Raw genomic sequence first — 252,932 nt, 5'->3', positions numbered from 1 at the left:
AAAAATTCCCTGGCGTCTAGTGGGCATTTCTGCTGCCCGATCGCATTGCGATCGGGCAGCAGAAATGCTTGCAGAGAAATGAAAGGAAAGGAAAGGCTTTTCCTTTCCTTTCATACCTCCTCCGGCCCCCTCCTCCAAAGCGGAAGAGAAATGCTTATGGGAGATCGCAGATGTCACTGTGGGGATCAGTGGGGTCGGGGGTAGAAGGGGAAGCCCTGCCCTGCGCTTCCCCCCGAGGGCCGGTATTTGGACGTAATGGTTACGTCCGTTTTGCCTGAGCTGCGCAGCCACGGACCTAACCATTAAGTCCATGGAGGGGCAACGGGTTAAGACGAGGAAGTGGGAGATTTAACCAAAAAAAAGTATAATCGCAAGACTGAATCCCCCCATTGACTTCTGTTGAAGCAGCGGCCATTTCACGTGGGAGGTGGCCAAGATAACTGCATTTTTGGCTTAAAAAATCGTGAGTCTCCCGTCTGAATCGGGTCTACTGGCATGCTCCCAACGTTCCAACCCACTAACATAAAGCCTAGGAACAAGGGTCACTTCCCAAACATTCTACGCAACCTCTTTTTTTAGTAAACAATACAAAATAGATTCCGCAAAAAAAACGGAAACAGCCTTCGTACTACATAATACCACACATAACATAGGAAATACTAAATTAAATAAAATCATGAATCAAAATATTACTAACAATCATGCACTTCTAAGTGTTTAGGTTTCTAATCCTTCTTCCAAAAGTGCTTGTCTTGACATTTTCTTCTTCCATGTTAAGAGTAACATTTCGTTTTTCTGAATCAACATTTCTTATGTCAGAAGAGCATAGTAAGTTTTCTGATTCCTGAATATGCATATCACTCAAATTGGTACAATGAATATGCAAAGTATTAAACCGCCAGAAATTACTGTCAGGTTTCGCATCGCTATTAGCAGTTTGATGAAAACATTGATTGTACTTTTTAGCCCAAGTGATCCAGCTTATTTGGCAAATGCTTCCATCCTCCAACTCCTCAGTGTTATTCTTGCTCTAATACAGTGCTGTAAAGCAAGGGTTTCCTCCCAGATCCCAGTTCTGGGCCGGATCTGGGATCCAGCTGACTCCGGGAATCATGCTGAAACATGCCGAATTTGACTAGGACTCATTTTCCAACACTGGGACATAATCCAGAAGTGCTGGATTCTCTTGTTAACAGCAACCTCCTGGGCCCAAAACAAAGGCTTGTTTAAAAAGGCCATCAGCCAACCTTTTATATAAATTTCATCCTGTCTGGGAGTCAATTGGAGCCCAACACCCAGACAGCAATACAATGGAAGAACACAAAGGTGCACAGCATGTTTTCACTTCACAAATACTTAAGAGAAACGTTTTAACTTTGGCTAACCCCCTCATGTAAGAGGTGCTTGCATTGTAAGAATGCAAGCTTTTATCTTGTCTATATGAGTTATTAATCAAATATTGATGTAAATGGCCTTTTCTATTTTTCTTTTCTTATTTTATATCATCCCCTTATAGTGTTGGAGGGGTACATCACTTAAAGGACAATACATCCTACACGAGTGTTATTCAATGTACAGGAAATGTTACTTAAGACAATGAGGGTTATAAGGTGTAGGAATCACATATCGTCCATTCTTGTAGACATAATATGTTAAGTGCGAATGATTGGGACAAAGTCTGGATCCAACAAGTAATGTAAAGAGTGGGGTTGTCTGTACTAATAGGGCTTTAATACTTCCCAAAGGAATCCTTCCTTGCAATCTTAGCATAACAGTAGGTTGAGAAAAGAACAAAAAAGATCAAAACCCATGACTTACAGTTTGCAGGTAGCTTATTGATTCTGGTAAATAGCTCACTCTGCTATATTAGAAGGCGTGCAACTTATGATCTGTAAGTAACAAAATGATCTTGGTGTCAAGAGCAGTCACCCACTTGCCTATCTAAATAAAATACAAATCTGTGACCTGCTTGCTACACAATGTACTTTGCAGCAGGCACATTAGACCTCTATGCCACTGTTTCCAAATCTGTGGTCCGTGGACCCCCAGGGGTCTGTGACACTTTCCCAAGGGGTCCGCAGGCATCTCGAGGCCTAGGCTGGCAGAAAGGCACTTCTCCGCCTGTGGCCTCTTGACAGAAACACAAGGGTTTATCTATTTGTTACTTCATTTGTGCAGCATTTTCAAAAGCACTGCAAAGTTCCTTGCATATCCAGCAGTTTTTGGGGCAAAATTGTATTGTATTGTATTGTAATCGTATTTATATAGCGCTTACTACCCCTGACGAGGCGTCGAAGCGCTTTTCGGTGAGTAGCACACTACTCTGGAACCCAACAAGAATTAGTGATGGATTAGTATCAGGAACTAATGAGTACAGTTTTAGTATTATTATGAGTTAATTTGAGCCGCGGATATGAGAGTTTATTAGTTAGCTTGACTGGAGTAATGGATGGGTGGAGGAAGAAAGAAATCCAGAAGTGTTAATTGGGAGTATATCCTCAACTTACTCAACCCAAAGGCTTGGGATGAGTAAAGGGGGATGGAGGAGGGAAGGGTATGTGGAAGGGTTAGGGAGAGCATAGTAGCAGGGTGAGATAAATGCGGGAGAATTTAGTAGGGTTGTGTGGGAGGTCACAGTAGTAGAGTGAGGTTTGGTGAGTTAGATGTGGAAGCAGAGGGAAGAGCTTAGGCAGAGTTATTTAGGAGATGAAAGTAGTAGAAAGGATTTGGGATGAGTCAGAGTGAGATTGGAGGATAGTTTGATAGAGACATGACATATGATGATGGGTAGATAAGTGTGATAAGATGAGAGCAGGAATTCATAGATATCTAGTATAACAACCCACCCCGGAGCCATGCAATGACCCACGAACATGCCAAGCACAGAAACAACATATACACATATATATATATATGTATATATATATATATATATATATATACATACACGCACACATGAATACACACACATATGCACATACAATACATAATTAGAACCATGGGTAAAATATACTTAGTCAAACAGATTTTAAAGAGTGTGTGTGTATTTTATTGTTATGACATAGTAGCGATACATATTTTCTAAAGAAACTATACATAACTAGAAATATACACATAATCTGAAAAAAATATTTATCAACATAGGCATATGCAGTTCATAGTTGTTTGAATATGGTGGTTATGAAGGAAAGAGCCAACTCTTGAGTAGTTTTCTGAAGACAAGAAAGTTATCTGTGACTCTTATAGTTGGGGGTAATGAATTCCATAGTTTGGCTGCTTGAACAGAGAAGGATGTACCACCTATAGTCTTTTTCTTGTATGGTGGTGTTCTAAGGAGGAGTGCCAATCTTGAGCAGAGGTTTCTTTGTTGCATGTATTTGGTTATTTTGTTTCTGATAAAAAGCGGTCCTGTTCCATGTATACCTTTGTGGGTGATACAAAGCAGCTTTAAAGTGCATCTTCTGGCAACGGGTAACCAGTGTAGTGCTCTCAAGGCAGGGGAGATGTGGGCTTGCGGCTTTACATGTAATAGTAGCCTAGCTGCGGAATTCTGGATACATGGTAGTTTTTTTCATAACAGATAGAGATGATCCATGGTAGAGGGCATTAGCATAATCCAGTTTGGATAGTACAAGCGAGACAGTAGCTTGCACCTTGTGTGGAAATCCGAGGTGGGGGAAGATGCGTCGTAAAGTCTTCAAGGTGATGAACCTTGTTCGTGCTAATTTGTCCACTTGGGGAGTCATAGTTAACTTGGAATCCATGGTGATTCCTATGTTTTTAACTTCCTTGGATAATTGAGGAGGTGGTCCGAGATTGTCAGGCCAGACGCACAGAGGGTCATAACTTTTCCAGTCACCACATATGAGTATTTCTGTTTTGGAGGTATTTAGTTTGAGATGGCTCCAGGTCATCCACTGATCAACGGCTCTGAGGCAACTGAAGATTTCTGAGTTTTCAATGTTTTTGGGGTATTCTAATTTAAGTAGTATTTGTGTGTCATCTGCATAGTTGTAGCATGTGAGATGGAAATCATTGATCAGTTCTGGTAGAGATATTATGTAGATGTTGAAAAGCAAAGGTGAGATGATTGACCCCTGGGGAACCCCTGCTTTGTGAGGTAGGGTTCGGACGAGAAGGGGGGGCGAGTGGATGATATTAGATCTTTTTTGAAGATAGGAAGTAATCCAGTCAAGAGCAATCCCTTGTATGCAGGCTTCGTGGAGTCTTTGAATTAGGGTGTCATGGTCAACCGTATGAAGGGCAGCTGAGAGGTCCAAGAGAAGTAGTGCAGCAACTCTATTTCGGTCGACTGTGTTTTTAAGATCATCCCAGATTGTTATGAGTGCCGATTCAGTGCTTCTTCCTGGGCGGAATCCAGTTTGGAAGTCTGAAAGCATAGAATTGTCTTCAATGAATTGTGACATCTGGGTAAAAGCTGCTCTTTTTATCAATTTGCCCAGGAAAGGTCCATTTGTGATTGGTCTGTAGTTGTTGGGGTCTTGCAGGTCTAGGTTTGTTTTCTTTAATAAAGGTCATATGTATGCCTTTTTTAGGTCTACAGGAAAAGTTCCTGAAGTTAAAGAGTTGTTGATGATTCCTTTTACAGGTGTGGCAGCAGAAGTAGATAGAAGAATGTTCTTGAAGATTTGTGGTGGGCAAGGGTCAGAAGGGCAATCAGAAGGTCTGCTTGCTTTGACCAAATCCATAAATTCATCCTGGGATAATTGTTTGAAGGACTGTAGAGGTTGGGTTGGTTTATTCTTAGAGGGTATTTTTGGAAAGTGGTTGGTGCTGATGGTTTTCTTCTGTTTTAAATAGGAGTCGACTGTGTCTGCCTTTGTTGTGTAGTGAGTTGCCAATTTGTTTGTGAAATCTTGAGTGGTGGAATGGCTTCCTTCCATGCATGTAGGTTTTCAAAATTAATTGAGAATTTTATAAAATTCCTTGGTTGTAGATTGAGCATTTAGAATTCTGTCTGAGTAGTACCTTTTTTTAGCTTTTTTGATTGATGATTTGTATATCCTGTTAAGTTTGTGTAGCTGCAGTTTGTCTTGACCGTTGTTTGTTTTGAGCCAGGTCCACTGCAACTTTCTGATTTGTTGCTTTATCTTTTTAAGTTCTGTGTTTCTCCAAGGTGTTGGTTTTCTTTTGTTGTGTTGAGTTTTTCTGAGTGGTATTAGGATATCAAAAGCTTCCTGTAGCCACTCATAAAGTTTTGGTACAGAATTAATTGTATTTAGATCTGTGTTGGCTGTTAGTTGTGTTTCTAAGTCATCCAAATTGAGTTTGCTCCATGGTCGATAGGTGTATGTATGTAAGTAGTTGTGGGGTGTGTTGATTTGTGGAGTTGTATGTCGGAAAGTTATCAAATGGTGGTCTGACCAAGTGATTGGCGTGATGCTATGAATGGTAACTAGTTCAGGCTTAGCAAAAATGACATCTAGGATGTGACCAGCGATGTGTGTGGGATTGTGTACAATCTGATGTAGGTTCAATGCTACTAGGCCAGTGGTGATAGCTTTTGGATGGGGCATATTAGGTTTGTCAAACCAAATGTTTAGATCCCCAAGAATGCATAGGTTGGAGTATAGTGTAATAAGGTTTGAGACTGTGTCTAGAAAAGCATCTGGGAATGTGGAGTTGTTAGGTGGAGGTCTGTAAAGGAGGAGAAAGTTACCAGAGGAAGTTGGAGTAGGGTGGCATCTGGTAAGGAGGGCTTCACAACCTTGTATGGAAATGTTGTCTGTTTTACTGAGGTTCAATGCCTGTTTGAATATAATAGCTAGTCCACCTCTTCTCTTGCCTATACGGTTTTGTGTGTTGGTTTGATAGCCTGGAGGAGCGGCTTCGTGCAACACTGGGGCCATGTCATCTCCCAACCAGGATTCCGTTATGAATAGTAAGCCAGGTTGTGTGTCTGTGAGCAGGTCGTAGATGTGGTGCTTGTTTTTTGAGAGTGATCGAGCATTTATGAGCTGGCAGTTTAGAAAAGGTGTGTTAGTGGTAGTGTAGTTTTGTTTAGGAAAAGGGTAAGTAGTATAATGTGAGCTTGAAGCAGGAGTGTTGCTAGTTGTGATAACTGTTTGAGGCTCACAATAGTCTTGCTTTTCAATATAGTGTTCCTCTTCCAGCAGGTTAAGGAGGCATTTTGTTGGGTCTGTGTGTGTGGGTGGTGGACTTGGTGGCTGAGGGAGCCATGAGGAGTGTACTGTTTTTTGTAGGGGAGTTTTATAAAAATAAACATTTGAAGATAACTCTGCTGATCAGTTTACCTGCTGGAGAGAGATCAAGGTTTTGTCTAGTGGCAGTTTTGACTAATTTAAGGTAGCGCAGATGGTTAATATGCCTGTTGCAAAGAACATGTATCATGCATATGAAAGAACAGTATTTTATGGGCATAGCACAGTGGGTTACTCCTTTTGTCACATGAATTCTTGTGTCAATGTATTACTGCACAGTTCATACATTACAATCGTAATCTAGCACAGTGATCTATGAGCTGCCATAAGAAAGCTGCATGAAAACTGGATGGTACAAGTTAGAAAGTTATGTTTTTTCCCAGACTTTCAATATCCTGATGCTGCTAAAAAAGTTTTGCATAGAAATACATTATTTTTATTAAATTCAATTCTAACCACTGTGTTATGTTCCGAGTCCTGAGTTTGTGCTTCACCAGACCACGCAATCTTAGAAAATGCCTAACTGTATGGATGACGTGAATCCAACACCTTGAAGTCCCCATTGTCTTATATAAAATTTTCTCTATATTGATTTACACACATTTGATTCATCGTCTCGATATGTGTGTGATGTAAAATCCTCCAACACCCTACACTGGTATGAGAGGTGCTATAAAAGAAATGACATACATGTGATAGAGCGGCTATAGAGAGAAGAGAGGCACTTAAGGTTTTATTTCCTTTCCCAACAACATATATATGTAAAACAACTTTCTCAGATCTAAGTACCTAAATTATGAATACAGAAATCGCTTGGAAATGTAGTGTCTGACCCGGGATTCAACTTTCTGAAATAGAACCAAACATTAAAAAGTTAGGCACAGAGATGTAGCACCAACCTTCCCATTAAAATAATTTTGATTTGTGCTTATTAAAAAAAAAATAGAATAATAAAATCTTTAGTAATTCTAGTATTTGTTTGGTGTATACTTTTTGTCTATTTTTTGAGAATTACTGTTTTCATGTTTGAAATTTAAATCCTACAATTGATTGGGGTCCCTGGCTTCCAGTAGTGATTCAGTGGGGGTCCTCGGGAGTCAAAATGCTACTGCTCTCTGTAACTATGGGTCAAAACAGTGTTTGAACAAAACACATAACTTTATCACAACTGTGTTAATCATTAGAGCTGTTTTGCTGCATTTTACAGGTATTGAAAGACTGCTTTTGTATTCCCCTCAAAATTGATGGTCACACATTGATCTTCTAAAATGCAGTCTCTTTGTAACTAATTAGGTATTCTAGAACAGATTTACTGTCACAAATGTCCTTGTTGCCAATTTGTTTGCAGCAGATTTTTTTTAAAGATATAAGTTGACTGTTAGACTCTGATTTTCAGGGTCCGCATCTTGTGGCTTCACTCTTTTTCCTCTGCCACAACTTGAGCCCCAACTTAAAGGGTTCCTTGAGAATTAATGCTCCCTGTTATCTTGATGGTATGTTGCCCCAAAACTTAAATCACTTACCAAAAAAGATTAGGTGTAATGAAAACATCTACACAGGAAAACACAATGTTATTCCTTATGTTCTTACTCATCTCTAAATGTTAGACCTAATCATATGCATACGTCAGTAAAAGTGATTAAATAGATGTTAGCGCCTGTCACATTGATTCAAAGGAGCCTTGCCAAACCTGCTTCAAACATACCAGCTTCTTGTTAGGAACAACAGAGAGGAGATGTCAGCACACACAAATAAATGCTGCCTCACGTGAAACGCTACATCTGCCATAAAGTCTTTAGTAAACACTCACACACAGCATGACTGAGTATTATAGATTTTGCTCTCATGTTAGCCATTTAGCTACCTGTGCCCCCTTCAAATATAACAAATATCTGTATGGATGATGTGGGTAGCATGCATCTGTGTTCATAGTTAAAAAGGTTAAGTTCATACATTTTCTTTTATCAGAAAATTTGAACAATGATGGCTTAAATGAGTTAAATATGCACTGCAGAGAGCTAGTGTGACCTGTAGGTCAAAAGTTAAAATCCCTATGAGAGCAAACGAGCCTTTCATCAAAGTTAGATAAACACAGAGCAACTTAATTTGGAATTAGTGACTTTTAATTAGAGTCGACAGAAAAGACAAAAAGTGGTAGGAAGTGCTATATAAGACTAAGGGGGTCATTCCGACCCCGGCGGGCGGCGCCCGCCACCCGCCGGACGGAAACCGCCCAAACACCGCCCCGTGGTCAAATGACCGCAGGGAGCATTTTGACTTTCCCGCTGGGCCGGCGGGCGATCTTCAAAAGATCGCCCGCCGGCCCAGCGGGAAAGCCCCAGCAAAGATGAAGCCGGCTCCGAATGGAGCCGGCGGATTTGCTGGGGTGCGACAGGTGCAGTTTCACCCGTCGCGATTTTCAGTGTCTGCTATGCAGACACTGAAAATCTTGTTGGGGCCCTGTTAGGGGGCCCCTGCAGTGCCCATGCCAGTGGCATGGGCACTGCAGGGGCCCCCAGGGGCCCCACGACACCCGTTCCCGCCAGCCTGGTTCTGGCGGTGAAAACCGCCAGAACCAGGCTGGCGGGAAGGGGGTCGAAATCCCCATGGCGGCGCTGCATGCAGCGCCGCCATGGAGGATTCCCTGGGGCAGGGGAAAACCGGCGGGAAACCGCCGGTTCCCCTTTTCTGACTGCGGCTTTACCGCCGCGGTCAGAATGCCCCGGAAGCACCGCCAGCCTGTTGGCGGTGCTTCCTCTGCCCTCTGCCCTGGCGGTGAGACACCGCCAGGGTCAGAATGAGGGCCTAAGTTATTATTGAATATTGAATGCAGGTTGGATGTTTTTGTGTGTTAACTACAAATTTCAAGTCTGTCACTATTTATTGATATAGCCTTGTGTGGAGGCTATACATTGCCATTGTATATCCTGCTTTGTGCAACTCAAATTAGTTTTTATAAAGCATTGTATCTTACAAATGCAGACTCAATCAGAAGGCTCCCAAGTTTTTTCCAGAGCACTCCAATTGTTTGTAATTACTGCTTAAAATTTCAGCCTCCCACTTCCAGACAGTTAGTAATCCATTTATACACAAAATGCACATATCTCGACCAACAAAGCACACTTGGCTACACAACTATGACCCGTTTTTAAATGTTGTGAAGCAGAATTCTGTTTGAGTGAAGGCGGGCATCTCAAAAGCCTCACAGTTCTGTATAGAGCTCTACATACCACTGCCCTTGCAAAAGACAGTGGTAAGCCTCAAAGCTACAGTATGTTTGATAGGTCAGTCAGACCTTGTGCTGTCAGTCACATTGCATGCGTGACATAAGCTGTTGCAAGGAGGAAGGAAGTGTGTGCTCGGAGTGTCCATGAAGCACTGCTTGCTCAGTAGAAGGAGATGAATTCAGACCTGTTCATGTAGCAGAATGTAAGTTAAAAATTTTTTTCTCAAAGTGTGTATGTTGTGAGCATTCCTGAATATGCACACCAGTGTCCTGGCAGGCTTTTGGCCCATCTACATGTGATGGCAGTTCTAAGTATTTTGGGGGCCATCCATGACAGGATTAAGTTCACACTGGACGAAAGATTGGCCACAGCATATTTTTAGTAATTATTTGCATTTGTGGGAAAATGGGTTATAAGATTTAGTCTCTGATTTCATGTTTTCAAGCTTTTCGCTGGGGAGAATGACCCTGCACCAACCTTCTCAGAATTGAGCTCACACCCTCTAGTTCCTTACTCATTGATATTTAGGTCCGGTGTTACGTCCCACCACTTTCAAAGATCACCAGTTGCCACTGCAGATTTGGCACATATCCATTGTTCAACTTTACGCTTCACACTGAATGCACCATGTTTGGCATCAAAATATATCTTGTTCTTATTCTGGAATTAAAATGTGATCCCTTACCTCTTCTACATTCCACATTATATTTCACCAGTCTACCTCTTTTCATCTATCCAAGATTGACTTTGAAGTGCGTAATTACCCACTTATCAAGAAAAATTATTTTTCTCAAATAGAATTGTGCAGGCTACTCTATATGCCCAAAGCATTCTTTTCTCTTCAACTCTGTAGTCCAGTTTTTGTTAGCATTATTGGCAAGTTGTACAATTCCTTTAATTACTCTGTTAAGTCTTTCAACAATAGCATTACCACCGGGATGATATATTGCAGTGAAGTTCTTTTTAATACCACCACATTTCAAGAAATGTTTCATCTCCTCAGACTTAAAATAAATTCAGTTATCTGTCAAGAAAGATGCTGAGAACTCATCCAGAAATCTAATCACACATTTAGTGTCAACTTTGATTACTAAACTTAATTCAATCCAACTTGAAAACATTTCAAACAATACAATGATGTACCTACAGCTATTAATATGCCACCAAATGGGTCCCATAATGTCCAATGCTACATCATCCCAACTTAATTTGGACAACTTATTAAATGCATGGGTGGCTGTAATTTTTTTGTGACTTGCCAGCTTTCTCACTGACTATACCTTACAAACCTTTCAATCTCCACATCAACTTTGGGCCACCAATGCAAAGCCTTAACATTGTGCTTAGAGCAAGCAATTTGTTAATGCCCCTCATGGCAAAGGGCAATGGTTCTTTCTCTAATATCAGTGGGAGGAATAATCTTGTCACTCTTCAAAATGAATGATCCATCAACACTCAATTTGTCTCTCACTTTCCCAAACACCCAAAAGTTCACATATGACACATTTGGTTCAACTACTATTTTCTTTCTCACATCCTTCAAAATAGCATCTTTACTGTAAGCTTCCAGCCAATCATCTTTATGGAAACTGTTATTGGCGTCATTGTCTTGAACAATTCTAGGAAAGCAAAACTCATTTCAAGGATATTGGTCAATTTCTCTAAAGGGATGGGACATTACGATAAAAAAAATCAACAGTAATATTCTTTGCCCTAGAAACATACTAAACATCATACAATAAATCCTGCAAATGCATTGAATGTCTAGCAGTGCTGGTAGAAGCTCTGAATAGTCCTTTTGTGGTCAACAGTTTAGTCAAAAGCTTGGGGTCAGATCTGAGAAGAAACTTCCTAAGCCACAAACATTTCTAAAAATGCTTCAAAACACATCTGTAGATGAAAAATATCTAGAAGCAAACACAATAACCACTTAATTGCCAAACTTGTTTTCTTTGCATCAGTACAGTACCTAAACGGTTTGCCACTGGCATCAGTGGTTACAATAGTAGTGGCTAATCTGTTAAAACCTTGTAAAAGCAGGATCCTTACTGTTTGCTAGTTTAATTTTGACTAAGCATTTCTGACCATCATCATACCAGGTAAATTTAGATTTGTCTTTCAGAAGTGCACGCATAGCTTGAGTTTTACTAGAATAAATCTCCCCAAACCTTTAGTAAAACTTCAATAAACCTAAAACAAAATCTAAGATCATCTTTGGTTAGGGCAAAGGAGCTTCAATGATGGCTCCAAGGAGTTTTTCCTTTGGCTTAATACCACAGTCACTTATCTCATGACCAAGATAAGCAACTTTTATTTCAGCAAATTTACACTTGGTAATCTCTCCTCTTCTTTAAGGATTTTGAAAACATTTATTAAAACCTCATCCTGATCTTTTTTATGTCTCGTTATCAAAATGTCTTCATTTTATTTTTATTTTATTTGGGAGCCTACACACCACACCAAGACAGTATAAATACCATAATATTGATCACAACTGTTAAAAATGGGGTCTTTGGTTGGCAGTCAGGTTGCCCCCTGCCCAAGCAAGGACCCTCACTCTAGTCAGGGTAAAGGAGAAACACACCTGGTTAACCCCTGCTGTCCCCCTTGGTAGCTTGTCATGAGCAGAAAGGCTTAACCCAGAGGCAATGTGTAAAGTATTTGTAGAAACACACACAGTAATAAAGTGAAGCACTTCAAAATGGACACCACCCAGGTTTAGAAAAATAGTAAATATTTATCTAAATAAAACAAGACCAAATGGGATAAAAATTCACAACACACACAATTAAAAATATGACTTGAACAATTTAAAACACAAATATAGTGACTAGAGATACAAATGCTGCAATCTGATGTTAAAGCAGTGTGACAGAGTTGTTTCCCACAATGCGAAGCTACTGCCGCCGTTTACGGAGTCATGCTGACCCCCAAGTACATTGCCTTAGCAAAACATGTGAAAAATAGGACAGTGCACGGAGTCAGGGAGCAAGGCGTTGCTGGGTCTGTTGCGACCTTTGTTCAGGTGCTGTGAGGCAAAGGAGTGTAGGCGTCATGAAGAGACATCGGGTCCTTGCTGTGGAGCGGAGAGGTGAGGCGGCATTGGTTGCGAGAAGTCAGTCCCTGGGCACCTCGGGCAAAGTCGAAGTCCGGCAAAGTTTCGTTGTTGTGAGGCAACCTCACTGAGTCGCGATCAGGTCACAGGGTCAAAGGCGCTGCGACAGTGTCAGGTGTCACTAACGTCGGGTGTACGACACTCTAACTCACGATATCAGCGGCTGCAACGATATCGGGCCTACGTTGATGGTGGAGTCGTCTCGCCTCAGCGAGGTCCACGGATCCAGGTGTAGGCAGTGTCCTTAGCGAAGTCACTACGGAGTGATCCAGCGTCATTTCACAGGAGTTTAACCAGAAATTCACTTCCAGGGGCCCAGAAACTGGAATGGCAGCCCCTGGCAAGCTAGAGTCTACAGCATGACGACTCAGAGATTGGTTGGTGAAGCCTTTGCTGTCTCTGAGGCTTCAAAAACAGGAGGCAAGCTCAGTCCAAGCCGTTGGAGATACCTCTCAAGCAGGAACACAGAACAAAGTCCAGTCTTTGTCCCCTTTCATAGGCAGAAGCAGCAACTGCTGGTTAGCCCAACAAAGCAGCTCTTCAGCTCCTCTCCTGCCAGTGGTTCATCTTGAATCCTTTAAATAATCTAAAGTCTGGGGTTTTGGGTACAATACTTATACCCCTTTCTGCCTTTAAAGTTGCCCAACTTCAAAGAAAAGTCTCTGTTGTTGCCAGGATCCTGCCTTGCCCATGCCTGGCCCCGGATGCACACAAGGGGTTTGGAGACTGCTTTGTGTGAGGGCAGGCACAGTCCTTTTAGGTGTAAGTGACCACTCCTCCCTCTAGCCAACCCAGATGGCCCATCAGGATGTGCAGGTTACACCCCAGCACCCCAGCACTGTCTAGTGGAGATGCACAAACAGCCCAACTCTCAGTATGACCCTGACAAGGAATACACAAACAGACATAGTCTCAGAATGGTTTAAGCAAGAAAATGCCCACTTTCTAAAAGTGGCATTTTCAAACTAACAATCTAAAAACCACCTTCACTAAAATATGTATTTTTAGTTTGTGAGTTCAGAGACCCCAAACTCCACATTTCTATCTGCTCTCAAAGGGAATCTGCACTTTAAGGATATTTAAAGGCAGCCCCCATGTTAATGTATGAGAGAGATAGGGCTTGCAACAGTGAAAAGCGAATTTAGCAGTAGTTCACTTTAGGACATGTAAAACACATAAGTATATGTCCCACCCTTAACATACACTGCACCCTGCCCATGAGGCTACCTAGGGCCTGCCTTAGGGGTGCTTTACATGTATAAAAAGGGAAGGTTTGGGCCTGGCAAGTTGGTACAATTGCCAAGTCAAACTGGTATTTTAAAAACTGCACACACACACTGCAGTGGCAGGCCTGAGCCATATCTTCAGGGCTACTCGTGTGGATGGCACAATCAGTGATGCAGGCCCACTAGTAGCATTTGATTTACAGGCCCTAGGCACCTCTAGTGAACTTTACTAGGGGCTTACTTGTAAATCATATATGCCAATTGTGGAAAAGCCAATTACACATACAATTTCACGTAGGAAGCACTTGAACTTTAGCACTACCCAGCAGTGGTAAAATGCCCAGAGTAACAAAAACAGCAAAAACAGAACCCAGTACACAGCAACAACCTGGGAATTAGAGGCAAAAAGTTAGGGAAGACCAAGCCAAGGATGGCAGGTCTAAAAACAACATTAAATAATCCCCCATTTTCCCCCACATTTGACAGTTGACCCTCACAAATTAGCTATCTGGAATGCAAGTTTGTATTCTACCATTCTTCAAACGTAGGCACTGACTCAAGTTTCCATTTTTTGCAGTCATAAGTCTGGCAATAGTTAATACATAGAAAACCCAATCTCCTTCTCTAACTCCCAGTAAAATAATTTCAGGAGTAAGTATAATCCTTGTTTGTTGTGTAGAAGCTATTTGTGGAGAGTCTGAGGTCCAAAATTTGTCAAGTTTGTGACAGCTAATAAACGTGGCTAATATCAGCTAGCACAGTTAGACATCATGGGCAGCAACAAGGTATTTGGTACCACCTACACAGTTAGGAAGAGTAATATAAAAATCAAGTAAGGTTTAAGAAACTTGACCCCGCAATCTAGTAGGTTTAATGATTTTTCAAAGGTTTTCAAGACTGTCAGCCATCTCTTGTTCCATAACAATCTCATCTAAGATTACTGATCACTTGTTTGCCCATAATCCTAAATAATCCTTTTGATGCTGCATTAAGCAGCAGTATCTCTTAGATATAGTATATTGGTGAGGGCTAAAATTCATATGAACAAAATCTGATTAGATCTGTGGTATTATTAAGCTAGTTAAGTAAAAAGGTTTGTAATCTGCAGATATTTAAAAATATCATTTTGAAGTGATGAAAACTACATCTCTAGATCTACAAAGGATTTTAACCCCTGATCATCAAACACATCTGCTAAATATCTGATGCCAGGAGCCAAAGTATGAAGATGTAAAGCATTCAGGTAATTAGGGGTTTTCGAGAAGTAAGGTATATTCATACATTTCCGGAATTTTCAAGCATTTTCTAATGTCCTGTGATCGTACAACAGCTTTTTAATACGATTACCAATACTTGTCAATTAATACAATCACCAGTTGGGTAGTGCTCAACCTCCTCTCATTATGTAAAGTTTTAGAAGTTTAATTGCAGTTCACTCTTTCTATCATTTCCAGATATAATTGGGTGCCATTGAATCAAGGTGTTTAAAATACTTATTAGGAATGCAGAGGGGTAACTCTCAGAAGAAGTATGACATTTTAAGTAGGATATTCATTTTAATTAAATGAATTCACCCGTTTAGAAAAGGAGTCATATGAATCCACTTGGTCAGTAAATCCTTTAACTGACTGCTGTTATAGTGAAATATCATTATATTCAAAGCGCAGAGCCTTAAAGTAGGCACAATAGTGATACCTAGATATCTAACTCCAGTGACTACTCACAGATCTTGGCCGGTAGCCTCCCTGCCAATGCAAGTTTTCTTTTATGAGAATTTAGTTTATGGCTGGATGTCTTGCCAATTTGAAGGGCTGCTTGACAATAACATTCTGCGTAGGGTTAATACAATGTGAAAGTACCAATACATCATCGGCATATACAGCAAAGGAAGATGACAGTGATATATTAAGATTCTTTTGTAAATACCTAATATATAGCTCCATGTAGAAAGCGTACAAGGCCAGTGAAAGTGAACAGCCTTGTTGGGTGTCATGCATAATTGAGATGGATGAGGAAAATTCTTGTATACATATTCGAGCTTTGGGTCTTTGGTATACAGCTTGAATCAATTTGATGAACGGAGGGCTAATATTATATTCCTTTAACAATTTCCCAAAAAATTACCAAGAGACTATTGAATGCCTTTCCAATGTCAAGTAAAATGATTTTTAGTGGCTCCTCTAAAGTGTCAGCTTTATCTATTATTGTAGTAATGAACAAGTTACTTACCTTTGGTAACGTCTTATCTGGTAGAGACAGGATCTAGCAGCAGATTCCTAACCTTTCAATTTTCCCCAGGCTCCAAACTCAACCCGGATTTTTTTTTAACAGTACCTCTGCACATCGGAAGAGGGCGTTGTGTGACTCCGTATATAATCCTTATATCTTATATATTTTGGCTGGGTTGTAATCAGGACCTGGGCCTTCCCAAGTGGAAAATTAATAATGGTGGCTATGACGACTTCTACCGTAAACACGGTGTCAAGTATTTCATTACCACTAGTGTCCAATTTAGGCAGCTCAATAGTGCTTGAATAGTAGTGAATGTCGGTGATATTGCTATCCATGCCCTCTTGTTATAGTTCTGTGTGTTATCTTTTTAAAATTGTAAGAATTTCAGAGCATTGGGTACATATCTCCTCTGTTATATCTTTTATCTGGGTGATTATAGTTTTCTGGGTGTCCAGTTGGCTTAGACACACAAGTAATTTCCCTGACTTTTCTCTTATTTCACAGATCTGGGATTGGGACAGAATAAGCTCTTTTAGTATGTTGGGCAGTTATTAATGCTGTAATACGACCTCAAAGACCCACTATTTGTAGATACACTCCTCGTGCCGAGTAACAATGGGAAATAATCTGAGCAATATGAGTCTTGATTAATGTATCCTACATTCTTCTTGCAAATTCTTCTTCTTTCCTGTCCATTTTTAGTATCTGAGTAGTAGCAGATTGTGCTATGCCTCCAATGAAGGCTTTTATTGTGTTCCACACTACAGGTAGGTAGGCTGATCCTTGATTAATTGAGCTAAATTCCTGATTTTGAGTATGTAGATATTGGATAGAATCAAAACCTTTAAGTATGTATTTTGGGAAATAGCAATTGCTCTTTTTCAGGCTAACAATAATAATAAATTCCCATATTATTGTAATGGCAAAGTGATCAGAGTGTAGAAGATGCTGATTTTGAGTTTGTCAGGAGGAGGCCATTAGTTCTCTGATTAAGCACAAATCTGTTCAAGAGTATTGTTCGTAGGGTTCAGAGAAGAACATGTATGCCTGAACATTAGGATTGCTATTCCTTAAAGCGTCTACCAGATTCACCCCTTCCATCATACTAAAAAAAAACTAGCGCTTGTTCCCTTCACCTGACTGGTATGTGTAGCATTAATAGTGTCCAAAGTGGGGTTTAATATGGAATTCCAATCACCCGTTACAATAATAGGTAAATATGAGCTACTCAGCTATACCAGAATGTTAATAAAAACTGGGGTTTTCATAGTTGGGCGCATATAACTTGACTAAAATATAGTAGCTGCTTTTGTGCAGGCTAGCAATTTCCCTTATTAGTCACCTTCCCGCCCAGTCGGCCTTAGATTATATAATCATGAGTGCGTTATTAAAGATTATTATAGAGACTTCCCTCTGCCCCGAATAATATATAGCGTTAATTATGATATCATAAATTCCTGGTATGGTGTAACCTCTACAGCTCTTGGATATACTGTGAATGGCAGCCTCAATCATAGTAAGGTGGATTTCCTGCAGAGCTAGGATATCAGGTCTTGTACACCAGGCTTCAGAAAAAGCTTTTGCATTCTTCCTCCCATTCTTGATACCATTGATGTTCCATGACGAGAAGATAACCATTTTCTTTCTTTTTTACTTGGGGGGGGGGATGAGAGGGGCTATCACAGCTGCATTTTAGAGAGCTGGAGGTGCATATCCTGGGAGCTACTCAGAGCTCCTGGCAGCGTTCTTCCTGCCAGTCGCCATATTGCCCCATTATAAGAATGTCATCTTGAAATATGCCACTCCTGGCATATCACCAAAAACCTGTGTCATAAGCCTCTGAAACACCACAGCAGTGCACTAGAGTACAAAAGGCATATGCTTTAACTTGAAACACCCCAGAGGTGTACAAAATGAGGTTAGATGTCTACCAGAGGTGTGGCGAGATATTTGGTGATATGCCGATGATAAGACGAAGATGAAAAAGCACTTGACATTCCTGGTAATCGAAAGCATCTTATCAATTCTAGGTAAGGGAAATTGATCAATCATGTTATTGTTATTCTAACATCTTAAACCAACACATAAACAGACTTTTCCATTTGCATGCCTGGCTACTACTACTAGAGAAGCATTCCACTCAGATTCTTCAATGGGCCCACTTATATGAGTCTGTGGTGTTAGCGCGTCAGAGCCTTGATAAATAAACTTACAAGGAGACACGCCTAGGTCGATAAACCTTTTGGACCACGTTCGGGGACTTCCCAGTACGAGATGTCCTTTGGCATCACAAATCAATAGATCAATATCTCAATAACAATTGCAATAACTATCATCAAGCTAATCAATAACCTTTAATGAGAGTCAATAAGTTGAACACACCATAACCTTTCAGTCGTGAATAACCACACCAATTTAGTTAAGTGTTAGGATATTTATTTCCCTATTAGTTACAATCTAAAGTCATTTCTGTTAATCTCATTAGCAATTCATCTCATTAGTAACTCTTCAGATTTGCAATTAGGAACACCATTTATCAATGTATAGAGAATATTCATTCTGTGTTAACACGTCATCAATAAGAAGCAAACTTTGCAAAGTCTCAGTAGAACATGATTCAACAAAGCAAGAACTCAGTCATTTGTCTATTTGCATAGAATATTTGTGAACACCTTAACTAACTTCTAATTAGCATCAGCATGTTGGGCTTCATGCAAAACATTTTAGCTAACACAAATCTGGAAAACATCTAACTATGGCCTATATCAAAAGAGCAGTTGGTACCTAGAAAGAAAAGGCAAACAGACAATTACAATTTTGCATCAGATAGTTACCCATCCATCAGATCAGCAAACAGCGTCAGTCTTTGTCCTCAGGACATTAGTTGTTTTCATCATCAGCAAGGATAGGACAGGGTAAAGCCTCAGTATGGCATAATTAAGGAACGAGAGCTTCCGTCATATGGAGGAGAAGTAAGTATCAGGTAAAGGAATAGGTAGAGTATGATTTAGAGTATCGGGACGAATAAACGACAAAGTCTCAAAGGAATGCCCCAATGGCTCAATAAAATGGCAAAGGATGGCTTGGAGTGGAATGTCCGATTACTCCTCAGATCATGCGATTAAATCAAAACTGCCGAATTTACTCCTAATTCCTCATTGGATAATAATTGGTACATCGTTATCTTTGTTCAATAATTCTCCACACACTTCACTAGAATTTTCCACAAAACACAGTTCTCATGTCATTGATTGGCCCATGCTATTGACGTCTTCATTGGGTGGAATGTCAGGTAAAAAAAGTTACACTTTAAGCTCCAGTCAATGGCTCTATTGTTTTCTCCTACTCCAGACAGCCTTGCACCTGTTACAAATTACACTGTTGCATTCAGCAAGAATGTCTCCTTGAGCAAGTTGCGTCTCATGAGAAAGAATTTATTACGGTTACACACATAACTCCTGGAAAAATACAGCTTCGTGTCCTTCAGGAAAACAGCACATTGCATGTTAGAAAAATGCAGTTTAACATGAGACCAGGCAGCTAGGCCCAGACCCTCACTAAACTAAGGCCTAATGCTTAATGAGCAAACTCCTAATACGTGACTCCAATTATGATATGCTAATATAAATTCAAAACATTAGTACACAATTAATTCAGCATTAATAACTTTCATTAGTCTTCGTATACATTGGTAGCCACTCCCCGTGGGCACATTTCAACATGTGCATTATTTTCTACGTAAACACATTTTCTATGCAGCTTCATTACACAATATATTGCAAGCTTTTCATATTAATATTGCTCTTAAAAGACCCACTCCAACAATCCCTCCTCTGATGACTCTTGTCATCACACAAAACCTTCCCCACAGTTTTTACATACTAAAATTCCCTCATCTCAATCTCTTCCCTTATGGGTTTCCCCTTTGACCTTTCCCTGAATAATTTTTCCCTTTGTTTTTCTTCCCTCCTCTTATTATTTTTCGCCATCTTCAATTTTATTCTTTTACTAATTTTCCATGCCACCCACAATCCAAATAAGTAAGCTATAACAATCAATATCCCCTGTATTATTTTAGTCAATATCCCATGCCAAATGTTACTAAGCCAATTTTCCACTAAAGCAAATCCTTTCCCAACCTTTTCCCAAACACCTGGTTCTTTCAAATCCTTCAAGTCTGTACTATCCCTAGTCAAGTTAGTAAGCATACTTCTAATCTCATTACTATTATCTGGTATGTAGGCGCAACAATGACGCTCATTGAGCATCCTACAAACTCCGCCATTTTTCGCTAAAAGAATGACTGAAGCAAGCCTGTTTTGAAGAGTCATAGCCCTCTCCATAGCAAGTTCAGTATCCATCAGGAGTATAGCCCCTGAAAAGTTTGTCAGCATGTTATCCACAATAGTAGACAACTTTCAAATCTTTATGGAGTTTAAGATAACTCACACTGAAGGAATTATTGCCCCAAATATGTCTCCTACTACACCAGCAGCGTCTCTCTCTTTTGTCTAGTACGATGTAATTCAGACAATTTCGGAAACCTTTTCAAATTGTCAAGTTGATATATCTTTGGGAAAACTATCCCCAAATAACATGTCCCATACCATCCCTTTGGAAGACGGTAATAAGCATTAAGTCCACATATATAATAGATCCCGGGGATTGCTGGATCCTGTCCATTTAACATGAACGCCCATTTACTCTGAAACAAAAACACATGCTTTCATTCACTCATTCCCACAAACACATTGTCGTAGTATGATTTCGGCCTAGATATGCAAAGCTTCCATACATGTAGTGCGTCTAAAGCTAGCTTCCCTTGTTCTCTAGTTACACCATAACCTTCACTACTAGCAAAAGCCTGTTTCTGTAATCCTTTCTCTAGTTTATCCTTCAAGGCCCTTCTTCTATCTTCCGTGTGATCTAAAAAGCTTTTCTCTACAGGTGTTTGCTTACACCTGTAAAGTTATTGCGGTGTGCATAAGATGTACTAATCGTTAATGTCGCCTCAAAGAATCCTTTAACTAACTTTATGATATAGTATCTAGCTACCCCACTCAAATCCTCTATGGTAGGCACATAAGAAAACACAAGATCATAATTTGAGTAAAAGTATTTAATCCCTTCCTGATCATAGAATCTTCTTATTAACAGACTACAACTTATCCCATACGTTAGTGGCAAACTATGATAGGTAACCCCCTCTCGTACCAAAACAGGAATTTGCATACACACAAAACAATCTTTCGCATCCATTGTGTCAACATACTCACTCAGCAAGCAATAGAAAACGTTAGTAGATAGTTCCTCTTTTGCATTAGTTCCCTCATGCAAATATCTTGCATCCAGCTCAAACCTCTCCCAAGCTGGTAGTGCAGTGGTAGTCTCAGGAATTGTAGCATTGTTAGTGCCACTCTTATCCATTAGTGTCAAACCCACAACCGCAACCATAATGAATATCACACACACAACACCGAAACCAACACCCAAATATTTACAACGCCTACTCCCTCTATTATCCTCTCTAATGTTAGCCATGATCTGTAAAGAATCAGAAAGTGAAGGATGGTTAATTCAAACAACAACAGAGGATGGTTAGAATGAATTTTTTTTTCTTCTCCTCCTTTTTTTTTTTCTTATCCTCGCAGCAAAGTCAAAACAAGCAATTATTTACAGCTCTCAGTTTCACTCCCAGGATCCTTGTCAATTCAGGTTAGCAGCTTGTCAAAATCGGTTTTCAAAAGTCAATTCAGGTTTTCAAAGTCTCATCCGGTAAATTCTCAGTCTCTTTTATCAATTTTCTTTTCCTTTAATTCAATTCTTATGCCAATTCAGTCTCTTCGGCCAGACTCAGGTACCAAAGTACTGACCTGGAATTTCTCGATCAAAGCAAAACACCAAGAACTCTTGTTGCCATTCAGCTGTTGTTGCATACGCCCATTCAGGACCTGTGTACCTTCTGTTTGCTACTCTCTTTCTCTTCAACTTGCGATCACCTTGCAACTCTCCTTCACTTAGATCTTCTCTTCTGGTTGTATCAATTTCTTCCTCTATTGCATCTTTAACAACCACTTCTCCCCTTTTCACTTGCAATTCTGGCCACTTGTCTCCTTTCAGTATCTCTCTGGGCTTTGATATTTCCTGTGGCAATCCTTCACCCTCCTCTGGCTCTATGGTGTTTTCTCTTGATGGACCTGCAATCTGCTCAGGAGGAGTTTGGACACTCTGACTCTCTTCCACCTCAACTCCTTCGCCTTCTGGGTCCGACAAATGCTCTAGCTCATTTCCATAATCGTCTGCTTCTGGGAGAACCTCCCTCTGATTAGGCTCTCCTGTGGCCTCAGTTGAGATAGGCTCACCGTCACCCCTATGGATCTCTCCTCCTTTGTCTCTTACTGGAGTGACCAAGCCATCCTCAAGGGGCTCTCCTTCTGTCTCAGTTCCCTTTCGATCACTCTCCGGCCCTGAGACTTCCTTCTCTGTTGTTGGTACTTTCAACAACTCAACTTCCTCATCAGTTGGACACGTCACCTTTTTCGTGTGACTGGCATGGATCCAGTTTGGAATTCCTGCACACTTCACAGCAGTAGTAGTCGTTAATATCACTTGATATGGCCCCTTCCAACGTGGCTCCAAACACGACTTCTTTACGTTTTTCTTGATGACAACTCAGTCACCATCTTTTAGGTTGTGTCCTGGATCATTTATCGGTGACAGGGTGGTAGCTTCCACCTGGTGAGAAAAAGAGCGGATCACATCAGCCAGACCCTTGCAGTAGTCGAACACCATATCATCCGTGATATTCACAAGAGCATTCGCAGGCACTGTGGGCAGTCTCATAGCTCGGCCCATGAGAATCTCATCAGGGGACAGTCCTGTTTTCTTGTTAGGTGTATTTCTCATTGACATTAGCACCAAAGGCAACGCATCAGGCCATTTCAAATTTGTGGCTGCACACATTTTTGCCATTCTCGACTTCAGGGTACCATTCATCTGCTCCATTAGTCCTGATGCTTCAGGCCGGTAACTACAATGCAACTTCTGCTCAATGTTCAATGCTGTACACAATAGCTTAACCACCTCATTGTTGAAGTGACTTCCCCTGTCTGATTCTAAAGAGATCGGAAACCCGAAACGTGGTATCAATTCTCTAAGCAGCAGCTTCGCTACTGTGAGGCTGTCATTCTTGCGTGTAGGGCATGCTTCAATCCAGTGACTAAAGATACACACAATCACCAACACATATCTCAAACCTCCACACACAGGCATCTCAATAAAATCCAATTGCATTCTTCTAAATGGACCTCCAGCTCTCCCAATTGGCTCAAATTCACCACTGTCCCTTTCCCCGCATTCATCTGTTGACAGATGAAACACCTATGACAAATCATTTCTGCAGCTTATCTGAACTTCAGGTTAAACCAGTCAATCTTGAACAACCTGATCATGGCATCCCTCCCAATATGTGCTTGACCATGGTAAAACCTTGCAAATTGTGACAAAGGACTGTTCGGCAAGACCATTTTCCCTTCGTCTGAGAACCATATGTCACCTGGCCTTTGTACGTATTGCATCCTAACCCAAGAACGCTTCTCATCTTTGCTAGCACATCCCTGCAACAATCTCAACTCTTCCAACGTGTCAATCACCCTTAATGCGTAACCTGTGCATGTCTCATTTTCTGTTTCAGGTAACAATTCCCACTGATCCTTAAACGATATACAGTTCAATGCGCAAAACCTTGCGACTTGATCCGCATATCCATTTCCCATTGAAACAAAGTCTTGCGACTTGAAGTGAGCACTGCATTTCACCACGGCAATTTCATTAGGTAACTGAATCGCGTGCAACAGCTCCTTAATTCTCTCACCATTTTTCAGTGGTGAACCAGAAGAGGTAAAGAAACCCCTCTGTGACCATAATTGGCCAAAGTCATGGACAATTCCGAATACGTATCGGCTGTCAGTAGAGATAGTCACTCTCAATTGGGCAGAAGCATGGCAAGCTCTAGTAAGAGCAACCAATTCAGCCAACTAGAGCAGAATATACTCTTTCAACCCAAGACGCTTCCAGGATACCAGAAATCGTACATACAGCATATCTGGCTCTCAGCACACCTACTGAGTCTCTCAAACATGAGCCATTGACAAAGATAATTTGGCCATTTTCTTCCGATTGGATATCTTTAATATCAGGCCTCGGTTTGGTGCACATTTCTGTTACCTCAAGACAATCATGTTCTACATCTTCGACATTTTTAACCTCTGTGTTTTCATTTGGAAGCACAGTTGGCGGGTTCAACACTGTACATCTTTTCAACGTTACATTTGGTGACCCCAATATAATCGTTTCTTATTTGGTCAGTCTTGCATTTGTCATGTGCTGCGTTTTAGTACGGGTCAACAGGATTTCAACTGAGTGAGGGACCATGACTGTTATAGGATGTCCCATCACTATGCCTTCACACTGTGTTAGGCTTTGTCCAACTGCTGCTACTGCACGCAGACAACCCGGTAAGGCTGCTGCAACTGGGTCCAAAGTAGCTGAAAAATATGCTACTGGTCGGTTTAAACCTCCATGTACCTGTGTCAGGACAGACAAAGAACATGCATCACGTTCATGACAAAACAGAACAAGGCTTCGTGTAATCAGGCATACCTAGAGCTGGAGCCCTGCACATACTCTCTCTTAATTCAGTAAACGCTTTAATTTCCTTCTCTTTCAACACTATGACATCTGGCCCTTCCTTGACTGTCAGTCTCCCCAATGGCTTGGAGATGACTAAGAAATTCGGGATCCACTGACGACAGTAACCCACCATTCCTAGAAACATCCTAACATTTCTCAGTGTTGTTGGGGGATTCATCTGTAATAGTGCAGCTACTCTTTACCTGGATAACTTCCTCGACCCTTTCTCAATTAGATGACCCAAGTACTTCACCTCTTTCTGGCAATATTGCAATTTCTTTGGGGACACCTTGTGTCCGTTCTTTCCCAGGTGATTCAGTAAGGCAATCAAATCATAGTTGCACTTTGGAAGCAATCAACAAATCATCAATGTACTGCACTAGAGTCGATTGAAAAGGCAATTCCAATGACTCCAAATCCTTCTTCAATATTTGATTGAATATGGAAGGTGATTCCGAAAACCCTTGAGGAATTCGACACCAACTGTAAACCTTGTCCAGGAATTTAAAACTAAAGAGAAATTGGCTGAAGAGGCACAAAAAAGAACGCTTGGGCCAAATCGATTACTGTGAACCACTCTGCATCGCATGGAATCTGAAACAAAATCACAGCTGGATTTGGCACTACCGGGAATCATTTCACCACTATGGGCCTGATTCTAACTTTGGAGGACGGTGTTAAACCGTCCCAAAAGTGGCGGATATACCACCTACCGTATTACGAGTCCATTATATCCTATGGAACTCGTAATACGGTAGGTGGTATATCCGCCACTTTTGGGACGGTTTAACACCGTCCTCCAAAGTTAGAATCAGGCCCTATGTCATTGATCTTTCTCAAATCTTAGACAATTCAAACCTTCCCACAAGGCTTTCTCAGTCCCATTATTGGTGAATTACATGGACTGCTTATCACTTCTTTCAAGACTCCCTGTTTCACAAAGTCTGCAATTAATTGCGCCACCTTTATAAGGACATCTAGTGCCATATGGTACTGCGGTACCTGGGGGAACAAATTATTTGGCTTTACATTGACTTTAACTGGTTCTACTCCTTTTATCAGTCCTACTTCTTTCCCCGTCAAGTCCCACACCTTCTCTTGGACCGTTCCTTGCAAGTCTGCCGGGAGATCAGCCACTGTGAACATCGGGAAGAAGTTAATCAGAGGATATTCCTCGTCTGTAGTCTCAATTTCAGGCTCTGAAACCTGCTTCTCTTCCCCTTCATCGTCACTGTTTGTCTGAACCTCAATTCCCTCATTGGAACAGGTGATTGAACACCTTGTCTTACACAATAAGTCTCTTCCCAGTAAGGACACGGGACTTGAATCGCAAACCACAAATCTGTGCAATCCTTGGAAAGTGGCAAGCTCAACCTGAACTGGATCTGTGATCGGGTTAGTCAGTAGTTGGTTTGCTACTCCTACTACCTTAACTGTACCTCCCGAAAGGGGCAGTTTCGGAACCTCTGCACTTCTGACTATAGAGCGTGTAGCTCCTGTGTCAACCAAGAATGAAACCTTGTGACCCATTACCTTCCCCTGAACATAGGGCCTTTTCTGATCTACCTCTAAGGACGCTGCAAGCCTACACTCCTCGCTATCTGAACTCTCATCCGACAATTCATCGTTCATTGCATTCTCACCACGCAATGGGAACTGTTGCACTGTGTTATTTTGACTCATTCTTTGACCTGTGACCTGTTGAGGAAGCATCACCTGTTGCTGTTCCATTGGTGCTAAAGGCACTTGCATTTGCTGTCTAGGTACCATAGAAACCTGCTGCTGCATTTGTTGCATCTGCATCGGCTGTATACGTGGAATCTGTACCTGCTGCATGGGTTGAAAACCCTGCATCTGATTCATGTTGTTCTGAAAGTTCGGATTAGGACCTCTCAGCCTCGGTCCTTTCACATTTTGAAATGCACTGACATCATTGTTTTGTTGAACAACACCCTCCTGCACCATCATCGGGCACTCCCGTTTCCAATGTCCAATGACCCCGCAAGCATGACAAGGTAACATCTTCTTCATTCCCTGTACATCGTTTTGAACTACTACAGTGTTCAAATCTGGACTTCTGTTCACAAAACCTCCTTGACCTCTGCCTCTTACTTGTGCCTGAAACATCCCGTTTCCTTGCGCCTGTTGCACCATCTGCTGCAGACAACCTCCCTGCATTCCTGACTGTGCTGTCTTAATTTGCATCACCATCGCTTTCTCCTTCAACTTCCTCTGCTTGAACTCAATCTCGTCACTACAGTACTTCGCATACTGCAACACTTCATCAATCGACTACGCTTGCCAACAAATCAAGTGACTCTTAATCATCTGGCTAATCTCAGGCCTCAACCCTCCAACAAACCTAAACACAAGGTGATTCATGTCCTTTGCCTTAAAAACCTCTGTACCACTGTAGTGCTTAAACGCCTTCAACAACCTCTCATAATAGGCATGTATCGACTCTTTGGCTTCCTGAGCCGTCCGATCAATCTTTTGCCAATCAATATTCTTCAGCGAAGCTCTCGATTTAAAAAACTCAATCACCTTGTAGTAATACTTCATCACCTTGGGGGACGGTGCTCCTGTGATTCTGTCCCTTGCCGGTTCCTCCGTCGGACAATCCACACCCCTCTTGCACTCAAGCCACAGGTCAGCTGAAGCTATGATCTCAAAGAGGGTATTCAGGTCTTCCCAGAGACATTTCGCAAGTTTCACAAACCTATCCGTCTGCTGATACCACTCTATTGGCATCTCCCTCAGCCTGGGAAAGTCATTCATGAATGACAGAATGTCACCTCTAGTCCACGGCACATGGACAAGAACCCCTCCAGCCATCTCTCTAATTGGTAACATCTTTACCGTACTGGCATCCGGTAACATCTTTGCTGGCTGCTCTAAGCAGTCACTTTTCCTCTTGTCTCTTTTCTTCACCCATCTGCCTTCCCACTTTTCTAAGGCTCCCCAAACCTGTGCACTCTGCAGTATTTCCTTGAGGTGTGCCTTCATCCCAGTAGACCTCATGTGCTCAAAATCCTTAGGCTCAAAGTCTAACCTGTAACTCCTCTTCAGATGTTTGGTATTTGCTAAGTCTATTCCATATTTATCTGCCAAATTTGCCAACCTCTGGTGCACCCTGCTCACTACTTTAGTTATCTTTGGACACAAGAATCTCAATTCTGCTTCAGTGTATGCCTCTAACCTGTTCACTCCCATGCTCCCTTCAACAAGTTCATTTGCCTCCATGCCCAACCTCACAAAATTCAGGTATTCATCTCCTTCCATTCTCCCTGCTGCTGCAGGAGTCTTATGTGGTGAATTTAACTTGTCTAACCAGTCATTCAGCTGTTGGGCTGTCAAACCCTGTAGTGAGATATTCCCAGCCTGTGCTATAGGTGTCTGCGGCATGTTTGCACTCGAGATCTGCGGAGTTAACAGTCTCGAACCTGTCTGTCTCATTGCTTCTGGAGGAGCCCCAATCAGACTGAAGTCTAACAAAGACCTAGATCCTTCGAATGTCGGTTTCATTGGAGTCATCCCTTGAGAGCTCCCTACGAACCCTCCTCTTGTCATCTCTTGAGTCATTATCCCTTGATCGCACACACTAGGTTTCGCCTGCGTATACAATATTACTGGTGGACCAACTTAATGGGCAAAGATTTGGGGGCTGGCGTCTGCCTGCTTCCCAAAACCTGTGGAGTATTAACTCCCATATTCTGGTTCATTACTGGTGCCATGGTTGACTGCGGTCCGGTGACAGAAGTGTAATTCGGAATCATTTGTTGCTGTACCTGGGGCAGTAAAGGTGGAGTGGAATCAGTCTGAATCAGCTTTGGTCTCGAGTATGCCGGCTCTCTCGGCACCATCAGATTTGTTGTAGTCTCTAAGATTGGGACATCAGGGTAAAGTCTCTGAACCTGTGGTGGTTGCAGCTGAGATTGCATACCTTGGGCTGTGGACACGCTAAAACTAGGAACACCGGAACTGGTGTTGAGACAGGACTAACCTGTACCGGATTTGTTGTCATCTATTGCATATGGCGGCGGTTGGTCATTCAGTAACTGATTAAGGAACTCATCATCGTCTGAGTCATCTACCTCTGACCAGGGCTTCCTAGCCTTTTTGTCTTTGGAAGGACTTTTGTCAGTCTTACAAGTGGCTTTCCCCCCTTTGTCTTCGCCTTCTTGAGCTATGGCTGGAAACAGCCTGACTCCGTCTATTGTTTCTCTCCTCCAAACTCTCTGTGCACTATCCCACCTAGCCTCCGCTAGTGTCTTTTCTGCTTTCCTCATCCTCCTCTCAAATTTCTGTTGCTGTTGTCATATGGCCATCAGTTCCCAAATTGCTAACGCCTCAAACTGTGCTGGTCTCGGAGGTGGCTTTAGCTCATTTAGCACCGTCCGCAAATTTTCCAAAATCCCTAAATTGAATGTTCCGTGCTCCGGAAACACCAAACACCCTTCTTTCTCTATCGCTTTGCACCACTGCTTTAACCAAAGACACGGCACAACACCCTTTTCCTCCATTACAGCATAAGCCGGTGTATCCTCCGGCGGTGTAACTTCCCCTTCACTCGCAGTAATATATATGTCTCCCCTCAAGGCGCTCTTTAAAGCCTTGAATTTTTTTATTTTTGAGTCTTTTATTTTTGTTCACAATCGAATCAGGAAGTGACTTTAATTCCCAGAACTCTCTTCGCCTACCTTCTCAATCAATTGCCTCTCACGGACGGCTGCCAATCTGTGCGTGACCCTTCTCACTAACCAACCTATCCCAGCGCGGCTCCAATGACGTCACACTCACACACTCTGTGGCTGACAAAGTCTTGCGGCTTGTCTTCCCACTCTCAATTCACACAAAACTAATGCAATATATTGCGAGCACCAACAAAAACAAACTCAAATTTGCCAGTTTACTACAGGAAAAGGGTAACACAATCGCTTCAGAATTTTACACAGATTTCGCTTAGCCTCGGCCGCTGCTCTCTCCTTCTCAGATCCCGCACTCGCAAGCAAAATTTGACCCGCAAATTTTACTCTCGACTTGTCAATGGGTTGTTCTAGTGCACTTTAGAACTCGCCAAATCTCCGTCGAAGTTTCCATTCACGCACCTTGACTCATACTCGACTCGTCGATTTCACCATCGACCTATTAAACTGCACAAATTACAACATAAACCAAGTGTCTCATACACTTATCAATATACTCCGGAGTCTTAGACCACGCAGAGTCCGTACAACCATGTGGACAATTTTTTAGCACAAAGCGCCACACTTAAATGAAGTTCGCCGACTTCCCTACTCTCATACTGCGGAGTACGCACACTCCTACTAAAACATAATCATCTGGCCTAAAATCCTCACAAACCTCACAATTCACCTGCGGTGTGCATAAGCTGTGCAAGCGCAAACCCTACTTCACTCACGCTATCACTAGATCGCCGAGAACATACTCAAACTCCCTTCAGCAAGCTTCGAGATTCCAAGAAAGTCATTTGGGACTTAGGAGCACATAATTTCTCCAATTTGCATCATTGAAAAAGATACATTTTCCCAAAACCCAATTTTCTATTACACCGTGCTTACTTCCAAACCACAGTCATCGATTCATCAACTTCTACCAGACCTTTTGAACCGTCAACGGTATCAAACCGTAGTCCCTCGTCCTAGGGCCCCAAAGGGCCAAACCATCCGCACTGCTACCAAAACTGTTATCAACTGTGATGTTTCGTACTGGGGTCCCAAAGGGCCAAACCATCCTCTGCTACCAGAAACTGTTAGCGCGTCAGAGCCTTGATAAGTAAACTTACAAGGAGACACGCACGCCTAGGTCGATAAACCTTTTGGACCACGTTTGGGGACTTCCCAGTACGAGATGTCTTTTGGCATCACAAATCAATAGATCAATATCTCAATAACAATCGCAATAACTAATCATCAAGCTAATCAATAACCTTTAAAGATAGTCAATAAGTTGAACACACCATAACCTTTCAGTCGTGAATAACCACACCAATTTAGTTAAGTGTTAGGATATTTATTTCCCTATTAGTTACAATCTAAAGTCATTTCTGTTAATCTCATTAGCAATTCATCTCATTAGTAACTCTTCAGATTTGCAATTAGGAACGCCATTTATCAATGTATAGAGAATATTCATTCAGTATTAACACGTCATCAATAAGAAGCAAACTTTGCAAAGTCTCAGTAGAACATGATTCAACAAAGCAAGAACTCAGTAATTTGTCTATTTGCGTAGAATATTTGTGAACACCTTAACTAACTTCTAATTAGCATCAGCATGTTGGGCTTCATACAAAACATTTTAGCAAACACAAATTTGGAAAACATCTAACTATGGCCTCTATCAAAAGAGCAGTTGGTACCTAGAAAGAAAAGGCAAACAGACAATTACAATTTTGCATCAGATAGTTACCCATCCAACGGATCAGCAAACAGCGTCAGTCTTCGTCCTCAGGACGTCAGTTGTTTTCATCATCAGCAAGGATAGGACAGGGCAAAGCCACAGTATGGCATAACTAAGGAACAAGAGCTTCCCTCATATGGAGGAGAAGTAAGTATCAGGTAAAGGAATAGGTAGATGATGATTTAGACTATCGGGACGAATAAACGACAAAGCCTCAAAGGAATGGCCCAATGGCTCAGTAGAATGGCAAAGGATGGCTTGGAGTGGAATGCCCGATTTCTCCTCAGATCATGCGGTTAAATCAAAACTGCCTAATTTACTCCTAATTTCTCATTGGATAATAATTGGTGCATTGTTATCTCTGTCCAATAATTCTCCACGCACTTCACTAGAATGTTTCACAAAACACAGTTCTCATGTCGTTGATTGGCCTATGCTATTGACGTCTTCATCAGGTGGAATGTCAGGTAAGAAAAGTTACATTTTACGCTCCAGTCAGTGGCTCTATTGTTTTCTCCTACTCCAGGCAGCCTTGCACCTGTTATGAATTACACTGTTGCATTCAGCAAGAATGTCTCCTTGAGCAATTCGAGTCTCATGAGAAAGAATTTACTACGGCTACACACATAACTCCTGGAAAAGTACAGCTTTGTGTCCTTCAGGAAAACAGCACATTGCACGTTAGAAAAATGCAGTTTAACATGAGACCAGGCAGCTAGGCCCAGACCCTTGCTAAACTAAGGCATAATGCTTAATGAGCAAACTCCTAATACATGACTCTAATTATGGTATGCTAATATAAATTCAAAACATTAGTGCACAATTAATGCAGCATTAATAACTTTCATTAGTCTTCGTATATATTGGTAGCCACTCCCCGTGGGCACATTTCAACACGTGCATTATTTTCTACGTTAACACATTTTCTATGCAGCTTCATTACACAATATATTGCAAGCTTTTCATATTAATATTGCTTTTAAAAGACACACTCCAACAGTGGTAATTTCTCCAGCTCCCATTTTACCTAATCCCTAACAATAAAAGGCATAGTGAGCATTTTGTATATTTCGGGCACAGCATTTGCTTTAAGTCTGATTAGATGAGCAAAAACCTATTAATTTACCAATTTTCCCATTAAAAATTATGGGATACTCTTTTAAAACCCAACCTCTGGTGTCCTCACCATCACACAACTAGAATTTGTTCTGGACTATTAATATCCAAGATTATATCCAAGGCACTTTGATCCTTCAACACAAAACCTGATGGAGCAATAAATAGCTTACACACAGCACATCCCTTCTTAAATTTGAATATTAGTTGTCTACAACCCCATATTTCAATTTGATCACCAGTATAATTTTCTGGATTAATGTCTGGTTGTTACAAATAAATGCCAATAACTGGTACAAATGTTTTCTCCCAAACAGATCGTGCAATAATAGTATGAGGTGAATCTGCGGCATCTGCAAACAAACGCGACTTAACAATGCTCAACAAAAGTTTGTTACTTTCACTACCCTTGATGTTTAACACAACTTTTTTAAAAGTCACACTTTAAATTGATATCTTTAAGGGTGTCATCTACAAAAAGTTGGATTTGTTACACAGTACACTACTCTTTTTCCTAGATTTGTTTTTACACACACTAGCAAAATTGCCAACAATGCCACACTCTAAACACTTGGCCATCTTTGCTGGACATCTCTCATACTTACCAGAGTGCAAATTGCTCCCACAACGATAACACACAATCAGGGTCGTAGCTCCAGAGGAGATGTTTGCACTGACATTGTCCTGAAGTGCTGCAATATAATTAAGGAAATATTATTTCCATTCTACCTATTTGACAGATAGTTCATCAAGCACTGACAGAAGCTCCTTTGGTATAATTAACACTGAGTGGAGCAGTAGTAGACATAGGGCCTGATTACAACTTTGGGGGAAGATTAATAATCCGTCCCAAAAGTGACGGATATACCACCAGCCGTAGTACGAGTCCATTATATCCTATGGAACTCGTATTACGGCTGGTGGTATATCCGTCATTTTTGGGACGGATTAACACCTCCTCCAAAGTTGTAATCAGGCCCATAGTAAACTAGTGGCAATAAGAAACATTTTTGCCTCCGTAATTGCTGCAAAAATTGTAAAAAGAAAAAAAATAAGTAGAGACACTCATACCTTTTCCTTTTGACCCAGCATGATGACGGTGCTCCATATGGTTGTCACCACAATGCAACACATGAAAGAGATCATTACAATGTCACTGACCTGCAAGCAGTTTCCAAAACATGTTGCTCAAAACTTCGAACAATGATGTGAACCCCCACGTCTGCGAGACCAGAAAGAGCAATGGACAAAACAGTTCTCAAAAATGCGATAAGAACAATCCAAGTGAAACAAAGAAATAAACATGTAAACAGACATGAAGTGCTTCACCAGCAAACACAGTGATCACCAAAACATACAATGACGTTGTAAACTTTAGAACCCCACAAATATGTATCAACATATTGAGGACAAGCTCTGCCTCAAATTCTGTAGAAATGAGACTCATGCTAATCTAAAGTATTAGTAGTAGTGGTGCTATCTGGACCCAGATTGGCTCCTTGAGTGCCTCAATTTTCCAGCTCCTCAATAAAAAATCTAGGGACACAGGACACTTTCCATACTTTACACACAGCGAAATTATCTACTGGGGCTATAAAGCACTTGCTTGTAGGGTAGCATGCTACACCGTGTAGGGTGTGTGGTTGGAAGTGTATTGTATGAGGTTTGATGCTATGTTCGGAGGGTTTCTAGGCCGTAAGTGATGGCGATTGTGGTATTGTATGATGCAGATTCTAGCAATGTGATGGATGTAGTGTATAAGAGAACAAGAGTGGAGCCCAGCTAATGGCAGTAACCAATACTATAAAGGGACCTGCAAAGTTATTCAAAGCTGCCACCTTACTGAAAATCATTAGCTGTGCTCCTCTAGCTGGTTACTATACTGGGATGTACATCTGAGAGATTTTATTTAATGTTTGTGGGCCTGAGTCAGCATGTGTTGGAGGAAGACATATTGGAAAGAATTCTGGTATGGACTTTGCTAATAGCATCCTATCTCTGGTTGTCAAGAAGTAGTCATAATATGTAGCTTGTGGGGACCTGATCTGGTCGAATAAATTAAAGCCTTCTGTTGTCCAGCAGCGTGTGATAGATCTCTTCTGTTAGTCCATGCATGTTCAGTTGGTGATGGGTGGTTTATGAACACGAAGGTCTCCATATACATATATCAAAATATATGTTTACCTCATGAACTGGGAGGGTAAGTTGCACATATGTACACAAATGGGCAGGATAATCGTCGCCTCTATGTCCTTAATAGAATTGATTTTTTTAAATTGATTGACATAACATTTTTGATAATGCATCTATGCAATGTTATAAGTCACACTAACTATCTTATATATGGGAGGAGTTACAGGTGTTGTTCAAGTACACAACTCTACTTATAGCTTCTTGCATATGTTAATTCAGTGTGCGGCTCCTTGACAGACCCTCCAGAATTTAGTGATTTCATGATTTGCAAAGAAATTGTAAAATTGCAACTTTTGTAAAAATCCAACAATTTTTACAAAATCCACCACAAAGTTTTTTTTTAAAACTTAAAAGCTAATTGGACTCTCTTTTTATTGAACCTGCACTGCTGCAGTGGGTCAATAAAAGGAAGGTGGGCAGGTGAGAGGTCTTTAAATTTTTCTCTAATCTCTCGTCTCCAAGGACCATCAAAAGAAATAAGCTATGCCAGGCCTGTACTAAAGGAGAAAAAAAGACTGCAGGAGACTGGGAAACAGAAGGTACAAGAGTGACCCGGCCTCTTTTGTCAGTCTTTCCCCTGGCCACACACTCTTACTCCTTTTCTTTTGTCTCAGTGCCCCTGCCTGGTAGGCGTCTTCCTGCCCTTCCCCATCCACTTGCCCACAGCTGTCCTTCTCCTTGCTTTTTGGCCCCCACCTCCGTCACCTTTATTTCCCGGCCCTATCCTCTTCCATGACTGTTTTACAACCCATCCAGCACATGTCTACTACCTCCCACCCCTCTGCATCTCTGAGCACCCCGAAAAACATGTTGCTGTAGGGGGCTGTTGCAGTAGTCCCCTCCACCTCTTCCCACTTTAAATTAAGAAGGGAGGAGGGTGGAGGTTAACAGCTGCTCCCAGTAGAATGGGAATCACGCTGCAAAGTGGCTTGCTTGAATGGTGCCAGAGAGAGCGCAGATTTGAATCTACACTCTAGCAGTCTAGTTGTTTTTATACACATAGCTGCCAAGGTTTCAAATTGCTGCTTGTGACATTTTCATAATTTCACTCTAAATATGAGTGACACTTTCTTGCAAGCAAAATCAAGTGATGCAGACGAGGGAACCATATGAATATCGGAGAGTATCGAGAACACTATACCTCCTGTTTTACACCAGCGCCACCTTGTGGCCTTTGATAAACACTACTCGGAGCTTAACTAGCAAATTGAGAAACTGGAACAAACACATTTTCCCTTACTTCAGGACTTGCGTGACAATCTCAGGTAATGCGGGATAATGACCGGTGTTAGACCTGACATGCCTTAGGGTGGTCACCCCTAACTTTTTGCCTGCCTCCCTCCAGTTTTTGGACACTGTTTTTGCTGGCTTTTAGACTCTGCACACTTTACCACTGCTAACCAGTGCTAAAGTGCATATGCTCTCTCCCATTAAAAATGGTAACTTTGGATCATACCCAATTGGACTATTTAATTTACTTATAAGTCCCTAGTAATGTGTACTGTATGTGCCTAGGGCCTGTAGATTAAATGCTACTAGTGGGCCTGCAGCACTGATTGTGCCACCCACTCAAGTAGCCCCTTTACCTTGTCTCAGGCCTGCCATTACAAGGCCTGTGTGTGCAGTTTCACTGCCAATTCGACTTGGCATTTAAAAGTACTTGCCAAGCCTAAAACTCCCCTTTTTCTACACATATGTCACCTCTAATGTGTGCCCTAGGTAACCCCTAGAGCAGGGTGCAGTGTGGGTAAAAGGCAGGACATGTACCTGTGTAGTTTACATGTCCTGGTAGTGTAAAACTCCTAAATTCGTTTTTACACTACTGTGAGGCCTGCTCCCTTCATAGGATAACCTTGGGGCTGCCCTCATACATTATTGAAGTGGTAGCTGCTGATCTGAAAGGAGTAGGCAGGTCACATTTAGTATGGCCAGAATGGTAATACAAAATCCTGCTGACTGGTGAAGTTGGATTTAATATTACCATTTTAGAAATACCACTTTTAGAAAGTGAGCATTTCTTTGCACTTAAATCCTTCTGTGCCTTACAATCCACGTCTGGCTATGATTAGTTGACAGCTCCTTGTGCATTCACTCAGACACACCCCAAACACAGGGTACTCAGCCTCACTTGCATACATCTGCATTTTGAATGGGTCTTCTTGGGCTGGGAGGGTGGAGGGCCTGCTCTGACACAAAGGACTGCCACACACCCTACTGAGACCCTGGCAGACAGGATTGAACTGAAAGGGGACCTGGTGCACTTCTTAGCCACTCTTTGAAGTCTCCCCCACTTCAAAGGCACATTTGGGTATAAAACAGGGCCTCTGCCCTACCACCTCAGACACTTGCTGGAGAAGAAACCTGAACCAGAACCTGCATCCTGCCAAGAAGAACTCCCTGGCTGCTCAAAGGACTCACCTGACTGCTTTCTACAAAGGACTGCTGCCTTGCTGTTGGCCTGCTGCCTTGCTGAACTCTGGTCTTGCTGCAGAAGTGCTCTCCAAGGGCTTGGATAGAGCTTGCCTCCTGTTCCCTGAAGTCTCAGGACCAAAAAGACTTCTTTCTTTCAACTGGACTCCTTGTGCGGCGAAAAATTTGATGCACAGCTTGCTCCGCGGTGAAAAATTCACCGCACGCTGATCCGGAAAGACGTTGCTCGACCTCGCAAGGAAAAGATCGACGCGACTCCTGCGGTGCGACTGGAACTTCAACGCACGGCCCGCCTGGACAACGCCGCCCGACTTCCAGAGAGGAAATCTACACGACGGCTGCCGTGAGGGAGAAAATTTGACGCACAGCCCACCGGAACAACGCACAGCCGGATAACATGCTTGGGATTCCACGCACAGACCCCGGGACATCTGGTAATCCCGCGACCCACAGAGGAGACTGTCTGCGCACCGGAAATCGACGCAACGTCTTCCCATAGTGGAAAATAACGACGCAAGTCTGTGTGTGAAGGGGCGAAACCGACGCACACACCATTTTTCCACGCATCTCCTCCTCTGCGGCCCTCTGCAGAGATTTTCCACTCCAAACCAGGTACTTTGTGCTTGAAAGAGACTTTGTTTGCTTTTTAAAGACATAAGACACTTCATATCACTTTTCAGTGATCTCTCTACAATTTCTTATTGCATCTTTTATTGTTTTGACCTACCAATACCCAGATAAATATTATATATTTTTCTAAACACTGTGTGGTGTATTTTTGTGGTGCTATATTGTGTTATTGTATGATTTATTGCACCAATACTTTACACAGTGCCTTCTAAGCTAAGCCTGACTGCTCAGTGCCAAGCTACCAGAGGGTGGGCACAGGATAATTTGGATTGTGTGTGATTTACCCTGACTAGAGTGAGGGTCCTTGCTTGGACAGGGGGTAACCTGACTGCCAACCAAAGACCCCATTTCTAACAACCGGGAATGTGTTATTCTAACGCAAGATGCATGCCACTTGGCAGGGCTTTATACAACATGTGCTTCTCTTCTAGGAAAAGTTATTCGGTTTTCTATGTTAAACCAATGAGAAATTCTGTTTGCCAAGGTTCTCACCTAATTTATAAATACTTGATTTACTCCTGAATTACACTTTGATCAAAATGAAACGAGGACATTCCTTTTTAGATGCCCAATGAAATTTTAGACATATAAAGATAAACATATAAAGATAAATATAAATGCACAGAAAAAAACAAAGGTCAAAGTTACATTATAGTTCGGTGTTAGCGTGAGACGAGCTAACTACTGAAATACAATGTTAAAGATCCCAAAACCACTGAAATACTTGAGTTATAGCTTAGTTGAAAAACAAATATCTGCCCTCATCATGTACTGGCCTTCAGCCAGGCCCTACAACCATCACTGACCAAACACCCAACCCATATTCTCGATCTTTATTTAAAAAAATGAACATGTCATGGGAGGGCATAAGCAGTGACCTGAGGTCTGCAACCTTTGGGGATGGTGATCCATGACTGAGGAATTTTGTTTTGCACAGCACAAAACTCACGAGTTGGCTTTCAGTGTGGCCCAAAAAAATCTATCCACCCTAATCTGCCATAAAACCAATCATAATCTCGTTTTGAAAATGTGATTGACAGGGTTGACTTGCAAGTTTAAATGGCAGAGGTGTACAAAAGTGTTAACCCTAGAAAGCACACACAGCTCTTTTTGTTAAATGCTAATATCTCAAACTACTGAACGGATTTACACCAAACCAGAAACCACACTTTCTAGGTAAAGTTGTACTTTAATGCCAATAATTCCATTCAGCTGTTCGGGCTGTACACGACAACAACATTTCCAATGAAATCTAAAACGGGAAGTTACTTATTTTTCCCTCCTGTTTAACTATTCTTCCCTCGAGTGGATCGTCACAAAAACAGGTCTGTTGAATCACAGCTGAATGATTTCACCTGTTGACAAGTTTAGTGGGAATCCATCCACAGAGTAAAAGATTATAGGCAATTCAAAAAATCCTTTTCTATGGAAAGTGTAATTTAAACATAACCGCACTTTGGCTATGACTAATGTGTAGTCATCTTTGAGTCTCACTATCCGTAAAATAATTAGCATTTGCCAATCTTAAGGTCAATAAGTCATTCATATCAAGGATATGGGCTAATCCCTGGACAAGAATGCTACATATCTGTAAAAAGCACTGACTAAACAACGACCCACAGAGCAAGTCAGACAAGATATGGAAAAATGCACTGAAACCAAAGGAGAGGCTAAATATAAAAATAATTCCCTGGACAAGGATGCTACTGATCAGGAAAATAAACTGTGGCTATCACCACTGTGCTATCTATCTATCCATCTATCTATCTATCTATCTATCTATCTATCTATCTATCTATCTATCTATCTATCTATCTCAAAATAAGCATCAATTACTATGGGGGTGATTCTGATTCTGGCGGGCGGCGGAGGCCGCCCGCCAGAATTCCGCCCCCAAAATACTGCGCCGCGGTCAAAAGACCGCGGCGGGTATTTCAAGTTTTCCCCTGGGCTGGCGGGCGGCCGCCAAAAGGCCGCCCGCCAGCCCAGGGGAAAACGACCTTCCCACGAGGATGCCGGCTCGTAATCGAGCCGGCGGAGTGGGAAGGTGCGACGGGTGCATTTGCACCCGTCGCGTATTTCACTGTCTGCCAAGCAGACAGTGAAATACTTGTAGGGGCCCTCTTACGGGGGCCCCTGCAGTGCCCATGCCAGTGGCATGGGCACTGCAGGGGCCCCCAGGGGCCTCGCGACCCCCCCTACCGCCATCCGGTTCCCGGCGGGCGGACCGCCGGGAACTGGATGGCGGTAGTGGGGGTCGGAATCCCCTCGGCGGCGCAGCTAGCTGCGCCGCCTTGGAGGATTCAACAGGGCAGCGGTACACTGGTGGGAGACCGCCAGTGTTGCCGGTCTGACCGCGGCTTTACCGCCGCGGTCAGAATGCCCTGCGGGGCACCGCCGGCCTGTCGGCGGTGCTCCCGCCGACTCTGGCCCCGGCGGTCTAAGACCGCCGGGGTCAGAATCACCCCCTATATTTTTTATTAGTATAGTTTTAAATCAACACCTTTTTACACAACCATGATTGATCCATAAACTGTATTAATTTCTCCTAGGTTGTCCTAATCTGCTGGACACAAGATGATTACTCCACCTGTCCCTGGTGGGACTTGAAAGCAATGAAATGAAGGGGATGTGTGTTTTTTGGAGCTGTTTCAATAGGCTTTCAGTTTCATGTCTAGATCGGTAAGTCCTTCACCAGGGATTAACTGGCACCCCTCGTACCAATTTCTTACTGGCCTTAAAATCGGTGAGTGCTAAATATTTTTATGTTTAGTCTCCTCTTTAGTTTGGGTGCATTGTTCTGCATCTTGTGTGCTTGTGTGCGTTTCTCTGTGTTTTGTCAGATTAATTATTATCATTTCTTTTGGAAGGTCTACTACAATACATCTGTTTCAGAAGTGATCTCTTAAGACCTTGGAAACTGATTTAAAGTGAACCACTGAGGGTCCCCAGAAGCATCACAGTTTTTTAAATTTACCCCCGGTGACTTTGAGTGCATGACTTTATTCGATAGCTAACGTTTTGGCATCCTCATATTCTGAACTTTTTTCTGACGTTCTGAATGGAATCTCAGTAACCGTTTTCAAACAATTACTTCAGCACATGTAATTTGTGTGCATGTGAGTCCTGTTCTGTGTTCAGAAGATTTTTTACACCTTGAATTGAGGACCTTTTACCTGATGGCACTGTATGCATTTGCTGTGTAAATATTAAGGCCCTCATTATGAGTCTGGCAGTCGCATGACCGCAAGACTCGCTTTGGCCCTGTGAGGAGTTCACTGCAGGGCCAGCGGGCGGAAACAGGGCCTTAACATTGACACCGGCTCCTAATGGAGCTGACACCAATGTGGCGGTGCGGCAGATGCAGCAGCAACCGTCGGCCATTCCACTGTCCATAAAACTGCCATGCCAAGTGAATGGGCAGTGCAGGGGTCCCCAGGGGCCCCCGACACCCTCATTCTGCCAGCCTTTCTATGGCGGCGCAAACCGCCATGGAAAGGCTGATGGAATGGGGATTCGTAATCCCCAGTGTGGCTTACAACCGACAAGACCCCTGAGACCGCCAGGCTGCAGGGTGGCAGCAACCTGGAGGTGTCAGTGGTCTGACCATGGCGGCTCCGCCATGATCATAATGTGGCAGTCCCACCGCCAGCCCCTGCACTGCCAATTCACTTGGCATGGCAGTTTTATGGACAGTGGAATGGCCGACAGTTGCTGCTGTACCTGCTGCACAGCCACATTGGTGTCAGCTCCATTAGGAACCGGTGTCAATGTTAAGGCTCTGTTTCCGCCCGCTGACCCCTGCGGTGAACTCCTGACAGGGCCGGTGGGGTTCAGCCGAAAGAGTTTGGCGGGCAGCCTCTGTCGCCCCCCCAAACTCGTAATGAGGGCCTAAGTGTTCTGTATCTACAGGTACACAAATTCATCATTCAGACATTCATGTATTTGCTGGTTGAGGATCTGTATGTATCTCTCCATGCATAATCATGTTATGTTCCAACTTATTTATTGTATATAGAGAGGTGTTGTATACCAGAAGAGGTGTCAGGTATGAAATGTTAGGTGTTGTTGGGGATTTTGACACAAGATTTCAGTTCTTTTCAAAGCCACAGCTATATGATCCTCATGGATGTCCTTTAGGAGTCGTACATGCAACCAATTACTTGCCCCTAGCAATGCCCTTACCAATCCCCTGATCCTGCCCTTTTTGAATCCCCAGCCTAAGAGGCGGCAAAACCAGTTCCAAGAACTGTACAGGGATGGCACTGTTATGGGTGTCTAGCTCTGCCTTCCTTTTCTTATTATATTTACAGCGAAAAATACTTTAAGTTCGCTATTAATGCATTACAAAATGGGGCAGAATTAAATGAACTAGAACTTTGCTGGGAGTGGAGGTAAGTAAAAAGCGAATCCTTTTAAATATGTTATGGATATGCTTGTGAGTGAATGTTTGTTTATGTAGAAAAGAGTGTGCATATGTATGAGCATGTGTGTCTGTGCAAGCATTCACTTGCCTGAGAGAGTCAGTGGCACGTAGTAAGTAAGACTGAGGTGCTCATTCTGAGTTTGGCGAGCGTCAGAGGCCGCCCGCCACCTGACCGCTGGTGCCGTCAGGACACTGCTGGCAATATTCTGACTTCACCGCAGGGCCGGTGGGTGGGAACAGTGTTTCCACCTGCCGGCCCTGCGGTGAAGAGGGCCTTGACATTGACGCCGGCTTGGAATTCGGGCAGTGAAATGCGCAACGGGGCTGTGCATGGGGGCCTCTGCTAAGCCCATGCCAAGTGCATGGGCTGTGCAGGAGTCCCCAGGCACCCCCATTCCGCCAGCTTTTCCACAGCGGTATGAACAGCCATGGAAAGGCTGGCAGAATGGAACTCGTAATCCGGCGGACAGCGCTGCTTGCAGCTCTGCCCTGGCGGATTACAACCGCCGGGACCACCAGGCTGGAGGCTGTCTCCAGCGTGGCAGTGTCGGTGGTATTACCATGGCATTTCGACCACGGTCAGAATGTGGTGGATCGGATCGCCACTACCGCAGCGGTCCGATGGCCACCCCGAGTCTGGCGGTCCCAAGACCGCCAGACCGGTCCCAAGACCGCCAGACTTGGAATGAGCACCTGAGTTTCAGTAAGAAAGCATGAGTAAGACTGACAATGAGTGAGTTAAAGTAAGAGTGATGGTAAGAGAGTGTTAATGAATAAGAATAAATGTGAGGGAATGTTAGTGTGAAATAATGAGTGAAAACGAGTGAGAATAAGTGTAACGGTGAATGCAAATGAATGTGAGTAAATGAGAGAGCATGAGTGAGAGTAAGTTAATGTGATTGAGACTGAGTGTAGTGAGTGTGATTGAGAATGAGTGAATTAAATTGAGTGATAGTATGTTAGAGTAAGTGAGAATGAGGGAGTGAGTTTAAGAGTGAGTGCAAGTGAGTGTGAGAAACTATGAGTGAGGCAGTATAAGAATTAGTGACAGTGTGAATGGGTAGGAATGAGTGAGAGAGAGTGGAAGCAAGATAGTGAATGTGAATAGGTGGGTGCAAGAATGAATGAATAGTGACTAGGCACCCAATGTTAAAATACTTGTATTGGCATGCTAGAGGAATTTCATGGACTTAGGGAGGACAACCATGGCACATGGGAGGAGGGCAACCATGACAAAATGCTTGTCCTTACATGTGGTGAAGATTGAAATAAGGGTCACTCTTGGTATATGGACATAATTAATAGAAAAAGTGTGGCTCTACCATATTGTTTGTCATTTCTGGCATAAGAGGGTACCATTGGCATGTACCCATGGCATATGGGGTCACCCAGGACAAAATTCTGGCCCAGGCATAATAGAAGTATTTTTTACGTATGGGGGCACCCATAGAACATTTTGAGAAAAAATAGGGACCACTCCTGGAGAGCCTCAGGTTTAATTCTCATGGTACCCCATGAAAGGATGTGGATAAATACGAGTACTTTTTCAGAGCCAGAGCCCAAATTTTCTCAGGAGGGTGAGAGACCACCCCGGTCTCCCTTCCACAAAAACCTACTAAAAGAGATCTAACTAACTCACTTTCTTTGCTAGCTGCAATTGAAGGCAAGTATTATACCCCAGCACATTAAAAAAAATCATCTTAGCACAACAATATAGCTGGTCTCAAAAATAGGCATTTCATTATGGTTGAAGGTCACATGACTTGCCTTCCTTAGTTGATTTAGGGTAAGATGTCATATGATGCCACTTCCCGTGATGTTATTAAGGTCAAAGGGTGTGTCATCCTCTATATTACATTCTTTCAATGAAGCAGAAGAGATAGCTCATCGAGTGGACATACTTCTATTTGCTTTCATTGAAAAAACTACTAATTTTAGATGTATCTGACATATGGCAAATTAAACTCCTTCCCATAGTTAATGTACATGTGTAGTTCTCTCATTTTATTGTAAACCAACTTTCAAAGCAAGCCTCTGGGCTTGCAAAAAATGTAGATTGTTCCGATAGCTAAAGACAGAGATATGGTTATTATCCATGTGCTTTAGCTTTGTATTGACTGATCAGCCCATTAACCTAACATGATTCTTTTATTGCAGTGTCAGTATTCACCTGGTGAACATTTTCTGAAAAAAGCCTTGTTGTTTGGACATTTCAACAACGTTTGGAACATCTGCAATGACTTTAGGGAGCTGTTAATGATGTTGTTTGGGTGCTTTGACCTGGTGGTGTTTACTGGATAGTGACTCAGGTACTGACGGCTTGTCTAGATTCCATTATTGTCCCCATATATAAAAAAGATGACCATCTCAACCCAGCCTGTTTTAGACCCATCTCACTACTCGACACATTAGCTAAAATAGCTGGGAGAATCATCCTGAATAGATTACAAGGCTGGGCTGAGGAAAGCAACATTTTATCTGAATTACAGTACAGTTTTTGTACTGGAAAAGGCACTGTGGAACAGGGACTGAACTTAAGTATCATAATTGAAAAATATCCAAAGATTAGGGAAGGCAATTTGTATTTGGCCTTCATAGACTTGTCTTCAGCTTTTGACTGTGTAGCCCTGTGTAGCCCACAAGAAACTATGGGAAATCCTAACTGGCATAGGGGTAGAACCGACAATAATTCAGTTTATACAGGAACTGTATTCAGGGAGTAGAGCGAGGGTGAGATATGGGATAAGAAGGGAATGTAGTAGGTCAAGGCTGTGTACTAGCTCCATTCATATTCTCAGTATACATAAATAAGCTGGAACTAGAGTTAATAAGCAAGTGTAAAGATTTCCCTCAAATAGGTTATTGTCTGATTCTGGCCCTACTCTATGCAGACAATGCTGTTCTTATGGCCCGGACCCCGCTAACCCTCCAAAGACTTTAAGCAACTTGTGTAACATACATGGCAGACTTGGGCCTTACTGTCAACCGCTCTAAAACCTTCATAATGAAATGTGGTAGGAAATTAAGACTCATGATATTGTCATGCAAGGCGGAAAGATTGACATTGCTTCAACATTCTCCTATTTGGGTATAATGTTTGATAAACAAGGCACCTGGGCTCAGTGTGTAAAACTTAAGAAACTACAGACCATGAAGACAACGACGGCCCTGAAGATTTTTTCCAAGAGGCTAGGGACGATCACTCCACAGAATATGTTAAAAATCTATAGGGCTAAATGTATCCCGACGGCCACTTATGGAGCGGGTATATGGGGGTATACCAACTGCAACCTGATCCAAACTGTGGAAAATGATTTTTGAGATACTTACTAATGGCACCAAATAGCACTTCATCATTCGTTAGCCATGCAGAATTAGGGGCCCCCTTCCTAGTGGATCTAATAAAGATACAGCCTATATTGCTATGGCAGAAAATTTGGACTTCAGAACACACTGGCCTAAATAGGGCTGTTTTACGGGATTGCATGACATCATCTTTTTCCTCAAGAGTCCCATGACTGAGGTACATTATGACCTTTTTTTGAAGATATGGGCCATAAAGAATATTACGCAAACCCAGAATTATTGGAGACACTAAGTAGGAAGGAGCTGAGGTCCCTGTCTTTGAAGCACCTAGAAGACCTGAGGTGGACAGTAGAGGCAAAAAAATAAGAGCGTCAGGTTCAACCAATTGATTCTGTCCACAGAGGGCATGCAGCCTTACCTGGTAAATGTAGTAAAACCTCAACATCGTTTTGTTCTCACTAGGCAACGGCTAGACACGTTCCACTGTTTGGTAACTTTTCCAACCATGAATGATTGGAGTACAATACTAGGGGTTTGCCCTTGTGATTCAAAGTACAAAGTACAATGCACGTAGTTCTCTTTTGCAAATTTTATAAAAAACTGAGAAAACGTTTCCTAATCCCTTTTTTAAGATCTACCCATAAGCGACAATGTTGTCCTGCGTATCTTTATCTCCAGATGTTACCCTCTGCTGACATATGTGGCATTTTAGAAAAAAAATACGTTCCATAATTACTGTAAGAAAGTCCTGGGGCGGATTACCGACATGAATATTCGGCCACCCAAATTCATTATGATCAATCAGTGTGCTTGTCTCGAATAACTTAGAACAGGGAACATCCAAAAGATAAATAATTGTGCTTAGTGTAGTAAAGGTGGGGTGACTTCTTTTAAAGTGATTTTTACTTGACATATTATGAATTTACGTATAAGTACATTTTAGATGTTTTATTGTTTTAATCACACCAAACATTGTGTTCTAAAATGTTGTTGCGGTAATGAGGATGGAATTAGGGATCACAATTGTGCTTGAACATATAAAAGATTATATGATGATCCCATATTGATTGAAACAGAAAATGTATGCTTGGCTTGTATGGTCCTTTGAGACCGAATAAAGAATTTATGAATTAATGAATGAATGAATGTCCTGCTGGTGTTTACTGGATAGTGATTTTGTTTGCTGCTGACTAATAAATTGAGAAAAAGAGGTATAATACTGTCATCTATGTCTATTAAAATGAAGACTTTTCTTCATGATCGTTAGAAAATTCTACATTACTAACTCTGATATAAATCAAATATTTTAGATTGATTTCTTGTTCAGCAGGTAGGGGTGCTTGACCACCTCACTCTAGGTAATTACGGACTCTATCTCCAGTCATGTGCTATTCACGAACAAATCACTGATTGCTGGTGCATATGTCTAATTAGTTCAGTGAAAGCAACAGAAGGCTATACATCATCCAAAATGCAATAGGCTGTCTTGCAAAACTCCAGAACTGGGAACAGTGCCTGTAATAACTTGGAGGGAGGTTGTCACCCTGTCGGTCAGTAGTTATCAAACAACAGTACTACTAATACAAAGGACTAATCCTTTAAGTAAATGCCCTAACGAAGCCAGAAGCAGTGTGTGTTGCATTGACAATTGCTTAAGAAATATTTTGGGTGCATTCTGTGTATGTTTATATGTTTGTTCCTTTCTGGGAAGCAATCAGAGTTAAATACAATTTCCAGTGTTAAATTGTTGCCACTGGAGCCCACACGCACTGATCTTTGGGGACTGTCAGTTAATTTTCCTCATCTGACATTTCTCTGGAGCAAGAGAAGGTAAAACGCACCGAGAGAAAAGAAGGAGAAAAACAGAAAAACTGTAAAAAAAAAGGGAGAAAGTAGAAACCTGCAAGAGTGAAACAAAGGGGCACGCACAGGCTGGTAGTGGATTAAAGAGGTGTGCTGTGTTTTCCAGACTATGCAGCCTTGGCATTTGGTACACTGGTGCAGAATGCGGGCTTCTGAGCAGAGTTTAGGGCACCGGCACTTATTCTTTTCAAATTAAGCACTGACAATTTCATTGCATATTCGTCTTTGCTGGTGCATTCACATCTTGATTTCAAAGAAACAATTAAGCCAGATACAAACCAAACATATTTTAATACATGAAAAGTAAGCAGTATAGAATACAATTTATATAAAAAAACTACATACATCATATACAGTATTGTAGGTATATAGTCGTGCAATATAAAGTAATATATTTACAAAAGACTAATGCAAATACTTGCTGTCATCATGGTGAGGTGTCTAATCCAGGTAACGTGCTGCATATAAATTAAAAAGGCAAAACAAATTCGTTGGGAGATAATACTATCATAATTCTGCATTGTTTCACCACATTCTCTGACTGTGATTGAATGGGAAGGAATTTCTGAAAAAGAAGAAATCTCGGATATTCTTCTGCTGTGCCAAAAGCTGGTGAAATTGAACTACCTGGCAATGTCTCTACCGTCATGGCACCCAAAGTATCACTACGTATTTGTAGTGTCCCCAGAAGATATGAAGCACCTGTACCAAGAGTTCATTTGTATACCTTTAGTTTGTTTTCAAATTGAAATCAGATTTTTTTTAAGGTCCAGGAAAAACCAGCAAATGAAGGAATTCACTAAGGAGAAGATTTACAATGGGGAATAACATCTTTATGTCACTAAGAGCATTGCTCACCTTTATTAACAGTACTATTCTTCGGTTGGCAACTCAATGCACATATTTGTTGAGCATTAGGTAGAGAGTTGGTCGTCACTTTTCTTGCTAGACAGTGCAAGTTAAGAGTCTCAAATACATCTTTACAAAAGGTAACTATAACCATATTTCTTTCTCTTTCTCAATTCTCCCTCTCCCTCCCCCCCGAAGGACAGTCACATCAAAGTTGAGATAACAAACCCTGAGAATTGTTTATTCACAAAATGAACCATAATGTACAGTTTTCAGTTAAGTAACCCTATATACAGTAACATCATATGCAATGCACACACTGTTTGTTTAAAATCCTTCAATTTTGCAAAACAAATTAAAGGTCTCCTCCTGTGTTCAAAGTACTGCTGAATCCTCATCAGTTATCTGTAGAGAAAATATCAGATAGTTACCGATTTGATTATGTAATTATTGCATTGAGAAAAAAAACAGACTTTCTGGTATTACACCAGTATTAACAAGGGAATGTCTAGTACAGATAAGAAACGGCCATCAAGTGGACTGAAGATGTTAATTGTGCATGTTGAGAGGATTGCATCATCTATCTTACTGATGTTTTAGGGATTTAAATATATATATTTTTTTTTGCTTTCCCTGTCTTGAATAAAGGTTTAGATAGAAAAATGTCAAAATGTCTTCTCTTGGGAGAGTATTTAGACTGACTGCTTAATTTCTGGGTGGCTTAACTGGAAGTTTGGCTTGGGGCATGACAACATCTATTACGGGGGTCCAGGGTTGTGATGAATGTGTTTTCTCACTGTAATTGATCAAGGAGAGCTCCAGATGAAAGCTGTTGATGATTTCCTTGCAGATCCCTTTTGGTTTCTTGTATGCAAGGAGCCATTGTAGACATTCTCATCTGAGCAAACATGGGGCCTGATTTGGATGTCAGCGGATGGAATATTCCGTCACACATGTGACGGATATCCTGTCTGCCATTTTACAATCTCAGTAGGATATAATAGTATTGTAATACGGTGGATGGGATATCCGTCACTGCCAAGATCTAAACCAGGCCCATAGTGTTTGATGTCAATCCTAAAATGTAGTGGTAGTCCACAAATAAAGAATTGCACCATATTGAAAAGGAATGTTACTAACACATTGAGCATGCACAGGTTGCCAGTATATATCATGGATAGATACTAATCCATCCATGTTTTTTGGTCTGCATACAGCTCTCCATCTTTGGGGCAAGCAGACACTGTGACAGCCATTGTTCTTTGTCAGTGAAAGAGCTGAGCCATCTACTAACCCTTCCTTTAGAGAGCAGTAGTAGGATATCAGAGTGGTAAAACTACAGTAACTGGACTACCATACAATTCTATGTTTCGTGGTGATTATTGACTGTGCAGAATTACAGCTATACTTCATGGTAATCGTTTTTACCTCTGCTAAGCATTACTACTGTATTTGTAAAGCTTCATAAGAACAAATGGAGAGCGTGGAAATAAATTGTTACATGAATCAAAGTAGACAAACTGGATACAATTAATGAATAAAAAGGAGCAAATTAACCTTGAAAGCAATAGGCCAAGAAGCTTGAGTTTTGTAGGTTTCCTTCCGCTAATTATCAGACTACACTTTCTTAGTAGTTTCAATATATAATTGTTCTTTGTTGAGATACTTAACGGTCCAGGTTTTGATATTTTTATTTTAGAGATAATGTTGAACATACGAATGATCACATGGTGGGTGTTTTCAATCACTTGCTAACTGGAAATTTAAGAATAGCTTGCGGTCAATTATTCTAAACATGAAATGTCTATGAGATTTTTATGTTGGAAATAAATTTGAAAAAATAAAATAAATATAAAACGTCCATAACTTAGGTGCAGAGGGGCTCATGGCCTCAGGTTTGTGAGCTCTAGTTCGACTCTGCTGTACTAATGGCCGGTACACCCCCACAGAAGTGTTCACACATCAGCAAGCTGGTAGGGTAATATTACAGCTAGTTGGCGATTTATCCCGTCCCCTTAGTTTGGAAAAGTAGTTCTCTTGTTTTATTTGTGATCAGCTCCAAAAATGTACAGAAGGTGAAACAAAAGGCTCGTTTGTCATCAGATAACACGCGTGTGTCCAAGGCACGTTTCACATCTCTCATTTACATCTACTTTTTGCGACAGTCCAAGAGATACCTTCAATCCCTGTGAGGCACTTATGAAGATTACTTTTATTTTTTATCACGGTGGTCAAACATGACGCCGTTTTTCCTTTGGTGATGCTTAGACTTAATTAGTACTTTGAGCAGAAAAAACAGTGTGATAATAGTGGCGGATCCCTGGCCATTTCGAATTTCACACATCTTAACTAAGGTGTATCGAATGAAAGCTTTTGGGAGGAAGGTTAGGAAAATATCAGGAACAGGAATACAAAGGAAGGTATGTAACGTAGAAAAACTTTACCTCCTGCAAACAGCACACACGTCTTTTTACACTCATCTTCTGTATCAAAACGATTCGCGTTTCCGTTGCAGCCACCATACCAAAATTGCGCACACGCATTGGCTTGCTTGTCGTAGTACCATTTAATTATGTACGTTCGGCATGGCCCCTGGTCTAACGTTAGCAAACATCGTGGGTCATGGGCAGACACTGAAAAGAAAATGACAATGATTAGCATAGACGAGCCAACAAATAACAAGCAGAGCCGACTCAGAACCAGGAGCGGCTTGCGGCAAGGTAAATGGGTGGGCCGGCGTGCGGGAGAGGGGGTGGGGGAAATTAAAATAAAATTAGAAATTAAAAAAACAAAACACTTACCTCGTCTGCCGCGTGCCGCTCCACTGCCCTTTGTCGACTGCAGGCAGAGGCTCACAGCCTGCTCTGGGGCCAATCCTGACGCTACTCAAAGCAGTGTAAGGACTGGCTGGGTTCGCCCAGCCAGGGCACTCCCAGGCAGACTGGGAGCCTATGCAGGCCCTCTCTAACCTAGCAACTGTGTTGCTGGGCTGGAGAGAGCCTACAGCGCATGTGTGTTTGGCCGGCTCGAGACGGCCGGACAAACAGACATGCGCTTTGAGCTCACTGCTCTTCACCCCGCCGTTTTACCAAACAACGATAATAAACACAGTTTATTATTGTTGCTTGGTAAAAGTTTTGCAGATGTCGCTGTTGGCGGGCGGGGGGGGGCAACGCTCCTCCGCCCTCATGGAGGAGCCACCCCTGCTCAGAACCTGGCCACTGGACTTGATTGGGTTAAGAACCGGTGCTCGAGTCCAGCTGTGAAAATATTTGGCATGCAAATCCAGCAAAAGATATTGTAAAAATATATTAATATATCTTCAAAATTCTAAAAGTGTGTTTGAATAGCATGCAAAATATTTGAACTCAGTATATCAGATTTATATCACTTCATTGAATAAAAGTGATAGTTTTTAAACATGAACTTAAAAACATTAAGGCACCTCTCCCTTACCCAACACAAGCCAGGCCAACAATTACATTAGTGAACGAGGAGGCTAGTCAGTTGTCATGTATACCCTGTATGTGGCCTAGATTCTTTATATAGGTGGAGCAACATTACAGCCTATTAAATCAATCACAAAATGGGTTTGTACAACACACATCCTTAGCTCTTGTATTTCAAGGTGCTCTACTGTGATAAGAAAAAAGAGGCTTGGTGAAAAAAAATATTTGCCTAGAATCAGACAGTTTGGTCATGTGGAAAAGCTGGGGTTGATCCTAGGCTTTCTGGTTTCATATTGTAAATTAACTACTGGATCGCTATTGCTCTTTCTTTCTTTTACATAAAATGTCACTGCTTTGTTTTTGTTTGTGTGTGAGATAGAAGTGTGGGTGGCAGGTAAAAGTCATGTGAAAACTCGGCTCGTTTTGGGCTTGATGGCCGAAGATGATCTCAAGCTGAGGCAGAGCCAGGTGTAACTCGCCCATCTCCACCTCAGCACGTGCCTTATCTTCAAGCAAGAAATATTAGTTCAGCAGTCATGGGCTGGGATTCCTTCTGCAACAATAGTCTTCAAACCACAAATTCCAGTTCCACAAAATAACCCGCCATTAATAAATATGCAGGGACTCAGGTGGGCTTGAAGGAATAGGAGTTCAAGAGCAACCTACCAGGAAGCCACAGTGAATTAAATTCTCACTGCTGAAAAATGCAGTGATCTAAAGGTCAGGAAATTGAAGTTCAGCAAGGCTGACTCATCTTCCATGCTTTGAAGGTCAGTAAAATAAGTAACATTAAATTGAGCACTATCCACTCCTGTTACTTACAGCACTTAGAAACAAGAGAAGTACAGCATGATGCGTTGCAATACATTCAACGCCTTGTCAGGAGTAGTTACTGCCTTTTAATAGTATTAAACTACAATACAGTATAGGAACTAGTTGGGCCAGCCTGCCTCACTGGGACTGTTTGTTTACTGCATCTGAAGCACATCAATGATAGCCCTCCCCTTTGTCCAGAAACCAAGACCCTGGGTCTCCTGCACGGCAACAAACAGCTCTGTGCTTCTGCTAAGGTGTGCCATCAAATAAATGAATATAATAGCTATAATAATACCATTAGCTCAAAAATGTAATTCCTAGCAGTGACTGAACTAGTTTATCCATGCAGGAAGCCATTAGAAAAATTAGGTAAATTGAGTTTAAGTTGTGTTACTTTTGAACCTCCCTACTTCTCATATTTTCCTTTGTGCTGGGGAAGAGACTGTAGACTTGACATAACGTAAACTATGTTTGTACCGTTTATGCTTCTTTTGCGAACTGTCCTTCAGTCAGAAATTAGAAGAAATGAATGGAAAAGGTTGCAGTGTACTTGGAACCCATTCCCCTAAAGACAAAACAGCATGCAGAACTTCATATTACTGTTAGAATTTGCCACTGATATTTCTACACTTTTTTCTGAATCATAGGTCCTCTGTCCCAAAGTGTGTGCTGCACCCTTGAAGCAGCACTGTGTTGTTAAATACACTGCTGCTTTTTCTCATGGCTGCTGTCATGTCTCTCTGATGGCAAAAATGGCAGTGTATGGCCTAAAGAGAGCTCAGCTCTCTCTTTGTAGTTTGTACACATCATACCTGTTCAGTCGGGCCAAACATCTGACAGTGATCTACTTGGCCACCAACTGCACTGATTGCATAATTTGACTTCTTACAATACCAATCCACCACGTAGATCCTTGCTTGGACACTCCTTTACTCTTTGTAAATTAGAGAACTACCTATTCTTGGAACTCTGAGCTACCATTTTCAACTGGTAGAGGCCTCATTCATTCTATTTGAGGACCGGCCCGTTCAGTCTGTCTGCCACGCTGACATTTTCCCAGAAGGCTGTAGGCAACTGGACTGCTTTCATAGCTAACTCGGCTGCTATGGCCAAAATGTGCACCAGTGGCCCATTTTTAGTTTCAGCCTCTTGCAGCGTGGATCTGGTTTGAACATTTTTGCCAGACCTAATTCTGGTTTTCAGTCGGGCCTTGCTGCCTATTAATGGGCCCTTGTTTCAGAGCCTTCCTTACTAATAATTAGATTTGTCGAAACAGTCAAGCTACAGCCCTGAAGAAGAACCCTGGGACACAGTCTCCTACCTCCATATTGATGTCTTGTTCCAAGGCTTGCTCCAGGGACCACTAATCACCCTCAGGACAAAAACCACTGAGGTTCGGTCACTCGAACTTGCTCATCCCAATATAAGATATCCCTGTGGTTGTAGGCTGCAGAAAGTGCTGAACAAAATAAGCTGTTGCCTCACTGGAAAGTCACAGTTGACCAGGTGGGTTATGGAAAGTCTTGAGAGCTGGTTTGTGGGGACCCAATCAAAACTAAGAGACAATGAGTTGGAGTCTGTGAATCCAATCTTGAAAGTTTTAATACTTAGGCCCTCATTCTGACCTTGGCGGGCGGCGGAGGCCGCCCGCCAAAGTCCCGCCGTCAGATTACCGTTCCGCGGTCAAAAGACCGCGGCGGTAATTCTGACTTTCCCGCTGGGCTGGCGGGCGGTCGCCTTCCGCCCGCCCGCCAGCCCAGCGGGAAAGAGGCTTCCACGATGAAGCCGGCTCGGAATCGAGCCGGCGGAGTGGAAGCTGTGCAACGGGTGCAGTTGCACCCGTCGCGTATTTCACTGTCTGCGCAGCAGACAGTGAAATACATGTAGGGGCCCTCTTACGGGGGCCCCTGCAATGCCCATGCCAGTTGCATGGGCACTGCAGGGGCCCCCAGGGGCCCCGCGACCCCCCCTACCGCCATCCGGATCCCAGCGGTCGGACCGCCGGGATCTGGATGGCGGTAGGGGGGGTCGGAATCCCCGCGGCGGTGCAGCAAGCTGCGCCGCCGTGGAGGATTCAATGGGGCGGCGGTACACTGGCGGGAGCCTGCCAGTGGTGCCGGTCCGACCGCGGCTTTACCGCCGCGGTCGGAATCCCCATTGGAGCACCGCCGGCCTGTCGGCGGTGCTCCCGCGGTCCTCCGCCCTGGCGGTCAAAGACCGCCAGGGTCAGAATGAGGGCCTTAGTGTACTGGTGTAAGGAATCTGCAATGAACTTTGGATTTCGTAAACAAATCCTCCATCAGATGAAAGGAGCAACAATGCAAGCCCATCAGATATTGCACAACCCGGATGGGATTAAATTGTCATTTTAAAAAAATCCAAATTGAGGCTCCAGGAGCAGATTATAAAAATGTAATCTGCAACATCCTGATGGAATTAAAAAAAGCTGAAAAATAATTCACCTCCAGAGAACTTACCAGGACAAAGATACCTAAAATGTCCAACTAACCTCAGCCCAGATATCCTGAAGTCTTCATCACACATAGCCTTTGGGCTTCACCAACTGGAAAAAAATCTCTGAAGATAAAAACTGTGATAAGCTACTAAGTTCAAACTGACAGCATGTGCTAGCAGTTGTGCTTAAACGTACCCCTGGGTCTACGTCTACCACATTTAATAGCATTATGTTTTTTTTTTCTCTTTACTATTTAATGGTTTTTGTTTTCTCCATCACTACAACTGATTTTCTTCACTTTTGTGCACTGTACTTTTTATGTTGTTACATTTGTAATTGAAGTTGGACAGAGTCTTTACAAAAAATATGTGTTTAACTTTACAGTTCTTTCTGTGAGAATTACCTTATGCTCCGGCCATTATCACCAAGATGAGTGTACATGATTTTGATTTAAACCTGTTTACTTTTGCAGGTCTCTCAGTCATTGCTTACAATCTAGAATTTGGCCTCTTTCCTGCATTGCTTTATAACATGATTCCCAGCAGAGTTTCAAAGCCTGACTTAGGGTGTGATTACCGTCCGGTGAATTTCTGATGGGGGGTTGGTTCGATACTGGCTACCTCCCCCCAGGCCCCATTAAGAGTTTCACGCTAAGTCAGCGGGCGGAAACTGAGTATTGTCTCCGGTTTGTATTCGAGCCCGCAGCAATGCTGTAGAGCGCAGGATGCATCAGCACCCTCGCAATGTTGACTGTCCGCAAAGCAGACAGTCAACATCGTGAGGGTGCTGGCCAGGGAGGGCCCTGCACAGCCCAAGCCAATTGCATGGGCAGTGCAAGGACCCCTCTGGAACCTTCTGCACCCTTTCTCCACCAGCATTTTCATGGCGGTGGTACCGCCATGAAACTACTGGTAGAGAAGGGGGTCATAATACCCAGGGCAGAGCCTGGTGGATTAGAACTGCTGCCACCGCCCTGGCGGAGCTGGCGATTCCCTGGCAGCCCAGCCGCCAGGGTTGTAATGTGTTGTTGTCGGACTGCTATGACCGCCATCCACGAGTCTCGTGGTTTAGTTACCGCCAGACTTGTAATGGGGCCCTTAGTGTTGAGTGGTAGTGGGAAATACTCAACTTTTCTGAATGAAACAATAAAGCTGGTAGAGAATCCACCATATTGATAGTATGGTGAAGAACATCCACAATTAGATCACACTAACAAGTCCCTCTTTGCTTTCTCTCCATTTTCAAATTCCAGAGCACCACAAAAAGCAAGCTGCCAATTTACAAGAGACTTCCATGGCTGATCAGGCCACACTTAGTTATTACTGTATGAATCCAATATATTGTAAAATATATTTCATCATCTTAGCTCTACTCCCATTCCCACCAACAATCTGTCTGTTGTTGGGCATCCAAAATTAAGTTCACGTCTAAATAAAGTATCTGGAACTGCATAGCAGTGATGTACTTTTAATATCCCTTTTTGTCGGATGGTTAATATGTAACCGCAATCATTATAGTCATGATGAAAAAATAAGTTGTTGAGGCTTTTCACAATACCATAAGTGTCACAGCAACATGCTGTGATAATTTTACCCACTTTTAGTCCAATCAGTACAACAAAATAAATTAAATGTAATTAAAATTAATATAGACTGATACCTGGTATAGGCCTGAGAGATATAGAGGACGTTGATGACCCTGTTGATGTTGAAGAAGAGGATGGGGGTGATATTATTATTTCTGTAAAAAATGGAAACATAAAAACATACCTTGATTTAATTTTGTAGGAAATAGAACTGCTGTAGGTGTACTTTGGAGCTGCCCAGTTATTGTTTTCCTTGCAGTCCAGCTATTCAGCTAAAAAGGTGAACGTATTAAACAGCATGTAGCCCCTGTAGAATACAAGGTCATGGTCCATGGTCTTACTTTTTTCTCTTTCACATGAGACCCACTGGTCCAATGGACACTACAGAATTTTCAGTGTGCTCTTTCTTTGAAGCCATCACTATTATCATTCAACATTATGTATTCAACATTTAAACAGATGGTCTTGATCCTTCACCAACAACTATTTTCCATTATACCATTACCACTGCATCAGCCCACCCTCCAAAGAGCCCGAAGGTGGCTTTTTAACAAATTGCCATATTTTATAAGAGTACCAAAAAAGAACACTTATCTTTTACCTTTGTTTATGACAACAGGAATGACCGGTGGTGCCAGCTCCTCTTCTTCATCATAGTCATCTTCGTCCTCATAAACAATATCAGAAGATTCCCTGATCTGGAAAAATGACAATATTTTATTGCCAGCTGTTTGTGCACAGAAGTTCAAACACAACTAATACAAAATCTAGGATCCATTCACAAAACCACCACTACAGTCAAAACCCGAACATAGAATTGAGGAAACTATACTACAGAAATAGTCAACATGTCAAACCATCTTTGAAATATTAAAATATAATGTTGCCCAGTTGTAGAGAGCCTAGTCACAGCAAACCACATCCACAAGATACTGTAGCTTCACACTTAAATTGTAATTGTTTTAGTCACCAGTGGTACTCGCCCACGACCAAGCAAACCCCTGGTATAGTGCTGACCTGCCATTCTATGAGATACAGATGCCAGAATTGGTTGCATTGTATTATGTAAGTTTGTTTCCAGAATATAATTTTTTAGAATATTGTCTGACATGAATATAGCTTCCTAAATCTCATCTGCAAAGAACACCTTCATTGGAATTATTAATTCAAAATATGCACCAAATGGGACAATATATCTGTAAATCCAAATTAGGACCCAGTAGTTATGTCAGAGAAAATGTATATATACAATGTTTTGAGAGGCATTTGTTATATTATGCCCACTATCGGACGTCATTTTTTAAACAAATGGTTTCTATTGCCAGAAAATTTGCAGTACAATTTAGAAGCACTAGAGTAGGATCTGAACTATGTGTGCAGCTGGGTCGTCCGTGGGCACCGGGGGTTCAGGCCACTGGTTGTCTGCAGAAATTGACCTACATCTCCAGCTTTTAGAGCCCAATAATAATTGGAAAATGATCTGATAAGGTCTTCCATATTGTGAGTGGTAGTACATGATGGTTCTAATATGTCATCAGTGCATTGCACAACACCTTACTAGCAATGAGTGGAGACTCCAGCATTTGGAATACTGAATCAGGTTGTATATCATATTAATAATATTTTCTAATCCCAGTTGTAACATCTGTGTTGGGCAGCTGCAGTATTATTATAATACTGAAGAAGAGGAGCTCCTAGTCAGACAGCCTCTTAATTCATGCTTAAACACTACTCTCGCCTTGTGTCCCAAAGTGAAACTATGTCCTGGCATGTACTATACTAAAGTAAATAGGTCAAAGGGTGAAGTCTTGTCGGGAAGTCCATGACTGAGAAACTCTTAGAAGGTCCTGCAGTGGAGGCAAAGACAAGTCTTGACCTCCCCATCACTAACAAATGGCCAGTCTCCAAAACAAGACATCATTAGGAAAGCTTTAGGGCGAGACAGTTTAAATTGAGTAAAGTAACTATTTATCATGTGTTTTCATGGTGACCAGGCGAACATGATGATTACATATATGTTACTAATTACTTGTTCTAGTTTTCACATCACGTGCAGCTAGTGGCTCTTACTACAACATTGCAATGGTACATTTGACTAAGTTTTGACTGCCTATTTGATCCACTCATAAATTGGTTACAAGATCTCATGCCATTAATTCGAATTATTAGTGGGCATAAAATGTTCTTCTTTTGGCATTTATATTTTTAACTATTTATGAATGTCTGTAAATTGGTTCTTGAGGCTGATGATAAAACTGTCATTGTCAATCAACTAATTTAGTAATACGCACAGAATAAAAGGATGTAGTACCAAAGATAATTGATGGTCACTACAATTTTAGGGAGCCCTTGCAGAGACTCTATGTCCCCATTGTTTGAAAACGTAAAACTAGTATTCATGAATAAGATAAGTGAGTTATCCATCAAGAGTCCGACCGAGAATCTCCAGTCCAGATACATCATGCCTAAGCACTGGATTAGAGACAGAGTTGTGCAATCAGTCCATCTTTGCGCCATCAAAAAGGCAAGTTGCAGTCCTCAAATACAACACTGTGAAAGACATGCTGTTGCAGTAGAGCATGCCATTTGACCCCTCTGCGAATTGTGATATGTCCCCAAATTGAAGGGATGCTGTGGCATATATGGAAAGCGTAAAAGTTGCTATGAGGTGTCGCAATGAAAAAAGATCTTAGATATATTCTGCTCAGGGCAAATCTATGGACATTATGTAGATGGGCAAAATTTCAAAGTGATGTTCACAGTGTCGCCTGCGACTGAGTCGTGACTCCTTCGCATAAGATTGAGGAAAACAAAACTTGTACAGTGACACTTGCCATGGCAACGAGGCCATGGAACTTTGTGGTTTTGATGTCTTTGAGTGAGAGGAGCTATATGGTTTATGAGTTTACCACTGTCTCCTTTTAAACTGTTTTTTAGGCTCCCATCAGAGAGCTCTTTAACATCGAAAGACCAGTCTGCTTAATTAATTTTATTTACCAAAAGCCAACATTGGGCTAAACTTAGGTCTTACACAGTGTCTCCATAAATTAACTGGGGCTGAGGTAAGTAGAATACTATTTCTATGTCAATGAAGAATTGCATTGCAAATGCTTCTCCTTGATGGACCCTTGACTTGTCTGACAAAAGGATAGAAGCCAATTCTACATAAAGTAGAAAGCCCTGAACTTCCTAAGTCACAGAACTGGAAACCATCAAAGGGCACAGAGGATAAGTCCCTCACCCCTCATTAATAGGGTCATGACCTTTGTTGGCTTGTGGCAAAAGACATCTTCAATCGAGTTGTAGGTACCACACCACGTTTGAGCTTGGGACTGGGGAAAAATGTTATATCAAAGTACACACGAATTCAGAGAGCGAACCAGAGCTGTCCCTTTTAATCCTCCATCACATATAAGGTGTTAATACTTACTAACCGACAGAGCTAAAAAATAAAGTACTCACCACTGCTCCAACAGGGGAGCAAAGGCTGCATCTGGAATTCAAAATTATTACCATGACCAAAGTACAAATGGGGATAATTATTTCAAAAATGGTTGTATGCCATAGAAAAAACTCTTGGTGCCCTAGAAATATGATGGCTCAACCAGTACAATCTCTGTTTTGACCGTTTCAGTTTGAGACTACTGTCTTCTGATATCAGCTTAACTGTTGGTTGTTACTGTTGTCTTCCCTTGAATTCCAAGGAGGAGATGGCATCCAAAATGGTAAGCAGCTAGTCATCTTTTTCCCTGGCACAAATTACATCTATGTATCGTGAGAGTACCACTGTAAAGACAAAGGGTCTTGTTTAGAGGTTGGTAGATATGACACATCTGCCAAAAAATAAAGAAAGCCTCCAAATTGCTTGTTTCCCCATTTAGAGGTGGTAGAACTATAGGGTTTCTACCAGTAGTGTCTTAGCTGGCTGCGCCTCTGGAGACCCATGACCTGGAAACTCATCTGCTACTGGTCCTCCATGTCACAGTGATGGTCATCCCATGTTGCTTACAGCAGGGTGGCTTTCCCTGCCTGGGCCCACCAGGTGACTTAGAGTAACATCCACCTACCGTAAGAAAGCATCTCGCCCGTCAGGTCAACTGATTGTTGTGTTTTGCACAGACACTCATTCTGAGAGTTTATAGGAATCAAAAATATTTGTCGAGAATCTGAAAATTAAGACACTAGCTCAGCATGCTGCTCTGCATGCTATTAAGCACAGAGATAATCAATGAATGCACTCTAGATAGTGAGATCCTTGTCCGGTAGACAGAGATTTCAAAATGTGGTGAGCAGTGCTTCACCAGGGCTCAGATGTCAGGGACTCTCCTGACCTGGTGGGTTGGCAGGAAGTCTGCTAGTGTCTAAATGGGGCCTGGTGGCTAACCTGCCATATTTTGATTTCCAACCGCGTCTTGCCAGCAGAAAGATATTATGGATGCATTCAATACCTAATATCTCTGGTACACATCCAATCGAATAACTTGCCCAATCCACTCCATTTGTACTCCTTTGTACATGATCCTGAATCATTCCTTATTGTTTTGTACAGCACTTCAATCCTTCTCAAATAAGTTTGCACTTTGAAATACCAATCTACGTACATACACACTCCTTACCCACTTGAGTGAGTTGTAAATGAAAGTGATAATCACAGTCAAATCACAGCAAATAATGACAATTTAGATGATTAATTTATATACCAGAAAGCAATTGGTCATACCGGAATTACTGGTCGGGCTGGATTGACAAAGGTTTCGGTTCTTCCTGGCACTTCGGAGGATACGGGTATTGGCACAACAGTATCAATCCGCTTAGGAAGTACGGGAAGCATGGGAATTTGTCCTCCTGGAGGAAAAGGTACTTTATTGGGAAGCATGCCATTCCCAATTCGATTATAAATCAAGGCTCCATTTTCATCTTCACAAAACTGGTGAACCAGTTTTGACTGCAAAGCTTAAAAAGATAAAAATCACAAAATGAGGGTTAGGCGCATGACAAGTTGTGCAAAAGGCATACAACTAATTTTATTTATGTATTTGTACTAATCCTTTGTCAGAGTGTATATGAGCAACATAAGACACTGGAGTTGGTTTGCAGATCAGGCCTGGTTCTAGCAGGGGGGCTGGGAAAAAGTGGGAGGTTACCTGTCAAAGATGCAGCTGCAGAGGCCCAGGGCCTATGGCTGTGAGTGTCCTTCTGCACCTCAATTATGGGTGTGTGTGGGAGTTCTAAGAGTGTTTATGTATTTTAGTCTGTGTGTACGTAGCGCCCAGGAATATACTGTAGGATGGTGCATACATTAGACTATTCAGATAGCAGTAGTGCATGGCTAATTGGATGAGCAGCCAAGATGGAATTATAAATGTCTGCCTATTAGCTAAGAATTAGGTCCTGATTTAGAGTTCAGCAGATGGGTTGCACTTTCACAACCGTGACCAATATCCCGCTTGCTGTATCACAAGTGCAATTGTATATAATACATGGAATATCGGTCATGTTTTGTGAAGTAGTAGCCGGTCTATCGAACTCTAAATCTGAATCTTAATGTGGAGTTGCAATCCCTACTAGTGTATGCTTGTCTGTCTGTTCTCTTCCAGATGCATTAGTAAAGTAAATAACTGTGTTAACTAAAGTAAAATATTGTGCTGTGCTGAATTTATTGTCAGCAGTAGGCTGGGTGACAAATATGAGCATTTCATAATCTGATATCTTGTTCCCATACATTCCTAGGTTATAGTGAGGGCCGCTGACAATATGTAATTTTATGGTTTTGGTGTTTTCCACATAATTATGGATTTGCAGCATTTGCCATATAATTTGTCATTTACTTCATATTCTGCAGATTTAAAAAAAAAAAAATTCTGTCTCAAAAGGATCAAACATTACTAAAAATGCTGCAACATGTGTTAGGGTGCAGTTCAAGGTCCATCGCAATGGTTGAGTGGTCAGCTTTCTGTTGCTTATTGCTGTATGTAGGTGTTAAACATGCACGTAATGAGGTGCAGTGTATTCCAATACAGTGCTAACAACTGTAAAAAAGACAAAATAATGAAGGAATACTATCACAAAATGTGCCATATTATCCGGTATAATTTGTCTTTTCTTGCCTCTTAATTTAGTCAACCCTGCCATATAATTTGGTCTTCATTTGCCGCATAATTTCAGTGGCCCTGGTTATATTGATCTTACAATTTGTATAATCACATGTACCCACAATTAGCCTGATCAAAAGTGACTTCAATAAAGGGCTTTCACTGGTTTTGCAACCTGGCACGATATACACACAGTGGCATTAATGCTAATTATCCAAATTTACCTAATATATATATATATATATATATATATATATATATATATATATATACACACACACACACACACACACAGACGTGTGTATATATATTTGTTTCAGAGAAATGGATAGTTGATGTGTACATTATAGAACATACTTTATACAGCTATATCAAAACCAAATATATACAATTTTTAGGACCTAATTTCATCTACTCATATTTCCTAAATAGCTTGTTTACTTTTTACATTTCACTGCATTGGACTGGGTTTGATAGGTTTGTTGTTACAGTGCGAGCTCACCCAGCTGATGATCCCTGAAAGGAAGCTGCAGAGTTTGTGGTTTCCTCGGCCTTCAGGACCCACAGCTGCATCACATACACATTCAGAAAATACATGCTGTTTGCTTGACTCAAATATGTTATCGTGTTGTTTTATCAATCTAATGTTGTAAACCCATCTGATATTTAATGAACACAGACCACACCATACAAAGGCACCTACCATATGCATAAACACCATGTTTAGGCCCAAGCTTATTTATGCCCAAGCACGCCACACCAGGCTCAAATGAACGTTGCACATGAAAGCAGCCACACCAGAATGCCCAGGCCACACCCACACGCAAATACACCCCAGGCCATACACACACACCACTCATACTTAATCAAACAGCGCATGTGCATATGTAAATCTCACATACAAGAGATACACAAGCAGAAGCTTTCACCATTTACAATCAGGGTCTCTAAAACTGCAAGCCACACAAAGGTATCAGTGAGTCTTTCCCCTATAGCTGAATCTGCCTAGAATCTCTCTCTCTCTCTCTCTCTCTCTATATATATATATATATATATATATAGAGAGAGAGAGAGAGAGAGAGAGATTCTAGGCAGATTCAGCTATAGGGGAAAGACTCCATTTATCATTCATCTGCCATTGTGATCTCGATCTCTCTCTCTCTCTATATATATATATATATATATATAAAGAGAGAGAGAGAGAGAGAGAGAGAGAGAGAGAGAGAGATCACAATGGCAGATGAATGATAAATGGAGTCCAAATATCTGAAACTGAACACCAACAAGACTAAAGTTGTGATCTTTGGGGAAAGCTCCTCTTCATGTGACTCAACCTGGTGGGTGAAGGAGCTAGGGCTTACTCCCCCCCACTTTCTCCACCACCCACCAATCTAGGGATTGCCAATGACTGCAAACTTGACAGCACAGCCCAAGTGAACCCCATCACTGACTCATGTTCCACACCCTGAAGATGCTAAGGAAGATTTTCAAATGGCTTCCAGTCACTCCTTGAAAACCATCACCCATACTCTTGTCACCATCAAACTAGATTACAAGAACAGCCTCTATGCTGGGATCAAAAAGCACCTCATCAGGAGGCTGAAGAACATCCAGAACCTGAAGGCCAGAATCACTCTCAACCTCAAATACGTGTTGGGAAAATTGCAAGGAATAAATAGCCATTTGTCCTATTGTGAAGATGTCACGGCTTGGGTGTAGTAACAGGAGCCTCCTTAAGCTTGCACTACTATTACAGTCTGCTTGGTATCCAGGTGTTTGTGTTGAAGTCTAATCTGCTGGAAATTCTGAAGGTTTAGACTGATGAGTATAGACATCATCTCTCACTCTCCAATAACTCTCTATATTCTCTATATGCCTGATAGGAAGAAGATATGATGTACATTTAGGGCTTGTAGATTACATCCAGAACTAAAAAAAATTGGGCCCACATTGGCCCACCCGAATGCGCCATTGGGCTACCCATATAAAAAGTCCTGGAACCGGGCCTGATGCAGATTCGCTTGTCATTGAACACCTGATAATTCATTGTACATGCATGATTGTGCACATATTTGTACAGAACGCCTGTCCTCCAAAGAACTGCACTTCCAATGTGTTTCTGGAAGGGATTCAAAGGGCTGACTGAAGCATGGATCTTTACTACACAGTTATTTACCAGTGCACCCTTTGACGCATTGAGAAACATTTTGTAGATCAAGCACGCCTCTGTCATGAGGTAGGAAGTTTGCATTCTGCAGTAGTCATTTACACTTTCTCACTGCCCAAATAGTGTTCAGATTATTTCTTACCCTTTTCAAGTAAGCTGTTGCCATGACGGCCTGTACTAGACCATTATTTTCCCTTGCTTCACTTCCTGTTAAATTCCTGGGACAGTAACAGGTGCTCAGTGTCCTAGCTGTGGACTGGCAGGATTCTGTGCCGCTGGGTGTTAGTGTACTGATCATGCCATACCATCAGGAAAAGCAGACATAGAGTTGACATATAGGGTTTTTTATTTTACCTTTATTCTGTTTTAGTGATATGGGGCCATGCAGGCAGCATGAGCTGTACTTACTGTGGATGTATTACATATCTCATTGTGCTGACTAAATTTGACTCTTTCTTCATAGGTTTTTAACTATATACCTAATAATGCAGTGGAGCCAGAAGATCAATGGTAACAATGGAAATCATTGCGAACTAGATTTCCTCTAGAGAATATTTCCTGCATGAAGGATAAGCACTGGCAAAGACAAAAAACCCTGATGTAGTGTGCCAACGCATGTAAACACAAGCATTCTGCAAGGGTATTTACATATGTTGCATGCATAACTACAGTTTAACAAAGTAAAGCTTAAATGTTGGGAAAACTTCCAAAAAAGAATTGCTTTCTGTATAAAATGTATAGGTGAGTAAAGAAGTGACAAAGAACTTGTTTATTGAGTGTACTTTTCAGATTTAAAATATCCCCTCATGCATTCTAATGTTAACTCTTCCTGGAAAATGGAATAATACAAACACCAAATGGCCAATTACATGAAGTGAGTAACTTTCCGACTAGGTGGAACCAAAGTTCTCTGTGTATATGGTACAAATATATCTTGTTAACAGTTGAACTCTGAAGCCTGGCCTAAAAATGATGACACTTCAATGGTATTTAGACTTGTCAGTAAATCGGTTAGTTAGACACACCATTTAAATTGGCACTGTGCTGTTGATTGCAGGTCCTTCGTTGGCTCTGTAGCTCAAACTATCATGAAGTGCCTGTGTTCATGAGTAACTTTGCATGTCTTTAAAGCTCATTGGACAGCAAAGCAGTGTCTACAAAGAAGATCTAGTTCATATTCTACATATCACAATGAGCTATGTCTGTTATACATGGTTTGGAAAAACAGACATGTTTGCTCCTGCCATTTCAAAACTTATTAAAATCTCCTCGGTGCTGCAATTACTAAAAAATTAGTCTCTACACAGACTCTGTTGCTAGTTACACTTACAGGAGAAAGGTGCAGCAGACCATCTGCAAGTCCACCTAAGCACCATTATTAGACTGGTAAGTTCTGTCTGTCTTGCAACCATTTGACTGGATGTTCCCCTGGGGGGGGGAAATTGTATTTAGACCATTTCTGCCCCCTTTGGGGGCAGATCAGCGGATTTTAGGTCAGTCTGCCCCTAAGGGGGCAGAAAGAACGAGGCACCGGGTTTTTGTTTTGCGCCAATGTCACGCAAGGGGATTTTAGGTCAATCTGCCCCCTAGGGGGGCAGAAACAACTAGGCACGGGGATCTTTTTTTTTTGCGCCAATGTCACGCAGGGGGAGCGACCCCGTAGGCAAGGGTCGCGCCCCATGGGGGGTTGGAGGGGTGGGGGGCAAATTTATTTTAGGCCATTTCTGTCCCCCCTGGGGGCAGATCGGCCTATTGTTATTAGGCCGATCTGCCCCCGGCGGAAACCTCTAGGCGCCAGGGCAATTTTTTATTTTATTTTTTTTAGATGGGGAGCGACCCATTAGGCAAGGGTCGCTCCCCTGGGGGGGGGGAAATTGTATTTAGACCATTTTTGCCCCCCCTTGGGGCAAATCGGACGATTTTAGGTCAATCTGCCCCCAAGGGGGGCAGAAACAACTAGGCACCGGGGATCTTTTTTTTCCGCCAGTGTCACGCAGGGGAAGCGACCCCGTTGGGGGGGGGCAAATTTATTTTAGGCCATTTCTGCCCCCCCCTAGGGCCGGCTGAGCTTGAGGCCAAAATCCACAGGTAGGCACTTTGCAAAAAACACCTCTGTTTTCTGTGAAAAAATGTGATGTGTCCACATTGTGTTTTGGGCCATTTCCTTTTGTGGGCGCTAGGCCTAACCACACAAGTGAGGTACCATTTTTATCAGGAGACTTGGGGGAATGGTGGGTGGAAGGAAATTTGTGGCTCCTCTCAGATTCCAGAACTTTCTGTCACCGAAATGTGAGGAAAATGTGTTATTTTAGTCAAAGTTTGAGGTTTGCAAAGGATTCTGGGTAACAGAACCTGGTCAGAGCACCACAAGTCACCCCATCTTGGATTCCCCTAGGTCTCTAGTTTTCAAAAATGCTCAGGTTTGGTTGGTTTCCCTAGGTGCCGGCTGAGCTAGAGGCCAAAATCTACAGGTAGGCACTCTGCAAAAAAACACCTCTGTTTTCTGTCAAAAATGGGATGTGTCCACGTTGTGTTTTGGGGCATTTCCTGTCGCGGACGCTAGGCCTACCCACACAAGTGAGGTATCATTTTCATCAGGAGACTTGGGGGATCGCTGGGTGTAAGGAAATTTGTGGCTCCTCTCAGATCCCAGAACTTTTTGTCACCGAAATGTGAGGAAAACTTGTTTTTTTAGCCAAATTTTGAGGTTTGCAAAGGATTCTGGGTAACAGAACCTGGTCAGAGCCCCACAAGTCAACCCATCTTGGATTCCCCTAGGTCTTTTTTTTTCAAAAATGCACAGGTTTGGTAGGTTTCCCTAAGGGCCGGCTGAGCTAGAGGCCAAAATCTACAGGTAGGCACTTTGCAAAAAACACCTCTGTTTTTTGTCAAAAAATGGGATGTGTCCACGTTGTGTTTTGGGGCATTTCCTGTCGCGGGCACTAGGCCTACCCACACAAGTGAGGTATCATGTTTATCGGGAGACCTGGGGAAACGCTGGGTGGAAGGAAATTTGGGGTTCCTCTCAGATTCCACAACTTTCTGTCACCGAAATGAGAGGAAAAAGTGTTTTTTTGGTCAAATTTTGAGGTTTGCAAAGGATTCTGGATAACAGAACCTGGTCAGAGCCCCACAAGTCACCCCATCTTGGATTCCCCTAGGTGTCTAGTTTTAAAAAATGCACTGGTTTGCTAGGTTTCCCCAGGTGCCGGCTGAGCTAGAGGCCAAAATCCACAGGTAGGCACTTTGCAAAAAACACCTCTGTTTTATGTGAAAAAATTTGATGTGTCCATGCTGTGTTTTGAGCCATTTCCTTTTGTGGGCGCTAGGCCTACCCACAAAAGTGAGGTACCATTTTTATCAGGAGACTTGGGGGAACACAGAATAGCAAAACAAGTGTTATTGCCCCTTGTCTTTCTCTACATTTTTTCCTTCCAAATATAAGGCAGTGTGTAAAAAAGGCATCTATTGGAGAAATGCCCTGTAATTCACATGCTAGTATGGGCACCCCGGAATTCAGAGATGTGCAAATAACCACTGCTTCTCAACACCTTATCTTGTGGCCATTTTGGAAATACAAAGGTTTTCTTGATACCTATTTTTCACTTTCTATATTTCAGCGAATGAATTGCTGTATACCCGGTATAGAATAAAAACCCATGGCAAGGTGCAGCTCATTTATTGGCTCTGGGTACCTAGAGTTCTTGATGAACCTACAAGCCCTGTATATCCCCGCAACCAGAAGAGTCCAGCTGACGTAACAGTATATTGCTTTCAATCTGACATCGCAGGAAAAAGTTACAGAGTAAAACGTGGAGAAAAATGGCTGTTTTTTCCACCTCAATTTCAATATTTTGTTTATTTCAGCTGTTATTTTCTGTAGGAAACACTTCTAGGATGTACACAAATGACCCCTTGATGAATTCAGAATTTTGTCTACTTTTCAGACATGTTTAGCTTTCTAGGATCCAACATTGGTTTCGCACCCATTTTGGTCACTAACTGGAAGGAGGCTGAAAGCACAAAAAATAGTAAAAATGGGGTATGTCCCAGTAAAATGTCAAAATTGTATTGAAAAATTGGGTTTTCCAATTCAAGTTTGCCTGTTCCTGAAAGCTGGGAAGATGGTGATCTTGCCACCGCAAACCCTTTGTTGATGCCATTTTCAGGGAAAAAAACACGAACTGCCTTCTGCAGCCCTTGTTTCCCATATTTAAAAACAAAAACAAATGTTCACTGTATTTTGGCTACTTTCTTGGTCTCCTTCAGGGGAATCCACAAAGTCTGGGTACCTCTAGAATCCATAGGATGTTGGAAAAAAAGGACGCAAATTTGGCGTGGGTAGCTTATATTAACAAAAAGTTATGAGGGCCTAAGTGCGAACTGCCCCAAATAGTCAAAAAAAGGCTCAGCACAGGAGGGGGGAAAAGGCCTGGCAGCGAAGGGGATAACAGAGAACCCCAATTATGCTACATAGCTTTCCAGTTTGTTGCAAAAATAAAGAACTTTCAGACAGGTGAATTTGACCTCGGAACGGGAACATGGCAGCCAGCTAGTTCCGCTGGTTGTGAGTCCCCCGCCCTCTTGCAACCCTCGGAAGCCTCGGAAGCCCTCTCACCTCTCCCGCACAGCTTCTCACGGTCTCTCGCATCTTCAGAGACCCGTCCAAGAAAGTGATGGAAATGCCCGAGCCGGGTGGGCGCCCGTGGTCAGGGGATCCCTCCGGGCAGGTTGAGGCAGCGCAACACCTTTTCTCTGCATCTCTTCCATGCTGGTTCCTGGTAGCCAGGACTATCCGCCGATGTAGAGGGGCGGCGGCCAAGGTACATTACCGGGGTGGCTGGGGCAGAGCCAGCACAGGCTGTCCACCGGCATTTCCCCAGCTGAAGCAGGAGCTGGGCAGAGGGCTACCATTAGAGCCCTTTACCATTAAGGATTCCTTTAGGATCAGCCAGCCCCCCCCCCCGGGTGGGACAAATCTGTATGACCCCCGGACGCTCATCAAGACCTGGGACCAGGACATGGCAGCAGTGGCTGAAATCACCCTTCTCCAGGATCTGTATCTGATCACTTGGGACCCCTGCCAGCTACATCTAACTCGCAGGTAGTCATTGGGCTTAAGCGCGCTAACAAAGGTAATTTCTACAATTTCTGCATCTTGTGAGGGGGGGTACCATCTCAAAGTAATAAAACCTTGCTTGCTGGGCATAATAGAGAGACAGGAGGTACTGCGAAAATTACCATTAAGAAAACTAAAATTACTCCTTCACTCAGGTCCTTTTTTAAGGTGCAGGAGAAGATTGATACCTCTATGTAACAGAGTATGTCCACACCCCTGGCAAATATGGACACCGTTACAGCAGAGGAAGCAGAAGAAACATCTACTCCGTTAGATTCACTACAGAGTTCAGCCACTTTAGAGATAAGGCAAATTATGCCAAGAGGGGACTCCACAGTATTACAGGAGGTGGAGGCAGCACGGAACAGTATAACATATACAGACTCTTTACTCCAATCTATTTTGCAAGAGATAAGAGACAAGGTTGCTATATCTCAGGCTAATCAGGTTAAAATTTAAGGAGTCTGCGATAGTCTTGATGCTAAAATCACCAATCTGACGGAGAGATTAGGGGCTATGGAGTCCACTATTGGGGGCCTACAGTCTGAGGTGGAGGCTAATAGGCAGGAGCTTCACGCTTTAAAACAAAATGAGAAAGACCTGAGAGATAAACTGGAATCCTTGGAGAACCACTGCAGACGGAAAAATCTTAGTTTCTTGAATATCCCGGAGAGAATGGAAGGAGACAATATTAAAGGTTTTATTATAGCCTTAATTAAAGAACATATTCCCATGGTTGCTGCTATTGATTTGGATTTGGAAATACAAAGGGTCCATTTGGATTTAGGAGGAACCCCAAACAGACATAAACCCAGGAAAGTTCTGGTTAACTTTGCCTCTTATCAAGTGAAGGAGCAGATTCTTACAGAGGCTCTTAAAGTACAGGGCTTTAAACATGATGGTTGGTCTTTTTCAGTAAGGTCTGACATGTCTAGGGCAGCGCAAGATCGACGATGGGAGCTTGGGAAGCATGTGCAGGAGCTTAAAACCTTTGCTTAAAACCTTAGGTGCCACTCGACAACTGAAGTTTCCGGCCACCTTAACGGTAATGTGGAGGAATAAAATGCATAGCTTGAGAGATCCTCAAGAAGTTATGGCACTAATTGAACAAATAAGGAAGGAGGGTTAGCGGGCTCTAGAGTGGCGGGGCTCAGGGGTAGGATGATCCACCCATTATGGTTTATAGGAGGGTTCCCAAGGGGAGGGCAAGGGAAGGGTAGTGTTGGGGTGTTAAGCATGATTCGGTTAAATGTTCACTGGGTGGGGAGCATATGGGAGAAAAGAGAAGAAAAAAAAGAGTCCTCATACCTTAATAGATGTTTTTGGGTGAGACAGGAGATAGTAGTCTGCATCAGGACAGGATTACGGAGTCTGATATTATGCTTAATCTTAAAATTCTAACTTGGAATGTGAAGTCTCAGAGTGAGTGGCAGGAGAAAAAAATCCTTGAATTCTTAAGACTATCTGACAACCACATCTTTCTCCTGCAGGAGACGCATTTAAGACATGAGGAATGGATGAATATTCTTAAGACACAAAAATTGATTTCTCAGTTCGCTTGCACTCAACAATCTTGTAATGTGAAAGGAGTAGCAATTATTGTGAAAAATGGGACTCAGGTTAATTTGACAGATGTGAGTGACCCTAGGGGGAGATGGGTGTTGGCGAATGTTAAGCTAGAAGGGGTTCTGCATACTTTGGTTTGCTACTATGAACCTAATGTGGATGACCCTGGTCCACTTATGGATTTATTTGCACAATTGTCAGATAGAGCCATGAATCAGATAATAATTGGAGAGGACTTCAATGTTTTGCTCAGTCTTACTCTAGACAGATCTACCACTAGACCAACTGACAACACAGCTAAAATGAGGAACTGTCTCCACAATATAATCAAGAATGTTGGCTTGGTCGACCCCTGGTGAATCAGAATGGGGCAGACTAAGAAGTTCATGCTTTGGAACAAAAAATATGGCCATGCCTCTAGAATTGATTTTTTTCTGATAGATCTGAGAATTCGGAATAAATTAGTGGACATCTCCCACTAGCCAGCTCACCTCTTGGATCATTTGTCAGTTCAGTTGGTCATATCCCTTACAGCTCCACATGCACACCACAGATGGACACTAGATAGATCCCTTTTGGGGGAGGAGGAGATCATACAACGGTCGAAAAGGGATTTTAAGGACTTCTTTGAGACTAATTTAGGTTCGGCATCGATAACTACTGTATGGGAGACATATAAGGCTTTTATTCGTGGGAGATTGATTAATTATGCAGCCTATAAAAACAAGAGAACTAAAGCTATAATAGAGTCTTTGGAGGATAACCTCCACAACTTGCAAGCTCAGATAGATACTGCCAAGGATGCAATGACACAGGCTGACATACGGCACCGCATTCTGGGAGCAAAAAACTCACTTGAGACCTTTTTGGAATCAATTGTGAGAAGTAAGTGGGAAGCTAGTAAACTGGCGCATTTTGAGTACGGAGAAGGATGTGGGAGATTATTGGCTTGGAAAACCAGGTCTGATCCAGAAATATTATTACAAGTATAATAATGGATGGGTCTGGTAGGCAGTCCTCAGAAGAGCATCATATTTCAGGACCATTCGTTAAATTATTTTCGGAACTATATAAGGAAGATACTGTGGCTCCGGTGGATGCGATTGAAAACTGGCTCAGGGAGGATACCCTCCCAAGGTTAGATTCAGACAAGAGTCAGGCCCTTAATCAATGCATTCAAGGTGAAGAAATGGAAAATGTTGTTGCTGGTTTGAAAAAAGGGAAGGCCTCGGGCCCAGATGGGATCCCGGCCGAATTATATAAACTTTTAAAAAAAGAGCTTGTTCCAGTTTTAACTCAATTGAGGAACTCAATATTTGTAGGGTCTACCTCGGTTCCGCTCTCATGGAATGAAGCCATTATAACCTTAATATTAAAACCGCAGAAAGATGCTAGGAGATGTGAGTCGTATAGGCCCATCTCACTACTAAATAATGATTATAACATTTTCACAGAAGTACTTGTCAGGAGACTAGATAAGGTGGTTGGTGATCTGGTTCATAACAACCAGAAAGGTTTTATGAAAGATTGGTGTTTAAATAATTTGGTTCATGATTTGATCTCCGCAATTGACATTCCTATCGCCACTAATAAGCCCCTCACCATTTTAACTTTTGATGCTGCAAAAGCCTTTGACCAGGTGAGTTGGCGTTTTTGCAGGCAGTGATGGAACATAATAACTTAGGAGACTATTTTCTTAAGACAATTAAAACCATTTATAAAACAACTCTAGCTAGGGTCTTGATCAACGGCTCCTTATCCTCACAGTTTAGAATTGAACAAGGAACACGACAGGGGTGTCCCCTCTCCCCCCTTGTTTTCAATCTATACATTGAACCGTTGGCCAGGAGAATCAGATTAGACCATAGAATAATACCCTTTCAGTATCAAGGATGGGTTTTGAAGGAAGCACTATATGCAGATGACCTATTGATTTATACGCAGGACCCTCAGAGTTCATTTGCAGTACTTCTCGAAATTCTAGCAAGATTTGGGGAAATCTCTGGTTACCTAGTCAATACTGATAGTGATGACCCTGAATGGTCCACAAGACAGTAGATTAGAGAAAGATTAAATTGGTTATCTTGGGGGTAAAAGTGGTCAAAATCCTGGCAGAGATGGTCCATGTGAATTTTTTAAATCTCTTTAGGGAAACTAAAAGGCTTCTTACCCGATGTTCGCATCTTCAATTTTCGATTTTAGGCAGAACAAACTTAATAAAAATGGTGATACTCTCAAAATGTACATTTATTTTTAACACCCTCCCCCTGCTACAGCGGGGGTAGTTATTTTTATCTGGTCATATACAAATCCAAGAATAGCCTGGAAAAAATTGAGGGAAAAGAAGTTAGATTGAGGAATCGCACTCCCAGGTTTTCAGCTTTACTATTGGGCTTTCCAAATGAAAAATATCAGACCACTATTTTCTAAACAATATGTCTCTCCTCTGTTGCATGCACTAACAGGCAGCTTTCGGGAGCAGGCTGCATATTTTCTTTACAAATTTGGTCACCCCAAATACTACAAAAAAGTAAGATTAAAAGTTCTGAACTTGGGAATTCCCTATTATAGTGAGTTGGCCCCAATTTGGGACTACCCCAGTACACTGTTTTGCTTACAGGATCCCTTAGTTAATCCACTAATAGAGGGAGGAATTGCACGATGGGGGCAAATAGTTACTAGTGATTTCATGTGAGCTCTTATCTGATGTGACAAGCACTAAATTGTCCAGATTTAAATATATACAAATTAAATCTTGGTTACAAGGACAGTCTGAGGCTGGGCTTGTCACGGATTGGGAAAGTGAAATCATAGGCACCCAGAGGCTAAAGAAAGAAGTTTCAAGATAGTATTGGGTACTAATACAGACTGAGGACACCTCGCTCCCACTACCTGTGAAGGGGTGGAAATCTGACTTTCTGACATTTGACCTTTTCCACCTCTGGCAAACATCTTTTAAGACACTTTGGTCTGTGGTGAAACCTGCCTCCTTGAGGAGGAATCTTTTGTTCACTTTGTATCGGGCCTATTGGACTCTGAGAAGGTTTGATAAATAGGTTTTCAACAGAGGAGTGATTGCCCGAAGTGTGGATTAGAGGGTGCAGATGACATACATCTTTGGTGGCGGTGTCCGAGAATTCAAAAATTTTTGGAAAATGTGGGTAAGACGATTCTATCCATTATAAGCAGTCGAGCAGAAATTAGTTTACCAAGGATTATATTTGGACTATATGAAGGTTTTGGGGGAAATATGCATGATAAACTGATGAAACCCTTGGCACATCTTTTTTACTATTTAATTTCGATAGCACGGTGGGAAATATGTTCCAAGTGGATATCCAGTCCCCCCCCCCCACTCATATTGAATGGGTATTGTCGATGAAGAAAGTCTCTGACCTCAACTGTAGTAAAGGCCAGTCCAGATGTCAAAGAATGTGGGAACCTTTTTAGACCTTATATAGAATTAATTCTCCTGAACAGATAGGTACGGGATCACTTTTTTTTTTCTTTTCTAGTTGATCATGGTAAGAGTCCAAAGATTAATTTGACGCAACTGAGAAGAGGAGGAGTGATGGCCACCCTCCCCTCCTGTATCTCTTTACTCTATGCTGATGGAGGCAGCGTCTCAGATTTCTGGTCTCAGGGTTGGGACCTGATAAGGGCAGAGACATGGCAAGACCTCTCCTGACTTTTGTGGTAATACGAGAACTAAAAAAAAAAAAAAAAAGAATAAAGTACTTTCTTTTAAGTAGAAGGTAAGCACTGGGCTGGACAATACAATTTTGCCTGTGGTTTACTGTTGATGTTTGTGCTCTTGCCCTCACACATCCTCCCTGAGACGCTACTGACTGTTGGTCTCACTACCCTGCGTGTCAAGAAACAAAGTACCCAGCCCAGTTTGCATAACATAGTAGGATTGATCACAGGATACCAGTGGCAAACTACTTAAACCATCATGGTTCTTGGACATTGGCTCTTGTCTTCCGAGTGGCCCCACAAATGTGGTCTGCCACTGGACAACATTTAAGAATATTTAGTGAGGGACCACAGAATTCCCATCAGTCTCGGGTGAATGGTATTTTATTTTCACAGCTCACGTGACTGTGATATATTGTAACACTTTGTTAACAGTGGGATATTTGGAGGTACATTGCATGCCTAATACAGAGTGCCCTCCATAATACCTTTGTGACCTGATGTCCCTGGTCCCTGTGTCAATGAGCTCTTCAGGCTAAAATCTACCGGCCCTGGAAGCCACTGCCCAAAGTCCCTGTATCAATGTGTGTTAAGACTTTTCAGCATGAGGATGTTCTTCACCTAAACATTTGCCTTTACCCCCTCCTATTTTGGCTTATCTCATTTTTGTGTGCTTTAGGACTATGTGCACTTTACTACTGTTAACCAATGCTAAAGTGCTTGTGCTCTCTCCCCTAAACGTGGTAGAAGTGGCTTCTACCCAATTAGCACATTTAATATACTTGTAAGGCCCTAGTAAAATGGTACCTATGTACCAAGTACCTGTAAATTAAATGCTACTAGTGGGCCTGCAGCACTGATTGTGCCACCCACTGTAGTCCTGTAAAACATTTCTCAGGCCTGCCATTGCAGCCTGTGTGTGAAGTTTTAAACTGCCATTTTGACCTGGCAAAATAAATCCTTGGCCAGGTCCAAATCTTCCTTCTTAATACATATAAGTCACTTTTAGGGTAGGTTTTGGACACCCCACAAGGCAAGGTGCAATGCATATAAAAAGATGGACATGTACTTTTATGTTTTACATGTCCTGGTAGTGAAAAAGGAATAGTTTCTTACCTGTAACTCCAGTTGTCTAGAAGGGGTATATCCACGTATAGTCGTAAGCGTTGAATAGTTCCGCCTGCCTGCGGGGACCCTGGAGCACTTTTTCCAATATATCTTCTTAACTGTTGTTGTTAGTCTTACTTCAAGAAGGCTTGCAAGGTCACTTAAGAATGTCAATATGCAGCCTAAAGGAAAGGCTACAGTGTCCGAAATTCTTCATCTTGTTTGCTTTAAAAAGGACAAATAGCTAAGGGACATGAATTCAAATGCATGAATAAGTAGAAAATTTAGCAGAAAAAATCTTTCCGAAACCTTTTTGTAATGGGCAAAATAAGGATGAAGGAGTGCAGGGCAGTGTAACCCATAGCCTGCCATTATAAATGAAGAAAAAGGAGACTGCGTCTTTAAGAACAGCTGGTCCTTCAGTATCCCATCATGCCTAGAGAGAGGCAGTTACCTCAGTTTTTTTTTGGAAGGCAGTCCTAGCTGAGATAATGATATACCTGAAATATTATTTTGTTTACTCCGCCGGAGAGGAGGGAGGGTTGCTTATGACTATCATGGAAATACTCCTACTAGAGAACTGGAGTTACAGGTAAGAAACTATTCCTTCTCTCATAGGTGATTTCCATGTTTAGTCATAAGCGCTGAATAAAACAGCAAGCCCATCCCATAGACAGCGGTGAAGTAGACAGAGCAATAATGAAATACGGCATCAAGCAAAGAGGTTCCTGAGAGAAGCCTGTCCTACTTGAGAATCTGTCCTCGCATCAGAGTCAAGGCAGTAATGCTTAGTAAACGTCTGGACAGACCTCAGGTAGCAGCTCTGCAGATATCTGCTAAGGAAATATTCCTCATCAAGGCAGCCATGGCAGAGGTGCCTCTGGTAGAGTGTGCTCTTGGTCTGCCAGCTAAGATTTGTTAGCTAGTTGGTAGAAATACAGAATACAGGAGACAATCCACCTAGAGATTGAGTGATTGGAGGTGGCCAGATGGGTGCGAACCGGCCCATAATTAACAAACAATTGTTGGGATTTTAGAATAGATTTGCTTTTATCTAGGTAGAATTTAAAAACCCTCTCTACGTCTAGAGAGTGGAGTGCCTCTTATCTGGAGTAGATGGGTTCTGAAAGAAAGTTGGCAAGGAAATCGAGTGATTGACATGAAAGTCAGAGATAACCTTGGGCTGGAATTTAGGATGTGTTTGCATCTCTACTTTGGAGGAGTTGAATGTGTAAGGTTCATGAGCACAGAGAGCCTGAATCTCGCTAAACCTACATGTTGATGTAATTGCCACAAGGAAAGCAGTTTTCCAAGTGAGGGGTTGGAGTGATGCCTTGTGTATGGCCTCAAATGGATGTTGCATGAGGCATGAAAGGACCACATTACACTCCCATGGTGAAGAAGGGCACCTAACTGGAGGAATGACCTTCTTTAAACCCTCTGGGAAATCTTTGAAGACTGGAATCCTAAAGAAAGAGGTTTGCGAGGACCCTTTTCTTTATGCACTCTGAGCTGCCAGATGGACTTTAATAGAAGAGAATTGCAGACCAGATTTAGCCAGGTGTAACAAATATGGTAGAATGACATCCTACTGGCAAGAAGTAGGGTCTATCTTTTTGGAGGAAAACGAGATGCAGAATCTCTTCCATTTGAAGGCATGCATCTCGGGTGGATGGCCGTTTTGACTCTTTTAGGATCTCCATACAATCCTGTGGAAGATTGAAGTGCCCATACTGTACTAGCTCAGGAGCCATGCTGCCAAACTCAAGGAGGAGAGGTTGGGGTGTCTCATCTGTCCTCCGAGTTTTGTCAGGAGGTCTGGTCTGCATGGCAGCCTGAAATGTGGTCAGAGAGACCGGTGAAGAAGGTCTGGGAACCACCATTGCTTCAGCCACTCTGGTGCAATGAGGATTATTCTTGCTTACGTTGTTGAGAGCTTTAGTAGGACTGCTGGGACCAGGGAAATTGGTGGAAAGGCATACAGAAATTTGTTGGACCGGTCTATCCACAGGGCATTCCTGAACAATTCTGGATGGTAAAACCTGGCAGCAAAGCCGCAGCATTTTCTGTTTCCCACTGTGACGAAAAGGTCGACAGAAGATGTGCCCCACAAACAGAAGATATCTTGAACGACGTCTTCATTCAATACCCACTCGTGGTTCTCATCAAGAACCCTGCTGAGGGCATCCACTTGGACATTCTGAACGCTTGGAAGGTGAGTTGCTACTTTCTTCAAATTCTTGGCAAGGAGCCAGTATCATATCATCTGGGCCTCCTAAGACAAGACTCTGGATTTGGTTACCCCCTGCTTTTCCAGGTAGTATATGGTGGTTGTATTTTCCGTTTGGACAAGCAGGGTATTGGAGCTTGAGGAGTATTGTTGTGGCATAATGTCTCCCTCAGATACCAGAGGCCTTGTATTTGTAGGTGATCCATATGAGTTCACCCATCTGAGGAGAGAGGCATCAATCACGATGGTCTGCGATGGAGCCTGTGGACGAAATGGCATCCCTTGTAGGAGATTGGTTGGAGAGCACCACCAACGGAGGGATCTGATTGCATAGGTGGATAGAATGATCCTGTCTTCCCAATTTCTCAACAGTTGATTTCATTGGTCCTCCAGGCATTCCTGGAGAGGCTGCATATTGAGGTGAGCATTGGGAGTCAGAAAGATGCAGGAGACCATGGAGCCAAGAAGTGAGGAGACTGTGGCCACTGTTGGCCGATGCATAGCTTTGAGAGCACAACACTTCTTGAGAATGGATAAGCGTTCTTCCTCTGAAGCACACACTTTTCCCTGTAGTGTGTGAATGGTAGCTCCAAACTAGTAGTGCAACTTCTGGACTGGTGTTGTCATGGACTTGAGAAAGTTGACATGGAACCCTAGCCGATAAAGGAGATTGCATGTCCATTTGAAGTGCAGCTGGGCTTCTGGAAAGGTAGATGCCTTGTTTAGACAATCGTCCAGATATTGGTAGACAAAGATTCGGTGCCTCCAAAGATGTGCTGCCACCACAGCCATGCACTTGGGGAAAGTTCTGAGTGCTGACTTGAGACTAAATGGTAGGATGGCGTATTGAAAGTGTTGTTGTCCCACAACAAATCTCAGGAACTTCTGATGCTTTTTCGTGATGGGGATATGAAAGTAGGCATTGTGCAGGTTGACTGAGCAAAGCCAGTCCCCCTGGTAAATCTGGGGGTATATTTGGTGTAAGACCAGTATCCTGAACGTTTCTTTTCGGATCCATTTGTTGGCAACCTTTAGGTCTAGAATGGGTCTGAACAGTTTTTTGTCCTTTTTTGGAATAAGGAAGTACCTTGAGCAAATGCCTTTTCCCTGCTGGTTGAGGGGAACAGGTTCTACCGCTTTCTTTTCCAGCAGGATGGTGACTTCCACCTTTAGAAGGTCAAGATGAGAAGTGGTTGACCTTGGCGTAATACTCGATGATGGGGTGCAAAACCTGAGACAATAACCCTTCTGCACAATGTTCAAGACCCAAGCATCTGTTGTAATTCATTGCCACTCTGCCAGGTAATTAGTGACGCTTACCCCACCGTAGTGGTTAATGGACGAGGGGGAAGAGCGTTTTCAGGATTTTGAGGCTGGAGGTTGTTGAGTACCCTGTTTGGGCTGGTGTGCAGTCTGTCCTCTTTGTTGTTTTCGCTGAGGCTGGTAGGATCTTTGGAATTGCTGCTGAGATCTTCCAGGCAGCCACTGAGGGGTTTGAACCCTCTGTGAAGTATAGTGATGCTGGAAAGGTTGAAAGGATCTTCATTGCTCTTTGAATTTTTCAACGCCTACCACCTTCAGTGTATCGACCTCAGTCTTCATCTTTGCCATTTCATTGTCGGCATGAGAGCCAAACAGAGTAAATCCTGAAAATGGCAAGTTCTGAATGCATTGCTGAGCGTCCGGTTTCAGCGACTTTAGAAGCAGCCAGGCATGCCTTCATAAGGTTACTCCATGGCAGTATGCATGTGCTGGGGATGAGTCTGCCGATGCACTAATAATCTGACCATGGCACCTTCTTGGAAAATCTCCAAAAAACCCTCCTTCTGATCCCTTGGGAGTTGGTCGACAAAATGAAGTAGAGCGTCTCACAGGGCCCTATCATATCTGCCCAAGAGGGCTGTTGCACTTGCCACCTTCATGGATGTTGTTGCCGAACTACAGACTTTGCGGCCAGTCGAATCCACCTTTCTACTCTCTTTGTCAGGAGGAGAGGTAGCAGACGGAGATGTGTTGTGAGATTTGTGAACAGCCAGGATCACAAGTGAATCAGGTGGAGGATCGGAATACAGAAACAAAGGGTCTTGTTCCGGAGGACGATACTTTTTTGGTAGCCTGGAAGTTGCAGACTTAGTCATAGCCGGTGTAAGGAAGACTTCCAAGGCGGGTTCCAGAAGACCTGGCACTAGTGGTAGCAAAGGTCTGGAGGCTGTGCGCTGCTGGTCTCGAATATGACCGCAGTGGATGGAGTTGGAACAGCCATAGGAATGTTTAGTTTTGCTGCACCTTGAACTAGAGCTTCTTGAAAGGTGTTGATATCGTCTGCCGGTGAGGAACGAGATTGAGGCGAGTTCGATAGTGTCAGCAAATAGTCTCTGGTGGACGATGAAGAATCACTAGGGTGATTCCAAGTGCTAGTTGGCTGGCCTCTTAAGCAGAGCCTCAGGGACTGATCAGGCTCCAAAAAAACTTTAACTCAGTACCTGGGCTCTGCTAGCACTGAGTCCCTGACCTAAGTGGTGCCACCCCAATCCTGGGCCCTAGGAAGTAGGCCTAAAGGTGTCCTGCCTGTGGTCCCTGCAGAACTGATGCAGCGCAACGCATCATCTCACAGGTCTCCGAATCGGGACTGGTGCATAATGCATGAATTAACACAGGAACTCACATCGCAGCCTGCAGACCCCTGAGAACAGCTGCTGTGTGACACATCGAGAACTTAAGCCTTTGCATCACAAGCCCCCTCACTGACAGCATCCTTGGCGATGATGCAGGGCCTTGCATTGCAGCCTTGCAGCTCATTGGAACCGCTGCTGCGCAACGCATCCTAAGTGGTGTGGGAATTTTCTTGTGTTGTGTTTCACTTTATTATTGTGCTAAATAAATAAGTTACGCATTGCCTCTAAGTTAATCCTGGGTACTTTTGTGCTAAGCTACCCAAGGGTCGTGCACAGGTTAATTTGGAGTTTGCTTGTGATTTCACCTTGTCAAGGATTGTGGTTGCTGCATGGGCATGGCTTTACCTCTCCCCCTTAACGAGTAACCACATTTCTTACAATGTACCTTTCAGTCCGAAATGTACTGACCCTGGATACCTCTGTCTAAGTTGTGACTTTAGCATTAGTGAGGTCTGTTTTTAAGGGCCTTATTTAGTGAATGCCGTTGACTTTATTGTTATTGGCTGTGTCTGCACCACCTGTTTCAATGCAGTTGCTAAAGCGTACGTATGCCACAGTACTAGTAGCTTTCAGTCTTCCCTTATACCAACATATCTCTACTACTTCAGAAAGGTACAAAAACTACGCAGAAGAGGAGAGGGAGCACTTTGAGATTTCTAAAGCCATATTAACCCATGGACTTCTGGCGTTACAGTGTTTTGGATGGGAATTATGGAGAGTACTGCGCCGTCTGATAAAATGCTTGGTTCATTACTTCCCTCCAAGGCTTTGAGGATAGGGCAATCCTGGAAGAACCCATCTGTGTGTGCTACTCATTTTCCAGTGCAAACATTTGTGACTCCTACCACTCGTTACTGAAGCAAATGCCCTTCACCTGGCTTCTGAATTATTGGATTAGGATACTAAGTCCCTTGACTCATTAGCAAAAAGGTGTACTGGAAATAATTAATGCACCTGTGCAAAGCCAATGCAGGTATCATTGGGGCAAGTTGCTATGGCAAGATGTGGAAATCTTTGGGTAAATTTCTGCCTCTCCTTACCTCGAGTCTCACATATATTCAGGTGTCCCTGAATAAGAAGCTGTTGTCTTTCTGTTGAGTTCTGCACTGGGGCACATTGACACAGGTGAGGTATGAGTTTGCTAATGGGTGTGAAACACCTTCCCAAGAGCACCTAATAAAAAGGCTGAACTTTACAGTTGACGGTTAGAAACTATTTGCTTAGTGAACTTGTGAATAGCTTAGAAAATGCGATCCGGTGCTCTATTGTTCCATGCTAGTAGTGCTTAATTTGTACTGGTGGCTTCCGGTGCGGAGCACTGGTACTTATTTTTGAGGGCCGGCACTTATTTTTCTGCCTTAAGCATTTACTGCGAGCGTAAGGCTCATATGTAGAGTTGGAGAAAGAGAAAAATGAAAAAAGCTTCGCAAAGGGAGAAGGGAGAAAGCAGCAAGAGTGAACTGAACGGGCAGGAAGCGGACGTAAATGGATTAAAGAGGCCCGAGATGGCTTCAGGATTAAGTTGCCTCAGTATTCTGTGCTCGCACACTTAAGGGCAGCAGCCACTTGTTTCAGAGGAGAGCTTTTGGCACTGGGATGTTTTTATTTACAAATTAAGCACTGCATACTAGGCCATGATCTCCAACAGTCCCACAGCAAAGCCTTTGCAAAGCAAAACTGATTATTCATACAAAAGCAGATCTCATTCATGGCAAGTGTCTGCTGCTTCACTAACATCAGTAGCCATCAAGAGCATTCCTTCAGCACCCACCAGAGGAAGCAGCAAAAGGTATGAAATTCAAAACCATCTTTTTCAACTGAGAAAATGAAGCTGGTTTAAGCCACCCTTGTGGGTATGGTTCATCCTACCACTAAAGATGCTGAATACTGCAGAAGTTTCTAGCCTGAAGAGCCATTACTCAGATACTGTGGACCCATGGTGAGTCATGGGTTCCAGCTATCATCCCCCATTCCCCACCTCTACCCAGTCTCTCATGATTTTATGGCACAAGCGACGAAAGTAGGGATAGTATGGGGTATTAAAACCATTCAGCAAAGAGAAAGGATCTTGAAGTTTTACTACATGGTCTTTGTGGTGGAAAATAATATCCAGGCTGGTCTCAAAGACATAATACATCTGCATCCAGTCAGTGTATTCCTGGCCAAAGAGTTCTAAAAGATGGTGACTCTGCACATCCTCTCAGCACTACAGACAGACAATTATCTATGCACAGTCAATTTACCAGATGCTAACTTATATGTCCTTATGTGGCAGCTTCAGGCGAGTTCTTTAGGTTCATTGCAGGCTGTGTTCACTATCAGTAATAGGATACTACTGTCCTTGACTGTCAACGTCATATTGATTGATCTGTTAATTCTTGCCAGATCAGGAGTGAAATCCCAGTTATCATTGCTGCTTTCCATCTCTAAGGGTATTTCTTTTTTATTCCTAATCATCATATGTTGATCATTACTGATTCCCTGGAATATGCTTAATTCCGCCATGGGTTGACAATCATTGTAACAACCAAGTTGGCCTAAAAGACCCTGACAGTAGCCTTTTTGTCCTCCTTGTGTGCCTAGGCCCAACATCATATCCATGTTCCATATGAAAAAAAGAAGGTGCCTAATCACACACCTGGAAATAAACTTATGAAACTGAGCTCAGGACTTATGGCTCTTACTGTTCCATCTAGTGAGACCCTCAAACTTTCAACAAACAGACTCCCAGAGAACACTGACTTGTACATTTCTGGGATCACTTCTCTTCAGTCATTGGGGGAATCTGATTGTGAGTCCATTTGCAATCAGGACGACCTCAAGTGTATTCTTTACAATTCTTGGATGAGCAGAGATTCCCTGTTCCTGGGAGAATTATTGCTTCTAAATTAGTTGTGCCTGTCTTTTACTGTCCTTTTACTACTTCCCCTAGTTCCAAAGATAGCTGTGGATTTGATGCATTCACCAAGTCACTGATCCAGATTGAGTTTCTCAGACATGCTCCATCTTACAATCAAGGTCCTCTCCTTCTTCTGGACAAAGTGGAGCTCCTCTATGTTCAGAAGGAACTGATACTGTACCCTTACACATAACTGTTCATCTTAGCTGACTGATAATGGAGACTCTAAACGAGGAGGGCTGTTTGGGTCTTTCAGATAATTAGCTACTTGATCTTTGGGGAGCTTGGAGAAACATTGTTGGACCTCTATAGAAGAGCAAGTGACTGTGGATTTACCACTATGACTTAGTGAAGGTCTCCAAACTGCTCTGCTTTGTGGTTGATGGTGTGCTGTCCCTTGTCTCCTAACTTACTAAGTCAGGAATTGAGGTACAGTCATGCAGGCTAACTAGTAGTATTTGGGACCAAGCAAACTATGATTCACAATGTTTTCCCTTCATAACCCTATATAGATAGTGAATAAAATGACTTATTTTCAGTTTATTCTTTTGTACAGTTTGGAGGGAACCTTAATGTGGTGTCCTACTAATAAATTAACCTCTTCCCACAGGAAATGCTAATATTGGTTTCAAATGTTGAGGCAGGAAAAATAAATTATAGCAGCACAATTTCATGTTAACAGTGCTTCATTAAAAGCTGCCCAGATAGACATCAAACGTTTAGCACAGCAATTTACTGTAAGTTTGGACTGTCTCATGTGATTAATTATTCCTTTGTTCCCTCTACGAAAAAAGTGGCTATATGGGTGAAATGCTGAATGTCAAAGTTTTTCTGGCTTTACCTCTGAATATTTTCAGGTTATGTTGAAAATATCTTTGAATGTATAGTCCCTAAAAATTAAAAGATGTGCTGCCAGTTCCTGATAAATGCAGTGCTTAATTTGAGCTGGTGATTCCCAGTGCTCGCACTGGCGCTTAATTGCCAACACCTGCACTTAAGACTGTCTCCCACATGGTGCAGCTGCTTGTTTTATTTGAGGATGAGAACAACAACAGTTGTTTATTAATTCCATATACATGAAAAAATAATAATACCTGCCACCCAACCAATAATTATAGATTTGAGGGCCTGGAATTGTCTGAATTGTCATACCTCTAGGAGTGTGATGGTTAGTAGTTGGGTTTTTACTGTAATTGACAATGCTGGCAGTGGCAATGAGTGGTGCAAGCTGCAGTGGCTTCCCAATGAGGGCCCTGGCACTTATTACTATTTATTTTTTACAAATTAAGCACTGGATAAACATGTAATCCCTACAGATGGAAGGATGTGAGGCCAGTGCCTAAATGACTGTGTGAACTCTACAGACATAGGGGGATATGTTGTTTTACCAGATTGCCACTCCTCAGTCTCACATTCCCCAATTATCTCGCCTTCCCCATGTCTTGCTTCGAGCTACGATTGTACATAAAAACTTATTCCATTCATTATGACCTTTAATACTTAAAAGATATACCTCTCAGATGGGCAGCCCATGATTTGGAATAATTATTGCAAACAATGAATTTTAAAAAAGTAAACACTGTGGGCATGATTCACAAAGGTAAAGTTACAAGTTTGTGTTAGTTTGAGTTTTTCGCAATTCACAAAGGAATTTTACAAGTTGTATCTTTACGAAAGACTATTTTTTATGTGCAGAGTATCCGCCATGAGTGCACAGACTCCAGAGTCATAAAGAGATTACTTGTAAAATTTATTTGTGAATTGCAAAAAATTCTAAACTTACACAAAAGTATAAGTTTACCTTTGTGAATTGGGCCATGAAATTTCTGTGTATTCTGACAAAAGCCTTAGTGGTGATTGAGTTCAAAAATCTCTTTTTGTTAATTTGATGTCTGTTCCTTGAAGGTTTTCTTTGTTGAAATCAGCATAACAAGGATTAGATGCTGTGCATCTTTTCAGGTAGGACACTTCTGTTTATTCGTTAGTCTGTGAATCCTCATGAAGTACCCCTTCTTCAAAAAAGATTTGTTCAAGCCCATATGCATTACTTTTTGTTGAAAGCGCCATTTGCTCCCAGGCCAAATTTTAAAACAGCTTGCTGATTTGAACACATCTATCTGGTATTTCTGTTGGTGAAGTAGCGATATCTGTGTGGAAATTATATTTGACTTACCGGGAAGTGTGTTGAAGTCGTCGATCAGATACATGTGCTCCTGGTCAGGATCAGATGCTATCAAATTCAACTCTCGCAGAAATTCAGCCTGCGTGGGGTCAGAAGAGTTAACAATTCCGATAGCGTACATCTCAATGTTAGCTGCATGGGCCTCCCGTACAGCCATGTCCAGCTTTATTGGCTCTCTCTTGTCTGTTTGCCCATCTGTCAGAACTATGGCCACCTTCCTTACACCAGTCCGGGCACCAAAGAATGCTTTCTGGGTGGCATTGTGAATGGCAGTTGCCGTGTATGTCCCTTCTCCCATGTACTGCATCTTCCTTATGGCCTGCTTCACTTCTTCTTGGGTGGCATACCTGTTCAGCCCAAATTCTATCTGCACCTCTGCACTATATAGCACAAGGCCAACTCTTGTGGAGTTTCTGCCCACAGTCACTCTTTCCACCAAAGCTGTCACAAAGTCTTTTACAATCTCAAAGTTTTCTGGTCCCACACTTTCAGAGCTGTCAATGACAAACACAAGCTCCATGGGGATTTCCTTGCACTTGACACCACAACCTGAAGGAGGAAGGACAAAATTATGTTAATGGTCACTTAAGCAATGAACACTCATGCTTTACCAACAAATGTGAACTTATTTTGTATATGGCAGTATGGTACACGTTTATGCACATTCTTGAATCATGCATTAAGTAGGGTTAAACATATGTCTCCCAGTATGCTTTGTGTCTACTACTGAATGTCCTGGAACAATAATTAATATACTTATGCAAATATAGAAGGTATGTGACACTCATTAATGAAGGCCTGCAGCTTCAAAGCACTGTAATGTACTATGTGAATTACCTTGATACAAATGAAAGTATTTTTCAACCTTAGAAAGATGAAAGGCTGACTCACACTAGCAATAAACCTTGTTATTCTTAATATTATAAACACAGTTTAGCAGTGAGTGCTTTAGACACTAAGCTGTTGACAAGGCTGATGACATTATGGGACAGTTATTAAGTTGGTGTGTAAAAATGAATGTTACAACTGTTTATTATACACAACCATTTCGGCTGTATATCTATTGGTTAGGTGAAAGTACAATCTGTTGGTGGTAGGGAGCCCTTTCCAAACACTGGTTGGGCCTCTAAATTTCTGAGTAGGACTCGTATGAGCAACCTTCAGTGGAGCAAACACAATCTTTGTGGAGGGAATCACCATTCTGCGAAATAGTGTGAACCTTTAAATTAACTCCATGAATGGATATGGAACAAATATTATTAGCACATGTGAGGTATGTGGCTATGCTCATCCTGGTCAGCATCTTTGTATTGGTCTATCACCTCCAAGCAGGACAGCTGACACAACTGGACCTTGACAGAAAATAAATGGAGGACAAGCCCTTAATCTCACTCCAGTTGAATAAAATACATACATTTGTAAGTGGAACACCCATGCTTGTGCCTCACATCCATACTTAGGTGGGAGTATAAGCAAATACTCAAGTTGTGGATGCAGGACCTGGGAGTCTAAAGCAGCCCTGGAAAAGTCTTAAATATCACACCTACTTCTTACCAAGCGAGTTAGTATAGCAAGTAAGTACCACCCTTTCCAAGGAAGGTTTTGTGATTCTCCTCTGTAAATCCCGTTTGGTGATGGACCCAAATAATTATTTCTAGAGCACATATTGAGTGGAAGGTGCTAGGCTTTACAAGTGATCCAGAGGAGAAACTCTGAATACTTTGAGGTGAGGTACAATACCCAGGAGCATTGTTTCTTTGCAGCAGCAAAGTGTATATCAGGCCATAAAACATCTCTATTTAACTCCCTCCGGGCAGCTATTTAGGGATGGGTGGGCTGAGAAGGTTTCAATCCATGAAAGCACATGAAAGGTTTCCAGTTTCTCATATGGTCAGCAAGGCCCAGTTCATCATGGTTGGTTTTTAATGAAATGGTGTACTCACATAGGAAGGTCTCTATATACGTGCACTCCTAGCATAGAGATACATCAGAAAAAACTATACTTTCCAGTATAAAATCACAAGTCATCTCTTAATTCCTGGTACTGAGACTAAGCATTACTGATCACCTCTTTCTGGAGCAAGTTATTTATATCCGCCCACTTGACACATGAGAAATGAAAAAAACATTTCCCAGATGTAGGAAGTTGGCTCTGTATGCACTATTTCAAAGTAAGGAATAGTATGCACAGAGTCCAAGGGTTCCCCTTAGAGGTAAGATAGTGGCAAAAAGAGATAATACTAATGCTCTATTTTGTGGTAGTGTGGTCGAGCAGTAGGCTTATCAAAGGAGTAGTGTTAAGCATTTGTTGTACATACACACAGGCAATAAATGAGGAACACACACTCAGAAACAATTCCAGGCCAATAGGTTTTTGTTATAGAAAAATATCTTTTCTTACGTTTTTTTAAGAACCACAGGTTCAAATTCTACATGTAATATCTCATTTGAAAGGTATTGCAGGTAAGTACTCTAGGAACTTTGAATAATTACAATAGCATATATACTTGTTACATAAAACACATTTAGCTGTTTTAAAAGTGGACAAAGTGCAATTTTCACAGTTCCTGGGGGAGGTAAAGTAATGTTAGTTTTTGCAGGTAAGTAACCCACCTACGGGGTTCAAATTGGGGTCCAAGGTAGCCCACCGTTGGGGGTTCAGAGCAACCCCAAAGTCACCACACCAGCAGCTCAGGGCCGGTCAGGTGCAGAGTTCAAAGTGGTGCCCAAAATGCATAGGCTTCAATGGAGAGAAGGGGGTGCCCCGGTTCCAGTCTGCCAGCAGGTAAGTACCCGCGTCTTCGGAGGGCAGACCAGGGGGGTTTTGTAGGGCACCAGGGGGGGCCACAAGTCCACACAAAAAGTACACCCTCAGCAGCGCGGGGGCGGCCGGGTGCAGTGTGCAAACAAGCGTCGGGTTTCCAATAGGAGTCAATGGGAGACCAAGGGGTCTCTTCATCGGTGCAGGCAGGCAAGGGGGGGGCTCCTCGGGGTAGCCACGACCTGGGCAAGGGAGAGGGCCTCCTGGGGGTCACTCCTGCACTGGAGTTCCGATCCTTCAGGTCCTGGGGGCTGCGGGTGCAGGGTCTTTTCCAGGCGTCGGGATTTCAGGGTCAGGCAGTCGCGGTCAGGGGGAGCCTCGGGATTCCCTCTGCAGGCGTCGCTGTGGGGGCTCAGCGGGGACAACTTTGGTTACTCACGGTCTCGGAGTCGCCAGAGGGTCCTCCCTGAGGTGTTGGTTCTCCACCAGTCGAGTCGGGGTCGCCGGGTGCAGTGTTGCAAGTCTCACGCTTCTTGCGGGAATTGCAGGGGTCTTTAAATCTGCTCCTCTGGATACAAAGTTGCAGTCTTTGTTGAACAGAGCCGCTGTCCTCTGGAGTTTCTTGGTCTCTTGGAAGCAGGGCAGTCCTCTGAGGATTCAGAGGTCGCTGGTCCCAGGGAAAGCGTTGCTGGAGCAGTTTTCTTCTGAAGGCAGGAGACAGGCTGGTAGGACTGGGGCCAAAGCAGTTGGTGTCTTCTTTCTTCTTCTGCAGGGGTTTTTCAGCTCAGCAGTCCTCTTCTTCTGTAAGTTGCAGGAATCTAAATTCTTAGGTTCAGGGAAGCCCTTAAATACTAAATTTAAGGGCGTGTTTAGGTCTGGGGGGTTAGTAGCCAATGGCTACTAGCCCTGAGGGTGGGTACACCCTCTTTGTGCCTCCTCCCAAGGGGAGGGGGTCACATTCCTATCCCTATTGGGGGAATCCTCCATCTGCAAGATGGAGGATTTCTAAAAGTTAGAGTCACTTCAGCTCAGGACACCTTAGGGGCTGTCCTGACTGGCCAGTGACTCCTCCTTGTTATTCTCATTATTTCCTCCGGCCTTGCCGCCAAACGTGGGGCCGTGACCGGAGGGGGTGGGCAACTCCACTAGCTGGAGTGCCCTGTGGTGCTGGAACAAAGGGGGTGAGCCTTTGAGGCTCACCGTCAGGTGTTACAGCTCCTGCCTGGGGGAGGTGATAGCATCTCCACCCAGTGCAGGCTTTGTTACTGGCCTCAGAGTGACAAAGGCACTCTCCCCAAGGGGCCAGCAACATGTCTTGAGTGTGGCAGGCTGCTAAAACCAGTCAGCCTACACAGGTAGTTGGTTAAGGTTTCAGGGGGCACCTCTAAGGTGCCCTCTGGGGTGTATTTCACAATAAAATGTACACTGGCATCAGTGTGCATTTATTGTGCTGAGAAGTTTGATACCATACTTCCCAGTTTTCAGTGTAGCCATTATGGCGCTGTGGAGTTCGTGTTTGGCAGACTCCCAGACCATATCCTCTTATGGCTACCCTGTACTTACAATGTCTAAGGTTTTGCTTAGACACTGTAGGGGCACAGTGCTCATGCACTGATGCCCTCACCTATGGTATAGTGCACCCTGCCTTAGGGCTGTAAGGCCTGCTAGAGGGGTTGACTTATCTATACTGCATAGGCAGTGTGAGGTTGGCATGGCACCCTGAGGGGAGTGCCATGTCGACTTACTCGTTTTGTCCTCACCAGCACACACAAGCTGGCGAGCAGTGTGTCTGTGCTGAGTGAGGGGTCCCCAGGGTGGCATAAGACATGCTGCAGCCCTTAGAGACCTTCCCTGGCATCAGGGCCCTTGGTACCAGGGGTACCAGTTACAAGGGGCTTACCTGGATGCCAGGGTGTGCCAATTGTGTAAAACAAAAGTACAGGTTAGGGAAAGAACACTGGTGCTGGGGCCTGGTTAGCAGGCCTCAGCACACTTTCAAATCAAAACATAGCATCAGCAAAGGCAAAAAGTCATGGGGTAACCATGCCAAGGACGCATTTCCTTACACAACCCCCCCCCCCCCCAAACGAAAGAGGATGAGACTAACCTTTCCCAAGAGAGTCTTCATTTTCTAAGTGGAAGAACCTGGAAAGGCCATCTGCATTGGCATGGGCAGTCCCAGGTCTGTGTTCCACTATAAAGTCCATTCCCTGTAGGGAGATGGACCACCTCAACAGTTTTGGATTTTCACCTTTCATTTGCATCAGCCATCTGAGAGGTCTGTGGTCAGTTTGAACTACAAAGTGAGTACCAAAGAGGTATGGTCTCAGCTTCTTCAGGGACCAAACCACAGCAAAGGCCTCCCTCTCAATGGCACTCCAACGCTGCTCCCTGGGGAGTAACCTCCTGCTAATGAAAGCAACAGGCTGGTCAAGGCCATCATCATTTGTTTGGGACAAAACTGCCCCTATCCCATGTTCAGAGGCATCTGTCTCCACAATGAACTGCTTGGAGTAATCTGGAGCTTTTAGAACTAGTGCTGTGCACATTGCTTGTTTCAGGGTGTCAAAGGCCTGTTGGCATTCTACAGTCCAGTTTACCTTCTTGGGCATTTTCTTGGAGGTGAGTTCTGTGAGGGCTGTCACTATTGATCCATATCCCTTCACAAACCTCCTATAGTACCCAGTCAAGCCAAGGAATGCCCTGACTTGAGTCTGGGTTTTTGGAGCTGCCCAGTCCAGAATAGTCTGGATCTTAGGCTGAAGTGGCTGAACTTGGCCTCCACCTACAAGGTGTCCCAAGTAAACCACAGTTCCCTGCCCTATCTGGCATTTGGATGCCTTGATAGAGAGGCCTGCTGATTGCAGAGCCTTCAAAACCTTCTCCAGGTGGACCAGGTGATCCTGCCAGTTGGAGCTAAAGACAGCAATATCATCAAGATAAGCTGCACTAAAGGATTCCAAACCAGCAAGGACTTGATTCACCAACCTTTGGAAGGTGGCAGGGGCATTCTTTAAACCAAAGGGCATAACAGTAAACTGATAATGCCCATCAGGTGTGGAGAATGCGGTCTTTTCTTTTGCTCCAGGTGCCATTTTTATTTGCCAGTACCCTGCTGTTAAGTCAAAGGTACTTAAGAATTTGGCAGCACCTAATTTGTCTATCAGTTCATCAGCTCTAGGAATGGGATGGGCATCTGTCTTGGTGACAGAATTAAGTCCTCTGTAGTCCACACAAAACCTCATCTCTCTCTTTCCATCTTGGGTGTGAGGTTTGGGGACTAAGACCACTGGGCTAGCCCAGGGGCTGTCAGAGTGCTCAATTACTCCCAATTCCAGCATCTTGTGGACTTCCACCTTGATGCTTTCCTTAACTTGGTCAGACTGTCTGAATATTTTGTTTTTGACAGGCATGCTGTCTCCTGTGTCCACATCATGGGTACACAGGTGTGTCTGACCAGGGGTTAGGGAAAAGAGCTCAGCAAACTGTTGCAGGACCCTCCTACAATCAGATTGCTGTTGGCCAGAGAGGGTGTCAGAGTAGATCGCTCCATCAACTGAGCCATCCTTTGGGTTTGATGAGAGAAGATCAGGGAGAGGTTCACTCTTAGCTTTCTGATCCTCATCTGTTACCATTAACAGATTCACATCAGCCCTGTCATGGAAGAGCTTAAGGCGGTTCACATGGATCACCCTCTTGGGGCTCCTGCTAGTGCCCAGGTCCACCAGGTAGGTGACCTGACTCTTCTTCTCTAGCACTGGGTAAGGGCCACTCCATCTGTCCTGGAGTGCCCTGGGAGCCACAGGCTCCAAAACCCAGACTTTCTGCCCTGGTTGAAATTCAACCAGTGCAGCCTTTTGGTCATACCAAAACTTCTGGAGCTGTTGGCTGGCCTCAAGGTTTTTACTTGCCTTTTCCATGTACTCTGCCATCCTTGAGCGAAGGCCAAGTACATAGTCCACTATGTCTTGTTTAGGCTCATGAAGAGGTCTCTCCCAGCCTTCTTTCACAAGAGCTAGTGGTCCCCTTACAGGGTGGCCAAACAGAAGTTCAAAGGGTGAGAACCCTAATCCTTTCTGAGGCACCTCTCTGTAAGCGAAAAGCAGACATGGCAAGAGGACATCCCATCTCCTTTTGAGTTGTTCTGGGAGCCCCATGATCATGCCCTTTAATGTCTTGGTGAATCTCTCAACAAGGCCATTAGTTTGTGGATGATAGGGTGTAGTGAATTTATAAGTCACTCCACACTCATTCCACATGTGTTTCAGGTATGCTGACATGAAGTTGGTTCCTCTGTCAGACACCACCACCTTAGGGAAGCCCACTCTGGTAAAGATACCAATGAGGGCCTTGGCTACTGCAGGGGCAGTAGTCGACCTAAGGGGAATAGCTTCAGGATACCTAGTAGCATGATCCACTACTACTAGGATGTACATATTTCCTGAGGCTGTGGGAGGTTCAAGTGGAACCACTATGTCCACACCCACTCTTTCAAACGGGGCCCCCACCACTGGAAGTGGAATGAGGGGGGCCTTTGGATGTCCACCTGTCTTACCACTGGCTTGACAGGTGGTACAGGAGACACAAAACTCCTTAACTTTCTGGGACATGTTGGGCCAGTAGAAGTGGTTGACTAGTCTCTCCCACGTCTTGGTTTGTCCCAAATGCCCTGCAAGGGGAATATCATGGGCTAAGGTCAGTATGAACTCTCTGATCGCCTGAGGCACTACCACTCTCCTAGTGGCACCAGGTTTGGGATCTCTTGCCTCAGTGTACAGGAGCCCATCTTCCCAATAGACCCTATGTGTTCCAGTTTTCTTGCCATTGGACTCTTCAGCAGCTTGCTGCCTAAGGCCTTTAAGAGAGGGACAGGTTTCTTGCCCCTTACACAACTGCTCCCTTGAGGGTCCCCCTGGGCCTAAGAGCTCAACCTGATAAGGTTCTAACTCCATAGGCTCAGTTCCCTCAGAGGGCAGAACTTCTTCCTGAGAAGAGAGGTTCTCTTTCTGTTGTTGTGTTGCAGCTGGTTTCCCAGCTGGCTTTCCTTTTCTCTTGGTAGACTGGGCCCTTTTTCCAGACTCCAGCTCTACTTTTTCACCCTGAGCCTTGCACTGTGCCCTTGTCTTGACACACACCAGTTCAGGGATACCCAGCATGGCTGCATGGGTTTTCAGTTCTACCTCAGCCCATGCTGAGGACTCCAGGTCATTTCCGAGCACACAGTCTACTGGGATATTTGAGGAGACCACCACCTGTTTCAGGCCATTGACCCCTCCCCACTCTAAAGTTACCATAGCCATGGGATGTACTTTAGTCTGATTGTCAGCGTTGGTGACTGGATAAGTTTGTCCAGCCAGGTATTGACCAGGGGAAACCAGTTTCTCTGTCACCATTGTGACACTGGCACCTGTATCCCTCAGGCCTTCTACACTTGTCCCATTAATTAAGAGCTGCTGCCTGTATTTTTGCATGTTAGGAGGCCAGGCAGCCAGTGTGGCTATATCCACCCCACCCTCAGAGACTAATGTAGCTTCAGTGTGACACCTGATTTGCTCTGGGCACACTGTTGATCCCACTTGGAGACTAGCCATTCCAGTGTTAGCTGGGGTGGAGGTAGAAGTGGTTTTTTTCTTGGGACAGGCCTTGTCTCCAGTTTGGTGTCCAGGCTGATTACAGCTACGACACCAGGCCTTTTTGGGATCAAAGTTTTTACCCTTGTACCCAAAATTGTTTTGTGAAGAGGCTCTGGGCCCACCCTCCTGTGCAGGTTTTTGGGGGCCTGAAGAAGACTCTTTACTATTTTTGTTTTTGGATGTCTCAACACTCTTCCCCTGGGGAGGCTTTGTGACCACTTTCTTTTGGTCACCCCCTGTGGTAGTCTTGGTCACCCTAGTCTTGACCCAATGGTCCGCCTTCTTTCCCAATTCTTGGGGAGAAATTGGTCCTAGGTCTACCAGATGCTGATGCAGTTTATCATTTGAACAATTACTTAACAGGTGTTCTTTCACAAATAAATTGTACAGCCCATCATAATCATTAACACCACTGCCTTGAATCCAACCATCCAGTGTTTTTACTGAGTAGTCTACAAAATCAACCCAGGTCTGGCTCGAGAATTTTTGAGCCCCCCTGAATCTAATCCTATACTCCTCAGTGGAGAATCCAAAGCCCTCAATCAGGGTACCCTTCATGAGGTCATAAGATTCTGCATCTTTTCCAGAGAGTGTGAGGAGTCTATCCCTACACTTTCCAGTGAACATTTCCCAAAGGAGAGCACCCCAGTGAGATTTGTTCACTTTTCTGGTTACACAAGCCCTCTCAAAAGCTGTGAACCATTTGGTGATGTCATCACCATCTTCATATTTAGTTACAATCCCTTTAGGGATTTTCAACATGTCAGGAGAATCTCTGACCCTAGTTATGTTGCTGCCACCATTGATGGGTCCTAGGCCCATCTCTTGTCTTTCCCTTTCTATGGCTAGGATCTGTCTTTCCAAAGCCAATCTTTTGGCCATCCTGGCTAACTGGATGTCCTCTTCACTGGGATTATCCTCAGTGATTTCAGAGAGGTTGGTTCCTCCTGTGAGGGGACCAGCATCTCTGACTATTATGTTTGGAGACAGGGCTTGAGAGGCCCTGTTCTCCCTAGTTAGGACTGGTAGGTGGGAATTTTCCTCCAAGTCACTATCTTCATCCTCTGTGATGCCATCCTCAGAGGGGTTGGCCTTTTCAAACTCTGCCAAAAGCTCCTGGAACTGTAGTTTGGAAGGTCTGGGGCCCATTGTTATTTTCTTTATTTTACAGAGTGACCTTAGCTCCCTCATCTGAAAATGGAGGTAAGGGGTGGTGTCGAGTTCCACCACATTCATATCTGTACTAGACATTATGCTTCTAAAAGTTGGAATACTTTTTAAGAATCTAAAACTAGTTCTAGGTTCTAATTCAAACTTTCATAAACTTTTAAACACTAAAAGAAATGCTAACAGGGACTAACACAAGGCCCTAGCAGGACTTTTAAGAATTTAGAAAAATAGTTCAAATTGCAAAAATCAATTTCTAATGACAATTTTTGGAATTTGTCGTGTGATCAGGTATTGGCTGAGTAGTCCAGCAAATGCAAAGTCTTATACCCCACCGCTGATCCACCAATGTAGGAAGTTGGCTCTGTATGCACTATTTCAAAGTAAGGAATAGTATGCACAGTCCAAGGGTTCCCCTTAGAGGTAAGATAGTGGCAAAAAGAGATAATACTAATGCTCTATTTTGTGGTAGTGTGGTCGAGCAGTAGGCTTATCAAAGGAGTAGTGTTAAGCATTTGTTGTACATACACACAGGCAATAAATGAGGAACACACACTCAGAAACAATTCCAGGCCAATAGGTTTTTGTTATAGAAAAATATATTTTCTTAGTTTATTTTAAGAACCACAGGTTCAAATTCTACATGTAATATCTCATTTGAAAGGTATTGCAGGTAAGTACTCTAGGAACTTTGAATAATTACAATAGCATATACACTTTTTACATAAAACACATTTAGCTGTTTTAAAAGTGGACACTGCAATTTTCACAGTTCCTGGGGGAGGTAAAGTAATGTTAGTTTTTGCAGGTAAGTAAACCACCTACGGGGTTCAGATTGGGGTCCAAGGTAGCCCACCGTTGGGGGTTCAGAGCAACCCCAAAGTCACAACACCAGCAGCTCAGGGCCGGTCAGGTGTGAGTTCAAAGTGGTGCCCAAAACGCATAGGCTTCAATGGAGAGAAGGGGGTGCCCCGGTTCCAGTCTGCCAGCAGGTAAGTACCCGCGTCTTCGGAGGGCAGACCAGGGGGGTTTTGTAGGGCACCAGGGGGGGGGCACAAGTCCACACAAAAAGTACACCCTCAGCAGCGCGGGGCGGCCGGGTGCATGGTGCAAACAAGCGTTGGGTTTCCAATGGGAGTCAATGGGAGACCAAGGGGTCTCTTCAGCGGTGCAGGCAGGCAAGGGGGGGGGCTCCTCGGGGTAGCCACCACCTGGGCAAGGGAGAGGGCCTCCTGGGGGTCACTCCTGCACTGGAGTTCCGATCCTTCAGGTCCTGGGGGCTGCGGGTGCAGGGTCTTTTCCAGGCGTCAGGATTTCAAAGTCAGGCAGTCGCGGTCAGGGGGAGCCTCGGGATTCCCTCTGCAGGCGTCGCTGTCGGGGCTCAGGGGGGACAACTTTGGTTACTCACGGTCTCGGAGTCGCCGGAGGGTCCTCCCTGAGGTGTTGGTTCTCCACCAGTCGAGTCGGGGTCGCCGGGTGCAGTGTTGCAAGTCTCACGCTTCTTGCGGGGATTGCAGGGGTCTTTAAATCTGCTCCTCTGGATACAAAGTTGCAGTCTTTGTTGAACAGAGCCGCTGTTCTCGGGAGTTTCTTGGTCTCTTGGAAGCAGGGCAGTCCTCTGAGGATTCAGAGGTCGCTGGTCCCAGGGAAAGCGTCGCTGGAGCAGTTTTCTTCTGAAGGCAGGAGACAGGCCGGTAGGACTGGGGCCAAAGCAGTTGGTGTCTTCTTTCTTCTTCTGCAGGGGTTTTTCAGCTCAGCAGTCCTCTTCTTCTGTAAGTTGCAGGAATCTAAATTCTTAGGTTCAGGGAAGCCCTTAAATACTAAGGGCCATATTTATACTCCGTTTGCGCCGAAATTGCGTCGTTTTTTTTGACGCAATTTCGACGCAAAACTAACGCCAACTAACGCCATATTTATACTATGGCGTTAGAGGCGAATAGCGCCAAAGTTCCCGGAATGTGCGTCATTTTTTAGCGTGAACCCCTTCCTTGCGTTAATGATATGCAAGGGAGGCGTTCCCGTCTAAAAAAGGACTCCCAGGCCTTTACGTGGTATTTATACTCCCGGGCAAAAGAGACGCCCGGGAGTTGGCGTGGCAAAAAACGGCGCATTTGCGCCACTTTTTAACGCCTGCTCAGGGCAGGCGTTAAGGGGCCTGTGGGCTCAAAATGAGCCCACAGGTGCCCTCCCATGCCCCCAGGGACCCCCCCTGCCACCCTTGCCCACCCCAGGAGGACCCCCAAGGATGGAGGGACCCACCCCAGGGACATTCAGGTAAGTTCAGGTAAGTATAATTTTTTATTTTTTATATTTATTTTTGGTGGCATAGGGGGGCCTTATTTGTGCCCCCCTACATGCCACTATGCCCAATGACCATGCCCAGGGGACAGAAGTCCCCTGGGCATGGCCATTGGGCAAGGGGGCATGACTCCTATCTTTACAATGATAGGAGTCATGTTGATGGGGGATGGGCGTCGTTAAAAAATGGCGCAAGTCGGGTTAAGACGATTTTTTCGACGTAACCTGACTTGCCCCATTTTAAGACGCCCATGCGCCATTTTCCCCCTACGCCGGCGCTGTCTGGTCTACGTGGTTTTTTCCCACGCAAACCAGGCAGCGCCGGTCTGATTGCGCCGTCTAACGCCATTCCATAAATACGGCGCCCGCATGGCGCTTCAGAATGGCGTTAGACGGCGCAAAACTTTTTGACGCTAAACTGCGTTAGCGCAGTTTAGCGTCAAAAAGTATAAATATGGGCCTAAATTTAAGGGCGTGTTTAGGTCTGGGGGGTTAGTAGCCAATGGCTACTAGCCCTGAGGGTGGGTACACCCTCTTTGTGCCTCCTCCCAAGGGGAGGGGGTCACATTCCTATCCCTATTGGGGGAATCCTCCATCTGCAAGATGGAGAATTTCTAAAAGTTAGAGTCACTTCAGCTCAGGACACCTCAGGGGCTGTCCTGACTGGCCAGTGACTCCTCCTTGTTATTCTCATTATTTCCTCCGGCCTTGCCGCCAAACGTGGGGCCATGACCGGAGGGGGCGGGCAACTCCACTAGCTGGAGTGCCCTGTGGTGCTGGAACAAAGGGGGTGAGCCTTTGAGGCTCACCGCCAGGTGTTACAGCTCCTGCCTGGGGGAGGTGATAGCATCTCCACCCAGTGCAGGCTTTGTTACTGGCCTCAGAGTGACAAAGGCACTCTCCCCATGGGGCCAGCAACATGTCTCGAGTGTGGCAGGCTGCTAAAACCAGTCAGCCTACACGGGTAGTTAGTTAAGGTTTCAGGGGGCACCTCTAAGGTGCCCTCTCGGGTGTATTTCACAATAAAATGTACACTGGCATCAGTGTGCATTTATTGTGCTGAGAAGTTTGATACCAAACTTCCCAGTTTTCAGTGTAGCCATTATGTTGCTGTGGAGTTCGTGTTTGACAGACTCCCAGACCATATACTCTTATGGCTACCCTGCACTTACAATGTCTAAGGTTTTGCTTAGACACTGTAGGGGCACAGTGCTCATGCACTGATGCCCTCACCTATGGTATAGTGCACCCTGCCTTAGGGCTGTAAGGCCTGCTAGAGGGGTGACTTATCTATACTGCATAGGCAGTGTGAGGTTGGCATGGCACCCTGAGGGGAGTGCCATGTCGACTTACTCGTTTTGTCCTCACCAGCACACAAAAGCTGGCGAGCAGTGTGTCTGTGCTGAGTGAGGGGTCCCCAGGGTGGCATAAGACATGCTGCAGCCCTTAGAGACCTTCCCTGGCATCAGGGCCCTTGGTACCAGGGGTACCAGTTACAAGGGACTTACCTGGATGCCAGGGTGTGCCAATTGTGTAAAACAAAAGTACAGGTTAGGGAAAGAACACTGGTGCTGGGGCCTGGTTAGCAGGCCTCAGCACACTTTCAAATCAAAACATAGCATCAGCAAAGGCAAAAAGTAAGGGGGTAACCATGCCAAGGAGGCATTTCCTTACACCAGATTTTTGAGCTATACAGCCATGAGTTACATCTGAAGATATATAATAAAGGGACCCATCACACAAACTTACCACAGATCTCTTTAATGAGTTTAATGATGTCTTCTCTCTGTGAAAAATAGAAAATATATTTATATGTCTGGTAGTCATCAATTTTTTCTATATTCTTAATAAAAGTTTTGGGTGTTATGAAACTACTGAGTTAGTCCCCAAGGTGTTTTCAAACTGAAGTGTTAGTAACAGGTAAGAACTGCCACAGATAAGTGATGACAAATAAACAGATCTCGTAGAACTGTTTCTGTTATAGATTTAAAGTGATGGGGTAATGAAAATTCACTAAAATTACTGCTTAAAGACTTACTAATCCACTAGTGGATCTCAGCTTATCTACTGATGCCTCACTAACTCACTGCTCAGAAGTTTACAACTCTACTGTCTACTTATTGACTTCAGACAAGCGTTATATCCTTCTGCTGCCAATTAGAAAAATAAGATCAACAGGGATGTTTCTAAGAAAAACACCTCACTTAGGCCCTCATTCCAACCCTGGCGGTCCTGGACCGCCAGGGTGGATGGACACGGAAGCACCGCCAACAGGCTGGCGGTGCTTCAGTGCCCATTCTGACCGTGGCGGTAAAGCCGCGGTCAGAAAAGGGGATCCGTCGTTTTCCCCGCCAGATTACACCTGGCTGGGCTGAATCTCCATGGCGGCGCTGCTTGCAGCGCCGCCATGGAGATTCCGACCCCCTTCACGCCATCCTGTTTCTGGCGGTTTTTACCGCCAGGAACAGGATGGCGTGAACGGGTGTCGTGGGGCCCCCTAACAGGGCCCCAGCATGATTTTCACTGTCTGCATACTGCACCCGTCGCACCCCTGCAACACCGCCGGCTCCATTCGGAGCCGGCCTCTGTGTTGCAGGGCCTTTCCCGCTGGGCCGGCGGGCGCTCCTTTGGCGGGTGCCCGCCGGCCCAGCGGGAAAGCCAGAATGGCCTCCGCGGTCTTTTGACCGCGGAGCGGCCAAATGGCGGTGACCGCATGGCGGCCGGCGGTCAGAATGACCGCCTTAGTGTCAGTTCAATTCTTTGTTGGCAGTTGTCTTAGTTTCTAAATGTCTTTATTTCACCCTGGAGTTTGACATTTCTTTAAACAATGTAACACATTTATCTGTCAGCTCTTAACATTAACAGATGATCTTTAATGTCCTTTGCGATTCCATACATAATGGCCTGTATTGCAGTGTGATCTGCTATTACGATGGCATATGAAGTCAATTAAAGACAATGTGCTTCAAAGTTGTCCCTTAAATATAGTTCTGAATGGAAAACATTTTTGTAGTGTGACTTCACAACATAGCTGTCTGCAAGGCCTATTTTGACAACTGATTTCAAATATACATAAGGTGGGCTTCAGCTCCGTCGTTAGTAGACTTTTCCTCTCACCTCACGCTAATTGGTTGTTTCATGTATCCTTTCTCCTTTTTAAGTGTGCTTGCTTTACAGTTCATGAGGAACTATTTTACATTTCACAAGTACACTAATTCATCACACATTATATTATCAGCAGGCTTTGTTTTAAATGTTTTGGCCTAGAATCAAAATTTAAGCTAGACCGATTGCTTTACCGATGCTTGTTTTAGTTTGCTGGTGTGATCTTTTCATCCAGCCATCTCTAAATGCTACGTCAGTTTGATCTGTTTCTGAGACATTCTGTACACGACTGAACACAAATTCTGGGATAATACCTTGTTTCCTTGCAGCTAATGCTATTTAATGAATATACCAGTGTAATTTCAGACAGCAAACATCTGTCTATATTTGGCTGTACTAATAGTGTTTACAAAATACAGTCACTCACCGTCAGACCTGCCTCTCCTTTCGGTCCAGTCTTGCCCTGCAAAGAGGATCAGTTGGTATTTAAAAAAACAGACATTTACAATAATTTTGCAGTTATCTAAATGCATTGATTGAATACAACTTTTTCACTGATTACTTATTAATGTGATTTGATTTTATTAGAATTCATCTAACAAGTCATTTGTGGCTGAGGTTCTGAACATGTTTGTTATTTCCAAGCGGCGTTTGGATTTTTAAGTTGCAAAGCAGGGTTACATCTTTATGATGAGCCTAGATATTGATCAGAGAAAGTTGTTATTTTCTCTTACTCCAGCGAGAAGCATCAACATTGTCTTTTGATAAGCTGTATAGGCTTCAGGATGTTGGTGGTGCCTGTGTGCTAGTCCTCTTACATTTGCTAGCAGTTTCCACACCCTTGACCCTCACTTGTGCAGCAGCCAGGGATCGTAGACCAGATCTGAAACTGTCTACCTTTCCATCCTAGCTGGGTTAATAGTATTTTCTATATTATCTTCTCTGACCATTGGTGCCCCTTATGGCTCTCTTTCTCTCATCTAAACATTTCAATCTGTAAGTTTATCTTCTCTCTTCTCTCATCCTCTCTGTTAGTTTCATTTTACATGTTTATCAACAATACACAACTGTTGAACCAGCTTGAGTAAAAATCTAAGTTTGCCAGCCTCCTTATTGCCTTGCCTTTATGCCTACAAGTAAGCAGTCACTGGATACATAGCAACAAACTAACCTTTTCCATCTTCAATCCATCTGAATGCATTTATCAAACATAATTCTTATGCTACGTTTATTTTCAATAACTACTGTGTGACAAACTGAAACTATTTATTTGTACCTAAACTGGCACAATTGTTAAATTCATTGATGACTTGGCTTTTACCAAATGTTAATCTTTAACTCACGTCTCTGTACATAATATCTTACAATTTCATTACTACTCAGAAAATGCCAGCATAGATGCTCACCTATACATAAGACTAGGTGTTCTTCCGTAGCATTATCTACATTTAGAGCTTTTTTTATCCAAAAGGCCATGCAAGCTTTCTTCAAACATGCTAGAATCATCCTGATTCCCAAAAACTCTTCAATGAAGAATTGGCAATATTGTAAACTACTTTTCCAAGTCTACCTGGATCCTCTCCAAATCCTTATTTACAAGCCAAACCCTCTCTCTACACTATGCCCCAGGAAAGAAAAAAAAACTCCTAATGCATCAAAGATCTCACACATGCATAAATACTATTTCCACTACAATTTAACATGTACTTGACCTATAGCATGTAATACATGTATGGTCAATGCACCCAGCGAAACATGAAAATGAACAAAGATCTATCTGCATATCCTACATCACTAGGTGCCTACCACATATCCAATCATTGTGGAAAACAAATTCGTTCATTGTACATGGCTTGAAAACTGTAATCCATAGCACCATACCTATTCACACCAACTCTTTCATTTGGTCTTTCTGTTTAGGAACATCTCCATCCATTACCACGCATTTTCAGTGCAACGGGCCTCGCATTTGTTCGAGTTAGAGCTATTAGTGTTGTAAAGCAAAAAAAAATGCAGCGCAATTGCACTATGTAAAATGCAGCGCAATCGCGCTGCGTGGAAAATAAACAGATAAAGTAGTCTGGACCCCAGGCTGAAAACATCTAGCCTAGCATGTTTTTGGTACTTTACCGGTGCCGTGTAGGTGGGCTAAACACCGGAAAAGGCATGACGTATGCATGCCTTTCACAAATTAAAGCAAGTGGATTTGAAAAGGCAAGCCCACAAACCAACGTAAGTGACTGACGTGGCATGGGCATGGTTTGAAGCCCAAACAGAGATTACTGAATGGACTGAGTGCTTTGCGCTCGCCCATAGAAAGCAGTCAAAAATAAAGGTGTTATTTTTTACCATGATCTCGCAATCATTGCATATGTAAGTAGTTATAAAAGTACTACGTGAACTACAGTTTCACGAGACGCATATTATGGTATATTGGCTGTATAAAATAATAAGAACAACCATAATAAGTTCACAGTGGTGACTGGAATGTGCTGCCTGTGTAGTTTTGCTGTAACATTTGGATTTATATGTCTACTGTACAACCACAGTAAAAAATATATGGCACATTCTACATTTTGACTCAGACCCTTTCACATCATTATTTACTGGTGGTGAGCCACTGTATGGTTTTTTCTTTATTGTGGCCTCAGGTCGCACCCTTGAGAAGCTGGTGCGTATAGCAAGTGCACAATGCTTCTTTGGAAATTACCTATTGTGGAACAAAGGGGAAGTGCTGTTCAGTGGGCTTGCTGCCCATGTTGTATTTTTTGTAACATTGCAAAAAAATCATTCAAAGCTAAGAATCTTTGTTTTTGCCTATATAAGAACCAACTTTCTTTTGCCTCCTACTGGAGGTTCTACTCCAAAGAAGCAAACTAGGTTTTGGTGGAATTATTTGGTTGAAGACATTTTATTTGATATTATGATAAGATGGCTTACCGCTAGAGGATGCCAAACTAGCTTTGGCAGCATTTTGACTTTACTAGATATCGAATTGGTTTTTACCTACATCTAGGGAAAAATATGTGTTGGATGAGGGCATAGTTGCAGGGTATATGTGGTGAAACATAGAACAAATCTATTTGTCGTGCAAAGTATGCAAGAGCACATGCAACAGGTGGATGCAAAATATATATACTTATACTTGTTTACTCTGTTTGAATACTGCAGCTATAGAGGGTGCAAAACAGATGTAATAGCAATCTACGTATTTGTGTTGACTATTTTATGTGTGTGTATTTATTTTCTCTAAAGGACTGTTTTAGTGCAGGCTACATCTGGGTACATGCAGCCTGTTATGAGTGTTGAATATATATATGTAGACTTAACTTCACAATAATAACATGCTCTGTTACGTTGGCTATTAGTGGATGTGGTTATTTGTGTATTTGTTTTGAGATGAATAATCATTGTGAGGAATAATAACACTGTATTTTGAAACCCTGGTCTACACACCGCTTCTCCGGGATATCCAGAATCACCCACATCGCCTCTTTCTCCTTTCTTGCCTTTTTCTCCTGATGAGCCACGATCTCCCTTAAAAATATAATAAAAACAATAATTAAATATACACTTTATTCATTTTTATTAAAGCCTTTTCACGCTTTAAGTTCCTCCAAAAAGAAACCTGGTGTACACAGTGAGCTGGATTTCCAAGTGTGCAGCATAAAACATCATGTTCTAGCTTTTTGTTCACTTTGTATTGTATATACATACCAACAGTATTATTGTTGGTTGTTGTGTATATCATCCTTAACTGTGGTTAGAAGCCCGAATTGTGGTACTCAGTGTATACTTGTTATAAGCATAGTAGCATAAAGATTTTATAAGATTAATTGAAATAATTTGTAGGACTTAACATACTTTCAATCATCTCTAAATATAAGTTGTCCATGTGTTAACAATTAGTCTGGGTTGGTAAAAGTTTACTTGAAAAAGAGGATGTCCATAATAAAGTACTGAAAGTTGATGACAGAGTTCTAGAACAAAAATCATTTGCCATTTAATAAATATTCTTCTTTGTAACTGGGCTTTGGCTTTCTAATGTAATCAGTGCTTAACTCGTTAAAAGATACAATAGTTTCAGTGGTCCAGTGTTTGTTCTTAAGAGGCTACCACTGGTGCTGTCAAATGCCAGTGTTTCCCTATAAGAAGGCCACTGAGTCTTAATTATGTTTATACTTCTTCCACCATCCTACATTTGCTGTCTCTTTCTCTTCCTCTTGCAGATTCTTTTTCATTGGTGTTTCCTACTTTTGCCACTGTTGTTCAAGCAGTCCCTTTCTTTTTCTTTCTTTGTTGTCTTCTTTTTATCTCTTGTGCTCTGGTTTAAAGTGTGATGTTGAAAAAAAGATCAGATCCACAAAAATGTGTGCCAGTGCCACCCCCTGCAACCGCCGGCAGAAATTAAGCACTGTTTATAAAACAGTGTGTTAGTAAGCGGCCAGTATTGATTGCTAGTCTACAAAGGAAAGCCAACATATGCTGCTGAAGTATATTATATGCACAACCGAGCAGCGAGGAGTATCACTAACCACAGAAAATGTGATCATATTTTGAAGGCGCGAGGGGACCTGAACTAGGTAATCAGTCATCTCCCTGCTTAATATGGCTAACCATGGAAAATGATCTATTACATCTTCCTTACGATCTACAGGCTGTCAAGGACCTTAACTTCTGGTTTGCCCATGGTACATGAAAGAACATATGGGGGAACATTACTTTAGATTCTTGTTCTAAAACTATGGAATGGTTTTTCCAGATATCTTCAAGAAGTGACACATTATGCTGATTTTCAATGTGGATGAAAGCTAATTTTCAGGAAATCATTTGTGGCTGTATAAATTTACTCCAAACTTACATTTTATCAAAAGTAAATTATTGGAGAGTATGTAGTGTATTCTTATGACTGTTTATTGTTTGTCTTGTTGTATGGTGAGCTCTTGGAGCATAGACTATTCTATATAGTTTCTTCAGTAAACTGATCTTGCTATGGTTTTCATTAAAAAGGTTGCTAGTTGTTGAGGAACAGTTCACAGTAGCCTGCAGGTAAGAATATAGTCTACACAGGAATGCCTCTAGAAGTTGCTGGCGACTTCACATCGTCACTTCATCACTTCCTCAGGAATTTCCTTTCCACAGCCCTGGGTATTTAGCTGTATTCATGTAGGCAGTGAAAGGTACCTCTTTCAGGCTTATCAATAACAATCTTATGCAGCACTTTCAGGACAGAGGCATGACCATCCTCTGGAAAGTCAACCAAGAAGTGTCACTGGGAAACGTGGATTGTACTTGAACGAGATCAGAACAATGCACCTGTTCTTAAACAAGATCAAAACTGATTAAAAAAATTTATGAATTACAAAATATAGATCACTATAGATCACAATATGTAGACAAGAGGTGAGGATTTTTTTTGGACTTTCTATGCGTATCAGCTTTCATTTTTGATGATCTGCACTTGGCTGGTGAAAGTCTGCTGGTTCATCAGACCCACAGATACATTTCAGATAAGAATTTGTGTATCCATTTATGACCAAGTTGTGGAAGGCCAAGACATTTCTCTTGTAATGTGTGCCTTGTGGCATTGATTGGTAGGAATTGACTCAAATATGTGATCCCAGGTAGATTGTCATTGATAATGGGACTGACATTTGTGAAAAAAGAAAAGACCTGAAAACGTTTTTCCATTACTCCCAGAGCCACAGTATTAATTTTACTCACCTTTGGCCCTGTTAGTCCCTCGCCTGGAGGTCCTCGAGGGCCCAGCCTCCCCTGTAATCCTTGTTCACCCTGTAAAATAAATGCATCAAAAAGATCAAAATGTAGGTTATCTGGTGCAGCTTTGTCCATGACAACGTATTTCTTATAAAATGGCTGTCTTTGAGGAAACACAACCATTTTTGGTAAAAAATACATGAATCATTTCTAACAGTAATATTCAGTAAAGGCCTCAGCTGGATGTTATTTACACAAGAGAAGCTTGTGAAATTCCATTATTGCATTAATCTAAAATTCTCAAAGTTCTGTATTATGCAAGTTTTCCATAACTCTTTTTAAGCAAGAGCACAACTCCCAAAAGATAAGTCTTGTGAGATATTCGCGGGGAGTCTGATTCTCAGAAAGTGTCTCTGAGAGAGAAATTTTCTGGTTGAATAGTCTTGTGCTGGTGTATCAAATACCATTTTTAGGATAAGTGTGTTACAAAAGTCACTTGAGATGCTGGCAAACCACATTTCATGTAATTTTGGAGAATTGTCATGGAGGTATGCAACATTTCACGAAAAAAGTATGCAATTTAATATGTTTTTAGCTTTTACTTGCCTACAGTAAAGAGGTGGCAGTGAACTATTTAGAAAAGTAATTAGTTTAAAGATCTTCAATTTTTTTTTACCTTGGGTCCCTGAATTCCTTCGCCTGGGGGTCCAGTGGGACCTGGTGGTCCTGGTCTTCCAATAGTGCCCTGGAAAAAAAGAAACCATTTAGCTAGGATGCTTTTGTGGTGCTCTCCTTTTCCTGGATCATGGCCTACAGCATTCTCATGGTTAGAAAAACAATGGGACTCAGTACTGCGCTGCCAATGCTATTAGGACATAATGAGTTTGATGCACGATAAAGACCAGCAAGCCCTCCCTTTACAATATGGACTGTCACAGTCACACAGTGGATTCTTCTTTATCTTCCCCCTTTCATGATGACTGCCATTTCTCTTTGTCCATAGTTTTGAATTGTATCCTGCACAGACAAAGTTTCACGCTGTCATACTATCAAGAGACAAAATACTTCCTACTCTAAACACAGGGCCGGCTATAGGGCGGCAGTGTCTATGGCAAGGCGCTGCATTTAGAAATAACTTATATGTTTAAAAGCATTCGCTGCAGAGTTCCTTATGTGTCCAGCAGTTTTCATGCAACAATAAAAATGTAGAGGTAACTCTGGCTAATGTTCCTGCATGAGAAAGACTGGAGTTTTTTCTAGAGGTTTTGACTCATCCTAAAGTAACACAGAGGGTTAATATGCGTACTGTAAAGAATGTGTGCCATGCGGACCACAGAACTGTAATTTATGTAGATAGTTCAGTGGGCTACTGTATTTGTCACAGAAATCCTTTTGTTTCTTGCAGTTCATAATTTACAATCACAATATAGAACAGTGACCTATGAACTGTCATCAAAGACCTGCATACAAACTGCATGGTATAGGTTAGAACGTTATATTTTTCCAGGTCTTCCATTATTCCACTGTTTCTAAAAATGGTTTGTTTGGGTAGAAATATATTATTAGTTAAGCCAAACCCCAACCAATATGCTACATTTTAAATGCTGAGTTTGTGCTTCTCCAGACCAAGCGCTCTTAAAATATACTGTCTACTAGTATGGATTACATGTGATTCCTACACCTTGTAATCCCCATTGTTTTATAAAACATTTCCTATAGACGTATACATGTATGAATCATTGTCTCTGTATAATGTGTGTGTGATGCAAAGTGTTCTGACACCACACTGGTACAAGCAGTGCTGTAAAACAAACTAAATGCATGCAAGGGAGGGGCTATGGAGAGATTAGGGGTATTGTTGGATGGTGGTAGTGAGGAAATCTGTGGAGGGAGGTCTTGGCGGTGGGGGGCAAAAAAGATTGTCGCTCTGGTCGCCACCAACACTAAAGCCAGCCCTGCTCTTCCACGCCACCCCTCAATCGGAAACATAGAACATAATGCAGCTGCCGAATCCTTAGTAAGCATTTCATTAATAACAATAAACATTTATTTTTGTTGCAATAATGCTTTCGGGTAACGCACGTTGAATATCAAGTATATGGTTAACTTTGACAATTTTGTTGTGAGTTTTATGCGAATGAAAGAAAGCTTTCCTCCAGATACTGCAACATACATTTTAACAACGCCAAGTGACGTATTCATTTTTGTATGCGCACACATTGGTATTTTACTCAGAAGTTAGTACATTAACTAAAATAGTAATTACATGTCTTGCAGGAAACACAAACAATGAAGAGACGGAAATTATTTGTAGCGCAGTCTCCGTTAATAAAAAAATGTTCAGACTGAAATTGTTTTCCCTGCTCTTTTACAATAAATAGCGTGGGTGTGACTCACTGATGTTCTAGGTGAGTGATTTGAAGGAGATGACACTCTTGTCTTATTACAAGTTATTGAAGAGGTCCCGTCTAATCGAGGAGGATTGCCCCGTGATGAGTGATTGACAATATTTTACAACTAAGAAACACGTCAGCAAGTATGCAGACTAGCTCTAGGAGTTTCTCACACCCAGCCTGTGGTGCACAGCTTTGTGCACTTAAGCAGAAGAGTAAACAAGCATTTACAATGCAACAGGTCTCGCGTTTGCTCATGTTAGAGCTGATCGCGTTGTAAACTCCTAACCCGACTTTTCACCTATCGGGCAAAAGTGCATTTATGTACATAACCCGAAAAGGTGAAATTAACCATGTAAAGCGCTCGACTTCTGCCAAGCGAGATCGCGCTTGTAAATTAGAGAAAAAGGAGTCCACGAGCCCGATGGAAAACAGCGAGCCTCGCATGTTTTCTGTACTTGGTCGATGCGCTCGAGGAGGGCTAGCCACCGGAAAAGGCATGACGTATGCGTGCCTTTGACTAATGAAAGCAAGCAGATTTTATTAGGCAAGCCCACAAACCAATAAAAAACACTGACGTGAAGTTGACAGGGCTCCAAGCCCTTTTCTAAATACAAAAGCGTCTCGCTGCGTACGCATGTGCGAGCGAATGCAACGCAGGCTCAACCCTAATAAAACGGTCTCAGACACGATTCCCTTTAGATGCTGCACATCATCTACAGCAACCCGTCATTTCACAGCCGAGGCAACACCTGCTCAAGTTATTGTTTTATTTCTGTTTCTATAGTGCTTCGTGAACCTAACACAGCCCGCAAGTGGAGAAGCAGAGGGGGAGCACACGATTCCATGACACCTCTGTGGTTGTTTGAGTGTGTATTTGTTGCATAGCCTAAGGGTTTCAGTGTTTTGGTGTTGTGTGTGAGGTCCGGAGTTGTGGTTTGCCTCTGCGCATAAGGATGAGGTTGGCGACAAAAGGCCCGAATAAGACACAATAGAATATGTGAATGGAAGGGGGAAGAGTTTCTGAGTGTATTGTGATCTATTGTGGATTGTATTTCCCTGCTGTGCGTGTTGCTGATAAAGCACAGCCCATGTCACCGCAAGTGTGGGGCTGCACATACGTACGTGTTTTAGGAAGTGTGTGAGAATAACTTCGACCATGCAAACACCTAGATAACTAGCATTCATGGAATGGGTTGCATTATACGGGTGAAATTGCACTGATATGAGCATGAATGACTACCTGCTCTACGCTTCAAAGCACTCAGCAGTTCATTCTGCAAACAATAAAAGAGTCATGTTTTAGGAGTGAAGGAGATAACGAGGTAAGGAACATGTGTCCACGGCTCATCCTAATTGGCAAAGTGAGGATCCTCAAAACTTTGCCTACAATTTACCATGCCAAATGAAATATGAATTTCTCCAGTTTTGTTTTGAAATTAATTCTTCTTGAGAACTGGGCTGAGGAGTGTCAAATAACCTCTAAATACTTAAGTCATGTTGCGCTGTTTTCATATTCTCAATTGGTGCAGTTGAATATCTTGACATGTGGACTATTGGCTACTTTTAGTTACTTTTCACAAAGGTTGGGGCTCAATATAGGGCTGGATCCTGTCATCAGGCTGTACGTACCATGGTTGTCTTGCACAGGCGTTTTGCCTTAAGATGAAGTCAGAACAAAATAGACTTACCTTAGATCCTGGAAGGCCCTCGCCAGGTGGACCTGGAAGCCCTAATGGTCCTTTTACACCTTGATCACCCTAAAAAGAGATAACAGAAATGTCACAAGGTTCTTTAATATGCCATGTTGGATCAGTATTTTTAGCTGACCGCTCAGTAAGAACCTCTAGTAAAGATTTACATCACATGTCCCTTACACTCACAAAACTCAATTTCATCAACTTGTACCTTGTTGAAAGTGTCACCAATTCACTTAAACATTAACAAATCAAGTCAAATCAGCAATTCATTTTCGTTTACCATCTCTGTGTGTAACTGAAGCCCATATGTTTTTTAAATCCAAGAAAAATCACTGTGGTGAACAAGAAGATCTAAATGTTGTTTTTCTCTTATTATTGGCCTTCATCCAGTGCAGTATTTAAATTCCAAAGTGGTCAAATAACAAGATGGCTTTAAATATACGAGTAATAGAGTCTGTTTCACTTTTCTAGAAAAGGTCAAGGTTAATCTTACATGTCCTTTCGTTGCATCCTGATAACTCACAGCACTCACACTTGGTTGGCACTTGGGGTGGGAATCCCATTTTAAGATCAGCTTATTACTTGTTGGAATAAAGGTTGCACTATATCGTTATACGTTTTGAAGAGGATAATAACCACAAATAAATGTGTCTCCTGACACAGAAAACGTAGGTACTTTTTTTGTCCATTTCAATGGTATTATTTCTGACCTCGAAATGACTAAAGCTTGAGTTGGATCCAGTAGATTAACCATCTGATCTTTAGATTGCAGACAGATATCTTTGCTCAATTGCTTAACTATCTTATGAGCTAACTTCAATATAACGCATACAAAAAATGAAGTCAAAGTTTGAGAACTTGAAGTATCTGTAACCTTGATAATCTAAAATTAGACTCAAGCTGGTTAAGATTTTGCCAAAGCACTATAGCACACATGTCCAAGGCTTGTGCTCATTTAACTACGTTTTACAGTATTTTTTTTAAGCCCAGCATATTTGTACCTTTCATTAACCCCTGCCTTTCCCTTCCCACTTAAAAGAATGAGGTTTGCAGGGACAGGCATAGTTTTCTATGCTCCCTTAAAAGGAGTAAAGGTGGTGTGTCCTCTAGCAGAGGGGCTTTCCTTGCCAGGGGTGGGTGTGTTGATTGTAGTATTGTATGTCAGTAATGTACATGTGCCATTTTTAGGTCCAGCAAAACACCTAATGTGGGGCTTACCAACAACTTACAGGGGCTTACAGCCTCCCCACCTGCTTACCATTGGTTGGTTTTCTTGTTGCTGTCATTTGCATGATTCTTGTTGGATGTCTTTCCTTGTCTCAACTTGCCCATTCTGTGTTTGTCCCTCCCTTGGAGCAAATACTTTTACCATCTCTTTGACTAACTGGCTTCAAGCTTCACTTTAATAGAACTACTTTTTTCTTTTCACATTAGCACTCAGTCACATTGCATGTGTTTTCCAGCTCTTTCCCTCATGTGCTTCTCTCTCCTTGCTAAGTATGTGTCCCCTGCTATCCTTGTTGCTCTCTCCCTAGTGTTGCAAGCTCTCTCTTTCTTGAGCGGTTCTCCACTTCTGCCCTGCCAAGCTCCCTCCCTCCTTCTGCTCAATTTTGCTTTCTAGCTTGTGTGTTTCATCCCACTATGTTGGTCTTCCATGTGGGATGCTTTTCCCCTCCCTCCACCCATTCCCTGTAGCTTCCCACCCCACCGACTCTTCTGTTGCCCACCATACCCACTGTCTCTTTTAGCCTGCCTTTTTTAATTTCTATTTTATGGGGGAGTCCCAGGCAACAAATTGCTACTGGCCTTTTCACCTTTAAAAAGAAGCCCTTTTGTGCTACCTCTTTTTGATTACTTTCTCTTTACCAATCCATTGAGCGGCTTTTTTTGCTTGTTTGCTTTTTTTCATATGGCCATACTACACAGCATCTTGTTGATGCTGTACAGCAAAGATATAGATTGATATGGGAAATATTGCATTGAAAGGCATTTAAATGGGTAAGGGCCTGATTTAGAAGTCAGATATCCTGTCCGCTGTATCACAATTTCATTCTGTTCTATGGGGATCGTAATATGGCAGATGGGATATCCGTCATGTTTGTGACGGAGTATTCCTTCTTCCACCTTCTATATCAGGCCCTTCGTCTTGTTCCACAGGTTCCTCTGCAATGGCAGAATCATCATCACTGTTTTCTACAGTCTCTGGAAGAACATCTGGAACTCTTCTAGCAAGGCTAAAGGTTCTTCAACTCTGATGCACTCACAAGCAGTACTAATGGCCAATATAGGACTTATCAGACTCTTCCATCTCATTTTTCTTGAATGTTTCTTTGCTCTCTGAGACAAGAATGTCTGCATCTTTGTCTGGGCATTGATGCCTGGGGCAACTTCTATGGGTGTCAAATAAGGTTCTTCATTGTTGTTGCTGTTAAATCTGATGGAACTGATTTTGTTTTCTTTTTCTGGGCTTATATCCTTTTCCCCTGCCATTTGTGACAAAGCCCTGCTGCTAAACAGTAGGTTGAGCTATTTCTGAAAGAGCAGTTTGTAGGTATAAGTGGTCTTTCACATAATTTACTGCAGAGATTAATAGCTACTACAGCACAATTAACAAGTGATTATACAACTGTTGGCCAAAGAGATTGGAGGAAACCTCTCAAGATGCTTCCTCACCCTCTTGTCATTCAAAATTTGATTTTAAAAGAGGTAGGGCAGCTCTGAAGCGAGGTTCTTTATACTAACTGAATCAGTTTAAATGTAGTTTTAAAAGCTACACAAGCAGGCAGGTGACACTAAAATGACTTAGTTTACTGAGTAGAGGGCTTCGCACAATATACTTTGAAGTTGGTTCTAGCAGAGAAAGGGAACCAATGTATATCTTTCAAGGTAGAGGAGACCTTATTCAAAGTACTTTGGGCCTGATTGATCCCATTGTATCCTATGGAGATTGTAATACGGTGGACGGGATATCTGGGACCTAATCCGGCCTCTTGTTTGGTGATTAGTTGAGCCTCTTCATAAAGAAAAGCTTTGATTTTTGTTGGATGCCAATAAGTAGTGCATTTCGTCCAGCAAGTGTGATAAGACAATGGGATGGACCCTGGAATGGACGTTCAGAGGTTCCGAAGTTCAGAGAAGGGTGGAATGGCTTTATCAGTAACTTGAAAATGTCAAACCAATTTGGATAACACAAAGAGCACAGCTGCCTCAGTGATATGTGCAGCACATATGTCTGTGCTACCTGGATAAATGAGACAAAGGTCCTGTGGACTAGCCTGCCATGTTTAAGTATGTTTAAGGGTAGGGGCTATTTAAATAGGCCTATTTTGCAATGCTTCAGTTTAGGAGTCCATTTTTTGAAGGATAAGGTAGTAAGGTGGCATGAGAACCTTGATGTTTTGTTCATCAATTTCCGTTATAACACATCCCTAGTTTTGAGTTCTGCTGATAACATGGCATGTTTGTTCTGCAGTTGGTATTCTTTACATATTTATCCCGGTCCTTGTTGGATTATGCTACTGTCATCTTTGGATAAGTGGTATGTCTACCTGAATGCAGAGAAACACACACCACTTTATGTACTTCAGTTGCAATAAAGACTAGCATGCCTGGAACCACTGCACGGGAGCCGATTCACTAACCATTTAAGATTATTATGAAATCTAGGAATTGTATATTTTCTCCTACAGCGTATAAAGATGTCTAATTTGTAGGAGATTCATAAAATTCCCCAGCAGCACACATGGTATTTACACAAATTATGGAATTTCATTTTTACTTCTAAAGTCTACTGTATAGACAATTTGGGAAAAAGGAAGCTGACGTATGCATCAACAAATGCAATTTGTTTCAAAATGTTGACCTGAAAAAACCTCTTCTTTGCACCCATGTGTAATAAGACTGTTATATTCCATTCTGAAAACACCCTCCCCAGTGTATTTTCTAAATTTAGGTGCACCGTTAGGGGGGCAATATTTAAGCAAAATGTTTGTGAGTGCTCACAAAGTTTTGATTGTTCATTGCCTTCTGAATGGCCACATCTCTGCCCCTCACAAGGAAGACCAATCTGTTCTCACCAAACCCTACCTTTCTTACCATGGAAACTCTGCCATACCACAATTTGCTGTCAGTAAAAACCTGCTTCATTGAATCGGGATTTTCAAAGACTGGTTAAAAGCAATCATTCTACCATCCAAGCGACACTTCGGTGCACAAAGTGTTCTGTGTTACAGTCCAAATATTCTATTTGCTAGTATTAATAAGTAGGCCAATGTTCTTGCAATTAGAAAAAGAGTGGACTACCCACTCTGTTTGTGTCCCCTCTGACACAGTGAGATGCTTTCAGGATTGTGATTTTTCAATGAAAGGACCACCTGTGGAAGTCTATGTAGTGCAAATTTAATTTTACCTCTCAATTGTAAATCACTCATATTGTCTTACTTTACATGGTTGCATTAAATTATTGCTTCAACGCCAGTCGTGGCTAAAATACCCCACTGCACGTATTATCAATCTGAGGAAACCATTCAATGCGAATTAGTATTTTTAAATGTATCGTCAACCTGAAGAGAATATTAGATGCATATCAGTATTCTTAAATTTGCTATTGTTTTGTTGCATGTTTAAACAACATGTCATCCATTTACAACAGGAGGTTTGGAACGCTCCTCTTACTCTACTCTCAATAACGACCATTTCTAGGGCCTTTGTGTTAACATGGCTCTAACATAAGGAAACGATTCTACTTCACTTTATGGAAGCGTCGGCTATCGAAAGTTTACCACCACCCAACTGTCATCCACAAACGCTAATGTTAGAAACCACTGACACTCATTGAAATAAAAGACAGTAAGCCCCAGATCAGAGTTGGTGGTAAACATCTAATTGGATGCAAATGTTTTCCCCGTCGTCAAATAAACTGCATGAAATCGACAAGGGGACCTAAATATTAATAAGACACATAAATCTTTGTAATGGGTTAGATAGGTGTTGTCAACGTCTCACCTTAGGGCCCGGTAATCCAATCCCTTCTGGGCCTGGCTCTCCAGGTGGTCCTGCCATACCTGGCATACCCTGTTAATAGAGACAGAAACAACAATTGTTCACGGCTTGTAGAATTTGGCAAACTCAAATACACCCTACTGTTGTGATTAGCAAAATGCACATCATTCCATATTACCAAAACAGCTTGAAAAATAAAGATTTTAAATGCATTTTGGCCATGACAAAAGTCCCTGTATCTATTAAATACCATTTAAATTGTGACAAAAGAGCAATCACATATATGTTACCATTTTCATGGACAGCTTTCATGTGGCATGTCAATGAAAGGTATTCACCAAAGACAAATTGTGGGAATCAACTTTAAAAAAGAAGGCTCCATATAAATAGTTAAAAAGGAAGTGTGCTCACCGGAAGGCCAGGATAACCATCTCCTTTGGGACCAAATGTTCCTGGAGGTCCCGGATTCCCGCGGTCACCCTACCAATAGAAGAGAAATAACTCTTGCATGTTTCATAATATCTTAATAATCAATGAACAAACAGGAAGGCACTTGTGGCTACAGAAAATGGTGTAAGAGGGAAATAAGAGCCCCAGTTATCTAAAACTTGTTAATCATTGAAAGTGCAGGTAACATATCTTATGTAACTGGTGAACCCTCATATTTGTGGTTCAGAAACTATTAGTATTGTGATGAGTCTGAACAGAGTGGGCCTGGTGTGCCGCTAGTTCATTGTAGGATTCTGCCCTTCTGTCACAAATGCCTGGCCACTGCTAGACTTGTACAGTACTTGTAAATCCTTTGTGACATTTGTTGCTACACATCTGAGTGGTACTCATTATTGTAAACTTTGGAAAGATAAAATGCTGAGTGGACATGCCCAGATTTAAACCTGCGACGATGAAGTCAAACCGAGATTCCTTGAGAGAATGCACTAGTCTAATAAGACACTGGGCCCACATGTGTTGGTGCTAAGAGGTGTAATGCTACTAAGTGGTTGTTTCAGCTTAGATGTAAAGTGCTACACTTTGGAGGAGAGAAGTGGAAGAAGGCACACATGCTGAGGCAATAAAATCATAACAATTAAGCGTATTTTGAAATGTAATAATCTAACCAATACATTGTCTGCTTCTTAATCTCTCACTTTAAAGGGATTACCCGACCTTTACAAAGATTAAAAACCCTTTTTTTGCTCCTAGCTAATCAGAGCACTATTTTGAGAATATCCTGGGAGTCTTTTTCCATTCCAAGGTGTATGTAAGACAGTGAAAAAGTACTGACAATCAGACTGCTGCATTACTAAAGATATTTTTGTACCTCTCATAAAACTCACCTCTTTCTATTCTGGATGCACATCATACAGATACCACCACTCCAATATGGCTGATGTATTTGTCAGTGACCATGTATAGTTAGAGTACATCTCCAACATACTGATCTTAGTCACTGCTCAAACAGTCTATGCATTGTATTTTTCCTTAAGGAAAGAAAGTATGGGTCTTATTTTGAATTTGTAAGACAGGATACACCGTCAAAATGTGACAGCAGAGATTTGTCTAGATAGTAGAAGCCACCCGCACTTAGCAAACATAAACATGGATCTAGATTTTGTCGCAGAAAATAGCACCAAAATTGTTCGATGGATTTTCTGTGAATGGTGTTTTGAGAATGCTGGGCCAATATTAAGGGCATGGGCAGTTTTTTGTCCTGGCCTCCATATCTTCCATGAGTGACAGGTACTTAGACTTCCAGAAGAGCCCAAAGCAGCACTGAAACGGTATACAAAGATGGTAACACCGGTAAAGTGTATGGGCAGTGTTTTAAAACTTTAAAAAAAATAAAAAGTCCATATTTTGGCTTTTCCTTAGTTAAATCCACAGCAGAAAACCTTGTGGCACTAGAGAAGGAAAGTCTCTGGGCAGGGTTGTGTTAAAATTACCCTAGGTAATATTTTTACCCTTTTAACATCTGGCACCATCGTGCAGAAAAAAAATATTTAAATACATATACTTTGTACTCTACATTTAGACTGCTTATTCTCACCTATATCAAACCTTGCAATAAAATCTATTGTCAGTTGAGCCTGATAGGAGTCATTTTCAGATGTCATAATGATACAACATACTAACTTAATTCCAAACACAGTCTTGGTGGGTAGGATTCACAAAGTGGCGACAAAGATTTAGATAAATTCGTCTAATATTGATCTTAAGACCTGCCACCATAGTTTGGGTGCAAATTGCTCATAACCAGCTTTAGGGTATAGGTGGCATTTGTGCACAAATTAACACTACTTCAGTCATCTCTACTGAAACACATACTAACTCCAGCCAGCTCTGGTGGCCAAGGCTACATTAAAAGTCCTCCCCTGAAATTACTTTCCAGAAAGTTTTGTGTTCACGTACTGCCAGCTGTTGATCCTACTCTTCTACAATAGAGGAGAAAATCCATGGTTGACATTTTGGCTGCCAACCTTAATGCTAAAAACACACCTTGCTGCTCAGGAAGTACCACTGAGACCAAAAGGCACCAGGAGCTTTACTACCGAAAGTGGTTAGTAAGGAGAATGTTCAATATGAGCTTAGCTAGGGTGTATCCCTTATAAGTACATTATGTGCGGAGGCATTATGGCCTAGTGGTATGAGGAGCTCATTGTACCCTAATTATTCATTATTTTCAAGCTTGAATTAGTGTTCACTGCACCCTTCATAAATCCCTGCGGCTTAGATAAATTATAATATTTAAACTACAGCTTACCTTAGGACCAGGAATTCCAACTCCTTGTTCTCCAATCGGGCCGGAAGGACCTGGTGGGCCAATGTCACCCTGTAATTTGGAAGTAGACGTATTGGCATATGTCAAAAGCCTCTATTGGATATTTCTAGCATTTTAAAAGTGTCACCAGACTTCAGTAATGCTTTGTAATATTAGTTAAGACAATGTGTGCTTACTATAGTCTTCAGCCTCAAGTGTGGACTATTTCTGGACATGTACAGGTAATGAGTGCCAAGTTTTGCAGTTAACTGTCATAACAACTCCATAGTCAGTACCATAGTTGTGTTGTTCTGGGACACAACCTGTTTAATCAGAGTTTTTCAAATCTCACAAGTAACCATTGTAAGCCTGGGGGTTTGTACTTTTAGTGCAGCAGGCAGAGGGACCCATGGGTATGATGGACCCCCTGGACACCATTATGGCTGCCTTTTGTTAATTAACAAACAGTGATTTAGAGCACCCTTGTCCTTGCCTGCATGTGGACCCGTATCAGCTTTGCTAAGCCACTGTTTTGGGCTATTTCAGACACCGCTCGGGTCCTATGGTACAAACAGAGACTACTAGGCCTCAGCCTTGGTGGCTAGGGTAGTTTGCCTCTGATATCCCAAAGTCCATCCTACTATGGCTCCGCAAGCAGAAGCAAGCACAACCCCTTGAGCACTTGACTCTAGTTGGCAGCAATGATGAGCATTCCTAGGTTTCTCAGAGAAGTAATCGGGGGTGCGTCAAGCTCAGAATTTAACAATCATCCACTAGCTCAATAAGTGATTGTCCATCCTAGTGCTTTTCTTTTATCAAAAGAAAAAATTTTAATCTACCAAAAAATGAAATACTACCACTACAATATGCAGGTAAGAATATTCACAAGCCACTATACCTAGGTTCAAGATCCCCTTTGCCCCACATTTTCCTAGTTCAGTGTAAGATACAGTACGGCACACTTCAGGCAAAGGTGCAGTACTACCCTTCTCATTCAGAGTTTGTGCACTCTGTTTTATAGTCTTAGTCTCAGTATGTAAATCTCACCAATATGAGTCCTTGGCTCTGGCCAGTATACATTTGGTCCCTTTTCCTCCTATGCGGGCAAGACGTGCCAGCTGCAAGTGCATTGGCACACTGTACCCATCTGTGGATGCAGCCGCTGCAGAGACTGCAATCTAGAGCCTGGCCGGAGGACAGATTCTCTTGTTGTTGTTGTCTGTCTCAGGTTGTTTGTAGGCCCTCTTTAGAGTGTAGGATGAGTCAGGAACTAGAGGTCACAGGGCAGCCAAAGGCACTTCTCAATGAGGTGCAGTTCCAACACCACTCACAGCAACAGTACAGCAGCTAGGTCCACACAGGTCCAGTCAGTCATTAGGGCAAGGCTGTTTTCTTTGGCTATGTTTCCTGACTTGCAGCAACAGTCTTCTTTGAGCACAAATGTTCAGGTGCAGTCTGGTCAGGCATGGTGTGGTCTGCTCGTTCTCACTTTGTCAGTCCCACTGTGCAGCCTCTTCTGGCAAGAGACTACTCTCTGATCTACAAGCACGTCAGTCGCTCTCTCTGGGGTTTTCTGGTCGGAGAGACCCTTACCTCTGGAGTCAGATGCTTTTGCTCACTCTAGTAGTCAGCACCTCCAGCAGAGTTGACACTCTCCTTTCCTCTTCTTCTCAGGCAGATCAGCTTCCAGACGGTTTGGAAAGAGGGTACAGCTCTTCTCTCCAGGTGAGACACCAGGTGGTGTTCCCTCACCTCTGGGAAGCTAGCTGTCTGACACCAGCTCTGGTCACACAGCAGTCCTCAGGGCACTTTGCTGAACCCTCCCTTTCTTGGTCAAACACAACTTGGAACTGGGATAACAAATTAGTCTGCAGCTCCCACTTTTGGACACATAATGCAGACAGGAGATGTAGATTATCTCTACACTCGCAGGCTGGTTTGAGCTGGTTCTTCTTTCATGTGATCTTTCTAGGCTCTCTGCCAGACACAGTCTTTCTGTAGAATGATGGTCCACACAACTGGGTCATGTCCAGTTTGGAGCACCAACAACAGAGGCACAAAAAGATGTTAGCTTTCTGCACCTATCAATGACCACTGTGAATAGGTATCATGAAAGTGACAAACACTGACCTCCTTTGAAGGGCTCTTCACACTCTGAACAACAGAGGCTTGTGTTTCACCCTTCATCCTCACTGTCTATCAATTGGCAGTGTTCAGGGAGACCAATCTGCAGCTCTAGCAGCAAAAGGACCTAACTGAATTTCTAAAGATAGCCTTGTCTCTTCTTTCCACACATCAGTGTCTAGATCTCCTTCCTCCAGCTTCAGGGATGTGAGAATACACTTCCACTGTCTGGAAAAAACACCTCACCTCCATATTTTGCACATGAATAGTCGAAGGGCTTCCAAAATGGAACCCACAGGCTTTGAATACTCTGATTCACTCTTAAATAAAATGTATGCATCACTCAGGTCCCACATATACATACATGCAAGCATGCAATGAGATGTTAGCGCTAGGACCTGATTTATCACGTAGTAGTGGAGCGTTACACCAATGGGTCAGAATGCCTCAACTATTGTGACACAGATAAAAAAAAGTCTGGTCACAACTATTCCTTCACAAAACACAGTATGCCGCCACCACCGCTTTTCAGGCTAGACCCATGAAAGGGTCGTTAGTCCACTGTCAAACAAATGAGGGCACACATTGTATGCCAGTCCAGATCCAGGACAGGAACAGGACCTCACTCATGTCAAGTGACAAGCGTGAGGCTAGGGCCAAAATCAAGAACCAGGATACCAGATACTCAAAGATGGGCGCTCTGCTCAGGAGAACACAGTTGTACAGCAAGCAGAGGACATTCCCATCCTGACAGACTGACCCTTACTACAGTCCCTTGCTTTCACACGTACATCACAATAATTAGCTATATCACAGCAGACTCTGGCTTATGCATATTAGTTCACGCTTGTTGACTGATGGACATGACCAGTGTTAAGAAATATTTTTCTGTTCCTTTTGATGCCACATGCAGTGCTGCTGCCTGATCATGAAACAGTAAAAACTGAGCAAATGTTAAATACATGCAGTGACATGAAATATTAATTCACAAACAAGCCTTTAAGTACATGCATTCAAATAGATTGTTATATCAAACATGTTCTGTTATTAATGTACTTGTCTCTGATGCTCATTTTATAATTGGAAAGAAATACATCTGTACTGGCAGACTTTCTCTACCATCCTTTCCTTAAACTTGCAACAGCTTTACAAGAAGTAATATCACACAACATGCAAGAACAAATCTTGCACTGAATGAACTACTCATGGTTGGAACTGGGACACTCATGGTTGGGACCCTCAAGAACTTTGCCATTAAACAATGATATATAACCAATTGAATCAGCAGCATATAGATGTGGTGCAGAGGTGTTCCATGGGAAGCATATACATTTCCGTTTCAACCCCTCATGACCTGTAAACAATGCTACGGCTTCTATCCATAACTGTGAGACAAGAGTGCGTGGCCATCAAGTCTGCTGATTCCTGTTGCAGCATGGGGATGCACAAAACTATGTATATCTCTGTGCCTGTGTGTGTTAGACATTCCGGCATCAGCTCAATACTTGTGACCTCTTCCATTCAGTAAATGGTGTCCAGATACTATTATTTTTTCCATACTCAAAATCTTCCACTACATAATTTGGGTTGGATGAGGATACTGCAGAGTCCCCTGTCTGAATGTACACCAACAGGGGCCCTATTACAGATAAGGTACAGTTTTTCTGTTTATGCCACAGTGCACCTTTAAGTAGGTGCACCAGATGCAAAAAGTAAAAGTGTGCCCTATTATATTGAAAGCGCTGCCTTCAGGACAGCTGCAAACTCTTGCTGCCCTGAGGGCAGCGCATTCAAGAGAAATATGGAGCAGCTGTTTGAAAGCTGCTCTGCGTTTCTCTGTGCAGGCAGCAACCCGCCCACGCTTTTAAGAGAGATTAGAGATCCCCTTGCAGGTGAGTGCAATGAGTGACAGCACCTACCTTCAGAGGAATGTCTCGTGGTCCATGGAAAAACCCCCTTTCATCCCTCCAGAGTGCTGCCTGTAGAAGGCGCACTATAAGGCAGCCATTTTGTGGTGCACTTTCAGTGTGCCACCTAAAGGCATGTTTGCCTCTGCCCCCGCATCCATAATAGGGTGAAGGTACAGAGACAAAGAGGTTCCCTGGCACTTCATGAGCACCAGCACTATCTTTATTAAAGATGGGGTCGGACAAGCCTATGTGGCTCCTTCTGTAATACCAAAGTGTCCAGATGGTGCACGAAGCGGGTGCAAATGCCCATTGTGCCCCATTGGGCACTTCTGTAATATGGCCCCAGAAGCACAATTTGGCAGTAGAAGAATGGAAATGATCATATACCACAGAAATCACTTTCTATGTTTAATATGCAGAATTCAGCTTAATATGCTTAGTTGCATTATAATTCCAAATTTCTCTGTGTTTCACCCAGTGAAAGCAATATTTTTAAGGACTGTTCACAAACAAGGAAAGTCAATTTTTTCAAATTTCTTGCAAGTGTATGCACTAATGACTTACCTTTGGCCCAACAATGGAACGGCCAGGTGGACCCGGCATTCCGAGGCGTCCAGAGATACCAGATTCACCCTAAGAACAGGAAAAGATAATGTCTTCAAACTAAGAATATATACAGAATCTAACAGTATTTCTCCATCTGTAAGAGCAACATAGCACTGCACCATTCCATGTTTAAAAAAACTGGTCCTAGCAAGTTGGCTTCAAAGTAATCCAATCACGCCTTGGCATTTCGACAAATGTTCCTTAAGCTATACCTTTAAATCAAATCATGTACAATGAATAAGGTGTGCATACTCATTCGAGTATGTGTATAAAAGCCTTTAACTGTCTGTGTCATTCCATTTTATGTACATATTTGAGTAGTGACAAACTTAGCCAAGCTAAGGCTGCAAGTAATAAATACCCTCATAGAGACAGACTAAAGGACCGGTCATCCCCTAGGGGCTGGGTTGGAAGCTGAAATCACCCTTAAAAAAGGTTTTAATACCAAACTGATATTGCAAGGGGAAGGTGAATTCAGGATGTGAGACCAGCTTTCACATACTGAATCTGCAAGAATTACTTCTTTGCTTCATTAAAGCATGCAAGCACCTAGAGCTGCACTGGTTTTAGGGCCATGAGTTGAAAGTAACTTTTGTCCTATGTCCCAACTTGACTGTCCAACATCTGTCTCTCAATAACATGACGAGGGATGTTCATGAAGGAAGCCTGCCTCGGCATGGATCAGAGAGGAATTGGCAGGTAAACATTGCAGGGCCTATTCATGAATGGATTTATGACTTTTTGAAGTAGTACTACATACGCACTCTTTTACAAACTCTTGCATGCCTTTCTGAATTGGCAACAAAAATGTACAATGGGAATAGGATGGGACTAAAATGAGAATATTCATAAATAATTAGTACAAGTTGTACTGTGGCCTCTGTGCTTTTACTAATATGGACTTGGACATTTCGGGCCCAATTCACAAAGGCATGTGAGAGAGCATAAAAGAGTACTCCTGTAGTGCTACTTCCTGTGTGTGTAAATGCTTTTGTGGATTGGCCTCAAAGTTTTTTTGTAAACTGTCATTTTGGGACTAGGTCAAGCGTGTTCACTGCTTTGTTTAATTTATTTGCCAGTGTGATATCTATGATATTTTTGTGAGGGAGTGGGCCTGCTCGCCACAACTTAGCCATTGTTAAGTCCACCAAAATTCCAGGTTAGTCGATCCTTTTGTACTAATCAGACACTTCAGCAACACAGCCACACATAGAGTCAAGATTGTGCATGAGATGGCGACCAAACAGGAGGCAGAACCTGGCATAATCTATTACCTACATCAACAAACCTCCTCCTATATGCCCTGACCCTGATTCTTTCTTAATTATCACCCTCCCAGCTACTCTGACTAGCATTCAAGCCATAATATCTGACTGTGGACGTGGCTAAATCCCCCAAAACCCACTGTATGCGGGGCTAAAGTCCCTAAACAAACAGTTAGTTGCTATTCAGGTCAATGAGACACCAACCCATCTGAGAGTAAACAAAGTGTCTATGTAGAATAGTGAAAATTGGTAGTGCATAGATGTTTGATAACAGTAAACTGGCACAGCAGACAAATGTCTTAATGGTCTTTCCATATGAACCAATGGCGGTGATGTGACTGTATTGTGTAAAGAAACCCACAACACCAAGCACTTCCATTGAGTCCTTCAGGATGATAATGAAATGTATTTCAGGCTACTGTACTTAATTCATGGTTGTATAGGAGAATATTTTATAAATAATTTCACAAACCTCCCTTCGTTTAACATTATACAGTACATTATCTATCTTTCAAGGGTAGGGAAATTCTCATTATATTTAATTTACAGCACCTTGTGGAACCAGAAGCACACATACAAAATGAAGTAAAAGTTACCTTTGGTCCAGCAGGACCAGATGATCCTAGAGGCCCTGGTAATCCACGGATACCTCTTTGGCCCTGGTCTCCCTGCAAGAGCAGAAAGAGAAGTGTTAGGCAGCCTCCTGGGTGACATTTAACTCCCCCAAGTGAAGAATGTATTCCATATAGGCAAGAGACAGACATAATGAAAACAAACATTGTTCATAAAAATTGTGTTAGCTCTTTGAAAAAAGGTTTTTACCCAGCTACACTCAATTGTCATCTCAACCCTATCATTCTCCACAATTTCATGCCTAAGCGTTGAGGCTCTCATCCACGTTTATACAGTCAGTGCTGCAGACAGTGCAACACAGTTGTTTTATTTATTCCAAACGAACAGTAGCAGGATTTTAGCATGCAGGTACTTTTATATGGTCCCATCTTAGATTCTAATTAATACTCATTTAATTCGAATATGTTGAAATGTAATTTAAAAATCAAACTACTCAACGCATCGAAACATAAAGGCAGTCATATCGTAATTATAAAAGCTAACTCAGTGGGTTAATCACCTTCTCCGTGGGGGTGTAGGTGGTCTTCACTGCTGTAAATGTATGAGGGGAACTGCTTAGAGTGCAAAGAGTGGGTGCAGGTGTTTCCCCAAGTGAGAGGGAGCATACAGGGACGCCCCAACTGGAGGGTGGGAGAAACTGCACAGAGTTTCACAGGAGTGAGATAATGTGTTGCAGGGTGTGTCTGGGGAGGGATAGAGGATGCAGGTGGACACACAGGAAGAGACAGAGATTGTAGGTCCCTTGAACCATTGCAGCTTTAAGCCCTTGGGTGCCCAGGACTTAACGGTTGCATCCTGCTATGGGCCCTCGGGGGCGCTAGGCCAAGCACCCCCCCCTCCCATGGGCAAGGATGGAAGGGGAATAGCTTTCCCTTCCACCCCTGACCCCCCAGTGATGTCTGATGACTTCAGCGTGCAATCGTGCGCTGACATCATCAGAGGCTGCGCACACTGCACTGGAAGCTCAGCTTCCAGTGTGGATAAGAAGAGAAATGCAAAAGCATTTCTCTTCCGATCACATGCTGGGGGAGAGAGAGGCATCAAAGGAAAGGCCTTTCCTTTCCTTTAATGTCTCTCAGAGCATTTCCGCAGCCCAATCGTGAAGCAATCGAGCTGCAGAAATGCCCATTAGACACCAGGAATTTTTTGTTTATGTTTGTGTGTTATTGACATAAGGGGAGCGACCCCTTGGGCAAGAGTCGCTCCCCAGGGCGACAAATTATTTTAAGGCCATTTCTGGCCCCTCTTGGGGCAGATCGGCCTATTGTAATTAGGACACTCTGCCCCCGGGGGGGGACAGAGGCCATTAGGCAATAGGGATTTTTTTTTTAAATTATGTTTACAAGGGGAGCGACCCCTTATGCAAGGGTCGCTCCCTAGGGGGCAATTTCATTTTTAGGCCTCTTCTACCCTCCCTGGGGCCTATATTAATTAAGCCACTAGACACCAGGGATTTTTTTTTTTATGAAATTGGCATAAGGGGAGCAACCCCTTTGGCAAGGGTCGCTCCCCAGGGGGAAATTTGTTTATTAGGCCTTTCCCCCCCCCCCCTTGGGGGCAGATAGGCCTATTTTTCTTAAGCCAATCTACCCTCAAGGGAGGCAGAAACTTCTAGACACCATGATTTTTTTTTTGGCACCAATTTCACGCAAGGGGAGTGACCCCTTAGGCAAGGGTCCCTCCCCTGGGGGGCAAATTTATTTTAGGTCATTTCTGCCCCCTCGGGGGCAGATCGGCCTATTTTTGTAAGGCTCATCTGCCCCCCCAGGAGGGCAGAAAGCCCACCAGACACCAGGGAAGAATTTGTTTTTTTTTAAAAGGGTGGGGGTATGGCTCTGCCCTGAGCTCTAAAACCCTGCCCCAGCCCTTACAACTACCCCAAACCCCCTGCCCTGAGCCCTAAAACCCTACTCCCTACCCAGGAAAGTAACCCGACCTCCCCCGAGCCCTAAAAACTACCCCCCCACCCGGCCCCAGCCCCTAAAAACCTGCTCCCTGCCCACAAAACTAATCCAACCTCCCTCCCACCCATCAAAAAAACTAACCCGACCTGCCCCCCACCCTTAGCCCTAAACCCCCCCTCCTAAAAATTACCACCCCCAGACCCGGCCCCAGCCCCTAAAAACCTGCTTCCTGCCCAAAAAACGAATCCGACCCCCCTGTCAAAAACACTAACCCAACCCCCCACCCTTAGCCCTAAAACCGCCCCACTGCTAAAAACTATCCCCCCAAACCCAGCCCCTTAAAAACCTGCTACCTGCCCAAAAAGTAACCCGTCCCGTCACAAAAAATAACCTGACCCCCTCCCCGCCTGGAGCCCTAAAACCGATCCTCACCCCTAAAACCTAACCCCCCCAAACCCAGCCCCACTTACCTCTCCCATTGTTCATCTTCCTGCTCCTGACAGATAGACCTTGATGTCTGCCTTCACCACGCACATGCATGGTTAAGGCGGACACCATATCAATGCATGGTTCAGGTAAGCGCGGTTTAGCTTTCGTCGAAACGCCATGCGTGGCTCAGCCCGTGTTTTTAAGGCTGTTTCCCCTATATTAATAATAATCACACTACTTCTTATTATTTTATTGCTATAGTTATTATTATTATTATTATTAAAATAACTTACCTTTTCGCCTTGTATTCCAATTCCTGGTGAACCTTCAGGGCCTCGGAAACCCGGAAGCCCCGGCTCCCCCTAAGAACAGAAGAAAGAAAAATAACTACATTTCTTGGAACACATTATGTCATTTAGGAAAAGAAGCATTGTTCATGTCAAATGCGGTCCTAAATAGCCAACCTTTTGCATGCATCTCAATATGTTTTCTTTTGGTACATCACCGTTTTCAGAACATCTGGCTTCCATTTTGAGTTCCTGATTTACTCTTCCCTTACTATAAATGCAATCACTGCCGATAATATTGTTCCCATTTTCAGAGATTCCTCATGGACATGCAGTAACACTTGTTGGGGTTACTCTGGATTCTGCTCCTCCCCGTTGTCCGCCTCCCTGTAATTTACCAATTGTGAGATATAGTGGAGGTGGGGAATGGGCGGGAGGGAGGTATGTGGATTGAGACGAGAACGACTCCAAATGAGGGTAATGAAGATTACGGGTAAATAATACAATTATTACCCCTCATCTACGTCCTTGTCATCCCAGTCCTTACTTGTGAGGAGATTGGCCAGGTAAAGAAAGTGCACCCACACATAAGATGCTCAAAATTTGGAATAAGACAACAATTACATCATTGCTGTTTCCAACACAGTAGCGCCAAATGAACCTGCAGAATTCAATAAATCCAATCAGTATTGTCTGACAAAAGTAAGGTGGGGCATCCATGTTGCCGCCATACAAATTTTATGGAGCGATGCCACACCTGCCTCCACCCATGATGCAGCAACTCTTGCATGGACCTCCCCTGACTAATAGAAGGGGAACTCTCCAGCTGATTTGAATGCCTGAGATATAGCCTGACAAACCTATCTGCTAATAGTTTGAGTCAAGATCTTGCTACCTTTGTTGGCTGTACCATCTGAGGCAAAGAGAGACTTTGACTTCCAAAAATACTGGGCCTTGGACAACTAGGCAGATAATGTATGACTCACATCTAATGTGGAATGAACACCCTCCTTCTCAGAAGGAAAAAACGGTAACACCACTTCCTGACCCAAATGAAAAGGGGAATAAAACTTTGGAATAAAAGTAGGATCGATCTTGAGGACCACTCTATCTGAGAAGAAACTTAAATAAGGGAATGAAAACAAGAGAGCCCCCAACTCACCTAACTGTTTTGCTGAGGTAATTGCATGAAAAAAGCCCTTTTAGCAGACATCCAAGACAAAGAAGATGTGTCTAAAGGTTAAAACGGAGCAAGCTATAAACCCTTCAGGAATATCGAGAGATCCCATGAAGGAACCAGAGCTGAGAGCAGCGCTGCTTCTTACATCTGAAACTCTTCAGGTGATGTGAAACTAAGGTAGAAACTTGTGAGAAAATGCCATGAATGTTAATAGCTTTTATAACCACCCACTGAGAAGAAAACGTAGGAGGTGAGAGCCCCTCCGTGAATCCATCCCTCAAAAAATACAGAATTAGGAAGCTGTCGATGTATAGAAGATCCAGACCCTTAGCAAAACACTTTTGAAACATATCCCAATGTTTCTTATAAGATTTCAGGGTTGAAGTTTTGCAGGGTGCTTAAATGTCAAGAGCTACTAATCTAGAGCACCCCAGAAACTCAAAACCTACCTTCTCACATTTCATTTAGCCAGTTAGAGGTGTTGGAGATACACTACTGTGAGTACAGGGAACTGGAGAGGATGAATGGAGAGATGAACATACTGACTCTCAGATAGATCCATCAGAAGAGAGAACTAAGGTTGGCGTGACCAAAGTGGAACAATAAGAATCACTCTTCTCCTGAATCTTCTAAAGCACCTTTGGGAGGAGGGGAACTTGAGGGAAAGCATGAAGAATTGCTTGGGGCCTTCAGACTAAGAGAGTGTTCAGGGAACTAAAAAGTGCTGATCTCCAATAGCAAACCATAGTAATACTCAACTGTGTGGACGGATGGGGACATGGACGTAAGCATCCTGCAAATCCATGGCGACCAGAAGAATTTTCTTTGCCAACAGAGGAAGAATCAACTGTACAGAAATCATTTTGAAATGTTCCACCACAATGAACTTGTCCAGTGCTTAAAGGCTGATGACTAGTCAAAGCTTGCAATTATGTTTTGGGACTAGAAAGAGAAGTGAGTAAAATCCTTTTCCTTCCTGATCCTTTGGCACCGGGATTGCTGTGCCCTTGTGCAAAAAGAGCTTAAATGCCTTGATTCATTGTTCACAATTTGGAACTGTCTTTTGGTAATAGGGTAGGTAGGACCCGACCTCGAGGAGAGGTACCAAGAAGAGGAATTTAATAGCCGGACTTGATGACATGTAAGATGCATTTGTCTGCAATACCCTTCTCCCACGGATCTTAAAACTGTATCAACCTTGCCCCAACCTCTAAGTAGTCATTTGTTTGTATGTTCTTAGCCAGATGGATAGTCTGGCTGTTTTTGTGTGGGCAAACACACCCAGCATCAAAAGGGACTCTTGTTCTGAAAGGTCTGAGTTGATTTTCTTTTATAAATGACTTCTTCCCTGATAACATCTAAATAGGTTTTAATAGCTTTTTCTCCTCTACTGCTTTTTACGCACCTTTTGCTAACTTGGCCCAAAAAAAGCTTCTCATCAGTAAAAGAAAGATTCATAATCAAAGATCTTTGACTGGCATCTAACTTCCAGGATTTCATCCATAACAGTCTATGAGAAGATACAGATGCTCCGGCTGAGGATGAAGCTGCCCTACTGTCAAAGGTAATATCCAAAATATCCAAAAGGAAACATGTAAGCAATGCCATATTTTCCAGAATAGGTGTCCTCTTTTTTTGGATAACATCGTACAATGACTGAAAGTCCTTAAGCAGGGTTTGTGAGACATAAGCTGGAAACGTATTTAACTAAATGGAAAAGTTTGCTGCACCGTATGAGCGTTTTGACTGATGCCACAGCCTTATTCAGAAAATTAGGGTTTGAACCATTCTCAGGATCCTTCCATTCTTTGTACAAGATTGACTTAATTATGCCACGCTGTGGCAGATCATTAGACTTGCCGGGACTATATTGGCAGTAAAACCCCTCCTCTTGCTGTGGTTGTTCCTCATATCCTCAGACCTCTATGATATGCTTATGTAGGTCTTTTAATTGTGAACCATGAAAATATTTTCCTCCTGATTCAGAGTCAGCATCATCATCACCACCATGCTCTCTACCTCTTTTTTTCCTAGATGCAGGCTCTTCCTAAGTGGACTCAACAGCCCCCTAGATAAGAGACTGCAGCTATGTGTGTGAAATGTGCAATACCTCCTCCTCTTCATCAGGAGGCGGGTTCACATTGTGCTCCTTTCTGGCAGCCTTCTTGCTTTCCATTACGCTCAACATGGACGAACGCAGGAAAGCAGCATTCTTCATATGTTTTAAAAGTTGCTGAGCGATTAAATCCTGCTCTTGTAAGAGTTCGTGACCTCACCAACACCGTGCTGCCTTCTGAGGCCTGACGTGCAAACATACATGCTGACCTCGGCGTTGGACACAGTCGGCGCTCCTCCACGTCCTGAACAACAATGTGAAGAAAACTTCCAGCCCAGACCAGCACATGGGCGGGGCGGTGCTAACACAATTTTGGGTCCAACGCCAAATAGAATAGAAAGAAATCACAACAAAAAACACGTAAATTTGAAAAATAAAGCGTAGCTCACCTTCGGCCCCCGAAGAAAGAAAAAAAACACAGAAAGACGGAGAGGAGGGGAGCCACGTTTATTTTTTCAATGAAAATAGAAGACAGCCTTGTAGGTATCAGAAATGCATAACCTGGCTGGAACCTCTGACGGAGGTGGCGTCGCCTCATAAGGACTGGGACGACGAGAAAGGAGATGAGGGAGTAATGACCTTGTTAAGGCTATCGGGTCCATGTTACTGCTTTCATCCAGGTGTACTGAAAACAGCCAACCTGCATTATCTTGTCTGACTTTAAAAGAGCACATAAGAAAAACCTGTTGGTGGACATTCTCTTTCTAAAAAGCTACAAGTAGAGATAATCTATGCAGTAGCGCCAAATCAATTCTTTCTTACATATGGATGCTGTACACAAAGACCAACGGCTTTGAGAGGTTAGCAGGACTTGGGCAGATGCAGTCACATGCACGCTTTTCCTCAGCAATATTGGCCTCACTCACAAAGAAAAGGTTCCGATTTACAACTAATTCGTAAATAGGAGCACCGTAGGCTTTCATAAATTGAACACTATTTTAATTTTAGTTAAGACATTGGTGTAAACCCGTGAATTATGAGTGCAATTAATGTACGCTTCGGTTTCATCTGAACTTTCACTTATAGGCGCTAACAGGAGTTTGCCAGTGAAGTAGTTAGGAAAATTTCATACAAATGTGTTACACACAAACTCAGCTTTAACTTTTTTGATCTTCACAAACATTTTGAGTACATTTCCCACACTTATCTACACTCTTAGTTTACAACTGGAAGTACCAAGTGTAAATGAAGCCGAAAGTGTTTGTGGGAATACCAATTACTCCAAGGGACATAGTAGGGAAATATTTAAGAGCGCACACCATGAACATAGTCGAAGGTGTTTTTACTAATCTACGCCCCTCTACTTAGCACTGTGACCGAAAGACAGCTGTAAATGAGGCCTATTTAAGAAGGAAAGTATTCTGAAAGCTTCCAACAGGCATAGCTAAAGAACAGATGGCGGGGTTACTTAATAGAAATTTTAATTACATCTGTATCTGTGACTCAGGCGCCAATAGTCTGAGACACCGATTAACTGACAGTACAGGGCTTTACTTTCCACAGTGGCCTTGAAAATAAACCTGTGTCAGTGTCATTCATAAGCTTTCCTCTTAGTCGTGCACCATACTTATCCATCCACTTGCTGGTGATGGAATGCCACCTGAGGCAGAGTGCAACATCTTAACATATACAGAAGATGAGGAAAACAATAATTTGAGTGATTTGACTGCATGAAGACGTGGAAACGGCCAAAGGCGATGGCAGTGGTGAGCATAAATTCTATAACTCCCATCTGCCCTCAGTGAATAAATGCATGGAAGTGCACTCTCTAGCAACTTTTCATTGCTGTTTTACACTGGTTTCTGGACTCTCAAACAGAATTGGTGCCCATAAAGGCTCAACATTTCTCTTTTCTTCTTACAAATAGCCATTTGAAGCATAAGCTGGCACCAGCACAAATTGTCTGACGGTTCACTGCTCCCGTGGCTTTCTCAAGGCTCCTGCACTATGCAGTTCCAGTTTAAGAAAATCAAGGAGTGCAAGGAACAAAAGTCATCTCTGTGCTTTTCCACTGCTCTAAAGCAGCATTGTATGCTAACAGGGGTGGTGTATAAAAGCCAGCCTTTAACCCACCTTGAAGGTCCTCGCTGCCTTATTGTATCAAAATATTTCAATATTTTGGGGAGGAGGGTTTGGATGGGAGAGTTGGTGAGAGTAGAAATGAATGAAAGAGAAAGAAATAATAAATGTTTTTTGCTATAAAATCAAGACTTTAAATTCCATGTCTGTAAGTCTGGAAATGTATGCAGAAAACCTCGTTCAAACTCAGCCTAAAAGGAGTGTGACTACATACATTTTCTACTGAACGCGGCAAATTATTCTGCACCTGGTAAACTGGTGCAGGTATGACTAGGTGGAACTATCACGTTGGTATCGAAGTTTCAAAATGACATACTTCGTACATATTTTTTTTTAAGAAGCCCTCGCGTAATATGAAACATTCTTTCAGCATCCTTTATTATCCTAGGGCAGTGTAAAGATAAGGCAGACTTTCGCTGCTAACGAAAGCTTAAAGGACTAAAAGAACATTTTAATGAGTTTGTCTCTTCTCATAAAATGTAACCTTAAAATCAAGGCACTGTCCATGTAGAAAAGGTATGCAAAGGTGGTCAGAACATCTCTTAATATTTACTCTTCATACACTACTCTTTTCACAGAATTTAAAGTTGTTGGCGGAAAACACCACATAGTCAGTTTGGATAATTCATGCTTATTTTTTACTGGAATTCAATAGAGTTATTAAAAAACCTTTTGTCCAGGGGCGCCATCTTCTCCTGGGAGACCAGGAAGGCCGGCAAGTCCTGCTGCACCAGGTTCACCCTAAAATAAAGCAAAAAAACAAAGAAATGTTTTTTTGTAACTCAATATTGTCATTCCCTTCAACTTAAGACAATGGTCTTGATCTAAAATATGGGGTAGATTTAAAAAGCAGCGCCAGTTCAAAACAATTTATCTGGAACAAACATGCCGTTAGCAAAATGTTTACAGCAGAAATTCGCAAATGTCATTGTGGCTGTGCAACTGCATATATTTTACAAAAGGGGATAAATGGTTTGTGCATCTGGTTTGTCCAGTACAAGCATATTTCTTAATAATAAATAAAGCATTTGTGTTGGATCTATGTGATAATGAACAACATCAAATAAATAAATAAATTTATGAAGACAGGATCACGAAGAGTCCATTATTAAAGAAGATGCATTTTACATTGAATTTATAGGTATACAAGAATGAAGCAAATTATTGATAACAACCTTAACCCTAAATTTAACATTAAAATTATCCTTACCTCAGTTCTAACCCTAAATACTACCACTAGCCTTAAGGTCATACCAATAAAAGACATAAACCCTAGTATGACAAGAGTCCTTCAGAGCTTTAACCCTAATCCTACTCCTAACCAGCTCCTAAAGGTTTCTTCATAATGTTTTCTTCATTATCACACGCTGTCTTTGTAACTGAGCACCACCACATGCAGCTTTTATCATCTCTGTCTACTCAATTTGTAAACATCTAAAGTCCCCAGGAGATGATGCTCTCCTCACCTCTGTAGGCTCTAGAGCAGCACTTATGTTTTGACTTAAGATTGCTGCATAACACTTATGTTTGCTTAGAAAGGGTTGGTAAATACATTTCACTTCCCAGTCAAATAAAACAAACAAGCATATAAAATAAAGTGATGCATAAACAAATATCTGATTTTTTTGTTTTTGCTCGTAGATTATCAGGAATACTCAACTTTTGTTGGAAGATGTCTTACTGTGTCCCAGAAAGAACGTATCCCAGTACTAATGGAATTAGATGTGGAGCTGATATGGTATTGCATTCATGCATGCGAGTGTGATATCTACTATTCTTGTCCTGTGCCTACCCATTATAAGCTACGGTTGCTTACACGTCACATTGTATCTTTCCAATGGATACGGGCTAGAATAGTTATCTTGTGACAGAATGATCTGCTCAGATTTGCTCAGACTCACTAACAGCATTTTGTGGTGAACCTTCAAATGTGGCCCTTAGTTGTCAAACCCTGAGATTCTTACATATTTCCTACACAACCTCTGGTTGAAGTCCACATGGGGAATGAGAGTTAAAACCAGATCTTCTGAGTGATGATGAACAACCTTGCCTTCCAGTACCAGAGAGGGTCTCTTCATTCCATATTTTGTGACTCTTTTGTGTATATTTTCATGGGACTGTATATGTTGTGTTTGTTTTTACTCTGATCACCTTTCCATATCGCCACCCACTTCCGAAATCCATCTTTTTATCAGTGTATAAACTTCTTAGGGGGTGCTGTAGCAGCGGAAAAAGGACTGCCTTGAAGTATACTCTACCTTTGCACCAGGATCCCCAAATCCCCTCTCTCCTGGAGCTCCAGCTTCACCTGGTAAACCTTGCTCACCCTAGAGAAGAAAAAATGACAAATCACTCTCAAATCAGGATGCTTTACGCTCTGGTATTTCATTCACAAGTTTTACCAACAGCAGAGCAAAAGAGGTATTTTTTTTAAAAGTATGTGATTTCATTTGAATGATTATTTTTTATGGCAAAAGCTTTGTTCATAGTTGCAAGTGCACAGATGATTTATTGATGGCCCCCAAATATGCTGGTATTCACTAACCACACTAGAGGTTTAGCATCAACAGATGCACATTCCCAAATGGGCAAATAACATTTTTCTGCAAAAAGGACTGGAATGTGGGTATAGTTTTTATTCAATAAGGATTGTGCATCAGTTGTCAGCATGTCTTTGTGCCAACTGTAGATTGATCCACGTAAATGTGCAACTGTATAGAACTCCTGACCTGTGTCTGGTTGGCAGCCCTAATACAAACCGTGCATAGGGCCAGCATGGGCTCAGTGCCCTCCAAGACTCTTTTGATGAAGGACAAAAGTCAGTTGTCATTGACAAGGCACTCTTCCTCCATAAACATCACGTTCACCTCCTACCACAAGCACAAGTTACATATATGAACGAGAAGATGTATGCATTTTGCCAGACTCTGACAAAATATTTATGTGCAGCTGTGTGCAACAGCAGTATGCAGGGTCCTTACTCATTCTTAGTTTGTTCAAACTGACACAGATAATCCCCAAGTCCCTCTGTTCTCTAAACAATCACATGGGGATGGGTGTCTTTGTAGAATTGGAAAGTGATTTGGCAAGTGAGATCAATATTTTATTGATTTAAATGTTATTATGTACGGTTGTTCTAATACACTAGGTCCTTATTACAAGTGCGTTGGACAATTCATGCTCATATGCAAACTCCTGTTTGCTTAGGGGTGGGAAATCATAGTATGCAGGGTTTTCTGCACCCAATAACTCTGCATTCCCTGATAATTTTCAGCATTTCAAACTTGCATTAATTTAATAGAAGGGAAGCGATCTTACCTCTCAAATATATTTACACCATCCAGGCAGAGCAAATACCTAAGTTTAACTTCCCAAAACAAACTCTTAGTCCACTCGGCGAGATCCAAAAACTTTGAGGTAGCAGATACTTCATGCCAGGCTCCTCACTTTGGATCTCTCTCCCTTTACCTAACTACATTTAAACTGACTTCTTGAAACTTATGAAAGCCCGGAAGATGCATTTTTTTTCCACCATGCCTTTGGGAAATTTCAATGAACACTACCCTGGCACAGTGGGCAACCTGAAAACTTACTAGCTCAGGTGATTTGATGATGCTACTTTGGACCTCGTATAAACCCTCTCCTCGTCAACACAAAATACTTTGAATGGCTCATTCACTATGGCTGTAGTCACAAAACCCTAAAAGTCATTGCCTACATCCCTTTTCCAGGCTACTGATCTATGTTCAGCCAGTAAGTGTGACATTCGCCAAAGACAGTGGGATTCAATTGGATACTACTTACATCAAATAATACTAACGTACAGCTGTATTTTCAAGGCTTTGTTATACATGTTTATTGAGGTACTTATCATTCATATTCTTCATGCAACATCCCTATGCCCCCTGCAGAATCCTGGTTGCACCTTCATTCTCGCTGTTACTTGCCTTTGATCCAGTCAACCCTTCCCCTTGGGGGCCTCTTAAACCCGGCGGTCCTTGTGGTCCTTGGACGCCCTGGACAAGAGAATCAAAATAGATCAGTTTCAAAACATGAACTTCTGACTTGCCGATAAAAGGCTTCACTCCATTTTAAAAGTCTTACCTTCTCTCCTTGGATCCCAATGCCAGGCAACCCAATAGGGCCAGGCAAGCCTGGAGGCCCAAATTCACCCTGTGTGACAAGAAAGAGAATGGCTTGATGGGTAAAGGACTAAACGTACATGTACTTAGCGCTGCATGGGGAGAAGCTTCATGCTGCAGTTTTAGGCCTTGTTTTGGGTCCCATGTTGTTCCCACACAGCCAATACAATTGTGTCCCGAAGAACAGCAGAAAGCAACAATAGACATAGCTGGTTTATTGCCTTTATTGCCTATAAAGCAGCTCGCCAAATTCACTACTATTAAGCCCTGATCGTAAATCCCAGTGGGTCTATTTTGCCTCACTGCACCTTTTGTAACTCACAACAATCCCTACTCTCTCCCCCCTTGTCAATCAAATCAATCGAGTGACATGTTTACTGCTCACCTTTTCACCTTGAAAACCAATGCCGGGTTGTCCACGAGCCCCCCTGGGTCCTTCAAATCCACGGTCCCCCTGGAGGAGAAAAAGTCAGACAATGTTAACAGCTCTGATGGCCGATCATTCATTGCTTTAAATGTCACTTTTGAAAGTGTGATATGAATCAAAGTGACATAACCGAACGCAGCTCAGTGCCAAAGGGCACTTCATCCATGGAAACGTACATACCAAATTCCTTCGAATACATCATTTAGTTCAACTACTTTGCTACGATTTCCTACTATCTACGGTACATTTAGCAGCTAGTTCAGCCTATAATTAACTCTTGGTAATTTGATTTTGAATCCTTTCCTGGGCGAAACTTGTCACTTTTTATTTAATTGATTGTTTTATACTTTTTTGAAGGAACATAACTTACTTGAAGACTATTTAAAAAATAACATTGGCCAGCTTTTCTTTAATTACACAAACTTCAGTTTTAAGGCCAGTTTTCAGTATGGAACAGTGAATGTTAACTTGACGATTACATTTTGAACGTTTTGTACCCACAATCAGAAAGCGATTTTTTTTCTTTTATTCTGCGTTTGTCAGCTTCCTTGAAAGATAAACCCCAAGTCCCGGAACCATCAATAACCCACAGTGAAAACAGATAGGACTGTGGCATTGAAGGGGGACAGAAGGCATCGCCTTCCGATATTTTTCCTGAAGAAGGAAAAGTAAACCTTATTATGAACTAGGAAAGACCTGGATCAGAACACAGTTGTATGAAAAAAGCAGGACTAAACTCTTTTCAGCATTTTTTCTATTTGTACAGAAGCACAATCACCAAAACATTACGCAAATGAGCTGAACATGGAGAAACATGATTCACGCTATTTCTGATGAGTTGTCATAATAGGAAATAGAGACTAATATTTTTCTACATTTGAACTCTGACGGATGTGACTAAGTTTGAAGCAAAACCAGTCTGTTCCATCTTTTTTACACAAGTTACAAGTTTGTGCGAAATCAGTTTGCGTTCTCTGTTAAAACCTACATTAAGCAAGTACACCTATTTAGAAGCAATACATTCGTTTTACAGGCTTTACAATGATTCCATGGTCCATTTCGTAAATTTTTACTCTAGCGTAAAGTCTTTAGTTAATATGAACAGGACCAAATATATGCTTGCTATGTTTTAGTTCACAAGCACAAAAATATATTTCTCGTGCTATGTGCATTATTGCAAAGGGTTGGTAATGTGACTTTAGGAATGCCATGAAGCTGTGCTCATTACTGAGATGGCCTCACCATGATGATAAGTGAACTCATCGCTTGAGTCAAAGACGTGTAATGGTTGAATGCACAAGTCTGACCTTGATTTAACAGTTGTCTGTCCAGGATCTGACCTCTTCCAGTTAGCCACTGTGAAGGGCAGTCACTGCTCTGAGACTCTTAAGCGTGACCAGTATGGCGCTGCTCCTAATACAGATTATGTTACAGAATATCCCCAGCAGTCTTATTTCTATGTAGATTGTGGATGGCTGCAACCATGCTCATTTGAGTTGGTTGGAGTTGGGGTTGTAACGGACACAAATGTATAGAGGCAACAAACAAAGGGATAGCTAGAACTGCTGCTACAAGTACTTTTTATCCTCTAGAACTACATCTGGGTAGAGCTTGTGCTCTACCGTGTGTTCCAATGAAGAAGGGATCCAACAACATGCAAGTCAGTCCTTTATCGGCCCCAAAGAAGCACCTGATTCGTTCAACCACTCCCCCTGGCATGGGAATAGAAGCAACTCCTGATGCGTAATGGTTTGCTTGGACTTCATGTGTGGGGATCAGCTTGAGTCCCTGCGGTACAATGATCCTGTGAATCAGGTCTGGGCATACTTCCTTTTCTTAATTAGACTCAGTGAAATAATAAAGTGTGCTTAACATTCAATTCCATCTTTTTAGCTCCTTCTGTTTGCGCTAGTATAAAATGGGACCAATATTATACACATCAGACCTGACTCTGGCAGTGGAATGGAATTCTACATAAAGGATGTCCCCGTAAGATTCACTAACAAAAGCATTATCCTCTATCAAGTGTTTGGTGGCTCATTGAGCTTGTGGATCCATTTTTATTAAAATCATAGTACAGTCTTATGAACAGGGGGGCTCTAACTTTGTTATGGATTCTCTTAGTTCAGTTCTTAGAATACTATTTCCCAAATAATGCACCCAGTTTATATATGGGACTTTGATTTGGACAATAAATGAAATGAGCCATTTTAAGAAGCTCATTGTATGTAAATGTAGTTCCCCCAAGCTGCCCATTATTAACTTATACACACAAAGGTGCCGTCAGATCTTTAAGTATAATGCTGAAGCTAGTTTGACCTATAAATCGCTATTTGTGTTCTAGTGGCAGATGTGGCGCCTTCATCATGTTTATTGCACTCCTGATGAAATTCCAGCCTTTTCTACCAGAGCATTTCATATAAAGTGAAAATGGCCACTAGGCGGCACACTTAAATGAGGAATTACAGCACTGTTAAGCTGACAAATTGGAACTCCTGAATTTTTTCAATACCTGTCTAATGATTTGATATTGCACCTTAAAGCAATGGCCTTATTTTACGTGGAGATTAACACAAATGACCATACATCTCGGTGGCACATGGGTGGTCCAAAGCACATAATATGCTGGTGGGAAAGACTCTGAAACATGATGATTTGGACCATTCTACTTGTAAATTATAATAAACAGAGATCCTCGAAGGATGCTGCAAGTTGCAAGGAGTCCCACAATCATGTGAATGCACATGACTGTAGCTCAACTGCCTTTGTAATTTGATGGAACTTCAAAATGACTTGAAAAGTTCTCAGTATGAAAATCTGGAGGTATTTTATTTCTCATAATACACTATTCATGATATTGTATATATTGATAAAAAGAAATCTATAAAACGAAGCATATAAACTCTAAATGTGTACACCTTTCCAATCGGGTTTGCAAGTATTTACTATAAGTTTCCTTTGAGCCTGCACACACTATTTACCATAATGGATTGGTGTTCAAATAACATCTATTTGGTACGTCTGAAATTTTGAAGTCCAGCATGCAACATACAAATTGAAGTTATTAATTTCTACAGAGCTATTTATGAGATTAAACAGAGGGAAACCCTGTGTTACTTGTTCTTTTCCGTTTACACACTCAATTAGGTTATATTTAACCAAACTGTCTTATAAGTAGTGGGAAACAGAAAAAACACCCTTCACTATCACATCTTTCGTTTAAATTGTGATAGAACTGAAAACTGTAGTCCATGAGTGTCAGAAGCAAACATGTAATTTTAGGGAACAAAGAAGGGCCGCTGGGTCATTCATCTGTGCTGTTTTGCATTGCACATCTCATGATAATAGAAGTTGCCAGGGTTTCTTCTTTGTTCATGTTTAAACAATACTTAGGGCTTGCTTTAGAGTTTGGTGGAGGTGACGGATATCCCGTCTGCTGTATTACGATCCCTAAATAACCTATAGCGATCCTAATACGACGGATGAGATATCCGTCACTTTTGTGATAGAGTAACCCGTCTGCCAAACTCTAAATCACACCCTTAGTCTCATATTACTTTTGGCTTCTGAGAAAATTCAGGAGATCGTGGGCTCTATTCTAGCTGAGCAGGCATATTATGATGCACTAGCTACTTGTAATAACGTATTACAGGTGACCAGTGATTTCTATTTATTATTACAAGTGAGGTCTAACTTGCTTGTAATAAGGCAACAAATCACAGGCCTTTGTTGGGATTGCACTCCCCATGTAGTTTTGTATGTTATTGGAGTGATGACCTTGTTCATCTCTTGTGTATTTGTTCAAAATCTGCACAGACTTCTTATGTCTCATTCAGGAGGCGGCGCCCACTAATGCATGATAATGAATCCTAAAAGAGTTACCCACCTGGGGAATTATCTTGGTAGTATGACACGGTAGAGGAGGAACTAGGGCCTCACTCTAGAAGAATTTCCAAGGACATTAACTGGGGGGGTTTAACACCCTGTATCCCACTCCTGTTCACCCTTCTGCCATCTCCTTTCTCCATCAATGTTTAAGAGGACGAGTGCTGGGATTACCAGATACCAACTGTATTAAAAAAGATTTGTATATAGGTGTCTATCCCTTTCTCCTCTTTATTTCTTTAAAAAGCACATAGTAACCAGAGAAAGTTTTGAATCACAAATTCTAATTGAATAAGGACAATTGTTTTGTGAGTATGTTTTTAGGACCTACGTAATTCTAGCAGCCCAGTGGCAGCTTTTGTATACTACCGTGCATGGAATTCGCTTTTTACCTTGAGGTAATGTTTGTGTACATTTTTCTATATCAAAGCAAAATACATTTTGCCTGCAAATTGAATGTTTGTTTACTGTCTTCCATATTTCTTTAATCTGTGGTGCACATTGTTACACTTTTCAGTACCTAAATAATTAGATTATTTGCTTTCAGATATGATGACTCCCTCCGAGCAAACCACAATGCTCTTAAGAAAGTGTTGCTTTTGAAGCACATGTAGCTGTTGCTCTAGGCAATGCGAGCCAGCTGCCTTTCCACCGGAGAGCGCCCCAGAGGGTCGCTGACACCACTTGGCAATGCTGTTCAAAGGGATTATAAAAGAGAGTACGAATCTGTTCGAGCACGCCTGGCTTTGCTTTAGTTTTTAGGGCAGGCAAATGTTGTAGACACTTGCATACTTAAAAGAATCTTTTTCAAAAGTATATCATCTTAGCAATTGCTTTGAAATCTAAAAAAATGACGCATTCAGGAAATGTGAAAACTTCTTGGGGTGATTACATTGACATTTTTAAAGTGACCTGGTTAACGATGCTTCTGGGGTTCAGGCGGTGAAAGGAAGTGCTGTAGGTTGTCAGTTTTGTCTAGTACAGAAGCCTGCTTAAATGCATGCAAATTAAGTATACATTTATTTCAAAATACAACAGCAATTAGGAAAGCACAAATGAAGCACACTTTTTTGCAATTCTGAAGTGTGATGGAAACATTTAATGGGAACAAATCCGGACACTTTACTTGCTGCTGTAAAAATATTCTCTGAAACCTGCTGTCCACACATCATTGTTTGAGCACTATGTAGGTTTATCAGTAAAACTGCATGTCTATGCACACTCAGTGGCCATTTCAACAAAAGATGTGCTGTTTGTAAATGACAGTGTGCTACCTTACCAGTGATCCAAAATCGACAACTAGCTTCAACCCACACCCTTACTGCTCCCCTTCTGAATGGCCATGGCACATTAGCCACACAAGTTTTTTAAATCCTTGGAACTTCAGTGACATAACATTAACAGGAGCATCCCCACTCTGAAAAGTGTTCCAGCACCACTGGCCTCGGTATGAACCATTGCGTGTTTGTGATCAATTACAAAGCAGATTCTTCCAGGTCTAGGCTGCACTGAATTTGGCCTCAATATCACACATGATGTAATCTTCTATTTTGCTTGCCTACTCTATATATCATATTGCACTAAGGGGCCATTATGAGTCATTGTTTCTGGTCAGTATCTTCACCCCAGTTAACAATCGTTATGAATTTCCCGGTGCAGGTCCGGCTTTAAAGCTGTGCAACTGTTGTACCGCACCTGGAACTGAGCTGGGGGGCAGGGGTGTATGGGTGGTGGTGGGAAGGGCAGGAGGATCTATTATCTGTTTAGTAACTGTACGAACTACTTTGCAGAAGAGAGCACCACCTTCTTCAGACCACAGCAGCACAGTTTGCAGACCACATCATCTGGCGTAGTGTGTCTTAAATTTTAAGAGCCATGTATAATATGTTGCTTTCCATACGGCCTCACAGTGGGACACGTATTAAGGTCCAGGCCTTCCATTCGTTGCTCCTATATTGGTAATGCAACCTCCTAGCTTACACGTTCAGTGTCTGTTTATCATGCCGTTCTGTGTATGGTCTTAGCTCATACAATAATGACAGTTAATGGGTTTCCTGGGAGCATCAAGAGGTAGTGGACATAACACAATGAAAGTTGCCCTTATCATTCTTTACCCAGAGGCTGGAGGACGCACATCTTCCTACACTAGATGTAGCTTCCCTTCTTTCTTCAATGACATAGTTATGCCATCCAAGACGGCACGGTCTGCAATTGCACGGGAGCAATCCGTGGAGTAGCTGTGCACATTACAACTCTCATCTTTCATTCACAATCATCAACCAATATTTAAGCAATTTCTAATATGGAAGTGATATTCTGGCCTTAGCACCATCAAGAAGGCTAACAAGACCTTGGACTGTCACTTTGAGAAGCAAGAGCAGAATACCTTTAACATGTTTTGCAAAATGCGCAATAGAAATCTCACACATTGTTGCTTCAGTCTGCAATTACAACATATTCATTGTAGACACTACGGGCCATATGTACGTACACTTTTTCCCATAGACACAGCATGGGTAAAAACTTTTGCTACATCTGGCCCTATATTACAGAATAAACAGCTCACAAACTCTCCGGCCCTGTTGCATCTCCCCTGCTGACCCTCCTCCTGCTTTTTTTAAACAGTGGAGTTCTTCACTGCCCAGCACTTGTCTGATCAGTCAGTGAACAGGATGCTCTTTAACTTATCAACAGTATGAAATAATGTGGCTGTCAGTTGGAGACATAGACGTGTCTCTCCCCTACTTTTCAGTGTCTGTAAATCGGCTGCCTCTGCTGTTTCTTGAGGGCTTCAGAGGCAAGCTTTAGGTGGATTTACGAAATCTCCAAAATCTGACCAAAAAGGCCCATTAAAATACTGGTTAAAGCCGCCTGTGGCCTCATCAGGGATATAATCCTGTGTTTTTGTGTTAGGAAGTCACTAAGTGCTAAACTGAAGGGGACTTTTCCCTGCCTAATCGGGTGCGCAGCCGCCTAAATCTCACTAATCCTATCAGATCACTTAGATTTTTGAGCCAGGAAAACATACTTACTTTGAAGACACAAAAACACCTACAAATGAAGTGAATGATGTCTGTTTGTTTCTAACAAGATACCTACGAGGGTGGCATTGGGTGTGCTCAATGGAGATCCGAGAAGCGGCACCGCATTTGATCAGTGTTTACCTAATAGCAGTTTATACACCAGCAGGCTGCTTAATCCCTTCAAAAAATATTGAATGGCAGGCATCGCTGGACCGCTTACACTGTGCCTCCAGTCGGGAATGGATATGTCAGTGGGAGGGGAGCAGATCGTGAGCGTGCCTTCCACAACATCTGATCTCGATCAATAAGTTAACTGCCAGCGGTGTTCAATGTATGAATTCTAAAATATTCTAAGATGTTTCTTATTTCTGAATCAATCCACCTATGCCTGTTCACAAACGTCCTTTTATTGACAGATCACACATTCCCTATCCTTGGGCCCAATTTTTAGCTTCTCGCACAAGCCATGCCATCGGCTGGTTGCACAGGCCAATGCTCAGAGGCCCTGTCATTTCATTGGCTGCTGACCTGGGCCTATCATTGGCTGCACACCCAAGCCCTCTCATTAGTTGCCGACAATGACTATTCACTGGCATGACGTACGTCTGGCTACTGACAAAAGTCATTTGTTGCCCACTCACACATACCCTTGTACTGCCTGCTCATACCACACAAACTGTAAATGACATGCAAGGAGAATTTTGTTCTGAATTTGTACTCTAATTTTCAGATCTTTTTTCTCTACGTATAGAATTATGTCACTGAGTGTCATTTGTTTTGTAATCCCGTGATTCGAGATGAATTTACATGTACAGTGAAGATGCCACGTTATATAAAGTATATAACAGATTGGGTTAAAGTTGTGCATGAGATGCATTTTAACAGAAGCACTGTTAATGAACGTGTTAGTTTCCAAGTAACACGAGATTTAAAATGAATCCTCTTTATTGATTCACACTATTTCAATGTCTCCTCCCACCAGAAGGAAATAAGGAGCCTTATGTATATTGTTTATCTAGATAAAGAGGGGCAGTGCATTTCCATGCCCTCCTCTTGCATCGGCCATCATGTCATGTCTGCCTGTTTAACCCGTGCCCGTCATTCCGCTGTAAAATGTTAAACTGAGTACAACACAGACAAGTGAATAGTGAGCCCATTGCTAGAGGGGTAGCTTCCACTGGTGCAGCAGGTGCAGTGGTACTGAGGCACAGAGGGAACAATGAATCCTGATTTATGCTGTACTTTATAGCCAGGGCCACTGGAATTATGCTATTGTGTGGCAGCGCACATTTTCGCATAATTATAGATTTGCTACATTTGTCAAATAATCCATCATCTGCCGCATAATCTGCTGACTTTAACAAGAACAAAAAATGATTTCTAGCTCATACGGTTTCAAAGCTACTAAAAATGCAGCAACACGTGCTGCTGCGCAGTGGAAGGCCCTTTGCAAAGCCGAACTAGTGGCCTTTCTATCACTTATTGCTATATTTTGATGTTAAACTGATGCTAATAGGGTGCAACCAATGTCCATACACTGCTACCACGTTTAAAAATTCAGAAATAGTGACGTTATATTATTACAAAATGTGCCGGGTTATGCCGCATAATTTGACTTTTGTTGCCGCAAACTTACTCAAACCTACCACATAATTTGTCTCTCTCCTGCCGCATGATTCCAGTAGCCTTTTATATAATTCACACAGCAGTCAGGTGGATCATTTCGTTCCTTGCACTATGGCCTATGGTACACTGACTATGTTACTGCTCAATGCCACACATAGAACATACAGGTTTGTAAAATCATACAATTCGTCATGAAAATGTTTTACTTGCTTTTAGGCATCTGAACAGAATGCTACACACTACCTCTGTTGTGGGCGAGTAAAATACATTTCACTCTCAAAAATGAACCGAAATAATGCATGCCCACGTGCGGTCTTGACCTGAAAGTTAAGCCTACACACAAGTTGGGGCAGACAACATCTTTTAACTTTGACTGCTATGTGTTAAAAGTGCTGGTATCTTGTTTCAAACATACTCAAAATACCATTCTGAAGGATGCTTTTGAGCTGTCAATTTGCGGTACCATTTTGTCACTGATACAAAATAGGCTACACTTTAACCTTCCTAACGGGGTCCTTTCACCAATATGTGACATTGATCTGTCAACATCGTAGTATGAGCCACATTTCCGAATTCATTTTTATATCAGACTGTGGAAGTTTCATTTCAGCAGATGCAGCATTCAGCCTTGGTTCAAGGAGGCAAATGAAACTATAATTTAAATAACAATCCACAAGTATTACCTTTGGAACAAAATGATCTTGTGTTTGGAAGACCGTCTTTTGTGTGAAACATAGTAAACAGCTCATTGGAAGAAAGGTCAGTAAGGGGCAGATCTGCAAAAAAATAGGGCAACGCAGAGCAGGAACTAAAGATGAAGCATTACCCTGGCCACAGGGAGCAGCGCATAGACATATCTCCTAAATATGGGCTGCTACGGCTCCATTCCCTATGCTGGCGCAAAAAACAGGCTGCCTAGCACCACACACCTCTGCACCACAGTTTATTCTGCAAATATAGGTTTTGTACAGAAAGGAATGCTTCCAGTACAAAATCATATGCCTGGATATTTGTTTAAATCATTTCACACATTAGATTGCATGCTGTGCAGTGTAGCATGCCCGCGATGTGTGAAATATAAGGAGAAACAAAACATTTCTCCTACTTTGTGCTTGACTCTAGGAGGCCTTTTTGATGCAAAGCCCGGTTTAACAATGTTAGTAGATAGGACTTTGTGTAAAAAATCAAGAGTGGTTGCTCTCGGATGCCTAAGTATGACCCATAGAGCGCCCCCTTAATGCAAAGTGGTGCAAAGCAGCCCAATGGTGGATTGACCAGTAGAATGGAAAGTCTAATCCCGGGGGTATCTGGCTGGCCAGTTAGAGATAAACAATCATTATTCGGACCCTGACACCAGATGGAAGTCATCAAAACTGAAGAGAGACCAAATGGAATCTCTGGCATTGAGATTTCCTCCCAGGATGACAGTCACTTCCTGAGAGTAGAATGGGATCAGACATTCTTCATATCACGGAAAAGGTCCAGTCCTCCATTTGCGGAAGAGCTAGCACCAGGGACAGGTTGGACATTTCAAATATTTACTCTTGTAGTAAAATAAAACACAAGTTCATTGGGGCATGGTGCCCCCTCAGGTTTTCTATCGCCCGAAATTATCTGGAATAGAAACCTCTTTTCCTGAAAGAAGCAGTCATAGGCCCTTTATTCACCATGAAATCATCTCTTGTAGAGGGGAGAAGGAACGTATGAATGTATGTATGTATGTATGTGTTATTTGCATAGAGTGAACCTATGTTAAAGGCAGGGTAGCGCTGAACAGGGTCAAAAACAAATTTATAGACAATTAGTGCTGAGGGGTGGTAGATCTGATCTGAGAGCGGAATGAGTAGGATGAAGGAAGTCTTAAGATTCATTTCAAGAAGTGCAGGTTTTTAGGTAGTCTATCACCACCAATCACCTAAGTAGTCAGACTTGGCGATCGCAGGCAGCCAAGGGGCCCTGGTAGTTCCTGGTTCTCTCTTTGCCTGACCATTGCATGCATTGGAATGCTATTTCTTTTACAGCTGCTTTTTATGGGTTCATTTGATGTCTCCGACCTGGGAGAATTGCCTTAAGCAAGCAAGCAGCTCTCCCATTCGACTCACTCTGCACTTTACCTAGATCAGCACAGAACGGGATGCTCACCTGGCCTTAAAATCTGGCAAGCAGAAGCCAGAAACCAAGCAAACTTTGGTGTAGAGCCAGTTTAGCTGCATAAAACTGCTCTCTATAATCAAGCAAAGAAAGAGTGAATAGTTAGGTAACCAGTAGAGTTGTGTGGCTTACTTACAACACCAGAACACCTCAGAAAGCAGCCCTTTTTGTGCTAGATTCGAAAATTATGTGTGAGCTTATGCACTGGCCAGATTAAGACATTTTGAAGGTCATTGTCGTTTACAGGACAAAAAGGAACGCATACAAGGCCAAATTACTTCAGTGATGCAAATCCATTACCGCGAGAAAAAAAAAGATTTTTACTGTAAGAAGAGTTATGCAATCAAATTGGGGTTTGCATACATTCTCTAGCCATTTACTGTTAACACATATTTGTGCTGGGTTTCTTTTAGTGGTAGATGGAATTGTTAGGTAATAATGTTTGACTAAAATAATGTTGTGTGAGCAAGTTACAATTTTCCTACCAGATGTCAGAGAAAAAAATATTTATTTTCATGTTTGAAACAGTAATTGATAATGCTGCATGTGTTTTCTTACTTTTAAATCAAAATAATATATTCCCAGAAAGGTGCAATCATTCCTTCAGACCACCCACCCTCTACAAATTAGGAGATAATTGATAATGGCCCGTTTGGATTATTGCAATATCATATATTGAGGGTGCTGAGGCCAATTCTGATGCTGCTCTCATGCTGCAATCAGCATGAGAGCAGCATTACGATTGGTCGCAGGGTAGTCTTTGAGCCTGTGCCTGCAGTGGAGCCAGAAGAGTGGCGATGCAGCGTGCATTGAGGTAAGTGTTTTTTTGTTGTGTTTTTGTTTTGTAATCCTCCCCACCCCCCTACCCGCCACTTTGCCCCTACACCAGCTGCAACTGCTACCAAAGACCCCAGAATTGCCTCTTGGTGTGCTAGCCTTCATACACAACTGCTTTGCTCTGTGTGAGGCTGATGTCACAGACATAGGTCAAGTATGGGCCATTATATGCGGGGAAATAGAATTTGGAGAAAGTGGGGCTAAATGATCCCACTTTTTTCTGATCCTGATGGTAGTTTCCTTCTACAATGGGCAGTTTCAGGCACTTGATTGCAGAGTCTGGAGTCTCAAAAGGATTGACCTCTGTTTTTTATTGGCACTAGTCCTCATCACGTTAATACCCTGAAATCCCTACCAGCTATCCTCACCCTGATTTAGGTCGACATTACAATTAATTCGTGCACGGGGTTCAGTGATTTCTCTCTCTTTGTAATGTGAACAACTAAGGAAATCTGTCTTCGGCAAGGACGCCCCTCAACAGTACTTACCTCGCCTTTGCTTTCCAAACATCATCTTGGTGTGAGGGTTCCGCGCATCGAAGCTGTGATGGCGGCCACGTCATTCTCAGAGGACTAGAAGCTCAAAAAGTGGGCTATCTATAGCTTCCCCATTTGTTGATGAATTATCTCTTTCATCTTCTGACCGTTAATTACCTCATTTGTGCTGCCATTGCAGATCCCATTACCTTCATCAACCTTCATGCAAACTCGAACCAGTGAACAGTTAATCATCATTAAGAAATGTTGGCACCTCATGGCACTCCCACTACAACATATTACCACTTTCAGGCCTTAGTACTGCTGTCACACTCGCCTTCAACATGGACAACAACATTCTAATATTCTAATATTATAATAATATTTAAAAATATTGTAATATTACCATGCTGCTAAAAATTAATTCAACATAAGCCACAAAAATGTAAATACAGTTTAAGAATTATTAAAGTGAAGGATTAAGGTGAACAACAATTAATTAACTGTTTTGCAACAAAAAAAGTACAGCAGTTTTCTGGAAAAGCGGATGACGTAGATTACCCATTGTGCATATCGTGAGAACTGGACCCATCGCCTATACTTCCATACACTGAGCACGAGTTTTCAGAGATTACCCTACAACCATTTGGCCTCTTGCTGGTCTGCATAGTGCGTCTGCACCTGCTGCAGGGTGTTGTGGTGCATGAGGTTCTTTAAAGGTTCAAGCACAAATATTGAACATTTTTTCTTTGACTAAATGTATTTTGCATCTGAATCGCCTTGCACACACCCTGCGCTAATACTGTGTATGTCTCCTCCTAATGCGTCACACTTATACATGACTGTCCTGCCGCTCAGATCGAAACCTAGCTTTAAACATCGCTTGACTGCAGTATAAGTCCGTGGTGTGCAAAATAATGTGGCTCCACTGCAGACTGTGTTGACAGATTGTAAAAAGTTTACTTAGGTGGGCTAGGTGAGGTACCTGGGCTGCTAGCTGTGAGTTACACCCCTGATCAAAGTTGTCACACAAATGTCAGAAGCTTTTGTGGGACTCAGGTCACAAAAGTGATGGTTGGCCCTTCTTTAGTTTTATGTTTACACCCAGTGTCACCTAACGTTACCTACTGTATCGAAAATATGGTAATAGAAAACACTGACTTCTTGAAATATGAATATGAATTCAACAATGCTCCGATTTAAAAGATTATGGCCCTCATTCTGATTCTGGCGGGCGGCGGAGGCCGCCCGCCAGAATTCCGCCCTCCAAAATACCGCGCCGCGGTCAAAAGACCGCGGCGGGTATTTCAAGTTTTCCCCTGGGCTGGCGGGCGGCTGCCAAAAGGCCGCCCGCCAGCCCAGGGGAAAACGACCTTCCCACGAGGATGCCGGCTCGTAATCGAGCCGACGGAGTGGGAAGGTGCGACGGGTGCATTTGCACCCGTCGCGTATTTCACTGTCTGCCAAGCAGACAGTGAAATACTTGTAGGGGCCCTCTTACGGGGGCCCCTGCAGTGCCCATGCCATTGGCATGGGCACTGCAGGGGCCCCCAGGGGCCCCGCGACTCCCCCTCCCGCCATCCGGTTCCCGGCGGGAGAACCGCCAGGAACTGGATGGCGGGAGGGGGAGTCGGAATCCCCAAGCCGGCGCAGCAAGCTGCGCCGGCTTGGAGGATTCCTGGGGGCAGCGGGAAACCGGCGGGAGACCGCCGGTTTCCCTTTACTGACCGCGGCTAAGCCGCCGCGGTCAGAATGCCCCGCGGGGCACCGCCGGCCTGTCGGCGGTGCCAACGCATCCCGCGGCCCTGGCGGTTCTATACCGCCAGGGTCGTAATGAGGGCCTATGTATTCCAAACAATAACCAAGAAAATGTTTCTTCATAAAAACACTATATAGCGGCACAGTGGGTGATCGTGAAAAAAACGTGCTTAGTGCTGTCTTATCAGTGATACTCACATGCGACAATAGGGATCAAAAGTATATGCCTAAAAACAAAAATAGCATGGCCTGTCTTGGTTAATTTAGATAAGAGTCCGTGATTTCAGTCAAGGTTTCGATCCGTAAGGAGATAACAAGATCATCAATCATTTTTGATTCTGGTCATCTACTATGACTTTTTTTGCATGAGGTTCATGTTTCCCCTTTTCTATTTTCTTTTGGCCATTTTTACTGTGAGTACCCTTCTATATATGCTTTTCATGCCTTACACAGCGTTTCTTTGTTTCCTTACCATCTCTTTCTTTTCTTTATTTCAGAATGATTCTCTGGCTCGGTTATATCTAGATTAGTGATGATGATCCCTTTATCCCCTTACAGATCGAAATATCAACTGAAATCGAGGGCCATTATCTAAACTGTTGATTAGCCAATAAGGTGCAGTGCTATTCTTGTTTTGAGATATGCTCTTTTGATCACTATTGTCACATGTGTGTCACCGATGAGAGAGCCCCAACCATTTTATTCCACTCATTTTATTCCACTGGCAGATGGGATACACTCATGCGTGTATCCCATCTGCCAAACTTCAAGTAAGGTCATAAGCCTGCTTTTGTGCTAAATACATTTAGTAGTGGCAGTGTAATGCCCTCAAAAGACCTGCTGCTTTCTTGTGATGGCTCTGGGTTGCCTAACCCTGCTTTGACCACATATCTCACCTTCAGTCCCTGCAGTCCTTCTCCTGGAAGCCCACGCTCTCCCTGAATGCCCTGTTGTCCTGGAGGTCCCTGTAAATCACAAGAAATAAATTTCAAAATTAGGAAAGGTACGTTGATGATGAAATTCTTCATGTTGGCACTGTACTGTAAAGAGTATAGCCTGCAGTGAACTTGCTTATTTGTAGAAAATAAGGTCTTTGGTTTGACAGTTCAAATAACATTGCTTGTGTCTCCTTAAAATGGTCACACTTTCCAATATTAATCATTAACACAGAATGTTGTCACTAACCTTTGAATGTGTTCTCTGTGACATGACAGAAGTGTACAAACTCATTCACCACTTCCTCCACCAATAAGTGGAGAAATATCCTAGGAGACCTGAAAAGAGAACTCCTTATTTCCATATGGATAGAAGGCTGGTAAATAAAAATGAAGGCTTTATCGAAACTGTGAAATACATGTGGGCTATAAAATAAAATAAGTTTCCAATTATCAATCAATCAATCAATCAATCAAAAGATTTATAAAGCGCGCTATGTACCCGTTAGGGTTTCGAGGCGCTGGGGGGGGGGTGCTGCTAACGTTCGAAGAGCCATGTCTTGAGGAGTCTCCTGAAGGTGAGGAGGTCCTGGGTCTGGCGAAGAGAGGTGGGGAGAGAGTTCCAGGTCTTGGCGGCGAGGTAGGAGAAGGATCTGCCGCCAGAGGTCTTGCGCTGGATTCGGGGGACGATGGCGAGGGCGAGGTTGGCAGAGCGTAGTTGACGTGAGGGAACGTAGAAGTTGAGTCTGGAGTTCAGGTAGGTGTGTACGGTGTTGTGAAGTGCCTTGTGTGCGTGGGTGAGGAGTTTAAAGGTGATCCTCTTTTCCACGGGGAGCCAGTGGAGGTTCTTCAGGTGGGGGGAGATGTGACCTCGGCGGGGTACGTCGAGGATCAGGCGGGCGGCTGCGTTCTGGATGCGTTGGAGTCGTTTGATGTCTTTCGTTGGGATGCCTGTGTAGAGTGCGTTGCCGTAGTCGAGTCTGCTACTGACGAGGGCTTGGGTCACCGTCTTTCTGGTTCCTATTGGAATCCACTTGAAAATCCTGCGGAGCATGCGGAGGGTGTTGAAACAGGAAGAGGAGACAGCGTTGACCTGTTTGGACATGGTGAGAGCGGAGCCGAGGATGAAGCCCAGGTTTCGTGCGTGGCTTGCAGGGGTGGGTGGCGGGCCGAGGGCGGTGGGCCACCAGGAGTCGTTCCAGGCCGAGGGGGTGCGCCGAGGATGAGGACTTCCGTCTTGTCGGAGTTGAGTTTCAGGCGGCTGTTGCTCATCCACCCGGCGATGGATTTCAGTCCCTCGTGGAGGTTGGTTTTGGCGGTGAGAGGATCTTTGGTCAGGGAGAGGACGAGTTGGGTGTCGTTGGCGTAGGAGATGATGCTGAGGTTGTGTTGGCGGGCCAGTTGTGCGAGGGGGCCATGTAGACGTTGAACAACGTTGGGCTGAGTGAGGAGCCTTGGGGGACGCCGCAGATGAGGTTGGTGGCTTTGGAGCGGAAGGGTGAGAGTCGGACTCTCTGAGTTCTGTCGGAGAGAAAGGATGAGATCCAGTTGAGGGCTTTGTCTTGGATGCCGGCCTCGTGGAGACGGTTTAGTAGGGTGCAGTGGCAGACTGTATTGAAAGCGGCTGATAGGTCTAAGAGGATCAGGGCTGAGGTTTCGCTGTTGTCCATTTGTTGTCTGATGTCATCTGTGGCGGCGAGGAGTGCGGTCTCAGTGCTGTGGTTTCGTCTGAAACCAGATTGAGAGGGGTCTAGGATGGCGTTGTCTTCTAGGAAGTGGGCGAGTTGTGCGTTGACGATCTTCTCGATGACTTTCGCTGGGAAAGGGAGGAGGGAGATCGGACGGAAGTTTTTGAGATTGTTGAGGTCAGCCTTGGGTTTCTTGAGGAGGGGTTGGATTTCTGCGTGCTTCCAGCTGTCCGGGAAAGTAGCGGTGTCGTAGGAGAGGTTGATGATCTTGCGGAGTTTGGGGGCGATGGTGGCGTCGGCTTTGTTGAACACGTGATGTGGGCAGGGGTCAGCGGGGGATCCTGAGTGAATGGAGTTCATGGTTTTTCGTGTTTCGGCGTCATCTACTTGAGTCCAGGTGGTGATGCGGTAGGCGTGGGAGGAGTTGCTGGGGGTGGGGTCCGGCGGAGGTGAGGTGTTGAAGCTGTCGTGGATGGTTGCGATTTTCTGGTAGAAGAAGGTGGAGAGCTCGTCGCAGAGTTCCTGGGAAGGAGGGACGTCGTTGACGTTGGCGTTGGGGTTGGAAAGTTCCTTCATGATGCATAAGAGTTCTTTGCAGTCGTGAGCGTTGTTATTGAGGCGTTCTGTGAAGTGGGAGCGCTTGGCGAGTCGGATCAGTTGGTGGTGTCTGCGCAATTACGTTTTGTAATAAAAATAGAATGGTCAGCACACACAATAATTGAGTAATATTGATTGATACTTGGTGGGAGCTGTCAGGTTTCACAAGTCCTTGCATGAGCAAGCTCATACAAACCACGTTTTTGCTTTGCGTTGTGGGACTTGTAGACATGATTTCAAAATATCTGTCCGGATGAGCCAGTCATGCCTGGACCTGGGAAACTTGACAGCTCTACTTGGTGTGTTCTGGATCCCTGGGCAGAGCAAAACAGCCCTAACAATCTTGTATAGTACACATACAGGAGCTCACATCCCAGCGTTAACAATGAGGGATATATGTGGCTGAGCTTGAGGCCCACGCTGTCTCAATGTCAACTAAGCTTTAGGTTGCCAAAAACGTAACTTTGTTTATGCCTCAAGATGCTTGGTAGCTTTCTGTTAATGGACTATGAGGCCCCAAGAGTAACTTGCATATCTGAGGGTGAAGACTTCTAGCCAAGAGCTCCTCTAGGCAAACACATCATCTTTGTGTACATTTGTGGGACTCGTGATGCCAGGGCTGCCAAATCAAACACTCTTCGGGCCAAAAAAAATATATTCGGATCTTAAAAGGCTAAGAGGGAAGTTCTCGTCAGTTTAACCAGCAAATCACCCACTCTTATATCAATACCTACTTTCTAGCAGGTTAAGATAAATAAAATGTTAAGAGTGGTAAAGCTGGATGGTAAAATGGGAGTATGTCCACCCTGGAAAACAATGCATTTCGAAGATCAAACAGAACTAATGAAAGTGTCAGTCTGAAAAGCTGACAGTTTACTAAATCAATTGAATTATTTTTACAAGGCCCTTAAAGAGGGGTTGGGATATTTTCCCGGTACCCCCTGTAAATTGGGAACGTTCTTGTAGGTGATTGGCCCTTCTACCAATGTGTGTTCTAAAATAAGGAACATCTATGCAGCTGCCTAGTGTCCACCACCAAAATGGTATTTTATCTTGGGTGGCAAAACTCCTTGCACCAGCCATGTCGTCATCTCTTTTCACATTATGTCATCCTATGTGGTTTTCCTGAATCAACAAACCCGGATCCTTATTTAGGCAATGGCAGACTATCAGCTTGACCACCCCAGGTGGGGCAGAGGTCATGACACTGGTGGAGAAATGTCTGTCACATTTGGACATGTCCGCCTGCGAGGTGCGAATGTCTATGCTGTGAAGAGACACAGCATAGACATTCCACAGAACCACAGAAGCTATATTCACAGCATTGAAGAATTGGAAAACAGGTGCCACGTATAAAGTGTCTCCTCAGGAAACATTTTTGTTCAATGAAAATAAACCATCAAAGTGTGATCTTATTATTTCTGAACAAAAAGTAAACAGCTCAACACCCAGGAAGAATTTTCTTGAGTGTGGGGGCATTTGAAATTTCCCTTGTCCATTTGTGCCATGCCTCAATGGCAGATAAATGCCTGGAAAATGAGTGATAGCCCCTCGCTCAATGGGGCCGTCCCTGTGGCTAAGTGGTCCTGTGACAGGCGGACCGCTGGGGCATGGGTTAGTATCAGCTGAGCCAGTGGAGGATGTGCCAGAGTTATCCCTGTGATACCCCAGACTTTAAATAGAACGCAGTGTCCTAACATAGAATTTGATGGGAGACCCACTGGTTCATTCTGTTCAACCCTTAATGAAGCCCTCTATCCTATGCTCCCCCGCTCCAGATTTGTGAGGGAAGAACTTATTCAGCTCACTAGAAGACATTTCATATTTCTTTGAATGGTCACTTCCAGCCTCACTAGGCCTTCTTCTACAAGAAGAGGGATGCAAAATTGCTCTGTGAACTACGACGAATATTCTTCTCAACTGTTTAGGCTATTCATTACCAAGATAGTGTTTGGTGTCCCTTGTTAACTATTTGATAGAGTGAATTATTTTGGGTAACACATCACAGTCGCCCTTTAGTTCTCCTTGAGCATTCCAGCCTAAGGTGTGTCCCAGACAAAGGCCACACCTGGTAAGTAGCAGCTGTATTACATACGTGGGAGTTTGCTTTCTCTGACCAAAAAGCTATTGGCCCGTTCTAGCAGGAAGGTTTTTCCTTGCCACTTTGGCCAATTAACATTTTCCCTGACTATTTCCATCATGCTTCACATGGCAGACACAAGCAGGGAAATTGAGTGATGATAACCTCCCCTTCAATAGGGTGGGATGAGTGTCACCCAGTGACCCTGTAGTGGACGAATGGCTGGGTCAGGGGTTACCATCAGCGACGCCAGCAGATTCTTCACCAGTGGTAACTGTGCAGTTCTTTTGACTCTAAAATGAGTCTGTTTACAGAATTCCTTCAGCTTAGTCAATCCCTAAATGAGGCCACACTTGCTTGATAGATAGGGGGATTTTATGGACCCATTCTAATTTTAATAATTTTTATTTAATTCCTATCTAGATGCCTCTTGGGAAAGCTGCTGGCTTCCAGAATTCTTTAAAATATGTTGACTGTGTTTAAGGTGATAGACCTTTTGGAAGATGCAAAACACTTAGGACTAGATGTACAAAGGACTAAAATGTTTGCGTCCAATGTAGTATTTTACGAATTGACCTATGTACTAATAGAGCAGTTCGCAAAATACAAGTGGGTAGTAATGGGTCGCAATTCAACAGTCCTCATGAAAATGAATGTGGTCTCAAACTGTGACTCACTACAATTCGTAGCCATCCTGGGGATGGGTATGTGCTGGGGTTAGCACACCACCACATCTGTGATTGCTTTCTAATAAAGCAATCATGGTGTTTTTAAAGTGTCTCCTGTTTTCTTTAAGGGAAAACAGGATGCGTTTTAAACAAAATGAGAAGTTTAATTAACATTTTTAAGCGTAGGCAGTAGTCCATGAACCACTGCCTACTCTTACAAAATGTTTTTGTCAACATTAGCAAAGGGTAAAGAGTCCAATGGGGGGGGGGGGCATACCCATTTGCGAATGTGTTACACTTACTTTATGTAGTCTGTAACATATTAATGTTTAGCAACTGGATTTCAGCCACAAAACATTAATACATTCCAATTCAAATTGGTATTTGGAAGGGGCACCTTAAACACTCTCCTTCCAAATACCGATTCGGTATGTAGTCGCAAACACAAATTGCGATAGGGAACCCTGCTATCAAACAGCAATTTGTGTTTGTGACATACCAAAAGGCCATTTTGTGGTCAGAAACTGCCCAATTTTGTGAATCGGACCCTTTGCGACTGCAGAAAGCCTTGGTACATCTGGACTTGCTCGCTTAACCTTAGATCATTCTCTAAGGGGGAGGTGGCCTGTAAGTAGGAGCGGTGCTGGGCTGTGTGTACACTGCATAAGGAACACGCACTTGTCATGGCTGACCATTCAACTGGGAGAGGCAATAGCTATACCCATGTGAGCTATGGCTTGAAATGGACCATTCCACTCACAAACAGATCTATTTAAATGAGAAAATCTAACACATTCAATTTTGAGAAATTTGAATAAATGAGCTTTGTGGCTCTCATTCAGATGTCACATTATTGCTTGCCTGTGTCTTCAAGGGATAGACTTGCATTCATTTGCAATTGGAAGACTCACAGCATGGAAAATATTTAGTGCTCTATTTTAGAGTTTGGTTAGAATCCGAGGCTCTTTTTCTCTTACATGTGCTGTGGTTAACCACCAACGCAAAGCTCATTGAGAAACTCTGGGACTCACTGATCTTGACATCAACCTGCTGGTAGTTCTATTGCTCTGCTGATGTGTGTCACTTCCCTGCAATACCCTGGTTGCCACTTAATTTAGATTTTGTTGGGAGAGTGTTACTGACTCCTCCCTCCATCATCTGGCCAAGCGCCAGGGTGCACAGGTTAGAGTAAAATCTGCCAAATGCGGCTGTCGAACTACCTTTCCTCAGAATTTCCAAATACATATTAGGTAGGGTTGCTTATTGCTTTTTATGACTGTGTAAATTATGAGCGTAGTGGCATGGGCCAATGGAGATTCCTCACTGTCCAAGAGGCCTGTGGATAGGAATAATGGTTTATGTCAGCTTAGGGCTTCTATGAACACGGGAAATTCAAAGGAATACCTGCTGCCTGACCCTAGGGAAAATTGAGACACTACAGGATCCAGGGCACATGATAGGCTACCTGGCAGAACAGGGCGTAAACTCCCTCACTAAAACCCCGTTCTAAAAGCACATTATATATGAGACACTGATAATAAACTACCTGATGGCTCACAGGCAGCCATATACTGACATATAGGGGGCTAATGTGTTGTAACTGGCACTAAGCTGATATCATCATGTTGGTGCCCTTGAGAACTCACAGGATTCTGCAAGCATCCTACTCTGCTTCTTGATTTGAGGCTGACTGCTTATCTAACAAATTTTGCCTCCTGGCGACTCACAGGCCCATTCTTGGCATCTACTGAACTTCATACCTGAGGCATGCAAATGACTCAGCAAAGTCACAGATCCCTATTCTCTTAGTGTTGCAGGGGTTTGACCCGTGCCACATGCCCCAACACAGAAGGACTCTCTTGACACTGATACTGACGCCTCCTAGCAGATCCCAAGCTCCCAAGCCTTATGTGCCCTCCTCTTCAACCTGACACCCAGAGGCTCACACACAGGTTCCTAGAATTGACCTAACAAGGTCAGAATTGTACCTCTGCTCTGCCACGACTCTTAACCTGACACTGTTGCTTCCCAACAGCGAACTGTCCAAGTCTGTTCCCGGTCCTAGCTGCTCACAGCCTACTACATGGCCCTCCTGCTGTCACTGCTGCCCTCACTATGCCTTCACATATAGAATTTGGGCAGAGGCAGAATCAAAAGAGAGTCAATCATATTTTAAGCTCCTCTGTTTGCAGGCAGTTGCACTAATGAAATGACTGCACGCCGGTGCAATGAGCAAAAACCGGTCATGCATGAAAGTTACAATCAAATAATGACAGATTATGTGAATAACTGATGTGACATCCAATGGCTGTGAGGAGCTGACATTCTCTCTCTCCCTCTGTATAGATCTTGCCATCTCAGTGAAAAGCTAGAGTTTTCTGTACCCTGATCTCACAATTCAATAAATTGTAATACGTCTCCCCTGTGAGCTTTCACTCTCAAGTCCTATCCCTTTTGTCGGGAATCTCTTCGCCAGTAAACAAAACACACACGCACCATGTCTTCGCTGTTTTCAGCAGGACTTTACACGCCGAGGTGGCATGGTCGACATCTCAGGAACACGAAATATATATATGCAGTTCAGAGCAAGTCATTACACGTGTTACTTATCAGCGAGGCTCGTGTAGCACTGACACGTGGATTGTTGGCTCAGGCTTAATATATTACAAGCATCAGTGAATCCCTCCTTCTCTAGAGGAAAAGCGTTATCACCGTCGTGATCTGCACATACAGTGCACAGAAGGGATCTTTAAACCTACTTATGTTCGTTCGAGGAAAAGGAAACCAAAAGTAATGGGTTGAAAATTCTACAAAAAATGCACAGATATTTGTGTTTGCAAACTGGGAAGGATCAAGCTAAACAGAACTCACTGTTGAATAGATTTAGGGCTCTGTAGATAGCTTTCATTAAATATGGACCCACCCCTTCCTTCCTGCCCCCAAATCATGCGAGTCGCTGCTCTATAAAAATGTATGTAAGCAGCCGAGACTTCCCTTTTCAGGAAAGGAGCTTGGGTATGCTATGTAAAGCCCGCCATTGGAAGATTGCACATTTTTACCGATGAAAGTATCCCTTGTATAATAATACGATGAAACTGCTTGGAAGGGAAAGGGTGGGAGCATGGGAGAAAATGTAACTACCCCTGGCTTTACAACCTATTTCTTTGGGACACTGAAGTAAAATGCCATTTTCTGCTCCAGTTTGTTTACATTTCCTTAGGGAAGGAAACCATCAAATCCCTGCTGAAACATTCAGGTGTGATGGGACTGTTTATAATATTTCATGTTTACCCATTTCTATGGCCTTTCACACCTTCAGCCTTTACCCAGAATACTGTCACGTGTTTCATTTAGCTCAATTACCTATCAACATTTTCTAGAGAGTACAACCTAAGCACTCTCATTGGGCAGATCAGCTTTGCCTGCTTAGTGCGATTCTACTGGAGTGGTAACACCCCGCCCCTTTTACCAGCCACCAATCAATTTCATTACTTTTTTCTGTAAACAATGTTGTTAAAAGTAAATGTCATGGAAAATGAGCCATACCAATGACATCCAAAATATAACACTTCCAAAAGGAGGCAGAGGCATGCCACATCTTGAAGAATTGTGACGCTATTGAGAAGGAACATTATATTACGATTGCTCAGGTTATACAGGCTCATATAAGTTACAAAGATCTTACCTACTGTGTCTCCCAATACCAGCTTTTTATGATCTGGCTGAACAGTGCAGCTGTTGCCAGGCATTTATGTAAGCATCACTAGATAGACATGTTTGGAGTCAGGATTACATGTTTTGATTGGGCAGAAGTGGTGTGGTTTTACAAAAAAAGTGCCTGTCCTCCACGCAACAGTGATTATTTTGCTTATTTATCCAGCTGCTTAAGGTCGAACTTTCAGAGGCACATACATGCCATTGTAATGCTATTAAAGTGTCTTATATAACTAGACAATTTATGTTGTTTTCTCTGGCAGCGGCACAAGATGGGAGGTGGACAGTCATTAACCTTCATGGATTTTTAGGTCTAGCTTGACAGTGCAACTGTCACTTGAACTTTTATCCTACACCAATTTTATTGCACCATTCTTTGCTTCCACATAAATACATAACCATTCCAATCCTATTTACTTTAATACTTTTTGTTCCCCTACAACATTCCTTTAAAGCCAGACCTATTGGCATTGCCAGTGCTTGTTAATTTTTGTAAATGCAGCTACTGGTTCTCATACATCCACTAGTCCTTTTTCAAAAACACCTATTAAAGTTGTTCTCAAATATCAAGTTTTTTTTATTAGAAAATATGCTTATTCTGTTCCAAAAGGTCTTAATTTTCATTTGGTGATTTCACTTAGTATTGCCCCTCTTAGGCAGACATTGCCTCCTCATTCAAGTACAGTCTCATCCTGTGTAGTGCCTTCATGTGTCAGGAACAACTGCCTGTGTCTACATTCACACTCATATAGTGGTGTAAAAACCCTTATTGTAGTCAGCATATGCCATAAAATAAATATCAATACTTAAAATAAATAAAATAAATCTCATTTTTTAACTCATAATTCCCAGATTCTACAGAAAAAGCACTTTAAAAAAGTCCCCTGGTGTAAATATTGGTCAGCTTCACACATTTAACGACAATTCTGAATAATATTAAAACCGGGATAGAATCATCCTTCTAAAAATTGAGACTGTGCATTACTGACCTGCATCACATTTGGAACAATTCTGTTTTTCCCACTATAATGGGGTAGATCCAATTCAATCAAAGTGAATATGATGTAAAAGAAATGTAACATTTTTATATTATTTTTCCAATATAAACCAAGCAGAGCAAATATAGGAGACTACTGTAGAGTAGATTAAGGGTGTGTCCAATCAATCGTAAGATTTTAAGGACCTCTATATATTTTGTTATACCAAAGCTCTTGAGTAACAGGACTGCCATATTGTATGTTTCCCTTCAATATCACAGTTGTGGGTAGTGTGAGGGTAGCTTACCTCATTTTGCTTGATATACTCTGTTTGAGAGGCCACCTAATCTAAATTTGAAATATAAAGTGCAAAATATTTCTGGCTGCATCAAATCCGGATAACATTCAAGCCCAACTTTTCTATATCTTGGTAACTGGCAGTCACAGAGCCAATCTGACCAGCATTAATTGTTTTTGTTTTAGTTTATAAACCCAATATTGATTCTTAACTATTCTAGTGGTATGAACTCCAGTTGTAATGAAGGTGTTCCAGAAATGGCCAAGATTCAAATCAGCAAATACGTTCTTTACAAATAATATCAGAAATGGGCCTGATTCCCATATCTAAGTACAACAGTATTAGACGTGTGTCAGATCATAATCTTAATAATGATCTCAAAAAGGTATTTCCAACTACTTGCTGTTACCTTGAATGGCTAAAGCTCCACAGACATGCCCCATAGATTACTTATGCAATCATATTTTGTCTATACACCTGAATGATTGCATTTATAGGCTGGCTGCCAATTTTATGCTTCAATCTCATCACCATATTGAAAACTTGCATTAGCGTAACCGTGGCTATTTTTTTTGCTTGCATGCCAGATACGTTTATGATTGAAGCAAATACCTACATAAACTCCTATAGTCTAGTTCACCCTAATTTACCCAGATGGCACCTGCTATTCCATTGTCCAGAGATGTTCATTAAAACTATTTTGTAAGCAATGCCATCATTTGTCAAATGATGCCATGAGAAACCAAAAATTACCATAATAATCTCTGTAAAGCCTTAGTGCGCTCAGTAATGCCCCCATGCTGCTCAATCTTTAATGGGTACCTATCATAGCTAGGATTTAAATCAGACTAATGCCCACCTTACAAAGCTGTCCACCTCAATAACCTTCTCAACTAGTTCAATTAGTCTCCATTTCAGATAGACTGGGAGGCTTTAGAAGAACCAATACCACACAACTGGAAATATTAAAAATCAGGATAATATATGACCTAACATATTAGTTCAGTGATGGTGATACCACTTCCTAAGCCCTGCCCTCTGACCTTAGAAAGAACCCTGCCCTTCCAAGCTTCAGAATACATCTTCAAAAATATATATGCTGCCAGTTCCTACACTAATTTCTTCAAACTTAAACTGATATATTTAAACACAGTTATTTTATTGACTGTTGTTGATATAATACCTTGCTTTCTTCTGCTTAAATTTCTCCTTGTTTTTGTCTCTCTCACTATGGTTTATTGTAGATGCTAAAAAGTGTTTTTTGTGAAGCATTCAAATATGATACAGTCCAGGTGCATTGTATACGAATTTTAAATAATTAATAAATTACTGATATTCTAATAGATGCCAAAATATTTCTTCTAATAGCATGATGTGTCCATTAATGCTATAATGTGACCGGGACGGCCATCTCAAGGGATTGTAGTCATATACCACTTACTGCTCTCAAACAACAAGCAGTGTCATTATATACCAATGGATTAGTATATAAACCAAGCAGTTACACAATATAAGCTACAATGTTATGATAGGTCGAATATTGCAGAGCCGTGTTTGTATATACCTGGTAGTATCTTATGTGCATTAAAACAAGGAGATGCCCAGTAATGCCAGATATGTAAGGCGCATAATGCAGATGTCAAATATCCAGTAATGGGACTGTGTGCTTATCAACTAAAATCCTATTGAAAATAATTATTCAATGTTAAATTCCAAACTAAATCACACCTAGCAGGTAAGAATCATCCAGTAGGAACTATGGTTAATAATGATAATGTATAAGCAATTTATGGAGATCAGATGCCTAGTTGCATCATAGTGTTATCAGTAGTGCTAACATGATCACAAGAGATGCAAGAATTCATACAAATCCATGTAATCATAAGAAAGACGGTGGAGTGACTGTCTCTATGACCATGTGGTCCAGTGTTGGACTAAATTCCTGTTGCCATACCCATTCAGCTGAAGACTATACCCCAGTGCTCCGTAGGTGTGTTGGGGTGGTAAAAATACGATTCTGAGTCTGCTGCTTAGAAGGCAGACAGTAGAAGTATCATTATCTGCCCATTATCACAAAGGTCTGTCAATGTGTCAATGACACTGTTTACAGATCTAAGCAGCCTCTACACAGCATGCCCAATAGGACATGCCTAGTTACTTCTATGGAAGTCTGAGATAAACTCATGCTGGGCCATTATTAACCATGTTGCATGAATGCAGTTTCCCATCATGGCAATGAGTTCCTGTGAGCTCTGGCACCCATTCCCTTCTGCACTCTCCTGATGCACTCTGCAAGGATGTAAGATGCGGTTCTGTTTGGCATGAGTAATAGGAAGAGCCAGTACGTGCAAAGCAGAGAAATGCTGAATAACATCTGTTATATACATAGGTCATATAATATGGATTGGGCCCTAGGCAAAGTATAAAAGATATGGAGTGGGTAGCATGGGGGCCAGAAAAGAGTGAAGATTCCCAAGAAATCAAAATAGTTCTCAGAACTGTCATCATTCTAAAGACAACTGAAGAATGTTCAAGTATCTGCAACCAGGAAAAATTGTGCTTATCTTATTCCATGATTAAAATTATTTATGTATGGGAACGATCTATAGAATAATCAATATTGACATGAAAATGCATACTGTGAGTGGAGAGGAACAGGAAAAAAATCACTTCTAAAGAAAAAACTGTTTATACCCCTACAATTGCCCGAAAGCATCAATAGCAAGGATGCTTTTTGGATAATAGCAATACAGGTGGATACAGAGAGGCACAGGAAGATAATTAAAAATGTCCATAGTTACACAGATAGTCATTGACATAGCTAGTAATACACACTGTGATTACTGCAACACCACTAGCAAGATACTGGTACTGAATTGGACGTAAATCTTGCTGAGGTAATGTTAACATTGCTGTCTGTACAAACTTACTGGTAGTCCAGGTTCCCCAATTCCAGGTGGTCCATTTGGGCCTGGCCTTCCCGGCATACCAATGTCTCCCTGAAAATAAAATTGCAAGTTTTATATTTATGGTTCTTACTTATTTTCAATGCTTCACATAGATTGGCATTAAAACAGATAAATCAAGTTTAAGTTCAAGGTTAAGAAGTCTAAGCTGTCCTCACCACCATGTACATTCGACATGACCACACCACTTTCCTGGGTGATTTTCATCTCCTAGACAACACTAGCTCAAAACACATGAAATACCGTTCTCAACCTCATTAGTACACTTGACCCAGTAGAGTGTATCACACAACCAACACAATCCAAACCGACCTTTTCTTCTCGGTATCACCAGCAATCTAATGCAAACCACCCATTCCCCATCAACTGGTCTGGCCACTTAGCCATCCCTATCTCCTTGCTGAATGTCCTATCAACAAACCAAGGTCAAATCAAAAGAGAAGACTAAACCTTTAGATCCTTTAAAGACTTCTCCATAGAAAACCTATTGCTTGAACTCCTCTCTCATTCTATCCAGTCCACATTTGACACGAACACGCTTCTCAATAACTCCAAAACTTTTTTGGAAAACTATGTGAACCTCCATACCCCAATTGAAACAGACAAGTGCATGGCAAGGCATTCAGCAGCCTTGTGCTTTAAAGACTTTGCTGACAAATAATGATCCATCTGCAGACAGAAAAGAAAATGGAAGAAAACAGAACTCTCAATGACCATATGTTCCTGAACTTGTTTGCCCAACATGCAGACGTCGCAATACATCAGCCAAATAAAGGTACTCTACCAACACCATCAATGAAGCTAACAGCGCAGGACAGTTTTCAAGGCAATCAAGTGCTTCATTAAACCCCTACTGGAAAACCTTTTTCTCTATATATATAAACGTGCAATGTCCTTCAGTGACAAAATACAACCAGCACCTCACATATATTCCTGAAAAAGTCCACCTTCAAAGTTTTATCTCTTGCAGATCCCACCAACATACTCAACTCCCTCAAAGTCAATTATTATGAAAAATATGTATTATATCCATCCTTTATTAAAACTCTCTCTGAAGATGCTCTCTCATCCCTGTTCACCATTGTCAATGTCTCCTACACTGAAGAAATTTTAGCAGATGCTCACAAAACAGGCCAGATCCTCCCAGTCTGAAAGAAACATATGCTGGACACTGATGACCTTGCCAACCACCAGCCCTTTGATCACCTACCATTCATTGGTAATGCCATCGAAAGAGCTGTCTATGTTCAACTCCAAGATCCCATTAATACTAATGATCTCCTGCACAACTATCATTCTGGCTTCAGATCATGCTGCAGCACAGAGGCCACTACCATACACATCACAGATGATGCCCTACTAACCACTGAGGAAGATGACCTGCATCCTAACATTACTGCACCTCTCAGCTGTTTCGACACAGACAACCATCCTTCCTTAATATGCACCTGGGACTCCCAAATGGGGTTTACTTGCAAATTCCTTCACTGGTTCTGATGCTACCCTTTCAACAGAAACCAGTTTGAATATAAAGGAACCACCAGATCCCAAAAGATCCCCTTCACCTGTGGAGTCCTCAGTGGCTCACACTATCCGCTGCCTTTTTCAGCCTCTACATGGAGCTGCTTGATGCTCTACCCACAGATAACAGCATCAAGATTCATCAATATGCTGATGATACACAACTCTACTTGAAAATCTCCACTGTTTCAGATATCCAATGCCTTAAACACTGCCATAACATCATCCATACCAGGATGTCCAGCGAGTACTTGAAGCTCAACCCTACCAAGTCAACGTTCCTGTTCTTTGCCAAAAACAAAAAACAAGAAACAGCACAAACGAGGCTCAATGACATGAACCGCGATTGCTTTGAACACCAACTTTCATTGAATATCAAGTCACTTCGACAGACCCTGGACACCAACCTCCCCCTCATAGCACATATTGCCAAATCAAAAACAGTCTCGTCTCATCTGTTTCTACTAAAGAAAGTGAAACTGTTTCTTACAAAAAGTGACTTCAGAACTACTGTTGAAGTCCTCGAACTTTTGTATCTGGGTGGTGGTAACACCCTGCCCATGGCCTCCTAGACTGAACACTCGCATCCCTTATCTCCACACAACAGCAGGCTTCACTCAGGGTCTGAAGAAACGTGATCACATCATCCCCACCCTGATGGAACTCCATTGGTTTCTCTCGTCAGCCCGCACCATCATCAAAACTAGCTGCATCTTTTACAAAGCCATCATGACTAGCTCCCCTCCTTATCTTGCAGACACGCTAACCTGTGGTGGTTCTCATCACACCTGCAGTAAGGACAGCACCAGACTGCAGACTAAGAAGTGTAAAAAAGAAAAAACAAGGCAGCAGGCTTTTTTCACCTATGCCCCCAGGATCTAGAAGAACATTTCTTTATCCATCAGGACTGCCCCAACACTTTCCCAATATAGGAACAATCCACAAACCAGTTACCTCTCCTATCGCTTGTTGACTTTATGCTTGTCTTAGACCTCGTCCAGCTCTCCACTGACTTTCGACTAGGTTAGCACTTTAGAAGTACCACATACATACAAACATACATACAAGCATAAATACATAATTTAAGTTGTGGTAGAATAACTATGACTGAACAAAATTATATAAATGAAAGTGAAAAAGGGAGAAATATATGGGTCATATAGAAAATATGTAGAAAGTCAGAAAAATCACATTTAGGTCGCCATTTAGTAACGTTTTCAGTGGGAGCTCACTTGATTCATTGCAAAGCAAGCAGTAGCATCAATTTACTTACCAATTTAAAAATCCTATTAAGCAGTGTTAAACTGTGTTGTGTGAAAGCCTGAATAGACTTTAGTGAATGAAGGCCTTTAAGTCATGTTTGTTCTTTTCTTACAAAATTCTGCATGTTTGTAATTGTTGTCTCATTCATTTAATTACTGTTAGTGGAAAATGTGATTGTACACTTCTCTGCACTTTCTGCACAACGTATAAGTTTAAGACTTCAGCTTTAAGTCTTCAACTTTTGAGAATAAAGAAAAACATTTTAACTTTCAGAAAGGAAACCAAATGTGCAGTATGTATTTCCCTGGCCACTTCTTAGGGTCTTCCCATAGGAAGCCCACTTTCATAAATTCTGTTTGCTGCATGCTTGCTTATTGGAAGAATTTCGTTTCTGGGTAGATACTGGTGTTACAAGCTATTACTCCTGGCTTGCCTTTTGGTAACTCTGCCACTTATACTGCTGGTCTCGGTGGTCAAGAAGGGGAGTAGGAAATATCCTTAAATCTCTTTTGAGTAATTTGTGATATTTCAGAAAAATTATGTAAAATTATGCAAAACTGACATCAAGCTGATTATTTATTTTATGATTGCCTGAAGCCATCGCAAATTTGTGCAAGTTCAAGAAAAAAAAAGTAAAATAGCAAAATGAGTATTAAAATCAACTACTTCATAATATAAATAAAAGACAATACATGAGTATTAAAATCAATTAATTCCTAATATAAATAAAAGACAATCCATTTTTCAGTGCAGCAAGCAGAATATTTTAAAGCGTGTTTCCTAATGCAAATTAGCAAGGTAGTTCATTGAGCTCCCCAGAGCTGTATAAACGGGAGTAACTGATGTTATGTGCTGAAATATATTTATGGCACGCTAGGCTGATACTTAATGGTCAGGGCAGTGGCCGGCGGTTGGCGCTACTTTTAGAGTAAAAAGCATCTTTGTGTGCAAAAGGTGTATGTATGTATCCTAATGTGCAAAAACAGAAGTGCTGTGAACAACAGCCGCTCACGTTCTGTTCACTTACTTTGCTCCTGATCTCCATTTTATATTCTAACGTACTTGAAATTTACACAAGGTAGTGCAATGGTGGAATTTTGCATAAAAGGATCACGAAATGTCAGCAATTATGGAAGATTACGCCGGCATTACAACATTTCACCTGGGCCTAGTCAAGACAGTAGCACTGGCATCAACCCTTGTTTACTTTCTGTACCTACCACTTCTTGCCCTTCCACCTGCACCCCTCAGCAACATAGAGGACGCTGGTGATTGGCTAAGCGCAGGTCACGGGTCTAACACTATGATGTTGTGAGGGTGTCAAAGCGTGCATGATATAATTTCTGAGATCCCTTATATTTTAGCGAATAATTGCTCATGCTTCTGTGAATCAGTGATAACGCGTGTAAGAGTAGATTTCACATTTTTTCATACCGATTTATGCACGGAAAAGGCTTTCGTTCCTTTTGCAGGGAGCAACCATAATTATATGTATTTTTTTTGTTTAAAGCTTGTGTGATTAAATGTTAAGGCTTTCAGCTGTCTTTTTAGGCGTAATGGACATATCTGAAACGTGTCTAACTGTTGTATGAAAAGCAAATCTGCAGAGCTTTACCTTTCTCCGATCTCGTTGTTATAGACAGTCTGTCTGTCACCTTTAATCTCAGAAATATTTTACATGTATTTGTTATTCTTACCTTTGGGCCGGGAAACCCTGTGCCTGTTTCCCCAGTCAACCCCGGTGGGCCAGCAAGTCCTCGTTCGCCCTTAAATAGAAAAATAATGCTTGTGAAAACATCATGTAATGATCACATTGTAAATCGAAGAATGGACCTGGGAGGGGCCAAATAAATATACGTGTGACAGAAAAAGGACATTTTTCAAACTAAACAAACACAGAAATGCAATTCCAGGAGTGCAGAAACATAAATATTTCGTTTCCACAGAGATTTATCTAAATCCATCCTCTTTATGCTAGCCATTCGCTAATAAGAACATCTCTAGATGTTGTCTTAACAGACAGCCAGCCAACGCTGCACGGGCTCAGTAGTGACTGCTGAAACCCAGGTGCAGCTGCCAAGCAACAGCATTCACCCACTCGCCATTCAGTGGACTTAATGGCCGTGCGCAAGGTGAAACGTTTATTGCAGACGGGGTCTTGTTTTATTGCCCCCATTGTCTCCTCAACAAGGAAACTGTAAAGTGAAGAAATAAAAGACAATAAAACATTTCTAAGCGTTTCTCCTGTGCCTCTTGTAAAATCAACAATTCCACACAGTTCATTCAAGGGAAAATAATTCGTTTGTCCACTAGTTAAAAAAAAAAACCTTTACCCATAATCCTCTACGACCTTTATGCCCTTGAGAAATGTTACACTGAATATGGACCCCCCGAACAGCGTGGTCCAAGAATATCAAGTACAGAATATCGAGGTACAAAATATTAAAAGGTAAGTGCATATAGGGAAGTACAGGTGTACTATTCCTAACTCCACATGTACATACCTTGAACATAAATATATCACCAAGATACAATATGTGGAGTTAGATGTAAAAATCTAGACTTACTTGCTGCCAATATTTTATTTTCAATATTTTGTCCTCAAAATTGTGTGCCACCGATATTCTAATGTCAATAATATTCAGGAAGCACATCCCCTTGAGTCATTGCACTATTCCACCTAAATCAAGGTATAAGCAGACGTTAGGGCCACAGAGGATTTATTTGAGGAATGACACATTTTCACCATAAATGCTGTTAAACAGAAACTTAGACTATTGTAATAATTTAAGGCAGTGGCAAAATAATGATACCTGTAGCTGAAGTGTGATATCTCCTAAGGATGTTTTCTAATCACAAATACATCTCATTCGGTTTGGGACACAAACGTGATGTATTTGACATACCTTGACAATTAGCTTCTCATCCTTTCTATTTTTTTCTTCCTGATATCTACGTATCTCTATGAATTGTTTAGGGATATGCCAGAGAGGGTACTTAGTGCCTTTAGTTTCATATTCGTTTTGAATTGGGCATGCATTTATTGATGGAAGACTCACTATGCAGCCACAATTGGAATAAGACCTTTGTTCCAGGCACTAATAAAACAAAACAAAAACTTGTGGGGATTTAACCTAAGTACAGCAGATCCACCACTTCTTGGACCAGACCTTTAAATAGTTTGTCTTTATAGAAAGGTATCAAATGTTTTCCTAATAGATAAGCGGTTCTTAACCTGTGGTCCACAGGCCCCTTGAGGAATCAAGAGGTCAGCAACTGTTTAGAAAATTAAAAAATAGTAACAGATGAGTAGAGTATATATACATAGAAAGCAAAATCACATTGGAAACTAAAAATGAAGTTAGTATATTTTTCAGGAGTTCTGTGAGCAATACAAGTAAAGCAAACAGAATCCAATTTGGACAGTCGGTGGCCCCTACTGAAGCACTGACATGTGCTGACAAAAAGAGAGCATATATTAGGAGCAAAAACCAAAACAATAAGATATGCTAGAGTCTAGCACACTGCTTTATTTTTAGAAATAAAACTACATCTTGAAAATATTTTGTGATTTGTATATTTTTTGATGTACACTTGATTTTTTCATCTTGTATTTTTTTGTATTGATCTGAGGTTCTAATCTTTAAAGTTGCTTAGGCAGAGTCCCCAACTACCAGTAGGGATTCAGTGGGGGCCCACAGAAGTCAAAAGGTTAAGAACCACTGCTATAAAGAGTCCAGTTTGTCTCTGATCTAAGCTCTTAGGGCGAGTGTTCCACTGCATGGGCCCTGTAGTACTTCCGATCTGTGTGTGCCCTGAGATCATCTGAGTTTGCCAAATCAACAGAGACATTTAATGGTGGATCAGTGTTTCTGGGTAAGTATGAGCACAAATATATTGGGTTGCTTGTATTTATGGCCTCAACTAGCAAAGATTCCAAAATTGGTTAAGGAAATCCTATAGGCAGTTACTTGAATTCTGAGGAATCTCCTGGTCAAATGCTTGGCCACAAAGATATTTAAACATTGGTCTACCTCCCTCAAATAATAGGCCTTCTTGAGAGTAATATCCGATTGTTAGAAAACTGATTATTAACTTATTATCAATTTTGAACAGTTTTTCTTTCTTAGTGCATGCTAGATAGTGTGGAAGGTGCCTACTTTGACGGTGTTGCTGTGTTAAAACAATTCAATGTTCTGGGCTGTCCTTGGGGCCCCCGACACCCCGTCTCCGCCAGCTTTTAAATGGTGAAGAAGGGACTTGTAATCCCCAGTGCAGCGCTGCTTACAGCTTATCCTACTATCACTTATAACAACAACAATTTACCTCAATCAAAACACACTAACCATTTCGGAAATTTACTTCTCGAGCTTTGTGTTAGGACTGTCAGTCTTAATAATAAGAACTACTAGTGCTATGAAACCATTTGATGGGTAAGTAGGTAGTAACTTAACATTACCAATGAAGAACCAGTGCAGTCCTGAGTCTAGATTATATCTCAGATGAGGTAATCACTCCAGCCCGATCTATTGCTGCACACAAAGCATGGGCGGATGACATGTTGAAAGCTGTGTGGAACTCAGAGGGTGTGCATGCCATTCTCCTAAACTACCTCCTGTTGAGTGAATTCTATTAAACACGCGGGTGGTGGCAGAGAGCAGCCACAGCTATTTACAGCTGCTTAAATTGTCAACACTGGACTGGAGGAGATGATCTGGTCAACAACAAGCAAATAGAAAATCTCAGCAATGTACTTACTTTTGTTCCAGGTGGTCCTTCCTGACCTTGATCTCCTGCCGGCCCCTGTGTACCCTGTATGAAAATGTCATCTTTATCAACACCACATTAGCAACTGTTTTAGGATCTAAACATTCAGTATGATCAACTGTAGCAGACTTTGCTGAAACCTGAATTTATAATTAAATATCACCATTGGTAGTCTTAAATGTAAACTTCTATGGGTTTCATTCTGAGCGGAGCTCAACTACATATCGGCTAAAAGTAGTTAGCATTGTTCAGAGTAATTTACTACTATTTAGTGCATTCTATCATGAAGTTAACTTTGCGAAAGACTGATAGTTCAGATTATTTCATTTATACAACACTTTTCTCCAAATTAATTTACATGTATTTGTGAATACTATTAAAAAAGCTGCAAAATTATAAAGAATAACTTGTGCATCAAATGTTCATAAACAAACTGATGTTGTGTTAAGTCAGTTTGAAGAGGGTGCAATTATTTGTAAGCAGTACGTAGCTGGGGAGAATAAATGAATCAAACCAAGATGGGCACAACAGGGGAAACAGTCATAACAACTCAACCGTTACCACTCATTACCATTACAATGTGGCCGGTACAACCCAGATACTGTTTCGACACATAACTTTTACCACTCAAGCTTTTACAACAACTATACCATTACCATGCATCCCTTTACAACAAATTTCATTGTAAAGGCATGAATGGTAAAGGCATATGCGTGGTAATGGTTTTGATTGTAAAGGCACGTACTTTGCCGGTTGATATTAAGGCCCTCATTTTAACCTCAGCAGTCTTTTTAAAAGACCGCTGAGGTTACTCCGGGCTGAAGACCGCCAGTGGTGCTGGTCTCCCACTCACCGTATCATGACTGCTGGCAGCCCTCCGCCCTTTTTCGGATGGAGAGCCGCCAGCAGCCATACTGGCGGTCGGCGGTGAAGTGGAGGCTGCTCCACCTCCACCGCCACATCATCAGAACACCGCCCACCGAATCACGTCCCAGGATTCGGCATGGCGGTGTTCTGGTGACGGGATGCTGGCGGCGGAGCAGCCCTCATGGATCCCGTTCCCGCCCGGAGGATCACCGGACCAGGTAAGGCGATCGTCCGTTAGGGGAGGGGGTGGGGGGTGTTGTGTGCGTGCATGGGGGTGTGAGTGTGTAGAGGGATTGTGTGAGTGCGTGTATGCATGCGGGGGTGTGTTGTGTGTATGGGACATGTGTGCGTATAGGGGGAGACCCCTATCAGTGCCAGGGAACAAATTCCCTGGCACTGATAGTGCCTACCGCCATGGATTTTGTGGTGGTACAAAACCCCACGAAGTCCATGGCGGTATGCGGGGTCCTGATACCGCCGGCGGTCTAGTGACGACCGCCGGGCTGGAGACCGAAGTCTCAAGCCCAGCAGTCGTTACCACCCTGGCGGTCACAGTGTAGAAGTAGCGGTTTTGATGCTTGTAATTCCATTTTTTTCTGCCGGCTTCTTGGCGGTATTACCGCCACTTCTACACCGACCGCCAGGGTTGTAATGAGGGCCTAAGTGTTTTATATATATATATATATATATGGTTTAGGGTGGGTATGGGGTTTGGGTGGTAAGGTTTTTTTTAGGGTTTAAGGTGGGTATGGGTTTTTCATGGAAAGGGTTTTTTGGGGTTATAGGTGGGTATGGGTTTTTGGGTGGTAAGGGATTTTTAGGGTAGGTTGGGTTATCGGGTGGTAAGGAGTTTTTAGGGTTTATGTTTATAGGTGGGTATGGGTTTTTGGGTGGTAAGGGGTCTTTAAGGGTTTAGTGTGGGTTTGGCTTTTTGGGTGGTAAGGGATTTTTAGGGTTTAGTGTGGCTATGGGGTTTTGGGTGGTAAGGGTTTTTTTAGGGTTTAAGGTGAGTATGGGTTTTTGGATGGCAAGCGTTTTTTAGGGTGGGTATGGGTTTTTAGGTGGTAAGGAGTTTTTAGGGTTTAGAGTGGGTATGGGTTTTTGGGTGGTAAGGGAGTTTTTGGAGTTATGGGTGGGTATGGGTTTTTGGGTGGTAAGGGATTTTTTAGGGTTTTTGGTGGGTATAGGTTTTTGGATGGTAAGGGATTTTTTAGCGTTTACGGTTGGTATGGGTTTTTGGGTGGTAAGGAGTTTCTAAGGGTTTAGGTAGGGAATGGGTTTATGGGTGGTAAGGGATTTCTAAAGTTTAGGGGGAGTATGGTTTTTGGGTGGTAAGAGTTTTTTAGAATTTAGGATGGGTATGGTTTTTGGGTTATCGGATTATAAGGATATATATATGTATGTTTATATATAAATGTGTGTATACATATATATATATGTAAATATATATATACATATATATATATATGTAATACATATTTGTGTGTATATATATATATATATATTTTTTTTTTTTTAAATATATTTTTATTAACATTTTGTTATTATACATTTGCATGTTCAATCTTATTGCATTTCCACTTTGGGTACACATTTCGCTTTTATACTATATTTTGCTCTTTACTCATTGTTTGTTACTTTTATTGCTGATAATCATTTTGTTCTTTATTTAATAAATTGTGTTCATTTACTTACTAATGCGTATTTCCTTCTTGCATTTCACTGTTTTGTATAATTAACAATCAAACAATAACTTAAACCCCTTCTCTCTTGTAACTTGGGAGGGAATTAGGATTGTTACAGGTGGGTGGACAGGGGTAATGTGGGATTGGGGAGGGAAGAGGAAAGAAGGGGGAAACACGAAGTGGAGGGTACACAACTCCAAGTGACTTTAATGTTGATCTAATTGGAGGTAGGGAAAGGAGAAAGGGGGAAAAGACCCTAAGTGGGCAACTTTACGGCTTTGTGTGAGTAGTTTTTCTAGTTGGTAATATTTAAGGAACAACAGTGTATCAATTTTTGGGCGGGAGAAAGGGTCAACCCAGGGCGCACCGGCACACAGTGGGGACGGCAGGTCCCTCATGCTTCTTGCTTCCGCTGTTGGCATAGTGGGGGTCAGGGGGCTAATTGTCTTCACATCCATACTCTCGGTGCGGTCTATTTGTGACTTTGGGTCATTTTTGGGTGTCTGTTTATGTATGTCCCTCGTTTGGCTCTATCCTCAGTGTGGGTTGGATTTCACTTGTTTCTCCGACTGGGTTTGCCAGCCTCTTATTTATACTATCCCAGTTCGTCATTAAATCTTCCCACCCCGGGGCAATAGGAACCTGGCGGATATTCCTGGCTTCTTCTGCTTTTAGGACCTGTAATTCAGCTCTAGACCATGCTGAGATATCCCTTTTCCAATCAGCCAGTACAGGGTGACCATTAGCCTTCCAGCCCCTCGAGATTAGTCTCTTATAAAGGGCCAGGGAAAGGTCCAGGAAGCGTCCCCTCACCCTTCCGCCAAGAGCCGCTGGTCTGAGACCCAGCAGGCACAGCTCAGGGGTAGGCCTCAACTCAAACTCAAACAGTTCAGTTAGGATGGGCAATATCCCCCTCCAGCCAGCCTGTATCACTGGACATGTCCAAACCATGTGGTCAAAATCTGCCCCTCCTCCTCCACATCTCGGGCAAGTCCCAGGGGCCCCTCCGTATATGCGGAACAGTCTGTGGGGCGTGAGATACGTCCTGTGCAGGTAGTTATATTGGATGTATCTTAACCGTGTGTTACGTGATATCATCCGAGGGTAGGCCAGTACTCTATTCCATTCTGAGTCAGACAATTCCCTTCCAATCGTGTTCTCCCACCGCCCTCTCAGCAACCGTAAAGGGTCCAAGGCTGCCTCAACTTGGGCCCGATATATTTTGGCGATCAGATGTGATTCCTCCCCTAATGTCAACAGTAAGTGCAGGACCTCGTGAGTGGCGGGTTCCGCATTCACTGTGCTCCAGTGAGCTTTAAGAGTGTGTACTAGCTTCCCGTAAAGTAGAAACTGCCCCCTGGGCACACCATTTTCCGTTAATTCAGCATAACTCCTCATCACGCCCTCCTTGAAGAGCCCGCCCACTGCTTCTATTCCAGTTGCCAACCAAGGGCCAAGTCCTATGTTTCCCAGTCCCCTTCCCCCAGGTTCCAGGGCAAGCACCGACAGTGGTAGAGCTGGGGAATATGGGGGACCCACTCCCACCTTTTTCGTACATCTTTTCCAGCATGCCATCGCAACTTTTAACATTATATTATTCCCCGGGGGGGTTATCTTCCTGCTTGCCATACATGCCGCGATCCATGCCGTGTCCGTTACTCCTTGGGCAGTACATAAATCCAGCTGGTCCCGGCCCGCCAGCCAGCCGGCTACCCACTGTAGTTGGGACGCTAGGTAGTATGCCTCAAAGTCAGGTGCTCCCAATCCTCCCATGTCGGTTGGTCTACAGTCGTGAGTGTAGTTCGTCTACGCCCCTCGTCCCATATTTCTTCCCTGAGCAATGCATTTAGGTCGCGGAACCATGCCTGGGGGATCAACAGCAGCAAATTGGCGAAATAGTAGAGAAGTCGGGGGAGCATGATCATCTTGGATAGCGCCACTCTGGCCATCACTGGCAGTTTCAGAGAGCGCCAAAATCCTACTGAAGATCTCAGGGATCGGAGGGCTTTAGCAAGGTTTCCCTCCCTTAAGTCTCCCAGGTCATGGTAAATCTGGATCCCCAGGTACCTGAAGGTCCGCGGGGCCCACTGGAAGTCCATTGGGCACACTGCGGGATATCTGTAACCAGGCGTCAGGGGAAACACATATGTTTTGTTACGATTGAATCGTAATCCTGATACCTCTCCGAACTCCTCCAGGGCCTCCAGAGCCCAGGGGAGACCGCTCACCCCATCTCTGAGATAGATTAAAATATCATCCGCATATAGCGAGATAATGTGGTCCGTTGGTCCCCACCGAATCCCTCTGCCCGTTCCTTCACCGCATATCCAAGCCGCCAGGGGCTCCATCGCCAGGGCGAACAACAATGGGGATAGAGGGCACCCCTGTCTGGTTCCCCGATTTACTGGGTAAGTACCGGAGACTGTTCCACCTGTCCTGACCCTTGCTAGTGGGGATGAGTATAATAGGTCCACCCATCTGGCCCATCCCTCTCCCAGGCCCATTTTTAACATTGCCGCCCTCAAGTAGTCCCATCTGATCGAGTCGAAGGCCTTTTCAAAGTCCACCGCTAGCATGGTCCCGGTCGGTGGCTTCGATTCACTGGGCATATGTAAAATAGAGAAAATTCGTCTGAGATTCAGAGAGGTGCTGCGACCTGGTATGAAACCATTCTGGTCAGGGTGTATCAGGGTGGGCATGTGGGGCAATAGCCGGTTGGCCAAGACCTTACTGAGGATCTTAAAGTCGCTATTTAGCATTGATAGTGGGCGGTAGTCAGCTACTGATGCCTCCCTGCTATTTGTTTTGGGGAGTGGTATTACCAATGCCTCACGTAATGTGCATGGGAGTTCTCCATTCTGTACCGATTCCATATACATTTCCATCAATCTAGGAACCAGCAAGGGTTTATACTTTTTATAAAAGTCCATAGGAAGACCGTCTGTGCCAGGGGTTTTCCCAGGGGCCAGCTGCGTAATTGCTTCGGTTATCTCGTCTGTGGTCACTGGCCCTCTTAGGCTGACCCTGTCTTCTAGGTTCAGTATCGGCAGGGGAATCCGAGTCAGGAAGTTGTCAAGAATCCCCATCCCCAAGTCAGTGGGCTTCCTGTACAGATACATGTAATAATCTCTGAATGCGTCATTAATGGATTCTGGGCTGAGTCTGCGTGCTCCCCCTCTGTCCAATACGCATGTCATGGGGTCACTATCTCCGTTCGGGCGCACCAGCCATGCCAGTAGTTTACCAGATCTCCCCTCCTCTGACTGCAAGGATGTCAGGTATCTCTGCATGCTATGGCAACTAAGTCGCTCTTCGACTTGTGAATGCTCTCTGCGTGCCCGATTGTACTCAGCATCTACTTGTACTGCAGGGCCCCGCCTCAGCTCCCCTTCGTGGATAACCTTCTCCAGTGCGTTCAGTTCTCTCTCTAACGTGCGTCTTACCCCCACGGACTTTCCAAGACAATAACCCCTCGTCGCTACTTTGAGTGTCTCCCATTCTATGGCTCTGGCGGAAGTGGAACCCCTGTTAGCTTCTATGTGTTCTGTTAGGTAACATCGCAATTCCTCTCTATATGCCTGGTCTTCTAGCGCTGCTGGGAACATTCTCCATGATGGTATAGGGGGTCTATCCTGTGATACCCTCAGTGTCAGCAATAGAGGATTGTGATCCGATATTGTGCGAGCAAGGTACTCAGAGTGGGTCACACTTCGCGCCAGTCCTGCCGTGCAAACCATCCTATCAATTCTAGTGTGTACCTGGTGGAGGCCCGAATAAAACGAGTAGTCCCTGGTAGTCGGGTGTTGCAATCGCCAAGCATCCACCAGTCCCCAGGTGTTTAGCCACTCAACTAGTTTTTGTGCTGTTTTGGTAGATGTTGCCCCCTGTAGTGGGGGGATGGATCTGTCCAAACCTATGTCTAGCACTGCGTTAAAGTCTCCACCTATTAATACTTCCCCCATGTGTTGACGAGTGAGGTGTCTGGACAGACCTGTCATGAATGAGGTTTGGTCCTGATTGGGGACGTATATACAGCTCAGGATTAATGTGAGCCCCTGTAATTTCCCCTCTAGTATGACAAACCTTCCCTCTCTATCTATGTTGGAGGAATTAATCGTTAGGGGGACCCCCGCCCTAATCCAAATCAGAACGCCTCTTGCATAAGCTGAATATTCTGTGGCAAACACCTGTCCCCTCCATCTTCATCTTAGCTTTTCTCCCTCTCCAGGCGCCAGGTGGGTATAACTACCTTTAGCTTGTGGAGTGCATTTTTTCCAGGCACCGAGGACGAAGGTGCTTGGCTTGTTTCTTTTCAAATTTTAGAGCGGTGGCTGGTTTCTGCTCATCGCACCGACCCTGATAGTGTGGAAGTAGCCGTGAAATACCAGCAACCATCATTTCATATATATATATATATATATATATATATATATATATATATATATATACACACACACATTTTCAACAAATTAAACTGGCAAACTCTTTCTCTGTCTAGTCCCTCCAACCAACATCAAAATGTGCCACAAGGATCCATACTCATTCTGACATGGAACCCCTCAACTTTCTACTGAGAAAATATTATATCTACTATCTTTTCTATGCCATGGCACACAACAGTACATGAAGGACGTATCAACAAAATACCTAATTTCTCTGGTTTAGGCACTCCCAGACCTGTACGTATTGATGTTGCTTGACTGTAAGCCAACTATTGTCAAATGCACAAAATCCTTGGGATTAATTCTTTACAAGAACCTCAGTTTGTAAGCTAATATTAATGCTCTTGCTAGCGGAGTTCAGTTCCAAATAACACTACTTCATGGAACAAAGTCACTTATCCAGGATGATGATTTTAAAACAGTAGTACAATCACTTGACCTATCAAGAACTGAGATTGGAAATTAATTACTGGTAGGGATCTCCAGTCTCAACCTGGCCTAAAATTGTTTTTAAATGATGCTATAAGCTTCTTCAAATTAGCCTGCAAAGTGCACAGATGTATCCATAAAGGAGCACTAAAGTACTCTTCCAGTGCACTGCCAATCTTGGGACATCCTCCAGCATGAAACTCCTGCTTTCAAAAAGTCAAGAACTTTAAAACACGCCTTCTGAAGAAATGCTCCTCCAATCTGTAGCACGATTGTGCATGTGATACAGGCAACTCCACCCAAGTCTGCATTCAAAAAGTACTTATAGGTCTACTGATCTAGAGCTTGTTTAATCAATGTACACATTAAACTCATGTTGATTTTCCTTTGCAAATTTTTTGTTTGGATAGATTAAAAATGGTGAAACTCTAATTCCTACAGCCCGATTCTGCTCTCTTTTAGTTCACCTACTAATTTCCTCTCTAGTTTTCCAGTGTTTCACCTCAATTGTGTGGATTTGTAAAGCACACTATCACCCACAAGGGTATCTTGATGCCTAAGCCACAAAAAACAAAAATAAAAAAATTGTGCTATGCCCCTACAGGGTAGTGTGCCCTATAGATATGCAGTTATTCATTGTGCTATGAACCCAATCTGTCAAGCCTGCTTGTGGATACATTTATCCAGTTGTATATATAGCATTTTGGGAAAGTAGGCAAAATCTGCATCCTTTCCTAGAGTCACCAGAATGTAGTTCAAGTGTTACCTGTATTCCGCGTGGTCCTCTTGGGCCAGCAGGGCCTTCCGGGCCCTAAAGTGGTAAGTCAGAAACACAAACACAAAACATTAAAACATTTTGATTTGCAGATTGGTTGCATGCAGTAGTACACTTTCGATATATAAAACAGGTCAGTGTCACTAGCTACCTTGTATTTGAAGCAGAACAGCATACACAAGTGAGCCATATATTGCTATGCAGATACTATGCCTTGATTAAAAAATGATTGGATGTCTGCTGATCAAGTACATATATACCTCAATAACTAATTGTATGTCAGAATACTTCAAATGTTTAAATACAGGTCATGTTTAAATGATCTGTTATAAAATAACCCAATGCTGCCTCCATAATGAAGAATTTCAATTTTGACAGTTTATTGCTTTTGTCTTCCTGTTTTATTTATCCTCTCTGTCTATCTTTACTTATCCTAATGGCCTCCATATCCCTTTCCCTAACTATTTCACTTTTTATTCTCTTCTGGGGCTGGGTAAATATTTATCTCAAGTGCATAAGAAGGTGAATCTGTCAGCTTCAGCATTTTGTCTGTGGTATGGAATTTCAGTGCTTTGTGCACTAGGAATTCCATACAACTGAAATTCTTGCTAAATCAACTTAGATCAGGGTACTGCCATTCAAATTATGTTTATTGAGAGCATATGCCTTTAAAACAAGAAAACCAATATGCCATTCATAAAAATATAATCAACTGACAAATATATGCAATAATACAATTAAGCACTACTCATTCTTCAACTTAAAATACCATGCAAAACACCGCAAGAAGTTGAAATATCATCACAAAGTTATACTAAAGCACAAAACTGTACAACCTTAAAGATTCCCTCAGCTGCAATTAAACATCTTCTAATTGCACAAATCCCATCCAGGTATTTCATTTCTGTCAAGAATTCAGCTGCTAGTCAACGATTAGATCCCACATTGAGAAAGATTGGTCTCAAAAAATGTTTGTGTGGCAATACAAATCTTAAACAATCTAATAAAACGTGTACACAATCACACTTTATATCCAGTCCATGTGTACATTTTCCCTTGTTGTCTATGGCTACTGATCTAGTGGCCTTATTTTCAAAACGGGGATTTAATCTGTATCTAAACTTCAATGCCGCTTGTCAATGTGGCGACATATGGGAACCTATTGTCCCTTTCCCATGACTCTCTCAAGAACTTACGGAAACTTGCTGTTTAGGTACCACATGTCGGTTTCCCTGATACAATTTCTAGTCAGTGCATGCATCTCTACTTTAGAAATATTGATTTCCGAACTACCAAAGTCTACGTTTTAAGTTAATCTTCCACATATTTCTCCCATTAGCATTCTAGCTTTTTTTGCCCTTTTCATTTCACAATTTCTTTGCACACTTCCCTTCTTCATGATTCCAGTCTAATTTTCCACTTCAACTCAGCAATTTCAGTACGTGCCGGAGTTGTGGGGGGATCATGGGGAGGTAAGCTGATATGATTGGACGTAAGAAGGGATCATCATAATTTCTATTAAACTTTCTTAACCCACAAAGGACAATGCTGTTGCTTTTAGGGATTTTATACTGTCCTTCCAACTCGTTAAACCACATCTATAAATATTTGTACTTTTTAACCATCTCTATTTCACTTTTTCCATGTGATCATTTATAATTTAGATTAGTTTTCCCAAACACCAGCACCTTTGTTTTATCCATATTAACTAAAAGTTTCTTCCTTGAGCAATATTCGTGAAATACCTTAAATTTCCTTAGCAGCCATCTGACTATCACGTCCAGTATCACCAAGTAGCCAGCGTATAAAAGGCATGGGACATGGAGCCTATAATTTTTAAGCATAAACCCATGGCACCTTTTAGGGCTGTTGGCAGGTCAGCTAGAAATATGGAGACTGACAATGGGACCAGAATGCAGTCATAACGGAGACCATTCCTAATTTTTAATCTTCTGACCTAATGTTCCTTCCATGTACGCTAGCTCCTGTGCCCAGTTCTAGCTATGGGCGTCTTGGAGTATTAATGAGAGATCTTTTGGACTTCTAAAATTAATTAGGGTTTCCTATAACAATATACAATGTACCATGTTGAATGCAGCACGGATGTCTACAAGGCAACAGTTAATTTTCCCACCTTTGATGTATAGATTTTCTTGCCAGCACCCATAAACTAAAACAGTGGTCTATGGGTGAATGGCCCTCTTAAAAGCCCCCTTGCTCTTGAAGGACTATATTATTGGTTTCTACCCAGTCTTTCAACTGTTGCAGCAAAATCTTTGAAAATAGCGTTTCCTCTACATCCAGTAAGCTGAACAGGCAGTCATTTTTTGCAATTGTAGCATCATAACTTTGTATGAATGTGTGTTATAATTGCCCCCTCCCAGCTTTCTGGTAAAAGACTAAACCCTAAAACTCTTTGAAATGTCAAAAAATACAGTTTTGCCCACCAGTCTACATTTGAGTTAAATATAATTGCGAAGAGGTTATTGGGACCAGCGGCCTTTGATAGTTTTAAAAATTGTATTGTTTCCTGTTGGACCTGGCCCTTGGGGCACGTTCATCCCTTGACCTTTTGCCTCCTTCCTCCTATTTTTCCTGACCGCTCGCTGTTGGCTCTAGGACTCTGAGCACTTTATCACTGCTCACCAGTGCTAAAGTGCAGGTGCTCTCCCTCCTAAAGTTGGTATGATTGGCTTATACCTAATTGGCATATTTAATTTACCTATAAGTCCCTTGTACAGTGGTATCTCTATACCCAGGCCCTGTAAATTAAATGTTACTAGTAGACCTGCAGCGCTGCTTCTGCCACCCACTGAAATAGCCTTTCAAACCTGTCTCAGGCCTGCTGGCGCAGGGCCTGAGTGCACAGTTTTCTGCCACAGGGACCTGGCATCTAAATTTACTTGCCAGGTCCAGAACTACCCTTTTACTATATGTAAGTCACCCCTAAGGTAGGCCCTAGCTAGCCCTGTGGGCAGGGTGTTATGAATGTGGAAGGCAGGACATGTGCCTAGTAGCATGGCCTGTCCTGGTAGTGACACAGAGCCTATTTGGCTTTTCACTGCTGTGAGTGCTGCCTTGTCATAGGATTGCATTGGAAATGCCCTGCCTTATGTGTAGGGGGTATTGTCTGATTTATGAGGGGTAGCGTAGGCATGTTTGGTATGGTTGTAATGGTAGTGAGAAATGCTGCTTACTGGTGTGAGTGGATTTTTTATTACTATTACAGAAATGCCACTTCTAGAAAGTGAGAATTTCTCTGTGTTTATGACTCTGGTGTTTTGCAGCTTGACTCCAATCCACATCTGGGCAGAGTGACAGGTGGGCTTTGTGCATACTTTTCAGACAGCCTGTACACAGGGAGGGTGGAGGTGTCACAGAGGTGCAGCTGCATACTGAATAGTCTTTCTGTGCTGAAAGAAGGGAGAGGTGGGGCACATCTGCATTTGTAAAGGCTGTACCCTGGCCTCACACAGTAGGGTTGTTTACCCTCAATTGATGTTTGGACCCTGTGTTGGAGGAGAGAGGGGGCACTCCCAGAACCAGTAGTAACTGGTTGGAGCCTCCTCTCCCCTGTCTTTGTAAACACACTGCAAAACTGAGTATAAGTACAGGGGAGTTTTCCCCACAACTGGGTGACACCTTGGAACTTACTTGGAACTGGACACAGAATGCTGGAGGGACTCACAAGGAACCGTCATGGACTGCTGCTGCTGTGCTGACCTGTGACCTGCTGGGTCACTAGGAGAAACTGCCATCTGCCTGCATCCCCCTTGCACTGGCCTGCTACTGGGCCCTGCCCCCTTTTTCCTTGACTGTTGTCTCCCAGGGGCAGGGTGCCGTGGCCCCTGACCCCTGCAACTGTATAAAGCACGAGGAGTGCTTCATCTCATTATATAGCGCCTAGAAGGTGCTTTCTTGTGCTTATATTGAGTGCTTTGAGAGCGCTCAGTGTAATTAGCCCCAGCGCCTTGTGATCGCTTTCCTCATGTGTCTTTAGCGCTTCCCTAGTGCTCTGCCGCCGTGGGAATCACCGCTGCAGCCCGGGTGAGCTGTTTTGGTTCAACGCGAGTGTAACACGCTGTCAAGTGCCCCCGGGGCACGAAGAAGAGGAAGTTGGAGCAAGTGTACTCCTATCAGTGCCCCCGGGGCTAGGTATGCTCCGAGGAGCCCTCCCGGGGCACCAGAAGGCGCTTACTTGGGCCCAATCAATGCTGCAGACCAGGCAGGTTCTATTTCTGGTCCGGAGGTTGACGGGGGGAAGGAAGCCTCATCGGAGGCTCCCCTGATCCACTGTCTTCCCTGATTTTGCCGAGGACGGGCAGAGGGGAAGGAAGCCTCATTGGAGGCTCCCCCTGCCCCACCAAAGCCACCAGTTGATCTCATGAGACCGCTGGTGGGGCGAAAGCCTTGCTGGAGGCCCCCCCCACACCGCAAGCTCTCCCGTTTGGGCCCTGTTTGTTTTTGCTGGCTTTGACCTCCCCTCTGGAGGCTCAGTTGCAGCCCGGGGGCCCCCAGAGATCATGAGCCCCAGGAGGAGCCTGTTATAAAACCAGAGGGGGTGCATGTTGCCACCTCCTCCCCAATCATCTGAGGGGCCCCCCAAAGTGAGCGTACGGATCGCCGGGTGCCCCATTTGGTTCATCTTGGCACTGAGAGTGCCTTTCATCATAAAAGCAGATACTTTTGAAGGACATTCATATGTCATAAGTTCCTTATATGGACATTCATGATTTATATGTTAACCTGCCTATTTTTAATGAGGTGTTTCATATGTGTTTGGTAATGTTCCTTTTAGGGGCATAACATGCTAATATGTTTTCTTGACTTGCCATATGTTTTATGATGTTCCTGATATGGGCATTTATGATATTTCTATGACAAGTGCATATGTGTAGTAATGTGATTCCTGACTACTGCTTATGTTGCAGCATAATAAGTAACCTATGTGTTATGTGTGACTACTGCTGATTTCTGCAGAGTAACAGTATTATGTAATGTTCTGACAACTGCTTGGGTAGCAGGGTATTACTGACATGTCGCGTTTGGTCTAATAATTGCATTGTGTACAATATAGTATATTTTCGTATAACTTGGTGTTGTGTTTCCTTTGTGGTGGGGATAGTGCGTCACGTGTGTTGTATGTGTTGTGCAAATGCTTTACACATTTCCCCTGGGATAGGCCTGACTGCTCGTGCCAAGCTACCATGGGGGTGAACATGGGTTATCTTGGACGTGTAACTCCCTTGCCCTGACTAGAATGGGTGGGTTCTGCCTGGCTTAGGTGCATACCCTAGCCAACCAGAAACTCCATTTCTAACATTTCCCTAATCTTATCACCTGAATATTGCCATTTGAGTTCCTTGTTTATTCAAAGATTTGCTTCTCTAGGTACCTCCTCCCTTTCACTGCCATAGACTAACCCAAGTATCTTCAACCATCCACTTGGTTTCCCTCCTCCCTTTCCAGATCCATCCTGCACCAACTGCCAAAAGTCCTTACAGTTTTTGTTTAGATAACCTCTATCATCTTTGCCAAAACTTGCTAAGATGATCTTTTTTCTCTCATTCAGTATGTTCTTATAATTCCTCTTGGCCGTCAGCAGGTTATTTTTTTGCTCTTGGTCATATTTTTTCTTAAGATTCCTTTAGATGAGTATCAGCCATTTTTCTTCTTTATCCCCCCCACCCTTTTTGATCCGCTTTCTCCATTCACATATTGGTGTATACTTCAACCTGTAGACATGCTACAACTTGGTTTTATATTTCCTTGTGCCTGGTTAAAAAAATAATCGGTACTTCATTCTCCTGAATTAGTTCTTGTTGCTGCTGAAAGGTATGGAGAAGACATAGATGCTTATCTTCTATTCTTGTGGTAAGTCCCCTGTGCTATTCTGATTGCCGGGGAACAAACATTTCCCCTAAAAATCTTTCCCCCAAATTTAGTGTTAGCTGTAGGGACCCATTGTCACTTCCTTCTCGTTCTAAAACCCTAATTTAATTCACTGTAAAAAAAGAACCAAATGTGAAAAAAATATATAATCTATCTGGCACCCCTGGGTTCCATATCTGAAAGTTTGTCTTGCAAGGCGTTCTGTGCTAAATAGTCCATTTGTACTAAACAGCCCAATTAATGGTAAAAACTCTTGTAGTTTAATGTTGCCAGCTGTGTCTATCTTCTTTGGAAAACTTTCTGGGCTAATTTTGTAAGCAGTTAACATGCCTTTATATAATAAGTCCCCATTTTGAGGATCTAGTTTGTGATTAAAATCCCCCAGTAATAGAACCATCTATGATGCCTATGTTGTACTTAATCTTTCTAAGTCTTCTTTTATAAGCATTAGCTGGGTCCCATACTCATTTGTTTTTTAAAGCTATATATACACAAATTAATGACAATTATAAATGCCATTTGCACGTCATTTTCAAACAGTTGGACTAAACAAAGCAAAATCTATTTACTATCCACTTTTAATGCTGTCATTGTTTGCCACTTTTGTAGATATTAACATCATCAGAACCCCCCTCACCCCCGAAGGTGGCTCTACCCCAGTTTTTCAGCCTTTTTAGAGATCAGAAAAAACTAATCAATCAGTGCAGGCTCTTAGCACAGCCATGTTTCTTGTAAGCACATGATTTGATATATGTCCACTAATTCTTTAAATGTTTCCAAGGATGCAAATTTCCTAAACCTCCTATATTGCAAGAGACAGCCAACAGGCTGTGTGAAGCGCCTCTCTCCTAATCGATTTTGCTCATGCCCACGTTCTCTTTCAGGGTTGGAGGCAAGGGTATCTGCTAGGCAATCATAGCGATTCCCAAGACAGATTTCCTCCCCTCCTAGCATACCGTCCCTTTTATGATCGACTTGTGGGAAGGTCACTCGAATGCTGCCTTTAATATTATTCCCAACCAATCTTTTGTTGAAGCTATTTTAGGAATGTAACACAACTTGGTTTAGGCTCAACATGCATGGTGTTTCAAAAAATTACCACACAAAAGATCTTTCATTTCTACCTCATGTGCATGCCCTAGTTTAATACCTTTCTTCAGCATCTTATTTTTTGCTTTGATCAGAGCTGTCTTTACAATTTCCAAGAAGAGTAATACTTTTATCACCTCTTTACAATCTTTACTTGAAACTAATTCTACCTGCTTTATATCTTCTGAAGATATTTTTCTCAGGCTAGGACACATATAGAAGGAAAACAAGAGTTGCAATTGATTTAGTGGGTTAGGTTTCCTTTAACCTTTTCCCATTCTTGCATGGGTTCCAAGTAGACTCACAGATTGTTTTGCTCCTGGTATTCTAGCTTATTGAGATTACCCATTAGTCTCATCCTATTTCATTGTTTCCCCCTATGTAAAGGGGGCTCTCTATGCTCGCAAGCTTGGCTCCAAGCAACATCCCCTCTTGCTCTCTTTTGATCTCCAATCTGGTCAACGGTTTCCTGTCCTCTTGTACTATTATTAGGCTACTGCCTATGTAACCCTGGCTTCCTTTTTGACTGTCCCTCACAAATCTGCGTGTCTGTCTTGTTTCCCATTAATTGATCTACCTCTTCATGCTCTACATCCATAGTTAATCTTACTTTATTAACCTTCTTACTTATCCTTGTTCCGGCCTTCCTTCCCACCTTTAATCATCCCTTCCCACTTCTCCTCGCCTTACCAATTCTTCTTTTCCTTTTTTGTTCTCTTCTTATAGGATTGATATAACTCTTATACCCTGCATGGTTTCCCAGCTTTTTAATCAGCATGGATGCTTTGAGATATAAACTAACGGGGCAGCAGACAGCGCACATTCAGAGGGTGCTGACTGTGGTCATGGTCATGGTTAGTGCAGGGGCCCCCATGCCCTAACTTTGCCTTTCCACTAGCCTTTTCATGGTAGGGCCCCTGCCATGAAAAGGCTAGTGGAAAGGAAAGTTGTGATCAACCCGGTGGTTCTAAACTTGGCACTGCCGTGGCTGACAATGGCTTTCACCACCACCAGCCTTGGGATCCCTGATCCAGGCAGAGGTGGCAGCCTCCTGGCTGTCTGACCGCCAGGATCGTAATCTGGCAGTCGGGCCGCCAGGATTGTGGCAGTCGGAGCGCCACTGTGAGTTTGGCATTTTAGGACCTCCAAACTTTTAATGAGGCCCTAAGTCTCTACTTTAAGTTTCTACTCACAGCTTTGTTGCACAGCCTAGGTGCTACTTAAATGTAAAAATAACATATTAGTGTTAAAGTACCAAAATATTGAAGCTGTGTTAGCAGATGTTAATTTAGTTTACTCAATTATTCTATACATAAATATACTTCTCAAATGAAGTCTAATTTTACGTCCTCCTAAAAATCAAGAGATTAATTTTTCCACAATCCTTTTAATTGTAGTTTTTGCCATTTTTGATAAAGCAATGGTTACAGAGTCAAATCATGGTGCAACAACAGTTTCATCTTTCCCCTTCCCCATATTTCCCCGCTCCATATGTTGTCTTGCACAATTGTAACATCCATTTCTGCTGGAGTTAACACATAGAAGACAACATTAGTCTCTCACATTCCCCCAAATAAGGCATGACATCCTTGCAATCCTGCATCCTAAACCATGAACAACTGCAAAGCTTGCAGCCTTACCGGTTCAAAACATTTAAACTCAAATCTGGACATACATGCCAACAAGGGTGACCATATCCAAGTATATTTCTTCTCTGTGGAGAGTTCTGAAAGTCAAGGAAGTTTTTGTTTGGGTTTAAAACTCTTCCTCAAAAGCTATAGACAAACTCTGACTGGACAGTTTGCTGTATTTTGTCTGGCCAATCAGGGAGATGGAAATTAAATTGTTTTGGACTGGAAACCAGTTATTTCTATTGCAATACTAGTAATTTCCTTGACTCATACATTTCAACAGCTTTACCTAGTAAGGAGACGATACAAATAAATTAATAATGTATGTAATGACAGTGAAATGAACTAAAAGATAATACCCCCTGCAAACATAGAAAATAGTTTAACATACCCGGTCGCCTTTAATTCCAGGAGTCCCACATTCACCTCTGTCACCCTAAAGAAAGAAGGAAAAACATTTCATTGATTTTCAGAAAATACTTGATAGATCAATATTAAGTCATACTGCTAGACAACATGCATTGCTTGAAATACTGCAGACCAGTATCTAAATTTAACAAATTAAAGGATTGTTTCACAAAGATTTTGCTATGAATAGATGTGACACACTGTTGCACTACTGGAAGTGTACTTCTGAATTCCAAGAATTAGCCAGGAATAATTCTGACATATGCTTGGCTAACTTATGGAATTCATGAATAATAGGGAGTACTACAACAGAAAGTCACAGCAAATTCTTTGTGAATCGGGCTCCATGTATTTGATGGGATGTGATGCAAATATCTGAACATAGAGAAGGATAATATATTAAGTATATACATACCTGTTCTCCTTTGTATCCAGGCTTTCCCTAGACAAAATAGAGTAAGAGTCAATATTTTAGAAAGCATATCAAAAGGGGTAATACTAAACATCCCTTTCTGAAATAGAGACTTCTCATAATTGACAAAGACTGGAATGGAACACTTCATAGCAGTGACCATACAACCACCAGTCTAATTCACAAAGGCAAGATTGAAGCATTCAGAAAACCTTTCCCCCAGGTTTTGCCAAAAACATGTGTTGATTTCCAGGCATACTGCTTAGGCAAAGTTACTCAAACAGATTTTCTAGTAGCTGGTAAATCTGTAAGAACAAAAGTGAATTTGTACATGTGGCTTTTTATTGGTTTTTATCCCCTCAAAGAAATATTTTTTCTTGTAAAGAAACTCCTTTGCCAACACCTTCATGCTACACGAGGGTGTTACCTTCCCTTTCCTGTCATGAAAAGGCGTTTAATATCTTTCCAGAGATCTCTGGGTCAGATAGGTGTATCTGGGCATAAATTACGTTTTATCAGCAGTTTGGTCTTGGGTGTGGTGGGTGTGATGTGGCATGATTTCAGCATCCGTTGCATCCCCAATAAAGTCTTTCAAATGAGATTTCATATCTAGTTACTGATGCAGAAGGTCCTCACCCTGGCAAAATTCTTATCCCCTTGGCTTTGAAGGAAAGTGGATGATCTAAAAGGTGTATACCATTGAGGGCCTTCTTCTCTAGATACACATGACGATTCCAAGCTGATATTTTGGAGACCAAAACTGGAGAGAATGCAGGTTTATAACATCCAACTATACTTTAATTATTTTTTCCCTATGTTTTTCAGATGTATGGTTTATTATTTTAACAATGTTTTGTTTCCCAAATAGCTGTGGAAGTATACATCTGTAATAAACACAGAAAACCTACATGTAGTTCTGCTGGATCTATGACCAAGAACCACAACACCATATTATTTTCTGTCTTTTTTCCGAATTTACAGACAACCCCAAATCATCCTCTATTTTTTGCATAGGTCACCATTGCTGTGAAACTTGCACAATGTGTATTGCATTACCTGTGAATACGAACTCATGTGAAAGGAATCTGATGTGCATTTCAGTGACCTATCTCAGTAAATGCCAAAACAGTTACTTTCAAAAGAATCCTGTTGCGGAACATTGTTTAGCAAAACCAGAAATCCATGTTTTGCCTTTTCCTTAACTTTTTATTCTACTAACAAACATTCAACTGCTTGGAAGTCAGAACAAAAATTTAAGAACGTGACCAGTGTCTAAAGCCTGCCACTTCTGCACAATCCCCTTTATTTACTGCTCCTAGGAAGATACCTATGCTTCCAAATAGTTAGTTGTATTTATGGAAACCTACTTATTGTTGTTAGGTCAAGCTGGTTGTTAGTCTTGTTAGGGTAATGCTATACAAGGCTATACAGTACAAACTAATTATGGACAGAGCAACAGGAGGCTCGTTATAATGGCATTCAGAAATCACAACAGATCAGTACTTAGATCACTGATGTAGTGATGTTTCCCAGTATAAACCACAAACCAGTCACTTGCACAGCCAAACTACCTCCAAGGTTTTGGTGGCGCATGGCTAGGTAACACATCCTGCTGCTGAAGTAAGTGCATCTTTACCATAAGAAATCAGTCGAAGGCAGGTATGTGCTTATAATAGTGAAACAGCTGCAACCGAGTGAACAACGTAGCATTATTTGTGAACTTTACCCCAACTGGCTTTTTCAGGAGATGGGATAGCTGATTGGTTTAGGTATTTGCCGGGCATAGGGTAGCTGCAGCTAATCAAAGTCTGCAACTTTTGGAGAATCTATGTTTTCCGTTTTTGCCAGAGTCATCAAAGTTTGAAAGATACTTATTTACAGCAAGTTTCCACATGTTTCTTGATTCATTTTTATCACTCAGGACTTCAGTTCCTCAACTTCTAACGAAATACCCAAGACAGAGAGATGCACGACGTATTGACATGAGCAGAGAGAGATAAGCTAATTAATAATTCAAGATAGTAAAAAAAAAGATAGGTAGACAGATAAAAAAAAATCAAGGTGGAATATCTTCATAACGATAATGTTTTGCTTAGGTGTGCCATTTGTAACATTTAGGAGCCATTTCATTTGGAAATGTATTGCAATTGTGCCTACTGCCTACAAACTACGCATACACTAGTAAAGTACCAATAGATAAAGTTATAGAAAAACACAAAAAGGCAGAACTCTAAGAAACGTAGAGGCAAGAAGGGCTCAATAACACGGCCAATGAAACCACCATTGATTTGCTCAATCTTTTAATGGCTATATCAGACAAAAGAGTTGAACTTTGGGTGGGAGCTTGGAATTCAGCTTCAGCAAACGTATTATTTTCATTTTGCACCTGCAGAAATTAACCAGCCCACTTACTTAACTAGGGAGCTACAAGAATGCTTGAATGGTCCTTCCTCAAGTTATTGTGCATTGTATGTAGGAAGATTTTTGAAAATATACTACAATACCATATAAAAAAACTACTGATCCCAAATCATCTTAACATTTTGCCATAACAATGAAATGTTGCTCAACAACCTTAAAGTCATCAATAATAAGCCTAAAACCTAGGCCATGTTGAACCTATCTGATTGCTAAAAATAGAAATGTTATTTTATGCATTTTGTTCTACAAACAGAGCACTCTACAGAAGCTGGAACAGTGATGCGTTTGGCGAGTCCGGGTTTTAGAATTAATATGAAGATACTTTTGATAGGTTCCCATGTAGACGCACAGGGAGATCTAGATAATCTCCATTTGGTAGGAAACAATGGTCAGAATTGTACAAAAGGTATTTTTGTGAGGTATTAAGGAGGTCTTCGAGGTGGATTGAAGCATGCATGATCATCTGTGCATGATACATTTTTACCTTCAAATTACTGTCGAGCCTGGTCATGGAGGCGTTTGGGTAGGAGCCATCTTGCTTCACTGTGATGAGGGATTTTTGTCCTCGGATTAAGAGCTATTGGTCATCGTGCTATTTTGGTGATCCTGTCGGTCTCACTTCCGATGCTGGTATATATAGCAAGCATGCCCCCTTAGGCAGGACCTCAAAGTGTCTGTTCAAGCCTTTGACTAGTAGGAAATCCACCTTTCTCTCTCACACTCTCATCCTGCTGTGTTTTGTTTTTCCTCTTTTTTTATTTTGTTATGAACTGCGACAGGCTTACATTTTTTACTCTGTGTCCTACACAGGACTGGCACAACATATATAGCGCCCACCAGTGCTGCTAAAAGGATTTTTAGTGGGTTTAAGGAGGTAGTATGTAGCCACCCTTCCCATGCAAGGGAGCCATATTTATCGCTGCTGGGCTAAATCTGATGCCCCTATACATTTACCTTTTACTACTGTCATACTGCCTAGTTCCTGACCAGGAATCAATGTGCCATTCTGCCCCTTTACATTCTGACAACACTTACTGTGATAGGTGTTACTATACATGAGTGTCTGTTTGATTAAGGCTGAAGTGTAGGCTGAGTCATAAAATGAGTACCACAGAGCAGGGTAACAATAAATATGTTATTCAGTGCCAATATGCCCCAAGGAGTGAATGTGCACTTTACAAATGCGTGTTATGTTACTAAAAGAAACGTCTGCTGCCCCTACTGGGTAAAATGCTCATATTTCATTCAACAGCTCAGCTACCATGGCACTAGACTTCTGAATCCACTCCAAAGAGCAGAGTGATACAAATACAGTTTGCAAACCGTGCCAGTGGCAGAGGGCAAGGGAGTATCTTGGGATTGACTTACCTCAGCTCCATCTCTACCAGGTATTCCATTCAAGCCCGTCTCTCCCTATGAATAAGCAAAAAAGTTTGATTAATTGCAATATAAGACTTCCAGTTCATGTCTGTAGAGGACTTCTAAATGTCATGGCACCCTTATACTGACAATGGGCCATGGCCCAGATGTGCTAAATGTTTTTACAGTGGCAAACAGTCTGAATTTCAGTTTGCGAGGGCAAAAACAATACTAAACACATTTTAGGAGTTAGTTAATTTTTACCAACTCCTAAATGAGTTTACGACTGCAAACAGAATAGCTCTTTGGAAGGGATGTGTTGTGAATATCCCTTCCAAGTAGTGATACAGTAAGAGATGTATCAATGATTTCCAGTTGCAAACTATTGGAAATTTACAGACCCCAACATTGAGTTGGTTACCCAGTTGCAAGGAGACATTTCCCCTTTGTGAATGTTAAAAACATTTCAGGGAGACGAGTCAGTGCTACACAGGACCACTGCCAACTTGCAATGAAACTTTTGAAAAAGAAAACTATTTTGTAAACACAGTCCTGTTTCCTTCAAGGAAAACGGGCACACTTGCAAAATGTTGTCTCTATTTCAACACATTCACAGACATGGTGGTCTGTTCATCCTTGTAGGCCACCATCCTTATGAATGTGGTCAATCAGAGTAAATGGCAATTTGTGACCTACCTCATAAATATTAATGAGGCAGGTTTTGGTTTGCAGCCCAATCCGATTCCTTATTTTGAGACTCAATTTAGTAGTATATAGGTTGGTTTGCAAAATCTGAATCGATTCACAAAAATGTGGTTCTCATTTTGTGACCGCTTTTTGTTAATCGATTCTAAGTACATCTGACCCTGATTATATATAGCAGGCATGTAAGCAAAACCCATCCTGCACCATCTTGTTGCTTGCCCTATAGGCGTTGACAACACAGATTTTGCTTTGAACTTTGGCCCTCATTACCAATAAGCAGGTCATTTCACTGGGGATGGAGTTAATTACCCCATTGGAAAGACAAGATAAGTAGGGCCATATGGATGCATATATTTTCAGATGGAGATTCCGGCTGCTGGAAGTATCCGAAATCTCCTAGTAACCCTCTGGATTAAAATGAGGAAAAAATTGGACCAGAATTACCAATTTCACTGATAATTTCTAATTTCTCAGAGGAACCGCAGGATGCCATTTGTAATCCCCGGTTATTGTGCGCTCTTTGGGTTACCAGCAGTGCTTGAAATGGAAAAATATAAGTATTGGTACTCTGTACAAGAGTACCTGCTTGTTTCTGAGGAGGGCCTGTACTCTCCAATTAAAGGTATTGCGTTTTTCTTGAAAAGTGCAGGTACTCTCTCTCTCAAAATAAAAAAGTGCCAGTACTCAGTACCGGACAGTACCGGCCCATTTAGAGCCCTGGTTATCAGTACTCTGGTATCGGACACAGCAGAGTGTGGCATTAGCATCACCAAATCCAGGGCAGTAATCATGAGGCAAATAATGCCATTCTTTTCTGTTAAAAAACGGAGAAAAATGTATTGCATCTTTTTTTGACTGACTAGACTATCTAAACACAACAAAAATAGAGCAAAGTCAGTTTGCTTCATTTTTGCTCTGGTACAAAACTAACGTTAAGTTCACGTTACATTTGCAACATTCGTAACGTGAAAATTCAAAACGGTATGAAATTGATTTGCTCTTTTTTTGACATCACTGTTATGAATTATGTCCCATGATTTTTCAGTTCAACGTTACACAGAACATCAGAAAAAGTTGCATTATTATCGAAGTTCATCGAAAGCGTATCGAAAGTGTCTTACCTTCAAGCCCTTTGGACCAGGAAGCCCATCATCGCCTGGACGTCCCTTTTTGCCCTAAAACAAGTAGGTTGGAACACAAAGTCAGAATAGATGCCCCTTACGCTATTAACAAAGCTTTTACATATTTACAGACTATTCACTTGTTTATTGAGACTTGTAGATAAACTCATTTATCTTTTCACCTGTCTATAAACGCAAATAGTTGTGCCTTCCTGTCCATTAAAAATGATTACAGTGCAGTCATGACAGCCCTGGTATTACTAGTCTGAGAATGCGAGGAATGCCCCCGGGGCACGCCTGCTTTCTGACAGCATGGCCGTCCATCAGGCACCTGACAGCGCCTCATAGGTGCATGCCAGCGGGTTCCTCAGCAGCGCTCTCCGGCTGTCGGTGGTTTCACTGACGTTGTGTACATTTAAAGCGGGCAATCTGCATCTGCACGTCAGTAGTCTGAGTTCAAGAGTCATCGACGCCGTGGCCCACTTAATTTACCTGACGCACTGCTGATGGATTGTGAAGTCTTTGGGACCAATCGCTCAGGTGCCCATGAAATGATGCCAAAAGATTTAAATTAATTACTGAAATCATTTGAAGGTCATTGTAGGGGTTAATAATATGTGAATAGGCACATTGATGCAGTCGCATTAAAAAGTAAAAGAAAACCCTTGCAGAGCTGTCTGTTCAATCCCCAAAGGCAAAAACAACCTTGTGCGTGAAGACGCATGTTCCTTCTGTGCAGTGAAAATGCGTTTGCGCAAACGTATGCCTTCTGGGCGGGATGGCTGGTGGATGACTGAACCAGTCACGTAACTGCTGCAATGAGCAAAAAATTCCTTAAAATAAAGGAAAATCCAGTGTTCCTGCCACACTGTGTGGCCAAGGACCATGTCAAAAGTGCTTAAATGGTGCTCATGTGAAATAAAACAAACATTGACAAAGCCAATGTGTCATATTTTTGAGACCTACTGGTTTTTGCCTATGTTGTACAGCATCGATTATTATCAATGCTTTTTTGCTGGTGTTCAAAAAAGATTCGATGACTTGGCTGCTGTTGGTGGTCATGTCTTTTTGCACAGGCCTAAAGAATTACACAGTCGCCATTTTCTTTTCTTTTTTACTGACTGATCTAAGATGGCGCCACTTAGATCGGTGAGTAAAGAAAAGTAAATTATAAATGTTCCCACATGGTTGGTGTCTCTCTTTATCCAGAAATCCTGGTTTGAAACAGTGGAGTTTTGTGCTCTGTATGTTCTGTTGCATCCTCAATACTTGGGCACAAGCATGGTCAGACACAGCCCTGATCAGGCCTACATAACTGCCAACTGACTGAAGCAGTCACACTGGAAAACCTAGGATCAAAGCTAGGCCTCTGGCAACTTTGGCCATTTGCCTTGGGATTAGACAGCACCAGGGTCTGTCTCCTAACACCCAAATGATGACCTACGTCTTGACTCTGGTATTTCGCCTCCCCAAATTCCCAAATTCTTTAAGGGAACGAGCAGTTGGAGCTCATGCAGTTTTAAACTCTGTTCTGTGCTCTAATTATAAATGTGTTTGTTAGTGAGAGGGAGCAAGAAGGCCTGGCTGTGCCTGTGAGATGAGTGCTTGTGAAAAGGAGCAGCAAAGCTGGTAGTTCCTTGCAGTTCAGCGAAGAGTTCTGGGAATACATCAGCACATGGGCAGGGAATAGTATGTCACTCGTAAAAGAAGTAGTTGTAATAGCCCACATGACCACCTTCCACTTACAGCAGAGCTACCCCATGCTGAGGCTGCCTTATTTCTCAATGATCTCAGTCAAAACAGCTGTCTCTCATGTGTCACAGCAGAACTTGCCACAGTCGCAATTGCTATGTCTCACTTGCCAAAGACAGTTCAGCTACTCCTCAACTTTGACAGATCAGTCAATTGATTTGCGGGCTGATTTCCAGCTCAGTGGAGCCTTTGACGCTATCTCACACCTGGCTTACACACCTGAGCTACACAGCAGCTGTGAATGACAGAAGGAATATCCCGTATAGTTTACAGACATCGAATTGTCTTTCTATCAGTTGTATTTGTCTAGGGGAAGCAGAGAAGAGGGAATCGGGAAACACGTGACCTTGGGGAAAGAGAGATTGTGACCAGACTCTGGTGGATAAAATTAACTTCAGTGATGGCTCTGGTTAGACTGAGAAAGAAAGGGGGCAGGGAACTATTGACACAAGGGTCATAGGCATAGTTAGACTATACATATGATACAAATAGGGATTGGAAATTTCAACACACAACTCAGGGAGGCTGCACTCAAAAGCAGCATGAACAATGCATATGAAGATACTCTCTTACACTACAAACAGACCTGGAAACTAGAATCTTGTGTGACAGTTCCCAATATAACCAGAATCAATAAAAATACGCCCCTGATGAAGAGCCATGATCATTGCTCTAGAAAGACTCTGACACTCAACCACATAGGTTATTTAGAAGGGCACAAGACCCATTGCCCCTACACAACAAGACTGCCATAGTGGACATAGGTTAAGAGGCTGATGTCTGCACAAAGTGGCAAGAGGAAGAGGTGAGTACTGAACTATACAAATAGTAAGTAAATCTTTATTTATTTCAGTTAATTAAACCCTTGATAGAATAAATATGAAAGCAGCAATAATGGCCAAGTTATCACATTAAATTAGAGAGAATGTATGTGCGACAGACAATACGACATGGAGTTTGAATGTGCTTGTTTCAGAATTAGGAACAAAAAACAGCTAACAAATACAACAAAAAGGTCATGCTGATCTTTCTTTGGTGTTACCGCTAAAGCTCATTTAAATACAGAATTTTATCCTAGGTAGTGATGCAGAGCGCAGAGGAAGGTTTTATGCTACATATGGGTTGTGCGGATTTTCCTCTTGACAGCGTCCTGTAATTCTCACAGAGTAGAGTTGTCTGCATGTGGGGTTTCACATTTAAATCTGTACTTTCTTACTCATTTGAGGTGTTATGAGACAAGACAAAGTGCCAAAATCCATGCAATTTGAAAATATTGAGGAAAAGTCTTTTAAAATTAAGTTTTGCAAAAACAAAACATCAATTTTCAGCGCACCTAGCGCTTGCAAGCAAACATTGCCAGTTTGCATGAAAAAACTGCATGAAACCATAGAGTTAGGGTAATCTGGTAACATGTAAGCTAATAATCAGGATCTATATGCATCTTTGTTTGCATAGTAACAGTTTGTGCATCTTTGAACATAACAATCTAAGGTTTTGTTAAAACTGATCCATAAAATAGTCTGCGGAACCACCATGTGCAAAGTGAAGTCAAACATAGGACAATGATGGGCTGTCACCATCCAAGGTTATTCCTTTCTGAGGGAAAGTCAAAACCTTAACCTGACCTCTGGTTGGTGGTACACTAGTGTTTTGTAAAACCAAGGAACTTGTGACTTTCCTGATTTTTACTGTTGTGCCTGTGAATTGTTTCTAGTTTTAGAATTATAGGTTGCCTGATAAAACTGGTTCAAATGAATTGCCTATGTTTGCTAGCTTGCTAATTGCTTCTTCGAGTTGTTAAAACAATGGTAGGTAAAAATCAGAGAAGTAACACAAATGAATATGGCTATTAAAAAGCATAAGCATATCAAAATGGTTCCACTCAAAGCTCCCCTATTAAAGGATATAAAATGATTCTACCTAAAGCTCCCCTATTAACAATATTTCTATTCGTATACATAGTTCATGCAGACTTTAATGACAGTACAGTGCAAAATCTTTCATTTCGTATCATTCTCTACCTTCTGAATGTAGATAAAGATAAATTATGAAAAGGGTACTCACTGCAGGTCCAGGGTGGCCTCTTTCTCCTTTGTCACAGTGGCAAACCATCACTTTGGGACACTGATAAAAAGAGAATTCAGAAATAATCATCCAGAACCCACTGATATCATAAACGTGGGCAATGTGGCAAGAGGCACATCACTGGAATCAATGACAGGTTGACTAATCTGGTGAGAATGATGCTTCCCCAGGTTTTTTTTGTATGTTGTCATTAAAAGAAGTGGCAGACAGCATGAGTTTAAAATACACACATACACTCATTAAACATATAGCAATAAACACACCGGGCGCAGCCTTTACTGAGCAGAGAATAACATGCAGAGCGACTCAGGAAGGGTGCTCCATGACCTCGTTTCCATCCCCCCTACTTATATTTATGGAATTACCTTCGCCTTATCAATCACAGTCACCTCAACGCCATTACATTGTCATTGCCATTACTGTGACTGAAATACGATAAGGAAGATAAGTGGGTTTAGCGTTGTGGTAAGGATAAGGGTAAACATAACAGGAGGGGATATGTTTTGGGTGAGAGTAAACTTGAAGGAAAAAGATGGGTTTAGAATTAAGATCATGGCAAGATATATGCTTGGGGTTTTAATTATTTCAGTGGGCAGGTTTATGGTCATGGCAGGCAATACTTTTAGGTTTAGGGTCAAGGTGAAGGTTGCATTTAGAGGTAGGATAAGGGAAATGTTCTAGGAGAGGTTAAGGCTGTTAGCAAGGGATACAGAGAGAGGATTAGGGAACACATACGATGTAAAAGTATAAACAACGTGATGATGTCAAGGCAGTAGTTAAACACATAATACCAATACTCTTGAGGTTGACAAGTCAAGGGCAAATGGGGTTGTGTGTGAATTGTGATGTCACTGCATAGATAATTCAAGAAATGATTCAAGACTGCTTTGGGCGACTTCTGAGAGTATCCAGAATAGCAAATAGGTATGTACTGTATTTGTACAATTTACCCCAAACTACAAGTTAAATATAAAACAATACATACCCCTTCTTCTGCAAGTTCAACCTGTAAGAAAGAAGAGGTAACAGACATTACAAGAATGTACTAATGGATAAATTACATTTTAAAAATATTTTAGTGGTTTTTCAAAAACAAGGAAGCAGTGTAACAAAGCCATCATCTATGGTCCAGATCCGGGGTCCAGCTCTTGGGTGCAACCATGATAGATCATAGACAGTTCACCAGACAGTTTGTAAGTTAACGAGTAAACGGGCTATCAGGACAGTCACCACAGAGAGTCCAATGACTGAATGATATTGAAGCCTTCTCTTGTAACAATGGGAGCCAGATGTATTGGCAGTGCCAGACAGACTGAGGCCTTACCTTGCTCTGGATCACATACAACGATTTGTGTTGAACTCGTATTTCAGAGTGTGCCTAATGATGAATGGGATTCAGGAAGCTACACAAAGGTGAACTGAGGTGCACGAATGCACTCAGTCACACACTTCAAGGGTGTTTGCACTCCTCATGTAAACCTAGATGCACAAATGCCCTTATTCAAATACCTTGGTTCTAGACTCGTAACTGTTCTCAAGCAATATTACAAGCATATGGTGTAAAATTACCCTTCGCTTAATTACTTCAAAGGTATAGTTAAGTTGGCATTGCAGGGCGAAGAAGCAGATGCTTGCTTCAGTAAGTGTATTCACAAACCTTTGGCGGACACATTTCAACCTTAAATGCAACAAAAGATTAAATTCAGTAAAGGGCACGAGTAGCTCCCTATCCAGGATGGGAATAGGGGTGTGGCAGCTCAAAATTATTGGGGTGTATCTCAAGGGGGTTTTCTATAGAGCTACTAATGCCCATGGTGAAGCAAAACTTGCAAATAAGCACCTCAAAGCCAATAAGACTGGCTTCTTTAAGCTGCATGTGAATCTTTTGAGGTAATATCCATTTGTGCAGTATGAATGCAAACCAGAAAACACATATATCCATCAAAAACATACCCAACTGTCCAGTTGACACACACATGCAGACACGCACACATTCAGACAGCATACATACGGGTACATGCAGACATAGGTAGATGTTGGTTGAATGCACAGATGGATTGCTGGCTGCATGTTTGTATACAAGGATGAATAAACGTTTCGAGGACCATGATTACAAATATTGGTGGATGGATAGATAGATGGGTGTAGTTGGATAGCTGTATGGAAGCATAGGTGGTTGCATGAATGCTGCGTGTGAGTTTATGCATGAATGTTCGGATGTGGGTGGATATTAGATGACCCATGTTCTCTGTTCTTGTTCTCCGTGCACGTATCTGATGCTAGGTGTCTGTTTGTTTGTGCAGGTATGATTGTCTATGCCAGAGCTCAGAACTTTTTTTAAACCTGCTTTGCATGCGTCTTATCCTGAGCGTCTTTTTGTACTGTTTGTGTGTCTCAGTCATAATGTCTGCACCCAACGAATTACAATAATTATTAAACGGGATTTAAAACGGCAAGAACGGAATGAGCTCTGAAACAAAAAATAAGAATGCCGACCTAGTTCACTAAAGATTTCGGGTTAGTTAGAGTTTGGTTTATGTTAGGATCCGTCGTTCACTTTATATACGGCAGATCGACAACCGTCGTTTTTTAAACAAAAATATCACTACATATTTATCAGAGCAACTTTGTACCCTGATTCCGTTAAATCCGTTTTAAATTTGACGCAGTGCTCACTTCGGACGAGCCCTCAAGAAGATGCAAGAGCTGGTGCCGAATTAGCCATATTTCGTCTCATCAGGATAATACTGCTCCATTGCCCAGCTCAAACAAAACCCAGTATACTGTGGACTCCCTGCGCAGCAGACGTCTGTTCTAAATGACAAACAGCACCATAGAAAGAGCGGCTTGCAAGCTACCCACAGAATTGCCTTAGGCATGCTGAGGTGCAGGTTTAGGGTGCCTCCCAAAATTCGAGCACAAAACAGCAGCAGCATCTCCCTGAGCAGCGCCAACCAGCTCCTGTTGCAGCACTGCCGTCCCTCGGCCTGAGAGACCTGTCTGGGACCAGTCTGACCGACTGAAGGCAGGGAAACCCCTCATTAAAGATGGCAATTTCGTCATGACATTGACATGGTGGCCATTTTAGATGAGGGAGTTCGTCTCATCATCTGTGGTTTGCCGCCAGGTACGACAGAAGGTGATTTTTTTTTTGTATATGTTTATTGAGAAGTACATGTCAATATACAAACTGTGTTAAATAGAGAAACAATAAATCAAATTTTGGCCATAAATGAAAAATATTATGAAATATTAATTTCTCAGATTTCTAAACATGAGGGTGAGTCTTGTGAGAAGTAATTGTCACGGGCAGCAAATATCATATGTGTAACTCCCTGCAGTTGTCCCCTGTGCAGTGGGTGATGCTGCAATGACTGGCTAAGAAGCAATCATTAACGCAAACACGGAAAATATGTTTTGTACTGAGAAATGCAATGGACTTATATTAAAATGTGACACATACCCCATTGAGTCAATGTCTGAAGAGGTTTACGCAAACGAATCAATGGTGGAAGTGTGATAACCAACAGCCCTCCTCTGTATATTCTTTATCTGAAGTTGAAATCATTACTTATCGATAAACTTCATTACCCAGATTGAAGCCCTCCTCGTACCAGTCCTAACATATTGGGGCAGTTCTGCCCCCGGACAGCACTTCACAATCTAGCCCTTTACCACATTCTTGTACCCCCCACCCTTAAAGGCTCCTCTCTTTCTCTCAACAACCTGTTAGTAACAAGTCCAGAAAGGTATAAAACTGATAGGGAGGAAAGGAGAGATCCTGACAGGGATGAGGGGGATCTTAATCGGGGTGAGGAAGTTTTCCGGTAAGCAATGATATCATTCCCCCCTCATAGGACCTCCTTGCCCCAGCCCTAACATACTGAGGAACTCACAAACAAAGAAGACCACGTTTTATACCATATCTGAAATGCTCGTATAACTTTTATCAATCACAACAATTACTTAATTGCTGCTTTAACCACACCAGAACCAAAGTTGCCCAAAGTAGAATCCATCACGTGCAGATGATGGCGATTAACAAATGTGTGATTGGCTGGCCAAATGGCTGCCCTACAAATCTATTGAATTGGAACACCTCCTGCCTGTGCCCAAAATGTAGAAACGGACCTGGTAGAACAACCTTGGACTCCAGAAGGGGAGACCTCATCCAAAGATTTGTAAGCCTCGCAAATAGCCTGGCACATCTATCTGCTCAGATTAGCAGGAGTAACCTTTTTACTCTGAATCACACTCCCAAATCTGAATTTCTTTGTACAATGTAAGTAAATCAATAATACATGCTTAATTTCTAACAGGAAGGGAAGCTGATCATCACCCTCTTAAAACAGGGAGAATGATCTCCTGCTGGAAATGAAACTTCGGGTTTACTTTAGGAATACATTTAAGATCAGGCCTAAACACTAATCTATCAGGAATAATCTGTAGAAAGGGAAAAGAAGTAACCAGGTATTTCAGCTCACCCAGTCGTCTAGCAGATGTTATTGCCAGTAAGAAAGATGTTTATGATGAAGCCCAGATGAGATCTGCCTCATCCAAAGGCTCAAATGTAGGTAGCTGCAATCCCTTCAGAACAGTAGACAAATCCCACATAGGAAGAACAGGCTGAGTGACAAGTCTTCATAATCGAAAACTTCTTATCAATTGAAGGGCGAGGGGTGTAACCTTTTGGATCATTGGGAGGGAGGCAGGAGTCTTTATGGGGGACACAATGTAACAGGACCAGTATGTGAAGTGCCTGCCTGGCGGCGGGACCACCTCAATATGTTTTGATTGGGAGGAGGAGGTCCTATAAGGGGGTAATGTATTGGCATGAGCTCTGCCACAGATAATGTCTGCAGGACGTAGAACTACTCCTGGAATGCTGTAGTAGTTTCCCATTAGTAGTCCCGAAATATTCTTTCAAGAAGTCAGAAATTTACTCCAAATATAGTGCAAATTGTGACTATGGATGTCTTAGACGTGCATTGTTTCCGTTCGAAAGTAGAATATTTTTGTATTATGTAAACCTTTGTATTAAATACCCAAATGTTACATAGAATTAATAATAAAATGTACATGTGTCTATGTTGTACTTGCTAGCAGAGATTTTGCTTTTTTGTAATACTATAAATGACATGTGTTGGTAATAAATAACTCAGTGGTTTTCAATGCACTGACGTCAGTCAAATGCAGTACTGACCTGACCCTGTTAGAGTCTTCGACCTGCATCGTTCATAAGGTGTCCTACAGCTCTGTGGAACTGCATCTGCTTGAACAATATTTACCCTAGCCGTTGTCATGCCTAACACATTATTAATCAATGAAGAAGCTAGAGCTCTATTTTAGCTGTATTTCAGAAATATGAACATATGGAATAGCAGTTGTGAGAACCCATTTCACCAGATCTATTTTATTGAAAATTACAAAATAGGTGGTATTCTCCCGTTTCTGAGAAAGAAATCCAATAGAATAGTATTACCTGGAGGTTTCCCTGCCCTCATACAGCTTTTGCAGAACTTTCCTTTCCAAACTGGAGTGGGCCTACATCCCCCAGCCCTCCAAGAGGCATGCCGGGGCCAAGCAACAACATTGTGCTCTTAAGCGCCCCATTAATCTTGCAGCGCAAGTCTTACCTGGAGGTTTCCCTGCCCATATACAGACTTCCCAGAACTTTCCTTGCCAGACTGGGGTGGGACGACGTCCCCCAGTGCTTGGAGCAGCAGGGCCAGGCCAAGCAATGACATCATGATCTAAAGTGCACTATTAATCTCGCAGTGCGGGACGTGCCAGGGCCGTCTTTGCCCATCATCGCCCAGAAGAGTTCAGGCCAGGCTCACTCTCTTTCATCTAAACTTTGCTGTAAATGCCACAGTAGTCTTGTGAGTTTAATTGTATTTATTCATTCAGTTATCTTATGGATCCCAATTTAAGTATTTAAGTATTTAAGGCCAGTGTCTGTACAGTGCCGAGATGGGGAAGCGGAAGGCATCTGAGCCGCCTAAGACCAATGCTAAAGGAACCAAGAAACCTGCTACAGGTGGCCCTGTCCCAATACCTCTGCGGGAAGAAATGGTACTCTCGCTGATATTAACCATTTAATCAAGGAAGGTGAATTAATCCTTAAAGCTGAACCAATTAAAAACAGGGGCAAAAGGACATGTTATGAATTCCTTTGTATTAGCTAATAAGGATGGCCTTAGCTCATTACATCGCAAGCTAGATGACTCGAAAGGTCTATTCTCCATTCTATTGGAAAGACTTGCTAAAGGGAAGTTCCCCTTGGTAAACGATTGCATCTGTCCTTGCAATTGTCTCTCTTAATTAGCAACAAGGAAACAACAATCAGGGCAAAGCAATGACCCTAATACTGTAGCAACGAGGGATGATGTCGTGGTAAATTCCACCCAAACCGCTACTTATGTTTGTAATCCAAGCAATATCTTGGTAACTCATGCACCTTGTGTGGCAATTAATCACTCTCAAACTAACAATAGGAGAAGTCCCACCTCTAAGATGGGCCCTGCCATGATTTATGCACCCCCCACCTATTGATGTACGGGCTCTTCACTGGCCAAATGAGAGACTCCTCTTGCCCCGTCCACCTTATGTCAACCCAACTGCAAATGGTCATTCTCTGGCTTTGAATAAGTACATTGGTGCTGATTATCTGTCTGGCCAAGACCACATTCGAAGGGCAATGTAACCAAGCGACAGGTTTACATGGCATTGATACCTAAAATGATTTGGGATGTCTATGAGAACACTGAGGCACTATAAGCAAAGCTATTCATTGGCTTAGTTTGAAACACAACTGTCTCTCTACATTTCGATCAGATATTGAATATGCTAAATGTTGTAAGAGTGATTCCTCTAATCTTGACTATATTGTACTGACACTAAAGAGTTATCAGATGGTACTCGACCTTATCAGTATTGGACTCCAAACCTGCCACCTCAGTGGGTATGCTAACTCTGCCATCCAACTAATAATGCTACCACCTTCACCCATGAAAATCCACACAAACAATGCGCTGCTCCTAGGCCAGGTTGTGCATGCCCCTACTCGGGGGGGCCCCCTGTGTCTGCTGTTTTGGATGGAGACAATCTGATAATTCTGGTTTACTTGATCCTCAACCTAATCTATATACCACGAGTCCACATATTGCCCTCAGGCCTGTTGCCAAGCAAACTGTTGGGTTGAGTTGACTACAGGAATATCTAATTTATATGTAGCTATCCTGTCTTCCAGTGGTCTTGCCAATGCGGGAATCCATGGCCAGGCTTTATCCTATAGTGTGGAGACAGTACCTGAAAGAGGGCCTGGTCGAGTGCCTGGGGGCTGTTAATTTTGATGAAGAATAACGTGGCATGCTCACACTCACTGTTGAAAATCAATTGCCTTGATGTTGTGGAGGTTCTACTGGAATTTCCTTCAGCCTTATGTGTGGTGTTGTTTAATGTTTATGCCACGTCCGTTCCTGCTAGCAATACCTCACCAACTGTGGCTCTGCTGGATGAATTAATTGAGGGGTACTGGCAAGAAACTAAAATTGTGGCTGCAGGTGATTTTAAAGTGTCTTTTGAGCCTTCTCCTAACATAAATGACTTGAAAACCTAGGCATTATTCTTTTAATTCTGCCCTCCAACTACCATCTTTGGTGGTTGGTTGGGACATTAGGGCATGCAATGGGAGCACTCGCTCTGACCATGGGAGATCGCCCACATTTAAAAGGGGAGCATATTCAAGTGTCAGTGACTATATCTTTCTTCACATTATACTTTGGCCATTGCTTACTTTCATGGTAGTGGGTTCCTTTTCAGACAGTGACCACAACCCTTTTGTTATTAATCTAAAAGGGAAAGCTTTTAGAAGGACCCTTACCCTGTGCCCCACTGTGGTTTCAGGTCCTTTTGTAGACAATAACAACAGGAGGGCCTCATGTGCCCAGGTAATGGCTAATCCTAAATGAAATGCTGAGATTTACCATTGGGTTGTGTTTTTTGTGTCTGAAATTGAAAATAGCCCTGATTCGCCTGAGTCTATCCTTGATGTCCATCAACAACTCCTTAGTAAATTACAAAGCATTTTCTTTAAAAACAAATTGGCCGCAATCCGCGCACTTCCAGCGTGATCCAAAGTGGTTCAAATCTTTGTGTAAATCTGCAAAATAACCTCATAAAGCTTCTGTTAAAAGAGGGGTGCAAGTTGAAGTTATCGAAGCCCAAAACATGTAAAAAACACTGCAGAAGAAAACTAAACAGGATTGGGAGGAAAACATGCAGTAGATTCTATTATGTGCCATTAAAACTAATGACAATCAATCATTTGGTGAGTAATTTTGCATGGGAGCGTAGATACTGTTAATACCTGCTGTCACTTTATTCAGTCAGAGAATTGAGAAGACAACTTTGCTGGTCTGTGTAACCAAAATACTTCTGGCACACCCCCTGCTGACATTAGACCTGCAAGTTCTCTTGGGATTTTTCGTAGGTCTATGTGCCAGGCGCCCAGTGAGCCTTTCTTTAGCTTAGATAATACTTTCTCTGCTATTTGCCGATTAAAATCAGATAAAGCCCCAGGCCCAGATTTGATCCCGGGCAACCTACTCAAATCTGAACCTCCAGTCTAGGTTAGTTATATAAATTCCTTGTCAAATGCAATTGTGGCAAGAGGCAAAATCACAGATACATCGAAGGGATGAAATTATTCCCATGTTTAAGAAGGGTGGTGGCAGCAGTACATCGAATTACAGGCCCATAAGTTTTATTGATAAATTACAAAAAATCTTTGTGATGCAGATACTTGCTAAGTTTCAAAGCTGGATTGATCATGAGTCGATCTTATCCCCTTATCCCTAGTCCCCTTATCCCTAGTCCCCTTATCCCTGGGTTTCACGCAAAAACGAGCGCTCCTGACCAAGTCTTCAGATGTGCATTTTTATATTGGAAGTATGCTCTACTATGTAGGCAAAAATGCTATGTTGCATTTAGAAATCTGCACGCTGCATTTGACCTGGTGCCAATGAGAAAGTTTATAGGAACTCTTGCCTCAGTGTGGGTGCCTGCTATTCCAATCTTATGGCCAGGTTGCATGAAGGGAACTATGCGCAGGTCGGCTGGGGTAGCAGAAGGCAATTGCATAATGGTATTCCCATTTCTCGGGTGTGCCGCAGGGCTGAGTCCTTGCCCCCACTGTTTACATTGTAGATCAATGGAGTGGTAGAGGAGCTCATGGCCTGCAACAATGACTTCCCGTCAAAAAGGTCCATATTTTGCTTTTTGTTGATGATTCTCCCCTTATTTTGAAGACCCCCAATGGCCTTTCAAAAGCTTATGGATACATTTGTGGATTTTTGTGAATGCCAGGCCTTGAGTTGAATGCCAATAAGACTAAATTTATGATATTCGGAGCAGGAACTACCAAGAGCTGTGTCATAAATATAGCGAATATGCCCCATGAAAGGGTTTTCAGTTTCAATTATTTAGGAGTCAGATTAACAGACAAACTAAGTTGGCAACTGCAACTTATTAAGAGCTCTTTGTTCACAGCACACATATTTAAAACTATTTTCCGTTTGCATGAGCAATCTCATTCTCAACCTATTTCCCCTGCTCTTGAGGCACACTGTGCCAAGGCCCAAGGAACAGCCCTTTTTAGTGCTGAAATCTGGGGATACGCTGATGCTCAGAACTTGACCCTGGCTGGGAATTCATTTTAAGATCACTTATCTCTGTCCCAGTCAGCATATCTCTCTTGCCACTTTTTCTTGACCAGAATTAGAAGGGTATAAAGATTGTTTAGGGGACTTACTGAAAAAGAGTGGCATTACAAAAATTCCCTGGATGAAGTTTGTATTTAGCTGGTTTAGAAAGCTTGGGATGTCTAGACTGTGGTAGGAACCTAGTGATATTCGGAGAACCGAGATTGCTATGCTGAAGTCAGCTTATTGGGTGTATGTCCATGACCGACAGATCTTGAATGAGACCCTTGGCCATCAATCAATACTGTTCTTAGAGTTCAAGCTAAATCCCCAGTTTGAGGTTTTTCTGGATACCATTAGCCATCCCTTAGTAAAAAGGCTTTACGTGCTATTTTGAATGGGGTGTTTACCTCTCATGGCCTTAAGCTCGAAGTAGAAGAAAGATCTGTCTCCTAATATGTGCCCTGCTTGTGCCTTGGCTCCTGTGGAACACATTCTGTTTTTCTGCACTGAGTATTGTAGACCTCGCTGTAAATGGATATTGCAGATTTGCTTGAACATGGGAACATCTCACTATCTAGTAACTGTGAGAATTCTGAAAGCCGATACTTTAGGTCCTATTGTGTTTGCAGTTAGTTGTTTCTTGCTCAGTATATGGTTCAAACGCACAGAATTTCTGGTTTCACCGTGACCGAGGGCGGATGGCTTATGCATCTTGACAGTGAGGAAGATGTTATGATTGTAATACTAAGATTTGTTGCTTGATGATGGTCTTTGCCACTTGCAAAAAAATTTTTGTTTGCCTATATAGAAATGTTTTTTTTTTACATGTAGCACTTTAGGCACTTAGGCGGTCATTCTGACCGTGGCGGGCGGCGGTCGCCGCCGAATGACCACACCGCGGTCAAAAGACCACGGCGGCCATTCTGGCTTTCCCGCTGGGCCGGCGGGCGCCCGCCAAAGGAGCGCCCGCCGGCCCAGTGGGAAAGACCCTGCAACGAGGAAGCCGGCTCCGAATGGAGCCGGCGGAGTTGCAGGGGTGCGACGGGTGCAGTAGCCCCCGTCGCGATTTTCACTGTCTGCTGTCAGACAGTGAAAATCTTTGTGGGGCCCTGTTAGGGGGCCCCTGCACTGCCCATGCCAGTGGCATGGGCAGTGCAGGGGCCCCGAGGGGCCCCATGACATCCGTTGCCGCCATCCTGGTTCTGGCGGTGTAAACCGCCAGAAACAGGGTGGCGGGAAAGGGGGTCGGAATGCCCATGGTGGCGCTGCAAGCAGCGCCGCCATGGAGGATTCCCTGGGCCAGGGGAAAACCGGCGGGAAACCGCCGGTTCCCCTTTTCTGACCGCGGCTTTACCGCCGCGGTCAGAATAGCCCAGGAAGCACCGCCAGCCTGTTGGCGGTGCTTCCGCTGCCCTCCGCCCTGGCGGTTTCAAACCGCCAGGGTTGGAATGAGGGCCTTAATGTTATTATTTGGTGGATACATTAAATCAACCTAATTTGAAGTTGCCCTGCATGATAAATCCCACTCAATGGCCAACTCTCCATATTATGAGAAGTAGGTGAATTTAAGATTCAGGGATCTCGGATTTGTAGGCGTCACCACGCTCTTAATTAGTCTTGCTAACCTTAAGTTAGCGTTTCACTGTATTGCAAGGGTCCTGTGATCCCCTTGACTGTGCCACTTTATAATATGAGCATTTTTCTAGTGCATTGTATTTTGTCAACTATGAACAAGAATCCATGTAAGTGTTTTTGTCCATTATTAATCACCCCAATTTGGAGGTGTTAAGAGAGAATAAAAATGTGTTTGTCTCTGAAATGAAAGTTATTTTTATCTTCTATTTATATTTTAATGGTTGTTTATTTGTCAAAATTACCCTTTGTAAGTTTTGGTAAAGATTTGACATAATTCCTTCTTTTCCCTTTTTTCTCTTCACCTCTTTCAAAAGTTGCATTATTGATTATATTTTTTTCTCCTACGTCCCTTCACTTTTCCCTGTTCTCGCCCTCTTCCACCTCCTCTCCTCTTTTCTTTTCATATTTTTGGGGGAGTGATGACCCTGCAATCCCTCATTCTGCCTGCAAATCCATTTTTATTTACACCCCTCTTTGTCTCTCTAGCCAAATCTTTATCCTTTTGTGGTTGCTTTTTCAGATTAACTGCTCCCAGGCTTCCTGCTACCTGTCTTATTTTGTCCCTTCCCTTCCATCTCCTCCAGGTACCTTCTTTCCAAATATGTGCTCCTTTTCCTTGGTGTTTTTCCTTTTGAAGTTGTCTGTTTGCTACGTTTCCTGTTTTAGGGTAATATTCGAAATGTTTAAAAACCATCCCCAACCCTTCGCCTTTTATTGTCTTAAAACTCTTAATGTTTTCCACTATTTTTCTCATATTTAGGGTTTCTCATCAATGGTATCTCTCAAAAAACTTTTCACTGCTTTCGTTTGTAATCTTCTGTATTCGCATAACTATATTTCTATTAAACAACATACTACATTCTTCCTTATCTTACTATACAAGCTACATTCCAATTTCACCATTATTCAGCACCCAGCTGTGAATCTGTCTTTCTGACAAATTATAATTAACTCTTAATATATTTTACGACAATGTGCTACTTTTTTGAGGATTTCTTACATAAACCTTAATAAGGAATAGTGCTTCAGTTTAAAGAACCACAAGCCTTTGGAATAGACACAGAGAGTTGTGATTACATCTGTTTACCCATAGTGAATCCATCCGTTACAAGTCATCAGCGAAAATGGAGGCTCCACCGTGGTTGTGGAAATGAGTGTTGAGATTGTTTTGTAGATTGGGAGGAAGTGTACTCTAAACATAGGGGCCTTGGAGCAAGATATATCTGTCCTATTTTGTTTCCCATTGAAATATACCTGAGGTCAGTGATAAGGAAAACTGATGTTAAAGTTGGGCCATAGAAAGTAAAAACATGATTGGGAAATGCCAGTGCATCACAGCATCCAGTCTCTGTTATAGGTGAATGAATTTACTATACTAACATAAGTATACCTTTGTGAAGGCAACCATTTATAACATAATAGCACATGCAGTCAACTTTTTGTCAAACGGTTGAATATTCGACTAGTTAACTGCTCTGATCTTTAGACAATTGGTCCTAATATCTAGCCCAAATATTGTTTCTAGCCTTACAGCATTGCCTCCGAAGTAATCACCAAAATACATCATTTCTTTTTTGTGGGTGATGACTTTAAAACTTATTTGTATATATTTATATATCCATGTGTGTGTGTGTGTGTGTGTGTGCGCGAGTATGTGTGCATGTGCATAGTGATGTGGTATTCTAAATGTGAATTTATTAATATGTTAATTCATGGAATCATTACTTCTGTTTATAATTACTATCTTACTTACTATTCTCCTCTACAAGCAGCTGAGTAATGCTTTTGCACTTTAGCATTACATTGTTGTTTCATATTTAGTATGTTAACCCCATTCATATGCATATTTGCTGCATTCCAGATACCACAACATATTACATACATATAGTTTTGATTGAAACCGTATTAACACAAGTTTGTATAGCAGGGAATTGGCTCCATCATGCAGCCAGGTACATAATAAGGAATTTAGTATCTGCGGTGCATGCAGTTTTCAGAGACAGGAATAGACATTTATAAAAATGTGTCTGGGGATGCAGAAGTTACTGGCCATCATATTATAGAGATATAAAAGTATTACAATTGTTACAGATAAATTAAAGTTACCACAGACTTAACAAACAGTTACAGGGTTTCACAATTTGCTTTTGGTTTATAAACCTACAATGTGGTGAGGGGGAATTTAGGTGAAAGGGAATACATGAAAAGGCTTGAAAACCTTTCAAGGTGAAGAAGATTGTGTCAGTCTTGCTGGTGAATTTTCGGGCTTATGTAAGTTAAGGACAGTGCTATGTTTTGTTTTGCATGGTTTTCATAAACACAACATTTTGTTCCATTATGTTTGATTGTTTAATTGGTAATACAACAAACAGGAGTTTTGCCAAAGTTTAATTTTCCAACAGTGCCAAAAGTAAGATAATTCCATGCATATATGAAAGATTGGGCTGAATTTGACACAAAATCAACTTGTCCAGTTTTGTCTTAAAGAAGTTGAAACCACATTAGTTTGCTTCATTTTCTAACAAGGAGTATTTAATGAGAAGGATTTATTTGACCTTCCTTACACATGTGCCAGATCCAAGAAGTATGGAAAAACTGTTCCACTTGTTTCTCGGGCAAAGCTTTCAACATGAATGCCTCTGTCACTGAAGTTGCAAAACAGGAAAGAGTGCATTTATTTGTGGTAATTATTTAGAGCAGACATGGGTAAAGCAAACAGCATGCTATGTTTTACCACATAGTGGCTTTGGGACATTTACTAAAAAAGGGGAGTTTGCCAAAGTGCTTCAAGAATCAGGAGTAGCAGGAAAACAGGTTGTGTGTCATTATATGCAATTGGTACCGGAATGTATACATTTTACAGAATTTGCAGAGTTTTTTTTTATAATCCCATAGTTAGGTTCCTGATTCATTGAAGTGATTGAAAGGTCATGGACCATTCAGGGAGGAGATATGATAAGGCTTAGATGCTGAATTCTATTTTAAGGGCTATCAGAGGGGACAGTCTTAGGTGTTGAAGTTGCTGTCATTTCCATTTTTAGTTTTTAGAAAGAACTTTCAGGTTCAGGTTGATGTTGCAATTGGTGTGGGAGTTGCATGTAAAGAAGAGTTTGTTGGTTATGTATTCAGATTTAAGGGAGTGTGTGACTTTCTGAAAGATGTGCAAATATTGTGGTTTAAGCTGATTAGAGGAAGCTAATAAAGGTTCCTGGTTATGTGTGGTCATGATCAGCAACATAATCATAAACTGTACTACCTTGACATTCTCTTGCATTCCTTTTTTATGAGCCATGATTACTGTTAAATCCAACTTCCTTTGCTGGGCTTTCTTCAATCTTATCACCATCAATAGTCAATTTGCTGCATGTTTTGCTGCTTTGTTCTTACCCATCTTTAAAATGTCTTGTCTTTAATGGACTCTCTCCTCAAGATGCATTCATACCATTTGTCTATCATGTTGAAAAGTACCACCTTTGTGAACCTCTCCTTAGAATAATTAGAGATCAACTGAAATCGGCTTTTCTATTGGCTAAGATACCTGAAAATATGTTTCTAGCCACCTACTAAACTCAATTGAACATTCTTTCTTTGATGTATGCCCCCTAGGGCTCCGAACACCACATGACACTAAATCCAATGCTTTGTGTGGGAAATGGACTGAACGTTGCAGATGGAAGTTTCTTAACCTTCCTGGTCTATTGGACCTCTCTATCAAGGTCTTCAACTCACAATTGACCAAGAAATACTCATCCGAAAAATTGGTTCCCAGGCCATTAGGTCTGTGCAGGCCCACCAATTGTTTATATTGATTTTAGCAAGAAATCATGTAATCCTTGAGGTAGCTCTTGGCTACCTAGTCTTGCATGAAAAATAACAGGCCTGCACCTGAATCTAAAGGAATTAGAGTTTGTGAAAACGACCACCCTACTCACTACTCCCTTTCTTTATTGCTGTCTAATCTACTTTCTAGCGAAATGTACCCTAACCTGACATGCTACTAGAAATGTGGGTAAGTACCAGGGGACAACTAGATAATTTGCAAGCATGAAATCAAAATCAAGACTGGTTCTAAACCTCCTTCACTATTTTGCATCTCCTTGTGTGTATAATTTGCATTTTTTCCTTAGGACAAGAGAAGCAATCTTGTCTCGAGCCATACTGACCAGTAGATTAGACCATGCAAACTCACATAATGTTAGCCTTCCAGCAGTAAATGATCCAGAGTAGCCACTCTGTGTATCTACTGCATATTGAAATGTGATCGATCCTCACCACCTCACCTACAAGGTCAACCATTAAATGATTAGTTTCAATTTCCATATTAGAATTAAGGCACTGTGCTTCATTCATCGGGGCATATACAAATGAGACTCCATAAAACACAAAGAAAAAAATACGTTAAAGTCGCCTTCAGGAGTCTTACATTCTCTTGTAAAATTATACTCAAAGTTCTTTCCCAAAGATGATCTTCTGCTACTAGAGTAAAACACTTATGTTATGGGTCATCATTAAAGGAATCTGATTCCATAGTTTCTGCAAAAGGAAGCTAACACCTTAAATTACCAAAATTAATGTTCACAGGACTGTGGGTCTTGAACCCTGCCCTATGCGTAAATTCTGCAGTGATGTCTGCTCCACAGTAACATAGTATGTAAATGATTTCATTCAGTCTCTCACTCATTCAGTTACTCACTCAATCACTTGCTCACCCACTGGCTCACTTACAGAGTAGCAGACTCACTCACTCACTTCCCACCTTTACTGAAGATTTGCATATTTCATAATTAATTACCACAGAGATATTCATAAGGCTGTTGTTTTTTAAAAAGTTTGCCCACACAACGTTTTGACTGCAGTAAGCAGGGATTTCTGATTAACCACTGCATAGTCCAACACCACTAAAATGTTGAATGACCTCATAATAAAATGTCTTTCTGAATTTGTAATTATTATGTAGTCAGTCATTTAGGAACTCACGAATAGATAATCAGGCCTGAAATGTGAGGAGTGGTAACCATACTGATTTTTTGCACACTGAGGGCCTCATTTTGAGTTTGTTAGGCGTCAGAGGCCGCCCGCCAAAATCTTTGGGATGGAAAACCGCCACTCCGGTTTTCCCCTGCCGACCCAATTATGAGTTTTCTGCTGGGCCAGCAGGCAGAAACAGTGTTTCTGCCCGCTAGCCCAGCAGAATACTCACCACAACATTGATGCTGGCTTGTAAACGAGCCGGCATAAATGTTGTGGTGTGTCTGGTGCAGCAGCACCTGTCACGCTTTTCACTGCCTGTGCATGGGCATTGCAGGGGCCCCAATGGGGCCCCCAGCGCCCCGTTTCCACCAGCCTTTGCATGGCAGTGGGACCGCCATGCAAAGGCTGGCGGAAACGTGGGTCGTAATCCAGAGGGCAGAGCTGCTTGAAGCGCTGCCCTGGTGGATTGAGACCACCGGCACCACCAGGCCGACGGCTGGCAGCAACCTGGCGGTGCCTGTGGTCACACAATGGTGACTCCGCCATGGTCATATTATGGTGGTCGGACCGCCCCTGTCGGCAGCGGTCCAAACGCCACTGCGAGTCTGGTGGTCCATGGACTGCCAGACTCGTAAAGAGGCCCTGAGTAACCTCAGTGATAATACTGAACTGAAAGATCTTGGAATTTTTTTCTAGACTTATGGTCCATTCGGTGTCTAGCAGATGCTAACCTCACTACCAAGTACATCTCTGATTCACTAAGCACTACCTTTCAGATTTTTTCTGAGAAGTACACATCATTACTACTATATACGCATACTTTCAATAATGATGAATGAGGTTGGATGCTTCAACAGTCTTACCATTAAATGCCTAATTTTCTTTAACATAGTAAATTTAATAGCTATGCTTGGAATAATCATACACCCCACCTCCCTGTACTTTGTTTGTGCATACAGATTCCTTCAGTTGCTCTTGTTTCAATAAAACTGTTTTTTTGTTTTTTTATGTGAGCCTCCAGAGTCGGAATGACTTAACTTAGTTGAAAGATGAAATTGAAACTTTTGTGGCATAAAGGCGTGGTTTTGCTCCCATATATTAAAAATATGATATACATTTCAGTGGATTTCTGAGAACTCTACCTTTGTGACAGCCTCACAAACCAATTATCTTGTAAAAACCTTGTGTCGTATATACACAATGACTTGTTATTAAGGTCTTGAGCTGGTGATGGGAAATAATTACTGGAGAGGGGGGAAGTAGAGTAAGGAGAGAGTAAAAATAAAAATAGAGACATTCAAGAGCAGCTCATTTACACGAATACAACTGAGTATAAAGGAGTAATTCTGCCAGAGGACCTTTGCTCCACCGACCGACATTGAGAAAAATGTATGTGCCAAAAATATGTGTGCTTACCATTTTGCAGAGTAAATAACTATTAATCTAACGAACCTATTTCATAAATGAGAGTAGGGTGTATATTTCTGTTGACGGCTATTATGTGAGTAGGATCAAGGAGGATTGCTTGCCTTTGTGTTGGCTCTCTAATGCCACGTGTTCCTGCCTTGATATATACCTGCAGCAAGACCTTGAGAAGGAATGGTTATTAATCACCATAGCACTCCCCAAGGGGAGTCACACTTCAAGAAATATCTTCCCCTGCAGATGCTGCATTTTGATAGGGTGTGTGAAATGCGTGTAATTTCCTTTTGTGTAATTAGGCAACATTTCTCAGACATTACACCTCGCGCCAATTTTAAACATGAGGACGAACTTCGCACTAAGTGCAACAAACCTAAGCGTCACAAACAAGAGCCAATCGACTTCCGTCCACTAGCATTATTTTGGTGCTCCCAGGAACTCGGACTATTGACATAATTTCACTTATTTTCACGTAGGAACCATAACAGAAATTGTTGCAAATTTAATGAATTGAACTAGTACAACTGAAATGTCGCCCATGCCTACATAAATGCTCGATTTTGTGTACTAAACACTCTGTGATTCACCCACATCATTTTCTCCTCTGCTTTTAGGTATACATTACTAGAGTATGGTTCAGAGAGTAGGAATTTATTGTTCTAGATTTGGATCATAGCCAAAGATGAGTGTTTTAGAATCCAACCCATCTGCTCTTTCATTGGGTTACATCTTCAAGTAATTTGGAAAGAAGTTTACGGGATAAGTGACCATTGCTTCATATTCTGAATGTCAAGTACCCTTTAAATTCTTAGATTTCTCATCTTTCCAAACATACAATAATAGACACAAATGTCCAGTATCACCAGTTCTCTACTTTGCTTCTTATGGCATTTTTTCCACACCCCTCAATTTCTACTGAAGTGACATTAGCCTGGTCTCTGACAACAAATGTTTTATCTGTGCTTTCCCTTTCAATATTGTATCTATAAGTTAACAAGATGTGTTTTTGAGAGGATGGCTTATTTTGGGTGTTTTTAATTTTACATCAATTACTTTCATTATGGGGCCAATTTAGACTGCAGACGGCGGTCTATTTTCTGTCAGAGCCACAGAGTAAAATGCTCCGTCACCTTGATGGAGTGCCCATCCTCCAAGTATAGAGGTGTCTGCCGGCCCAGCGGACATCTCCTACCATAGCAGGAGCTGCTGTTACTGCAGTTCCTGTCAATGCATTAAATATTTGATGGGCAGCTCAGTCAACATGACAGTACTGTCCATCAAACATTGAACCTGTTTTTTTTATTTTCAAAACCAAAATCCCAAAACAGGATTTTGGTTTTGATAATAAAAAAGAAAATAAATGTCCCCCTCTTCATGGGAGATGTTTCTGATGGTGTGGGGGCATATAGCAGTTTTCACTGCTCCCTACCGCCAGGTTTTACCTTGCAGTGGCAGACAGTGAAAACTGGCCATTTGACTTCCCATGCTAACTTGACAGGTGATAAAATGTCCGAACCTTTGATGGCCCTTAATCCTTTGGTCCATCGGAAGTGTATGTCATCTCCGTCACCGACATAGTAAAGGGGCACTCGACCTCAAATAAGGCAAGTGAACGTTTAGTTTGATTGAGTGGGGGCTCCATTGCAGTAGCAATGGAAAACACTCTCTGCCAAACTCTAAATCAGCCTGATAGTCTATTATAGATCTATCCACCTTGTCTACAGGCATGTAGACAAGTCTTTACTTGAAACAGAAAATTGAAAATGATGCGACATAAGGAAATATACATCACAGCTTAGGCCCTTGTAAGGCACATATTTCAGGTGGAGTTAGCTGGGTAGCAACATGGGATTCATGAAACATAGACTGCCAAGGGGTGGATAATTTTGATAGGTGTTGTAGAGTGCTGGATAGTCTATTCTGTTCAATGATAACTTACAATACTGAAATAAGACTTAATCCACTTTCTGATTCACCAGTCCATTTTATTATGCAGAACGAAATTATTGTATTAATATGCTTGCACTAATGCTCAGCTGTGTTAAAATGTGTTATGTTGTCTGCCCTGCACTATGGAAGTTGGGGAATAGGCATCTATAGCTTGATATGCAAGTTAGAGCCACTCTAGCCTTTTGGCATCAGGTACAGTGATGTGGTACAACTGGCCTGACTCCAAGATGGCAACTGGTGGTATCACAGTGGGCCACAGTCCTCCAATGAGAGGTGTTAGAAACCTGGACACCAAAGGTCTGTCTCCACAGACACAACAATGATAGAGAACTAATCCAAAAAAATAACCCTTGGGAAATACAAAGCAGTCGTTTTTAGTACATCCACTCTGGTTTATTTTGAGGGCCTGCTCTCCTTCTTCGTGACAGCATCGACGAGTGCGTTAGAAATGGTCACAACATCTTACCACTACAAATGAGGCAGCATTTCCCTCTTTGATAGCAGTTCGTAGGATCTGTTTCACACAGATGTGAGCAGAAGAATTGTTGAAGCTGGAGCAGACAGTCTTAATGGTTTAATATTCAGGGGAGTCCCTAATTAACAGGTTACATTTTTACCTGTGAGCCACAAACTAGCTGTAATGGCGAGCATGGCATCTTGCTTAAGGTGGTTAAGAGAAGGAATCCCGAAAGCTTAATGTAAAAATCACTAGTGATGTATAATCACAATTCCTAATGTAGATGTAATAATTTTTTTTCATGAATGCCTTATGATTAGAAATATGTGGTCTTTAATCTAATGGCTTGTCAGAACATGGTCCTACATAAATATTTTGTGATCAATATCGTCTGTAAGAACATCACTCCATTAGGCCTGATAATAGCAGATCTACGCCTCAGGGGGTGGTAAAGAATGTTTAGGATACAGCAGTTACGTCAGACAATCTTTTTGTATAGGGCATTCTGACATAAAACCAGTAGCTGCTGTAGAATAATCTCACATAGTGCTTCGAGTTGGTGAGAATGGCACTGCCAGTGGAAGGAAACTTTACACTTCCCTGCTCAGTGCTTGCCATGAAAAATAGGCCTCTTTGCTCGTTCAGGAAGCAGTGAAATACTGTTGATGTGCAATGTTTGACTTTTAGTTCTCGTTTTGGTATGCATGTTTGTCAAGAGCTTGATGTTAATAATAACTGAGTACCGTTTGATCCACTAGGCTAGTGCTCTACATGTGAAATTCTTCAGCCCATAGATCATAAGGATTAAGTGCATTCTTGGAGTCCCAAACTCGTTTGTGAATGGGCTCACTTATGGAACATGTCCCAGGCCAAATCCTTCTATCTAACACTGTGTCCTCATGTAGGCGAACATATACAGGGTTGTAAGTTGTGCTCTTTTATTAACTGAGACTGTCCTGACAGATTTTCATTTATATCCCCACACAATAGTCTAAACTGAACATAATGATCTTCCAGCCTGGAGGGCCCATGGAATTAGACACGGATACGCCTTTCAACAAGACCTTGTGGTTACCTGCTTTAATAATTAAGTGGTGGTGTTTATCTTTTAGAACTGTTTTATTGTTTTTCTCAATAAACCAGCACAATATAACCCATGCACTTACGTATAAACAGGTACAGCATAGATCAACGCATTATAATAATCCATTAGCATGACATCAACATCTTTCTTATGACTTCAGTGCATTTCCTCCCTTTGTCCCCACCGCGGCTCAAGGGAGCATCCTTGGATGATGCTATGTATTAAAACATATTTCAAATGTGCCTGCAAGCATTGTGTGCTCTAGTATAAGGCATTTTTCCATAGCTATACTCCAGACCAGTTCTTCAAGCAGTCAGGGCAGGAGGCTGTGGCAGTGAGCATAGATATAATTAGTTCAGCAGGAACAGTGGCACTGAGGCCCAGGGAGTAAGGAGGCTCACAGATCTCAGATTATTGGCTCCCCTAACTACTCAAATGAAAGTAGGGGGCCATTTCCTACGCTTGCAACAGGGTCCCTGTCGTCCTTGCTAGGCCTCTGCTCAAGACATACATTTATGAGAATTTAGTGAGGGAAAATTGGATTTAGTCAACTCAGTGATAAAATATGTTTTTCAAAAATGCTTCTCTATGTATATATTCATGCATATTCAATGGGTAAAACAACATTAATGTTGTAAAAACTAAGCTGTGATGCTTAACTGATAAAATTGCAAATAACGTAATGAAACTATTAGTAATCACCTGTGTTACGCTACCGGAAAAGGTGCTAACACCTTATGGAGTTCAGAATTACTCTAATCAGGTCTGTGAAAGTGACACTGCCATCCCATTCAGTGTGTGGTTGAAATGGAGAGGGGTGCGGGCAAAAGGACGAACAACACAAGAGCTCCAATGCATGCCTGATTGGGAGCTGCAGGAACTGATTCACCCCACTGTGGAGGTATGTATTTATGTGGTATTTCTATAGCTCGAAAATGCAGTGGAGTGTTTTGTAGGGTCAAAGACCAGCATAAATTGAATGCATCTATAAGAGAGGTTGTTGGTTTGTGCGCGGTTAATGCATAGCGATGTAACGTTCTTTAAAGAGGTGCATCTTCAACTCTTCCCTAAATTGGAGCAGAATTATAGCACTCCTGATAAATTGTTCAAATCCTGACTGTTTAAATGGAAAAGGACTGCTGCAATGTTTTTTTCTTTTACACTTCTTAGTCTAAAGTCTTATGGTGTTCTGGCTGTGCCCAGGACCACTAGAGACAGTAAGCTTGTCTGCAAAATAAGCAGTGTGCTGGTTGTGACAGCATTGTAAATGATGCAGCTGGTTATGAAGATAGTTTGAACCAATAATAGAGTTCCAAAGGACGGAGGTGGTGTGATCATATTTCTTCAGGCCCTGGATTATAAGTGCTGCAGCGTGTAGGAGCCCCTAATGGGTGCCAGTATGGAGGCAGAGAAGTCATGGAGCAGAGCATTACCATCACCCAGATGCACAAGTACAAGGACTTGAGCAGGAGTTCTAAAGTTGTCGTTTATTTTGCTATTTGGCAATGCATTCCATGATAGTGAGGTTGGAGTCAAGGGTGATCCAAGTGACTTAGCATTCGATGAAAATAGGGGTTTAAAGCCATCAAAGTTCATGTCATAGCAACAGGTTTGAATTGTGTTTTCTTTACTGTTCTTGGGGATTCTGTGTTGGTTGGATTGAACATCAGGTAGGCGCTGGAATCCTAGCACTTAATGATGTTTAGGCATTTTAGTGGTGTTTGGAGCAGAGGAGACTATTAAGTAAAGCTGTCTATCATCAGCATATTGGTAAACCTAGATGCTTTTATCTGTGAGTAGAGCACCAAGCAGCTCCATGTAGTGGTTGAAGATAATAGGCAATAGTATGGATGTCTCCATTGGATGAAAGTAGGCCAAATATGTGGGATGAACAAGTGTGCTAAATGACACATGTAGTGGAGTCTAGGCTAGTGAAAGAGCTAACTGAAAAGCAGTTAGAAAAGTTTACAGGAAGAATATGTTGTTGCTGGTGCAAAGCCACACACAGGTCAATGCTTTATTTCCAGGCCCAGACTCATGGGCCTTTGAAAGGAGAAACCAGGTATAAAAACAATACAACCAAAGAAGAAGGGCCATCCCATCTAAGCAAAGGCAGAATGTGATATTCAGTCTTTAATTTATGAACATGCAAATCAGTGGGCACTGTGAAGTTTTACTAGGACGTATTCAAAAGTAATATTTGATTAAAGTAGCTTAGCACTTCGTAAACACTCTTGACAACTGTGGATACACTCTGTGCAAATGTTTTCTAACAATTGTGGAGGAATATAATGACAGGGTTTCCTCTGTTTCTGGCCATGCTGGGGACTGTGGCTAACGACTTATGACTGGCCACATATGGCAACACCAATACGTGATATTAATATTTCTCTGGCATGCAGGTTACATTGATTTAAAATATATTTTTAACCTGATGGCCTACATTGCTGTCTACTTTCCCATAATTGTAGCATAAAAGCAGCCCGTGTGGCCTTCTGGCACTGTCATTTGTGCGTAAAAGGTAGATTGACTGTGCTTCATTTAAAAACATCTCATGTAAGACAGTATTCCAGGCTGTCTGCCTTCCCTACTTTGTTCGAACATCCTCATTCAACAGTGCTTTTCAAATTCTCCAAATTCCTCCGTCCATTAAGTTCAAGTTTAAACACCCCTTTCCTTAAAGCCCTGAAACACTTGTATTTTATTAATCGTTTCTATAGCACATTCTGTCGAATTATAGGAAGCCAGAGCCATAGGCATGATTTTTTACTGTCTTTCTAACGCAATTCCATAACACCTGGGTCTTTGCAAAATAGCCAGAGAAGCTGATCTAAAATATCACAATTTTAGTTATATTTCAAATTCTTTTCCAGATCTCCACCTGCAATGCACCAGTACAAGCAAGTATAAGGCTCTACTGAAGGGTTCACGAACAGAACTATTCCACTTTTATGTCAACCAATACCTTGTGAATGTTTTGGAATTACCACTGTCGGCAGAGTTCACAATTCAGGTAACAAAAGGTGTTATTACAACGCCCACAACAACACCATAAAACCCCATAACATATGCTTCGAGTTATGTCCGGATACTCAACACTTCAGGCATCTGGTTTACAGTACATCGTTTGTTTTTGGATTGTTTTGGAATTTGTGGAAGCTGGGTACAAAATGGAGTTTAAAAATGGGCGCTGAACCACAATTTATTTATTTTTAGAATGATAGCTGTATATGTAGAAATATTGAGGACAGCAGTACAAAGTTTCTGTTCTGATGGAAATAATTTTAAATACTGTATGAGTGCAGTACTAAAAAGAGACCTAAAATATGGCGTGGTGAATGTGCCAATAGCCTTTGATAGCTAAAAATATAAAGGAAACGGATGTTTTTCCTACATCACAAAAACATGTGATACTCTGAGGAATTCTGTATTGTGAAGCACATTAGCTTTATTGATTAGTCAAAACACGATGAATGTCACTAACATGGCTAGGTTTTTTTTTGTTTTTCAAAACACATTTTACCCAGGTATTTGGGCACGCACGAAAAACTTCACAGATGATTTTAAAGCGATATTGGAGAGTAATACAGAGGGTGAACTATTGAGTGGTCCCAACCTGAGACGCGCTCCATGTCCACGCATTCAATTAACCAACAACCCTTCATGTGTGTTCAAGGACCTAGTCTCTAACCATAACTTGAAATCTGAAACTAGCTACAAACTCTGTCATGCCCCTCATACCGCTGGAATAAATATAGCATCACTGCATGATCACACCGCCATAATTGCAAGCAACACTCTTGCATCAGTTCAAAATATGCATACAAAATGCACTCATAAGCACAACTGCGGGTCACAATCTGGAATCAAGCACCATACAGTCTTCAAGCATGTAAAACCCATGTAACTTATCATTTGAAAGAGTAGCCTTCATGATTTTCATTGGCACTGGTTCAAGGAGATCCATTTTACATTTGTTGAAAACCAATTGTTTTTATTTTGTCAGGTGCCCTCTGTGGCTTCAACAAAAAATGTGACCAAGATTATAGTTACCGAATTCTATATGTCTTCTGTGACTGAGGAATTCATAGGTGATGCCTGAGTATCACTGCACTCCATACCTCAGAACACATGATACCCGTACTCTCCCATTAGAAATGTCTGTCAATTCAAAACACCGGTTTCAAGCTATTGCTAAGACCCACTACCGTTTTAGTGCAATGGCGCAAAGGCGTGGAAATACTTCATAGCTTTCAGAGAAAATGCTGGGAGATGCTCACTGTTTCTGGCCTGCATTACTATTTCAATTACAATTTAAAAATGTCAACAAACAAAGTTACTATGAATGCAAAATTTTCTGACTGGGCAGAAGCGGTTCAAAATTATCCAGTCATTGTTACTGTATTTTCAGTGTTAAAAAGGCTGGCTGAAAACGTGGCGTGCTAGCTGCTGTAAGTTATTGCTGGTAATAAGAAAAAAGGCAATTACCCTGTGGATATAATGCCAAGTGGAGTCAATCAGCAGACCGTAAATTTTGAACAGATTACTGGTAAACCTGTCATTGCTGGAGTGGAGGGAGGGAAGCAACCAAGGGTGAATTATGAGCAGTAAAATACAACCGGTGGCAAAAGAAACATAGACCATTATTTATGGCCACGTGCTTGGAAAAGGCACAGATATATTTTGAGCCGAAAAATGTCCTGCAAAATCCAGTGTGTGCTTCAAAAAGTTGATGAAGAGTCACTTTTGGAAAGAATGTCAACAAGCAACATATCTTTTGAATGACCCCAGCAGCTATCCTCAAGTGCCTGGCAGAGCCACAAGACCTCCAAGGCTAGCAGCATCACTTTATTTATAAAAAAAGCAAAATTCTGAAAATGTTGTGGTAAAATGATCTGATATTGTGAAAAATAACCTTCTTAACCCAGAGCAGTAGGAGAATGGCCATGGTAGCGGAATAACCTTTGAGGATTCACCTCAGGGACTCAGTTCTTTCCCAGTGATATACCAATGAGGCTTTTGACTAAGAATCCAACTTGTAAAGCTAATGGATTTAAATTTGGGTTGTCTAAAAATATCTTTCGGAAGGAAATGTATTTAATGTAATGTATTTTTTCTTCACTGTGTGTTAAACTCTTTCATAGCTGATCAAACTCCATATATCTCCAGAGAATATCCTTAGACCTCTTTTTATGAGAACCACGGGCAGTTTCTACAGGTCAGATGTTGCTAGCCAATAGAAAGGGGGGCTTGGTTGCAGCTTTGTGTATACAAAGGAAGTGGTTCATGAAATAAATGGTTTATTACACTAAAATATACCACATAAGTAAAAGTGAAGCAGAGTCAGCCACCTAATAGTGCTACAAATATTTTCTGTCCACCACACTTCATGCTACTTGTCAAGATAAACTTTACAACACCATGGTAGTAGATTCCACTATAGCATGGATTTAACAGTTCCTCAATGAGCATTTGAAGGGTGCCTTAAGGATTTCTATGATATTGGAGAAGAGTATTCAATTGTGTAATAGCATCTATATCAGGGAAGGGTGGAACGTCGGATATTCCCAGCCCTCTGTCTAGTGTTCAGGCCTGAAAGGTAAAACAGAAACTGATATTTTGCGATCCAGCACTGCAGAACATATACTGGTAGAGTGAGATGAAGAAGTTGCTGCATTATAAAGTCTCCACAGAAATTTGTGGAAGTGACTATTTCACTTCTTGTGATTGGATCAGTTATAGGGCTGGACTAGGGAACCAAAAGCAGCCTTGCAAGAATGGTCAAACCAGCCCCACTCTCTTTTTCTCCTTACACAGTCTCTCTCTTTCCATCCACTCTCTCTCTCTCTCTCTCTCCATCTCTCCTCTTGCTCCTCTCTCTCTGATCGCTCTCTCTCTCTCTCTCTCTCTCTCTTGAAGCCACACTGCATCTTTTGTAATTAACCTTGGGGAGCTGGGAAAAGTGACAGTGACACCAGGAGTGGCCCAGTGCTTTCAAAATTCACTTTCCAGGACTCAGCCCATTGCAGAAAAGCATGTTGAAATAAAAAGCCTGTCTGGCCCTCATCCCTTAAAAAAAAGGAAAGGTGACTGTCAGCACTCTCCAAAAATGTAGGCACTTTAGCATCAAGAATCTCAGTGATAATTCTTGAAAGCTGCTGCACTTGTGAGCGGAAGTTGGCTTGACACCTCATATAGATAATTGTGGGTCTTCATCCCATGCTTTCTATATAGTCTAGTTAACCTTGTATATTTGACCAATAGCGTTGCCTTTCCAGCCACTGTCCATATTATTGGCATCATATGGTTTCCTGCATGACAATTATGGCTCTACTTTGATCTATATAATTTGCCAGGAAAGATTAATAAGATTAATAAATTATATATTTGATCAATACATTTTCACATGTTTCATGGTAGATATCTTTCTTAAGCAATGATATTATATTATATTATATTATATTATGTCTAAAGTTTCTTCAAACAGACCTGAAAGGAAAGTAAAACACCAGATATTGAGCAGGATTATTTTGATGGGCCAACACAGGGAATACAATGGGCTGTATGCAAGCAGCCACAGTTATCTGTATTTGATGGTCTGATCCTTGTGATCTTCTTTATAGTTATGTTTTTACAATCTATCAATCTGTAGAAGTTCAGGATATATAGGTGGGCATGTGTTTTGAAGTTTCTGATTTCCAGAGATAGTGCTCCCCAGCGTCTTACAGGTTTGAACAGGTACAGTCGTAAGGGCATTGTTGAACATTCAAAACTGAAATTGGTTCTACTGTCTGCATGCCACTGTTGAAACTTGTCCTTTTATGTTTGTTATTCCACATTAGGATTTTCAATGCTGTGACAATGTGTCATAAGTGGGGCTCGGTCACTGAACCAGTAAGGGCCTGTTGGGCAGCTGCCCAACCACCACTACTCACTGATACCTGTGGATGAGAGGATCTTGAGAAAATAAAAATGCACATAGAGTTTGCTAATGCATTTATGACAACTGCATTAAGATAAAGCGTCTGAAATGTAATTCAGAATTATTATTTTTGCCCTTATTTAAGTAGATGTAACATTGGCCTTAATACTTGTATGTAAAGTTTAGGACACTTTCATATTAAATTTAAAGTTACCTATTTAATTTGAATACTAGAATAATACTACCGTATGTGAAATCAATGTTAAAGAAAGTTTTACAAGTGCAATGTTCACCCAAGCTATCATATATCAAGTGTTGCTTCATAGCTGTCTCAAATTTTAACATCTTTGAGAGCGTTAAGTGATTGGGACTGAAAAGGCATTATGTATTAAGTTAAAATGTAGGGCACTTAATAATTCATAAATTTCATGCCAGTAAATGTTAAGTATGTGCCTTAAATTCTAAGTACGTTCAAAGTGTTTTCACCAAGTTATAGCAGAAGACCTGATATAAGGGTGGAGTCTTAAACACTTTCCAGCAAAAAGAAAACAACATTTTATTTAATTTCTGTACCTCAAAATAAATTGAATAAAAGCTCTAAATCCTGATCTTTCCCCTTGACTGATGCAAGGGTTTTTGCTGCTTATGCGAGTGAACGTTTGGGATCCCCTGGGGCAGTGCATCTTTTGGGGCAATGGATGCTTTCTTTTGGTAGAGGTCTAGGAATACACCTGGGCTCGTTTGTCCTAGGACAAGTCTTGATTATGTCAATAGAAGTTATTCTAGAAAGAAAACTAAAATTGCTTAGACCCCACTACATTGATGCCATCGGACGGCCTTTGTATTCTGGTCCAGTGTTGTCCGGGCTAGACAAAAAGAGAAGGTGCTCTTAAGTCTGATATCTTCATTAATTTGTAGTTTCCTGTCTTACACTCATATTACAATTTCTGAGTGCTGACTGTACTCCAATATCAAAGGATTTGGAAAATCTGATTAGGACAACAATTGTATCAGAAGCCTCATTATTGTAGTGGATCACCTGTATATACTCTCGTCATGAAGTCTGTATCACAGTTTGTAGCAAGCTATTTGTCTGTCTTGTTTTGTCTAATTGATTTACTGCTAGAATGGAAAAAACAAAATGCCTGAGTAGGCATATTGTGGTAAAGTGAGCTAAATGTCGATTCAACAAGTGACTGCAACCACCATTTGGTTTGCATCAGTATTGTCAAATCTATTAGAATGAGCTAAACAACATGTTCATTTTGAAAAAGAAATGATATTGTTACATTCGTGAATCAACTTGGTTTAGTTTTATTGATGATATTTTGCTATGAACTTAAGAAATCTTGTACTGGCAAAACACACAAGATCCCCTAACTCAGTTCATCATTGGCTTGGAAAGAAAATCAGCAATATTTTCTATATATTCATTCAGAAATAAGATATCCATTTGCTTTTGCCTATTAAAAGGACTTAGGCGACAAACAGCAGGGTTTCACTCTACCCATTACCACCATCTTACACCTAAATTTGTTGATAGTGTGAGACTGTGACAAATTGACGACACACTAGACTTCAAAGCTACAGTGTGTTAAAGAGCTAAAGCAGGGACTTCTTCCGAAACGGGGTGAGCTTTTTACAAGGCAAACCTAAAGAGTCAGAAGATTGGTATTTGAATGATTTACTCTTTTGCCAAGTGCACATGTTTTTATGTTTTTGCATGTATTTCCCCCAAGTTAAACGGGTGCACATTGTTCATTTATTCATTGTAATAACATGCTAAAAGATTAGAAATAATTTGGGATCAAGAGACTATATTAGTTGCAGGGCCAGTTGTAATGCAAGGCACCCCTGTGAAGCTACTTACCCCGCCATTGTCTAGGTGGCCTCTGGAATGGTTAATCGCCCATTAACAATGCAATATCCATTAACAAAGCATGGCATTGCAAAATATGGCTTTATCTAACACCAGCCCCGATTGTTTGCTAAAATGCAACATGTTCTTGTGGCAAAAGCGAATTCAGCAAATTCATGGAGTAGTTTTCTTGAACAAGTGTCCTTTGTGGACCCAAAAATGCTTATATATTTGGACCTTCTATATTTTACTTAACATTGGTCCCACAAAATACATCACTCATCTGACTAACTATGTGCTCTTCCTTTTATTGTTTTGATATATGTAATTAATAGGTCTAAAAAAAATGTTGCCCTGAAAAAAATGGATCATAATGATCATGATGAAGAAGACTTAATTTTCACAGTGAAACTGAAACCTGTGAAAATGTTTCATACAATGTTTCATTTCTCTAACTTCTCACTAACATTCAAGGCAGTTTTACTGCTTTTACACACTCTTACTAGTACATACCACTTCCTTGAGGATTTTCTCCACAATTCTTTCATCCTTCAGGTTATACACAAATCTGGTGGATGGGCCACTAGCCAGCCGATGAAGCTTCTCTGCATTGGATCTTTCCTCTGCCACATGTGACAGTCCTACCATGAAGAATTTGATGCCATTGTTTTTGGCAGTAAGGCTGGCTGTCGAGATGTCAGGATTTCTTGGGTGGTCCCGCCCATCAGTCAGCAGAATGGCCACCTTCACACTGTTCTGGGTCCCTTCATTCATGTACAGTTGAGTGAGGTTGGTTATCGCATATGTTGTATAGGTCCCATGGCCGATGTAGGAGATGGGAGCAATGCGTTCTTTGAAATTGTCTGGGCCTTTCCAGTCGCGGAAAGACTGCTCTGTCAAGACAGTGCTACTGTACTGGATCAAAGCCATCCTCCAGCTGAAATTGCGCTTAGATGGCAGTTGCATTCCTTTTAGCCTATCCACTGTGTCTGACACAAACTGTTTTTCTTTTTTGTAGGCACCAGCACTTTCTGAACTGTCCAGTACAAATGTCAGTTCTAGGATACAGTCTTCATCTGGAATAAAATTATGAACAAACAGGCTTGATTAGATCACAGGAAACTATACCCAAACACTGGTAAGTTTAAGTCTATGGCCACTACCTACAACATGAGTCTCTGCGTACTAGCACAAACATGATAATAAGCACTCTTGACTAATATTTGCTTTTGTCATTGATCATGTTTGGCATCATATTTTCATTTTTAGATTGTTAATTATCATATGCATTAATAGCAGTACTGTAAATGCAAATTTCATGGAGTCTTTGGGACTACAGCACGTCTTACAGAAATTCTATACATTTACCTAGATCACTGAGAAGGGGGTATTTTTCAACAGCATTTGACGTAAGTGCCTTAGGTTTGTATCTTCTAGCTCCATTTCTTTTGTCTTCATTGAAGTTCTGTGCAAAATGTGTCTGGCACTCTAATAAGAAGAGGAGCCACCACACAATGGAAGGCATGTTTCTCCTAAACAGAAAACAATAAAGAGAGATATTGATTGAATATGTTTCTGACTTACAACATGTTTACATTCCCATTATTAAGATATGAATTCTTCTTTCAATGGAGAATACACATTTTTAATAGTAAATAATAGTAGATTGGACTTCAGAAGGCTTTCTGGACAAAGACCTTATATAATTATCGATTATACTGTCTAGGTCTTGGTTTAGCATTGACAAGGAATGTCAGATTAACCTTAATTGTCAATCAGAGCAGCCATTCTAGACATTTTACAATGACCCCAGCATGACTAGGGAACACATAATAAAGATCTTTCTCAGGAACATCTGCACAATAGGCCTATTCCATTCCCTGATTGTTTTGCATTTATAACAGCCTTTTCTTTGACAGTGTATTTCAACTAAGGGAGGAGATCCCCCCCAAACAGATTTCCTTTAAAGTGTGCAACAATTTTCATTCTTGCAGAAGACTGAGAAACTCTCAAAGACATCTTAGAAATCGCATGCTAAAGTCTGAAACCTTTATTCTCTAGATGAGTTTGAGCCATGAATAAACCCACTTAAGTGTAAAATAGCTGAGCTAATTTGTTCTGTAGAAGCCTTGATCTGAAAGAATGGAGAGCTATAAATTATAGTCTGTGAATACCTAGAGATACTCCTGAATCAGTTTTGTCTGTCAAATCTTGGTCAATCCGGTCCGCTCCATAATTGGAGGATGAAGGCAGTGTTACTATAGATATGGGATGAGGTCACAGAACGGGAACAAGGGAAATGTCTGTAGTCATCTTGTTTGCCCTGCCTGCAGCATTTGTCACAGTGAATCTGAATATATTTACATGCTAGCTCTCCCCCATAGATTCAGCCCAAGGGAAAACCCTGGATAAGGGCATTATAAAATGTGGCCATGAGACAGCAAGAGTAGGGATATTAACGTTTAACTCTGCTGCCTGGGTGTCATTTTGAAGATAGCCATACATATTCCCGACCCGCCATGTTTAACATCTGTTTAACTTTGGTGATTGCCTTTATCAGGGATCAAAGAATGCAGCTGCAGTCTCATGCTGACTACGATCAGGAATATTTATCCATTGATGGACCTGTCATTAACTATGCAACCCTAATGAAATGTTTGTGAGAAAGTGGTGATCCGTAACAGCTGGTTGCATTTAAATAAAAGAAATAATGAGATCATCACTATACTCTGATAACATTAGAACCATTAAGAATTTGACTGACCTTTAACAACTAAATATTTGAAAAAGCACACCCTGCCCCAGATAAAATGTTTTTCAGCGAATTTGGAAAAGCTGGAACAGATTTTCCTCCACATCCCTCTCCCACATAACTATTGTCACTATGTCTGGCAATTTCATAAAGGGGGAACATGATGCCATATCAGTCAACAGTAATAGAAACCCATGTGACTCTTGATTGGACATTTGTCCTGTCCTGCATTAGAGTCTTTTATTGAAGGGCATCTAGAAACTCCATCTGGTACAACATTTGGCTACCCAGATGGCAGGGAATGTTTTATATGCAGTTGTATTGTTTGCTAGGATCAAATTTAAGATCATGTGCAAGGTCCACAAACTTGTTTATTAGGAGTCCTATAGTTACCACTATCAGATTTTCAGTCTTTAAACGTGAAGCCATAATTTGCAATTAACCATAGAAATTGTTCTAGAAGTACCTAGAAATAATTCTAGAATAAATATTGATGGTTCTCATTTGGATATAAAGGTTTGGAATAAATGAGTTTATAATTCTCTGTTTTTTTGGAAAAAGTTGAAGTTAAGGTAACAGTAGTGCTACAGAAATACACGTTTCCTTAATCCTCCATGTTTGTGCTTAAACAATTGAATACTTGAGCTGTTGCCTTGGGAGGATCTGATCTATTATTCTTTGCTAGAGGTAATCAAAGGTTGAAACCCACTTTGCACCATTACTCCCATATATTCCACTGCAACGATACTTCTAATGCAAAATGACAGCATCTCGAGAGACCAGATTAAAGTGCAATTTTGGTAAATTGTCCTTTACTTGTTAAAGTTTACAAAGAAAGCCTTGGAAAATGAGTAAAAACGATTCTTTTGAAAGCGCCATATGTACAATGCATCGTTACTTTAGATATGTGTGCTTGTGTTGTTTAATGCCTCTCTAACAGTATGTGTATTTTCTTCAATATGTGCTTATAAAAATATAACTTAATTGTATGTCCACACGAAGCTCAACAAATAAAAAAGTTAGAAACTGGATGACTGAAACATATTAGCTGAAAATGCAACCCTGGCCTGAAGTGACCCAGATCAATCTGCAAAACACGCCGATCAATGGCCGACCTTTAACTTTGCACTTTGAGTAACTCAAACAAGAATGATGGGATCGAAAATGAAGCAATTGTGTCTTTCGTCAGTCAGTACAAGAATTCCACATGCAAACCCTTGGATTTGTTTCCACAGGTAGACTGCCTGCTAGTCACTGGCCAGAATCCAGGTGTGACTAATAGGTTTGACCTTTAACCACATTGCAATGCAAAGTATGCATCTTTGAGGGACCATGCACACACACTTCTACTGCCCTGGTTTATGAAATGTTAGAGATGTACTGGGGTTAGATTTAGTGGAAACATCTTGCTGTGATCTTAGACCATGCAGGCGTCTTGCAACTCGCACAAATCACTCTTTGGAACAAGATAAGCCAAAGTATGGATGTGTTGCTCTTAAATAAGGGTTCATTTCAATCACACCAGTAGAAATTAGTTTGTTTTCAAATGTACTGTGAACTCTTAGTTCACGTTCTGTACATAATCAGTATGAGTGTGCAACATGCTTAGGGCCTCATTACGAATCTGCCTACAAAACTGGGTAGTATATCAATCTCATTGGTACCGTTACTGGGTGGTACTAAAACCACCTTCACCAGCTAATAATAGTATAAGGCCCTGAATGGGAAATTACATGTTCAATCCGGTAATACTATGCCATGTACTGCTTGTTTTTCCCAATTTCTGAGCCCTTTTTCGCTGACAAATTCAACCGACTTTAAGATACAATTTGTGTCTAGGAAAGCAAAGATGCAAGTTGTGACTAGGAAAGCAGGTGGCAATGAATGAATCAGTGAATTAATGAATTTATAAAGTGCTCGCCTACTTGAACAGAGAGTCCTTGCACTGAAGACATCCAGAGGTCACATTGCTACATCATCTTAGGCCAAGGCAAATATAAGGTCTTTAGTGTTTTCATGAACAAGAGATCGTGGGAGAAGCTGTTCAAAGCGTGAGTCATCAAATTTCATTCCTTGCAAGCCAGCACTGAGAACGATTGGTCCCCACATCTGACGTTTAAAAAATGTGGCACTCTAACTTAGGGCGCCGACAAGGACCTAAGGGGGAGGGTTGGATGATAAAAATTGTTCCAGTTTATCAAGTAATGTAGGCCTCGTTTATAGAAGACTTGATGTTAAAGAAAACTATTCCTTCAAGAGGATCCTCTACCTAATAGGCAGCCAGTGTGATTCATATAGATGTCTAGTGACGGACTCCCATCTGTAAATGTCAGAATAAGGCATGCTGCAGCTTTTTGTACTGTTTGCAGTCTTTTAATCCATTTACAAGGGATACATAAGTACAATGTTTTCCCATAGTCTAACCTGATAGTTTTTAATGTGTGGACAACTGTCCTGTGAGCTGTTAGAGGAAAAAATTCAAGACTTTTTCTAACTGAACGCAGAAAGGTAAAACAGGTGCTGGCTACAGAAAGGATCTGAGAGTCAAAACCGAGCTTGTAGTCAATCCTGATTCCGAGGTCCTTTGCTACTGAAGCTGATGATAAGGGAGGTAGAAAATCCTTTGGCCAATAGTCATAGACTCACTGCTGACTTACTTGCCCAAATAGAAGAATCTCTGTTTTTATATGAATTGAATTGTAAGTAGCTCTCTAGCAGCCAATTCAACGCATTTATCAGACATGAAAAAATGATGAAACCTAGGTGTATCATGGTGAAAACAAACAAAAGGAGCAGCTGGGTATTATCCGTATAGGACAGTGGTTCCCAACCTGTGGTCCGCGGACCCCTAGGTGTCCGTGACTCATTCCCAGAGGGTCCGCAGGCCTGGGCTGGGAGGAAGGCACTTCTCCAGCTGGGACCTCTGACAAAAAAGTGTGTGCGTGTATTCATATTTATTACTTCCTTTGTTGAGCAGTTTTAAAGGCACTGCAAAGCTCCTTGTACTGCAAAAGTAAAAGCATCAAGATAACTCAAGTGATTAATGTATCTGCTGGAGAGAGATGGGAGTTTTGTGCAGTGGCAGTTTTGACTCAAAGGTAGCGCAGATGGTTAATATGCCTGCTGCAAAGAATGTGTATCATGCAAAGAACAGTATTTTATGTGCATGGCACAGTGGGTTACTGCTTTTGTCACAGAGATTCTTTTGTTACTATGCAGTTCATAATCGTAATCTAACACAATGAGCTGTGAACTGCCATTAAAGAGCTGCATGCAAACTGCATGGCACTAATTAGAAAGTTGTTTTTTCCTAGTCTTTCATTTTCCTTATGCTCCTAAAAAATGGTTTGCTTGTGTAGAAATACATTCTTATTGCTAATGCAGTGCTTAATTTGTGCTTGTTGTTTCCGGTGCTGAGCACCAGCGCTTATTTTTGAGGACCGTATTTCTTCTGCTTCAAGCATTTGCTGCGAACAAAAGACACATATGGGAAAGACGGAGGAAGGAAAAAACAAAAAAGCGTCACAAAAGGAGAAAATAGAAAGCTGCAAGAGTGAGCTGAAGGTGCAGGGAGTGGCTGTAAATGGATTGAAGAGTCCCGAGATGGCTTCAGGATTACGCTGCCTCAGTATTCCGTGTACCCACATTTAATTGCAGCAGCCGTGTGTGAAAGAGGAGGGCTTTGGGCACCGGCACGTTTTTATTTACAAATTAGGCACTGTGCTAACGTCATCGCTAATTACTGTGCTGTGTTCTGAATCCTAAGTTTGTGCTTCTCCAGACCAAGCACTCTTAGAAAATGCCTACCAGTATGGATGACATGTGAATCCTACACCTTGTAGTCCCCTGTAAAGTGCCCTGACACCCTTCAGTGGTATGAGAGGTGCTATAAAACAAATGAACTACATGTGATAGAGGGGCTAGAAAGAGATGATAGGCCCTTACGGTTTACTTCCTTTCCCCTTCACTTATTTATGTGAAAAAGCTTTCTCAGTTCGTGCATACCTAAAAAAATAAAAACAGAAATCACTCCAGAAATGTAGAATCTGACCTGAGGATTCACCTTTCCTAAATAAAACCAAACATTGAAAAGGTAGTTGCCGAGATGCAGCGTTAACTTTCCCAATAAAATGTTTCGATTTTTGCATATTTTTTCAATATAAAATAATTTTATCTTTAGTAATTTGAATATTTGTTTGGTGTGTACTTGTTATATTTTTTGCGAATTACTGTTTTAATGTTTGAAAATTAAATCGTACATATTGCTGGGGGTCCCCGGCTTCCAGTAATGATTCATTGGGGGTCCTCAGGAGTCAAAAGGTTGGGAACCACTGGTATAGGAGATAGTAATCACCCTGGAATACTCAATAAGTTTGGCAAGAGGTGCTGTATAGTTGTTAAGTAATCTGGGGCTAAGCGATAAGCCCTGTGGCAACCCCTATGTTAACTGCTTACTAGATGACTGGTAGGAAGCCAGCCAGATATCCTGCTCTCTTTCCTCCAAGAAAGATTTTATCCAACTCCAGGTCTGCCATGCGATACCTAGCACTTCCATCTGCTGGAGGCGATTTGGGTGGGAGACGGTATTGAATGCTGCAGAAAAATCAAGCTAAATAAGGGCAGTGTCTTTACCTTCATCTAAAGTGAATGTAATGATCTCAGATAGCTCAAGGAAGGCTTGCTCAGGGCTCACAATATTACTAGGTATGGTAACATTTCACAGTAGTACTGCATCTGATAAACCTCAGAATCCTGCTGAGTTGTACTACTAGTCAAATCCTTTCATCAGTACCACTCTGCCTTATTTGAAATGAGGGTCTTAGTAACTGTTCATTATTTTTATTTTCTATTGAGGAGCAGGGCCATTAGAAGGGGGGACAGCGGAGACAATATTCCTAGGGCCTCCTACTTCAATGTCTTACGCGCATACTTCTGATTTTGGTTATAGGTTTTCAATCAAGCCTTCCCTGTTTTTCTGATGGCTCAGATAACACTGTTATACTGCTGGATGACACCAGGGGCTCTTTCTCTGGAGGATATATCTTTTTTAAAGTAGAAACAGAAGCTCATTGTATATGGGGCCCTATATTATAATTGTGACCTGGGCCCAACAAAACCCTCTGACATGCAAGTCTTACAGTACAGTTTGTCTCTTTAGTTTGGTTTATTACTTGTTGGCCTAGCCAGTGTAGAGCAAAAACAGTTCTCTTTGTGCAGTCTCTTACAATTAACAATCACCAGCAATACGCTTTACAGACTGTTTCTTTGATAACAACTGGGTTTGAGACATATCGTGACATCATTCAGTGGATGGCAACTTTAAACTCGGACTTGCCTCTCAAAGGTCACTCTGTGTTATACATCGAGTGATTCTGTTTCTCCTTTGTTTCATACTAACTTAAACTATCTCTTCTTTTCTTTACTCTCACTTGCTCTAGCTCTTTTGTACTCTACATTGATTCTAGTTCTCCCTTCTTTTACAGTTACTATTGTTCCCACTTCGTTCTACTCCATTTAATTGCGGATTCATTTTATTTCTAATCTGTTCTAATTAACTGACCCCATTTCCTCTGTTTAAAAAGCTTCTATCTTGCCTGTTTCTGGAAGGTTCTATTCCCCGTGTGTCCTTCATTGGTTGCTTATATTTCTCTTCGGTTCTACACTGGCTTGTTCTAACTCTCCTGAACTCCTGTCTCTGCCTTGACTCTTACTATTTACTTCGTGTTATGCATTGACTGGTTCTGTCCTTACATGTGTACATTGCTTCGCTCTCTTTATCTTACCTTCTACGTTGTCTGATTCTATTTCTCTTCTTTTCTACATTGACGGAGTTTATTTCTATTGTGATCTGCGTGAGCTGGTTCGTTTCACGTGTTTCACACTGGTTGATTCAGTCTCTCCGTGGTGTTCTGCGTTGGCTGGTTCCAGCGGTTCTTTGTTATACATCAACACATTCCGTTCCTCTAGTGTTTGCCATGAACTCATTCTAATTCTCTTGAGTTCTACCTCGGCTGATTTCATTGCCCTTGCAGAGAGCTCTTTCTGACTCGCTTGCGTTTTACTTTATCTCCTGCATTCCGTTTCCCTCGTGTTCTCTGTCGGCTGATTCTGTTTTTCCGAGGTTAGGTTTTTCGCTCTAACATTTTCTCGTTTTACAAGCTTGTCACTGCATGCAGGTTGTGTTTGTTGAGTAATCAATCAACATCTTGTCGCGGTATGAGATCCTGCTTGGCCAAGTATACCTCAATACTGTAACAGCAAACCCCACATCTTTATGTTTAACTCCCAAACCCCGAGCTATTTCAGTCTGTACGTGGTGCGTGTGTCACCAATAGAACATTAGAAAAAAGTAGTGCTCGAATACTTTGTGGAATAAGTGCCTCGTCAGGGATAGTAAGCGCTATTCCAATGCAATTATAAAACAATAATGTACGGTAGGTTGAATGTATGTGAGCAGGCCTTATTTTCACAGGGGCAGAAACTCATTATAAACTGTCGTTTTAGCCCCAGACTCTTTTACCCAAACCTCATGTGCTGTGAAGACAATTGGTGCCCTCTGGATACAGCCCGATAGCAAGTACCCTGACAAAAACAAACGTGTGTTTTTAATGCCTGTGCAGGCAAGGAGAGGTGCGCTGGCAGAGCTATCCGTAGTTCCTAGTCCTGGGGCAGTTTTAGATGCTGCTGGACATGACTGAGCTACATCAGCAGAGCTGATGAGAGTTTTCTATTGAAACAGCTACAAGGGTGTATTGGGTCCTATTTCAAGAATGGAAACTGGCCCTCATTCAGGAGCTTGGGAAGGAATAAACTATGTTGGTGGGATGCATTGGTCTCCTCAGAACCCTGGGCCCCAGTGCCACTGCACCTGCTGTACTACTGACACCTATGGCCCTGCTTTAGAGGTGCATACAGAGCGCTGTTTGTAAGTCTTAGTACTGAAACAGCCGGGGGCTGCAGGTCAAGGAACAAGTGCACAGACAGAGAAGTTTGTAATTCATCATACTGTAATCGGTGCTTTAAATGGACATGTAAAAGTGCAGGTACTCTCCCATTAAATGTATTGCGGCAGTGCTGAGAAGTGCAGGTACTCGCCCCTTCAAATTTTAGAAGTGCAGGTCTTCAGTACCGGACAGAACCTGCCCATTTAAAGCACTGATTGTAACCGCTTGGGTGCGGTGAACTTCAAGAGGTAAACTCTTGGTGGTACAGCACCACTTCTACAGTGGAAAGGGTGGCAAGATGGCAGTGGGGGCAGGAGGGTTCAATCTTTCAGATGTTGCCCCATCATGAGCTTCCCAGTGGATATGAAACACGGGCTCCTGTGGGAGAAGGAAGAAGAGGGATTCACATTGCCTGCAAACTCTCCAGGAAGCCATTCCAGACTGCAAGGCTTGGGCAGTTTGAAGAGGAAGGCACACTCCCTGTTCTCCTGTGCCCACACCCACGGGAGCCCATGTTGGCGATGCTGCCTGCTGTGCTTCTTCACAGGCATTCTTCTTCCACTCTCAGCTCCTCACTGCAGGTAGGGTCCTCCAAATGCTTAATTTGTAAAAAGACTATGGGCCAGATTACGAATTTGGTGGATAGGATTACTCTGTCCCAAATGTGATGGATGTCCCGTCCGCCGTGTTACAATAGGATAAGATATAACGGGACTTGTAATACGGCAGGCGGGATATCCTCACATTTGGAGCATAGTAATCCCCTCTGACAAGGTCATAATCTGGCCCTACATGCTGTGCCTTAACCTCTGCTTAGAAGCCCGCGGCCGGTACCAGTGAACCAAAACCAAGGCTGTGTAGCCTTTAATACACTTCAGTCCTCTTTAATCGACTACCAGACACTCCCTAACCCTGTATCTTACTCTTGCAGGTACCTGCTGTTTTCCTTGGTGACAGTTTTTCCGACTTTCTCTGCTTCCTCCTTTCCGCTTTGTGCCCCTCTCTTGCTCTCAGGAAATATCACAAGGTAAAATATGCCCCGGTCCCCAGAAATAAGTGTTGGTGGTGCCACCGGTAACAACCGGCTCAAATTAAGCACCGGTATCCTTCCTCAAACCTCGCTCATATTGGACCCTCACACCAGGTGCAGCAAATAAAAAGAATCACTTCGATTTTCCCTCACAAACTTTGTAGATAAAATGTATGTCAACCCAAAGGAATTGAACATATACTTTTTATCCTCGGTAGCCCCCTTTGTAACTAGTGATTATTTCTGTACTTTGAGTGATAGACAAACCAATCAGATGGATGCATATTTTATTTGCAGAAACGACGAAGAGTGTGTCATCTTTGCACTGATGCACCCAGGAGCATGGACAGTGGGAGTACATAATGTAAATTGCAATGTTACTGCACCTCCTCTGTGGCGCTTCTTTAAAGTCGGGCAAGAGGTTACCCACAAAGCGCCACTTTGAGAAACAAAGGGGGACATGTCACGAGTCCAAAGGAGCTTGAGGAATATTTAATTCATGGTGAGCAACAAAAGTGTCCTCGCTCATGAACTCAAAAAAGGAGTAGATTTAGGGGTCTGAGTTGCTGAGAATGAGACGCTGTCGCGTTGCCTCTTCAAATGTCCTTGGTATTTGCACACATTACAAATTCCTAAACTAGTCAGACAATCAATCTTATGCGTATATAGCGTCTTTTTATTTCCAATAGGGTTCCTGGTCTTAGTTGTCAGCTCACGCTTCTGTTGTGTGTGGGTGCAACATATATTTTGCGTGAGCGCAAGACTCGTGCAGCGCGGCAGGTGCACTACTTTAGCACCCTCTACGTCACTCCTACATTGCACCCTGTGGAGAAACAAGGGTCTACACATCCATAAGAGCCACCGTGGCCCGATTAAAATCAAATTATCGTATGCGTCATATTCAGTTGCCACTTAAGGTGCAGGGGATGCAGCATATATGTGTGCTACATGCTCAGTGACCGTTCAGCAGATTCTGCGGAGGGAGGGAGGACTCATCTTGCGTACGTCACTGGCTGGACCAGGTGCCCATAATTAATCAAATAATTTAAATGCGAGGGGCCGTATGACCCCACTCCTTACTGTGTAGGGGAAACAAGGTCCGGGGAATGGTGGCCCGAAAATTGGCACGGTGCCCTGCTCCTTCATTTCCGCCATTACAAGCCTGCAGTTTGGGGACTGGAGAAAGGCACTGAAACCACCTAAAGTGCACTCGCAAAACTGTGGCCTTCCCTCCCTGCTTCCTTCCAGCGCATGTACCACTTGGAGTCAAGGCTTTCGCGTCCATGCTCTTTAGAGCATTTAAGGCATAGGTGAGAGGCAAAAGGAAATCACAGCACAGGACACTGTTCAATTGTCTGTTTCCTGCTAAACCTACCACACACACGTTTTATTTCATGAAGTTATAATGCATACATTATCTTTTCCCATCACTCTCTCAGATGCGAGTGACATCACTGGAAGGACCACACCGTGCTTTGCTTCTGAAGCCAAGCCGTTTATCACCGCTGTCTACAGGGCCTCAGTTACTTATGTAGGATTCAGAAATAGCCAATCGTGGACGTGGCAGCATTTCAGGGCACATCGTCTCCCACAATGCACATGGCTTTCACGCGGGACGACTGTGCGTGCTGAGGATGCCCCTCAGTTAATCCTCCAGAGGTTGACAGCCGCGCTGACGCGAATGAAGCACAATTCTGAATAAAGAGCTGACTTCGGGGCCTTTTAGCACTTTGTTCAGAGTTAGCCTCGAGTGACAGCTGCTCTGCTAACCCCAACCCTCGTTTTTAGCCCCACACCCTTTTAGCTGCTGGGGGCAGGAGTGGTGGGGTGTGGAGGTGGGACGTTACATTAGCTCACTGTTAACCCCATCTCTCCTTAAAGGCTGTGCATTAGCCCACTGTGCCAAGAAAAAGAGGCAGGGCGGAGGAGAAGGCACTACAATTCATCAAAACCAAAATCATATATATCACGTATCAGGAAAGCCAAACTAATTTTCAGAAATATACTTGACAATATTTCAATGTGTCGGTGTTAAAAGTCATCACCTGCAGAGAGATGTCCGCCCCATTTGTACATCCTAAGCACATCCTTTCCACCGGTCTTCCATTAATAACAGGTTTTCCTGGGAAAGTTTGACTTCTTCATCACCTCCATTCCCGGGTGTTGCCTTTTTTGTGTATTTCGATGTTGCAAGCAGGTCAGTTTGGTCTCTGGCACAATGGCTTTAATTCCAGTCATGGCCCCAATGACCCTTTTTGTGTCTTCTACAATTAAGCTGTCCAGCTGCGACGTAGATGCTGGTATGGCGGTGGCCTCACCAAATTGCTTGCTCATGGATATATTTCAGAAGTCAAAACAAGATAGATCGAGAGGAGACATTTCATAATTCCAGACTTAAATTTAAATGTTGCTTCTGTTTCAAATGAGGGTGCGATTGCAACGTTAACCCGATGAGCAGCCATTCCTTACAAGAAATCAACCTCGTACTTTTTGAAATCATTTTCAACGTCTACACCGCATTTATCAAAAAATAGCAGTTGTACTCCAGAAATTATAAATTGCGATTTTATTATCTTATTTATTCAACCTACTGAGAACAACGGTAACCTTTATTTTCACAAATACCCTAATAGCATACATAGTATATTTGCATTTATTCACACGCCTTTATGCACGAACCAGGAGCAAAGCGCAACCACGCAAAATTAGATAATCCCAAAATGCAGCAACAGGATGAGAAGAGAAACCTAACAACTAAACTAAACTTAAAAAAGAGAGATTGAGTATAACGATTAGCACTTAAAACTTGTATTTATCCCCCTACCTGCTTTTAAGATTGAGCTATTTAAGCATTGTGATAAAGGCAAAGAAAGACGCATGCTCTCAGAAAGGCCCTCTCCCAAAGTCCCCCCAAGCTGTGAGGACAGAGTGAGACATGTTCGCTTCCGTACAGTACCTCGGAGCTGTGGTCCCAGTGCCTTGGAATGTCTGTGGCAGGCTTCAGTGCGAGGAGGGCAGACGTGCCGAGTGAAGGCTGATGTTAAATGCCCGGGGAGAACTTCCCATGTTACAGAACAGCCTCCTCTCTCCTGGGTTCTGCACTGCTCACCGACCAGGCTGTCCTTTATAAACGGAGGCGGGACGACCCTTTCAGAAGGGGAAACAACAGATTCCGAAAAAATAGGAGGCCCTGCAAAGAAAACGGAGTGGGACGACCCTAGCTGAATGGAAGAAGGCAGCTCCACACACACACACACACACTCACACACACACCAATTGGAAGCACTTTGCATTGTGTCTTCCTTGAGAAAGGGATGGGGCTGCATTGGGTACTTGTCTTTGTTCTGCTCATCTTTTTGTTAGTACTTTGGGAATGTTACACTGATGTGTGATTCATCGGTTTGGATTAAACACTTAAAGCCTTGATTTTATTCTAACCAGTACCAGTTTACAGAAATATAGCTGTTAGTTGTTCTTCACGGACATTTTTCTACCCCTCTCCCTTTTTGACACTCGTGAATTTCTTTATGCCGAGTCGTTGCGCAACTGACTGGGGTAATATTAGGGCTTTTAAGGAGGCAAAAGGCATTCATTTATCTCTAAACTGAATGGATAATAAAATGAACTGGAGGAAAAAGTGGACCCCATCTGTGGAAGTAAAGTGAAGCCATTAGGTAATGAGGATGTGTGCTAAAAGAAACACGAGGTATATATGCCATTACATTTCTACTCAAACCACAACCTATGCACTGCCTCTGGCATAGGCCTCTTTATGAAAAGTCCAGAGTGATATTCACGAGGGTATACACTTATGGGCCTTTCTGTGAAGCCCAGTGTTTCCGTGGCGATTATCAGGATTGACAATACGGAACCTGGTAATCTCGGGACTTTGTAAAATGCTCCAAGGACTGTAGGCAGCTCCTGCACCCAGCCTGCACCTGTCATCTTTCTGTGCAGTGTGGAAGCAGCAAATGCTCTTACTGGTTCTCCCCGAAACCACTTTTCAGCCCTCCCATCTCCACCACAGCTAATAAGGTAACACCTGCACCTAGTTACCACCAGTTCCAAGTAAAAAGAGGAAGAAATCCAGAAGAGATTGCTATTAGGAAAAGACTTTGGTAGACACGAATTTTAGGTCTACTGTTTGCAAGTGTTCAAAAAGGGCATCTGTTAGAAATTGGGTCTCTAGTTGGCAGAGGTACATGCACTGTCCAAGTAAGAACCTCAATCCTAGTCAGGGTAAATCATGCAATACCCTAAATTATCCAGTGCTCACCCTTGTGTAGCTTGGCACAGAGCAGTCAGGCTTAACCAAAGAGACAATATGTAAAGTATTTGTACAATACTTAAACAATAACACAGTGAAAACACCACAAAATGACTCCACACCAGATTAGAAAGCTAGATTATGATTTTATAAATAGGACAAGACTGAGAAAACAGAAATCCGTCCATTAGAAGTCAAGATACGAATATTTAAATATTAAAGGCAAAATCTTGCATCCAGAAGCAAGTAGCGCCTAAAGAGTTAATTGGTTGCGCTGGACTGGGACATAGTTAAGAGGTCAGTCCAACCACGATGGAACGTGGGCCAGATAAAAATCCTGAAAAAGGCACCGTCCCAAAAGTGCCTTGATCCTGGTCACAACAGCGAAATGCGTTGTTGATCCCCACGCAGGTGAGGTGATGAGCCAATTTCCCTGGTCTGTGAGTGAAGCAGTGGTTCCAAAGTGCAGCGGTTCCAAATGCGATGTGCTGATTTTCTCCACGCTGTAGACGTGATGCATCGATCTTCTCCATGCAAGGGCAGTGATGCGTTGGTTCCTGAGCTGTGGTTCCAAATGCAGTGCGGCTGTTCGGAGTGTGATGTGCCGATCCAGTTCCTGCAATAGCGGCGATGTGCTGATTCTGCTCTCGCAGCAGAGTATGCGTCAGTTCCACTGGAGCAAAGCCCTAGGCCCACTTCCGAGGGTCCAGCACTGGGGTGGCACCACTTGGCAGGACAGACTTCCAAGCAGATGAGCCAAACGGTTGGAACAGGAGGGTTCTAAGCCTTTTGTGTCCCTAAAACGTAGGCAACAGGAGACAAGCCCTTGGATACATTCTTAGGTCAAGTGATGCAGGCCCAGCCCTTCTCACACAGATAAGTGGACAGCAGGCAGCAGGGCAGCTCAGCAAGGCAAGAGCACAGCAGTTCTGAGTTCAACAAACAAGCAATTCAGCAGGGTAGCAGTCCATTCAGCACAGCAGTCCTTCTTCCTGGCAGAATAGTCACAGGTCTATAAGTGTACTGCTTGGTGGTGTGAGGGGTCCAGTACTTAAACACAGTTGTGCTTTTAAAGTGGGGGAGACTGCAAAGAAAAGCTTTGAAGTGCACGTGGCCCTTCCTGCCCTGGCTCCAGACTCACTACAGGGGTGTATACAGCTCTTTGTGTGGGGATAGGCACAGTCCCTTTTGAGGTGCAAGCATCAACTCCTCCCACCCATCCAGCACAGGAAGACCCATCAGCCTGATGATGGGCAATCAGGAAGTCAGTGGCCCATCAGGCATTTCTAAGCTCCCTTTGTGTGTGGCTGTGTAGGGGGAATGCACAAGCCCAGCTATCACCCAACTCCAGACGTGTATTGGAGATAGCCAGTAGGCACCAGAATGGATAGAATAAGAAAATGCCAACTTTCTAAAAGTGGCATTTTCAGAGCTGCAGTTTAAAATCCGACTCCACCATAAGTTGTGAATTTAAATTGTGCGTTTGGAGACACCAAACTTGATAATGTATTTCTTTTAGATTGGGAATTACACTTATAAAATGTAATACGGTAATCCCAATGTTATCCTATGTGGAAGATAAGCTTTCCAGTAGTGAAAAACACATTTGGGAGTTTTTGGCTACCAAGGCATGTAAAACTTAAAAGTACATGCCCTGACTTTAAAATATATTGCACCTTGCCCTGAGAGTCACATAGGGCCTATCTTAGGGGTGGCTTACATGTATAAAAAGGGAAGGTTTAGGCCTGGCAATAGATTTACCTTGCCAGGTTGACATGGCAGTTTCAAACAGCACACAGAGCCCTGAGACATGATTAAGGGGCTACTTAAGTGGGTGGCACAATCATTGGTGCATGCCCACTAGTAGCATTTAATTTACAGGTCCTGGGCATATGTAGTGCACTTTACTGGGGTCTTGTAAGTAAATTAAATATGCCAATCGGGTAGGAGCCAATCTTACCATGCTTTAGGAGAGCAAGCACAAGCACTTTAGCACTGGTTAGGAGTGGTAAAGTGCACAGAGTACTAAAACCAGCAAAAACTAGGTCAGAAAAAGAAGAGGAGGAATTAAAAAAATTTGGGGTTACCCTTCAGATAGGCCCATTTACCAACAACAACCAAAAGAGCTTTTTATATCAAGGGTAAGTTCCAAGATAGTAGTTTGGAAGCTAGAGGATCCTTAATCAGAAGCTCTAATTCCCTAAAAGCCGTAATTGCTGCCTCTTGACTACACAGAGTAGAAACCACCACAGCCAAAAGGAGTCCACTCCTGAGGAAACCGAGACACATGGCTTGAGAGCAAAAACTGGCCTGAACCAGATTAGAGGAACACCATGAATCAAAGTGCCACCAGTGATGGACATTCACTTTACTGCTGAATGCAAAGAGCTATTTCATCAGAACAACTATGAACTTTTCATCCTACCCTCTGAAGATCCAGACCCCCAATCAAAGGCATATAGAAGCTGACTCTGTAAGAAGAGGTATCTGATGGAAAGAGAGGTTAGTGAGAAAAATCCATGGAGGAAAGATCAATATCTTGAAGAGAAGAGAATATAAAGATCTCCTTGGCCAATGCGATGCAATTAGAAGACCTGATACCCTCTTGTCTATGATCTAAAAGAGGAATAGAGGAGACTTCTGGGGTACTTAGGAGACAGATAATCAACTCCCCAAGCCCCCAGAAACTGAATCTGAGAACAAAATGGAGGCAGAAAAGAGTTCTTAGCCAATGCAAACAGGTCCAACCAAGAGATAGTGAGGTGTCCAGTGGGGGAAGATACTGCTCAGATGCTCAGCACACACATTCTGCTTCCCTGAGAGATGATTTGTGTGAGAAAGTGGATTAATAATTGGGATCAATGGTAGTACACAGCAAGTAATAATGACACCTTTCTCGTAGGTCCAATACAAGTTTCTGTAATTTGAGACTGAGGTCACTCCCCGGTAGGTGTGGCACAGAGAAGATGAGCTTAATTTAAGAAAATGTGGAAAGCATTTAGAAGTAATAAAACAGTCATAAGTCAAAAACACAATACAATACAAATGACAAGAATATAACAAAAATCCAATAAGGGGAACCAAGATATTAATTTGAAAAGTTTGAATTCAGTTTTAGTGCCAAAAAGCACAAAACTCCAACCAGGAGTGACTGGTCATGCTAGTCTGGGACAATGGTACGTTTTAAGGACTACCGCAATGGAGCACAGGTCAGATACAAGGTCCAGGTAAGCCATCGTTTAAGACTTACCTTTGGATTTAGAAATTGTTCTGGAGATAAGGTGGCTGTTGAAGAATCATCGGCAGGGTAAGCTGCAAGCTAGATCCTGGTCGGAGTTTGAGAACAGCAGGTTGCTGAAGAGCAGAGTCCCAGCACAGTTGTTGGCTAAGATGGGAAAGTGGATGAAGTCTGAAGTTTGTGCCTATGAAGTTCTCCATGTCAAATGGTTTCCAGTTGGTGTTTCTCTCAGTAAAACCGTCTATGCTGAGACTAAGAACTTTTTCCTGAAGTCAGAGCAGTGCAGATCAGTAATTTGGATGCAGCTGTTGATTTGACCTCAACAGCTTCAACTCAACAGTGGTTCCAGTCTCCCTTGGTTCTTCAGGCAGAAAGTTGGCAAAACGTTTTTGAGTTCTAGCTTTTGCAGTTTGGGCAGGGGGAATAGACTCTAACAGCCGTCAAGGGCTTCAGGACCTCAGACACAGCACTTGGGGGTCAGGACTCATTCCAACAGAAAACACCTTGAGGGCTCGAGGGCAGGTCTAGTTGGAACTGGTTTGCCGGGCTCTTCAGGAAAGTGGGCTTTTAGCAGCTTTTCTGCCCCTGTAGCTCAAGAAAAGGACAGCCAACTGGCCCTTGGAGTCCACTTCTTCGTCCTGGTTACAAGTGATAGCAGGTCCTGCCCTTGTGTTCTCCTCATAGGTCACAACAGCAGGTGCAGTCATTTCCATCTTCCACAGGTCCAGCAGTGGTCTGAAGAAGGTACCAAGGGGTGCCACATTTATACCTGGCACTAGCAGTGACTACTTAACCAATAGGGTAAAACTTCAGAGAGGTAACAGCTCCCACTTTTGAAGCAGTTCCTGTGTGCTGCACTGCAAACAATCCCCGAGTGCCCCTTTCCACCTAAATCCAATATGGCAGACCCTTTCTTCCAGTGTTCAGCATTCCTGTACCCACCCTAGAGGTTTGGCCAAGAATATGAGTAACCCCAGGACTGTGTTCACTCAAAACTGGTTCTGGCAATAGTTCCTTTGCCACTGAAATTGGTGCCTGGTTGCTAGCAGAATAATAGAGGGTGCAGCTCCAGGTGTGAGCCACATTTACCTAGGGGCACAATAAAGGCCCATGAAGCCCCTGAAGCCCCCTCGGTGCAGGGGCCCAAAGTCCAGGGTGCCCCCTCTGCACAGTACTGTGATCTGAGAGCTGCTGCGTGAGCACGGAGGGGGGCCCTCCATGTACTGTGCAGGGGGTCCCCCTTAAGTTGTTACGCCACTTCATCTATCTGTGAAAGGGCAGGCTCATTTGAAGGTAATTAAGTTTCTGTTCACAGGCCTGATGGCTACCCTGTAGGGGAAGGTCAATCCCTCTCTCTTTGTCTAAGCTCTGGGTGCTACTTTACACCTAAGCAGGAAGCCACTACACTGAACCCTGGCAGAAAGGCATATTTGGCTCAAGCAGAAAATGTAAACTTTCTAAAAAAGTGTCATTTTTAAAATAGTAATATAAAATCCGACTTGACCATTGGATTTTAAATTACTATTACAATTAGGCGGTCATTCTGACCCTGGCGGTCAAAGACCGCCAGGGCGGAGGACCGCGGGAGCACCGCCGACAGGCCGGCGGTGCTCCAATGGGGATTCCGACCGCGGCGGTAAAGCCGCGGTCGGACCGGCAACACTGGCGGTCTCCCGCCAGTGTACCGCCGCCCCATTGAATCCTCCAAGGCGGTGCAGCTTGCTGCGCCGCCGAGGGGATTCCGACCCCCCCTACCGCCATCCAGATCCCGGCGGTCCGACCGCCGGGATCCGGATGGCGGTAGGGGGGGTCGCGGGGCCCCTGGGGGCCCCTGCAGTGCCCATGCCACTGGCATGGGCATTGCAGGGGCCCCCGTAAGAGGGCCCCTAAATGTATTTCACTGTCTGCTGCGCAGACAGTGAAATACGCGACGGGTGCAACTGCACCCGTCGCACAGCTTCCACTCCGCCGGCTCGATTCCGAGCCGGCTTCATCGTGGAAGCCTCTTTCCCGCTGGGCTGGCGGGCGGCCTGAAGGCGACCGCCCGCCAGCCCAGCGGGAAAGTCAGAATTACCGCTGCGGTCTTTCGACCGCGGAACGGTAACCTGACGGCGGGACTTTGGCGGGCGGCCTCCGCCGCCCGCCAAGGTCAGAATGAGGGCCTTAGTGTTTAAATCATTGTTCTAGATATCCCAAAATTAAGAATTATAAGGTGTTATAATGTAAGCCTTTGTGTTAGACTTTTCATCCTTGGCGTTTTCTCCCTTAACTTTTTGCCTCTGTTTCCCAGGTTGCTGATGTGTGTTGGACTCTGATTTTGCTGTTTTTGTTACTCTGGGCACTTTACCTCTGCTAACCAGTGCTAAAGTGCAAGTGCTCCTTTACAAAATGTGTATGTAATTGGTTTATCCATGATTGGCATATTTGATTTATTAGTAAGTCCCTGGTACAGTGCACTAGAGGTGCCCAGGGCTTGTAAATAACTCGTGGGCCTTTAGCACTGGTTGTGCCACCCACATAAGTAGCTCTGTAATAATGTCTCAGACCTGCCACTGCAGTGTCTGTGTGTGCAGTTTTAAACTGTAAATTCGACTTGGCGACCTTCCCTTTTCTTACATGTAAGGCACCCCTATGGTAGGCCCTAGGTAGCCCCAAGGGCAGGGTGCAGTGTATGGTTAAGGTAGGACATATAGGCCCTCATTATGACATTGACAGCAAATGCCACCTACCGCCACGGCGACGGCTGTTAACATACCATCGCCGTGGCTACCAGCCGCCACCCGCATTATGACCGTCAAAGGAATTCCGCCAGAAGGCTGACGGAATTCCGTCGATGGTCATGGTGGCAGACGGCGGTAAGGTGGCGCTGCTGCCAGGAGCAGAGCCACGCCAGCAAAACACCACCTACCGTATCATGTTCCATAATACGGCCTGGCAGTGTTTTGCTGGTGGATGCTGCTGCTGGTAGCAGCGCCGCGTCCCGTCTCCTGCCGGAGGACCCTCTGCAAGCAGGTAAGTAGTGTTCTCCGACAGGAGAGGGGGGTGGTGGGTGTTGTGTGTGTGGGAGTGTGTGTGTCTGTTTTTGTATGCGTGCATGCAGGTGTGAGTCGCATGGGATGCGTGTGTGAATGAATGAACGTGAGTGTACGCGTATGTTATGTGTTGTGAATGCATGTGTGCTTCAATGTATTTTAGTGTGTGTTGCGGTGTGAGGTTAGTATGTGTGCATGCATGGGTGTATGTGGGTATGCGTGTGTGTATGTGTGTGTATGTGTGCGCGTGTGTGGATGTCGGGGGTCTGGAGAGGGAGGAGGAGTGTGGGGAGGACTCTGGGGAGGGGGGCAGGGGAGACCCCTATCAGTGCCGGGGAAAGAATTCCCTGGCACTGATAGTGCCTACCGCCATGGTTTTCGTGGCAGTATTATTGCCACGAAAACCATGGCGGTAGGCGGGGTCATCATCCCGAGGGTGAGATTATGATGGCCGTCTGGCTGGAGACCGAAGTCTCCAGCCCGGCGGCTGTTACTACCCTGGCGGATGGATTGGTACATTGGCGGTTTGGCTCGAGCCAAACCACCAATGTCATAATTTTGGGAAAGGTACTGCCAGCCTGTTGGCAGTACCTTTCGCCAAATTACCGCCGTCCGCCAGGGTCGTAATGACTCCCATAGTAATGTGTTTTATATGTCCTAACAGTGAAATATTGCTAAATTCACTTTTCACTGTTGCAAGGCCTGTCTCTCTCATAGGTTAACATGGAGGCTACCTTGAAATCTGATTAAAGTGTAGATTCCCTTTGGGAGCGGATGGACATGTAGAGTTTTGGGTCTCTGAGCTCACAATTTAAAAATACATCTTTTAGTGAAGTCGATTTTAAGATTGTGTGTTTGAAAATGCATCTTTTAGAAAGTGAGCATTTTCTTGCTTATACCATTTCTGTGACTCTGCCTGTTTGTGGATTCCCTGTCTGGGTCAGTTTGACAGCTGGGGTGGTTGCACCTCACACTAGACAGTGACACAAAGAGAGCTGGGGTGTAGTCTGCATTTCCGGATGAGCCATCTGTGCTAGGAGGGAGGGTAGGAGTGGTCACTCACACCTGAAAGGGCTGTGCCTGCCCTCACACCTTGCAGTCTCCAACCTCCTGGTGAGTGTCAGGGGCCTGGCCTGGGCAAGGCAGGATTTCACATTCAGAGAGACTTTGCTTTGAAGTAGGCCTACTTCAAAGGAGAAATTGGGTTTAAGAAGGGCACCCAAAACCACAGATTTTAGAACACTTCTGGAAACCAATAGGAACTTCTGCCTGGAGAAGAGCTGAAGAGCTGAGGAAGAAGAGCTGCCCTGCCTGTGACTGTGCTTTGCGGAGCTATCCTGCAGTTGCTGCTTCTGCCAGAGTAAGAGGGCAAAGACTGTTCTTTGTGTGCCTTCCATCTGGTGAAGATCTCCAAGGGCTTGATTTTGAGCTTGCCTCCTGTTGTTTGAAGTCTCAGGGACAGCAAAGACTTCTCTCTGTCAGCACCCGGAGTCTCTGGAGAGACTCCTACTCTGCCAAGTGGTGCCCATCCAGTTCCTGGGACCCTGAAAGGAAAAGCTGACAGACTAAGAGGAAGAAATCCACACACAGAACGCCATGCAGGGAAAAGATCGGCACGACTCCGGTCTGCGGCTGAAAAATCGATGCGCCGCCTGCTTTGCAGCTGAAAATCGATGCCCGCCTGCAACGCGACTGAAGAATCGACACACGGAGCTGGAGAAACGACGTGCAGCATCGCTGACGGAGGCTGGTGAGATCGCAACCCGTGATGCGTGGTTGT

At 42.4% G+C, this 252,932-nt stretch overlaps 1 protein-coding gene across 1 annotated transcript; it reads right to left on the bottom strand.

Moving 5' to 3' along the window:
• Positions 1-47,332: 47,332 nt before the first annotated feature.
• Positions 47,333-243,715, bottom strand: LOC138285403 (collagen alpha-1(XXVIII) chain-like). The gene is made up of 37 exons (XM_069225287.1): positions 243,572-243,715; positions 231,258-231,421; positions 230,403-230,965; positions 200,869-200,889; positions 199,863-199,922; positions 196,047-196,100; positions 194,230-194,274; positions 190,444-190,470; positions 190,012-190,056; positions 181,000-181,044; positions 172,802-172,855; positions 169,741-169,809; positions 165,224-165,292; positions 152,233-152,301; positions 137,539-137,607; positions 137,116-137,184; positions 136,959-137,027; positions 135,270-135,338; positions 133,681-133,752; positions 127,643-127,711; positions 124,980-125,051; positions 123,077-123,145; positions 118,482-118,550; positions 116,135-116,203; positions 115,727-115,795; positions 110,714-110,782; positions 107,306-107,374; positions 106,636-106,704; positions 104,368-104,448; positions 101,339-101,374; positions 99,556-99,592; positions 85,939-86,496; positions 60,935-61,167; positions 56,816-56,912; positions 56,289-56,369; positions 50,354-50,542; positions 47,333-48,314 (listed from the first exon to the last, which is right to left on the bottom strand). The coding sequence occupies exons 2-37, from the start codon at positions 231,412-231,414 to the stop codon at positions 48,307-48,309; spliced, it is 3,570 nt and encodes a 1,189-aa protein (XP_069081388.1). The 5' UTR covers positions 231,415-231,421; positions 243,572-243,715; the 3' UTR covers positions 47,333-48,306.
• Positions 243,716-252,932: the final 9,217 nt, after the last annotated feature.

The sequence above is a fragment of the Pleurodeles waltl genome, chromosome 3_1 (genome assembly GCF_031143425.1).
Source record: "Pleurodeles waltl isolate 20211129_DDA chromosome 3_1, aPleWal1.hap1.20221129, whole genome shotgun sequence".
Classification (NCBI taxonomy): domain Eukaryota; kingdom Metazoa; phylum Chordata; class Amphibia; order Caudata; family Salamandridae; genus Pleurodeles; species Pleurodeles waltl.
Note: the sequence above shows the minus strand (reverse complement) of the source record. Positions and strands in the feature narration are given on the sequence as shown.

Bases quoted from the DNA above. Each gene is read 5' to 3' on its own strand.
- LOC138285403 (XM_069225287.1), bottom strand. From the start codon at position 231,414: ATGCCTTCCATTGTGTGGTGGCTCCTCTTCTTATTAGAGTGCCAGACA. The intron at 230,966-231,257 runs GTAAATGTATAG...ATTTTATTCCAG, and splicing joins CCCCCTTCTCAGTGATCTAG to ATGAAGACTGTATCCTAGAA. The intron at 127,712-133,680 runs GTTTTTTAATAA...TTCTGTTCTTAG, and splicing joins ATGGCGCCCCTGGACAAAAG to GGGGAGCCGGGGCTTCCGGG.